This window comes from Parasteatoda tepidariorum, chromosome 4 (assembly GCF_982258835.1).
Source record: "Parasteatoda tepidariorum strain Cologne lab strain chromosome 4, Ptep-v5.0, whole genome shotgun sequence".
In the NCBI taxonomy this organism is placed as follows: Eukaryota; Metazoa; Arthropoda; class Arachnida; order Araneae; family Theridiidae; genus Parasteatoda; species Parasteatoda tepidariorum.
Window position 1 is genome coordinate 22340826 of NC_141758.1, and position 288358 is coordinate 22629183.

The following is a 288358-nucleotide window of genomic DNA, read 5'->3' on the forward strand; positions in this document are numbered from 1 at the left end:
GTGTTAAACACACAAAGACTCTCACAACAATATGACCTGCAATACCTTTTTATAGCTTTTTTTCGTCTTTTCCAACACTATCAAAACTGTTATCCAATACGAATTTGGTGTTGAAAAACTCGAAAAATTGTGTGTTGTTTTAAGTTAATAGTGAATCAAGTGGTCATACAAACTTGAATGAGTGTAGTAAATATAAACAACAATAACTGATAAAGCCTACACCGAAAGTCAGATGTTTAGTTATTTTTTTGTATAATTTATAACTGTAAAAATAATTCAAATGCCTATAAATACAAACTAATTATTTTATATTTTGTGGTTTTATCAAAATAAAAACGATTAATTAACCTACAAAATAACATACTAATCATTTGTATTAATTTATTTTTTGAGATACCATTAAAAAAAATAGGACTACTATAATTTTAAAAGTACCATACTAATGCGATATTTTTCTTTCAATTTTCCGATTCAAGTCTTATAAAATTTATGAAAACACTTGTCTAAGGCAGAAAAATACTAGCAGTCATATGTATCATGTCAATATTTGAACATAAATGAAGAGAAAGCAAAATTCATGTATATTTTTTCAACTGTCAGAACATTAAAAGAAATTGAAAATCTTGAAGTGTCTGGATGTAAATAAAAGTCAGCGAGGAATTAAAGATTTAAGTTTTAAAATCCATTCCTGGTATCCATTTTTCTATTACTAGAACTTTAAGAACTTTCTCTTGGGAAAGAGATCAATCAAATATATTCAAAACTTTCGTGATAGGATTTACACCAGTGGATACCATAGCAACTGTTACTTCCAAGCCCTTACTGTTACTTTTGCTAATATTAGCAGATACTTATAAACCTACATTTAATTAATAATTTGTAAACCTAAAAATATAACGTACCTATTACTTGTATAAATTTATTTTTTAAATACCATTAAAGTAAGAAAGGAACTACTATAATTTTAAAAATAACATATTGTACTTTTTTTTAGTTTTCGGACTCAAATCTTATAAAATTTTTAAAAACATTTATCTGTGCCAGAAAGATATTAACAGCTGCATTTAAATATCAATCATTTGATCTCAAACGAAGAAAAAAGTAAAATGATGTGTATACTTTTATTTATTATTTTTTATTTATTATTTTTATTATTTTTATTTATTATTTTTATTATTTTTTATACATATATTTATATTTTTCTTCGTCTCTCAAACTATTCAGAGAAATTGAAAAATCTTTGAAGAGAGTAGATGTAAATAAAAGTCAGCGAGGAATTAAAGATTAAAGTTTTAAAATCCATTCCTGGTATCCATTTTTCCATTACTAGAACTTTAAGAGTTTTCTTTTTGGAAAGAGATCAATCAAATGTATTCAGAATTTTCGTGATAGCATTTGAACCTGTGAACACCATGATAACTGTTACTTCTAAGCCCTTACTGTTACTTTCACTAACTGTCACTAATATTAACAGTTACTTATAAGCCTACATTTAATTAACTATTTATAATCCTACAAAAATAACGTACCTATTATTTGTATAAATTTATTTTTTTAATTAGCATTATAATAAAAAAAGGAACTACTATTATTTTTAAATAACCTATTGAACTTTTGTTTAGTTTTCTGACTCGAATCTTATAAAATTTGTAAAAATATTTATCCATGCCAGAAAGATATTAAAAGCTGCTTGTAAATATCAATCATTTGATCTCAAACGAAGAAAGAAGTAAAATGATGTGTATTTTTTGATCTCTCAAAATATTCAAAGAAATTGAAAATCTTGAAGTAGATGTGAATAAAAGTTAGCCAAAAATTAAAGATTAGAGCTTTAAAATCAAATTCCTGGTATACATTTTTCTAATAACAGAACTTTAAGAGCTTTCTTTTGGGAAAGAGATCAATCAAATATATGCAGAATTTTCGCGATAGCATTTGCGCCTGTGAACATCATGGGCACTATTACTTCTAAGCACTTACTGTTACTTTCATTAATTGTTACTAATATTAACAGTTACTTATAAACCTACATTTGATTAACAATTTATAAACCTACAAAGATAACATACCTATTATTTGTATAAATTTATTTCTTTAAATAGCATTATAATAAAAAATGGAATTACTATAATTTTAAAAGTAACATATTTACCTTTTTTTTTCTAACTCAAATCTTATAAAATTTTTAAAAGCATTTATCTATGCCAGAAAGATATTAATATCTACATTTAAATATCTATCATTTAAACTCAAATGAAGAGAAAGCAAAACTCATGTACATATATTTATATATTTTTTCGTTTCTCAAACTATTCGGAGAAATTGAAAAATCTTTGAAGTGAGTAGATGTAAATAAAAGTCAGCGAGGAATTAAAGATTAAAGTTTTAAAATCCATTCCTGGTATCCATTTTTCTATTACTAGAACTTTAAGAGCTTTCTTTTGGGAAAGAGATCAATCAAATATATTCAGAACTTTCGTGATAGCATTTGCGCGTGTGGACACCATAGCAACTGTTACTTCGCTGCTCTTTGGAAGGGGATTTTCGGGGAAATTGTTTTTCATTTGAAAGATATGAGGGGGAGGGGAGCAGTTTCATATAACACACCGGGGATGCTCCCTCGAGGGCTTAGACGCGAGTTCTCTGAGGAAAAATGCTAAAAGATGGGCATTTTGAAATTTTAGAGCTTTTGCTCTACTTTAAAAATCGTTTTTTTACGATCATAATCAATTTTTAATCTAGTCTGAAAATACATTTCTTTTAGAACTAAGTCAGATATGTATAAAAACTGCTTGGCCTGATTTAAAATAATTTTGCGTTAAAAACAATAAGGCTAAATATTTTCAAAAAAAAAAAAAAATGGAAGAAAGAATAGGTATGTTTTTGAACATCACGCTTAGCAATCCTATTTTATCAAACATATCGTCTAAAATGAGAGAAATTAATTATTAATTAATTATAATTTAATTTGGTAGCCAATCATGTGATATAATTTAAATTTTGTTTGCCATCTTCTAAACCAACAAATAAATAAATAAATAAATTAATTAAATTTCAGAAATACTTTTTAATTATGATATTTAATAATAATAAAACTAACTATATAAATCGCATTACAAAAAGTAATAAATTGTTTTCATTAAGCCTTATTGTTTCATTTCCCCATACTAGGATCTTCATACCTAAATGGCAAATGAGTAAAAAAACAACTCATTTCCACCACAGCCTATTGTTGGCTGATGCCGTCATATCTTCATAATTTTGAGATCAACGGCATGGCGGTCAGCATCGCGCATCAGCCGCATTTACTTTCCGAGCAAGTTGCTACCAAGTTGTTAAAGTGGGTGAGCTTCAATCAGTAGCTGTGGCTGAACCAATAATTTTGTATAATGACAACTCAAAGCACTAATCATTATGACATCGCGACTAAGATAAAAATAATTTTTATCAGCTAACTTAAAAAATAAATAAATAAATAAATAAAAGAAGAAAAAATAAATAAAATGAAAAATTATAATTAAGCCATTGCAACTCGAGAAGAAGTGACATGATTATGTCTAACCATGTGATTAAGGCTCCTATACTATCAGGGCTCTACTAGTGATTCTACTAGTGAGTCTAATTCAGGGGCTCTACACGTGATTTAAACAAGAAATAATTGGATACTTGCTAGCGACGTCATGAGCGTGTGGCTAACCTGATTGGTTTCTGAAGAGACAAATGCCAGGATTTACCAACAATGACCTCACTTGCAGGTATCCAATTACATAATTTGAAAGAAATTTTTTTTTTTTAACATAGTAAAATAATAACAAAAACTTAAAAAACCCTTTTTTTAATCTTTACTCGTTTTATGTGTTTAAAATATTGGACAACAACTAGAGCATAAATTTTAATAATTTTGATTGATAAATTCTAGATTTAAGTATTTTATTATTGAAATAAATAAAAAATCGTTTTCATTTTTGAAAATACGATATTCATTATTTAAAGCTTGAAGCGAAATGAACAAAGTAAATAACAAACGAATAATAAAAAACAATTATTCTTTGAAATTGTTCTTATCTTAACAAAGAGGCGTTTTAAAAAAACAAATAGAAGATGCCTAAAGATAATTTAGCGTGTCTTTCATTCCTATAATAAATAAAAAATCTTCGAAATAAATTCTAGTAAAATACAAAAAGAAAATGATGGATCGGTTTTCTTTTTATATATCGATGAATTTTTTATCAACTATGTGTAAAACAAATCGACTACTCGCGGAATTGATGAAAGATGTTGATACAAAAGGTTTAAATTACGTTTAACACCACAAATGAAGTCTATTAAATATTTGAATGGCGATCAAAAGATAAATCTGCATAAGAGCGATTACTCTGCGTTTGTGGGATTTGTACACACCCTTTACTACACTATGGCAACCCTACGGTCGGCCATAGTGGATATCAGTGAATGAAAACAAGACTATTCTTTGATGTTGTGAATTTGAATGTATTTTTTATCGTTTATTTACCGAAATAGAGCGATAATCCGCTTTGGATGAGCTCATTTGTGCATTCAAGTCCCTTAATAAATGCTTAAAATAGTGCAAATGTGCTTGGATTGAAAGAAATTCAAATTATTTCGAACAAACGGTGTTGTGTCTGTGAACTCCTGTATAACATCAACAGTAATCGAAGCTGATCTTTCTGCACTAATTTCAGGAACAAGGGATTTGCGAATCAAGTAAGTTATTTCGTAATTGTGTTTATGTAATTTGTATTGTTTATTTTTTAATGAAGATAATACCCGATTTTAAGCTGCACGTCTCGTAATAGCGATTCTTTTTTTGTTGATGCGCGCCGAATCGCCGCTCATTTCCTAACTTGGCGACATAACATCAGTTTTATAAATATCTTCAATAATTAATTTGAAAAGTTTTTAGTTATATTTAATTTACTTTTATCACCCTGTATGATCAATTTTATCCATCTCAAATAAATGTATTTGTTTTAATCAGTATAAAGTGTCAAAAGTTTATTTGTAAACAAATTTGACAGGTTTGACAATTATTCTGTCATAGAATATCTAATCGTTAGTTAAACATTATTTTATTTGTTTTATATACGATTTTATTTAAATGCTTTTACTGTGCTTACTTTATCTATTTTTTTATCTGATTTTATTATTTGCTTCTTTTATCTATAAAATTTTGATAAATTTGAAATTTTTTTATTTTATTTTTTAATCTATTTCGTGAACTGTGTATGCCAAATTATTATTATTTTTAATTCTTCTCTAAACATCATTAATGTGTATTTTATATCATTACATTGTATGAAAATATTTTTAATAGATATGTTTAAAATTTAAAGAACTTATTTATCAATAAAACTTCTCGTTTGGATACATAGTGTTAATTTTTCCAGCTATTTAAAAAAAATTATTCTAGTAAAATAGTCACAATCTGTTTCATTTATTCATCAACTTTTATAAATAAACACGTAAAGTTAGTTAATTTAATTATAATTAAACACATATAATCACCTAAAGTTTTTGTAATTTTAATTTCACCTAATTGCTTTTAGATCTGGGAATTGTATGATTATATTAGTACTTGTAAATAAGGTTTCATTAAATATTATTTGCCAGTTTAAATCATTTCAATTATGTAATTATTTGCAATGGATAATATTGCATGATGATGTGCTTTAATGGATTTTGAGTACTTTTAAAAATCATTGACTCTAAATATATTTACGTAACAGTTGCTAAAAATTCCATTTATTATCTATGTTGTTGAAGGAAAATCATTTAAATTCTATTTTTAAAATAAAAATCAAATTATAATATTTAACTAAATAGCCAAAATATACAAATGTAATTTTTCCATAAATCCTCAAATGAACTTTTTTTATTTTAATTTTTCGAATTATTAGATTATTCCAGATGGACATAGTCCTTGACAGAAATCATGATTTAAACAAAAAAAAAAATTTTTTTTTTTTAAATCAGATTTGTGCGATTTAATTTTGATTTCGTGGATTAAAATCAGAATTTTTTATTTTTATGCTTTTTTTTATATTTATCAGCCAAATAATTATAATTTAATATTATTTAAAACAATAATATAGCTGATACAGTTAATATTTCGAACAAAAATTTTTGAAAGATTTTGTTTAATTGTTACAAACTATTCACTGAGAAATAGTTTTCATATCATAGTTTTTTCAATAGTTTTCATATCATAGTTTTAGTTTAAAATCATAGTTTTTTCTGTTCACGCTAAATATATTAAAATTTTTATGACAGGACGACAATTTTTTCAGTTAAATATCTGACAAAGAGAACATTAGTTTCCATCAGAATAGATTAGCAAAAAGTTATTTTAAGTTTCTCTGTACAAAACAAGACCTTTTCATTCTTGATAATTATGCATTATGCATTTAATAAGTTCTAGTAGCACTCGTAATGAAATAAACAAAAGAACTAAATTGATATGATTAAAATATTTTATTACCAGCGAATTATTTTACACACAGTTAACGGGAAAATATAATTTAACAATTTTAAGCCATTTTTATCCCTTTTTAGTTTCTAATTTCATTTATTTATTAGTCTATTTTGAAATATAGTATTCTTTTCATTATTTTTTTGCATAAACTCTTCATTATCAATAAAATCAGAATTAAAAACGATCCACTTTCAAAAGAATGTATTTATAAATAATATTGTATAAAACTATTTTTGACTTAAGTTTTATTTTTAAAAATATGATTGATGTAAAGCACTGATTTTCTCAACAAAAATCATGATTGTTTTACATAAATGATTTTTTAAAAAAAATATCAAGTGATTTAAATCGTGCCAAATCTGCAAACATCTTTATTTACTTCAGTGATTGCCAAACATTACTTCAGATTTACTGCTTTTTCTATTTGAACTTTTTCTGATGGAAAATAAAAGTCCTTTGTCTACAATTCTACTATTTATTCTAATAGAAAAGAAAATTTGTGTTTTTCTCTGTATAGTCTTATGGTTGTAAAATTATCTTTTATCTATAAATATATTTATTACTGGGTGTCTCTCCCCCCCCCCCCAGCTGCTTGCTTGCCTACCAATCTCCACGATTGATTCTCAAACGTTTTTAAGTACGAGTGGAACCTTGCTGAATATCTTTCCTGACTTTGATTTTGCAGGCGATTTATTTTTAGTGAAGTACACTTTTCAAGACATGCAAAAAACACAAACATTTTAAACATATGGGCAAAGAAAACAGGGCTTGTTATCAAGCAATAGGACACTAAAATTTTGAAAATTATTCCTAAACAATTAAATGACATATTCTTAGAATATAATAAACCAGAGGGGGTAAATAGTTTTACATATCTTAGAAGTATAATGAACAACAAAGGAGGAACTGGTGATGATGTACTAAATGGATTAAACAAATCAATTATGCTGTTCTTAATAAATTATTGAAGAACAGAAACATAAGAAATTAAAATTGTCAACACTAATGTTAAATCTGTCCTACTATATGGATTTGAGACATGGCACTGCCAATAAGAATAACACGAATAAACTTCAATTGTTTATGAACAATAGTTAAAGAAGAATCATGCGTATCAAGCGGTTCCATAAAATTTGTAATGCAGAATTCCTTGGAAAAGCAAAACAGATACCAATTGAACTGTAAGTTAAAAAATGGAAATGAATTGGTCATGTTCTACGTAAATCGGAAAAATTTAGAAAAACTAGTTTTTGATTGGAGCCCTCAGGGCAATAGAAAAGGAGGAAGACCTAGAAATACTTGTCGCGGGACAATTGTAAGCGAATTGAAAGCATGGAGAGAGACAAAATATCTGGCCATAAATAGAGTGAGATGGTAAGGTATGAAAAGTCCTAAGCTCAAAGTCCAAGTGATGGGGAACGTGGATTTATGTATTAAATTAGAATTAATATAAATCAACTAAAAGAATGCAAAATGTTTTATTGCATAAAATGCAGAATAAATACTACAAACTTAGTTTCTGATTCTGCTCATATAAAATTTAAATCTAATTTTTAAATCTTGAAAATAATTACTCGATTACCATATAAACTTCTTCCAAAAACTTTTTTTTTTAGTTTTTGGTTCTATAAAAACATGTTACATTATATATTGCATTAGTATGGAAAGTTATTGATAAAAATGCTGTTTGTCCCACCTTTCACTTGTTTTTCTGGAGATCATTTTATTTTATATCCCTTGTTGAACAGCCGACCCAGTTTTTGGGTTTACGACTACTAATCTTCAATTCCGTAGCCTTGTAATTTTGAACCAATCCAGAGGACAAGGAAACTGCTGGATCAGTACCCCTAAAATGTATTGATTTGTTATGGGAACATGGAGGACTTTGCAACTTGACAGATTTAACATGCATCAGTCACCATTTACTACATGGGGAGACTTCGGCCAGCGGGGATCGAACCCACGAACTCTTAGACATGGGCCCTACCGACCAGGTTATCCCGGCCTTTCTGGAGATCATTGAGAGTAACCTGATATAGACACTACAAAAGAACAAATAGATACAAAAGTAATTTGACAGGGTGCATATCGTTTTTAAAAAGTGCTTAAAGGTGCTTATATTTGATTTATGCTTAAAAGTGCTTAAAGGTGCTTTTTTGAATTTGGGGTCTGTAGAAGGTGCTTAATTTTATATCTTTTAAAAAGAGATTTTTTCTCTGTTGTTTGTCGTTCTAAAAACTTTTACTACTGCTAAGATAATAATTATGATTTTTTTTGTAAAGTGATTAAAAATATTTTATGTGTGCTTAAAAAGTACTTAGAAGGTGCTTATTTTTTGTTGAAAGATCTGGCTATGCACTCTGTTTGATTTACCTTATTTTCCAGTTGATTTTTATTCTGTTGTTTACATATTTTGGTCACTTTTTTTAGAAGAGTTGCTTAAATACATTGTCATGATTATTTTTCTCATAATTTTTACTAAATCAAACGACACAGCTCTGTAAAAAATAAGTAACATAGAACTTAATGCCAGATAATTTTTTAGCGTCTAGGTTGGAGCTTAAGTGCATTCATACTTATTTTTTAACTGTTTATCTTTTTAATTATGTATGTTAACACTATTTGACATTTATTAATTTAATGTTATTAAACTTTATCTTTCTTATCAAAGGAATATACCTAACTATTTGTGTAAAATAGTTACTAAATATCTTTAGTAACTATTTATGTAAAATAGTTACTAAATATCTTTATCTTAAAATGTTGCATTGCAGGGTAATATATAATTCTTAAATATAAAAAATGGACAGCATTTTTACTTTTAAGTTTTTAATTTGTTAAATATATCATCATTAGTATGAAATCCTATAAACTATTTTGAGGCGAAGGCTTGTTTGTGGTGGTTTGAAATGCCTTCTGGGCATTTCAAACCACCACAAACCAACAGTATAATGTTATTCTTTCAGGGGTTTTCCTTTAAATAACATTTTTACTTTTTTTTAAAGTATAATGAATTTAAAAAACTTAAATCTAAATTTAAATAATGATTTAAACTTTACCAAGGACATTATGATTTTAAATTTTATTAGAACTAGTGTAAATATGTGGCAGTCGCCTAGCTTACCAGTGAGAGAAATATAAATAGAACTTGGTTAATTGGCCCTGTGATTTAATTAATTTTTCATAAATTAAATAAGATAAGTTTGGAGCTGGCTTAAACTGGGTCCATGCTATGAAATGTATCAAAGCGACGCAACCAATTGGTAATGTTAACTTATACATGAAAACATGTTTGTTATGAAGCAATATCTATTATTGATCATTAGTTAAATAATAGTTCCAGCTGAGTTCTCTGTAGAAATAAGAGGTGCAGGGTGCTTCCTGTCTGAAAAAGGCACTTTAAGTTTTGAAGGGGCACTCACTTAACACTAAAATTTTGTGTAAGAATTGAATTTTATCCTCAATATTTTTTTATCTACCCTCTTATACTATTTTATGTGGATATATTTAAAAACGTAATTCTCTGTCATTATCAAGATAAAAGAAAAATTTGTTGTTTGTAAAAATAATTAAAATTATCATAAAAGGCAATCTGTGCATGTTTTTTTTCCCTTCAAAAGAAGTAGGTAAACAAGTAAAAAATGATTAATTGATAAACAACTTAGCAGCTTTTTCAATAAAAACTGAAAATCAAAGAGAATATAATGAGAAAATAAGCAGTTTTAAAGGTGCATTTTTTTAAAAAGTATTTATTTAAAAAATAGTTTTAAAATCACTTAAAAAAATTATTAATGTAGCCCCCCCCCCCAAAAAAAAGGATACTTTAAAAAATTTAACCCGTTGAGTATAATCCTAACAAAGTAAATATCTGAAATAGTAATCAGCATTTAACATATAAACGCAGATAATTTTACCAAAGTGCAATTATTATTTAAACAGTGAATTAGTTTTGTTCAAAATGGAATTTGATTAAAAAGGCAATATTTTTAAGGGATGTCAGCTTCTTTTTACTAAATTGGCAAAAAGGGTGCATTTATTGACATCAAAAGGCAAGCAGGGCAGCTCGTTCTTCTGAAAACACTTATGGAGGACACTGGTTATATTGTTGTTTTCGTATGCCTATTAAGACGGTAAAGGCTATAAAGTTTTCCAGTGGCACCATCTATGGCTAAAAAATTCGACATCTGTCACAGTCATACGTTCGTCGTAGAACGTTCTACTTTTGACAATGACATTTCTCGTGCTTGTAACGATCTATATGCCAGATTTCATCGCTTTCTGTCGGATGGCTTAGAAGTCTATAAAGGACACACTCATCCACAAACATTGTTGTCGTCAGCCATTAAGGCAGAAGGGGTACGATAGTTCTTGTTTTCCAGTGGAGCCATCTATGGTCAAGAATTTGACTTCTGCCACACCCATTCATTCATCCATTTATCCATACACAGTTCGTAATTTTGACCTGAACCAGAGAATTATCAATCTCTAATTCAGCGGTATTCATTTGTTATGGGAACATGGAGGACTTAGCGACTCAACAGATTTAACATTCATCATTAGTCATTTTACTACTAGGGAGTCTTCAGCCGGCGGTTTTCGAACCCACGAACTCCCGGACATGGCTCAGCGCCCTACCGACCAGGCTATCTCGGCCCGTTTTGTTGTCATTGAATAATTATATTGTTATAGTTCTTCCTGATCTATGAGTGTCCTCAGAATATTGGAGAGGATGTCATTTTCCTTTAAATATTTCATTAACAAATATTCGCTGATTTTTCGATTTATTTTCGCTTAATAAAATTTCTTTGTTTCGTTTGATTTTTTAATTGAATATTTTAATTTCTTTTAATTTTTACCACTGTACCCTGTGATGTGGACCACTAAAACTGGGGGTGGGGCACAGTGATCTATTTCGTGACTTCACACATTTTTTTTTTAAATGATGCATTGCAATTATTGTTGTAAAATAAAATTTATGCATGATAAGAAAGGTTTAAAGCAGGGTTGAAGTTTTTGCCGGCAAAAAGGGTTTTTTGCCAAGACAGTGGCAAAAACCTGGTAAAAACCGGCAAAAACTGGTAAAAACCGGCAAAATCCAAATTATCTAAATTGCTGATTAAATATTATTACAAAATACTTGAAACAAATTTAAATCAATCATAAGGAATAATAATTTTGATACCTTACATGAAAAAATTATTTTTAACATATTAATAATTAATATAAGGGTAATAATTTTTAAAAGATTGAAAGTTTTTGACCTCTTCTCATTTTAGAATCCTTAAGTAAATGTTTTTTTACAAATAAATAAATATTATTTGTATAATATTATTCTTATTATTTATTATAAAAAATTATTATTTGTTCAATAATTAACTACACATGTTAATAGATATTTTATGCTTTAAATTATAGTTACATTAATTTAAAATAAGCTCATTTCACTGGAAAAAAGAGAATAATCCTAAATTTTCCAATCAATAATGTTTTAAACTACTAAAATGATATATTATTACATTATGATTTAATTATGGAATAATAATTTTGTTAATTTTTTTGTAATTATTTATATTTATAGTATATATTTCAATTTTAGGAATAATTTTGTATCAAAAATGTGTCTTTGTCCTCTCATCTTGGAAAATATAGGTTTTTGCCAATTTGCTTGGCAAAAACCTGTTTTTGCCAGGACGGTTTTTACCGGTATTTACCATGGTTTTTTCCACCTGCGGCAAAATCTTGCCAACCCTGGTTTAAAGCATGCTTGATAATTTTTTCAAGCATATTGCACTGTTACTTTTTTCTAAAAAAAATGTTTTGATGCGAAAGTGGACTGCTGTGCTCCGTCTTCCCCTACACTTACTTGACTGAACATTTTTTTAAAACTTTACATAAAAAGGGAGAAGATATATTTATTTTGTATCGTTCTCCCTAGGAATAGGATTTTTATTTTACTGGTCAGCCAATGTCTCAAGGTAAATTATCAAGACTGGCCGAATGTGCATTCAAATTTGATCTGCAATTCAGGAAATTGCTGGTAATTTACTGATTAGCTTATCTCTAAGGAATTTCTTTCTGTTTAACTACGATTTCATTTGTTATCCCTTTGATTAGGTTAAAAGGAGGTAAGTGCTTATGATATTGAATGAAATACTTGCAGATTTTATAAAATAATAATTGTATAAGCATAATTATTAATTAGTTTTATAAAATATCAATTAATTTATTCAATTGAGTAATATGTTTAAATATACTTTTATAACAAAAAAAGTTCATAAGACCCCGTTTCTTATCAGATGTGCTAATGCTCTTGCCATTTTACTTACCTCATTGTTTTTTTTTTTTTTCTCAATATATCTCCAATTTTATTAAAACTTGAGTAACCTTTGATAGACACCAATTCAATATAAGATTGGATTCTTTAACAAAATTTATGTGCCCAGTTAAAAAAAAAAAAAGATAAATATTATTGCAATATTTTTGTTGTTTGAAGATTTTTTTATGCGTGGGCTTTTTTTTTCAAGTAGACACAATTGTGTCCTATTAATAAGACCCATGACAATGAGGAACTCCCACCATTTTGCTAAAAGATTAAATTTATAGCACACCAGTTCACCAGCATTAGTTATTTGCTGAGTTCATAGCACTTATTCAGTTTTTGTAGAGTCAAAATATAATTTTTATTTGGCGCAGTACAGCCAATTCTGGGAATTCAGCCATTAATCTCTGCATTCCTTTCATTCATCTTTCTGCCGTTTTTAATTAAATTTTGTTACAACGTTTATAAAGTTTAAGCTTGACGCAATGCATTCTTCGCTATTTTTGTGTAATTAAACTAACTCAATCCTTCAGTCTAATCCAGTGAGAATTTTATTTTTATACTTATAGCAATAATATAATTTTGTAATGGCGCATCTTTTAAATTTCATAATATAGTTTTTTAATTATAAAGCATATCTTTTAATTTAATTTCTATTGTTATTAATTTGTATTTTAAATCAATTTTGTTTTCATTTCATTTAATTAATATTATAAATTTACATTTTCAATAAATAGAGATTGAAGTTAAATAAAATCGTTTTAACGTAACTTCGAATAAGAATATTATTACATATAAATTTAATGCGTTAGTTTTGACAGATAAGTTGTAAGACTCTGTTATCCTTACCATTTCTCAACTTATTAAATCTGAGCAACGGCAAATATTTGTTTTTAAAAACAGTGTGTTTGTCAAAATATGGATAAAGATTTGTGAAAATCCAAGATATTAAATGTATTTATTTACTTATAAATATATTTTTATGTAAATGTAGCAATTGCTAAAAGTGACGTTAACTATAACTAGTTTTTCTTATCTTTATTTAAATTTCATTTTTTATAGAGAACAATTTAGATGACGATATGGTTACTGATATTTTGTGCTGATCTGAAATCTCATAAGATGAAAGCTTTTGCTTTAATAATATATGCTAATTGCTTGATGGTAAAGATTTTTAAAAAAAATTAATTTGTGTTTGTATAAAATTGCTTTAATTTTATTTTTAAATTTGAAGCATTTATATTAAGTACATAAAATAATCATCTAATTTAAAAATTGTAAATAAATAGGTTTCAGTGACTGTTAAGATTTTCTATGGTTCTTTACATATGAAAATCATGAGGGAAGAATGGTTTTGGTCTATTTTTTGCAAAAATAACGATTGAATCGCCGTCTGCATTTCGAATATTACTAGGTTTTTGGCAAATCAATGACCTAAAAATGGTTCTCTCCGAGAGTTGTTACTATAACACAGTTAAAAGAACCGTGTTTTGAAAAAAAACGTAGATAAGAAGAGTATAGTAAAGAAGACGAAGGGAATACTAATGAGAAAGTGTTGATAAAGGAGAAATTTTGGAGGAAAAAAAATATTCTTGTCCCATCAAATTTTCAAATTTGATTTTTTTCAGCCTTAAAAATTTTAATCGTGGCATTATGTATATCGTATAATAATCGTAATTAGTACTATGTATAATAATCGTGGCATTCATGTATATTTTTATTTTCATGATTTTAATCTAATATTTGCTCCTGGAAAATCTCAAACCTTAAATTCGTTTTATCTCAAAATCACCTTTTATGGACCAAAACCGTTTTACCCGCTTGATCTTCATATGGTTTAAAATAACGCTAATTTTAGTAGCTCTGCCGCCAAGGGGAAAAAAAAGCCATAGTTTAAGTGGCCTACACTTGAAGCAATGTGAAGAATTTAAACTATACATATATAATCTTGTCGTGAAGAATTATCTAGGTATAGAACAGACAAATAACTTAAATATTATCGAAGTAATTAAATTTTAATTAATAACTTTCGACCCATTAATTAAAATACAAATTCTGCTTATACAAAATTTTCCTATAAGAAAATCAAATTAAACATGAGACATTATATACAAATATGGTTTGCATTTCTTAAAAAAAATAGTAAGCCTGATATTTTGTTTCTTCTTTTTCTTTAAAAAAAAATGTACCAAAATAAGTTTTAACACTAGGTCTGGTTTGGTTAATAGATAGGCATTTTTCTTTCTGAATTAAATTCCTTAGCATTTCCTCACGAAATCTTTAGGTATGAGGCATCTACGTCCTGACCACAGAAATTTATGATAAAAAATCGATTATTCTGAACGTCAAGGCCTTTTCCAATCGTTGACATATCTGGCAAACTTCTTTTCTCACCATATATATATTTTACTATCTTATTTTATATATTTTTTTTCTTTCTATTTTTACACTAAAATAGTTGGTTAGACAGAAAGAAAAAAATTCTTACAACATAAACTAATTTATTGATTGATTTCTTGCATTTGTAGATAGCAATACATGCTATTTTCCGTTTATCTATATCTATTCTAACCGAATTTAACTGTTATTTGTGTGATAAATTTGATATTGCTCAAAAAATGAAATGAGTGAAACTTCAAATGGAATTTCGTTATCTTTAGTAAATTGTATTATTTCTTTAAAAGTTAGACTTAGACTGTTTATACAACATTATAAGTAAAAGATAATAATTGCCGAAGAAAGTATTACTTGTTGATACTGTGTGAGTGGCTAATATTTTTTTCTTAACTTTTTTAAATAATTTTATTTGCTGATAAATACACGAGGAAAGTTAATAAGATTAGTGAAAGAAATAGCTTATCTTCACTTAAAATATAATTTTTGTATCAGAATTGTTTTTTATCTGTTACAAACACATTATGAATTCATTATGTTTCCTATTACTTTCTTTAAAGTTCCTTTTTTTTTTGCTTCAATTAAAATTAAAGTATTTTATTTTATAACCGGCATTGAACAGGCAACCCAATTTTTGGGTTTACGACTACTAATGTTCAACTCCGTAGCCTTGTAATCTTGAACCCATTCCAGAAGAGAAGGATACTCCTGGATCAAGTGTTGGGAGAAATTAGCTTTCGTAGAGGACTTATTGATTAATGGAACTAACCCGCATTTGCGTTACATGGAGAGGAAGACCACTAGAACCTCCCACGATTAGCCTTAAAGCAAGGGGACTCGAACCCATTATCCGTCTACCAATGAGGATATTTCACGTCAGCACTGTGGTCGGTGTAAGCCATGCGGAATTCGTATCGACCAGCCATCGCCGGAATTCGAACCCGGTTCACCTCATTGGAAGGCGAACGCCCTATCCTCTGAGCCATCGCTGCTTAAATTAAAGTATTAGAAAAACATTTAATTATAAGTTAGGTACTTATCAAAAGCGTTGACTTAATAATTAAGTGTCCGTATAAAAGATATATTTAGCTCAATTAACTCAAAAATAATAATAACAAACTGGTTTTGAAACCAAACCCTCTGATTATTATTATTATTTTCAACTTCCAGAAAGAATTACATTTTGCTGTAAGTTAAGGCTTAGAAATAAATTATTAGATCAAATATTGACGTGCCAATAATAGCAGTATTATTTCGAATGAAAACTATTCTTAACACATATCTAAAAAGAGTTTGAACTCTTTCCGTATTCCCGTAATATTTCTACACCATTTCTCTTCGAAAATTGGCTTTTATCTGCAGAAATTTTGATTGATGTGATTTTCTATTGACATTTCTATTTTGAATCCACCTGTTTTTCTTTCTTTCTTCTTTAAAAAATTTTTTTTTTCTCTCTAGTTTATCTCTTTTGAAATTCCTTCTAAATAAGCACCCAACAAAAAAATTTTAAATTAAATTAAGTATTGTAATTTACTCTATGGATGAATATCTTGGTAGTAATTTTGAACCAGCAAATAAACACGGTAGGTGACAATTTATTCATCTCATATTTTCCTTTTCACTTTTCCATTCTGGTAAATAGTCATTATCTATCCAAAGAGAAATCAAATAGTGTAAAAAAGAAGAAAACACAACAAGCATATAAATGGAAATTTAGGGTTTGAACCCTTTACAGTTGAATTTTTTTCTTCCTTTTTGCTGGCATCGATTTTTAATATTTTCAGACAAATATATTGTTAAATGATTTTAAGAAAAGATAATCACTGATGATGTTTTTCTCAGCCGAGTGCATTTTCATCTCTGGCATTTATATCACGGGACTATTGTGTCCGTTCTATTGTTCCGACTTGCTTGTTAGCCTTCTTTCATTGATTATTATTTATTTTCAAAAATTTGTGCTATCTTTACAAAATGATAACTAACAATGACTTCACATAGTTTTTTTGGTGTACCAAGAGCTAAAATGAATTGTCAAGCATAGTAGACAAATTACACAGATTTAAACAAAAGAGCCAGATCAAGAATGCCAAAACAGCGTCTATGCAAATGAAATTTTATTATTATTATTTTTAAAGGTTTTAGTTAATAAATTAGAGGATTATTCTCTTGGCACCATGGTGGCTCAGGAGATAGAGCGTTCGCCTTGCTGAGGTGGACCGCTCGCGATTAATAACGATTATATCGTTCATCGTTTTCCAATCATTTTTTTATTGTTATTATCGTCTTTTCTGTGATCTCAACTTTTTCAAACTTCGGTATTTATAATACGATAACATATTACGATACCCGAGGTTCGAATTTGAGTTATCACTTTTTGATGCGCATGATTCATGGCTATTCCGTCGTTAATCCACGTCGTTTTCTATTTATTATTTTAGCTATTTTTCGTTTTTACGGCATTTTTACATGGTCACTAAACATCCAAATTCCGATATTTTTGATACAATGTTTAAACGAATTTCAAATTTGAGTAATAGTTTTTTGATGTACTCAATTCGCAACGATTTCGTCGTAAATACACCTCGTTTTTTGGGAGGTATTTATCAATGTTTTCGGTCGGTTTGTTTCAAGATTTTTTTTTTTTTTCAAATTTTATTAATGTGATATTTTGAATTCGAATTTGAGTAATCACTTTTTAATATTCTTTTATTTGTGATTATTCATTTTTCCTTTATGCCGTCGCTTTCACGTTTTTTTTTTAAATAAACGATGTTTTTAATATATTAATACGACGCGTGAATTTCAAATTTAAGTAATCACTTTTAGACGCACTCAAATCGCGATTATGCCTTTGTAAATCAACGTCATTTTCTAATCATTTTCTCGGCAGTTATTACAGTTAGTTGTCTTACTTTTCCCAGCAATTTTCACTCCGTTTTTAAAATCTCGATAGTTCAAATACTGTATTATTTCTATCGACGCATTCAGAATCGCGCATTTGAGTATCTAAACTTTCATGCTAGTATAAATATTTTATATTTACTTCTCAGTATCGTTTTTTTTTAACAAGTCCTACACCAATAATTCTGTTAAATTCAACGCCTTAGCTTTTAGTAGATCATGTCTGCCGGCTTAAAAAATATAGTTTTGAGGAAAATATTTTTTTCCTACTCTCCCCTTAGAAGGAATATTCCAATTGACTTAACTTTGGCAAACTATTCTTAACATATTGTACTATAGATGGTGTTTTCAGTATAAATGTAAACAACAATCTGCAGCTCTTCACCTGCTCTACTTCCGGTTAGAAAGTAGACAGCTGCTTTCTACGGCTTATTCTACGAGGCAATATTTTCATACAGATATTTTTTTTTAATGAAAGAAAGAAATTATATAATTTCTGTGCTAAAATCTGCTGTATTTCATAAGATATTAATGATATTAATTAATTATGGTGAGTTTAAAGTGGGAATTTGTTTTATTTATTTATTTATGAATGTATTGTTAAAAAAGGTGACATAGTTGCTAGATTTAGAAAGTACTCGCGTTTTTGGCAGTCCCGATTTGGCATATTTCTCCTTATTTATCACTGTTTGTTCTTGTTGCAATGCGTGTACCATTATACGTTAGTGTTGGCATATTGTGCGAACAGTGAGATTAAGTTCATTTTACAAATTAATTTATTAGGTTTGAATTTCGAAGTTTGTATATTGTTGACTAGGTAAGAAAGTATTTTATAAAGATTCTTTTTTTTTTCACAAGGACGATTCTTACGTCTTGAAATGGCAGGTCTTCAAATGACGAATCTTATAACGATTCTTTATTAAACTCAGATAATAAATTAGGTAACAAATCGACGTATAGAAGAAATACTGCTCAAGAGTATCTAAACACAATGATCACGTTGTGAGCCAAATGACTTCAAAATACATCAGAAATGGTAACCCGGAAGTATAGGCAGTAAAGAGCTTGCAGTGCACCCTGATGTTCAGAACACCATTCATTAAGCAAAATATTTTTTCAAGGATTACATTTAAATTTTAAAACCTTTGTAGCTCCTAAATAACAATAATTAAATAGAGTTTTGTGCAAAATATGTTTTTTTTTTTTTTTTTTTTTTTTTTTTTTTTTTTTTTTTGGTTCTTTCTGAGAGGATATTCAGGGGTCTGTTTAGAAGAAATTTAGGTCCGTTAACGGACCCTTCACAAAATATCTTTTCATAAAAACGGACCCTTCACAAAATATTTTAATTTGAAAATGGATCCTTCACAAAATGATTTTTTCTTTTAATCGGACCCTTCACAAATTTGTTTATCTTCATTACTGTTTTGTTAATTGAATAAACCCTTCCCCAGGTAGAAAACAAGAAAGATGGATGTAAACGAATTAAGTTTTGTCTTCGGCAGACGATTCTTTCATTATTCTTCCGAAACAAATATTCTGCTTTCAGCAGTATAGGCTGAATACCAAATATTTGTATGTTGCATCTCTAATTTAGAAGCAGCAATTGCTGTTTATTTTTGAAAATTTAATTTTTTTTATTATGATTTTACAGTGCTGAGCAAATCTTGTATTTATTTACAATTTAAAAACTCTTTGAAAAAGTTATTTGCAATAACCGAACCCTATTTGCACCAGTTCATAAAAGCAGGACCCTGGTTGAAAGAATGTGAGTAATTTTTCAAAATTTCGCAAAAACCGGACCTTTCACAAAATGTCTGGACAGACCCCTGATATTCTAATTAACTTAAAACCTAGGGGATCTAATCTCGACATGTTGTACTATTGGGTTAAACATAATTTTTTGAGCGATAATTTTTGAATTTTATTAACCCATGTGAGTCTTTAACAATAATAAAGTAGAATACTTACTGACTCATTAAGATATCACTATTGACCAGTGGTTGGAAAAACTACATTATTTTTGTAGTTAACTACAACTACAACTATTTTGTTACAAATGTAGTTAACTATACAACTACTTCTTTTAATTCATTTTAGTGACTGCAAACTACTTTTGAATTGTAGTAACTAAAAAGAGACAAACTTTGCTGGAGAACTTAATTCACACTTATTTTCAAAATGGTTTTGAATAAGAAAATTGGCTTATATTAAACATGAGGAAATATCTAAGAAATGTTTATTCATGTTTACATGAGCCAGTTTGTTATTCCAAAACAATTTTTTCGAATTTGTTCATTTAACCTTCAACTTTTTATGCCTTCTTGGACGGCTATTATTTAATTTAAGAGATACGAAATTATCAAATATTAGCAATTCTTTAATTACTTAACGCTCTTTTATTTCCCCTAAGAAATTAATCACATCAAAAATACGTTTTATTCCTTTAAAATAACATTAATCTTTCACGAGTGTGCATTCGCATATGAAAGTGTAACTAAAGTGATTAATTATCTATTTTCTGTAATGGTTAGTTTAAATATTAGTTATACGTGATTTTAAATACGTTATTTCTGTTAAAGCTTAGTTGCAGCCATAGGGTCGTTTACATTGCATCCATTGACGGACCCGCGAAGATTTGTACCCTTCAAAAAATTAGTTGCATTAAAACATTGCTTTCTTTCTAAACTAACGTAAAAAGTAGTTGCCAGGATATGCTACAAACTACGAAAAAAAGTAGCGACTACATAAGTTTCATTACTATTAGTGCGCTACTTTTACCACTGCTATTGACAATAGACTTATTCTATGTCAGAAAAACCTTTCCACAAGGTTGGCAAGTTTCTGCCGAGGTGGTTAAAACCACTGGTAGAAACCGGTTAAAACTGGCATGGCAGAAACCCTTTTCTGCTACATTTGTAGCAGAAACTGGCAGAAATTCAGAAAATGACATAAAAGTAAGTACTGAGATTGGCATACAATGGATAATTCATAGAAAAAACAATTAAATGTTAAACATAGTACAATTTATTTACAAAATTATCACCATTCAAAATCAAATATTACGTTGTCTGCACTCTGCATTAATCTATAACAAAAGACAAGTTTTGATGCAGTTTCTAAACCTAAACAATTTCTCAATTTGCTATGCACGAGCGAGAAATTTGAGAAGATTCTCTGGAGCCCAGCAGAACTAGCAGGCATTGCCATCAAGGAAGAAGCAAGATTTGTGAAACTATTGCATATCTATTGCATATTTTTTAAAACTGGACCGCCATGTAGCAGCTGGGGTAGTTGCCAAAACTTGACTGGGAAAATAAGTTTCAGGAAATGGGACCGATATATTTAATTTATTTTGTGGGACCGATTTGTTATAGATATTTAATATACTGCACTCTTTATATTTAATATAAGCAAAATAATATATATTTACAAACAATGAATTCACAGTTATATGGAGTTACATTTTTCAGTTTACTTAAACAAAATGTCATTAAGCAATTATTAGAAATAATATAGACGTTTTTTTAGTTTCTGCCAGTTTTTACCGGTTATAAGCAGTTTTTGCCGGCAAAAAACCAGCCCTGCCTTTCCACAAACCTTATCCAGAGCTCTTACTTTGTTCGAGACATTGAATTCTTTAGTGCAAGAGATATGAATAAATAATTTCTGTTCTCAGCTATCTCAAATACAGCATGTAACTTCAATTTATTTATATTTTAATGATAAAACGCTATTATGCAAACAAAAAGAATCCATAATTATCATCATCTACTTATTTTGTTTACTTCTAGTTTAATGGATTTCTTTTTTATCCCCTTCGGGCCCATCATTAGCTACATCATTCAAATTCATATCCATTTTATGTCTGCCGAGGTGTTTACCGTAGCGGCGAAGGAAAATCTTTATATCGATTAATCGAAGTTGGTCTGTCCAGGTGGTAATTTACACGGTACACACACAAGCATAAAATCGCCTTGTTAGAAATTCATTACCCAGGAAAAACGATTAACCCCATTGGATATGAATATTGTTTACCTTAATCCTGATTTACTCGAGTTTTTAACTAACAAGATTATTCATTTGCCTTTTTACGTGGGTTAGAGATTCTCAACTGCAAGTGCCTTTTGGCGACATTTATCCAATAATTTGCTTAATTTATTTGTTAAAAGAGTGTCATATCTATAAATTACTTCTTGAAATTGTTCATTGATTATGGTGATAAATTGACGAACCCTTTTATTGCAATTTTTCATTTGTTTGTAATTTAGTAAAATGTAAACATTCATAGTTTATAACTTCAAAATTGGAGCGTTGAAGGTTTAAATTAATTGTAGTTTTAAACATACAATTCTCTGTAATTAAATACAAACCATGGTTAGATAGTTTTTGGTAGTTTTAACTATTGTTGTAACCGTCTTATTCATATTTTCGTCTACAATTTTCTGAACGTTGAAAAAAATGTCTTGAAAAAATTATTTAATTACATAAATATATACTTTCAAGAAACAATGACCACTGTACTGTAGGCTGGCAAAATATCTATTGAAAGCTCTTATAGTTGCTAGTATTTTAAAGACATTCTAATAATAGAAAAAGAACTTAAATTTTTATTAGTTATTTATGCCATCATTCCCTGATATCAAAAAACAAGATAATATAAAACTTAGAGTTTGAAGTTTTATTGTTAGAAGTCAAGTGCAAATTTCTCGATATCCTTTGCTATTTTATTAAATTAAAATAAATCTTTTTTCGAATGTTTTTTCTTCTTTTTTTGATTTGAAAATTCTAATAATAAATTAATCCAATGTTCAATAAAAGAAAATATGAATTTACAGTGATTTTTTTTCTTTCTTTTGCTTAAAACTATAAGTTTCTCTGTAATTATTTATATGAAGTATTTATAAATAAATATTTACATTTTAACATTTAGCTATATATTAGTATATATTTATAAATGAATTAATAATTTGAATGAATTTAAATTTTTAAAAATATGCAATAAAAAATAAACTCCATGTGTATCAGGGGTCTGTTTAGAAGAAATTTGGGTCCGTTAACGGACCCTCACAAAATATCTTTTCATAAAAACGGACCCTTCACAAAATATTTTAACTTAAAAACGGACCCTTCACAAAATGATTTTTTCTTTTAATCGGACCCTTCACAAATTTGTTTATCTTCATTATTGTTTTGTTAATTGAATAAACCCTTCCCCAGGTAGAAAACAAGAAAGATGGATGTAAACGAATTAAGTTTTGTCTTCGGCAGACGATTCTTTCATTATTCGTCCGAAATGAATATTCTGCGTTCAGCAGTATAGGCTAAATACCAAATATTTGTATGTTGCATCTCTAATTTAGAAGCAGTAATTGTTGTTTATTTTTTAAAATTCAATTTTTTTTAATTACAATTTTACAGTGTTGAGCATAATCTTGTATGTCTTTACAATTTAAAAACTCCTTGAAAAAGTTTTTTTTTTTTTTTTGCAATAACGGACACTATTTGCACAAATTCATAAAAGCGGACCCTGGTTGAAAGAATGTGAGTAATTTTTTCACAATTTCACGAAAAACGGACCTTTCACAAAATGTCTGGAAAGACCCCTGTGTATTATATCTAACTATCCAAGTTTTAAACTGTTTTTGACGTAGTCTAGAGGCTTTTAAGTTAAATTCCAATAGCGACCTGGCGATTGGAATTTGTAGATTCCACGCTATTATTTCACGCTATAAAAAAATTTAAATAAAATATTTACTGAACAATTACATTGTATTTCACTAATGTATGTTTCTCCTGAATTCAAATAACTATTGAACAATAAATAATATTAATTACTTTGTATAAATTCCTCCTTTTCCTTAACCCCTTCTCAGACAACTTCGCATGTCATATGTTCGGCGTATTTGTGCGCGTATGGTCTGCGCCGCATGCAATGTGACGAAGAGAAAAATTGCATGATTGACATAGAATTCGTCGGTACTTGCACGTCTCTTTGAATCCCGTAATTATTTTTGTATTTCTGAATATTGCTAAGAGATGGCGCAACTAGTCTCGCTTTCTTCATAATTTTCGCAGTGAAAATTTCTCGCCTTGAATTAAAATCAAAATCATTTCATACTTTCTTTAATTTCGCATTCAGTAGTGTTACCGTTGCATGTCAAAATAGTTATGATGCATTCAGAGAGGGATTCCGAGGATTTATTATCTCTCAGTTGGAAGATGATAGTTCTGATTTATCAAGGGAAAATTATTTTCCAAAATATTTTTTACCTAATTTCAGTAATTAATTTATGCAGATTTTTATCTTAAACGTCTTAAAACAGTAGAGTTAATAAATAGGTTAGCACAGTTTTTTTTTTTTTTTTTTTTTAAAGATAAAACTTGGGTGCATTGTAGGGAAAACTGGAGATCAGTGGACAGCAAGACGCATATTTCACAAATTAGGTTCAGCAGAAAACTGCTTGTTGACAAAAATATTTCACATTTTCGAGTTTAGGATAGAACATATCTTAATTTTCAGCCATAAATGCTTTTATTGCGAAAATAACAATAAAAAGAAAAAAATCCGACAAAGTAGGGGTTAGATGAAATTATTATTGAGCAATGAATTGTTTTAAATTACTTCGCATTTTCTACTTGGTTTTTAACCAATCGAATTTCTCAAAAATGATAAAACGTTTCTTGTCTCATAACACAATGGAATTTTTCCCAATACACAATAACTTACTTTTCTTTGATAAGAATCCGAATAATAATCGCTATAAATCAGCCTACAAAATAAGTTTAAAAGGTTGGAAATTTCTCAGCCAAGAAAATAGGATTGTAATTCAAATGGAGAAGAGGGGGAAAAAAAGTGGGATTTCCATTTCACTTTGGTGCTTGCGGGGAACTCTTTTCACTTATAATTGCTTTCTTTCGCACTGCAAATTTTTCCCTTTTTTTTCTTCTTCTTTTCCCCTTTTAGCTTTCTTAACCGAGGAAGTCGCGTTAACCCGCATTGTGTGCCTTGGCCCTGCTGCTCTCAAGAATCCCTTTCGATAAATTGAGAAGGGAAGAAGATGAGGTCTCAGGGAATAATTGAGTTTGGTGCTGGAAGCGGGGAGCAAACCCTTGGGCGTGGAAATGGATGCGGCCGATGAAAATCTAGATGTTGGGATGATAAAGGAGGATGGAATAGGAGGATGCGGAAGATGAAAAAATTTATTTTCCGCCTCCCTCCTCCTTTTAGTTATTTCCTCCTGTAAGACCCTGACGCCCTTCCTATTAATTTCTTTGTTTGCTCTTAGATTGTGATGATCATTTCCAAATTTATGTGGTTTTCTTATATGTTTGAAGAAGAGTCTATATTCATGGAAAGCTAGTGAACGACATTAAAATTATGTTGATATTTTATAACCGTCGTTGAACAGCCGACCCATTTTTTTGGATTTACGACTACTAATGTTCAACTGCGTAGCCTTGTAATTTTGAACCCAACCCGGATGACAAGGGAACTCCTGGATTACGTATTGGGGAATACGTCTTCGTGGATGACTTTTTAATGGAACTAACCCGCATTTGCGTTACATGGAGAGAAAGATCACGAGAACCTCCCACGGTTAGCCTGGCTGAAAGGGGACTCCAACCCATGATCCGTCTACCACTGAGGATATTTCATGTCAACACTGTGGTCGGATGTGAAATTCGTATCGACCAGTCATCGCGAGGATTCGAACCCGATTCACCTCACTGGAAAGCGAACGCTCTATTACCTGAGCCATCACGGCTAAAATTGATTACCTATAATTTATTACCTATAATTAATTACCTAAGTTTTATTACCTATAATTTAATTAAAATATTGTAATTTTCTGGTGCTTCAAGCAGCATTTACAAATCTTATATTTTATTTTTCGCCCATTGTTAGAATTTTATCTATAATTTTTGTAGTAAATAAGGTCACAAAAAACGAATTTATCTTTAAAATGCGAGCATTCCCGTAATAAATTTTTGTTTGCCCAGGGGGTCATGGATGCTAAGGCACCATAATTTTGGATCCAACCTTTATTTCTATTTATAGAAAAAATTAGCTGAAAGTGAGAAGGAATTTCCGATTTTAATCTAATCCAGCTTATTTTATTGTCAAATGAATAGAGCAAAATTAAATGAAATTTTTTTTTTCCAATATTTTACGAAAATAAATAAACCTAATTTTATGATTAGATGAAGAACTATCATTATTAATTTTTATTAATACTTAATATGATCTACTATTTATTACACATTGGATTCACTATTCAGGATTTTTGAGGTTTCAAACTTTCAGGATTTTTGAGTTTGGCTCACAATCACCCCTGTAAGTGTCTATTTTGAAAAATGTGCTTACATTTTTATACCCCGATTTTACGTTATCCCGTTTCCTGCGTTTTTTAATTCTAGTCCGGCGGAAAACGTAAAATCGGGTTTCCACTGTACATGTATGTTTATAATTGAACACTGTTTATTTTAATATACACGCATATATAGTTTAAAATTAAACACTGCTTTTATTGTACCCGCACTTTGGCTTTTTAATACCAAAGAATACCTATTTTCGATTCCATATTGAAATTCATCTGATTGATACATTCAATCTATCGAAAACACGTGTGTGCAGTATTACATATCTTTGCTTTCGCACATTTTCATACTTGTTGAAAATTACTAGACAATTTCTGCATTTTTTTTCATAGTTTTGAGATTTCCTTGTTTATATAAGTAAACAATTCCAAGTATTTATATATAACCCCTATATTCAAAGCATATAAATTTCATTCACCTCTGAACTTTGTCTTCAGTCCCCTTTTATCCTTTTATATATTATGAGTGAAAACTTCCCCTTCACGGTATGCTTGCTCCGACCGTCTCCAATATTAAATTCTTGGAGATCCTTGAGCAGAAAGGAGCTCTCTCTTTCCTTATGTATATCCGATATCTGCATGTGCACTTCACTCCCCCATCCCTCTCATGTGTGCGTGTGTTTGGAATCTGCATGTGAGTAGTGTGTGTATCAGCTTTTCTTCATATTTTCCTTGCCCATGCACGGATAGAAAAGTATTTCATATCTCCGTTTGAATTGAAGCTTAAAACCACACCGTCCCGCAATTGTTTTTGAATGATTGAAGAAATTGGTTCTTATTTTAACCAACGCGTTCTTTCTCGAAGATGAAATCGTCTAAGACCAATTTTTTGCTGTTGTCGTTTGGAATTTGTTTTTCATCATATTTTTTTTTTTCGTTTTTATGTTATTTTTCAATAATCCAGGCTGTAAGATCAGAATTTTTTTTTATTTAAATAACTAACTTTATTATTATTACAATGCTTCGCTAGAACAAAGCTTAAAACCGAACCATTCCGCATTTGTTTTTGAATGATTGAAGAAATTGGTTCTTATTTTAACCAACGCGTTCTTTCTCAAAAATGAAATCGTCTGAGACCAATTTTTTGTTGTTGTCGTTTGGAATTTTGTTTTTCATCATAATTTTTTTTTCTCGTTTTTATGTTATTTTTCAATAATTCAGGCTGTAAGATCAGAATTTTTTAAAATTTAAATAAAAAACTTTATTATTATTACAATGCTTCGCTTGAATCAAAGCTTAAAACCGAACCATTCCACATTTGTTTTTGAATGATTGAAGAAATTGGTTCTTATTTTAACCAACGCTTTCTTTCTGAAATATGAAATCGTCTGAGACCAATTTTTTGCTGTTTAGATTTTCGTTTTTCTTCATTTTTTTTTCTTTTCGTTTTTATATTATTTTTCAATAATTCAGACTGTGTAAGATCAGTTTTTTTTTTTTTTTAAATTCACGGAATTTATTATTATTACAATGCTTTGCTTGAATTAAAGCTTAAAACCGAATGCGTTCCGCAATTGTTTTTGAATGATTGAAGAAATACGTTTTTATTTTAACCAGCGCGTGCTTTCTGAAAGATTTAATCTTTCGAGACCAAATTTTGTTTTTATTTTGATTTTCGTTTTTCATAAATTTTCTTTTTTCGTTTTTATCAATAAAACAATTCAGTCTCTAAAATAAGATGATTTTTACTTTAAATAACTTATACATTGTTGTTATTTTAACGCTTTGCTAGAATTGAAGCTTAGAACCTCACCGTTCTTTAATTGTTTTTGAATAGCTGAAGAAATTGTGTTGTATTTTAACCAACGCGCATGTCCTGAAAGATGAGATCTTGTTTATTTATTTTTTTTAATATTTCATGTTAACCGTGATCAGAAATTTTTTTTATTAGTAATATTTAATATAATGTCACAAATGAATAAACTCTGTTATTTTTATATGATGTGTATATTTATGAAGATAACGTGAATTTTTGTGTTTATTTTTTTATTTATTTATTTATTTATTTTTTTCATATTTGTTTTGGTAAGAATTTTTTTTAAAAAAACTACTAAACTACCTCAAATTTCTATATTTTCTTCTTCTTTTTTTTTAAATACAATACAGAAAAATTGTTTTTCCTCCCTCTTTCTAATAATCTTCCGAAAATTCTCTGCCTGTTTCAACAACGAAAAAGACAGCTACGACTTTCTTCTAATTGTCATTATCATTCTTGATTTTAATTTTAATTATTTTCTCAGTCCTTCCCTTTGTTTCGAAGTCTAGATTATGTTGCAAGGGAAAAATTGCCAGTACAAAGTGAAATTTCTCTCTTTGGAATTTTTCAAAAATATGTGAGGGGAAATATCAATGAGAATTTTTCAAATATCAGAACCCGTTGAGCGATAACCCCGCGAAAAGAAACAAATAATGGATAGATGAAAATATATATCAAAGCTTGCTTCAGGGTCTTGTTCTCATCCAATATAGCTTTTTCCGCCTTTATTGCTGAAAGAACGAAAGTTAGAGCGGACGCAGCACCAGAAAAAGCAAAATGGCACGAATGCATCTCTTTTTCCTCTCTTAGTGTTATTACTGGAGGACGAATTTATTGGATGTATGGAGTTTTTGCAGTTATACATGATCTCCTGTCTCCCAAATTCCCAGTTATTACTCGCGATCGAACACTTTTTAGTCTCTTGCTACCTATATTTAAGTCCTAGATAGTATCCTGTATGTAAAAGATATTTTTTTTTTTGTGTGTGCCATTTAGTCGATAAATGTTGATTATTTGAAATTTTCTTACATAATTTTTCTCCGTGTCATACATTTGTAAAGGTGAATCTCAGCTTTATTTTGGTTTGTAAACTTAGTCAGTCAGAACAGGGGAAAGTTGGGAAATTTTATTAATCTGAAAACTAAACTAAAATGTGGAAAAAGGAATTATTTTGAATTTGAGGTACCCAAAAGTCCAGTATTTTTCCAATAAAATTGGACGAATGTATTGCATGTATGGAGTTTTTGCAGTTATACATGATCTCTTGTCTCCCAAATTCCCAGTTATTACTCTCGATTGGACTCTTTTTAGTTTATTTTGCTACCTATATTTACGTTTTAGATGGTGTTCTGTATATAAAAGATTTCTTTCTTTTTTTTTGTGCCATTTAGTCGATAAATGTTGATCATTTGAAATTTTCTTACATACTTTTTCTGCGTGTCATACCTTCGAAGAATCTGAGCTCTCTTTTGAGCTGTAAGCATAGTCAGATCAGGGGAAAGTTGGGAAATTTTATTAATCTTAATCAGGAAATTGAACCAAAATGCACAAAAAATTAGGAAAAAGGAATTAATTTGAGTACCCAAAAGTCCAATATGTTTCCAATAATTGCAATAATTTTATTTTTTTTTAAAAAAGTTTAGTATCAACTTTAATGGCAAGTATAAATGTTTTCTGTAATTTGTTATATTTATAAGAATTAGACATAACTGAAAAATTAATAATGAAATTACTAATGAAATCAGGAAAAAACTGTTACAAAAGTCTGAAAAGTTCGATAAAATCAGTTTGGAAAGGCTTTACCTCTTTTAGCTTTATTCTAGAATGTATTCTGTGTGTACAGGATTTCTTTTTTTTTTTTTTTTTTGGCCATTTAGTCGATAAATGTTGATTATTTGAAATTTTCATATATACTTTTTCTGCATGTCATACCTTCGAAGAATCTGAGCTTTCTTTTGATCATAGTCAGATCAGGGGAAAGTTAAGAAATTTTATTAATCGGGAAATTGAACTGAAATGCACAAAGAATGAGAAAAAAGGAATTAACTTGAGTACCCGAATATCCAATATATTTCCAATAAAACTGCAATAATTTTTTTTTAAAAAAAATGTTTAATATCAACTTTAATGATAAGTATAAATGTTTGTTGTTATATTTAAGAATTCGGCATAAGTGAAAAATTAATAATGAAAGCAGGAAAAACGGTTACAAAAATCAGAAAAGTTCGATAAAATCATTTTGGAAAAGTCAGGCTTTTCCTCTCTTAGCTTTATTCTTTTTTTATTGTTGAAAATAGAGAAGATGCTGCATCAGAAAAAGTAAAATGAACAGGGGTCTGTCCAGACATTTTGTGAAGGGTCCGGTTTTCGTGAAATTGTGAAAAAATTACTCACATTCTTTCAACCAGGGTCCGCTTTTATGAATTTGTGCAAATAGGGTCCGGTTATTGCAAAAAACTTTTTCAAGGATTTTTTAATTTGTAAATAGATACAAGATTATGCTCGGCACTGAAAAATTATAACTAAAAAAAATTAAATTTTAAAAAATAAACAGCAATTGCTGGTTCTAAATTAGAGATGCAACATACAAATATTTGGTATTTAGTCTATACTGCTGCACGCAGAATATTCATTTCGGACGAATAATGGAAGAATCGTCTGCCGAAGACAAACTTAATTCGCTTACATCCATCTTTCTTGTTTTCTGCCCTGGGAAAGGTTATTCGACTAAAAAAACAATAATGAAGATAAACAAATTTGTGAAGGGCCTGATTAAAAGAAAAATCATTTTGTGAAGGGTCTGTTTTTAAGTTAAAACATTTTGTGAAGGGTCTGTTTTTAAGTTAAAATATTTTGTGAAGGGTCCGTTTTTATGAAAAAATATTTTGTGAAGGGTCCGTTAACGGACCCAAATTTCTTCTAAACAGACCCCTGATGACACTAAGTTTTATTATTGAAGGACGAATTCATTGGATGCATGATTTTTCTTCCAAATTCAGTTATTTATTGCTAGCGATCGAACACTTTTTAGTTTCCTGCTATCTTTAATTAATTGAAGATACCGTGCACAGACTGAATTCTAGAGAAAAATGGCATTTGAGAGTCCTACGATGTTTGTCTGGAGCTTAAAGTATTGTGAAAATTTGGTGCAATCATTATATTTTGACGTTTTGTGCCATTTTCAAAATAAACATAGACAGAGCTGGCTTTAAGTAGGCCAAACTTGACCCAGCAGTCTCGAGTAATATTTACAAACTAACAGCAATTATAAAAATACCATATTATTCGCAAAAAAGCATCTTTACATCTTACGACAGTCTTCGAAAAACGGCTTTAATTATATGGCATACTTAATTTTAGTGAAAAAAAGACTTGTTCGTTAAGTAGTAATTTTTCAACAGGATGGTCTAACAGAGATTATTTTAACCATTGCTACAACGTACATTTTTATTATTTATTTATTTTGTTGGCCACACACAATTCAGATAAATTCATTGCATTAAAACAGGATTTCGTTGTTTTTGACTAAGAATCGCAAAACAATTCCAACACTGTAATTTATTTCCCTCCTTCTTGCTTCTTTGGTTATTTTCTTTGTATTGATCCTGACAAACTCACTACTCTTATCCTCTGGAAGATCTGAATAATATTGTATTTGTTCGAATTGCTCGCAATTGTTATACCTTATGTCGAATTTAATGATGGTGGTTATATTACAGTTTTATTTAAATTGCTATGGTAACAAAGCCCCGATACTGTTTCTGGTGTATTTTAAAGTCCAACAAGACTCCGTATTTTTACGATTAACCTTATGTATCTTTTTTTTTATGATTTCATAAAAGGAAAGGGCTATAATTTTTCCGTTCAACTTTTATGACCTTAATGCAACGCAAAGAAGCATGTTTTAATAGCGGCGCAATTAAAAAAAAGGAGCTATTTCATGGAATGAACCTCAATTGTATATCGTTAAAACGGTATCATCAACTATTCAAAGAGGTCCTTGGCGAATACTAACATTGAGAAAATAGACGCTTTTAAAAGCAGTGTTTCGCAGGCTAACTAATCGCCGTTCTTTGACTTTTAAAGAAGAAAGGATGGCGACGTTTTATCACCATACTTTATGTGCATCAGCGTTGGAAAATTTCCTTATTTAATCTTGTCAAGAATGCAATTATCCAATTGCATGGCCACACTTTTGGCATGGTTTTGAATTTTTTATTAGGCAATTTCGCCAAAAATATTGTATGAGGAATGTCGTCTCGCAGTTTTTTGTTTTAACTTCCGTATTAAATTCTTCTTGCTCAATCGTCATTAATTAGTTTGTTGTTGGACTCTCTTTAAAAATCTATTACGTCATAAAAAAGGAAGGCATCTACAATTTTGTTGTTTGTTGTCTCATGTGTATTTAAAATCGCTCAAAGTTTTCTCAGACTTGCTATATCAATAGAGATAACGGATATTTTTATGAAACAGATTCCATCCGTTACCTTAGGAATAAAAAATGTTTTCTTAATAACAGACGTCGGAATTTTGTCAAATAAAATACTTTTTGACGCTTGTTATTCATCTAAAAATTACTCTTGAAATAGTTACTTTTCACACTGACTTGGCATATAGTGCAGGACAGTGATTATTTGGCGCTTTTTTATTGCAATTGTTCTTACAATTCCAAGCCCTAAATATTGTAAAAAAAAAATTTTCTTCTTCTTTAATTAATGTTTTGTTTCAATGAGAGGAAAATGGACGAGAAATCAAGATGTTAAAAATGTTTTCACAATTCACTTTTATTTACCCCTTTGCAGTCGGATTTTCTTAATACTCGACATTTTCTTAATTCTTAATAATCGACATTTTTTGAAAATTTTATTCCTTTTTCAATTTAAATTGTTTAAAAACTTAATTTCCTTTTATATTTGAAGGGGAGTCTGTAGGGCATATACCATTAATGCTAAATCTGACCTTTTTCGATGTGTCTTTTTTTTCAGCATCGAAACAAGATAGTGCTATTTTTTTCAACACAATATTTACATATACATGTTTACACTGTGATAACTGTGAATACATATATATCTAAAGGCAGAATTTTTTTTTTTTTAAATATGAACTGCGAACTTTTAATTTTTTAGAAAGTTTAAAAGAGGAAAACCTCCCATGGTTAACCTGACTGAAAGGGGACTCTAACCCATGATTCGTCTACGACTGAGGATATTCTACGTCAGTACTGTGTTCGGTACGATCCGGGTGCGGAATTCGAACCCGGGTCACCCAGTTGGAAGGCGAGCCCTCTATCCCCTGAGCCACCACTGCTGAAACTCCGATTATTCTTTATTTTGTATCCGTCGTTGAACAGCCGACCCAGTTTTTGGGTTTACGACTACTAATGTTCAACTCCATAGCCTTATAATTTCAAACCAATACAGAAGACAAGGAAACTCCTAGATCAGTACCTTCAGAGGTATGATTTGTTATACGAACATGGAGTACTTTGTGACTCGACAGATTTAACGTGCATCATTCACCATTTACCACACGGGGAGTCTTTTGACGGCGAGGATCGAACCCACGAACTCTTTGACATGGGTCCAGTGCCCTACCAACCAGGCTCTTAATTTAATATGTTGTAGCCCAGGGGTCTGTCCAGGCTGAATTTATTACCGTTTAGCGGTACTTTCACAAATTCAACTTTAAGAAAAACGGTAGTTTCACATATTCAACTTTAGAAAAAACGGTAGTTTCACAAAATACTTTTTCTTAAAATTTTATTTTTGTATCCCTTAAGAACGATTCCTTATTTTTACCATATTTTTGTGTTGATTTTTTAATATAATTTTTAATTTTTTACAAATTATGTCTGAATTTTCACAAAATAGGTACCTCCCAGAAATACCTAGACAGACCCCTGTAGCCAAACTATCTATATTTCAGCTATAAACTCCGATTATTGCTGAAATTTAGATAGTTTGGTTACAACATATTAAATTTAGAAAAATAAAGCGTTTAGTAGGCTTTCGTTGATTTTCACTTTCCCTCACATGTCAGTAAATTAAAATATTCAGCCCATTTCCATTTACTTCATCAGGCAGCTGGTTCAAATAACCCTTTTAGAACTAATTCATACGATACTAATTCTGTTGTGCGTTTATTCAGCTTTCAATTTCACGATTCGTCTTCCTGAGTACCGCACGCCTGTGAACTTCTCACTATTTATATCTATTACCATTCTCATTGAAGAACACTGGTCATTGTTGTTTATGCGTCTATCGTGCAATGAGTCATTCTTATTTCATCTCACTTTTAAATACTAGTCTTTGTTAATGTTTCTCAGAAACAAAACTAAATTTTAGGCACATAAGGTTCCTGTGAATGCCAATTTTGAGCTTTAAATAAAAGTTCATTGAATTATATATAAGTGTGAATGATTTATTGTCCGTGTAAATTTACGAACTCAGTGTTAGTAAATCAATTCATTAAATTGTTATTTTTTTTTACGATTTTTCGAAAATAAGTGTTGTAGTATTGTATACCACGTATGTAATATATTTATGTCTAAAAAAATATTACATATTCGGTATAAACATGTATTTGTATTTCACAAGTTTAAAAATGAAAATATCTATATTTGTTATAAAACAAATATTACATATGTGGTATTAACATGTATTTGAATTTGTCAAATGATTCGAAATAAAAAATATATTTATGTTACAAATCAAATAATTATGTAACAAGAGAAATATACATACAAGGTATACAATACCACTGGCGTTTTGGAATTTTTTTTCAAAAATCACAGAAACAGCTCACAGGGAGTTGGTTTTAAAATTTGTATTAAAGACATTATCATCGATTCCATTTTTTTTTCTCCAGTAAGAGAATTTTGTAAAGGTTCCAATTTTATAATGAACCAGTTTTGTGGTTAAACAATTTGTAAAAGTCTGATCGAAAACGACTTTTGAATACTATAAACGAGGGATGATTAATTACTTTACTATTTCGAAGGTGCTGCTTTGGATCAGCGGATACAGCTTTCGCCTTCCTTGTAAGGTCTCAGGTTCGAATCTCAGCGGTGGTTTAGACGAATCTCAGGTCTGCTCCTAGCTCACACTGATCGCAGTGCGGTTGCGAAATATCCTCGACGGATCATGGATTAGAATCCCCTTGCCGTCGGGCTAACCGTGATAGGTTTTCTTGGTTTTTCTCTTCATGTAAGGCTAATGCGGGTTAATTCCACCCAAAAGTTCGAAACGTAGGCTTGTTTGTCGCAATGCTTGATCCAGGAGATCCACTATCTTTGTGGGTTGGGTTCAAAATTACAAGGCTATCAGTTGAACATTGAAAGTTGTAAACTCATAATTGGGCGGGCTGTTTAACGCCAGTTATACAATAAAATAAGCTAAAATGCTATTTGGAAGTAAAAGCTTCCATGATCAAGCTATGTGTTGTTAATGTATGGAGAAGAGATGAGATGAGAAAAGAGACGATTTAGTAAAACTGTTAATTTTTTAAAAATAGTTAACATTGCTTACAGTGTGTCAAATTTTCCTCCAAATTTGCTCTTTTCCTCCTTTGTAGAAATTTAAAAAATTCTTTTCTTGCCTTTAAAAAAACAATTCATGATACGGAGACTCTTGTATAATTTTTTTAAAATAATATCAAGTATTTTTTTTTTTTAAAAATTATTATTTATTTATTAAAAAAACCTCATCTCAACCGTCACTATTATTTTGCTTTCTTTAGATGACTATAAATCCATATTATTTAATACACCTATGAGTAAGCCAAGATCATTTAAACTGCTAAAGACGACTGTTTTCCGATAAACTGGCTAAACAAATCTAACAACTCTTTATATTATTATCTTTAAAGTTTTATTAAATGCTTTAGTGACTTTTTTGGTAACCTACCGTTATGTGACTGTTCACGGGACTTTTTTTTTATGTGAGTTTCATAACTTTTATGATTAAGTTTTTTTTTTAATCCTTCTTAAACCCATTTTTAAGTTGTTTCTTTTTAATAATCTAGAAAAAATTAGATGGGAGAAGATTTTTAAACTTAATTTAAAAGTTCATAGTTTTAAGTTTAAATAGTTTTCTGCCATATCATCGACAAGAAAGGTTTTCTTTTTTTAAACTGTCTATTTTCTTATAAAAAGTAAATATAAATTAGTAACAATGCAGCTTCCGAACATTGTGTCTTCATGCATTATTCTAAATGGTAAATTAGAACAAGAGAATGCTGCCCAATCAGGTCTATCGTCTGATTTGACTTAGAATGAATTGAGGTCACTCTTTTCTGTCTATCTAAGGATGCTTTCATGCTATCTATTTTCTTTTTATGGATATAAATGGTCGATAATAGTTTTATTGGCAATGTAATTGTTATTTTAGAAGATGCAAACATATTGTTTTTTTGCGATTATCGTCTGTTTTATATTTAAACATAATGCTATTATTTTTTACTGTCAATTTTTATGTAGTTCATTTCCTAATGGTTTGTTTTTTCTTTTCTTTTTAGCCTTTTTTTCTTCCTTCAATTAGCTTTGTTATAGATTTATTTCAATGCTAGTGTCCCTTAAAAAAAGATGGGAATAATAAAAAAAGATGGGAATATTAAATTTGTTAATAAATTGTCGTATTAATTTTAAAGATTTTTAACTAATGATGCTTATTTTCGAGAAAAAAAAAATAGCATATTTTACAAAATGGCTCAGGAAACGTTACGTAGTGTTGAAATATTTAAATTATTGTACGACGTTTAAGCTTCACAATAAAGTTGTTTGACGTGAAAATATTATTCTTTACATTAACCGAAATATCTTTAACTCCTTTAGTTTTGCTAAGTCTAAAAGTAAAATTATAATATATTCAGTCTAGCAGGCACAAATAAAATAGTGCTAAATATAGGCAACCGTTTCTGAACTCTAAGGTAGTGCCACCATCTTTGCCGAAACATTAAATAAAAATAGAACAAATGTGTACATTTGCTTATGGTACCGAAATGACTTTTATTTTTGAATAAATCTATTTGGACATTTTAGGTTATTTTTTTTTGTTATTTTACTACAGCGCAGCTAAACAACCTTATTTTAATACTAAAAATTTATCCTTTTTTACTTTGCTAATACTTTTTATTCTTAGATTTATCTTTATTATGTTTCTAAGAACAATAAAGATTTTTTTTTAATTATTTGTAAAATATGTGCTTTCTATAGGTTAAGACCACAACCCCTTTGGTAAGTCACTTTACCTCCTTTTTTTTCCATATCCCTCATGTTAAGACTTAAATTACAACACCGTTTGATCTGTTTACCTAGATTAGATTACGTAATAATATTCTAGTTTGACACAGTATAGCCGATTCCAGCTCGTGTGCCATATTCAATCCTATTTAACTAACGGTTTTATTTATTCTACTTTTGAGTCGTCTAATGCAGTGGTGCGCAAACTAGGGGTCGCGACCCCTGTGGGGGTCGCCAGAAGTTCTTTGGGGGTCGCCAAATTTTTATGAGAGGCATTATCCCTGCATGCTGCATACTATACAGTGTACATATAAAGAGTGAAGAGCCGTCACTCACTGTTTAATTGCAATTTCATGCTGTCCACTCTTTCTTTGACCGTAATGCGTAATGTATTCTCTATCTGGCTATCCGTGGAAAAACAATATCCCGTTTTATGCAAGAATGCCATCAGAGTGTTAATACAATTTGCATCAACGTATTTATGTGAAACTGGATTTAGCAAACTGGTTTCAATAAAAACTAAATACCGCTCGCGTTTAAACCCTGAAGATGATATGCGAATTGCAATTAGCAACATACATCCAAACATTGATGAGATAATTAGAAACTTGCAGCCACATACATTTCATTAAAGGGCAATTAATGATTTTTGTGTTATACAAAAAGTATTTTCTTAAAATTATAAATAAAAATAATATGAGTCAAATATGATGATGTTTCTATTCGATGAAACGAAAGAAATGCTCAAAATATACATCGTATTTGTGAACATTTATCTCCAGGGGTCGCCAAAAATTTTCTCTCTGCAAAAGGGGTCGCAGTCGAAAAAAGTTTGCGCACCACTGGTCTAATGTACTAACTACACTTTTTAGGGCGATTTTAATTACCTATATCCTAATTTTTTTTTTTTTTTTTTTTTTTTTTTTTTTTTCAATCTGAACACTTTCTTGCCTTGTAGTAAAATTTTGTCGAGCTTTCTGCGGCAAAACTCTCTAGCACTGGCATCTTTCTGCAAGTTACTTTTAATAATAACAACAAATATATATAACTAATTTATAATAACAAAAGTGCTGTGTTTACAAAAAAATATATATATAATTTTTTTTTTAATATAACATAAAAATTTTTTTTATTCTAATATGGAGTGATAATCTCGCATTTTGTTGGTGGGGGGAACTCTCAAATTATTTATTCTTCGCATTTTGTAAATAATCATCACAATGAAACAAATAATTAAAAATCATGAAATTCGTAGTATAATTGCCGAAAAAAAAAAGATCGACGACGAAATCACGCGAATCGGACTCCTTAAATACGTGTTTCGTTTCGAGATTAGGTTATTGTAATAAATAATATAGTATAAAAAATATCGGATTTAAAAGCTATGGAGAAATCAATAGCAATAACTGCCGAAAATTCGATTGAATTATTTCCTTAAAATGTAAATACTGAAATGTACGATTCGAATTTTTCATTCTGTTTGAAATAAATATATCGGGATGTTCAAAATCCACATGAAAATCAATATCAATAACTGCCGAAAATGCAATCAAAACATATTCCATCGATTTACGATACTATCGATGTAAATTGAGTGCGTCAAAAAGTGATTATTTAAACACACGGTTCAAATATTACGTGTGAATTTCTGTAGGAAAAAAAAGTTAACTTTTCTTTCAATATCAATAATTACCGAAAATACAACCGAAACATTACACCGATTTACGATACCATCGACGTAAATTGAGTGCGTCAAAAAATGATTATTTAAACCTTGGCAAACAAAAATATAGTATATATATTTTGGTGGCCAAATATATATTTGGTGGTAAAATATATATTTTGGTGGCCAAGATTTAAACACATGGTTCAAATATTACATGTAAATTTCTGTAGAAAAAAAGTAAACTTTTTTTTTTAATTTTTCAAAAGAAATATCTTTCTGCGACAATGTTGCCGTGTCTCTGCGATTTTGCCATGGGGCTCTGTAGTTTCTATTGTTATTCAAACTTTATATTTTGATCTGGTGGGCTCGTAATTTTATAACTTATACAATGTGTGTGTTTTAAAATATTTTTATGGATATCTCTATTAGACAATTAATTTAACTGTTCAACACCAACTATCGCTTGGTAAATGAAAACGATATTACTTTTCAAAAGAAAAATCTTTCCGCGACGATATTGCCGTGTCGCTGCGATTCTGCCACCAGGCTCTCTAGTTTCTATTGTTATTCGAACTTTATATTCTCATCTGGTGGGCTCATAATTTTAAAACTTATACAATGTGTGTGTTTTAAAATATTTTTATGGATATCTCTATTAGACAATTAGTTTAATTGTTCAACACCAACTATCGCTTGGAAAATGAAAACGATATTACTTTTCAAAAGAAAAATATCTCCGCGACGATATTGCCGTGTCGCTGCGATTCTGCCACCAGGCTCTCTAGTTTCTATTGTTATTCGAACTTTATATTCTCATCTGGTGGGCTCATAATTTTATAACTTATACAATGTGTGTGTTTTAAAATATTTTTATGAATATCTCTATTAGACAATTAGTTTAATTGTTCAACGCCAACTATCGCTTGCAGAATGGAAGCGATATATAAATGGAACTTTAATTTTGATTGATCTATGACATTCCTGTAGCCATGGGATTTATGTAGTTACAAAAGCACCGAACCCAGCATCTCACGGGAATCCATTGTTATCTCCCCTAATAACTCCCACCAGAATTAGCAGGGCGTAATTCCGACCACAGTTTAAATAAATCCAACAAAACTACTTAAAATAAACTTCTTTCATAGAGAAATCCCTTTATGAAGTGCATTTTTCCCTCTGGGGGGAATTTTCAGATCCGATATACGCATCCGAGGTGCACACACACTCTTTCTGCTCTGTTTGGTTTTGAACCTCTCTTTCTCCCTGCGGCATTGAACTGTACTTTCATTGTGAATTATTTATTTTAAATAAAAACCTTTTCTTCCGACCTAGACAAGGCCGAGGATCTTCAACAGGTTAAACGCGAGAGAGGTTGGGATGATGCCTCTTGCATGCTAATGAGATGATCTTGGTTGTGGCGTAGATCCCGAATATCAAATTGTTTTTCTTCCCTGGTTTTGTTAATGTTCTTGGGTTTTTCATCTCCCCCTTATTTGGGGGGTGCTGTTCTGATTTATTTTTTCTTTCTTTCTTTCTTTTTGCTCTAGATTTGTAGTTGCTTTTATATCGCATATAGAAAATGTTTTTTTTTTCTTTGTTCCTTCCTGCTTGTTGGATTTGTGGATGTGATTTTTTTCCCCTCTCTGTCGTATTTTTAAAAAGAAAGTCTTTAATCCTTCCATCGATGTTTGCTTTTTTTTATCATTTAATTCAATTTTATATTATTTATTTGTGTTCTAAGCTAAATAAGACCGACTACTGTTTTCTTTTTTTTTTTTTTTTTACTTTATTTTTTATGTTACAATGTCTTTGGTATTGTTAAAGATGTTATTAACATTTGTTACAATATTTTGATAATGAGAGATAATTACTTTAATTCTCTATCTAATTCTATGATGTTTAAGAATAAATTGTCCTTAGATTAGAGATATCATCCAGAATCGATGAAATAAGATTAAGAAGTATAAGTAGAGTCAAGTTGATGTTTAATGTTCATTAATTATTGAACATCCATCATTATGTACATCCTACTATTCGACAACATTAGGTAAGGCTTGAAATTGGGAAATAGCGAAGAACTAAATGGATTGTTTTTCCTTTTCTTTAAAATAATTTCTGAATGTCCTTGGAAAGTGGGAATTTTGAAATTTGCAATTTTATGTATTTTCAAATACATAAAATTGCAAATTTCAAAGCATGTTTTTTATTATTATTTTATTTTATTTTTATTTATCGAGTAAATAATAAAAGTACGCTTAGATACTTCGTATATTTTGGAGCAAAAAACAATGAAAACAAGTTATAATATTAATATTCCTTTTACTTTTCAGAATGAAACATAAATAATTTTATTTTCACAAAGGAGATATTTGTGTCAACATTCTGTGTAATCTGCGAATTATCTTCCTAATATGTCAAGAATAATAGATAAGCTTCTACTTTCGACTAATATTTGTAAGTCAGTGCTCGCAGATAATAGTGTGTTTTTGTTGTGTATACTTATAGATTAAGTTACATTTAAGTTTAATAATTTGAGTATTTCTCTCTATATTAAATAATCATAATGGTCGTCGCTACTGTTTTGTGTGCCCAATTTGATGCTACACTTAATTTTGCTGCGTAAAAACTATAATACTTAGAAACTTGATATTAGAAAAATGAAACTAGAAATATGTGCAAAGAGTACAATGGAAAAAATAACATTCGATTATAAATTCGAGAATTATTAATTGTTAAAGTTGTAGAAAAAAATACATTCGGGCAGCTCTAAAGGCAGCAGGAACGTAACGACGGATTTGAAGCTTTGGTACGTTGAAAGAGCCATCTTCGTTTATGAAATTTACCTAAACATTTTTTTTCGAAATTTAAATTTGTTCGGAAGCTATATGCTATTACAATTTTAATTGCTTTTTTTTTTGCGATTTTTTTCCCCAACTATTTTTGCTTTATGTTAAATTTTGCCCTTCAGCACCAACCTATAAGACTTAAAAGCTTAAAATCACGAAGGTATGTAGAAAAAAGGGCATGAGTACGACGATATAACAGAAAATTAAAGTTCTGCAATTAGTTTGCAAATTACTAACCCTTGAACTTGTTAAGAAGAGATAACACGTTGGTCGATCTGTTGCCCGCTGAAATGCAACTACGGTATTAAAATATGATTAGCTGAAAATAAATCATATTTATTTGTGAAAGCTACACTGATTTTCTTTAGAAATATCAATTTGTTTTTAAGTTATTCCAAATTTGATTGTTTTTTCGAAATTTTTTTCCAGCTTTTTTCGCTTTAAATTTTGACTCTTTAACCAGGGTTACCACTTCACAGGGAGAACAGGGTAAATCTGGAAAATACAGGGTATTTAAAAATCACCTAAAATAGCAGGGGAAATGCTGGGAATTTTGAGTTTTTCTTTACAAGCTGGGAAAATACAGGAAATTTTGTTTATTTTCGTCTTTTAAGAAATGGTGAATACTCAAAGCGCAATCCATGAGATATTTAAAGATAATACTTCAGCTGTACTAAACTATTTCATTTACTGTGGCATTATTTGTTTTAAGTATGTTCAGTTATTTGATTTTTCTGGAATTTTTTTTAATAATAAAAACTCGTATAATTCGCCCAATATAGCTCACACAAGAGTACAGTGATTATGTGTTTCCTCTTAATATACTGTGTATGATATGTACAGGAAAAACACAGGGAATTTTTTTTACAGATTAAAGTGGCAATCCTGTTTTAGAGAATTTCTTATTCCCTCTCGAGATCATTATTTCTTTATTTGATAAGCTCGCTCTCGAGTAGATGTCAATCAAAATTCGAGAAGAGAGAAAGAAAGAGAGATAACTTGTTGCCAGAAATAAATATTAATATTTAAAGGGAATTTTTTTCAAATAATGTAATAAAGAACGATGGAAATCGTTCCTTATCTAAATTGTTATAAGCCTCGTCAACGTTTAAAATTCCTTTTCATTTATTTCTTCTTATTATGTACCACATTCTGTATTCCTTTGGTTAATCTATTTTCAAGTACAGATGATTATTTTTCAAATCCACGTAAACATCTATTTTCCCAGCTTTATGCAAGAACATTATGTATTAACAAAATGTTCTTGCATAAAGCTGCAGCAACTCTTTATGTTTGCAACAAAATATTCTGTGTTATTGTGGATTTGATTAGGTTTATTGGGGGGGGGGGACAATGATGAATGCAGAGCAATTACGGGAGTTGTTGAGCGGAATGAGCTTCCTGGCTAATTAAAATTTCGATACATTTTCAATATTTTTCTTAGGCATTAAAAAATATATATCTTACTCTTTTCTTCTAAGTTCGTTCTCAAGTTTCTTCCCACCATAGAATCATATTGCAAGCCTACTCTTTCGGAAAAAGAAAATTCTTTTTATCGTTCCCATATTGAGAAAAACCCATAAAACCATGAATAGCAGGAATAATAATAAAAAAAGAAAAGGGGAAACTCTGAAAAGACCATTTTAGCCGCTCTGAATCTTCGATAGTTACATCTATAAATCCATCGAAAATATGATTTATACGACAGCTTAGCGTTTGTTTATGGCCGCTTGTCGTAAGAAATGCTCCTTGCTGGACAAATAGGACGTTATTACCGGGTCATGTTGTCTTTCTCGCTGATGACAACGGTTCTAACGACTCCAGCCTTTTACGTACTACTGTGGCCCCTGATGTTCCCTTCTGTCTTTAGATGACAGCTAAAATTAAATGACTCTGCTGTATATTAAGTATATTTGTTATAGAGAAGTTTTGCTTCGCTTGTTTTTCTTCACTTAATTTTTAGAAGTTTATTCAGGTTCTGTGTATTACTGTCTTATTTGTGTTTGCAAGCTTTTTACTATCAGGAATATATTAAAAATTTTACCCAAATTAAAATTATTGGTGTAAGTTTGAGATAGGGTTTTGGTCAGTTAATTTTTGGAAGTTTATTCAGGTTCTGTGTATTACTGTCTTATTTGTGTTTGCAAGCTTTTTACTATCAGGAATATATTAAAAATTTTACGCAAATTAAAATTATTGGTGTAAGTTTGAGATAGGGTTTTGGTCAGTTAATTTTTGGAAGTTTATTCAGGTTCTGTGTATTACTGTCTTATTTGTGTTTGCAAGCTTTTTACTATCAGGAATATATTAAAAATTGTACGCAAATTAAAATTATTGGTGTAAGTTTGAGATAGGTTTTTGGTCAGTTAATTTTTGGAAGTTTATCCAGGTTCTGTGTCTGTGTATTACTGTCTTATTTGTCTTTGCAAACTTTTTACTATCAGTAATATATTAAAAATTGTACACAAATTAAAATTATTAGTGTAGAAATTATCGTTCCCTTAAAATAAGTTTGAGATAGGCTTTTGGTTAGTTAATTTTTGGAAGTTTATTCAGGTTCTGTGTATTACAGTCTTATTTGTCTTTGCAAACTTTTTACTATCAGGAATATATTAAAAATTGTACACAAATTAAAATTATTGGTGTAAGTTTGAGATAGGGTTTTGGTCAGTTAATTTTTGGAAGTTTATTCAGGTTCTGTGTATTACAGTCTTATTTGTCTTTGCAAACTTTTTACTATCAGGAATATATTAAAAATTGTACGCAAATTAAAATTATTGGTGTAAGTTTGAGATAGGGTTTTGGTCAGTTAATTTTTGGAAGTTTATTCAGGTTCTGTGTATTACTGTCTTATTTGTGTTTGCAAGCTTTTTACTATCAGGAATATATTAAAAATTGTACACAAATTAAAATTATTGGTGTAAGTTTGAGATAGGGTTTTGGTCAGTTAATTTTTGGAAGTTTATTCAGGTTCTGTGTATTACTGTCTTATTTGTGTTTGCAAGCTTTTTACTATCAGGAATATATTAAAAATTGTACGCAAATTAAAATTATTGGTGTAAGTTTGAGATAGGTTTTTGGTCAGTTAATTTTTGGAAGTTTATCCAGGTTCTGTGTCTGTGTATTACTGTCTTATTTGTCTTTGCAAACTTTTTACTATCAGTAATATATTAAAAATTGTACACAAATTAAAATTATTAGTGTAGAAATTATCGTTCCCTTAAAATAAGTTTGAGATAGGCTTTTGGTTAGTTAATTTTTGGAAGTTTATTCAGGTTCTGTGTATTACAGTCTTATTTGTCTTTGCAAACTTTTTACTATCAGGAATATATTAAAAATTGTACACAAATTAAAATTATTGGTGTAAGTTTGAGATAGGGTTTTGGTCAGTTAATTTTTGGAAGTTTATTCAGGTTCTGTGTATTACAGTCTTATTTGTCTTTGCAAACTTTTTACTATCAGGAATATATTAAAAATTGTACACAAATTAAAATTATTGTTGTAAGTTTGAGATAGGGTTTTGGTCAGTTAATTTTTGGAAGTTTATTCAGGTTCTGTGTATTACAGTCTTATTTGTCTTTGCAAACTTTTTACTATCAGGAATATATTAAAAATTGTACGCAAATTAAAATTATTGGTGTAAGTTTGAGATAGGGTTTTGGTCAGTTAATTTTTGGAAGTTTATTCAGGTTCTGTGTATTACTGTCTTATTTGTGTTTGCAAGCTTTTTACTATCAGGAATATATTAAAAATTGTACACAAATTAAAATTATTGGTGTAAGTTTGAGATAGGGTTTTGGTCAGTTAATTTTTGGAAGTTTATCCAGGTTCTGTGTCTGTGTATTACTGTCTTATTTGTCTTTGCAAACTTTTTACTATCAGTAATATATTAAAAATTGTACACAAATTAAAATTATTAGTGTAGAAATTATCGTTCCCTTAAAATAAGTTTGAGATAGGCTTTTGGTTAGTTAATTTTTGGAAGTTTATTCAGGTTCTGTGTATTACAGTCTTATTTGTCTTTGCAAACTTTTTACTATCAGGAATATATTAAAAATTGTACACAAATTAAAATTATTGGTGTAAGTTTGAGATAGGGTTTTGGTCAGTTAATTTTTGGAAGTTTATTCAGGTTCTGTGTATTACAGTCTTATTTGTCTTTGCAAACTTTTTACTATCAGGAATATATTAAAAATTGTACACAAATTAAAATTATTGGTGTAAGTTTGAGATAGGGTTTTGGTCAGTTAATTTTTGGAAGTTTATTCAGGTTCTGTGTATTACAGTCTTATTTGTCTTTGCAAACTTTTTACTATCAGGAATATATTAAAAATTGTACGCAAATTAAAATTATTGGTGTAAGTTTGAGATAGGGTTTTGGTCAGTTAATTTTTGGAAGTTTATTCAGGTTCTGTGTATTACTGTCTTATTTGTGTTTGCAAGCTTTTTACTATCAGGAATATATTAAAAATTGTACACAAATTAAAATTATTGGTGTAAGTTTGAGATAGGGTTTTGGTCAGTTAATTTTTGGAAGTTTATTCAGGTTCTGTGTATTACTGTCTTATTTGTGTTTGCAAGCTTTTTACTATCAGGAATATATTAAAAATTGTACGCAAATTAAAATTATTGGTGTAAGTTTGAGATAGGTTTTTGGTCAGTTAATTTTTGGAAGTTTATTCAGGTTCTGTGTCTGTGTATTACTGTCTTATTTGTCTTTGCAAACTTTTTACTATCAGTAATATATTAAAAATTGTACACAAATTAAAATTATTAGTGTAGAAATTATCGTTCCCTTAAAATAAGTTTGAGATAGGCTTTTGGTTAGTTAATTTTTGGAAGTTTATTCAGGTTCTGTGTATTACAGTCTTATTTGTCTTTGCAAACTTTTTACTATCAGGAATATATTAAAAATTGTACACAAATTAAAATTATTGGTGTAAGTTTGAGATAGGGTTTTGGTCAGTTAATTTTTGGAAGTTTATTCAGGTTCTGTGTATTACAGTCTTATTTGTCTTTGCAAACTTTTTACTATCAGGAATATATTAAAAATTGTACGCAAATTAAAATTATTGGTGTAAGTTTGAGATAGGTTTTTGGTCAGTTAATTTTTGGAAGTTTATCCAGGTTCTGTGTCTGTGTATTACTGTCTTATTTGTCTTTGCAAACTTTTTACTATCAGTAATATATTAAAAATTGTACACAAATTAAAATTATTAGTGTAGAAATTATCGTTCCCTTAAAATAAGTTTGAGATAGGCTTTTGGTTAGTTAATTTTTGGAAGTTTATTCAGGTTCTGTGTATTACAGTCTTATTTGTCTTTGCAAACTTTTTACTATCAGGAATATATTAAAAATTGTACGCAAATTAAAATTATTGGTGTAAGTTTGAGATAGGGTTTTGGTCAGTTAATTTTTGGAAGTTTATTCAGGTTCTGTGTATTACAGTCTTATTTGTCTTTGCAAACTTTTTACTATCAGGAATATATTAAAAATTGTACGCAAATTAAAATTATTGGTGTAAGTTTGAGATAGGGTTTTGGTCAGTTAATTTTTGGAAGTTTATTCAGGTTCTGTGTATTACTGTCTTATTTGTGTTTGCAAGCTTTTTACTATCAGGAATATATTAAAAATTGTACACAAATTAAAATTATTGGTGTAAGTTTGAGATAGGGTTTTGGTCAGTTAATTTTTGGAAGTTTATTCAGGTTCTGTGTATTACTGTCTTATTTGTGTTTGCAAGCTTTTTACTATCAGGAATATATTAAAAATTGTACGCAAATTAAAATTATTGGTGTAAGTTTGAGATAGGTTTTTGGTCAGTTAATTTTTGGAAGTTTATCCAGGTTCTGTGTCTGTGTATTACTGTCTTATTTGTCTTTGCAAACTTTTTACTATCAGTAATATATTAAAAATTGTACACAAATTAAAATTATTAGTGTAGAAATTATCGTTCCCTTAAAATAAGTTTGAGATAGGCTTTTGGTTAGTTAATTTTTGGAAGTTTATTCAGGTTCTGTGTATTACAGTCTTATTTGTCTTTGCAAACTTTTTACTATCAGGAATATATTAAAAATTGTACACAAATTAAAATTATTGGTGTAAGTTTGAGATAGGGTTTTGGTCAGTTAATTTTTGGAAGTTTATTCAGGTTCTGTGTATTACAGTCTTATTTGTCTTTGCAAACTTTTTACTATCAGGAATATATTAAAAATTGTACGCAAATTAAAATTATTGGTGTAAGTTTGAGATAGGGTTTTGGTCAGTTAATTTTTGGAAGTTTATTCAGGTTCTGTGTATTACTGTCTTATTTGTGTTTGCAAGCTTTTTACTATCAGGAATATATTAAAAATTTTACGCAAATTAAAATTATTGGTGTAAGTTTGAGATAGGGTTTTGGTCAGTTAATTTTTGGAAGTTTATTCAGGTTCTGTGTATTACTGTCTTATTTGTGTTTGCAAGCTTTTTACTATCAGGAATATATTAAAAATTGTACGCAAATTAAAATTATTGGTGTAAGTTTGAGATAGGTTTTTGGTCAGTTAATTTTTGGAAGTTTATCCAGGTTCTGTGTCTGTGTATTACTGTCTTATTTGTCTTTGCAAACTTTTTACTATCAGTAATATATTAAAAATTGTACACAAATTAAAATTATTAGTGTAGAAATTATCGTTCCCTTAAAATAAGTTTGAGATAGGCTTTTGGTTAGTTAATTTTTGGAAGTTTATTCAGGTTCTGTGTATTACAGTCTTATTTGTCTTTGCAAACTTTTTACTATCAGGAATATATTAAAAATTGTACACAAATTAAAATTATTGGTGTAAGTTTGAGATAGGGTTTTGGTCAGTTAATTTTTGGAAGTTTATTCAGGTTCTGTGTATTACAGTCTTATTTGTCTTTGCAAACTTTTTACTATCAGGAATATATTAAAAATTGTACGCAAATTAAAATTATTGGTGTAAGTTTGAGATAGGGTTTTGGTCAGTTAATTTTTGGAAGTTTATTCAGGTTCTGTGTATTACTGTCTTATTTGTGTTTGCAAGCTTTTTACTATCAGGAATATATTAAAAATTTTACGCAAATTAAAATTATTGGTGTAAGTTTGAGATAGGGTTTTGGTCAGTTAATTTTTGGAAGTTTATTCAGGTTCTGTGTATTACTGTCTTATTTGTGTTTGCAAGCTTTTTACTATCAGGAATATATTAAAAATTGTACGCAAATTAAAATTATTGGTGTAAGTTTGAGATAGGTTTTTGGTCAGTTAATTTTTGGAAGTTTATCCAGGTTCTGTGTCTGTGTATTACTGTCTTATTTGTCTTTGCAAACTTTTTACTATCAGTAATATATTAAAAATTGTACACAAATTAAAATTATTAGTGTAGAAATTATCGTTCCCTTAAAATAAGTTTGAGATAGGCTTTTGGTTAGTTAATTTTTGGAAGTTTATTCAGGTTCTGTGTATTACAGTCTTATTTGTCTTTGCAAACTTTTTACTATCAGGAATATATTAAAAATTGTACACAAATTAAAATTATTGGTGTAAGTTTGAGATAGGGTTTTGGTCAGTTAATTTTTGGAAGTTTATTCAGGTTCTGTGTATTACAGTCTTATTTGTCTTTGCAAACTTTTTACTATCAGGAATATATTAAAAATTGTACGCAAATTAAAATTATTGGTGTAAGTTTGAGATAGGGTTTTGGTCAGTTAATTTTTGGAAGTTTATTCAGGTTCTGTGTATTACTGTCTTATTTGTGTTTGCAAGCTTTTTACTATCAGGAATATATTAAAAATTGTACACAAATTAAAATTATTAATGTAAGTTTGAGATAGGGTTTTGGTCAGTTAATTTTTAGAAGTTTATTCAGGTTCTGTGTATTACTGTCTTATTTGTGTTTGCAAGCTTTTTACTATCAGGAATATATTAAAAATTGTACGCAAATTAAAATTATTGGTGTAAGTTTGAGATAGGGTTTTGGTCAGTTAATTTTTGGAAGTTTATTCAGGTTCTGTGTATTACAGTCTTATTTGTCTTTGCAAACTTTTTACTATCAGGAATATATTAAAAATTGTACGCAAATTAAAATTATTGGTGTAAGTTTGAGATAGGTTTTTGGTCAGTTAATTTTTGGAAGTTTATCCAGGTTCTGTGTCTGTGTATTACTGTCTTATTTGTCTTTGCAAACTTTTTAGTATCAGTAATATATTAAAAATTGTACACAAATTAAAATTATTAGTGTAGAAATCATCGTTCCCTTAAAATAAGTTTGAGATAGGCTTTTGGTTAGTTAATTTTTGGAAGTTTATTCAAGTTCTGTGTATTACTGTCTTATTTGTCTTTGCAAACTTTTTACTATCAGGAATATATTAAAAATTGTACACAAATTAAAATTATTGGTGTAAAAATTATCGTTTCCTTAAAATAAGTTTGAGATAGGTTTTTGTTCAGTTGATTTTTGGAAGTTTATTCGGGCTCTGTATATGACTATCTTATTTGTGTTTGCAAACTTTTTACTATCAGGAATATACTAAAAATTGAACAGAAGTTAAAATTATTGGTGTAAAAATTATCGTTTCCTTAAAATAGGTTTTAATTTAATAAGGTTTTGTTCAAAAACTTGTTATAAAAAATGAAGACCAATTGTTAATCTATTTTGAAAGTAGTTAGTTACTTGGTGTGTAAAAATTGTGTTTCTTTTTATCGCTTCTAATTGCTGTTTTTTATGGAAAATGGGAGTCCAAATAATTTAAACCAAAATAACTACATTTTTTTAACCGCAGTAATTTTCAGATTTTTTGGTGTACTAATAATTCATTTTAATTTTTTTATTTTTCCTAAGCATTATTTTTTTTTTTATTCTGTAGCATCTTTATTAATAAGAAATGAAAGACTTCAAATTAAAAAGATAGTTTCTACAAAATGTTTCTCTGATGTCTTTAAAACCGTGTCTTTGTTTGCTTGATCATATCTGGAGAAATGAGTCATTATCGGCAAATCTTCATATTCTTATATTTGAGGAGTGAGATAAAGTGTGAGAAAGAGATGTTTCCCTCCAGTTTGTTTACTCGTTTCATAGAAATTTCTTGACCTCTCTAATATTTCGATGCTCCTTATCATTTGTCCTTCTCCTAAAATTTACATCCCCCTATTCTGAAGCAACCCTGTGATCTTTATCCCTATTTCTTTGTTTTCTCCCCTTTTCATTTTTAACCTTAGGATGAGCTTAAAACATCGTCTAATTTAATCCATGTTCCAATAATACTATGTCTCTCTTGTGCCATTACCATCATAGGTAATATTCTTGGTGGGGCTTTGGGTTTTGGTAGGACTGATGCACGTTAAATTTGTCGAGTCTCAAAGTTCTCTATGTTCCCATAACAAATCATACCTCAGGGGGTACTGATCCAAGAGCTACCTTGTGTTCTAGATTGGTTCAAAATTACAAGGCTACGGAGTTGAACATTAGTAGTCGTAAACCCAAAATTGGGTCGGCTGTTCAACGACGGTTATAAAATCATCTTAATGCTGGCTATTTCTTAATATCGTTGATAATTTCTCATCTTAATATTGCCTATTTCTTACTCTCGTTGATAATCTATCATCTTCATACTGGTTATTTCTTACTATTGTTGATATAATACATCATCTTAATACTGGCTATTTCCTACTATCGTTGAAAATCTGTCATGTTCATACTGGTTATTTCTTACTATTGTTGATATAATATATCATCTTAGTACTGCCTATTTCTTACTCTCGTCGATAATCTATCATCTTCATACTGGTTATTTCTTACTATTGTTGATATAATATATCATCTTAATACTGGCTATTTCCTACTATCGTTGATAATCTGTCATCTTAATACTAGCTACTTCTTACTATTGTTGATAGTTTATCATCGTAATACTGGCTATTTTTTTACTGTTGTTGATAATCTATCATCTTAACTCTGGCTATTTCATGCCATCGTTCATAATCTATCATCTTAATGCTATCTATTTCTTACTATCGTTCATAATCTATCAAATTAATACTGGCTATTTTTTACTGCCGTTGATAATCTATCATCTTAGTGTTGGCTATTTCTTACTATCGTTGATAATCTGTCATCTTCATACAGATTATTTCTTACTATTGTTGATATAATCTATCATCTTAATACTGGCTATTTCTTACTGCCGTTGATAATCTATCATCTTAGTGTTGGCTATTTCTTACTATCGTTGATAATCTGTCATCTTCATACAGATTATTTCTTACTATTGTTGATATAATCTATCAACTTAATACTGACTACTTCTTACTATCGTTAATTATAAGTTCTTTACTGGATTGTGTAGTATAACACGAAGTTTAGAAGGGTGGAAAAAATTAATTAAATGTTTTCTTACTAACTCATAAATAGCATGAAGCTTTGGGTAGATATTAACCCTAGTTAAGTGCATTGTTTTAAACTTAGAATCTTGCTTGAATAAGTGTCGACTTTATATTTGCATTCCAATATTCATTGATAGGGTCAGTGTCCATAAAGCTGATAAATCACTGTTGCCTAATCAGGTTACTGAAACATTCAGTGCCACTGATTCCATATTTGTAACAGTGTTTGACATTGGTCACATTATTCCAGAATACACCCGATTGTCTTAGAGTGTTTCATTAGAGGGGGCGGAGTCATGCCGTGACACTCGATGCCACCGCCCCAGACGAAACTAATAGTTAAATTGCTTCTCTCCTGGGACCACGAATGAATCTTTCGAGTCCACAGGTGCTTTGGACATGTTCATACCTAAGAAAGAGAGACAAACACATTGGGAGGGCTGCAAGGGGTGATGGTGGGGTGGGGGGTCGGAATCGGGGGACGGTACCCAAATTGGATATCACCATTTGTCACCTGGGTGACTGCGTCGAATGGCGAAACAAATTACTTTATTTGAAAGTCCATGTCGGCCACAGCTTAAAATCGGCGCATAGGGATTTGATCGATGCTGTAGGGATGTGTGGCTTCGGCTATAATTGTGGAATGCTTCATATCATTCGTATAGTTCGTTGCCTCGAAGGGGTTGCGTCGGTGTATGTGAATCCTTTTATGCTTTGATGGTATCTTCTGATTCTAGAAAATTGTGGAAAGAATTTTCATATTTTCTGCTTGATTCGTTTTTTGAAGCTTCCGTAGTCATGTTTACAATATTTTATCTTTTTATTTATATATTTTTCGGAACGTTTATTTGCTTTGATGAATAGAATTGTGGAACTGATTTTGCGTTTAAAAAAATTTGTTTACTGAGTAAGCATCAATTAATACCGATTTTTTAAAAATTATTACAGTTAGGGGCCGAAATATTACTTATGAATACCCCCTTTTAGTAGCGAAAAAAAAGCAAATCACAACCTCTTTAGGCTTATATAAGTGTAATACTTCAATGTGTAGTATTTTTCCCTACATTTAATTTATTTTTTAACTTATATTGTTATAATTCGTCTTGTGTAAAACATTGCTTATACCCCTACTTTTTGCCTTGGAAATAAGCAAATCACAAAGCTCCTTCCCCCTAAGTATTAGCATATTTTGGAACGGTTTCTATTAGGTATATTGCATAGTCAGTAATAGTACACAAGAAAAAAAGAGGAAATGAAATTTTTTTTTTTTTTTTCATTTTCATTGTTTAGTGTGTGAATGCTCTCTATTGTTATGTGACATTTTTGCCTTAGAGTTTGTTTCGTGGATCTTGCAATTGTACCTTTAAATCTATTAAGTGTTTTCTGCAAATATTTATACGGGGTTATTCATAATTCCCTCCGGGGTTTCGAAGCGTTATGGTTAAAAAAAAAGAAGACGAATATGAAAAAAAGACACATATGAAATTATTCCGAAACTATTCAATTTTTACTTAATACATTACAGGTGTTCTATGTGTGAACCCTTGGTCACATGGCATACATCAATGCGATAGTCCAGTTCCTGCTCGGAGGGAGTTATGAATAACCCTGTATAATAACAAAATATTTGGTTAATTTATTGTCCAGGCGATAATAAAAAAAAACTTGATAAATTCTATGAAAATAGCAGAAAATCTATTAAGAATTTCGTGTGTTATCATTTTAATGTCACAGAAAATTCTAATTGTCACTAAAACTTTTTATTAGAATTGTTAAAGAGCACGTGAATATCAGTGTTAATAAAGAAACACAAAATGCAAAATGTATTGAATATATTTGACGGCAGTGAAATGCTTTCATTAGTTCTTTATATGCGGGAGATTTTAAGCAAGCTTTTCAAGGGAAAAGTCACAGTTACTACTTAAAAGCAAAATTTTTGCTATCATCTTTAAACTTCAATGACCTTCTAGCCTTTTAGCTGTCCTGATTTTCATGATAAAAATTTTTTTTCTTTTTCTTTGTCCTTAATTTTTAGCATTTATATTTATATTCATTCATTCATTCGTTTCATTATTTCATATTATGTTATTTATATAAATCCAAAATTAAAAATAATATATTTTATTATCATCTTTTTTTATTTACCACCTTTTTTTCATACTGTTCCATAATATGTCCTGATTTTTTTTTCTTTTTAAATATTAGTCTGACTATTTTTTTCTGCTGCGAGGACTGGACTCAAAGATCTAACATTTTTATAATACAATAACATTATTCTATATAGTTGCTATTCCTGTGGGTATAATTTTTAGCTCCTCGGTTGGAAACATAATTTAGTTGGACAAGTCAAATGACCTGTATACTAAATCTTATTATTAATATAAATTATAAGAATTGTTGTTCTTGATTCTTTTCTTCTCAAGGCACAGTGCGCAAAAAAAGAAAACGGATTACCCTGACTAACTTTTGTTCTAATGATCGGATTTTCACGTACTAAGACTCAATCTTAATGGTTCGAGGGGGTGACCTCAAATATGCTAACTAATTAATGGAGACGATATTTTAAATTACGTAATAAAATACAAAAACGAACATTGTGATTAAACATACCTTTCCTTTCGACGGATTTTAATTTCTGACTTGCAAAATGTAGGAGGTATCTGCAATCTGGAAAATGTGGCTCACTGTACAATCATTTGACAGCCTTGAATATGTTCGTGTAGTTACTTTTTTTTTTTTCTCTTTCGAAATTACTGTCCCATTTTTAGGACCTTTTTCAATTGTTTTTAAAAATCGAAATTTGAAATCAGCTATCCTTTTTTTCTGTTAACAGTTTTAGTGTGAAAAATTATTTTTATATTAATTCCATTATGTTTTGTTACATTTTCTATTTCCCACTTTTATAACTTTTAGTGCTGCTTTAATCAAGTTATTAACAATTTAAATCCATTGATTTTCAGTAATTCATTGTTTAAAAAAGATCTTTTATTTAAATCGTTAAAATCGTAGTATATGCACTTGCTTTTAAGATAATAATTTATAACATAGTAACAGCCTTCCTTCTACATAAAATCCTCGGAGAATTTTTTGTTTTAGGTGATAGAAATTTTTGTTACAGTGCTTGGCATATTTGCGAAAAATGTCTCTTTTTTTTGTTGCTAGTTTTATAAGTTTTTACACATAATAAAACAAACAAACTAGTTTATTAAAATTTTATATGAATTTTTTTTTTTAAAAAATGTTGTCGAATCAGGTCGGATAGCTTAAAATGCATTTGCATGAATGAGTAGTAGTCCCGCTGTGGACTGCTTGTTAAGCCATAGTTCCGTGCAGAGCATCACTGGCTGAGTTCAGTATGCGGGTGGGTGACCACTTGGATTAGTCTGCGTAGTGACCGAGAGTGTGTGATATTGGTCCTCGTTAAACTGTTCTACCGTAAAATGCTTGACTTCGCGTGCAGGTCCTCTGGCTACCGAAGCCGGCGTGCCATCCCTTCTGCAGAGGATCAAAATTGTGATGACATGTCTTCGGATCATCCTCAGGGATGTTTCCCAGACCGTCGCCAATAGCCCATTGTGCAGTTCTGGTGTGACGTAAATGAACAACAACAGCAGCATGAATGAGTAAAAAAAATAAAAAATAATTATTTGTACTTGTCATTATGTAAAAGTATCATTTTAACTTATTTTAAGTCACTGAAAATTATTTTGGTCACTGAAAATTACTGTGGCAGTGGGTTATATTATTTTTAACATTATTTATTTTGTTGATCTTAGTAATAATTATATGCATTTAATGTATTTTTGACTGTGTCCCCTGATCCGGAAGCCTCATAGAAACAGTAAACTAATTTTATCCTGTTTTTAAAGAGTCAACTATTAGATAAATTATATAGATTAACACTGTATGTCTAAATAAAGTTTAATTAATCTAAAGTTTTAATAACTTTAAAATAAACCTCTCATTCTAGATATCCATTCAATTTAAAGGATGGGAGAGCAAACAATTCTGATTTAAATATTTATAATTTAAAAAATAGATATCCTATTAATTTATTTATTGATTACCGATAATTATATGCCCTTTGATGCATAACTAATTAAGATATCCTTGAAATTGGATTCATAACAAAATTTCAATTGCAAGTTTTATAATAATAAGTTTCTGAAGTTAAATAATACAATAGAATAGCAAAAAATAAATACTACCTGTTTCTTAATTATTTTCTCTTTTCTTTTTAGGACTTCTGAGAAGAAGTGGTGTGTAAAATCCAAACTGAAATCCGTTGGAGTAAGTAACAATTTACTAATTTAGAAAGGGCCTGTGGTTTTGTGAATAACTAAAAATGTGTACCAATGTAATTCAACAATTCTGTTGCTAGGAAAGTGATTAATTAAACGGATTTGTGTGTGTGTAAATATCGGGCAAGATTTGTCACCCATGTTCTTTTTTTTTTATTATTTTTTTATTTCTGTTATTAATATCCATTCTAAATCTAGTAAGAAAAGGCTTTCCTTTTTAAAAAAAAATTGTTACTGATTAGCAGTGGCTTTATTCAATATTTTTTTCGATTCCTTAAACAAAAAAAACTCTAATTATTTGCTGCTTGCTTCATTTCTATATATTATAATTTTTTTTAAGTTTGTGATCCTGAAATAAGTATGAAATTCTTCGAACTCGCGATTTTCCTCTTTATATTACTATCATTGAAAAAAAGAATAGCGAATGATAGTAGAGAAGTAAACAAACACATGGCGGGGGAACCCCAGAGTGCAAATGACAAATGTGAGGAGGTTTGGCGGGAACCTCAGAGTGCAAATGATTAAATTAGAATAGATTTCCAAATATTGGGAAACAATGAAATAGTAGAAATGTCATTAACTAACTTATAAGAATTTTTCAAATTATAGAATGATTCCCAGAAATCAAACTCGGTCGATGAAGAGCTATGTTGAATGATTTTAGCTGAAGAAAATTTAAATCTGTGATTAGAATTCCCACTATGTAATGTAGGACACTAAAAGATCGGCTAATATCCTAAATTCGGACGTATATTTCGTGTTCCTTAAGTCGAAGCTTAAGGGTAAGTTTTGTTTGTTCAATATAAACGGAGCCAGAAGGACACGAAATTTGATAAAACATCTCAGCTATTTATATGAGCAATAGGGTCTTAAATGTTGGTGAAATTTAGTTTACTTACAGGGGAAAAAACGACTTTAAATTTAAGTTTATTCTAAACCTTAGCGATTTGGGGACTGATATTTGAATAATAAGGTGAAACAAGTTCGAATTCGAGAGTAAGGTGAATTACGAGATTATTTTTTTTGCTTTATTATCACTGTTATTATTATTTATCTCCTTTTTCCATTGTTTTTTTTTTTTTTTTTTTTTTTTTTTTTTTAATAAATTTAAATTTTTTTGTACTCTGAGTGAAACTAACCAAAATCGATTTAAAATCTATGTATGAATAAGATTGATGTCAGGAGCTGACATAAGTTTTTCCAATTAAGCAAAGGTTTTAATGGTCGTTTTTTGACATTATATTCTTTTCATATGTTATTTAAGTCTTGTCCATTTTTTTTTTCAGTACATGAATCAGCATTTAACCAAAAATATCTTAAGTTAATAATTTGTTTTCCTGAAATGTTCTTCTTAATTAATTTCTAAATGCATTTTATTATTTTTCCCCTCTTCTGTTTTGCAATGCTTGTCTTGCATCTGAGTTCAAAGCGTCACAATTTTCCTTTCCAATTTCTGGTTTTTTCTTAAATTTTATTTTAGAAAATGTTTATATTTTTTCCCTTCTTGATTATAATGAAAGTATATAGGAGGATGTATTATACGCTTGACCTAAATTTTCTATTTCGAAAATATAACAAAAATTGGTTTAATTCATACTCTTGTGAATGAAAAGAAAAAAACTCGCTATGTATCATCATTTAATATCTACCGGTAAACACATAGTTTATTGTTGGTCATTACACCATTATTTGCATCAATTCATCGTTTGGAAAATGCATATATTTTAATCAGTGATTAAATGAACATGGCTTTATCTTGTACCCTCTTGAGTATGATGATAACATATCACAACTAAAAAAAAAGTACTCCTTTTGTTAGTGAAGTTCAAAAAGATAAATGGCTTTCTTTATTATTGTTATCGGTTATCATGTCATATATAAACGAAATTAATACTCTTATTAAAAACAGTTATTTTTTATCTCATGGTATTTTTTCCCTCATTCTTTTTACAGGATAAATTTCAAGGTTCGTATCTTGATTTAAATCAACTCTTGTTTTTTCTTCTTTTAATCATTGATTTAAGAATGGGGGATTAAATGATTATTGATCATAGAAAAATCATTGATTGAATTAATTTTGTATTTGTTTTAAAGACTTTGAATTTTATTCTTAATATATTGCTGCGTTAATAAATTTCAGTTAACAAAATTGCATTTGTATTTCGTGTAAAAATTATGTAATAAATTGTAGAACTTCTGATTTTTCGGAATGTAAATAAAGAGCGAAGTGAAATTCTGTATTTATTGAGTGTAGATTTTTTCGCTGTAAACATGGAGGTATAAAAAAGAATTTATTAGTTCAAAGCTTGAAAGAACAAATTTCAAAACCACGTTTTTTTTAATATTACGAAAATATTTCTGAATCTTAGGGTAAACATAATATTAAAAGGAAATTATATATTGAAATCTGTATTGAAATTTTTGTGGACCTACTGTAAGTGTTAAGTAAAGGTCTGCTTACATGCGAAGTCAACTAATTCTATTCTATAATTTTTCACATTTTAATTGACTCTTTTTTTATATAATATTTTTCTTAAATCTTACATATTTACCCATGTTTATTTAATGTAGACCATAGATTCTCAACCTTTTTAACGTTGCCGCCCCCCTAAGGAACAAAAAAAATTTCAACGCCCCCTTTGTAAAAATTTAGTTATTTTAAGCAAAGGGGTGGAGGGGAGGTGTTGAATTATAAGAGGCAACATTTTTAAGCAATTTTTTAGGAGTAAAATTTGCTTCGTTCTTCTAAAAAAAATAATGTGCACGTTAACTCGATATTTTTCTTCCAGCAGATAATCGCATTCTATTTGTTGTAATCAAAATAAATACAGTATTGAAAAAAATACAACAAAGAAGTCTATAGTTAAAAAGAGTAAATATTCTTAATTAGATAATAAAAAAACACACAAAAATAATTTTTTTACTCTAAAAATTATTATCAACGAAGCAATCAAATAACCATGTTAGTGGAATGATTGTGCTTGATGGTTCAGACCTAGTTTCTTAACATTCGGTTCAATATTTTTAGTTAGATAAAGACGCAAATCTTTTTGTGACTAGATCCGTCACAGCACTGAATCTTTGTTTGACAAGGTAGGAGGAAGGGAAGGCAACTTAAACTTTTTGAGAACAGTTTATAGTCCAGGTGAGTGGTGTTACCTTGGAGCCAAAATTCAGAGAGATGATCACCATTTCAAAGTTTCATTGCTTGAAAGTTCGATCCTTTTCATATCCCATTGCTTGAAATGGGATATGAAAAGGATTCATATCCCATTTAGGGACTTCCAGGGACAAAACATCTTTATAGCGGTCGGAAAAGTCCATGTGTAAAGACTCAAGGTGTTAGCAATATTCTTGTGTATCACCAGAGGGAATTTCACTATTCTTTTTAAGATCCGATTAGATTGGAAATTGGTTAAACTCATTCCGACCAAAATTTTGTTTCCTTAAAATAATTTTTTTAGAAAGGCAAAAATTAACTAATTTTGTAGTGATCAAATTGAACTTGTGGCCTTGAAGTTGTAAATTAACGCAGTTAAATTTTGCAAATAAATCTATCATGTATGCAACTTCTATCTTAAATTCTAGCAATCCGTCCGTCTTTCAGAACTACATTTGTGTTTTCGAGGAACTCAAGTACAAATTCGAAAAGAAGCTGAAACCTATTGAGACAGGTGCCTTAGGAAAGCCAGCGAATCTCAATGTGTAGTAGCAAGCGATTGAATTCATTTTTTTTAATTTTTACACAGCTTATGAATATTTGATCGTTGAGAGCATTACAGTTAATTTTGTTCACAGCAGAGCTCGATATATTGCAATGACTGACGCAAACAATCACTGGGATTTTTTCCAACTAAATGCTGTCTGTAAATCACGCAGCAAACAGTTAAAATATCTGGTACCTCCCTCTTCAAAAGGGTGATAAACCCATGATGTCGACCCACCATTGCAGGAGTTTCATCAGGGGCGACAGAGGTAATATTCGCAAGACGAATGTTTTATGTTTAAAATAATCTTGGGTAGTATTAAAAATAGATTCACATTTGGTTTCTACAATCAAGCTTCTTGCAAAAAGCTTCTCTTGAATAATTTTTCTTTCTTTAACTAACCGGACGTATGCCAAAAGTAAAGCCTCATTACTTGGCAAGGTTAACTCATAAACTTGAGGGGGAAATATGTTGGATATCAAAAGTTTGCATAAAGAAACTTCAATATCTTCAACCATCTTATCATTTCACCGCTGTAATTTATCGTTGCTTAATGGGATAGTTTTGATTGCATTGGATACAGCTGGATGGTGTAAAACTGCTTCTAAAGCTTCCTTGTCAGCCAGCAGTATCAACTCTTTGCCTTTGGTATGAAAGAATCCCAGATTTAGCAATTAATTTTGATATATTTTAAGAGGCTATCGAACTATCCTAATTTTGTGAGGAGTTTGCTAGCAAGCCCGAGACCGATGGTGCCAGTCAGAAACTTGTGCTTGATGTTCGTGAAAAATGACAGATCTTTATTTTGTTTGCAAGGATGAATTTTTTGAAAATGCTCCTGCAAACGGGAAGGTTTTATTGCCTCATTAAATAAAACTTTCTAACAAAGTAAACATTTGTGAAGTTGAGAGTTCAATGACGATTGAACAAATCCGAATTTCAAGTACATGACACTGACGAGTATTCAAGTATTAACGACAATTCTTTCTGTTAACCGACATTGTTGGAGGCAGCAAAATACAAACGGTGAAAGATAATAAACAATTTTTCAAAATTAATAAATAATTTACGATGAAGAACTAATTCGCGCACGTTCCTAGCCAAATAAACAGTGAAAATGAATGGGGGAAAATACTAAAAGGAGCTCACGAAAACCTTCATAAGAAACATGGGTCAAACCAAACATTCATACTGAAAGTATATGCATTTCAATTTTCGCCAAATGACTTGTATGAGTCAGAGGCAAAAACAACTGTCTCATGCTTTGCGCTGGTTCGAATTCGAGAATATAGATCACATAAGTTCGTTTTATTGCTGAAACAAATGGTGAATCGGATAATCTTAATTTAATATACTGATTTAATCTTTCTTTTAACATTAATTTTAGATTAATTTTATTTATTAAATCAATAGTAATTTAATAATTTTATTTAGGAGTTTCAGCATTAAATTTGAATGGCAAAACATGGTCAGCGCCCCCTAACGCCCAAAACAAGCTCACCGCCCCCCTACTGCCCAAAACAAGCTCACCGCCCCTCAGCATACTCCAACGGCCCCCCGGGGAGCGGTATCGCCCCCGTTGAGAAACAATGATGTAGACTATTCGAATGATGGCGAATGTGAAAAATAAATAAATTCCAATTAAAATAATGTTTATGAACAGTAAATAAGTCATTTATGTTAATGAAAAAATAGCTCAATTTTTAGCAATTGACAGTTAGTTTGAATATCAGAGTTATTCTATTGATTACGCAATCAGATAATATTCTTGATTATACTCTGACTCTATTGGGGCTTGAGCCTCCTCTACTCATAAAACTCAAGATGAGAGCGATAAATAACGTTAATGAAAATTCGGAGAAATCGTAAATAAAAGAGAGCTTTTGGATCCGTTATGAGAAAGGGTTAGAAGCAAGAAGGATCATAAATTTGTCTTCTCTTAAATCTGGCAAACATTTTCTGGATTAATGATTTTTAGTACTTTTCAAAATCTTCCAGATTGGATTCTATGGAATACAAAATTCGGTTACTGTTATACGTTCATTTCAATGATCTTGCCGTCAAACAAGCTTCTAGCAATTAAATATAAATAATAGGTACATTTGTTAGTTTTGGATCGGTAAGCTCATTTTCTGTATTAATTGTTTGGTGCTTTTACAAATCTAATCAATTCGAATATTTTAAATTGGAGAATCATTACAAAATTTTGTGTTGCTCAATGTTTATTTGATAATTTTGCTGAAGTTCTTATAGTGATGAATGCAAGAATAGTAGGCAAATTGAGAAATTACGGATTGGTGAGCTCATTTTCCGGATTAATGATTTTGGTGCTTTTTCAAATCTACTAAATTAGAATGTTTGAAATAGGAAAATTATTGCAAAATTTGTTGTTGTTCTATGTTCATTGGATTGCAGTTTTTAGTAAAAGTTTTGAATAATAGAAAAAATTTAAAAAAAAAATTAGGGATTGGTGATCATTTCTGGATTAATCTGGATTGAGGATTTTGGTGCTTCAACAAATCTCCTAAATTAGATTATTTGACGCAGGATTGTCATTATAAAGTATTGTTGTTCTATATTCGTTTGATAATTTTAGTAAATGAAAGAAGAATTGAAAAATTGCGGATTGGTGAGCTCATTTTCCGGATTAATGATTTTGGTGCTTTTACAAATCTACTAAATTAGAATGTTTGAAATAGGAAAATTATTGCAAAATTTTGTTGTTGTTCTATGTTCATTTGATCATTTGATTGCAGTTTTTAGTAAATGTAAGAACAGTCGAAAAAATTTAAAAAAATTACGGATTGGTGATCACTTCTTTGTTAATCTGGATTGAGGATTTTGGTGCTTCAACAAATCTCCTGAATTAGATTATTTGAAGCATTAAAGTCATTACAAAGTATTGTTGTTGTTCTATATTCGTTTGATAATTTTAGTAAATGAAAGAAGAATTGGAAAATTGTGGATTGGTGAGCTCATTTTCCGGATTAATGATTTTGGTGCTTTTGCAAATCTTCTAAATTAGAATGTTTGAAATAGGAAAATTATTGCAAAATTTTGTTGTTGTCCTATGTTCATTTGATCATTTGATTGCAGTTTTTAGTAAATGTAAGAACAGACGAAAAAATTTTAAAAAATTACGGATTGGTGATCACTTCTTTGTTAATCAGGATTGAGGATTTTGGTGCTTCAACAAATCTCCTAAATTAGATTATTTGAAGCATTAAAGTCATTACAAAGTATTGTTGTTGTTCTATATTCGTTTGATAATTTTAGTAAATGAAAGAAGAATTGGAAAATTGCTGATTGGTGAGCTCATTTTCCGGATTAATGATTTTGGTGCTGTTGCAATCCTACTAAATTAGAATATTTGAAATAGGAACATTATTGCAAAATTTTGTTGTTGTTCTATGTTCATTTGATCGTTTGATTGCAGTCTTTAGTAAATGTAAGAACAGTCGAAAAAATTTAAAAAAATTATGGATTGGTGATCACTTCTTTGTTAATCTGGATTGAGGATTTTGGTGCTTCAACAAATCTCCTGAATTAGATTATTTGAAGCAGGAAAGTCATTACAAAGTATTGTTGTTGTTCTATATTCGTTTGATAATTTTAGTAAATGAAAGAAAAAATGAAAAATTACGGATTGGTGAGCTCATTTTCCGGATTAATGATTTTGGTGCTTTTGCAAATCTACTAAATTAGAATGTTTGAAATAGGAAAATTATTGCAAAATTTGTTGTTGTTCTATGTTCATTTGATTGCAGTTTTTAGTAATAGTTTTGAATAATAGAAAAAATTTTAAAAAAAATTAGGGATTGGTGATCATTTCTGGATTAATCTGGATTGAGGATTTTGGTGCTTCAACAAATCTCCTGAATTAGATTATTTGAAGCAGGAAAGTCATTACAAAGTATTGTTGTTGTTCTATATTCGTTTGATAATTTTAGTAAATGAAAGAAGAATTGAAAAATTACGGATTGGTGAGCTCATTTTCCGGATTAATGATTTTGGTGCTTTTGCAAATCTACTAAATTAGAATGTTTGAAATAGGAAAATTATTGCAAAATTTGTTGTTGTTCTATGTTCATTTGATTGCAGTTTTTAGTAATAGTTTTGAATAATAGAAAAAATTTTAAAAAAAATTAGGGATTGGTGATCATTTCTGGATTAATCTGGATTGAGGATTTTGGTGCTTCAACAAATCTCCTGAATTAGATTATTTGAAGCAGGAAAGTCATTACAAAGTATTGTTGTTGTTCTATATTCGTTTGATAATTTTAGTAAATGAAAGAAGAATTGAAAAATTACGGATTGGTGAGCTCATTTTCCGGATTAATGATTTTGGTGCTTTTGCAAATCTACTAAATTAGAATGTTTGAATTAGGAAAATTATTGCAAAATTTTATTGTTGTCCTATGTTCATTTGATCATTTGATTGCAGTTTTTAGTAAATGTAAGAACAGTCGAAAAAATTTAAAAAAATTACGGATTGGTGATCACTTCTTTGTTAATCTGGATTGAGGATTTTGGTGCTTTAACAAATCTCCTGAATTAGATTATTTGAAGCATTAAAGTCATTACAAAGTATTGTTGTTGTTCTATATTCGTTTGATAATTTTAGTAAATGAAAGAAGAATTGAAAAATTGTGGATTGGTGAGCTCATTTTCCGGATTAATGATTTTGGTGCTTTTGCAATCCTACTAAATTAGAATATTTGAAATAGGAAAATTATTACAAAATTTTGTTGTTCTATGTTCATTTGATCATTCGGCGATCACAGGTTACCCATTGGCAAAATGTTTTTTTTTTTTTTTTTTTTTTTTTTTGTAATATTCACCCGAACTAGTAATGAAAACGATCCAGTTTGAACTGTAGGTTAGAATTTCTGATTCTAAATTAAAACTATTAGGACAATAAATTCAAAAATATCGTTCAAATGATGAAATTCTCTTTTATTCACAACTCAAGAAGTATTTATGGGATCTCTCTGATCCCATATATCTCGAAAATAAACTCACCAATTTAATGCATGGCAAAATTAAAAGTTAAAAAAGGAATTCTAAAAAACAGCGCGGTCTTACAGCAGCGGTCGTCATAGCAACGCGTGCAGTGACGACGCATGCGCAAAGTGTGATGACGTCCAAATATGGTGCGCACGCCATCAAACCCAAAACAACACCCATTTTGCCAATGGGTAGTGAAAATACTTCATTTCTCACTTCTAACTTCGTTATTTTTCATTCATTCATTTATTTATTCTGCTTCGTATAACCCCAATTTTTACAGAAATCCTGTGAAACTTAAAGCAAATAAGTTTAAGTTAACTTCTTCTCATTTTATAATCCTATCTTCCGAACATTTCTTAATTAAAAAGTCTAGAAAGTTTTTCCAAAGCTTGTCTCATCCTATCAGGTATTGAAGCAGTAATGTAAAAAAAATGTCTGATATCAGCAGTAGAAACTTATAGTGTAGTTTTAAAACAGACACTTCATTATCTGTGCGCTGATTTTTTTTACTTCTTGCATTTTACACATTAACAACTTTTTCGCAATATTACTGCATTGTGAAAGTTAAAAGAATTGACTCAATTTCGGTTAAAGCACGCTCGTAATAATTTAGATTGAATGAATTTTTAAAATTCATCTCCCCCATTTCCGTTGATCATTGTAAATAAAATGTTGTTTAAAAACAAACTACGTACTTATCTCTTTCAAAATGCTTGTTTAAACACATTGGTTTATTCGCCAGGAATACAAGTAATCATAGATAAAACGTGATTCCATCAACATTGTTCCAGTTTCAGAAGTTTAACCATTCGTCTCGGACTCCACAAACTGGTTATAAGCAAGCATTTCTCTCTGCTATATTTTCTAAAACAGTAGTCGGCAAAATTTATCTTAATTACGTCAGACCACACTCCCTTATCGCCTGGGGACAGACGTGTCACTCCTTCGAAATAAGGTTTGTAGGATTCATACTCTCTTTCTCGCTTTCCCTTTTTTATTATTTTGGACAAAACGTGACACGGCTATTAGAGTGTGCGATGTCTTCGGACAATTAAGTTTTGAGTGCTTTTTTTAGAACGTTTGGCGTGTTTTTTTTTTCTCTCTCTCTGAGTTGTTGGCTGTTTTATTTAATGTAAGCGAAGCTTTGGATAATTGTTCTGTTTTAAAACACCGTTTTTTTTATATATATACAAATATGGTTAGATTTGTTTATTTTGAGAGTTGGTAAGTTTTTGACCGTTTTTTACATTTTTTTACATCCGTCGTTGAACTGCCGACCCAATTTTGGGTTTACGACTACTAATGTTCAACTCCGTAGTCTTGTAATTTTGAACCCAATCCAGAAGACAAGGGAACTCCTGGATCGAGTATTAAGAGAAATTTGCCTTCGTGGAGGACTTTATGATGGAGTTAACCCGCATTTGCGTTATATGCAGAGGAAGACCACGAGAACCTCCCACGGTTAGTTTGACGCCAAGGGGACTCTAACCCATGATCCGTCTACCACTGAGGATATTTCACGTCAGCACTGTGGTCGGTGCAATCCGGATGCGGAATTCGTATTGACTGGGATTCGAACCCAGTTTTCCTCATTGGAAAGCGAACGATCTGTCCCCTGAGCCATCACGGCTCGTGGTTTTTTACTTTGAATAAAACCGTTACGTCAAAAACTCTGCGCCATAAATCTAAAGCAATTGCATTTATGTATTGATATATGCATATATTTATGTACGCACAGGCCGGAAAAAACAAACCAATTTTTATCTAGGCATTATGCTGAAGAGAACTAACATCCAAAACGCGCAAAATCAAAGTGCTTCGCTAAAAATGTTAGGGAAAATCTTGTAAACTTATCCCGATGATCTCTTCAGTGACATGCAAAAAGGGAATTATTATTTCCTATAACTCCTTCTTAATATAGGCCGAGGGATTTCTCCGGCTCTCCGGTTGGTTAAAGGGAAAAACTTAAAATGTTAATTCTAGCATTTTTTTTTATTTTTTTAATCTGAATTTAGAACTAAAATGCCGAATGTGAGTTACAAATTTGAGAACGCGTTTCGCTTTAAATAATAAATTAAGAAATAGAATTTAAATAATACATGGATATATATAGAGAATTGAAATTTTTGAAATATTGAGAAATATTTTAAGAAGCTATTATACTCCAAAAAGCTATATAAAAAGATAACTATATAAAAGATGCTGAGGAGTTACAACAATTTTAATTATATTTTTGCTATATCTGGAAATTAAGCAGCATAGTAGCTGGAACTGTTAGTAGGTGGGGGAGGGGTAGTAAATTCAGTGATTTGCTTTTGAAATATTATTTTAAAAATTTAATCATTCTTAGATGTATATATTAAAAAAATAATCATAAACGAACGAATAAAGAAAATATATAAAATATTCCTCTTTTCTTAATGTAAGTAACTCCTTTTACTATTACTGTATAACTATTTACTGTAACTATAAGTAAGTCATAATTAGAGAGGAATGAAAGGTTTTTATACGCCTATCAGCCAATTCTTGCATAGCTAATAACCTCCTCATTAGAGCTAAACGCCTTCCCTCGGGAAATAATTTTTTTCTTTTACACTTGCCAAAAAATTGTCTAATTGAACGGTTTGGGAAAAAATAGTTTTCCTCTTCGAAGGAATTTTTAGTATAGACTATATTCAACTTTAATACGAGATTATTTGAACTATGCTAGAATCGGTTTGAGAAGTATTCTTAATTAGATAACTGAGAATAACTTAATAAGAATTGGAAAAACTTCCTGATCATAGGAGTAAGAGAACGGTGATTACATAGTGTGTACGTTTTACTTACATTCTTTAAATGTATATTTGAAGGCATCTCAAAGACACTTTCTAAATTATTTTCCAGTTGACATTAAATTCCGCCCACCAGAAAAATATATGTGTAATATCTTCTCGATTAGTAAGAGTTTGTTTTTAAAAACTTAAGTTCTTCTTTAACTTGAATATCACATATTATAATGTTTAATTTTTGTTTCAAAAGATTATAATGTGTGGTTGTAAACAGAGTTTGAGTGTGGAAAGATTTATTTTTAAGTTTCAGAGTTAATTTTTAAAAGAATAATTAACAGTGTTTTCCCTAAGCGTTTTTTGAAAGACGTCTTGCCCTTTGGTCCCAATAAATGTAGACTTTTAGTTAAAGTAAGCCACCGTCCCTTAAAAACACTGCCTTTTTATTCAGATTCCATTTTGAAAAATATTTATCCATTGTTTTTAAACAATAATTTCACACTGGTAAAATTATCTTTCTTTATAGTTTTAATTCCGATTACTATGACAAATATTTGTTTTGTTAGGATTATTCTCAACTGTTTAACTTTTTATAAGTATCTTTATTAGTGGGAGGGATATTAATAAATATTTTAAGTGATTTAAATTTTATTTTTAAAATAAATATCTTTTTAGAAAAAATGCATCTTTAAATGTTTATTTTCTCGTAATTTTGAGTTTAAATTGCAGAAAAAGGCTTTCAAAATGTTTATCAATTAATCACTTTTTGCTAGTTTACTTTTTTTGGAAAAAAATTGTGCACAGAGATTGCCTTTTAGCAAGCATTTAATTTTTTTATAAACTACTAATTTTTCTCTTATTTTGATAATGGGACAGAATTACTATTTGAAATATACTCATAAAATAGTATGAGAGGATAATTTAAAAATTGTTGAGTATAAAATTTAGTTATTACATAATATTGCAGTGTAATATTATGCAATAACTGAATTTTATGCTCAACAATTACACATTTTGATAACTATTTACGAGTACCATTTCCAAACTCAAAGTACCCTTTTCAGAGAGGAAGCACCTTGCCTTTTTTTTTCATTCCTCTGTAATTATTTTAACTGTTTTAACTTTTTCTAATCAGCACAAACTCTCATGTTGATGGAAATGTTTAGTTGTTATTATACATAAATTAAAAATGTGTCGTTTCAACTGAATCATTTTTTCATATTATATTACTCTAATGTCCTTAAAAATTCTATCTCTTCCGTTTGCTAAATTGTATCTTAAGTAGCTGAGAAAAACATTCTAATCATGAAATGATTTAAGATTTTAATGACAATAGTTTCATAGATAGATTGACATAATGACAACTTCCCCCAAAGATGAATTAAGTCACTAAAGAGAAGGATTTCTGGCATACATTTGGCTAAATATAGCTTTCTTCCTTTAATGCCAAGCCTGCATATCTATAATTGACATGAAAGGATATCACGTCAGTCTATGTTATCACGCCATAAACTGCCTTCAGATACTCAGCCCAGATGTTAAAAATCAAAAAAAAAAAGTCTGAGCTGTACCTTGTAATGTCCACCCTTTGGCTCGGGTCCAGACTTTGACTTATTTATGAGCCATTGGTGAAAAAATGGTATACTTAACCTTAAGTAGCTTTTATTTATGACGCTTTCAATGTAAAACATATGTGAGTTTAATTCATCTTATAAACGCGATTGATGAAGGATATTAATTTTACTAAGTGCTCCGCCGACTTTTTATTTGTATAATTTTTTCTGTACATTGTGGCATTTTTTAATACGTTTTCAGAAATTTAATTTGTTGAATGAAGTCTAACATTATTATTTGAAAAGTTAATGTTTTAATAAGTAGTTGTGCCGGCTGACATAGAAGAAGAAAGCTTATTGCGTTTAATATTTTCATTGATATTATTGAAGTGTATAGCGTTTTTGTTTCTTATACAACAGTTTTAGAAGGTACTGAAACTAACAAGTTATTTATCTGAGCTTAAGTGATAGAAGAGCAATGAGATTCACATATTTGATTAGAATCTTGTCAGAACTCGCATCCCCGATAGCATTCATTTATTTGCTTGTGTACATTTTATCAATTATCAATTCAAACTATCTTTAGACACAGTAATGGAGTGCATAATGCCATTTGCGTTTCGTGCAATATAGGTAAACTTAAACTAATGATCTTTGTACTTTATTACTGTTTGATTTAAAGCAACTAATAACTTAGGATACCTGGATACCGACTGATCAGCTCACTTAGGATACGTTATCTTGTTTACGTTTAATGCAATATAGATATAGGTACAATATAGGTATAGGTATTAATATGATTATATTTCCTCTTTTTTCCAGTCTGATTTAGTAGCTGATAACTCCACTGATCAGCTTACCTAAAATACGTATTGTCATTTACGTTTAATGCACTAAAGATACCCCAATCATATTTCCTTTTTTTTTCCAGTCCGATTTAGTAGCTGATAACTCGTCTGATCAGCTTACCTTAATTGCGTATTGTCATTTACGTTTAATGCATTATAAATACCCCAATCATATTTCCTTTTTTTTTCAGTCCGATTTAGTAGCTGATTACTCGTCTGATCAGCTTACCTAAATTACCCATTACCCTTTACGTTTAATGCAGTATAGGTACCCCAGTCATATTTCCTCTTTTTTTCCCGTCTGATTTAATAGCTGATAACTCGGCTGACAGCTTACCTAAATTACCCATTGTCCTTTACGTTTAATGCAGTATAGGTACCCCAGTCATATTTCCTGTTTTTTTCCGTCCGATTTAGTAGCTGATAACTCGACTGATCAGCTTACCTAAAATACGTATTGTCATTTACGTTTAATGCATTATAAATACCCCAATCATATTTCCTTTTTTTTTTTCAGTCCGATTTAGTAGCTGATAACTCGTCTGATCAGCTTACCTAAATTGCGTATTGTCATTTACGTTTAATGCAGTATAAGTACCCCAGTCATATTTCCTCTTTTTTTCCCGTCTGATTTAGTAGCTGATAACTCGACTGATCAGCTTACCTAAAATACGTATTGTCATTTACGTTTAATGCACTATAGATACCCCAATCATATTTCCTTTTTTTTTCAGTCCGATTTAGTAGCTGATAACTCGTCTGATCAGCTTACCTTAATTGCGTATTGTCATTTACGTTTAATGCAGTATAAGTACCCCAGTCATATTTCCTCTTTTTTTCCCGTCTGATTTAGTAGCTGATAACTCGACTGATCAGCTTACCTAAAATACGTATTGTCATTTACGTTTAATGCACTATAGATACCCCAATCATATTTCCTTTTTTTTTCAGTCCGATTTAGTAGCTGATAACTCGTCTGATCAGCTTACCTAAATTGCGTATTGTCATTTACGTTTAATGCAGTATAAGTACCCCAGTCATATTTCCTCTTTTTTTCCCGTCTGATTTAGTAGCTGATAACTCGACTGATCAGCTTACCTAAAATACGTATTGTCATTTACGTTTAATGCACTATAGATACCCCAATCATATTTCCTTTTTTTTTCAGTCCGATTTAGTAGCTGATAACTCGTCTGATCAGCTTACCTAAATTGCGTATTGTCATTTACGTTTAATGCAGTATAAGTACCCCAGTCATATTTCCTCTTTTTTTCCCGTCTGATTTAGTAGCTGATAACTCGACTGATCAGCTTACCTAAAATACGTATTGTCATTTACGTTTAATGCACTATAGATACCCCAATCATATTTCCTTTTTTTTTCAGTCCGATTTAGTAGCTGATAACTCGTCTGATCAGCTTACCTAAATTGCGTATTGTCATTTACGTTTAATGCAGTATAAGTACCCCAGTCATATTTCCTCTTTTTTTCCCGTCTGATTTAGTAGCTGATAACTCGACTGATCAGCTTACCTAAAATACGTATTGTCATTTACGTTTAATGCACTATAGATACCCCAATCATATTTCCTTTTTTTTTCAGTCCGATTTAGTAGCTGATAACTCGTCTGATCAGCTTACCTAGATTACTTATTATCATTTACGTTTAATGCTTGATAGGCACTCCCGTGAAATTCTATATTTAGGATACTTAACGTTGTTTACGTTTGGTACAATATAAGTACCCCACTGATCTGTCCTTATATCTATCTCTCGTCATATTTTTATTTACTTAATTACTTCATAACCTTACGGTATTTCTGATTGCAGCGTTTTGGGGAAATTATTCGAAAAATAGTCTTTATCGGCAATTTTTTCTTTAAGTTAATATTGCATCTGACAAAGGTAATAAATTAAAGTATGAATCGTGAATTTCGGAAGTCAAAAGTACCAATTTCATGATTCTAATGGTAAAATGAAATTTAAAAAGTATTTCCGTAAGCCGCGACTGTTTTTAAAACATCTGTCAGTTGTTAGCAAACATGTTATCACTGTATAAACTGCATCGACGAAAAAAACTATCGATAATCGATACAGTTTGTCTCCTTGGGTGACTGATCGATTCTTTCTTCTGATATATAATGATACATTAATACTTTGAAACTTAAGTTCTTTAGAAACTTTTTCATGGATGTAGACTATTATTTTTAAAAATACTTAAATATGTCTGATATTTGTAATATTTCTAATATTAGATATCGTTATTAATGTAACTTAAAATTATATCTGCTGATTCAAATTTTCAAAAAAATAAAAATATTTTGTAGTTTTATTCCTGTTGCATGCCTTGATTTTTTCCTAATGCATTGCATCTCTAAAAATTTTAGTGTTTGAAGTAATGTAAAAGTTTGTTTTTTTTATAATGCAATGACTAATAGTCTTAGATTTTTTTTTTTTTGGTCCATAGTAAATTCACTTAAAATCATTAATAAAATTACTAATGAAATCGTCATTTCATTCTGCTATTTGTTTTTTTTTTTTTTTTTTTTTTTTTTTTTTTTTTTTTCCTGACGCGGTGCTCCAAGTGAGTTTGAGCACTCTAGTTTGTTGGAATTTCGATTGGCGATAATATAGTGATAAATTCTGATAGCCGCTGGCTGAAACCAATGTAAACTTGCCTGGCGATGTAGTAGAAATATGGGTGCTCTAACTACAGTTAATGATGGCGTAGTTAAAAAATATTATTTTGTTACGAACATACCCTTCAACTCCTACGGAATTTCTGTATTTTTAAAAAATATTTTTCTTAGGAGTTGCAAAAGTTATACATAATTATTTTAATAAATTAGGATTGACAAAATTTTGTTCACCTTTACATATAAATAACAACGATGAATTTTTTTCCCCTGTTGCATGAGATTTTTTAGCAGATTTTAGATACTTTCGCGTCGCTGATTTCAAATATGCCATCCGTTTTTTTCACGCACCTATACTCAGAAGTATACATTGTTCTATTTCGGCGCATTTTCTCATTTTTCATTATGATTTTATCTATATGTTTGGTTGATGCTTTGTTACTCAACATCCTCTTTCCCAGGAAGGATTATTATTATAATTCTTTTTTTATCTCTAGCAACCAAAGCAAAAAACAAACTTTTTTTTATCTATTACATAAATCTGTATTTAATTGGAAATCTAAATGCATGTTTCCTTTGTAATGTTTTAAATCCATCCTGAGAAATCGGTTGAAATAAAAGTACATTTTTGCTTCTAAACCTTGCTTAGTAAGTTTATTTATTTTTGATATGTGCAGTTAGCAAGACAGAAAACAGGACATCTTAGTAAGTAACTTAAATTATAATTATGAAATTTTCACTTACTAAGATTCACTCTTAACGTTGTTTTTCGAAGCTCTGTCGCCAAGGAAAATAAAATAGCCATAGTTTACTTGAAGCAACGCGATGATTTTAAACTAGATTTATAATCTTGTGAAGAATTATCTGGGCTTTAGTACATACAAATAACTTACAAATTTTTATAAACTTTTTTTTTAAATTGCCAATTTGGCGTCATTTTTGCACCTAGAGGAAAATTATCAAAATCTTATTCTCAGTTTTTTTTTAAGTTTTTATAAGCCCAGTAAATGCAGCGTTGGAGAAAGTTTTTAAATATTAAAAAAAAATTAAGACTACAAAGACTTTTTATTTCTACAAAACTGTGGTTTTTCACCATATTGGTGTTATTTTGTTTGACAGTGCTGTCTTTAGATAGGCTAAACTTATCCTTACAGTTATAAGTAACAGTTGCAAACTCACAGCAGTTATAAAAATAGCATATTATTCGCAAAAAAAAAAAAAAAAATCATTTCATATTACTACGGAACCTTCGAAAAACAGCCTTTAAGGTTCGAGAGTCCAACATTAAATATGCTATTTAATTTGCTATTTCTTAAAAGACCATGCTCAAAAACGTTATTTTTTTTTTTTTTTTTTTTTTTTTTCCTGAATAAAACATACCTTTTTTTCGACGGTTTTGAAGATTCTTGACCTTCAAAACAAATCTGGACAGGGTCGGAAATCAGGAAACTAGGGTTTAAATAGTTCACATTTAGGGAGCGGTGAGAAATAATGTGTGCGTTACATAGATTAGAAAATATAAATTTTCCGTTTGTAGGCAGTGACCGGTAGACTCTAATTCCAGGCCATAGGAAAAGTGGTTAGTAAGTTATACTAACCACTTTTCCTCAAACCTTATGAGTCGGTGACTAATGAGTACTTTTCATTAATCCAATGAATACTTTTCTTTCAATAGCCCCCCTTTTTTTTCTCGCTTGGATTAAATTATATTTTTGAGAAAAATTTATGTAAGAAATTATTTACTGCTATAAAAAGTTAATTCAACAATAAAAATAAAATAAATATGTGACAAATTTTAATTAAACATACCTACTTGGTTTCTCCGTGAAAGAAAATTCGTTGCGCAATTTTAAAAAAATTCTTTTTTTAAAAAAAAAATGAGAAAGAAAATAACATCGGGAAAATGTGACCTGTTGTTTATTTAAATCCGCTTTCTTTTTTCTTTCTTTTTTTTCTTTGTTTCACCATGCGGCTAGTGGCTATTTTCAGGTGTAGTGTTACGTATGACTTTATTTGGAAACCATTATTTAATGGTAATTTAACTTTTTGCGTATTTCGCGCTCCTGATTTTCCTTTTTTATTTTTACACTTTCTGTTCTGTTTTTTTTAATATTTTAATTATTGATTTATTTTTAAATTGCATAGTAATTTATGATAACTATGTAAGCGTATGTCTCTTGCGCTCCAATTCAAAACACTAGCGCAATCTATTATCACATGACAATATCATGAAACAGCTTTAACCTTTTGACGCAAAATTATATATTATGTAGCATATTTTTCATACTTTATTTTTCCTTATTTTGCATTAATTTATTGTTATAAAATATAGCACCAGTGTCTCTTTTTCTGTGTAAAATCTTCAAAACACGGCTTATATCCCAATATTATTATCACAATCTTATATGAAAGTACTATTTTCCATAAATGAGAGTGTAATGAACGAAAGTGATAATGTAGTATGATAATGACTTAGTCTAATAAGGCATTTTTTTGTATGTTGTATATTCTATTAATCAATAAAATAAATTCATAAAATTTAATTAAGTATTTATTATTATTTTTTTTTATCAAATTTATTTCTTACCTGAATTTTTGGGCAACATGTATGTTTAGATAATGATAAACTATTAAACTATAATTTTTATCCAAACAAACGAAACTTCATGTTTTATATTTATTTATTTCTCTTTTTCAAATGCGATGTTTTTGTTTTCTTTATTTAAAAAAAGTAAGGGAAAATGTGACAAGATGCGACTGAAGGTACTAACAAAACACGTTGAAATAAAATAGAAAAATTCCATCGCAAAAAGCAGAAAATCCAATATTTTCAACACTCGGGGGGTTGGAGAGGGAGCAGCGGAAAATTCCTATCTCCCGAAACTGGAGTTTAATGTGCAACGGGAACGGGATCAATACCTTAGGTTACTGGAACGCAGATGTTCAATAACTCTAGACATGATCTTGAACGATACCTTCAATGGGGGTGAACGGACAATTGACCATGGCAATCGATGAACGAAAAGGAGAATTTTTTTTTTCCCTTTACCTTTCCGGGATTTGACGGACAGAGTATTTTTTTCCTCCTTCCTTCAACCATTGCTGGGGTTTCTTCATCCAATTATTTACAGGAACTCCCGGAAAGGAGGAAGCAAGCATTTGCTCCCAAGTTGCCTTTCTTTTCCCTTTCGGCTTTGAATACAAAAGGGACTTCTAGACTATTGTTATCGAACGCGGAAAGTTGGTCTTGTTACATGCCATTACAAAAGCTAACATCGGAAAAGTGATGTCTTACAAGTGTGCTTGAATTAACTGGGCTTGACTTTTAATGTGCTAATATTTATGGATGCTTGGATTGTTTCTTTTCACAGATTTGAGTAAATAAAACGGGCAAGACGTTCTGTTTCTGCTGTTTGCTTCAGAAAATTGTCTATTAATATTTTTTTATTTAATTAATTTATTTATTTGGTAATTATTTAATTTTCGTTTATGTTTGTTTTGTAATCAACTGTTCTTTGTATCGAGTAGCAAAAAAAAATCGTGTTGATTTACATTTCAAATCTTGAGAAATTATGAGTTATAACACTCCAAAGTATTCCATTTCTGTTCAATTGAGAACTACATTGATTTTTTCATTTATGAAACTTGAGTTCTAATGTTAGTAAGTTACACCTTGTGTTCACTCTATGTCAACATTTCCTTTCCAGTTGAAATTTGTTCTATTGTTAGTAAATAACACTGTGCATTTACTCTGTGGTAACATTTCCTTTCCTGCCAAACTTGTGTTCTGTTGTTAGTAAGCTACACCGACGTTTACTCTATGGAAGCGTTTTTTTCCTTCCAAACTTGAGTTCTATTCTTAGTAGGTTACACCATGTGTTTACTCTATGGAAACATTTCCTTTCCTGTCAAAAATTTGTTCTATTGTTAGTAAATTACACCTTGTATTCACTCTATGGCTACATTTCCTTTCCTGTTAAACTTGAGGTCTATTACTAGTAAGTTACGACGCGTTTTTTTTTTTCTTTTTGGTTGTTTAAAAAAAAACATTTCTTCTCCTACAAAAATTTAGTTTTATTGTTAGCAAGTTACACTGTGTGTCTAATTTTCAGAAACCTTTCCTAAAGTAAAGATCAAATAATTGCGAATTTCCTCAAGTTTACTGTATGAGAACGATATTTTTTTGGCAAAACTTGAATTTAATATGTTTAAATATTAGTAAATTATACTTTGTTTACTCTATGAGAGTATTATTTCTTTTTATGTGAAATGAGGGCTATATATATTTATATATATCTTTTATATTTTTCGCAATTTTAAATAAAATTTGAATGTGAAAAATATAATTTCATGTTTCTTTTACATCATTAAACTATAAAATTGCTTAAAAGCTTTTTATTCTTCTCATACTTGGTATTTTTAAAAGGTCAAGATATTTTACCTAAATCTATTATTTTTCAATCACCTAGCAATCTGATACGCATTTAAATTATCCTGAGATAAAAAATTAAATTAATTTTCATAGTCAAGAAATGTAAATTATAATAAGCTAACCTAAAAAGCAATTTCATCAAAATGTGTCAATCTATTCATATTTAAATACTCTCTTTGAAATCTGTGAAACTCATCACAAAAACAATGTCAAAAGTAATAAAATTCTAATTTCCTTCCTATTTTTAAAAGCATCTGCTTCTAATTTTTATTTTCAGTCAATAAAATCTACTCACATTTTTATTTTTCCTCAAAAATAAACTGCTATTCTTTTTTTTTATTCCTGGCTTTAACTATCATATGAGTCATCGGTATCTTTATACCCATATGCATGGCCTAAGAAACTCAGGAACTAACTTTAGATTTAATTTTGAAACTTCGCGAATATTGAAGCAAATTTCAATTTTTTGGCCAGCCATTTTAACATAGTCATTAAAATTGTTCAATTTATTAAAATCAGTAAATTATAGTTATGTAATAATATAACCTAAAAGACTATTATATAAGAAAGTTTAAATCCATAATATATAAATATCTCTTCTCACAAATCTATAAAACTCATTACTAAAACAACGTCAAAATTAATAAAACTCCATGTCTTCCCTGCTTTTAAAACCACCCGCCTTCTGTCCCAATCAATAAAATGTTCGAAAACTTTTTTTTTCTCTTTCCAAAAAATAAAAGTCAATTCCGGCTTTTCATTCGTAGCTTTAATTATCGTTGGGTCATCGTTACCCATATTCCCGTATGCACGCACCGGGAGATTCAGAAAGAGGTACGATTCCCCTAATTAGCAAAGACGAGTCCCGTTTCTCCGAAGATTAGTGCAGGGGTGATGGTGATTTTCTGCAAGTTGCCTTTCTCGCCCGAATGCCCCGATGCTGTAGTGGCCCTAATTATGTACGATTTCTTTCATCGCCGCGTGGCAATTAATTAAGGTTATATTTTTCATCTCCCAATTAATCCTCTTTTCTTCCAATGTGGTTAGATGGTTGGAATTTCTGGGTAGTGGTAGAAGGAAGGAATTTTATTTCGTCTATGATTTTTGTGTTAAGTTACCCATAGTATTTTGTGTTAGTTAATCATTTAATTTTCTCTTTTTTTTTAGGTATTATGAAATAATACAATCGACTGTTATGTATTGGATAGTATTTTTATGTTGATGTAATTTCTTTTAAATTTTCACCTTGTTAAGGATTATGCGTACTTGAAATGACATTTTTCTGTATTTTTTTAACATCCTAGTGCAGTGTTTCCCAACGTGGGGCCCACGCCCCACTGGGGGGCAATTTGATTGTTAATGGGGGCAATTCGAAAATGGACTCGACACGAGTTTAACCCTTTTGCTCCGGACTATTTAAATGCAATGCTAGATTTCGGTGCCAAAATTGAAAGAAAAAATCAAATTCTTAAATAATTGCAGCCAATAAATATTATAAATTCTTTTGACGAGACCAGAATATCAACTGGGTTTTGGGCATCGTCAAGGTAACCTACCTGCAGCAGACTTCGCGCGGACTTTCAAACTTTAAGGAAAAATTTTGAAAAGAGGACAACAGTAAAGTCTCTATTTACTGCTCACACTTCAACTCATAATCGTATTCTTGAGGCTAGTTATCAAATTTTTTTATTCATCGCTAAATCTGGAAAAATCATACTACAGAAGAGAATTTAATTAAAACGGCCAATATCAGCATCTCTTAAAACGATTCTTGAAAAAGATGCAAAAGCTATTGCACTCAGTAACAATACTGTTAGCAGAAGAATAGACGAAATGAGTGAAGATATTGAAAACAACAGGCTGAAAACAAGAAAATTCTCAGTGCAAATGGATGAATCAATTTTGATAGACAGTGTGGCAGTATTGATAACTTACGTAAGATATATTGATAAAGGGCATTTTGCTGAACAAATGTTGTTCTGTAAAAGATTAGAAGGCACCATGTCCTCCAACGATATATATATAATAAGCTAAAAAAGTATATAGATGTCAATAATATACCAATAAATACATAACATCTTGTGCTGCAGATGGTGCTCCTGAGAAAAATGGCCGCTTAAAATTGATGAAAGATGAGAATCCAGAAATGATTCTCGTGCATTGAGTTATTCATAGGAAAAACTTGGTAGCTAGAAGCATCTATCCTGCTCTAAATGAAGTACTACATTCAGTAATAAAGTGCATCAATGATATTAAAGCTAATGCTAAAAGTGAGCTTCTCTTCAAGCTATTTTGTGAAGAACAAAATGCAGACCATGTAAGACTTTTACTTCACACTGAAGTAAGATGGCTCTCTAAAGGGAACTGCTTTAAAAGATTTATGGAACTTCTTGATATTCTTAGTGATTTTTTAAGCAACAAACCTAAAATGAAGTATCTGTTAACAGTCGATGATAAAGCATTTGTGAGTTATTCACTCGATATCATTGAAAAACAAAATATATTAAATAAGCAACTTCAAGGAACAAATAAAACTCTTGTTGATGCAAAAGCGAAGATATTTGGTTTCATTACCCTTATTGAGTTATGTCAGATATATATTAACAACATTGGCACCAAAAATGTGAAGTAAATAATACCACTTTACTTGTTATTGTCGATCATCTGAAAATTCTATCGGCTGATTTAAAAGAAAGACTCTCTGATTTAAAACAAATTGATTTTCCAACATGGATGATGCAGCCAAACTTAGTGGATTTGTCTGATGTCTCAAATATGCAGTATCAAGAGGAACTCGCAAAAATGCAAAATAATGAGTCAGTTAAAACTTTATTTAATATAAAGGGAGTGATGGCATGGCTTTGTGAGGAAATCAAATATCCAAATTCAACCAAATGTGCAAGAAAACTATTGCTACCGTTTCCATCTTCATATTTAGCTGAATTTGGATTTAGTGCTGTAAATGATTTACTGCTAAAAAAAGAAATCGTCTGGATATAACACAACGGGGATACTTGAGGCGGAAGCTAACCAAATTGGAACCTAACATAAAATATCTGTGCAGCAAGGATCTCACTAAATTAAAATATTAAATTATTATAGAAAAATCTTTATTAAAACTATTTGAATTTTAGTTTTTCATTATGTGTTTTGAAAATTTATTTGCTGTGTTTCGTTAACAATTTCCTAGTGATTTCTTTCTAAAACCTATAATTTAAGTTTCTTAAGTGAACAATTAAATTTTTTAATGTTAAAAATTATGTATATGTTTCATAGGGGGACATAAGAATTTTAGAATGGCTTAGGTGGGGCATGGCACAAAAAAGGTTGGGAAACACTGTCCTAGTGTGTAGAAGGAGTGAATTTTATTACGTCAATGATTTTTGTGTTAAATTAACCGTAGTGTTTTGTGTTAGTTAAAATCATGTTAATTTTCCTTTTTTGAGGAATTATTAAATAATACAATAGATTTTTTTGTATTGGATAGTTTATGTTGATATAATTCTTTCTTTCTATAATTACCTTATTAAGGATTATACATTCTTGAAATGTTAAAAACGAGAGACATTTTTATGCATTTTTCGACCTCAAAGTACGTATACATATTTGAATTTGATATATTTTATCTATTATCCTTGATATATTATATCTATTATCCTTGATATATCTTTGATATATTTTATCTATTATGGTGACTTGAAACCCACCCAGCTTCTGACCGAGGGGATCTTTGCTGGATAGGAAAGAATGCCAGTGCGCAATGATGACCATCGGGCCGTTTGCCTTAAAATTGTTTTGGTTTTTTATCCCTCCCAAGTTGGAATCCCACTAATCGTTATCAACGTCGTGCGCCATGGTGGCTAGATTAGTTGAAGCATCTCTCGCACGTCTGGTTTAATTCTAAAGGTTGTAGGTTCGAATCTCTACAAGAAAACTTAAAACTAAAGAAACTTGAAACCGAAGATATGGTAAGATGCTTGGTAGGTCTGCAGTGGTTGGAATTCTTTTCTTGCCTTAACTTGCATCACTTGTAGGTATGTACAGAGTTATTAAAAAAATGGACCTAATTTAATTAATTTTTGTTTAGTAAAGTATAAATTGGATCTGAGCAATCAGCATGCTAATGGAAAAAAAGAAAGGTAAAAACTGCTTTTTAAAGAGATCATAAATGTTCAATGTAACCCCCTTTCTTTTCGGCGAACATCTAATAGGCTGGTTGGTAAGGCACTGTGCCCATGTCCAAGAGTTTGTGAGTTCGATCCTTACCGGCCGAACACTCCCCGTGAAGTAAATGGTAACTGATGCACATGTCGAGTCACAAAGTTCTCCATGTTCCCATAACAAATCATACCTCTGGGGGTACTGATTCGGGAGTTTCCTTCTCTTCTGGATTGGTTCAAAATTACTAGGCTACGGAGTTGAACATTAGTAGTTGTAAACCCAAAGTTGGGTCGGCTGTTCAAAGACGAATATAAAATAAAATAAAAACATCTGATACGGTAGCCAAACTCGTCTCACAAGCGAAAATACATATCTCGTGTTACTAAGCGCACCACAACATAGAGTGAAACTTTATCTTTGAACCTTCCTTTTTTCATTAGTAAGTGAACTCTCTTCGTGTCCAATCTATTTTTCGTAAAATGCAAATTAATTAAATTCATCATTTTTAATTACCCTGTATCTTATAGGACTTGACTATCAATTAGGAATCAATTGGTTACCAACTGCAACGAGGGGATAAGGAAAAGGAATTTTTGCCAGGGAGACGCAATTGATGAGGGACAACTCATCAAATTTAGCCGCACAATCTGTGGATCTTTATTAGTGTGCGGTGGAAATTAAATGAGAGAGCACCAATCTCGTCATTTGACTGAGATCAGAATTAAGTAGCGTTCCTACCATAACCATTAAAAAGATAGAGTTCGGAAGACTAAGTGCTTGGCCGTAGTTATTATTGCTTAACAATATTGTGATTCGACTATAAATGTAACAAACGATTGCAGCGATCATCTTATGACTTTCATACTTTCGTATACAGAAGTTTAGAAAAAAAAAAATGCAATTATTTTTAAATTTTGTTTGTGTTTGTAAATTAATTCGAGTAAAACCAGTTTTTGCCTATTTTATAACCATTGAACAGTCGAAAAAATTTTAAGTTAATGACTATCAATCTTCAACTTTATAGCCTTGTAATCTTAAACCCAACTTAGAAGACCAAGGAATTTCCGGATCAAGCATTGGGACAAACTAGCCTTCGTGAAGAACTTTCTGATGGAACTAACCCTCATTTACGTTGCTTAAAGAGGATAACCACGGAAACCTCCTTCCCCTGGGGGTATTTTAAGTCAACATTATGGTCGATGCGAGCCGGGAGCAGAATTTATACCGACAGACCGATTCTTTGGGAGGCAAATGCCTTTCGAGTAATATCAGTTTTTTAAATTTTGTTTTATATAGCCGGCGTTAAACGGCCAACTCTATTCTAAGTTTACAACTATTACGTCAAGCGCTCAGGTATCATAATTTTGATCTAGTTGCGCTTGTATAATTTTGATCTAGTTGCGCTTTCTACGTCATTTTGTTAACATCGTTTGGTTTGTCATTTCTAAGTTAACTTTCAAAAAATTGGCTGGCAACAGCATTTTTATTTTTTAAGTTGTTTATTCTTATGTCTTTTAGAATTCGTTCTTTTTTAGCGAAATGTTCTTTAACCTAACAGAATTCTTTGCCGACTGTTCTCTGTATATATGAAGAAAATAAAGTAAATATTTAAGTGTTGTGAAACGAATCTTATTTAGTTGTACAAAGTACTTCAACAACTATCAATGTTCATCCCCGTAGCTTTTTAATTTTGAACCCAACCCAGAAGACAAGAAGCTCATGGATCAATCATTGAGACAAATTATCCTTCCTGAAGGACTTTCTGATGGAAGTAACGAGCATTTACGTTGCATGGGAAGGGAAGCCACGAAAACCTCCCACGGTTAGCCCGACGGCAAGGAAATGAATTAGTACCAGTTGTATAATTTCTTATGATAAATTCAATGCGCTTATAAAAATTGATATTAAAGTGCAAATGATGTTCTGAAATTTACTTACATTACGTCTATGTTATTTTTATATAAAGCAACTAAGCTATTTTTTTAACAGTTATCTTTCGATCGCATCACACATACAAAAATCACATTACCTACTTAATATTACTCCATTCGCCGTAAGGATTAATAAAATCCACGTCAATCCCAAAGCGAAAAAAAAAAATCATATTATAAGATTTTAATGTCGCTCTTGAAGTTAGGAAAACCTAGAAGATACTTTATTTTTAACATAGCAGGATCGAATGTCGTGCATAATTGGAAGTGGAGTCCTGTTTCTTAGAAGCATAAATCATTAAAAATTACCTAGAAGAAAATAAACTGCAGGAATAACTCTCATCAGCTTACACTTTAACTCTACTTCTAAACTTTTCCTCGATGAAACCTAGTTACGTTGCGAAACGTCTGTGAATCAAGTTTCTCCAAGATTATAAATTTGCACTGCAAAACTTAAATTTCAGATATTACAATTTCTCATTTTTGGAATTAAGTATCTTGTTTTATTCCGAATCTTTTCGGTAGTAAACTTGGTATGATTTTCATTTTTGTTTCCTGCATGAAATATTGGGGATTCTGATGGATAGGATTTCATAGGACGTTTAGTAGTAGTTTTAAAGTCGATTCAGTGACTGTGATTCCAGTCGGATGGTTTTTCGTTTCTGGATTTATATTTATCTGGACCAAATAAGAACGTTGTAAAATGTTTAGATTACGAGGATTAATTTTAAGTAAATAATTCTAAAAAATTGAAGCGGTTAAAACTTTAGGAACACGATAGATATGTCCGTTATCAAGAATAAGAAAAATCATCGATTGCTGCACATTATTGGAATCTTGGCCTTAAATTCAATTTCGATGAAGCCAAAATTATTTTCACCCCAGTGACATGAACTCATCTTGATGCCCTGGAATCTTCTTCTATTTGTATGGATGCTGATTCCCTTATTAACAACATCCAATCTGAGCGCGTCAATTGTTTCAACAACCAATCAGGGTCGAGAAACCCACACTACGTCACTTGCAGGTGTCCCATTGAAGCATTTATGAAATAATATTTTATCATATATTTTTCGTTGTTCGTTATGCCTTTGCATAGCAATAAGTTAAAATCACAGTTGCGGCCATTATTTAAAGTTTGGCTCTCAGAAAATTATATTTTATTTATGTCATTATCTTTATATACACTGAATCATGTGAGCTGTAATACTTGGAGTACAAAAGGCTGTTTACCTATATTGTGGGTATTCCGAGTCATGTGACAGTAAAATTTTAATTCAACTCAATTCATTTTTGCCCAAACTCTATGCAAATTTTAAATCGCCATTTCTTACAGAAAAATAGATCATAGAAAAACGTGTTTAAAGCTAGTTATTTTGAATTCATGTTATTCAAAACTCGCATAATTTAATTTTGCTTTAGGCGTACAAAGAAGCAAATTGCTCGAGGGCGATTCAACCTTATCCTTTCTTCTATCAATAAAAAGGGCGTTCAAATATTAACCCGAGTTTAATATTGAAAATTGTTTTTAGTTTCGTTTAACTACTTAATGACTGATTCGATAAATTGTTTCTTTTAAAACTCATTTATCGGAATGAAAATCTTGAAGATTAAATTTCTGAACTTTTTTTTTAAATTAGAATTATTCTTGAAGACACGATTTTTTTCAATACTCTTGTACTATGGGATTTTTTTTTTTAACATTCATTTATTTTGTTGTTGGACAAATCCCATCTTTTCTAATGAAGGTTATTAGCAGTAATCGTCATTATCGCCTAAATGAAAACTAGACTACTAATCTTTTAAGCGCCTCTAATCCCGACAATCAATTGCTTAGCATAGCTTGTACTAACTGTCTAATTAAATCTTTGAATTAAGTCGCGAGAACCAATATTTTAAAAAGAAATCTGAAATCTTGGGTCATCTGTGGACAAAACTTTCTTAATATCTACCGTACATCTCCACCTGATTTTCTTAGCACTCCAAATTCTCCCAACAGCTCTTACTCTAATTATTAATAATCGATCAAGCGTTGCCCTAATTAATCGTCATTAAAGCAGAAACTGAACTTCCACCCACAATGCACAGCCCCCCCACCTCTGATGGAACTTTTGTTTTCAAAATTGTTGTAATAAGGCGAGAGTCCATCTTCTGGAGCTTAATTACGAGTAAGTTGGACTAAATCTCGTTAGTGGAAAACTGGTAACGCCTTATGGCGCGTGCATTTTGTGTTGTGGCAGTATTATTATAACTAACTGCTCCTGCCCTAATCTCGATCATTAAAAATGCAACTTTAGCGGCGTAGATATGTGAGTATATAATCTCGCTTGGCGCACTCTGTGCCAAAGAGCAGCTTTTTTAAAAATAATAATCTATATTCTGGTTAAATAGATTCACCTTAGGTTGAAGTTTTGTGTTCTTTTTGACCTCGGTGTAATGAATTGCTTTGAGATTTTCGTTGGTGAGTTTTCAACGCTTGATAATGCTTTGTTTTAAACACGCTTCTTTAGTTTCGGTGCAATTTTAAGGTCATATAGATTAAACGAAGCCCGAAGCAGTTACACTATTCTGAACAAAAACATAACAAATTAAACCAAAATTACAATTTACAACATTAATGTTAAACCTGTCCTACTAATATGGCATGGCAATGAGGCATGGCACTGCCCATAAAAAAATAGTGCGTGGAGTCCCTCCGCGCGGAAGAAGTTAAACTTCGCAAGCTGCGACGTTAATTGTAGAAGAATCAGCAGTCGTAGAAGGATCAGTAGTTCTATTCAACGACTCTTTTTCCTGCTCCGCTCGCTTCAGTGCTCTGTAATCACGGTAATATTGTGCATTTTTTCCCTCTTGAACCAGTGGAAGTGCTTGTGGTTGCCTCATCGTCTCGCCGTGGAAAGTGTATTTGTATTAATAATGCATGTGAATGCGTCATAATGTAATTTCAGAAGAGAAAACGTAACAATCAATTCATATTCACAAGAGACGTACCTCGACATAACCTTAAATCCGTCGCATTGTCCGTGGGATTGTTTTCACTCATTTTTTACAATTGTTATCCACTAAATGTGAAAATAAAAAAATACTACCCTATTAAATTAGATGTGTATCAAAGCAAACTAAAAAAATATTTACAGAAAAACAATACTTTTATGACTTTTATTATTTTTATGCTAGTGAGAACCAAAACAATAAGGAAATGAATGAGGGAAAACTGGATCCTACCTCGTGATTTCCCGGCCAATAAAAATGTATCGTTAAACGTTTAACGTAAGGCTACTATACTAGGTCTAATTCAGGGGCTCTAGTTTAACGCAACCTTGTTGGAAGTCGCATAAGAAGTATCACTTCAAAATTGCGTATCAAGTGGTTCCATAAAATTTGTAATGCAGAAATCCTTAGAAAAGCAAAACAGAAAAACTGATTGATTTGAAAATTAATGCATTGATCATGTTCTACGTAAACATGATAAATTTGAAGTAAAACAAAATTTTGATTATAATAATATTATAATACCCATGCAAAAAAAAAATTCCGTTCACTCAAACTGTAGGCGCTCCAAGATAGAGTCATGTTGACAAAGTTATTTCATAATATGTATCTTTTTATGATTTGTTGTTAGTTTTAACTTTTTGTTTCTTACAAGTAATGTGCAGAAGATGTGTTTATACATTGTTATACGCGTAGTAGAAACCTAATCTGTAAAAGCTTTTGCGCGAGCAGGAAAACAAAATAAAATTTTAGTCCTCTAAAATATACGTGATGAAACAAAGAGTTAAATTTATTTAAAATTCCCTATGAAGCGTTAATAATATGGAAGAACGTTGTTTCTCTATAAGTGTCTCGTTGAAACACTTTAAATATCAGCTATCCCTAAGTTTTTCTTTTTCTTTGAATCCTTGAAAGGATTTAAAACACTTATATTTTTCTTTGCCTCTAGGATGGAAAATTTTCTTTTTGAGCTATTAAGGAAGAAAGAATGAAATGAAAAGAAATGGTCGAATGTAATCGATATTAAGCTAAATCCGACAGAATTTGTTAACACAAAAAGAAATGGTGAAAATAATTGAAAGCTTTGTTCGTGTCCTTATTTTCACGTTGCTTTTGATGAGTTGTGAACGAACTGAATACCGCCTTCAGCACTGCATCTCGATTTCGCAAAGCTTGATGCAATAGTTTTATTTATTTTTTTAATTACCTACTATTTTCTCCATTTAAGGAGTTTTCATAAAACTGAATTAATAAAAATACCTAAAGTGCCTTTAACTATTTTTTTTCCAGACTTTGTTTATAGCACTTTGATTTCGTTACCTTCAGTACGCTATACGTTTTGGCGCAGTTTAAGTTTCTTTCGGCTTTTCTGTTTCCAGACTCTAAGCTAAACCCAATCAATGTCTAACAGAAGAATAGGGCATATAGATAGCAAAAAACAACGTAAATAAAGCACAAATGAAAGTACATAAATTGACATACTACAGTTCCAGTTTGCAGGGTGTGAATGATTTTAATCAAATGATTAAAATCATTGATTAAAATCATGATTTAAATCAAATGATTTTTTTAAAAAAAATCACTAATTTTAATCAAAAAACGATTTTTTACTAAACGATATGAACAAGCGTTAACTCCAGCTCATTTCCTAGCTTACCTCTTGGATCCTAATTCTGAAGTACAATGTTTAACACTAAATGAAAAAGATCAAGCTGTAAACTATGTTAAAGAAAAGTATGGAGAAACCTCCTTATTAAGTATTTTGCTAAAATTCATTGTACGCTCTCCTCCGTTTAATGGAACTTTGTTTGATAAAGAATCTCTAGAATCTTTAAACATCTTGGAATGGTGGAAATCAATTGCGCTTCTAAAGAACTGTGTAGGTCAAAAAGAGTTTGATGCAATACAGTTGTTATGTACTGCAAAAGGAACAACTGCAGGGATAGAGAGGATGTTTTCCACTTTTGGACTTGTACATACTAAACTACGGAATCAATTGGGTGTAGAAAAGGCAGCTGAATTAGTCCTTATGTTTAAATCTTTAAATAAAACTAATTAAATGATTGTTTAAATAATTTGATATTGTAGATGTAGAATTAATAATTATCACATATTGTTTGATAAACAATTTCTTTCTTGATTTGTAGTTTGAAATCACTTTGTTATTGTTTATTTCTTATTTCACCTTTTGCTTTTAAATTATTAAGAAATATTTTGTTGATAATGGTTAGTAATGTTTATTTCCAATGTATACCATAAGTAACAATAGTAATACAATACAACTTTAAATCTATGGTACACAAAATTGATTATATTCCATAGAATTGAAATTATAAAAAAATCATGATTAAAATCAAAAAAATCCGATTTTTTTGATTTTTTAAAAAAAATCATGATTTTTATACACCCTGGTTCTGTGAAAAGTATTCAAGTGTTTAAACGTCAATTGAAACGTTTAGACTCTGATGAAGAAGGTTCTTGTTTATAGAATCGAAACCATGGAATGCTATGTACTTTCAATTGTACTTTATTCCTTTTTTATTTTTTTTTCCTTTAGCCAACAATATGTTTTAATACCATTCACTAGTTTCTTCTTAATAAGGAACTCCATAGAAGTATTGAACAGGATTCACTGTAATACTAACTCCTACAGAAAGATCAAATACAGCATTATTACTCTCGAAGGCTTAATAATCCATAATATGTAAGGATAGTTTTGCATGGTTTTTCTTATGGGTCTTAAATATGTCCTACAAAACGCCTTGTGTGAATAGAGAATGTTAAACGATATATTTAAACTGATGCATTTTTTTAACCCTTCAAATATACAATTCTGGAATATATTGAATACAAAATTAGTTGTATCTCAAAAAGCGATTAAAAACCAAAAAATTATCGTATTAATTTGCATTTTTTTAAAAAAATATAACAATTCCCTCAAAATAAGGAGATAAAATATTTGAGAAATTATCTGAATTTTTAACCTTAATATTTATATTTTAAATCTACTACGTAAGCATGTCTGTACCATTAATTTTCAAGATATATAGATATCAAAGAATAAAATAAGTAAATAAACATGATTCCATATTAATATTGGCTGTTGAACTCAAGTGCGCTTGACTAAATTTTATCAATAATTTTAAATGTCTTCGAAAAGCCTTATAATCCTTAATATGTATGGATAATTTTGCATGGCTTTTCTTATGAGTCTTTAAAAAATAGTACATAGTACATAAAATAGAAATAGTAATAATAGTAACAGTTACATAAATCCATTAAAACGCCTTGTGTTAATAGAAAGTGTTAGACAGTACCTCTTAAACTACTCAATTTTTTAAACCCTGTTAATTTGCAATTCTGAAATATATTTGAAAGAAAAATTAATTATTTTCATAACGTGCTTAAAAAAAATTTCTTTATTACTTTGCTTTTTGTATAAAATACAGCAATTTTTTTCAAAACAAGGAGCGAAAAAAATATTTGAGAAATTATGTGTATTTTTAAACCTGCTTCGTAAGCATGTCTGTACCATTAATTTTCAAAATAAATAGATAGAAACTGCAAAATCGTAGATTCTAATGAGCACCTATTCGTTTCTTTTCTATTTTTGTACAGTGATAAAGATTAATTATACAGATGGTGTATATATATCTATCTCCCTCCCAGAATTCCTTGCAGAAGAAAAACTTCCCCCGATTCAATTAGTTTAAAATGGTGCGTCTCTACTTTCTTACCCTTTTTAAGCAGTTCACAACTATGGAAGAGACGGAAAGTAAACGGCTGATTGCTTTTCTTGGCGAGTGCGTTAAACTCTGCGATTACGATAATGCGGCTGATGAGTCGCCAATTACATGATTGGTTATTTGTTTCTCTTTGTAATAGTGGCCAGAACCTAAATTGTTCTCAGGCGAACAATCGGAACCACTTCGACCTTTGAAGGGATTTATGATTCCGTATTAATATTGGCTGTTGAACCCAAATGCGCGTGACTAAATTGTATCAATCATTTTAAATGTCCTCAAAAAGCTCATTGTCATGCAAATCTGGAGTGTGTTTACTGCAACAACACAAATGATTTTTGCCCTCTATTTCCTAAACATTTTTTTTTAAACTTTAAAAACGAAGTGAAGTAAAAGTAATTGTGAAACGATGCATACATAACTTATAATTCAATGAGATTCACAGAAAATCTGAAAAGCTGAACATCTCGTGGAGTTCGTGGAAATGAGCTTAAAAAATCTTGTTCGCAATCTGCACTTGAAATTTGAAATTATGAATCTTCGATAAAGTAGAAAATTCAGTACAGGACACATTTCAAACAAGTATTTTTTTCTAAATCAGGACTGGCATGATGTTTTATATCGTGACTTAAATCATTTGATTTTTTGTTTAAAAAAAATCATTGTTATAAGTCAAAAAAAAATTTTTTTTTTTTGTATTTAGATTAATTTATAAATATATTCTTAAGATTTTGATTTTTTTTAAGTAGGATTTCATTGATATTGGAGGTTTTATCCAAAGAAGCAATGAAAGGGTAATTTATGTGAATTACGCTCAAAATTTATGCTTGAACTAGGTTAAATAGTAAATAAAAAGAGAATTAAATGTAGACTAAAGTGTTGTGAAACTTTTAAATTATAACCTTCCGTTACCTGTGTATAAAATAATCTGCTATTTAATAAACATGTTTCTATCGTACCAATTTAGTTTTATGTTTACTTAAATACAAGTTTTTTTTTTTTTTTTAAACTTATTGAACACTTAGTTTGTGTATATATTCTGAAGAAAGACTTGTCCTCCCAAGAGTAACTTAGAATAATTGATTTTTCTTAATGCTTCCTTATATAAATCAATTTTCTCTTCATGTGATATCTAACTGACAAATTTGGTCTTTGTCTTTACAAATTCATTAAAGTATTGAGCAGGTATTGAGTAAGACAATTATAATTTCAGTAAGTGTATTTAGTAACAATTAATTAATCATTTTAGATAAAAAATAAAGTACTTTAGTTTTAATATTGCTTTTAAATAGTTTTAAGCATCATTAATTAATTATATTTCATTAGAGATCTGATTAGTTTATGTTAGAAAATCAACGAAATTCGTTATAAACAAAATAAAAATCAATATTTTTCCCATCCATGTTTTGAGGCATTCCGCTTTAGTTTTTTTAATGTATTTCAAATCTGAAAATTCTTGTAAATTTTTTATTTTACCACAATTCATCTAGCGTTGGAAAAAATCGGGCATACTTTTTCGTTGAACCTAAAAGATTTTGTTTTGTAAATTCAAAATTCTATTTTACGTTTAAAAAAAAAAGTTTGAAAAATCGAAAAAGTCATTGAAAATTCACGAAATCAACCATTTCGGTTGCTACTTAGTAACTTTTTTCGTTCTGGAACGTTTTAAAACGGTGCGTTTGAAGAACAGTGATCCTTAAAACTAAATCTAAAAACAACCGAAAATGAAGATTAATAAAAATGTTCTCTCTTTCGAATATGAACTTAATCCTTCTCTAAAGTGAAAAAAAAATTAAAAAGGAATTCAGCAACTGAATATTGTCCATTACACGATTTCTAAGCAATGCATTAAAAATTACAAAATAAAAGGAAAGAGCCATAGCCAGAAAAAGAAAAAAAAGTGGCCTGCCACACATAAACATTCATTCCCGCGGTCGCAGTTATGTTATCTCAGACCACCCCAGATGAAAGGCGTAGGAGTGTGTAGGGTGGAATCCGAATGAGATTGAAGGCAGCAGCACTTCAGATTCGTTCTTATTTCCGTTCAATCTAGAAGTGCTCAACGAGAATTATTTGCTCAAAGTTTCCCCCGCATTTTCCCATGTCTTCCACAGCAGATACTGTTGTTAGAATGGGAATTTCTCTAATCTCCTGGGGCTGCGGTGGATTAAAATTACAGGGTTAGATTTGGCTAAATAATACTTAATGTTATGTTCGAGAATGGGTGTCACCTCGTAAAAAAAAAAAAAAGAACTGGATTTGGGTTTGTTGTCGCTTTATGTTGTCATAATTGTCGTGTTTTCCATCGTAATGGCTTTTCTTTTGTTGCTAAATATGGAGCGTCGGTGTTACTCGTACGAGGGGGAAAAAATTAATAAGTATGATAAATTAAGTGAAATTCCGGTTATTCAAACTTCGAAAAGATGTTATCCGAAGTTTGTTGAATGTCGACATGGCAATGTCAATGCCAATTTTCACGTAGTTGAGCTTTTTTATTAAAAAAAAAGTATATTAAATAGCATTTTTCTGATTTACATCCCCAAATGTCGACAATGAGTACTGATTGTGGTCATTTACATCAGCAAATGTCGACATTTAAAATGTACTGATGAAGAAATTATAAACATCAATGTGTCTCATGTATAGCAGCACATACATGTCGACATTCAGCATGCACTCAGTGGTTGGGAGGGTGAATTAAAAATTTTAGTTTAACATCAATATTTTTCATTTATATCAGAAAATGTCGACATTCAGCATGCACTCAGTGATTGGGAAAGTAAATTAAAAAATTTTGTTTAATATCAATATTTCTCCTTTACATTATTAAATATCGACAAACATGACCTAGCACTTAAAGTAAATTAAAAAAATTTTAGTTTAATATCAATATTTCATTTACATTAGCAAATGTCGACATTCAGCATGCACTAAATGATTATGAAACTAAATTAAAAATTTTAGTTTAACATCGATAATTTCCATTTACGTCACCACATGTCGACATGTAGAATACACTAATGGCAGGGTTTTAAGTAAAAAAATAAAATGATGATAAGAATTCTTTTAATACGAAATTCACTATCAATGCGTATCAAATTGTTAACATTTGTAACAATGTTAATTGTTACAAATGTTATGTAACAATTTTCTTGTTACAAATGTTATCGCATAAATAAAGAACAAAGATTTATTTCTTAGTGTGCAGTGTGATGTTTTCTTAGTGTGATATTTTTGAAGCGAGTGAAGTTTTTAAATCAAGTAACCTGACTGGTTCTTAACATCGCATAAATAAAGAACAAAAATTTATTTCTTAGTGTGCAGTTCCAGATAGAGTAAAAATTTAATCTAAATGGCTGATTTCATAATGTGGAGTTCCAGATAGAGAAAAATTTTGATGTAAATGGCTGATTTAAGTGCACTGTATTTGATGTAAATGGCTGATTTCTTACTGTGCAGTTTCAGAAAGCGCAAAATTTTGATATAAATGGCTGGTTTCTTATTGTGCAGTTCCAGATAGTGCCAAATTTTAATCTAAATGGCTGATTTCTCATTCTCCAGTTTCAGATAGCGCAAAATTTTGATATAAATGGCTGGTTTCTTATTGTGCAGTTCCATATAGTGCAAAATTTTAATCTAAAGGGCTGATTTCTCATTGTGCAGTTTCAGATAGTGTAAAATTTTAATCTAATTTAAAAAAAAGAAGGAAAAAAAAACTTTCAAAACTACTCTAAATATTTACAAATTACCCCTGCATAGCACCTAAAACACCCAATAAAATAACCGAAAACTCCCCAACAAATAGGTGAAAAGTATTTTGAGGATACCAATTACCAACTTTCTTGGCTACTGAATAACATATTGTCTGTATAACATATTGACTTGTTTTCACATTAGTTTGTAAACAAACATCAATCACCAGTTGTGTTGAAATGGACCTGACAAAAATAATCTTGACGTCTCATGCCACTGGTCCAATCTCTCTCTCGCCAGTAGCTCCCTGAACTTGGAAAACATACATCTCTTTCTGTTGATAGAGAAAAGTGCATTATCTTCAAACACGCTTGGTGGTCCCTCACGGAAGTAAGGCACTCTTCCCTGAGGGTTGTTGAGGAAAGGCTCTTCTACCATCTCGAACATTTTCGAAAGATTACCCATGATGGGAGAACTTGAAATCGTTCCGATGTAGCTTTTGGTGGTTATGTGCGCCTGTTGAGTTGTTTGGACGTTTTCTATCTTTTCCAGTGTTGAACCACTTTTTTTTTTTTTTTTTTTTTACCATCCCAAACTTATTTTCCCTTATAGCGCAGAGGAGCTCTCACCACACTTTCAGACATTTTTACTTCAAAATATTCAGATTGCTTGCAAATAAATTCGGACTTGTAGCATTTGAAACTGTGAAGCTTTTCAAGAAAGATACTTTGTCTAGCAATAAAAACTTTCGTTGTTTAATATTGTGTTGGTTGGTGTTGTATGAATCTTTGAATTTTGAAAACTGCGTAGTATGTCAATAGAAAAAAATTAAAAATAGAATATATTGAATAGTCCAGTTTAAATGCTTGTTGTTCAATAATAGTTTAATATCAAACTTTAAAGTTAAAAAAAGTTTTCCGAAATTTCTCGTGTTACCATGATGTACTCTTGTAAAAGTAACTAATTTTTTTCTATGGATTTTTAGCGAATTTTTCGCTGTTTCTTTTTGTTTCCCAGAATGTTTCTAGATTTTACGAAACCATTCGAAAAGAATCTTCGAAGAAATTCCGGTAAAAGATCCGCTGGTGCAATTTATTTATAGACTAAATAAACACATTTTTATAATATTAAATATAGTTTATTTTATGTTATAACCGTCGTTAAACAGCCGGCCCAATTTTGGGTTTATGACCACTTATGTTCAACTCCGTATCTTTGTAATTTTGAACCCAATCTAGAAGACAAAGGAACTCCTGTATCAAATATTGGGAGAAATTTGTCTTCGAGGAGAACTTTTTGATGGAATTAACCCACATTTGCGTTACATTTTGAGGAGAAACACGGAAACCTCTCACGGTAAGCCTGACGACGTGGGGACTCTTAACTCATTATCCGTCTACCACTGAAGATATTTCACGTCAGCATTGTGGTCGGTGCAAGCCGGATGCGGAATTCGTATCAACCAGCCATCGCTGGAATTCGAACTCAATTCGCCTCATTGTAAGGTTGTCTATTGCGCCACCACGAATTAGATGAAATATATTATAATAAATATAAATTTCAGAAAAGTTATAATTTTACGCAAATAATATTTTATCATAAATGAAATTGGTTAGATAAATTAAGTCGAGCAATTTGGAATGAACTAGAATTAACGAGCCATTAAGAGGCCTTTCCTCTCCTGACCGAACATAACTGTCGAAGGGATTGAGACGGGGAGGGAATATTCTAAAAATGCTTTTAATCCTCTGTGTTAAATTTCACAAATAAACTGATGATGGATATTTACTGTATTTGGCATTATCTTTCGATAAAGGTAAGGTAGAAGGCCGTCACCTGATCAGGAACTTGACTTATAAAGCGTTGACTTATATTCTCTTTTAATTTTTTCTGTCCTTCTTCTTCTGACCAAATTCTTTTTCTGTCTTAAGTGTTTGAAAAGTAGATAAATAGTACACAGTTGCCTGTTTTTTTTTTTTTTTTTTTTTTTTTTTTTAGTATCTTTATTTTTACTAAAATATCGTTAAAAGATTTTTCTAGCATTATCCAAATCGCTTTTCTTCATTTTAAAACTGTAATAGAATTTGATTTAAAAAAAATCTGAAAGCTGAGGAACGTGCAGTTATAAATCACTTATTCAAAACCACAAATAGCATCATTTTATTGATTTAAATCAATAAAATGTTAAATAATTATCCAAATCGCTTTTCTTCAATTTAAAGCTGTAATAGAATTTGATTTTAAAAAATCTAAAAGCTGAGGAACGTGCAGTTAGTTATAAATCACTTATTCAAGACCACAAATCGCATCATTTTATTGATTTAAAATTTTGAGTAAAAATTAATAGCAAGTCTTGAAAATTATTAATTCTATTTCTCACAAATCTAGTAACGCCATCCCTTTATTTCCTGTTTTTTCTCCTTTTTTTGTGCTGTTTAATAATACTGTATCATCAAAAATTTGTTAAGTACAAAAGAATACCAAGGAAACACACATTAAAAACTTGGTCTAAAATTCAATTTTGCGAGGGTAAAAGACCTCTTTTAAAAAATAAAACTATTTCACAAATTTGATATTAATCGTAAATTGACTCAAGAGTGATTTTCTAAATCAACTATGAAGTTTGTTATAGCAACTGCCTAAATTTATCTTATTATACTTATAAAATTATTATAATTCTTATTATACTATCGCCCTATGAATAAGTAAGCGGATTACATATTTTCCTTTTGGCAGACAGACTCTTGGGTGTTAAACTGAAGAAAAATTTTGGGTGGATTGTGATGAAACACAGTGAAACAATAAAAACCAGAGTGTGTCAGGGGCATTTGTCCGGAAGCTGTCTGTTGTCCTCACCATTGTTACCCATCCTCTGACTCATCTTCTTTCTCCCCAGCATCCGCCCACGCAGCTGTTATATTTCCCTCATAACATTTTCACTCCCTGACGACGACATAAGATAGAAGCTTATTCTAATGTCTTTGTAAAAAGTTAGAACTATCCTTTGTATTTATCACTGCAATTTTTTTCCCTTTCTTTATTTATATATTTAAGTGGGAGGTTTGTCATTTTTTTTTCTTTTATGTCTTTGCTGTTTTGAAATAACGCAAATCATTTTTTTCGCTTCTACTGCTTGTGTTTTCCAAGCTAAGGGTACATAACCTTTTTTTTTTTTTTTTTTGGAGAAGTGACATGGGAAAAATAATTCAACTTTCGAGCACAGTACATGTCATTTGTAATTTATCATTTAACAAAAGTTTTAAATTTCATTTAAAAAAAACGTTTAAAATCAAATAGTAAAATTTCATTAAAAACCTATACGTGACGCTATGGCGCACACTTTCATCAGTAGGATTACCATTCCTGTCTTTTATCCTACTGATAAAGGTGTACCATAGTGAGATCAGAGATATTAATCTGACCAAGATTTTTTATCATTCTTGTCTTTTATCCTACTGATAAAGGTGTACCATAATGAGATCAGAGATATTTATCTGCCCAAGATTTTACACCATTCCTGTCTTTTATCCTACTGATAAAGGTGTACCTTAGTGAGATCAGAGATATTAATCTGGCCAAGATTTTTTACCATTCCTGTCTTTTCCCCTACTAATAAAGGTGCACCATAGTGAGAACAGAGATATTTATCTGACCAAGATTTTTTATTATTCCTGTCTTTTATCCTACTGATAAAGGTGTAGCATAGAGAGAACAGAGATATTAATGTGACCAAAATTTTTTATCATTCCTGTATTTTATCCTACTGATGAAGATCTATCATAGTGTCACCAAAACCAATACCTCCTAGTAGAGAGAAGGCTTCAGCACGGGTTTCCATAAACAGGAAATTTTACCCTTTAGTAGGTCCAAACGTACGGGAATCTTTCGTATAAACCCCCACTGCGCAGCTTAATAGCCCGAACGTGGTGGCATTTTACTTATTTCCTCCACGGCGCAGTTTATGTACTACTAACTTGATTCGTGCTGAGGCATTCTCTCTTATAGAAGGTGTTACGAAAAGGCTTATGAATTTCTAATAAAATTTTACTATTTGCAATTTTAAACGTTGTTTTCTATGAAATTTATTTTCATCACAGGTCTTTATTTTCGTATTTTTTAACTTGAATATTCCTGACTTTAATAAGAATAATATTATTTTGCTTAACTTTAAGGGATAAATAGCATCAAAAGTAAATATGTTTTCAAAATACAAAATAAATAAAAAATTATTAGTTTGCACGCTTATCTTTTCTACACATAATAAAATATGTTTTTCTTGATTTTTACTTTATATAAAAATAAATTACTTCGATAAATAAATCCTTTAAAATTATTATTTTTTTCGAGATTATAGTAAAATAATCTTGTGCCGTCCTAAAATAATCTAGTATTATGTAAATTATCTGCTATTTAGAGTTGTTCGAAAATCGCATCTTTCTTGCGTTATTTTTGTCCTCTTCCCTTTGTCAATCGCAATCTTTTTGATAAATTTTCCTCTATCTTTTCTTTTTTTTTCTGCAAAATTCAATTTTTTAGTATTATTTTTTGAAATGTATAATCCCTAAATTCCTTTAAAGAAATATTAAAATATATATATCTTTCATATTGACTATGTTGCATTCATAACTACCGAGTATATTCAAAATTATCTTTCGGCTAGAACATTAATCAATTATTGTAATTATCCGCAAAATTAAACGTGCAAACGTTAGACATTTTTTTTTCAATATATTTTTTAACAGGATGTGCGAGATGTCTCAATTAATTGCCGGTGTTTTAATTTGATCGCTTATTAATTTTTACCCCAGAACGTGTAAAATTAAATAATCGATCTTTCTAATGTTTAATCACTCTGCCCCGCTTTCCGAGTGAATTTTTATATTTACTTATTATCCCGGGTAAAGGATATTTTAATTAATTAGCGAACAAAACCTGACGTTTAAAAGTCGGGGTAATTCTTTCTCGCCGCTAATTTTCTATACTTCAATGGTAAATATCTCCCGAGAGGATTTATTTGATCGCAAAAAAAAAAAAAAAATTAAATCGAATTATTTAATGTTGGAAATTATTAATTAATATTTTTTGTAAGCTTTGAGATGTAGAAATATAAAATATTATTGTCCTACTTTTCTTTCTTGAGAAGTTTGGAATGGGATTTTAATTTTGCAACGTTTTATTGAATAAAAGTCGTTTGAAGTAAATATTTAAATATCAAAATTTATAATTTAATGACTGAAAGTAATAAATTTTTTTTTCACGTCTTATTATTATTTTTATTTATTCTTTCAGGAAAATGAATTTATTATATTTCAGTGCTTTAAGTAGAAACACACGAAGGGTGATAGTTTTACTTTTTTCTGTTGTTATTTCTTTAATTAGTTTTTGTTAGCTCGCGTTAAATTTATGTTCTGGATTCTTGATTGAAATCTATTGATTCTGATTAGAATCGCGTTGATGATTCGTTTTGTACGAATCAAAGTTCGATTAGAAATCGAATTTTTTATCTGTTGGTTCGGTGTAATTAATTTGAAGACTGGGCGAAACATCATTCGAAAATGTTTTTGCTTTTTTTAAAAGTTGATTTAAATCATGTGCTGTTGTTTTTTTTCATATCATATATTAAAGCATTAATTTGAATCGAAAATATTTTTTATGCAGGGGTCTGTTTAAAACAAATTTGTGTCCGTTAACGGACTCTTCACAAAATATCTTTTCATAAAAACGGGCTCTTCACAAAATATTTTAACTCAAAAACGGACCCTTCACAAAATAATTTTTCTTTTAATCGGACCCTTCACAAATTTGTTTATCTTTATTATTGTTTTGTTAATCGAATAAACCCTTCCCGAAAGACAGATGTAAATGAATTAAGCTTGGTGTTCGGCAGACGCTTCCTTTATTCGTCCAAAATGAATATTCTGCGTTCAGCAGTATAGGCTAAATACCAAATATTTGTATGTTGCATCTCTAATTTTGAAGCAGTAATTGCTGTTTATTTTTAAAAATTAATTTTTTTTTATTATAATTTTGCAGTGCTGAGCATAATCTTGTATCTATTTACAATTTAAAAACTCCTTGAAAAAGTTTTTTGCATTAACCGGACCCTATTTGCACAAATTCATAAAAGCAGGACCCTGGTTGAAAGAATGTGACTTAACGCTTATTTTATATTCACAAATGAAGAGTAATTTTTTCACTATGTTACAAAAACGGACCTTTCACAAAATTTCTGGACAGACCCCTGGCAATATAATTTATAAGCATATTCTTAAGGGTTTATTTTTTATTTTATTTTTTTATTGTAGGGTTTTTATTCATTGATGAAGGTTTTATCAATAAAAAAAATGAAACGTGTGTTTGCAAATTATTATTTGACGTTTTAAATAAACTAATAAATAAAAGAAAAACTAAATTTGGATGAAAGTAATGCGATACTTCTAAATTAAAATTTTCCATAAGCTTTGTATCAATTAATTTGCTGTTTAATGAACATGTTTCAATTTTACTTATTTAATTTTAAATATATTTAAATGCACGTACTTTTAAAACTTAAATGTGTAGTTAGTGTATATGTTACCGTCAATGACCGAATTCAAGAGAATGTCGACTTTCACCGGTGAATGTCAACAATCACAAAGTCGATTTGGTGAATTTCCGAAATATTTGTTATACCCGATTTGATATTAATTTGTTCGTTGATATTTTTTATATTTATTCGATATTTTGATATCTGCAGATGATAGATTAAGGGGAACATCAGTGTTCGGAGTACCGGTTAAATGCATACTTAGCAGTAGTTCATGGCCTTAAGAAAACATTGATGTAAGGCATACCGGGCAGTAACGCTGAACCTTTAAAAAAACATTGATGTTGGGTATACCAGGCAAATATATACCGGGCAGTGGCACTTAACTAGAACTAGTATATATTTCGAACATTTACCAAAGCGATTGTCAACATACACCGGTGGAAGTCAACAACCACAAATTTCGATCATTCTTAGTAGCATATATAAATAATGAAATTTAGTTACAATTTATGAAAGTGTACAGCTTGAATAAGAGTTATTATGATTTTATTCAATGGCTAGTTTGCAGAAATTTAATAGTAATTTTTTAATACATAGTATTATTTTTGCTATATACTGATATTGCTGATTATTTACAGCGCAAAACAATATTGTTTATATATAATATTGTTTTAAGCAATAATAGAAGAACTGGGTGGTTGAAAAATCTTACAAGTATACTCAAACTAGAACTAATGCGGATTGGTTATGTCAAAACTACCGTGAAATCAAAAGCAATTCAGCTACATTAAATATACCCAGATTGATGCGACTACTTTATGGTATTTTCCCTGATTAATAAATATACTCCCAAAAATATCACTTACCTGTTTCAGCCTCTAAGCTCTTCAATAGTGTTATAAGTTTTATTAATAAATTTTATCGGAATTTTAGTTAGTAAATGTAAAAAGTACATCAGATTTAAATAAAGCAAAAATCCGATTTATATTTTTAAAAAAAATGATTTTTGGTTACTCTATTTACCAGAAAAATTATAAAATGTGAGACGTTCTAGGACTTCTTTTTTTTTTTTTTACTTGTGAAACGGGAAAAATCCACTCAAAATTGAGTGGCTAATGTTAACTTTTTAGCTATTATTTTGAATAATGTATTTATATGAGAACTAAGTAATAATAATCAGAAAGTAAATAATATATTACAATATTTGTTGTACATGAAAAAAGTTGCCCAATTTCGTGTGAAATAAACACTCTGAAAATACTTTTGCTTTAATGATTGGATTTTCACTGAGATTTAATTTATGATCCTAGTGATCTACTTTAGTTTTTCTAAAAATGTAGAACGACATTTTTAATTCGATAGTCAGACTCGTAAAACTTGACTTTCTTTAAATAAAAATAAATTTTTTTCGAGACAGTATTTTTAACCTTCAAAGTAAAAGTAATTCTAGTAAATATGATCCAAATAGTTTAGTTTAAGGATGCCTGCACAACAATTTTTGGAAGTGGGCCGCAGAAAAATCATTGGGCTGAGGTGACTAAAGGAAAAGAACGTTAGAATGAGGTGAGCCAGGTTCGAATCTCAATGGTGGCTTGTTGAGACGATTTCTTCATCTGGCTCGCACCTGCTACGGTGCTAATGTAAAATATCCTCAGTGGTAGACGGATCTTGGGTTAGAATCCTTTTGACATTGGGTTAATCATGGGAGGTTTCAGTGGATTTCTTCTCCATATAACGAAGATATGGGCTACAAAAAGTCCTTCGCGAAGGCTAGTTTCTCCTAATGTTTGATCCAGGAGTTCGTTTGTCTTCTGGGTTTTCAGTGGTTGAGTTCAAAATTACAAGTTTGCGGAATTGAACTTTGATAGTCGTAAACACAGAATTGAGTCGTCTGTTCAAAATAAAATTATAATCCTCTTTCAATGATAATTTTATTTTTTACTCAGTATAAATTACTCACCACTTTAATTTTATTGAATTCTTAAACTACATTAACTTCAAATCATATTTTGGTTTTAAAAAAAAGTCTTAACTCATCACCCGTCTACCATGTGAGGATATTTTACTTTAACACTGTGCGAGCCGAGCGTGGAATTCGTATCAACCAGCCATCACTGTGATTCGAGCCTGGGTCACTTCGTTGAGAGGCGAGTGCTCTATCCCTTGATCCACCATTGCTCAACTCATTGGGTTTGAGGAAAAAGTGGCTACTAAATTATTTGTATACCGGCCACTGGCTACTTACTGAAAGTTCAAACTTTCAGTTCTACTTTAAAATGTACTTAAGAAAACTTTTTAGTTTTAAGCATAAATTGTTTGACCTGTCTGTATAATGTATGTAGCATTTAGATAAAAATAAACATGATTTCAAATATTGTAAATATTCTGTACAAGTTTCATTTTTTTTTTTTTTTTCTTTTAAAATTTTTCTTTATGTTTGAAAAAATAAATAAACTTTGAAAATATGTTGTTAAAGTATCAAATTTTGTTAAATCGTATTAAAAAAATTTAATTAAACTCTCATTCAAGTTTAATTGCATTGTTTTAAAAATTTGATATTTAATTTTAGTAACAAATAAGGTTTCTTAGAAAATTTTGATAAAGCTAAGATTTATCATAAATTTAATTTTAAGTGGTTTTCTAAAATAATAGTTTTAATTTAAACAAATTTCTGTTATTTAATTATTATGTATCAATAATCTTTTTTCTGTTGTTTTGATATATTCTAATTTACTTTTTTAACATTTACTTATTACCGAAATAAAAATAATAATTTTTTCAGAGAATGCAAAAATCAATCTCAAAATATTAATTGATTTATGTAAGAGTAAAAAAATTTTATCATTACTATGTTTTTTTTTTTTTTGTTTGTTTGTTTTTTTTTTAATTTATTAGTTAATTTTTGTTTTAATATTCTTGCATTCCATTCATTCAGGAATGGTGAAGAGGCTGAACTCTCGTGGCTGAACGAAAAATTTCTAATTAGTGCTGCCATCTCTTGGAGTCAGACGAATTTAAATTTTTGATTAACAATTTCTATTTTTCGAATTTGCTTTAAAACTTCATGAATAAATATGTAAATATTTAGTTATTAGTAAATCCTTATGATTTCTTTTTACTTTTACAGCACCACTTTAAAATGGCTGAACATTCCCGAAACAGGCTCGCCTTAAATATATAAGAAATTTGCTTTGTTCCAACTACTGACGAAAACCTTTGGTAAGTGCAATAAATATATTTCATTCTAATTTATTAATTGTTAAAAATTGTTTTATTTGCTGACTGTTTCAATAAGGAGTTGGGATGTTATTTTCAAGTTAGAATGATTTTTTTCTTACAGATACATCTACATATGAATGTGAGGTTAATGTGTATTATTTATTGCGTGCGTTTTTACTCACACATAAATGCATGATTAAAGTAACATCCGCATTAAACAAGAAGCGAATATTATAATTATTTGAGTCTTAAAACAATAATCACGTAAGAAACATTTTTTTCCGTAAAAACAAAGCATTTCATTTAAAACGATTTTTTTTGTTACTGTTTTTATTCCTTTACTATTTCTTGTTATAATTTATTTTAACTTTTAATGTTTAAAATTCTCTCTGTATATTTGCCCTGTTAAATAATGTTTACAGACGAAAATCATTTTTCTGTTTATTTTCTTTTTTATTTATAATTTAAAACTCACAAATTACTGTCTAAAGTTTAAATCTACTATTTAAAGTTTGTTTTATTTAGATTAACTGTGATTCCCTTTATTTATCGTGTAAATTTATTTAAAATTGAGAGCTGTTATAATTTAATCTAATTTCATTAAAAAAAATTGTGGCTAGTTTACTTTTGAAACTTTAATTGAATAAGAAAAATTCTGCCAAGATTCTTTTTTATTTAAACTTAGAAGCTGTAAAGTAATTATTGAAAATTATAGAAAATATTGAGTTATTAAAAATTATTGAAATAGATTTGGAAAAAAATCAGTAAAATTATTTTTTTTTTTTTATAAAATTTAAAATGAAATGAAAATTTTGAGATGATAAGAGTCTTTACTGATGTATTAGTATAGATGAGTAGTGAAAGTAATAATGTTTTGAAATGTATTGTTATGATTTAATTTTACTAATATTTTTATTATAATAACATTTATAAAATTTGCTAATTATAAACTGAAGTTTTAAAGGTATCTTTAAGAAAATCAAAGAATTCAACTTAAATAAGAAAAGTATAATTTATTTCAAAAATATAACAAATGCTTTTTTTTTTGTGACATTACAAAACTGTACCTTATTGTACACATTCACGAAAACAATTCTCTGGTTAAATAAAGCACCATTCTTTGTGAATTTTAAATTCACAAAATTATGATAAGATTGTTCACACAAAAAAAAGAAACTCATCCCCGGATACAGAAAGGTACATTAACTGGACTCTAGAGTTATGATTTTACCTTACCGGAAAGAACGCGGGGTTGGGTTTTATCGAATAAACCCTTTAAAAATACCCTAATAGGTTTTATCATTATTCAGTTTTATAATTTATAAAATAAAATATAAACTGCATGCATTACAATCCACTATTTTTATATTCTGCGCTTTAAAATTTCTAATTAACCTTTTTAAAACCAATATTATTAATGATTGCAAATAATATACTAGTGCATTTTCTCAAAAGGCCTGACACACGAATTCACAATGCAATTGAAATTACAGATATACCCAACCTTATTACATACAGTTACAGGTGATATTTTTGAAACATAGTACCTTTCAATTTTTAACTAGTGAAATACCTGTTCCAAAATTCTTCTTCTGATGTATTCCTTGTTATTGAAATACTAGAGCAAATTCTAGAATCTTTCTTTCGCTGTATACAGCATAGGGCATAATAACATAGTTGGATAAGTAGTGCAATGCACCATTGTAGAAATACATTTTTCATATTAAAAATTTTCTTTGAAAATTGATTTCTTCCATTTGAATTTACATCAATAATTTATTTCTTCACTTAAACATTTATTAGTTTTTTATTATTCTAAAATAGATAGGTTAATCCTACAATGGTAATTAGGTCCTATTACTGTAATTAAAAATATTATTGTAAATGACGTTCATAATAAAATGTATTAATAATTATGGTTGTTAGGGACTTGATTGTTAATTAAATTAATGGTATTTATTAATACAGCAAAATCTAATTTAAGACTATAAAAAAAATTTTAAAAATGATTAAAAACTTAAATGTGAAAAATAAACCGAATTAAACTCTGAAAAAACCTACTGAAACTCGGAAAAAAATCCAGTGAGTGGGGTTTTTTTTTCTGGAAAAACCTGGGTTTTCTTACAACCCTGCTGGACTTAGATAAAAATCGAAATATTCTACCAAACTATGGATTCTTTTCTAACTGAGATTCTCTATCAAAGCTTCTAAAGTTCAAACCAAACTATCTCCAAGTCCGTTATGTACTATTATGATGAATTTCAAATCTAATGCAACTCGCAATCAATTGAACCACGTATATTCTCTAGCCAGCTGTGTTGCACAAACTGCATCACTAACCATTCATCAATTTCCTCTCCTCACTTCCTCCTCCCCCTCCTTAACATGTCGGCCCGTTCTGGATCCGTCATCGGTGGTTTTAAGGCATCCATCTATTCATTAGCTTTCCTGGACATTCGATTCATGAATCATGTTGCCCTGTCCACCCCAGGGCGGAGAACTGATTGGCAGTCAAATAAACCGACCTGCCACAACGTCAGCTGACCTAATTGACCGCCTCTGTCAAAGGGCCGTTTAAACCGGGAGGAGAGAACTTGTTATGTAATTTTAAGAGCAATTCCTTCCCCCCTCTCTCTTATGCTAATTATTGAAATTCTGAACTGATATCTTACTTTAACCCATAGAATAAATGGTTTAAATCTCTGTGTTTAAATGGAGTGGAATGGCTTCCGCAGATTTACTAATGAATCGATAGGTATTGTTTTGAGAGATCAAATTTACTTAGTTGAGTTTTCGATAACATAATTTAATTGGAATATTTCTGAATATGGTTCTTATATACTAAGGGAGCACGTTCTTTTCGGAAGAAAGCCGCTGAAAAAAATTATCTTTTGGGGGCTACAATATATCAATTGGGGATATTTTAATTATTACTTAGCGAACTGAAAACTATATCTATTTATCTTAAAAATAAAATTATCAATCACGGCAAATCATGTGTAATATTTAAAGTGTGCTTATAATATTTATAAAAAAAATGTTTGAAATTTTGCACACTTTGTTAAATTGTAGTACTTCTTTTACTTCATTAAAAATTCAACAGTGGTTAAATTAATTCTGTGTATAAATAACTTATAGAGCAATACTTACATACTTTTAATTCCTAAATAAATGTTTGAATTTCATTTGTTTGAAACTTATTATATTTATTTATTATAAAACTTTTTATATTTATTTATTATATAACTTATTATAGTAAAATTATATTCGCTATTACCTAACTTTATTTTTGTTTCAGGGTGTTATTATTTTAAATACTACTAAATACCCTTCAAAGTTGTTTTATTAACATACAAAAATATCATATCTACTGATAAATTACTAGAAATTAAAAAGAGATCATAAATAATTCAATATAAGGCAACATAATGTAAAACTTTGTGCAGAATGATGTTTTTTTTGTATCGAATTACTAATATTGTTTTCATTAAGTTGCATTTTTTCACCTATTACCTCTTTTAGGTTTTCACAATAAACTCCAATTAATCCCAGGCCAATATTTATGTTGATTAAACCGGTTTGTGTTTACATAATGATGTGGGAAGTATAATCTACTGATTTTAACTCAAATTATTTGAACTTACAATAAATTCGCACTTTAACAATCATTCATTTATGGATTATTCCTTAAAAACTACAAAAAAGAATTAAAATTAATGGAATATCTGGAATAAAAAACATCGGTAAAATTCCTGTTAAGCGTTTACTTTATTGCATTGGTGAAGTTGTTTTCTCCTTTAGGTAACTGTAGTTGCAGAGTAATGGATTTACAGGGATCTAATCATTTCTAGAATACTACAAGAAGCATTTATTAAATAAGGTCTACAATCTGGAACTGCGTTAAAATTCCCCTGAAAGTTTACTTTATTGAATGGATGAAGTTGTTTTCTCCTCTCGATAAGAGTAATAGATTTAGAGGGATCAAATTACTTCTCTACTACTACAAAACACATTCCTGATTTAAATGAATAAAATCAGTTGTCTAAACCGCATTGAAATTCCTCTGAACGTTTACTTTATTGAATAGAGGAAGTTGTTTTCTCCTCTCGATAACTGTTGTTGCAGAGTAATAGATTTACAGGGATCAAATTATTTCTCTACTACTGCAAAACACATTCAATGATTTAAATGAATATCATCAGTTGTCTAAACCGCGTTGAAATTCTTCTGAACGTTTACTTTATTGAATGGATGAAGTTGTTTTTTTTCCCTCGATAACTGTTGTTGCAGAGTAATAGATTTACAGGGATCAAATTATTTCTCTACTGCTACAAAACACATTCAATGATTTAAATGAATAAGATCAGTTGTCTAAACCGCGTTGAAATTCTTCTGAACGTTTACTTTATTAAATAGATGTTGTTTTTTCCTCTCGATAACTGTTGTTGCAGAGTAATAGATTTACAGGGATCAAATTATTTCTCTACTGCTACAAAACACATTCAATGATTTAAATGAATAAGATTAGTTGTCTAAACCGCGTTAAAATTCTTCTGAACGTTTACTTTATTGAATAGAGGAAGTTGTTTTCTCCTCTCGATAACTGTTGTTGCAGAGTAATAGATTTACAGGGATCAAATTATTTCTCTACTGCTACAAAACACATTCAATGATTTAAATGAATAAGATCAGTTGTCTAAACCGCGTTGAAATTCTTCTGAACGTTTACTTTATTGAATAGATGTTGTTTTTTTCTCTCGATAACTGTTGTTGCAGAGTAATAGATTTACAGGGATTAAATTATTTCTCTACTGCTACAAAACACATTCAATGATTTAAATGAATAAGATTAGTTGTCTAAACCGCGTTAAAATTCTTCTGAACGTTTACTTTATTGAATGGATGAAGTTGTTTTTTCCCCTCGATAACTGTTGTTGCAGAGTAATAGATTTACAGGGATCAAATTATTTCTCTACTACTGCAAAACACATTCAATGATTTAAATGAATATCATCAGTTGTCTAAACCGCGTTGAAATTCTTCTGAACGTTTACTTTATTGAATGGATGAAGTTGTTTTTTCCCCTCGATAACTGTTGTTGCAGAGTAATAGATTTACAGGGATCAAATTATTTCTCTACTGCTACAAAACGCATTCAATGATTTAAATGAATAAGATCAGTTGTCTAAACCGCGTTGAAATTCTTCTGAACGTTTACTTTATTAAATAGATGTTGTTTTTTCCTCTCGATAACTGTTGTTGCAGAGTAATAGATTTACAGGGATCAAATTATTTCTCTACTGCTACAAAACACATTCAATGATTTAAATGAATAAGATTAGTTGTCTAAACCGCGTTGAAATTCTTCTGAACGTTTACTTTATTGAATAGAGGAAGTTTTTTTCTCCTCTCGATAACTGTTGTTGCAGAGTAATAGATTTACAGGGATCAAATTATTTCTCTACTGCTACAAAACACATTCAATGATTTAAATGAATAAGATCAGTTGTCTAAACCGCGTTGAAATTCTTCTGAACGTTTACTTTATTGAATAGATGTTGTTTTTTCCCCTCGATAACTGTTGTTGCAGAGTAATAGATTTACAGGGATCAAATTATTTCTCTACTACTGCAAAACACATTCAATAATTTAAATGAATATCATCAGTTGTCTAAACCGCGTTGAAATTCTTCTGAACGTTTACTTTATTGAATGGATGAAGTTGTTTTTTTCCCCTCGATAACTGTTGTTGCAGAGTAATAGATTTACAGGGATCAAATTATTTATCTACTGCTACAAAACACATTCAATGATTTAAATGAATAAGATCAGTTGTCTAAACCGCGTTGAAATTCTTCTGAACGTTTACTTTATTAAATAGATGTTGTTTTTTCCTCTCGATAACTGTTGTTGCAGAGTAATAGATTTACAGGGATCAAATTATTTCTCTACTGCTACAAAACACATTCAATGATTTAAATGAATAAGATTAGTTGTCTAAACCGCGTTGAAATTCTTCTGAACGTTTACTTTATTGAATAGAGGAAGTTGTTTTCTCCTCTCGATAACTGTTGTTGCAGAGTAATAGATTTACAGGGATCAAATTATTTCTCTACTACTGCAAAACACATTCAATGATTTAAATGAATATCATCAGTTGTCTAAACCGCGTTGAAATTCTTCTGAACGTTTACTTTATTGAATGGATGAAGTTGTTTTTTTCCCCTCGATAACTGTTGTTGCAGAGTAATAGATTTACAGGGATCAAATTATTTCTCTACTGCTACAAAACACATTCAATGATTTAAATGAATAAGATCAGTTGTCTAAACCGCGTTGAAATTCTTCTGAACGTTTACTTTATTAAATAGATGTTGTTTTTTCCTCTCGATAACTGTTGTTGCAGAGTAATAGATTTACAGGGATCAAATTATTTCTCTACTGCTACAAAACACATTCAATGATTTAAATGAATAAGATTAGTTGTCTAAACCGCGTTGAAATTCTTCTGAACGTTTACTTTATTGAATAGAGGAAGTTGTTTTCTCCTCTCGATAACTGTTGTTGCAGAGTAATAGATTTACAGGGATCAAATTATTTCTCTACTGATACAAAACACATTCAATGATTTAAATGAATAAGATCAGTTGTCTAAACCGCGTTGAAATTCTTCTGAACGTTTACTTTATTGAATAGATGTTGTTTTTTTCTCTCGATAACTGTTGTTGCAGAGTAATAGATTTACAGGGATTAAATTATTTCTCTACTGCTACAAAACACATTCAATGATTTAAATGAATAAGATTAGTTGTCTAAACCGCGTTAAAATTCTTCTGAACGTTTACTTTATTGAATGGATGAAGTTGTTTTTTCCCCTCGATAACTGTTGTTGCAGAGTAATAGATTTACAGGGATCAAATTATTTCTCTACTACTGCAAAACACATTCAATGATTTAAATGAATATCATCAGTTGTCTAAACCGCGTTGAAATTCTTCTGAACGTTTACTTTATTGAATGGATGAAGTTGTTTTTTTCCCCTCGATAACTGTTGTTGCAGAGTAATAGATTTACAGGGATCAAATTATTTCTCTACTGCTACAAAACACATTCAATGATTTAAATGAATAAGATCAGTTGTCTAAACCGCGTTGAAATTCTTCTGAACGTTTACTTTATTGAATAGATGTTGTTTTTTCCTCTCGATAACTGTTGTTGCAGAGTAATAGATTTACAGGGATCAAATTATTTCTCTACTGCTACAAAACACATTCAATGATTTAAATGAATAAGATCAGTTGTCTAAACCGCGTTGAAATTCTTCTGAACGTTTACTTTATTGAATAGATGTTGTTTTTTCCTCTCGATAACTGTTGTTGCAGAGTAATAGATTTACAGGGATCAAATTATTTCTCTACTGCTACAAAACACATTCAATGATTTAAATGAATAAGATTAGTTGTCTAAACCGCGTTAAAATTCTTCTGAACGTCTACTTTATTGAATAGAGGAAGTTGTTTTCTCCTCTCGATAACTGTTGTTGCAGAGTAATAGATTTACAGGGATCAAATTATTTCTCTACTACTAAAACACATTCAATGATTTAAATGAATAAAATCAGTTGCATAACCGCATTGAAATTCCTCTGAAAGTTTACTTTATCGAATGGATGAAGTTGTTTTTTCCTCTCGATAACTGTTGTTGCAGAGTAATAGGTTTACAGAGATCAAATTATTTCTCTACTGCTACAAAACACTTTCAATGATTTAAATGAATAAGAGCAGTTATCTAAACCGCGTTGAAATTCTTCTGAACGTTTACTTTATTGAATAGAGGAAGTTGTTTTCTCCTCTCGATAACTGTTGTTGCAGAGTAATAGATTTACAGGGATCAAATTATTTCTCTACTACTAAAACACATTCAATGATTTAAATGAATAAAATCAGTTGTCTAAACCGCATTGAAATTCCTCTGAAAGTTTACTTTATCGAATGGATGAAGTTGTTTTTTCCTCTCGATAACTGTTGTTGCAGAGTAATAGGTTTACAGAGATCAAATTATTTCTCTACTGCTACAAAACACTTTCAATGATTTAAATGAATAAGAGCAGTTATCTAAACCGCGTTGAAATTCTTCTGAACGTTTACTTTATTGAATGAATGAAGTTGTTTTTTCCCCTCGATAACTGTTATTGCAGAGTAATAGATTTACAGGGATCAAATTATTTCTCTACTTCTGCAAAACACATTCAATGATTTAAATGAATATGATCAGTTGTCTAAACCGCGTTGAAATTCTTCTGAACGTTTACTTTATTGAATAGATGAAGTTGTTTTTTTCTCTCGATAACTCTTGTTGCAAAGTATTAGATTTACAGGGATTTCATGTCTACTAAATCTTTCCACTTCGTAATTCTCTATGCCAAGTTCTTTATACTTAAATTGTACTTTCGTATACTTTTCTTTTACATTAAAGTGAAAATAATAACATAATTTAAAAATTTACTTTTGAGTTGTCTGAATCTGAAAGTATTAAAAATCATAATAAATTGTGTTTGGTAATCATAATAAATGTTATATTATTTATTATTATTACTCCTGTTGAAGATGATATAACGGCAATACGACCTAACCAATAAATTTCGTAATTTAAATAAGTAGGTTAAGTAAAAATAAATAAATATAGTTGCTTTTACGATAAAAAAAAGGGTGATTGAACCCAAGCCAGGTTTGCTGATAAATCTTTGTTCTTTAATATTTAAACGATGTTACTGTTTCAAACTGGAGCAGAAATATAACGTTTCCATTAAAGGGGTTATTCAACACTAAATTTCAATAATCTTATGAAAAACAATTCTCTCCGAGAAAAATATCGGATTGCTGAATTGAGTATTTTCTTATATATATATTTATACTAAGTTCATGAACATTTAAGGAAAGTTTTCCCGATAAATATTTATGAGATGGTACTTTTAAAAGTGTGATGGGAAATAATTTTTCTTACCCTCCCTTTTTATTTTTTATCCGAAACCTTTTTTTGTTTCTCTTTTAGTTTCTGAATTATTCATAATTTCTTACGAGTTTTTTTAACGTTTTATTATTTAACAGAATTTAAACTGCAATTTAACGTACCAAATAAAATGATTGTTTGAAAGCTTTTATTGCTCAAAATTCATCAATCTTATGACAGAAAGTCCGTGATTTCTAAAAAAATCTTAATGTAATCTTTATATACTCATTTTAATTTATTTGGTGGACAGGATAGCCTAGTTTGGCCCATGTCCAAGAGGTCTTGAGTTCAATCCCCGTCCGGCCGAACAGTCTAATGAATGGTGACTGGTGCGTGTTGAATCTGTCGGTTCACAGAGTCCTCCATGCCTTCAACAAATTATGCCTCTGGGTGTACTGAATTGAAAATTGACCGTTCTCTGGTTCAGATCAAAATTATGATCTGTTGATAAATAAATGGATGCATGAATGGGGCCGCCCTGTAAATGGGCTGTGACGAGTGTGCGGTTTAAGTCGTATTCTTGGCCATAGATGACGTCACTGAAAGTAAGAAACGCACCCTCTGCCTTAGATTCGCTTGGTTTCACCAAGCAGACTTGCTGATATTAGTAAGTAGCATTAGAAGCAACAACAACAATTTATTTGGCTAAGACGATTTTACAATTCTCAGTAGATGAAGATACCGACAATCTTGGCTTTTTACGGAGGTGAAAGATGGTTTTGAGTGCCTTTAGCAATACACAATCAACGAGTCACTAAAACCTCAAGAGGGCGAATGCTGTGACTTGAACAATTTTAATGAATGTGTTTGCAGATTTCGCCAATCAGAAGCAGAGGAGAGGGGGGGGGTGAGACAGTCTCCATTTCTTAAAAGCTAATTTATTAAAATGAAAATCGCTAAAGAACCATTCCATTTAGAACCAATCAGTTCTTCCTTTTCTAGTCGTTGTTCTATGAAGAAGATAAAAAATAATTGATGGTTCTAAGTGACATTTAAGTAAATTAACTTTATACGTTTGCTTGTTCTTGTTGTGTTAGGAAAAAAAGATTGAGACTTACATTCGTTTATTGTTTGTAAGCTTCAAGTTGGCGTAATCTATAAATCTAGCAATTATTTAAAGGGTGTTTTTTAATGCTCTTACGTCAAAAAAATAAAACAAAAGCCACAGTTTAAGCACCATAACAGTACAAAACTACAATTTGAGCTAAAATCATTTGCAGTAAAGAATTATTACTGCTTTAAATCTTCAGATTAACGTAAGCTATAAATCTATGCTAACAATTTAGAAGCTCTTTCTTCTAAAAGAACTTTTTTTTCAAAGCCGCAATTTAAGTACCATAGCACCGCAAAACTACAATTTTTAACTAAAATCATTTGCAGTAAAGAATTATCAGGGCTTTAAGCTACAGATTGACATAAACCATACGAATAATTTAAAGACTGATTTTCGAAGGGCTTTCATCAAAAAATGAACATCTTCGCTTAAGAAATTTCAATTTCAAAAACATAATAAATAAAAATTCTGTTGAAACATTATTCTACCTTCTTTAATTATTCATGCCTTTTCTGTAACATTCTTTTTTTATTAGGAATAAAAATATTTTTTTAAAATGATGAAGTCTGTCTCTATTACAGAACATATGTTTGGAATTCCAAAATTGCGTATTCCCATCTCTTGAAATTCCAGTCAATTTCAATAAGTTTCCCATTTTCAATTGTTATCCCCATTCCGCCGTTGCCATTAATTATTTTTCGCCCGCATTGTGCCTTAACTGTTTTAGGTTTTAAGCACTCGAGGACCTTGACATTTTTCTCCTATCCTATAAATTAATTGCCCCTGGGCCCCCACGGTTATGATTTCATTTTCTTCCTCTCTTAGTCGAGCACCACTCATTATTCGGTAAACGTAATTTTCAGCCAAATATGCAAATTGTTTCATCGTCGGGTTTGCTTAATAGCTTTTCGAATGAAGTGTTCTCGCCATCTGACAGTTATCGCACAGAGAACGCCGGTTGTTGGCGAATTCCGCAATTTCAGATTTATTAGTTCTTTTTGGGTACAGAGATTTCAATTAATGCCTTCCGTAGGAATAGTTTCTGCATGCTGTTGCCTTTTGTGTTTTGTGCCCATGTTGAGTTTTTGGCGACAGTTATTTCTAAATTGATTAAGTGCTTTATCCCTGCCATGGTTAAAAGCGACAAAAATTGTATTTCTCTAGCCGCCTCCTTTTATGTTCGCGTTCATTCATATTTCCGTTCTAGCTCATTCCCGTTTGCTTAAAATATGTTCTGGGAATCTTCTATTTTAAAATATTGCATGTTTCAGAAATCCAATTTTAAAAATATTTCTAGCAATTTTTTTCTCTCCATTTTTTCTTGATTATTCATTCTTAATGTGTATATAATCTGGTGTAAAGAAAAAAACAATTTAGAGAATTGTCTTTTCATGCAACATTTCATATTAAGCATTGTTTATACTACGATACGTAATGTATAGCCGCAATAAAATAGTTCGCATTACTGATTCTTACAATCTATACTCCGTTGCAAGTTAAGAAAAGATTATTGAGGTATAGGATTTAAATAATATTCCGCGATAGTTCCCTTTTATTTCGTTATCAAATTATACAAATAAAAACAATTTAAAAGCTTTTTAAAACTTAAACACGCCAGATTTAATTCGTTCTATCTTTTACGAAATATATCATAAAATTATTAAAAAAAGGCTATAATTTCACAGCCTTACTGGAATCCTATACACCATGTTTTGATAAATAAGGTGAACATTGGTTCTTTAAATATAAACAATTATATGACGTTGCAAGATAATTGGATTTGATTGAACCACTGAAAATGGCGCGTCTTATGCTGATACTCGTATGCTCTTAACAAATCAAATGCGAGACAAAGAATTTTTACTTTTGTTTCGCTATAGAAGAAAAATCGTCTGTAAGTAACAAATATTTATTTTTCTTTCATCAGTTTCTTTAAATGCGGACAGAAAGATTAATATTTGTTACCTTTAAATATAATTTTTATTAATTCTTATTACTTGTTAATTGATTATTGTTAATAACTGTTATTATTATTAATAAGAAAAGAAGCAAAAACTAGGCTGTGCAACGTCGTTACAAGAATTGGTGATATTGATATTCTTTCGCGCTGGAGAGCATAGCATTCGTTAGGCATGAACTTGGATGCAAACAGGCTCTTTCCATAGAGATAATGGTTTTTTGTTAACTTGAAACAGAGTATAATTAAAAGAGGAGGCAACAAATATAGATTCTATTGAAAAGAATAGTATTAATTATGAGGAATTTAATCCGATCTTAAAGGCTCCTAATTTTATATTGTGAAAAAAATTTAAAAATGCACAAAAAGAGCCAGAGTCCCATATTGGAATGTATTGATTCGGGAAATTTTTGTTAACATTCATTTATTTCTGCTTCGTTTATTTGCAATTCCCACATTTCTTTTTTTTTTTATTTATTAAACTAACGATAAAAATATTTCTGTATTTGAAAACTGCAGAAAATTTCATCACAGTTTGATACCTCAGTCATAAATGGTCAATAATTATTTTTATGAATTTAAGTATCTAAACTTTTATTTTCTTCCATAAATTAATACCTAGTAGTTGACGATATGATTTATTTGTATGTTTTATTTATATGTTTTATGTATTGTGTGTGTTGGCGCAGTATTTTAATTGGTTCAGTATAAAAAAAATCATCTAATTTACAGATAAAAAGCCTAGCAAAACCATAAAAAATAATGTAACCAGACTGCCCTAGCCTTGACAATGCTAAACAATAGCTTTGGAACGAGTATAGTAAGTCTGATCCTAGGGTCTTAAAGTCTAACAAATTTATTATGTTTTTATCTCATCTAGTTTGTGATACACCAGTTATAAAATAAGATTGAAATGACTTGTTTAAACATGAAAGTGTGGCTAAGTCCGTTTTATTTTAAATGAAACTAGACCACTCTTCAATTAAGGTGAAAAAGCTAATTTTGCAAGATCAGCAATAACAAAATGTGGTATGCTTCTTGCTCTTTGTGAGTGATAAAAAATGTATAAATAAAAATCTTATTTTATGTCATCCGTGCTAGTTTTCTTTTAAAGTCCTTTTTAAAACTTAATTTAGTTCTTATTACTTGAAATCACTTTTAGAAATCAATTAAATATTACTACTAATAGCTTACCTGCAAGTGACGTAGTGTGGGTTTCTCGATCCTTATTGGTTGTTGAAACATGGCATTTGTTTACTTTAGCAACTGTTCTTTCCATTCTATTTTGAGTAAGCTAAGCCCGTCAAGTATCGATTCTCTTAAGTGGCATATTCTAAATTCTTCCACAAAGATTCTTTCTCAAATATTTCACTATATATTTACACAGAGACTTAACACATTGAACAAAATAAGCTGATTACACCACAGTTACAATAAAATACATAAACAAATAAGAAATCTAAGTTAAGTAAAAGAAGTGGACTAGAGAGAATTATATTTCAACTTATTCGATGTGATATACGTCTCTGTATTTAATTAAGTTATCGTTAAACATTCTAACTTATAAAGAGAAACTTAGCTCAACTTTAATGCGCAATTTTGCTGATAAAGATTAGTGGGTGCTGACGTCATAGGTCACGTGTGTGGGTATGGGACGTCTTCTTCTTGAAATGCAAGTCCCCAATTGTTAAAATATGTATGACTTCTATGCAAATTCTTCTTAAAATTAAATGCTTAAGTTATGGCTCATGCTAACCATAAACTAAATTCATCTACTTCAACTACAGAAGGGAAAGTAATTTTTTTGTATTATAAGTTTTGTCATTTGATTAGATTATTTCTAAAACTTGCACTATATGCAATACTTTTGTTTAGAGTAGATAATAAATATCAAACATTAGCCATCTTAAACAATGTTTAAACATTGCTGTTATAAGGACGAAAAAGCGTGTGTATTTAATAATAGTTTAATTATTTTTCCATAAGATAATATATAAAAAATTTTATTTGAAAATTTTTTAAATCTAATTAAACAAGTTAAACTAAAAAATGTCCCACTTAATTATCTACTCTCCAAATCAGATACAATTTAATTATGTCGTGAATTCTTTTCTATCTTCAGTCTTAGTTAAAATCTTTTATTATAACTTTTAAGCTAAGTTTCTTATCAAAAGTGTTAATGATAATCACCTTTTGGCGAGTTTTTTGTTGCTCATTAGGAGCCAATAAATATTCTGTCCCCTGGGTCGCTAAATAACGTCAAAAATCCCTCCCCAAAGACAAAGCTGTTATTTTCCCTTTCTTCCTCAGCCACTTACCTTCCCTATTTTTTTCCCTGTGTGATCGCCGTGGCTGAAAGGGCTCATTGTAAATTTCTAAATTATTTTGTTTTGTGCGTCCCTTGGCGACGCTCGAGGAAAATTACGTCATCTCAAGTTTTTCTATAATCGCTTTTGAGAGTGGATATTTATCATAATAAAGTCGTTCACATTTGGCGAATTTATGAGCATACTTTGATAGTTTCAGCTTGCTAGTGTCTTGCATTTTTCTTTTTTCGAATTTTTAGGCATTAATCTGTTTGAAAATCTTAAGCATTATTAATGTTTCAGTCCTGAATTTTTTAAACAATATTTATATTCCTTTTTAGACAAAACTATTTTTTTTTCATAAAAAAATGGTGTATATAACTTATTTCAAAGTTGGTACTTTTTCTATCAAAATTGTAAGCATCATTTTTGAGTTCACTTTATGTCTCTACTTAGTTATATCTTATTGATAGTAAAATCCTTCCGTAATATTAAAACCTCTAAAGTTAGCTCGCTCGAAATATGTTTCTTAAATGTTTTCATAGAATATTTTCTTGTTCCACTTAATATTACGTTTTTATCGACCAGTTTTCGACTAACGAGAGCTCTCAAATATCTTCTCCCTGCCTGATAATTAGGAAAGTTTCAATCACTTTTGTTGTTACATGCTTTATTTTATTTTAAAACCGGCGTTGAACATCCGTTCCAATTTTGAGTTAACGACTAACAATAACTAGCTTAACCCCGCCCCCGTAAAGGGGCATCCGGGGAAACTCCGAAAGTTCGAAGTGCGCGCAACAGTTCAATCACATAAACAAACATATTCAAATTTTTCAAATTAGAGTTTAACAAATAAGTAGGATATTAAATATGAAATCCAGAAAACAGCGTTACTTAGAAATACAAGCAAATATAACAAAGAAAACAAACAATATCAATCAGAATAGATATTGATGTCGCATCTTCAGTAGGGGTGCAAAGTTAATAAAAGGAAATAATTTCACATGGTTAAATATAAGATGTTTGTAACTCAGAATAAAGTTACAACTGGCACAACAATACTTAAGGTATCAAATTCAAGGATTTTTTTTTAAACAAAAAAAGACATGTATATATTTATATATACTCTAGGTATACAAGTGATTAACGACTATCAATGTTAAACTTTATTGCCTTGTAATTTTGAACCCTATTCAAAAGACAAGGGAACTCCTGGATCAAGCTCTGGAAGAAACTAGCCTTCGTGGAGGACTTAGTGGTGAAATTAAGTCGCATTTGCGTTACATGGAGAGAAAAACCTCACTGTGGGTCTGGGTTATTTTTGGTATAACTGATTACACTAGCATATTTTCTAAACTTTTACGACAATCCATCCAGGGTACTTGGTTGTATATATCCTTAATCCGAATTCTCTGAAAAATCTCATTGTAAAACCATATTTTCAAAATTAAGTGGCGTAAAATATGCTGCATATCATAGAATAGTTCTCCATGCTGTCATTTGCATGTTAGATTTAATTTTTATCGCTTCCGCTGTCTTTTACTCTTTGGACATTTGTTGGGATAATATTAGTCACTTTTCAGAAAATAAAACGACTTTTTGAAGGGGAAAAAAATAGATGAAAGGGAAAAACTTTCATCTAAACCTTTTTACAGAAATTCTGGGTATAAAATCTTCTTAGCATGAGACTGTTTTGCTAACACTAGAAAAGTGGCTCCTCTTTGTAAAGAAAATGTTATATTTTTTGAGTAACCACATGCTTTTCGGTTTCTTTCAATGGCCTTCTCTTTGTTACCATTGAAGTGTAAAAATGGAATTTTTCTTGTGATGTTTCAAAAGATCAATTTTTTTTTTCTTCTCTTCTTTACCTAGAACTGAATTTTTCTTGGCTTGAAAGATTCTTCAGTTCTTTTTATATATCTTCTTTTTTTTCTCCTAAAATGGAACGCTTTTCAATTTTTCCGTCAATAATATCGTTTAAATCGTTGGCGTTGATAGCTTTATTACTTTTTCACTAAAATCGACGTTTAATCATTAAATTAATAGATGTCTTTCGGTGGTATCTCCTGTAATAGAACTACTATCTTACTCTTATTCTTTCATTAGGATAAAATGTATCTAAGATAAGTTGCATCAGGATGACGTCACTTTCCTATAATTCTCAATTATTTCGGTGTTTAGTTATTTTGGTGAAATTTATCCTTAGATTTTTATTAGAATTTATCCTTAGATTTTCATAATTGTTTGCCGGATAGTAAATCTAATGATCTACTCGTTTCAGCTGGTCTATCTCTTAAAGTTGATTTTTTTTTTTTTTTTTTTTTTTTTTTTTTTTTTTTGCTGTATAACTAAAATAATTTGTAAATCAGTAATTATGTTCCATAATTTACAAAACTATTATCTTACTGTTATTCTTTCATAATTATGAATTATGATAAAAATTATCAAAGATAAGTTGCATCAGGATGACGTCACATATAGATAATTCTCAACGCTTTTTTCTCTCGATGTTTTATTATTTTGATGCAATTCATCCTTAAATTTTTATAATTATTTTCCTTTTGTTGAATAATAGACCTGATGGTCTCCTACTAGTTGCAGCTGGTCTGCCTTTTAAAGTTGAAATTTTTTTAAGCGTTATCCCTTCATAATTTATAAATCAACAATAAGGCTGCATAATTTTTACTGCGCAAAATTAATCAAAGATTGACAGAATAATTTAATGACCACGTGATAATAAATTTCAGTAATAGATAGTGTCACAACGGCGTCTAACGTATGAAGTTCTTAAGGAATATTAACCGCAAATCGATTATAATAAAATTTATTTTCGCCTGGTCAGAGATATCAGCTGTTTAAATTCACTTACTAATTGTAAATAATTTAAATTAATAGTATTCATTTACTAATAGTAAACTACCTGGAACTGTCAGGGAATTTTTGTGGTGATGATAATATGATTGAATAATAATTATGTGCCTTAAGTGTAAAGTTAGTTTCGAAAAACTACAATTAAATCCTATGTTGGAAAGAAAGGAAAAAAAACGATTTTTTTTTTCGAACAATACAATACAAAGCAGTTTCCAATTTCACGTAACTTAGTTACAAGGTCTTTAATTCTGCTTAGCATGAAAATTCAAAATTTCATCATAGGAGTTTTCTCTTGTTTAAACTGGTATACTTATTTTTTTTCTGTCATAAATTAGAAAAATGATCTTACCCTAAAAAACGCATTTTTTTGGTACTAAACTCATTTATAAATTGAGGAAGGGAAAAAAACAGCTCCGAAAAAAATTGTCACTAAAGCAATATTTTCCTCTAAAAAAACAAGCATGAACAATTACTTCTTGGACAGTAATTGCACTTTTAAAAACAAAGAAAATGTTTTCGCCTTTCATCAAAAGGTAGAAGAAAAAGGTCCGGAAGAAAAATCACCCTAGTGACTGCTGTCCACAAAAGGGGGATTATACATGGTTTGAGAATGTGCCAAGTCGACAACACCAACTTCAAGGCAGTTAATTTTCCCTCTTAAAACCTTCTCTCGCACATATACGGGTAGGTCTTGCCACGCAATAAGTGCGAAGATACGCTAAGAATTTTCAAATTAAATACGGCGAATATGTTTAACTCGTGAATTTTCCGACTTTCTCCCGCATTCGTGTTAACATCCAGGGTTGGCGAGCTTAAATTGTTCGAGAGAATAATTAAATTATGTTTTAAAGTGTAAGAAATTAGGAGGGATATTTCTTCATGTATCTTTCATGGATCATTTAAATGAGATATGAGACGTTTTGTATCAAATCTAAGCTATATCCGCTTTTTCTGCAAAACTTAACTTCCAAACCTGCTATTTATTTTTTTAAACCAAAGTTTAACAGCCGATCCAATTTTGAATTTACAACTACCAATGTTCGACTCCATAACCTTTTAATTTTGAACTCAATCCAGAAGACAAGGAAACTCTTAGATCAAGTATTTTATTTTGTGTTATATCCGTTGTTGAACAGCCGACCCAATTTTGGGTTCACGACTACTAATGTTCAATTCCGTAGCCTTGTAATTTTAAACCAATCCTGAACACAAGGAAACTCCTGATTCAGTACCCCCAGAGGTATTGATTTGTTATGGGAACAGGGAGGACTTTGCAACTCGACAGATTTAACGTGCATCGGTCGCCATTTACTACACGGGGAGTCTTCGGTCTCTCTCCCACGAACTCTTGAACGTGGGCCCAATGCCCTACCAACCAGGCTATCCCGGCCTTCGATCAATTGTTGGAAGAAATTTGCCTTCGTGTAGGACTTCACTTGATGCAACTGACCCTCATTTGTGTTGCATGGGGAGGAAAACCTCCCATGGTTAGGCTGACGGCAAAGGGATTCTAACCTATGATCCATCTAGCGTTAAGAATATTTTTCCCGTCTATTTTCTTACACTTTTTCTATATAATGATCATAGCAATAACATTTTATATTCGAGGTCATTTGATGTTAGTCATATGTAGAAAATATAGTATTCAGTTTTAACTAATATAGTTATTAGTGTAATATAATTTTATTTTGTTGACCATAAATATTTCTGGAATTCCATGAAATATTTTAGATATTTCTCAACGGATATTACGCATGACATTTTTTTATGCATATTTATCCATTAATCATTAATTTTCTGTTTTATACTAATTTACAATAAATCGAGGAAATTATTGCTAATTAATGTATATGTATCTGATATTTATAACATTTTTCGTGGTATATTTACTTGACTGCTTTGATGTGCTATTATTTTTATCTAAAAACTCAGAAGCGATGAAAAATAAAACCGTTACTGCCCAATGGTTTAAAAAAATACTGTAACTTCTTTTTTCTTACTAAAGCTAGTCGATATTTATTTTTCTTGAATAAATGGAAAAGATACATCCATGAAGACTTTATAAGTGAGATTTTTTCACAATAAAAAAATATTCTTGCCTACGATAACGACTTGATTTATGGTACGTTTTTTGGAGGCAAAAACAATATTTTTATTCTCTATGAATCTTCTTTTTTTTACTCTATTAACATAATTCTGATTCTTCTTATTTTTTTCCCTAATTTTAATAATATTTCCTTTATAATCCAGTTCATTGATTGCTTATAATATTTTCCGTAACTTTGATGAGATTAAATATTAAGAATTCTTCGATGATAGATAAACTATTTCTTTATTTGAAAAAAATCATTCTGAATGTGTTGTTGTTGTCTACTGTAACTGAAAAAATATTCTTAAATTGTTTTACCACTGTTTCTTATATCAACTTATAGATAGGGTGACTTGTAATCTCTGATCTTAAAATGTTTTTTTAAACTCTTCTAAAAAACAAAGTAAAACAACTGTACAAAGTAGCGTCTCCAAATTAATATTTAAGCTGTAAAAGAAAACATTTTCAAAATGCTTAATATAAAGGGTAAATATTAGAACCAGTTTGATTTTTGGATGAAAGTGTTTCCCATAGTAGTTATTCATTTTCCTCGCTCTATCGAGCAGGTTTTCATGTTTTTAATCTCGCTTTCCTTGTTGATAAATTGTCATGATTATCTATCTATAACGCTTACGTAATCATGACAGGTGTTGTTTCTCGTTTATCCTAGTTTAAACTTTTTCAATGTTTGCATTTTAAAATGAGATATTAATTAAAATTTTAAAATTAATTTTTAATAATAATTATAATAATAATTTTAATAATTTTACTGAAAAAACTGAACTGAAACAGAAAAACAGAACATTTTACTGAACAAAATACAACAAAAAATCTTACTTATTTACTTAATGATGAATTAGCATTCTTATTAATTATCCCTGAGTTCACAATGGGAAAATAACCAACACAATTTTATTTAGCAGGGAATTTTATATTTCGATCCTAATGACGAAAACATAATAACATTCACTCATTAATGAACTTAACATTCATTCATTAATTGACATTTATGAGCATCAATGAATCATATCACACATATTTTAACTTATTTTTTAAAAAAAATTCTTTTACAGAATTAAATAGCAAAATAATTCGTGGATATCACTTACTTCGTGAAATAATTCTCCTCCTGACCCATATTCTTATCATTTGCATACCGTTAATTTAATTAAACTGTAACTTTAAGAAGCAATCATCTCTCAAACGTGTTCCTTAACTTTGGCGGAAATGATCATTAATTGCCAATATATTGAATTCTCGCGTTTTGTCGCGTATTTTCAAAGGACCATTTTGTGTTATGGCTGGCTTGATAAGCGGGCGCCGAAAAGTTGCTGATTGATCAAAAAGGTTATTATTTTCATCTCCTCTGTCGATAGCCAATCTTTCGCTGCAAAAGATTCTTTCCATTAAGCCCCCCTACTACGATTTGCTGATTTCATCTTAGGGTTTCTGCATTATGCCTCAACGGGCAAGAACCGTACATGAAAAGGGTCCGCAAAATGTTGAACATTTTAGAAGCTTTCCCATTACCGCTTTTAATTCCTTGCAGTCTTGTAAATTGGATTTGGGAAACCCTATGCTTTGACTTTATCTGACTGATGATCACAGATTAAGTTAAATTTGATGGAAATACGGTTTGATTTTTATTTTATTTGATCTCTAGCTTTGTAAATCGGGTCTATTTAACGGGTATGCCTTTTTCTGAACCCCGCCAATTAAGCAAGATAAGTAGTGCGGTCAAGTAACCAGGCGAATTCCACCATCTTGGATGAGAAATTCGAAATTAAATCTCATAACTATTACCATCTTGTTAAGGAAATATAATGAAATTCAACTCTTTCCATTAAATTCTCGTTTCACGGAAATTCTTTTTAACGAAATGCACGGAAACTTGTTCAACGGCATTGAGACTGCCGATCACGTTCTGTGGGCGAACCTAGATCATTCGCTATGCAACATGTTTTTCTTTCATCTGATTTTGAAAATTATTTAGATTAATAATTTTCGCTCTTTCGGAAACATTTGTAAGTTACGAAATTATTAATCCGTAAAGATTTTATTATTTTTTATTTATTTATTTTATGTCCGTTTCAGAGAATTTCTTCGAAGTTAAGGAAACAATCTTAGCAAATAAGCATTCAAGAAAATCAGTACAGTATTTAACCATAGTATTGTGCAATCAAATTTTAGAAGTCAATAATGTGGTTCAATTTAACACCATATTAAAAGTGCAGCAAATTTGAACGATATTATGGTTCAACGCGCTCTAAAATTTCTAACAGTTTAAAATTGAAAATCATAACAATAAACTTCCTTTTTTTGTAAAAAAAGAAATTTATAATATTAAAAAATAAATAAATCTGTAAAAATTATCAATTTAACAAATGCTTAACATTTTTTAATAAGATGTAAAACTGAACTATTGTATTGTGTAATCAAATTTAAGAAGTACAATAATGTAGTTCAGTTTAGCACCATATTAAAAGTGCAGCAAATTTAAACGATATTATGGTTCAACGCTCTCTCAAATTTCTAACAATCTAAAAGTGAGAATCATAACCCAAACGTCTCCTCGTTTTAAAATAATACTAAAAAAATAAATAATTTTGTAAAAATTATCAATAACAGTTTGGAAATTTACTTAACCAACTTTAAGCGCAATAACACTAAAAAAGAAAACTTAACTTTTTTTTACCTGTGCTTGTAACTTACACAGTCTCTTTTATACCACCGTTACTATTGCACAAACGATTTTCAAAAAAACCAAGGAAACCATAGTTTTCTTTCATTTATTTGTTCAAACTATTTTCCTTTCCTTTGTCTTAATCTACTTTCTACCTCTTGTCAAGCACCATATAAAGACTTATTGACAGTCTACTCTAGTATTTACCTTTCCTAATGTTTTTTTTTTTCTCCTTTGTCTTCTGTTGACGGTTTTGATGAAAAGAACGCCTTGTGATGATCGAAAACGACAACCTTAAACGCATTTTTTGACGGCTGGGTGCAATTTCTTTTCGTTTCTGAAGAATGGTTTTCACTTGGGATCCGATTGCCATATGGTTTTTAGTTTGTTTGCATTGTATCACCCGTGAAATTGAAAATTTATAATTTTTCACCGTCATGTTTTTGTTGACTTTTAGTGCATTCTGTATCATCATAGATTCGTTTTTTTTTTTTTTTTTTTTTTTTTTTTTTAAGTTCGTATTTTAGCGGCTCCCAATTGTTTGTTTCGGATGTAAAACTTTAAATTATTGATCCTTTTTTAGCGGAACCCCGAGATTTAATTCATTAGCAATTTTGAACACAATTAATTAACGAAAGACTGTTAATTAATTTCAAAACATTTAAAGGCCTGGTTTCTTAGGACAGGACGCCGTCAGCTGGAAATCAGCGCTAACCTCTGATTGGTCCATTTGTGAGTTTGATAGTATACGTCATCGAACGCTCATCTTGAACTACAATTGCCGTCCAACTCAACTGCAGTTGGATTACAACGTGACGTTAACCACAGAAGCAATGGCGGACAACATCCAACAGTACATTGAAATCAGCCAAGACTTTGATTTTGACATTAAACATAGCTTCGTCATTAAACATAGCACTCTTCATTTAGCTCAGCTATAATATGTTTTTTCTTGGACAAAGTCATTATTTGTTCTCTAAAACACTGGTCGACAATAACAAAATCAATACAAATTCAAAATAAATATTTGTTTACGTTATTAACGCATGCGCAATGAGAGATAATGTCTGCGTTGAACCGACTGCTCACGCTGAACTAACAAAAAAGTATTTTTTTGGCGTCAGCTCTACGTCAACTTTCCGCTGACGCCCAGATAAGGCGCTAGTTCTAAGAAACCAGGCCTTGAGCTAACAAACCAGTATTTTGTTGGCGTCAGCGAGACGTTGACGTCCCGCTGACGCCCAGATAAGGCGCTTGTCCTAAGAAACCAGACCTTAAGGATTGTAATTTTATTAGTTGTTTTAGAAATGTTTAGTGAACGAATGGAGAATGAAATTTTTTTTCAACATAACTTTTTTTTTTTCAATATTAGTCATAAAGCTGAGTTTTATGTCAGACATGTGAATTCCCTGGTCTTAAGCGGCTTCTATAGTCGAGTTCTTAATTTTATTTTATTGTGTGCAAAAATAAAAATAAAAAAATGGATGATATGCTTTCCATTAAAATAAAAACGAAAAAGAAAGAACGTAAACAATGAGAATGGTTATCAGAAAATATACTTCATAGTTGAATTTGGTTATTTTATTCGATGCGAATTACTGATGGAATTCTTTACAAATGCTGCTTCACCTTGTAGAGATTACAATGCAGGAGAAACACACTTCGCAAAAAGAAATCTTGGCGATAAGTTTTTTGGTGAAACGAAGTGGAACGTATTCAACATAAATATTAAATCTATATTAAAATCAAACAAGTCCTGATTTTGAACAAAATTTATTCCTTCATACTTCATCAAACTACATATAGATTATGTTGGTATTATTATTTCATATTTTTCTAAAAGCAGGGAAGAACTAGTTATAAAAAGAAGTTCCAGTGCAGGTTATAGCCTCAAGTATAGTAAACATTTCCCACTAAAACCAAAGAATTTTAAACAGTTAACAATAATTAACCATATATAAAGTTCTTTAAAAGTTCACTTGGTAGCTCCGTCGCAGAGTTATGCAAATGTAAGGAATTAAGAGTTTTTTAATGTCCTATCACACAATATTAATCATGATTTTAAGCAATCATTATTTATGATTGTCATCATTATCGCAGTTGCTACAAATGAGCCTACAAATTACATATGATGATATTTTATAACAAAGGTGATTGCGTGTCAACTAAATTAAAATTGTAATTGCAATATCACGTATTCATGATGACATTGCGGTGCAATCTGAATTTCATAGTTATTGATTTCTGTAATCAATTACATTTTGCGGAACTGTATTGATTTTAACTTATTATTCAAGGGCGGGGGGATTTTAATCTAAATGTTACGACATATAATCTTCTGATGTTATACTTTTGAAATTTTGAATTAAAAATTGAATTTTTGCCACAATAAATTGCCTTATTAATCATCATTATTATTCAATGTATAATTTTGTGAATAATGATAATTATATAAGATTGTGATTTCATGTGTGTAATTAGTTGCCTATTATTCATTGACTAAAAATATATAGTCAGTGGTTTTAATAATTTTTAAATAAATTTATTTTCATTATATACATAGAGTCAAAACAATTCTTTGAAATTAAAATTTTTTTTAAAAAAAAAAGACATCAGAAAGTAAATAGTTTTGGCAAGAATGTAAATAATCACTTTAAATATGATATTTAAAAAATTTTAAATAATAATATAAAGAACGCTTTTATTTATTTATTTAATTTTTAGTGTTTATATGTTAAGAAGCCGTATTGATTCTTCGTAAGAAAATTTATATTGATTTTTCTTTTTTAAGCAAAGTTCAAGAATAAAGAAAATTCTAAAATATAAACACCGCATCTAACGCAAGAGACACGAAAAGTCTCATAAAATTACTGCAAGGATTTCCCAAACATCGAAAAAGCATCCTACCACGTTCCTCAAATGCAGGGATCAAACTCATCACCATCTCGACCCCCCCATGAGAATACTTAAAGAGTCCAAAAAGCTTCTATTGAAGGAGAAGAAGAAAAAAAGAGAGATGAAAGAAAAACGACGCCAAACATAAACAAAAATAAAAATGTAAAATTTCCCCCTTCTTTCCTTCCAGCTCTTTTCGGAATTTTTGATCGATTTTATAAGCGGTAAGAAATTCATAGCAAGTCCACGATATATCGAATCGGTTGGACAGACACACGTAGAAGTTCTTCAATATTATTCCGCTTTTATCTTTCAAATACCTTTCATTTTTCGGGGTCCGATTTTACCAAACGTGACCAGGAATTTCCACCCCTGAGGAAACGGGGACGCATTCTTCCTAAAATTCCACCAAGAAAGAAAAAAGAAGAAATCCTTCTGTTGTGGAGTTGAGATGATTTTTATTTCTTAACCCTTTTTTTTTTCTTATACGGTGGAAGTAAATAAATTGAAAAATCGACTATCAATACACATCAGACATCTTTGCGGCTGCTTTTTGAAATTGGTTTCTTCAGAATATTGTATTAGTGAGAAAGCGGCTGTTTTATATTTATGCCCTTTTCTCTTCTAGGCCAGTTTGAGGCTTGCCGCAAGAATTCTTTGCCGTTTTATTTGTCTCATCCGAATGCTTTCCTGAATGAATAGTAAGGCCCTGTCACCATTTTGAAATTGATTCCTTTTCCTGCTTTTTTTTTCCTTCCCCCCTCTCTCTCTCCTCCGGAAACAGACTAAAAAAACATTTTATCTATACTGCTGTCAAGATAGTCACAAGCCAAAAATGTATTGGAAAATATGTAACCGGAAATTTCGCGCCAAGGCTGTATCAAGAAGTTAAGGGTTTAAAAATATATTAATCTGCTGGTTGGCAATAAAAAAAAAATTTAAATGGTTATGGAGAAATTATGTTATGACTTCTGTTATTTCCCTATCAATTTAAATATTAATCCGGAATGATATTTTTCATTTTTTGAATATCAATCACTTGTCGTATTTTTACCCTCAAAGTTTTTTTACTTAATTATAATAATGGTTTTCTAAGTTACTAATTATAATAATTACTAAGTTATACAAATACTAAGTTAGTTATGATACTAAATTAATGGTTATTTAGTATGTAAAGCAGCATTCGGTCACCTCGCTGAATGCGATAAAATCATAAATTTGGCAAATAAAATTGTGTATTAACGAATGATTTTTTTCCACTCGAAAGAAAAATATATATTTAACTCGATCCTCAAAATTATGTCAAAAGAAATTTTTCTAAACAAATCAGCATTTTTCATTCGATTTCAGTAATTTTTGGTAAATACGCCGCATAACCAATTAGAATATGGTCCAAGCCTGAAACCAACTACCTTAAAATAGTTTTCTGTGGGAAATAATTAATCATTAAAAAATTTTAAGATTTGCATTTGGCGAAGACTTTTGAAAATCGGCGAATACTTTTGATTTTTGGCTAATTTATTGGCTAATAATTTGAAATCCTTACCGCGAACCCTATATAAAGTGTTAGTTATAATACTTAATTAATGGTTAATCTATTTCTTTGCCTACAATTTTACGAAAAATACACGGAGTGTCCCGTAATGACCACTCTTAAGAGGACGTTATCTACGGGAGAAACACTTCCCGGCAAATTCTCTTTCACCTATATGAGAAATTTAAAATACTAAAAAACTGAGTTCCAGTAAACCTAGAGTGAGTCATGAAATTTCGAATGCTGAAATAAATGTTTCTAAATAACAATGCAAAGAAACGATATTATTATGAAGAAGATGTTCAATAATTTGTTTGCATTTTAATGTATTGAAAACATTTTTTCAACATTTGAATATCCGTTGTTTTTTTTAGTCTTATCTGAGCTTACTTTTCTCTAAACTTTAACGCTTAAAATACCTATGGAGATGTAAGTGAATTTACCATCAAAATTTTCTCCCGCTTTATTATGTCCTCTAAATGTTCATTTTTAGAATACGTGTCAATAAAACAGAACACGGTTGAAATCGTGAAATAATATTTCAGCGATTATTGAGAAAGACGGAACTTAAAACATCAAAATATTGCCGGATGTAACGGAACGAGGTCTCGAAACTTCTTATTAGATTGCATCTACAAGTGGTCCCCTAGTGGACTGAAGACACGTTTCCCAGCCGATCACCGAAGTCAAGCATCACTGGCTGCTGTCAGTGTGCAAGTAGGTGACCACTTTTTTCAGCCTGCTATGGGACAGAGAATGTGCGGTATTGGTCCTCATTAAACTGTTCTGCCTTAAAGTGTTCGACTTCGCTCACAGGTCCTCGGGCTACCGAAGCGGGAGTGCCATCCCTTCTGCAGAGGATCAAAATTCTAATTTTTTTAAAGGCCTAAAATGTAACTTATAAAAGAAACAGAAAATCATTTTTAATTCAATTATTATTCGTTCTTGGTTTAACTAAATGTTTTTGTTAATTTGCAGATATATATAAATAAATAAAAAGTGGTGCCTTCTACAAATTCCAAATATCGTTCCGTAATTAACTGCGGTTTTGAAAAATAAAGAATTTAAGAGACAAGAAAATTTTAAAAGTAAATTCTTCGTTTCCGAAAACTCTGTTTACTTATAAAGTGCATAAAAAAATCTAGTTGAAGCAAAAAATTTCTAACTGTATTTTTTGTGGATTTTTTTCTATATTTTTATGTGTTGATTTTGCTGTACACAAGTTAAATTAAGCCCAAATTTTACAATTTACAATAATAACCTCCATTATCCAGTTTTGACAATGCCAAAATTATTTCCACTTTTGTCACATCAGCTCTTCTTGATGCCCTGGAATCTTGTTTTACTCATATGAATACTGATTGCTTTGTTAACGTCATTAGTTCCTCGTCACCTCTCCATAGCGCCTGGAGATGTATTATACTCTGATTTGCCCCTCTCGACCACTGAGGTTTTTCTTTTTCTGTTTTTCGTCTTTTTTTTCTCTCTCTAGTTTTGTTTTCTCACCTTTATTTTTCCATTTTTCGTTGACAACTTTACGTTTTCTGTTTCAAATTACTTTTCTTTCCTCTCATTCATGTCTGGAAAATGGGTGCCTATTTTTGAAGCGCTTGAAACATGTCGAATTTTTGAAGCGAATTTCGGGCGCCTGTTTTTGAAGCGAATGAATTTTTTAATCAGGTAATATCTTACCGCTTCAGTTTTTTGGGATTATTTATTTAATGATAATCTCTGTCTGTGTTAGGGTTGCAGACAAATTTCTGTTTTTCAAAATTCTGCTATCGGGATTATTCATTTTAATTAAAAATGCTTGCTTTGTTATTATTATTATTATTTATTATAAATTTAGAATCCGGGTAATTCAAGCTTTCTGAAAATAATTTACTTTTGGTTTTAATCTATTTATTTACTAAGTTATAGCAGTTTTTGTGCAAGGTCATAACACTGGATAGATAGATTTTACATTTGTAAATGCGTTTCTCTCAAAATCAGATTTTTTCACATTTTACGCCTCATTAAACATGATATCTCAAGTAGTTTAGTTTATTGAGGGTTTAAAATATTGTTTAAAATATTTGTCTACAATTTTTCATGAATATTTATGATTATAGCACACATGTTTTGAACAACAGACTAAGAGAAAAAGTAGAATTTCATTTTTTATGAATTTTTTTTCGCAAAGACAAGTGCAAAAATTGTTAAAAATTTGCTTTTTTTACTACATTGATCCTTAACTTAGTAGTATAGTATGCACTTGCATTTGAGATAATAGGTCAAAACATATTTGATAGACTTCTAAATAAAATCCTCAAAGGATTTTTTTGTTTTAAGTGATAGGAATGTCTTATTTAAATCTAAAAATGGCCATTATTTTTTTTTTTTTTTTTGAAAAACAAAAATAATATAATTATAATTTTTTTGCTAGTTTTTTAAGTAGTATAAAATCCTCAAAAGATTTTTTGTTTTAAGTGATAGAAATGTCTTGTTTATACCTTAAAATGGCAAATTTTTTTGTTTTTTTGTTTGTTTTTTTTGAAAAACAAAAATAAAATAATTATAATTTTTTTTTGCTAGTTTTTTAAGTAGTATAAAATCCTCAAAGGATTTTTTGTTTTAAGTGATAGAAATGTCTTATTAATGGCAATTTTTTTTTCTTTTTTTTTGAAAAGCAAAAATAAAATTATTATAATTTTTTGCTAGTTTTTTTAGTTTTTACACATTATAAAACAAACTAGTTTTTTAAAATTTTATATTCATATTTAAGAAAAAGCTGTCGAAACTAGTCAGATACCTTAAAAAACATCTTACAAACTTTAAAATTCATTGTAATATTTTATTATTTTAATGCCCAGACAGAGCTTGTTTTGTCTCATACTATTAAAATACATTCTTCCCAGAAATTGTAAATTGTTGATAGCAGTAAAAAAATTTTAACAAAATTTTTCAATGCGCCTTATTATATATTCGCCTTATTAATATTTATTCTTTATCTATTTTTATCGTAAGGCAGTTAGGAAACACTTTTAGCTGATTAAATAATATTAATTGAATATATATCTCTATACATAAATACTTTTTATTTCTTCACAAAAAAAAAAAATTTATATGCTAATCGATCATTTATTGATCAAATATACATTCTTTGCTAACAAAATGTCAATGTGTCTGGACTAAATATTTTCCTAAATCTCTTTTATTCAAAAAGAGAGGGAAGAAAAAAAAGAGAACTGGAAGGAGAAAAAAAATTAACTCTTATTATACCTTATTTATTTCCAAAAAAGAGAGAGAAAAAATTCCACGCTGAATTGTAGCGTCAACCTGTCTTTCGTTGCCGGAGCAACGAAACGTACCGGAACGCTCATTGGCCGTGTGACGTCAGGCCACGTGGTTTCTTGCTCTTTTACCCATAATCCTATACGACCGTAAAATGTTGATATGGTTTTCGAAAATAGTTGTAAAAGGCGATTGTTGTTCTTAAAAAGGTGTCTTAAAATGTGAAACACTGGATTTTATATAGAAGGGGAAAAAATCTATCGCCAACATTTTCCTGTTTTTTTTAGAAATATGTTTCGCCTTGATTGGAATATTTACTCATACTTGCTGGGGAAATTCGCCTACACATTGGATATATTATCTTCAAAATATTTTAATTAGTGAATGTTTTCCGACATTAGTAAATTATGTGGAACCTACCAGGATTTTACCTTTCACAGAAGTTCGATATTTATTGCTACAATTTTTTTCATCCTTCTTTGTCCTATTTTAGTTTTGGAAAACAGTAATAGTTTTAACATTTTAATAATATAGAATAGTATACTGTATAGTTAAAAAAGTATTAAATGATTATATTTTTCCTTTCTCCCCTATTAGTTTAAACTGCAGCTCTAAAGAAATACTGAACAAATATAAGAACAGCAGAATATATATATATATATATATATATATATATATATATATATATATATATATATATATATATATATATATATATAAGGTTATATTATTGTAGCCCAAATTATTTTAATAAGTCAAAAGACTTTAATGACTGGATTTTTTTCAACATTTTAAAATAATGTGGAATCTAATTGGATTTTACGGTTTACATTAGTTCGATATTCATTGTCCTCTCTGTTCTATTTTAGTTTTTGAAATAACTAACAGTTTCATCATTTTATTTATGTGCTAATAGTAAAGTTGCTAGTGTACTGTGTAATTAAAAAATATTAAACGATTATGCATTCTCTTTCTTCCTTACATAGTCTACACCGCATCTTTGAAGGAATGCTAAACAAAATGTAAGAAGGTTGAGTTTGAAAAAATGTTGAGCAAAATTTGTCTTTACCCAAAGATATTTTTTTTTCAATGAAGATGTATCATTGAAGACCAAATTTGTGCTCCAGTACCGTTTTATAAACTGAAATCAGCAAACTAATTACAATAATTTTATTTTTACAAATCACAGAATTGACAAATTCAATATTATCATGGTGGTATTAACGATATTTGTATTATATTCATATGATGACTTTTAAGAGTTTATTATTTCTAATAAGATATCAAATTAAAACTATTACGAGTTTAATAGTTTTAATTTGAAATCTTATTTTTCTTACCTCCAAAACTAAAGTAAAAAAATACATCATTATTAAATAACCAAAACTATTGTGTGATTAGGCAATGATCGTATTGATTGTGTTTTAAATTGGACAAAAATTACTTTTTTGAATAACTTAATACGAATTATAATAGTTTTGAAAAGAGTTTTTTTTTTGTAAGTATTAGTTTAGAAACTATCACTTTTAATGATTTATCACAAATTATAAATGTGAAAAGAGTATGATATTTGTAAACATTAGATTAGAAAATAGAATTTAATTACTTTTCAAAAATGAGAAATGCGAGAGGAGTGCTTATGAATACAGTTTAGAAATCAAAATTTATTGACTTTTAACAAGCTATAAATCTAAAAGGAAGATAATATTTATGAAGAATAATTTAGAAAATAGAATTAGAGTTATGAGTTATATTTTGTTGCTTGTGTGTTGTTGTCTCGCTAGTTTTTCTAACAAATATGATTTTTTTTTTATCCGGAAATTGTTAGAGAAAGATTTATTAAAGCTAGTTTCGTAAAAATGAAATAAATTATTGTTTGAGGATGTAAATATTTTAAAATTACTATTATGACAATTATTGCTACGATGAACTTTATTTTATTACATTATTTCATGTAGTTAGACTTTGATTCTTGCGCAATTAGTAATGAGTCAAAAATTTTTGAAACATGTGTGATGTGTGTATGTCAATATTTAATTTGCTGGGTTATAGAAATAAATTTTATTATCACTATATATTATGTAACTATATATCATTTTAATTATTTTATGTATATATAAAGACTAATATACTCCCTCTATTCGTTGACCACTGAGGCAATGCACCTCAAGTATTCAACTTACACTGATTTCACTTTATTTATAAGCTTGTATATTTAAGCTTCTGATTTGTGATTGTTAACATAATATTTTTTTATAGAATTTGATGTAATATTTTTATTTAGGTGTATGTTAGCTAAAGTACGATTAAAAAATGTTATCTGAAGATAAAAAAAAATTGAGTAAAAGGGTTACTAAAAATAAGATAAAAAATTCTAGGTAAAATAAGATGATGCCAAAGTAAGATATAAAAATACTGTCAGCTAAAGTAAGTTAAAAAAATTTTTTTAGCTAAAGTAAGATTAGAAAAATGTTCGCTGAAGTAAGATAAAATGTTAGCTAAAGTAAGTTTTAAAAAATGTTAGTTAAGGATAAAAAAAAAATTAATGAGAAATTATATTTTAAACTTGAAAATCCATTTGAAAACCAAATTCGTCAATGTTAAACGATAGAGCTTTTCTTGCTTTGTTAACAAAAATGCTGTTTTCAGCAAGTTTTATTAAAGTTTTCAAGTTGTTAAAAAAAAAAATTTCCTGATTTGAATTATATTTTTTTGATTAAGTTGAGATCGCTTAACGACGAAGAAAGATAACATCAATATTGCTCTTTATATTCTTATAATAAAATTTTGGAGAGTGATAAAAAATATATTAGCAAGCTAACAAAGTAAAGCTGATTTATAATGGCTTTTGTCTGTGATGAATTACTGCTTATTGATTTAAATATTTCCTATTAAACTTTTTATCTAATCAATTTAAAATGATAATCATTTTAATCTTAGCGGGATTACTTAAATGTGAAATAAAGATATCTATGACTAACTTTTTTACAAACATTTTGTGCGATTTGCTTACTATTATTTCACTTTAAAATTATTGAAACACTTCTTTAATTAGAAATATAAAATTTTCAGATTTAAAGTTTACTAATTGCGTTTTATTAAAAAAAAATAAACATGTCAATATTTTCTCATGCTTAAACATATGCACTAGATGCCTACTGAATGTTGCAACTACTGTTGCTAGGTTTAATCAAACAAAGTTATAAAAAAAAATTTCTTTTAGTGGTTTTTGAAGAATGGCACCCATACTGAATTCGAGAAATATTTCCAGCTAATAATTGTTATTCTTGTTAAGATAGAAATTTAAAAAATATTATTAACTTCAAAAAACGGTCTTCCTATAGCCCAGCCCTTTTTGCTTCAACATAAAATAAAAAAATAAGTTTGGTTGGTACTGGTGCATGCATTCCAAAGTTTGCGATTCGGTGTTTAAAAAATGTTTTAAAAAATTTCGTCCGGCAAGTTTTTATGTCTACAGTACCAGACACTTATAAAACAACCTAGAACTTTTGAACGGCTTATATGCTATATGTGAATGAAAAACATCCTGAAAATCAGTTATTGTCATTTCAATATTTAAAAACTACTTAAAAAATCATGCATGCAGCGAAAACTAATGTAATAACATAGTGTCAAACTTTTAATTAAATCAAATGAAAACTGAATAAGTTATTAGCCTACAATCATGAAAAATACTGTCTGAATTAGAAGTTTGTAAAAGCTTGTGCTCTAGCAATATGCACATCAAAGCGAAATTTACTCTCAAAACGTGGTGCAAATTTCTTGTTCTGATATTAAAATCCAATGTCATTTTTACTAAGAATTTAGTGAAATAAAAAAACATAGCACATTTTGCATTCTTATTTACATAATTTTTTGCATCATTGTCTCACCCATTTATATCAGTTGGATCTTATTTTTGTAAAACAATGTTTTTAATGTGCACACCTTTATAAATGCCACAAAAAAATGTCTCAAATTTCATTCTGTTCTATTAAAAATGTATTTTTCCCCTACTAAAATCGTAATAAAATATGATGAGCGTGCTGGACATGTTCAAGTAAGTCGTTAATTTCATAAGTTTTGACCTACTGCATTTTTTCGCGTGACAATTCGAAATAAGACGTTAAAAGAAAAGATATAAATAGCGAATGTTATAAATGCTAAGGTGCTGCATGATATTTTCGCATCATAAACCCCTTATTAAAATGACTAAAAACCTCTTTTCAAAGTCTTGTAATTGAACTTGACATGACATAAATAATAGATGAAATGGTCAAAGAAATGTTAGAAATATCGCGGGATTAATGTGTTTCTCGAAAGTTTTCTTTTATGAAATATGTTTAAAAAGTTTATTTATAATAGTCGGAACATAATGTACATTAGATGGATAAAACAACATTAGAATTATGAGATTTAAAAACTTAAGTAATTAATAGGGAAATATTTTTTTAAGTTTTTTTTTTCCATTGAAGTAAGTTCTGTAAAATTTTTATGACGTCATTCTGAACAAGTTTCAAGCTTTAGTCGATATTAATATAGGTTTTATTGGTGCATAATTTTATGTCCAACTAATATATATATATATTGATATCATGCACAGTTTTGTAGCATACTTGTCCTTAAAATTTTAAGTACAGTTTTTTTTTTTTTTCCTAAGGAGAAAGTTTCAATACCCCTATAATTTCTATTTCATTTGGTCTGTAATTTGTTAATAAATAAAATTTTATGTTTTTGCCATGAAATTTTCACTAATATAATTTTGCATCGTTTGACATTTTTGTTAGATTCAAATTTAGTTGGCCAAATCCATTAAAAACTTCGCCCATGTATTCTTGGATCGTACGATCCTGCTTTTGGTTGATACAAATTTATTAGACAAAAGAAGATCACACTTCTCTAAATCTGACTACTTGGAAAAGAATTTATCTCTTAGTTGGCAAAAATTAAAAACTTCATAAAAATATTCTTGGGTGGCACAAAATTGCATTCTTTAACTTCAAATTTATTTGACTAATACCAGAGCTAATTACTTCAAAGCATACTCATAAATCTGAATTCACGGCAAAGAATTTACTGCTTAATTGGTAAGAATTCAAGGATGCATTTAAGTAGTTTTGTTAAAATCTTCATAACGAGAGCGAAATCGACAGAATTTCTTTTCCTTAAGAACAATTGATGCATAAAAATATTTATATCCTTGGCTTATTGAATAATCCGGCTCTTTGCTAGCAGCCACCGTTATTTTGCAATAATTCAGTCTAATCGAAAAAGTCGCTAGTATTTTTTAATCAGCCTGATACTTTTTTAAGCTTAAAAAATACTTGACAGATTAGAAAATGCTGAAGACTTTTCCAAATGACCTGAACTATTCCAACAAGACAGCGACATTTGCAAAAAGCCGAATTTTTCAACTGGCTCACGTTATTTACAGAGAGTCAGATTTTTCAATTAGTCAATGACATTTTCAATGCGTCATATTTTTCAATTAGCTTACGTTATTTGCAGAGAGTCGAATTTTTTCATAAGCCTACAACATTTGCAAAGAATTGGGTTTTTCAATAGGTTTACGTTATCTGCAAAGAGTATGATTCTTCAATCAGCTTACGACATTTGCAAAGAGTCTAATTTTTCAATTAGCCTGCGTTATTTGCAAAGTGTCGGATATTTAATTTAGCTTACAACATTAAAAAAGGTTTGGATTTCCTAATTAGCCTACGACATATACAAAGGTTCGGATTTGTTTAATTAGCCTACGACATTTGCGAAAGGTTTCATTTTACAATTAACCTATGTTGCTTGCTAAGAGTCTAATTTTTCAATTATCTTACGTTCTTTGCAAAATGTCAGATTTTTCAGTTAGCATATGACATTTATAGCCCGAAACATATCGTGATTGGTATAGTAAAAATAGCGAAACACAATCAACCTTTCCAATTTGCAACAGATTCTTTTAATTATTTAAAAAGGAGAAAATTACGTGAAACATTCCATAAGGTGCATTTGATTGATAAACGAATAAATCAACCATTAGTTTCGTTTTACCTCTTTTAAATTAAGGGTGTAGCGGTTACAGGCAAGATTTATCGTTATTTTCCATAGGGCGTGTGATATGAATTAGTCCTTCCATTGTGCCGTAGATTTCTTTCTCATATAACAGGGAGGGGTGAGAAAATTCTTAACCCCCTGAAAACTTTTACACTAGTTCTTTGATCTTTAAATGTGCATTCGACCATTCGAATAGTACCTTGTCAACCCTTTCTGGAACAATTCCAAAATCAATTGGCCACCAGTTAATATCAGAACGTTTTTCCCTCCTTTCCAATCTTTTCCCTAACGCTTATTTTTAACGTAGGGGGAAATTTTTGTGTTCTTTGCTTGAGTAAGCTTCTGAAAAGAATTTTTTTTTTTCTTCTTTAATGTAAAGTATAAAAAAGGTGTTTTTATTTTTGAGAAATAGCTCCGCGTTTTTACGTTTTCGTTTTTAATTTTTCTTGGTTTGACTTTCATTTTTATTTATTTAATTTATTTTTTTTAAACTTTCAGATTTTTTTTTTTTGATCGATAACATTTGTTGCTGAGTGACTGGAAATATGTGGGGATTTTTTAGCTGTTTATTTTCGCGAGTTGAAAGTTTACTGATAAATTAATTAATCCTCAAAAATGGGCGATAAATAACTAATTTATCATATGAACAAATTATTTCATTAACAAGAGAAGAAAAAAAATTCTAACATTTTTTTCATTTGCTATTTTATTTACACCTGTATATTGAAAAATAACGTATTGTAAATAAGTGGTTCTCAACCTTTAACTTAATGACCACTAACTACATTATCAAATCAACAACGGATCACTTGCACTCAAATAAATGATCTGCAAGGTTTACTAGACACTAATTAAATAGAACTTATATTATAGTTACATTATCCTATTTATAGATTTTTCATGAAAGTAAAATAATAAGTAAAGTAAAACGTAGAATATAAAATATTATCTGAGAATCGTAGTTTCTGAAAGTGAACCCACGTGAATATCGATTCTTCCTTAGAATGATATTTAAGAAAAAATATTAACATTATTTATACATATTTACAAACTACATTACATATTTACCTTACATATTTACAAAGCATATTTTTACCTTACATATTTACCTTACATATTTACAAAGCATATATATATATATATATAACTGCGATCCGGAAGTTTCTGGAAATCCAAGGTCCAGTTTCAAGAAATCATTGATCACATTTATGCATAGGAGTTCTTGTATATTTTATTTAAAAATATTAGAACTAGAATTTATGCTAGACATCTCTTTCATTTGTAAATATTTTTTCTTGTAGAGTAATAAATATAATTAAAGATAAAAGTAAAATTATACATAATTATTCATTTAATTGCACATAATTTACTTAGAATTTCATGTTTTGAATATTAATGATTTAAATTTATATAGACATTAATTTTTTGAAATGCTTCATTAATGATTTTAGGATTAATTTTCAGGATTTTTTAGTTGGGCTCACAATCACCCCTGTGTATATATATATATATATATATATATATATAGCAAGAGAGATAAGAAATACAATAAAAACTTTATGGAATAAATGTAAAGGTTTTCTTTAGGACGCATTCCTTTACGAGAGACATTTCAAAATATAGAATGATTATCCTAAGATAAAATTAAGAGACCTTATTTTAATTACCCTTGTTCTCAATCTTAAATTTACATTTTTTAAAGGGTCCATTTTTAAAAGAATTGTTTTTTGCTATTTATTCATTTTTCATTATGAATACTTGTTAAGTGTTACCAGTTTGATAATATTTATAATATTACTCATACTTGTCCAACTAATTCGTTATTCACTACGACTCTTATCATTATTAGCCTTCAGTGTAACAAACTTATACCGAAATCCCTCGACATTAATCAGTGAAGTTGGTTGGCGTCTTTTAATTATTCACCTCTAAATTTCTCCGTAACAAACATTCCAACTCCTTTTGCACGGTCAGCAGCATCAAATGCAATGAATTAATTTATCAAGTGTTCTAACTTTCGGAAGGAGCAATAACATTCTATTCTTTCTCTTGTTCTGACCCCTAGGTTCGATTGCCTAAGCACATCTAATCCGAGATGGATCCCTTGTGGTTTCATTTAATAACTACTGCTGCGCTCATCTCTTGTGCCTATGTCGCATGCGATTCTACCGATGGTAAGTACACATGTTTCATTATTCATGTCTTTTGCCTTTGCCACAATATTATATATCCCATCTATCGCCAAATGGAACTGCGCTTGGAATGTTTGGCCATTTTTAATGCATCCAACTGCTGCGAACAGCCAATCTGGGACCACAGACAAAAATTATGGATATTGTTGATGCTGGGAATTCTCGTAATCTTAAAAATTGTAGAATATGCTGCAGATTCACTTTATTTTATTTACTTGATCTGTGATTCACTTTATTTCATTTGCTTGTTTGTGATCGCGTGAAATTTATGTAATTTGTCCAAGCAAGATAATGTAAATTTTCAGCTTAATATGACATTTTAGCAATGTATTTTTTATCGTAAAACCTGCTTTACTATTTAGAATTATTGAAAAGGTTGAATTTTGTTTTTAATTGATATTGAAAGAGCAAATATGAATTTAAGCAACTTCTGATAAATTTATCATCCAGGAGTAATAATTGCAAAGAGCCAATAAGGACGCTAATAATAATGAATACTGTACCATTCTTATGCTCCCATCTCGTAAAATGTTGTGATTTCTGTTAAATTATTGATAAAGTTATTTATTATTCAGTATTGTTAGCGCGTTTTAATTATATATTTTATATGTATTTATATTCCCATCTCGTAAAATGTTATGATTTCTGTTAAATTATTGACAAAGTTATTTATTATTCAATATTGTTAGCGCGTTTTAATTATATATTTTATATGTCTATGTCTACCTGGTTTCACTACAACTGCGTCAATGATGCTGAAAGCTGAATTTTGTTATAATTCATGTACAGCCATAGTGGCTCAGGGGATAGAGCGTTCACCTTTCAATGAGTTGAACTGGTTTCGAATCCCAGCAATGGCTAGTCGATACGAATTCCACACACGGCTCGCATCAACCCCAGTGCTGGCGTGAAATATCCTCAGTGGTAGACGGATCATGGGTTAGAATCCCCTTTCCGCCAGGATAGCCATTGAATGTTTTCTTGGTTTTCCATGCGGGTTAGTTCCATCAAAATGTCCTTCACGAAGGCAAATTTCTCCCGATACTTGATCCAGGAGTTCCCTTGTCTTCTAGATTGGGTTCAAAATTACAAAGCTGCAGAGTTAATTTGTAGTCGAAAACCCAAACTTGAGTCGACGACGGTTATAAAATAAAATAATTGTTGAAATTAAATCATATTACGCCTAATTTTTCATGAAATCAAACTAGAGTAAAATTATTTGAGTCTTAAGCACCATATTTTGAATCTTGAGAAACATAAAATAATCTTTATCACTGTATATTACACCAAAAATGCAAAACCAAAACTTTTTTGACCAAAGAAAAATTCACATAAATGCCAAATAAATCTTATCAATATTTTTAAATTGTTCTTGTTTTGTTAAAAAAAATGTATGTTTTGAATAAGTCTTTCTAGAAAAATATTTTATAAGCCTATTAATTTTTTTTTTTTTTTTAAATTTCTGAGTTTATTAGCTTTTTGATACTTAAATACACCTAAAATTGATTTTTACTTAAAACCTGCTCATATGTCTTTTTTTTTTAAATCAGATTCGGTTTAGATATTATTGGAATTTTTTTTTCTCTTGACTGGCTTAACAATCGCTAAAATTACCTTTTTTTTTCTTCAGCTTATTGCTTTTACAATCTGAAGTCGTTTCAAAATAATATTTTCGTAGGTTACAATATTTTAATACGAAATACATATGCGCAAAGTGTCACTTTTTTGCTTGGTTGAGAGAAAATTCAATTTCACAACTAGAAAAGTTTTTTTAATATATTTCGCCCTGTTATTTCCAGCACAAATAGAGGAAACCCAAACTTTCCGAACCTCGTCGGGGGAACATTTAACGTATCATTGTTATTTCTTGCATTACGGTGCTATAAAATTTGAAAATATTTGACTGAGATAGAGTGCTCCTACAGCGAGTTCCGCCGTCAGTGGAACGTCATAACTTACATTTTCGCAATTTAAGTTCGTGGAACGCGCTGTAGAAAAGCATTCTGTGCGCTGTCATATATTATGGCGGTGAACCAGGAATTGTCGTCTCGCATTTCTCTGACAGTTCTGAATTCGCAGAGAACCTCGGTTATTTGTTTTGAGCGGACATTGATATTTTCAATTTCTACTCATTTGGTAGTAGTCGTGCACCAGCTCAAAGAATCGTTGTTCTAATTACTTAGAAGTATTATCAATAATTGTTATACTGCATTATTTAATGTAATAAGTTTAAGTGCCTTGCACTTGAAACAAAGCTATAATTTTAAACTATATATGCCATCCTGTCGTGAAGAATTTTCTGAGCTTTTGAACGGAAAAATTACTTAAATATTTTAAAAGTTATTAATCTTTTTTAAGAATCGACAATTGTGAAGTAGTATTGTAAAAATTTGCTGCAACTGTAATGTAGTTAACCATATCATCGTGTATATTAAGGCATGCTATATGGCATTATGTCTCTAAATTTCTTAGATCTTTTAAATTTTTTAAATTAAACGAAATTTTCTGGCAGACTCTATACAGTAATGTTTTATTGATTTCACGACTTCGCTGTTTTTCGAAACTCTGTCGCCAAGGAAAATTAAAAATAGCCATAGTTTAAGTTCCTTACACTTGAAGCAATGCCATGATTTTAAACTATATTTATATAGTCGTACCGTGAAGACGTATTTGGGTTTTAGAACAGATTAAAACTTATATGTTTTAAAAGTTATTTAACTTTTTAAAGATCGCCAATTTGGTTACATTTTTCCACTTAGATCAAAATTATCAAAATCACTGCCTTATTCTCAGTTTTTGCGCATTATTTTGAGATCAGATAATGCAGCATTGGAGTAAGTTTTTAAATATTAAAAAATTATGCTACAAACGCTTTACATTTTCCCAACACTGTGGCTTTACTCCATATTGACGTTTTGAGACATTTTTCGAATAAGCATAGGGGCTCTGGCTTCAAATAGGATAAACTTGACGTAGCAATCATGAGTAACTGTTACAATTGCAAATTAATGGCAGTTATGAAATAGCATATTAATCGCAACGAAGCATCATTTCATAAGACAACGGAACCTTCGAAAAACAGCCTTAAGAGACCTCTTTCCGGGGTAAATTTTTAAAACACTTTTAGTTCTCTTTATTTAATTTTCACAAATAAACTAATAGTGGATATTTACTCTAGTATCTTTCGATGCGTGTAAAATACAAGGCCTTCACCCAATCGGAATCTGAGATTCAAAACGTGTAGTATTTTATATACACTTCTATTTATATTATTTTTTTTTGGGGGGGGGGGATTAATCCAATACAATTCTGCAACCAACAGTTTTTAATAGGTAATTAAATTGTAAGCAGTTGTTTGCTTTTAGATTTTTGATAAATATCTTTGTTTTGAGACGTGGTGGCTAAGAGATGGCTGGTCGATACGAATTTCGCTCCCGACTCGCACCTACCACAGTGCTGTCGTAAAATATCTAGAGTTGTAAACGGAACATAGGTTAAAGTCCCCTTGCCTTCAGGCTAACCGTGAAGTGTTTTCGTGGATTTCCTCTCCATTTAACACAAATGTGGTTTAGTTCCTTCAAAAAACTCTCGACGAAAGCAAATTTCTCCCAATACTTGATCCAGGTGTTCTCTTGTCTTCTGGATTGGGCTGCCTCTTGGAAGTTACATGGCTGCGAAGTTGAACATTAGTTGTCGTAAACCCAAAATTGCGTCGGCTGTTCAACGACTGTTATAAAATAAGAGAAATATCTTTGATTTTGTGCAATTAACGTAAAAGAATATTTATCATCATCCAAATCGGTTTAAATTAGTTAAAACTGTAATAAAATTAGTTTTTTTTAATTAAATCTAGAAACTAACAAATTTTTAGTTTTAAAAGACTTACTCAAAACCATAAATCGCATAATTTTTTTTTCCCTTCGAAGCTTTTTTGGAAAATTCCATAAAAGTTCTAAAAATGATCGAGCGCTATTTCTCCTTATCAGATAACGCGACACTTTTATTTTCCACCTTTTTTTTAAAAGGTGTTATGCTTTCGAATGCTACTATATTATCAAAAGCTTGGATACAAAAAGGAAAAAAATCAAGAAAACGCAAATCAAAAATGTAATCTAAAATCTAACATGGCGACGATTTATATTTTGATGTATGTGAAGTAAATATTTTTTGGCCTGTAAGCTATATCTAAGACTCTATCAGCTATCAATTAAAAGAATGGAATAGATCGGCTTAGATCTATTTTATTTTCTTGGACTATTGTTTCGATGCAGCGAAGTAGAGGATCGAGTCAAATTCTCTAACCACTGGACTACCACGGCCCATTCAACTATTTTATTTATGTAATGACTGAGCATAGTTTATATTAATTTCAATTTTATACCTTTCAAAATACACACCAAATAAATGCGCAGTTCCACTTTTCTAATTTAAAGAAATACATCTTTTTTTTTTTTGAAAATAGGTTAGATATCCTGAATTACCATGGCTCATCGTTTTGCTGTTTCGTATCTTAAAATTTAACTTTTTCAGAAGCAGCTCCACAATGATATTGCCCAAATGTTACATTAATTTTAATTGCGTTTCTCTACATTAATTTCAATCGAAAAACATACTTTAATGAACATTTCCCAATAAATTTCTAATTCCACATGCCAATTTAAAAGAAATGCATTTTTTTATATTGAAAATAGTAGATTAGATCTTACGAATTAACTTCGCTCTTCATTTTGCAACTTTGTATCTTCAAATTTTAACTTTCCTTTTAGAAGGAGCCCGCAGGAATAATTCTTGACAACTAACTTTTCCGATCGAATATCGGATATCGATCACCCCCTTTCAGCACAAGTGGGCGCTCATCTCGTACGCGATATCGATATATCGCTGTTGACATTTCTGACAGTTTTGCGATATCGAATTTGTCTGTTTAAAAACAATGTGTTTGGAGACTTTTTTTTTATTTGTTTGTTTTCTTCAGCAGCTTATGCATTCTTTCGTTTGTATCATCTATACTTTTCTCTTTTTTTTAATGTTCCGAGTAAACGTTTTTTCATGATTTTATTTTTAAAAAATTAGTCGCTTTTTAAGCTAGTTTATTTTATTTGTCACATTACTCAAAATGGTACTTAAAATTATAACTTTTTAGCAATAGTGATGATAGAAAATAAATGTTAATCTTATTCTCGTAATTATTTCTTCATTTATTGCAAAATAATTAGCGGAACTTTTGCTTAAATAGATTTCTATGATCTTTTATTACTTTTTGATAAAAAGGACTACATTATAATTTTTCTGTATAACATTATGTGTAATTTTTTAAGTGCTATTGCTTTAAAAAAAATTATTTGACTGAATATTTTTCTTGCTACATTCGGCTTCTAAGATAGTTTTTTCCTTCTATCGTTAATATTTTTAAACATATTTACAACAAATCTTGCATTAAGACTGTTCTGTTGTATGCTTTTTTCTATAAATGAGACTTTTATCCTTGATCTATGCCACATTTTTGTTATAAAGGAGTCAAAGATATTCTTCTCAAATTCGGAGCAATTATCAATTAAAAAGTTATTCTTTGTTTTCTTTAATTTTGTTCAAATGTTTTTCTTTTACTATTCAGAAATCTGACTATGAAACTGTTGTACTGTTGAAACAATGTACAATGAACTGTCGTGTAAGAAATTAATTTTTGATTTTTTGTTAAGCAAAAATTTTGAATAAAAACAAAAATTCAAAACTTCTGAAGTCAAGAAAAGCTATGGGCATTCACCATAAAGAGATTTACTTTAACTGTAAATTTTGCACATAAAAACGTGGTTGCTAAAGAACTGTAGATTTTTTAAAAATTCAATGAAACTGAATTGAAACAAAATACAAATTTCTATATTTCCGACAAATCAATGTCATTGAGATGTTTTCGGAAGATCTTCAGATTCAATTAAGTAAAACATTTCAATTAAACTAGTGATAAATTCAATTAATTTTCAATTGTATGATAAAATTCAATTTAGAAATAATGCGAGTGATGAATTATCACTAAATAATTTTAAAAAATTCGAATTGTCTACGTATCATCTGCATTGTTTTATAGAGTCCTGAAAACCTGCGAATGCGAAACATTAATTCATTATTTTCATCATAAAACTTATACTATAAGTTGAAGGGAATTTTTATTAACTTGAAGGTTAGATAGAAATAGTTTAGAACTAGAAAATCTAGTTTTTGTGGGATGGATGTGGATTATTTTTAGTGAAAAAAAAAGTTTGTCGGGTGGTTCTGGTATTAAATTTCTTTGTTTGCAAATTTTTTTGTGATGTTTTACTTGGAATCATAGTTTGTACTTGCTTATATTATGAAAATTCTATGGTAATTTTTTTTTTCATTGCTAAGTTGGAATTAAATTCAGAATCTTGCTAAAGCGAAAGAAAAATTTTGTTTCATTAAAAATAATTTAAAATTTATACAGTAATTTCATGTTTTCTTTCAGAAGAGTTCAGTTTTAAAAGAGTTTTTATGGGGGGGGAGTGTATTTTTCATTTAAAATGAAAAAGATACAAAAGAACCCATGTAAACCATAAACCCATACCAATCCTGATAATGTTACGAAATCAAATTGGACTAAATTGATCCTTCTGAAAAAATTAAATTATTTATGTCATGCCGAGAGAAATTTTTTCCTGTTACATGAACCAATCAATGCAAATTTTTCTTTCTCAGAATTAAATTCACAGAGAATTAAGTACAAATTTATTGTTATTTTTAAACATTAACAGTATATTTAGCTAAATTTGGGACAACAAAAAGGCATCTAATTTGCAGGGGGGAAAAAATTGTATTACTGAAGTGTTATGCATTGTAATAGGGCAGTATTGTTTTCTATATGTGCCGAATCCTTTTCTGCCTATGTTCTTATGGCACCCAAAGAATAACTCTATTTTTCCATAAACTCTACAGATAATGATGAATGATGTAGTTAAAACAAACTAAGGTTTGCAAAGAATTTAAAACATTGTTTGTGAATATTTTATCCCTAACAGCAATACTAACCTTAGAAACGTTGAAATAAAATGAATTATCTCTGTAGTGTTTTAATATCTTTATAAGAGTGTTAGCAAACTTAACTAAACTCAGTGGCGCATCAGCCCATGAAGGCTCTAGGCCTACTATGCCCATTTCAGTTTTCTGACCTTATGTTCTGGGGTGCAGGAGCAGACGTTTATGACGGGTGGTCAATCGAGTTTTCGGTTTTAGCTTAGTTTAGCTAAGCGAGCCAGTTTCTAGTCTCCAACCATGCTTGGCGCTTATTTTATCGACTCACTGAAGGGATAAGAGACTGAGTCAACCTTACCCGGTCCAAGGATAGAACTCCGAACCTGTTGCAAGAAGGCGCAAGTGCTACCATTCAGCCAAATGGCGTCATAGAGTATTAATACCAATATAGTTATGTAGGGTACCAGTTTTGGTAATTGTGTAAGAAACTACATTTTTAATAATTCAAACAAAGTATGTTTTATTCCAAAAGAAGTTGAATTTAATTTATTATAGTTCGCCTAAGCCATAATTCCAACAGCTAGCTATAAAAATTTACATTGCAACAATATTTATGTAGAGAAAATATCTGATTTATAAATGTCGTTTTATGTTGGAAAAGAATGTGTTAGAATTCAAGTTAAACTTTTATTAAAAGTTATATGTTAATTATTATTTAATTGATTGATGTATTTTATCGGATTAACTAAGACAATTGTAACCCACCGAAGAACAATTAGTATGTCTCACTTCGATGTTACAATTGAAATTTCAAACTGTAGCAATGAAACAAAATTTGGTCAAATGATTTTTTTAACATACCTTTTGTAAAAGTATCACCTCACCTTACTATGTTGATTGTGTATAGTGTTCCTGTTTCATTAATTATCAGTGTTGTTTTCAGATTTCTCTCACAGAGAGTACGTCAAATATTTAACAAGTAAGTGGGTTCAGTGATTAGGGCACATAATTTTAAATCATTTGCTTAACATTCAGACTCTGCACTGAACTCAATCACTTAATGCATTTAACGAAAATTATTTCACTTAACATGCATTTCGAAAAGTAGAATGTTGCATTCGTGCCTTCTTCTTATTCTACCTTTTTTATGATTTATCCCATTCACTTTTTGAAAAATATTTATTATCAAATCTACGTACACATATTTTAATTCAAGCTTCTGAAATTTTGCTACAAATAAAGCTTGCTTATAATGTTTTGTTTTATGTGCATCCATGGCATTTTTCGCTACTATTTTTCAAAATCCCTTATGTGCATCTAACTATGTATGTTATCGTCAATGTGTGAAATACTCATATTCTGCACAAATGCTTAATCCTTTTTTTAAAATGCGGAGCTTTTATATTATGTATGAAATATGAGAATTGCTATATAAGGGAAAGTTGGGCAAAACCATGTCCTGAAGATTCATTTTTTCAGAATGTCTAAAAAGATTCGAAAAAATTGTTTCTTTTATCCCTCGGTGACCTTGAAGAGAAAGTTCTTTCCTCCCAGTTTCAGTGTGGGTGGCAAGTAGTTTCAAATAAAAGAGCAGGCTTCTAATAAAATTTTTAAAAAATTTAATTTTTGAACACGCTATTTGTTATATGCTATAAACGAAACTAATACAATTGCTGATCCTAAGCCTGGAACTAGTGTAAAGGGAAGTTACTTGAAAACACTCTCATAGCCGTTTTTAAAAGTTGTTCCATTATCGGATTTTTCGTTATCTGGATCAGCTTTTGTCCTGAGCGGACCTTTGACACTGTCTTTCATTCATCTCTAAATAAGACACTGACTGTTTGCAAATAGTATCATTTGATTTTTGATAGATGGCAACAATAGTTTAGTCAAAAGTACCCGGTCTCTGTACTTTACCTAGTCATTGTATAGAATGCCTGTAGGTTTTTCATTTGCCATTCTATTCTATGACTAGGCAATGTGCAAAGCGTGTATCGTTCCATACTTGGTCTGTAAGTCATCAGTCATTTATTATCGAATGCCTAAACAATGTGTGAAATATTTATCATTTCATGAAATGACTGAGAAATACAATGACTTTGTAGAATACTGGATTTCACACAATGACAGCAATATACACAATTCAAAACCTCCTTAACACTGTTCTTGTTATAAATGGCACACTATCCTGATATTTTTCACTCATTACTAACTAAGAAATACAATGATGGTAACACATACAGTAGAAAACCTCTTGAGCACCATCCTTGTTATAAATTTCACACTATCCTGATATTTTACACTTATTACAAATGTTTTTATTATATTTAAATATTTTTTAAGAGAACTTTTTTTTATTTCTCCTATGCTTAATCATAATAAGTTAAAAAGGAATTTTGTAATAAAGTATTTTACAACAATGTCCCCAGGACGCTATTTCGTCGACTAGCAAGTAGCAAATTGTTAGTTTTTTTTTTCTTTTAAGTACTAGTTATAGAAAGAAGCCATAACAAAGATTACTAGTAACTTCTAATAGTCTGGATTTTTGATCGTTTTTCTTTTTTCACTTGATTTTTCGAACTCCGGTATTTTTAATACCATGTTAATACGACACGTGAATATCAAATTCGAGTAATAATTTTTTCACGTACTCAATTCGCGATGATCTCGTCGTAAATCAACTTAGTCTTGCGACGGTAACAGCATAGTTTTTTAGATTTCGACTTTGGAATTTCAAATTTGAGTAATCACTTTTTGATGTGCTTCATTCGCGACTACTCCATCATTTTTCGGCAATCATCTTTCGTTTTTAAGGTCTTTTTGACATGGATTTTTAAATAATGATATTTTTAATATGATGATATCACAACACGAATTTCAAATTTGACTAATCACTTTTTGGTGCAAGCTTGCCATTGTAAATCAACGTTGTTTTCTGCTCTTTCTCCGGGCAGTTGTTACAGTTGATTGTCTTTCTTCCGACCTAGCAATTTTTACATCGTTTTTAAAATCTCGATATTTTAAATACGATATTATAACTACGTATTCGGATCGCACATTTGAATACTTTAAAATTCATACGAGTATAAATATTTAGCATTCAGTAATCATTTTATTGAAATAACTCATACAGCAATGATTATTGTTGAATTATTTGTGCGACACAGCTTGTATGAACCCTGATTTTACTAATAGTATTTTAGCACTAGAAAGCTTAAGCACTAATTTTGATAAATGAAATCATGCCGAGAATATACCTGATTGTGCTCTTAATGTTTTAAATAAAAGACCATCTTATTGTATCAATCAAAATAAAAAATATTTTTTCATACAATTTTCAGTACATTGTTTTGTTAAAATCCATATTAATCAATTTCAAAAACATATATAATGTGTATCAAAAGTTTTTAAATATTAAATCATTTAAAGCCTTACTGTTGGTCTGACTTAATTACTGTTGATATAGCTTATAAATTATTGTTGGTTTAATTTGCAAATAATTGCTGGTCTATTAAAAAAAAAGTAAAGAACGAAAGAAAGAGCAGCAATTCCAGCTCGAAACATTCGAATACGAACCTCAAAAATCCGGTCTCCTCAATAGTTTTGCTAAGTCCGGATTTTAGATATTTTACTGAGGTTAATAGAGATGTCGAAATTACAAGCTTAAAATTATGAAAAATACGAGATTCCATCATAAAATCAGATGGTCTATTTCTCTTATTTCGGCAATTATTCTATGAATTTCTGCATGATTTGTCAAATCTCAATAATTTAATGTTGTACTAGAACCACCTAATATTTTTCTTTTCTCGATGTAATCAAATTTCGACAATTAAATCGTAAATTCACTTAGTTTTGTCGTTCGTCTTTTCAGCAGTTATCACGACTCATTTTTACGTGGTTTTAAAAATCCCGTGTATTTTTAATAAACATCCGCGAATTTCGAATAGCGCATTTCAGTAATCAGTTTTTGATGCGTCCGATTTCTTCATTAATTCGTTTTCTTTATCAATCGTTTTCCAGCAGCTCTTGTAATGGATTTCCATTGAGTTTTTAAAATGCTTATATTTTTATTATGAAATTGTTACTAAGCATGATTTTCGAAATGCGCATTTAAGTACTTAGTTATTTACGTGATTACGTATTGCGGTCTTTTTCTCCAAGAAGCGTGTTTTATCATTGTTTGATAAAAATATTTTTTAATGTTTAAAATTTTCTAAAGTTATTTGCTTTATATTGCATAGAATTTGGAATCAAAGTAGTATTCTACTTTACGATACGATAGTATTATGATGCGGGCATTTTAGTAGCTCCCCGAGCTTTACGGAACTTTCTGGATTTTTAGAAGTTCGGATTTTCGAGGTCTTTCTAGTAGCAAAAAACATGTCTTTCTATGTGTGAAAATTCCTATTTTACTATATTATTAAATCTGTGATTTGAAATCGACTTAGTGAAACTCTGACTACTTAAAGAGTCCTAAAAAGTTCAAAATACCCAAAGTTTGACTGCTAAAAATTAAATATGGTAATTATTAAGGTGTTGATTAATTGCTATAAGATTATTTTTTCAAACTAAATGGACCTAGAATATTTGGATTGGATATTACAGTAGGAATGTTTCTGAATTGCCTCTTCTTCTTTTTTTCTTCATTTTTTTAAAAATTAATTAATGATACTTTACTCGGATTTTTGCAATTTCCTTTGGCTGATTATCTGCATTAGAAAAAGGTTTCCTCTAACAATGAAAATAATGTGCAAGGAAATTATGTATAAACTTACCTTGAGACCATAGCACCAAAAGCGTTCAGAATGTTTTACTTTATTTTTTCAGAAAGTTTTAATAAACCCTTTGTTGGATTTTGTCTAAATATTTTCACATGGCTGCTTTAGTAAGAGGAAATGTTGTTTCCTAGAGATTTGAAATTCCCAAAATTTTGTTTTTCACTCAATGAAAATACATTTTTATTGTGTATTATGAATATGTATGACTCTTCTTTGAATGCATGAAATTATAGATAAACTTAAAAATGTCTATTTTCTGTTTGTTTGTAGAATATAATTCTTAAAATATGTTTTTTTTTATCAAAAATTTAAAATGATACATTATATTATTTTTTTCTATAACATAACTAGCTCCTTTTAAAACTAAACACAAATATAAAAAAATTAAAATAGAATATAGTGGGATTTTCTTCAGAAAAGTATTTTTTTTCCCTTGCAGATAACATTTCCCTTTTAAAAAAAATTTAAGTGGATCATTTTTGTTGAATATTATTATTTTTTTTTTTTTTTTTTTTGAAGTGGATTCATTTTATTTGACTTGTTGGTACTTTTAAACCCTAGAAGCGTGTTTTTTTTTATCACTGTTTAATATTTTTATTATTGTTTGATAAAAAAAAAAATTTTAATGTGTAAAATTTGATAGTAAAGTTTTTTACTTTGTGTTGCACAGAATTTGGAATGAATGTAGCATTCTACTTTCAAATTTTATAACAAAATTACATTTTTGCCAAAATAATTATCCTTTTTGTCTTTTTCTTTTTAGCTATGTGCAAACGAGTGATTAAAAAATATATTGCTTTTCTATCTTAAATCGCTTTATAAGATAACTATATTTAACTCTAAATCTTATTGCGTTTTTACAGTTTTAACTTGCAATAAGTTGCACATACAAATGAATAAATGTATTTTATTTCAAAATATTAGCATATAAAAATTTCATGTTTGAGTGCCACTATTTTTAACATTATGTGAAAGCATATATATTGTAAAATTTTTTGTAAATATTATTATTTTTGAAAAATGTTTTATTGTTAAATTATTATCAGAAAAATCTTTTTTCTGCAAATATTATTTTTCAATTTTCTCATAATATAAAACAAATGTTCTAACTTCTTTGGTAATTCAAATTTTCTAATTGTTAGTAATTGTTTGTATTAGCACGTTTTTCACTTTAATTTTTTTTTTAATGACACTTCTGAGATGCTCAGCAAAATACGACAAATTTTGAGATAAATGTATGAAAATGAACTCCTGTCTTCTTGTAATGTAGTGGTTCCCAATTTTTCTAAGCTATGGAACTGTAAATGATCGATCTGTTTTAGCCGGTACCCCAGAATTTATTATAAATCCTGAACACATAACCAATGAAACAGAATTAATTATTTTGAAAAGATTTATGTTACTTAAGTAGTCGTAAAATTTTTTCCCTTCTTAAACATTTATCTAGCATTTTATTCCATTAAATATTTATTAGTATTTCATACTTATTTCATTTCACATTTATTTAATTTACCAGATATTTTATATTTATTTCATTAAAATAACCGAAGCATTAAATAAATTGTTGATTGTTAACTTATTATTGGTTTTAAAATAGTCCTTGTGATGTGTGTGTGTTGAAAAGGTGTTACACAGAACCCAAGGGTTCCGTGGAATACCTTTTGGGAACCACTACTGTAATGTATGAAAACTAATTTTCCATACGCTGGAATACAAATGAATTAAGATGTGTCAAAAGTCCTATATTCCTTTTAAATTTCTCTTATTTGAAACTGAATTTATTCCTAAGAGCCCATACCACGGGAAGAAACCTTTTGTTGAAAATTCTTTTTCTATAGCTATTTTAAAATTTATAGTATAGAAAAAAATGAGTTCAAACAAACCTGAAATAAGCCATGAAGTTTTAAATGGTGAAAAGGAATTTTTAAAATATCCCAAAAATTCTGAGATATATATTCTATAATAATTTGTAACTTATAATTATTCCAATAGATGAAGATAACTTATAATTATTCCAATATTTTTTTTGCTGTTACTTTTGTTGTAATTTATTTACGTCGCACTAGAGCTGCTTAAAGGTGACGATTTGGGAAGCATTCCTGAGGATGATCCGAAGACATGCCATCACAATTTTGATCCTCTGCAGAGGGGATGGCACCCCCGCTTCGGTAGACCGACGAGCTGCACTCGAAGTGGAGCACTTTGCAGTAAAAGAGTTTAACGAGGGCCAATACCGCACACCCTCGGTCCCATTGCAGGTTGATCAAAGTGAACACCCACTGTGTACTAACAGCAGCCAGTGATGCTTAACTTCGGTGATCTGCTGGGAACCATGTCTTAACGATCAGTCCACTGCTGGACCAATTGGAGATGTATCTAATAAGAAGTTACAAGCTGCAAGCTGCATTTCGATGTTTTGAAATTTTTTCAGCAATTGAAACTTCATGTCTTACTCTAGGTTGGTTTGCTGGAATTCACTTTTTTTTTCTTTTAAATTTGTAATAAAGGAAAAAGAGAATTTGGGACGAAAAGTTTATCCTGTGGTATGGTGTCCTCATAATCATATGACATACATGCAACTCAAAATTGGTAGATTAAGATCTGAGTGCCACATTTATTGTATAATTATTTGTAGATGTTTAACACCAAAGTTACCTGTCGTCATGATTTGAAATATAATTTTCATGTTAAATTATCTTAGTTGCATCATTGCTTTTAATTTTCATCATGACGCAGAATTAATGATGTCTAAATTTGCAGATCCGCCTCGCATAGAAACATTTCCTCAAGACCAGACTGTTGCCAGTGGTGGCATTGCAGTGTTTGTTTGCACTGCCATTGGAAACCCAAATCCTCAAATTGAATGGCGAAAGAATGGCAAGAGAGTAACAACCCAAAGATATGCAGCTATAGATATGCCCAATGGCTCAGTGCTTAGAATTGAACCTGTCAGAGCTGGCAGAGATGACGCCACCTATGAATGTGTTGCTGAAAATGGTGTTGGGGAACCTGTAAGAGCATTGGCTGACCTCATTGTGCTACCGGGTAAGTGAAAGAATGTTAGACATTTAAAAAAGTTTTCTTTAAAAATAAAAAAACAGAGTACTTACTAAATAATAAAGCCTTCAATTTTAAGGACTTTATTTCAAAAAATGGTTATTTTTATTATGAAAGGCTGTTTAATCTTAGAAAAACATTTAGAATTTCACAAATTTTAAATTTAGCAAATTAGTATGTGTTCATCAAAAGTTAAAGAATTTACTTTCTTATTTCAGGGTGTTTTTTGAAGTTCTTTTGGCGAAAAAAATATAAAAAGCCTCACTTTTTGTGTGTTAATCTTGAAGCAAGGCCTTAATTTTAAACTTTTTTCTTCAGCTTAATATACTGAACTTTAACTGTTGTGGCCGTACGCCATTAAGGCAAACGGAATTGCGCCTCTTTTTGTTTTCCAGTGGAGCCGTCTTATGTCCAAGAATTTGGTTTCTACCACACACATTCGTCATAGCCCGTTTATAGGGCGGACCCATTCATGCATCCAAAGATCGTAATTTAGATCTTAACCAGAATGATCAATCTCTAATTCAGTACCCTTACATGCATAATTTGTTATGGAAACAGGGAGGACTAGCAGATTTAAGATGCACCAGTCACCATTTACCATGCGGGGAGTTTTCGGCCTGCGGGGATCAAACTCACGACCTCTTGAACATGCGTCCAGTGCCCTACCAATCAGGTTATCCCAGCCCTGAACTTGAAATGAGCAGCAGTTATAAACATTAAAAATTTATTTAAAACTTTTTTTTAAAAAAATATTTGATTTTAATATTTTTTTTATTTGTTATTTCAATAAAACAAGAATGGTTCATTTAATATGCACAGTTTTTTTTTTAAACTCTAGTTTGGAGTTTGTCTCCAAATGTTTGTAAAAGTGTTCCCCTAACTTTCATTCGAACAACTGAGACTATCATGTCTGAGCATGAACTGGTTTTAACTGATACAGAGTCGTGAATGATTATATCTTTTAATAACAAAAGGTAATCTGCTTTTCCATGACATGCCAATTAATTATAAGCCAATGAAAATTTTAGCACCATAGATTTTCCAAATCAAGTTTTCTGAATGCAACAATAAAGAAAAACTGATTCCCTTCTTCTGCTAAAGTGTTAAGTATTTGATTTCTTAAAATCATATATACTAATAAGTACTTTTTTTTATCTTGTGATATATTTAAAAAAAAATTAAATCCATGTTGAAATTTATACTAAGACTCCTAAATTATTAATATATTATACTGCAAAATTAATAGATTGCTTAATGTACTTAAATGTAATCAGAATATAAGCATGCACCTAATTATTTAAACTCATATTGATAAATGAATTTTAAAAAATGACTTGTTTTAATTCTTATACTACAAAAACCTAATTTCATTTTTACTCTTACTGAATTTTGGTGAAAATTGAAAAGTTTAATTTCTTGAGTTATGAATAATCTTAAAAATGTTTAAACACTTGCAAGCAAATTGCACTAGTGTTTATGAACACTTAAAAAAAATATTAACAAGTTATGGAGTTCTTAAAATATTAATAAATCATAAGAAAAACTATTTTATAATTATTACGGATATTGTTCATGAAACATGAATAATATTCATAAAATAATTTTAGTTATTTAAGAACTAGAAACACTTCCTATTTATTTTTTATAAAGATATACATGTATACAAGCTAAATTATGATACATAGCGATGCAAATCATACTTTATTGTAGTTTTTTACGTTTTTGAATTGTAAATGTACAACAATTGTAAATTGTCCTTTTATTCTTTTGCGAGTAGGTGAATAATCTGTGGTAAATAAATAAAATTTTATATGAATTTTATCCTGTAGAAAATCATTATAATGCAAACCTTGAAATCTGAGACTTGATGTTTAATGAAATTTTGTGTTCTCTAGATCATTTCATCCATCGTTACATTTACCTACTAAATATGGCAGTATTAGTCTGAAACAAAGCAATTTTGAAATGCTTTCATATAATTTTTAAACACATATATATTTAAAAACACAAAATATACATTTAAGTATTCATAACTAACAGAGATAAAAATTAACTTTCTTCTGCATTAGAACTAATAATAAACAAATTAATAAATTTTTGTTTGCTAAGCTTTTGAAATTTTGGCCTCTTAGATGTAATAATTAATTTAGTAATTAAAAAATAATGTTATAAGTTGATAGTTCATGCACAGTTATAGAAATTGTTTAGACCCACAAAGCTAGTGTGATTTATGGAGAATTACAGTTTTTAGAATTGCATTATATAGATCTTCTACGTATAACCAAACGCATCAAATTGTACAACCCAAAGAAAGAAAAAATTTATGTGATTCTCACTGCAAAATTTCTTTCAGCTGATAATTTTTCTGAACAAAATACTAATTAAATATCTATAAAGCATAATTAGAATGTACGTGATCAATATAAAATGTTAGCAATAGTATATAGATCAGGGGTGGCGAACCTTTATACACCAACGTGCCATTTTTTCTAAAAAATTGTTTAATGAGATCATAGACGTGCCGTCAAATAATTTTGACTTCGTGATTATTGGGAAAATAATAATACTAAATGCTATCAACTCAAAACTCTTTATTTACATTGAAAAAAAAACATTTTGCAATGTCTCAGTTATACGCGTTATTCAACTTAAAGTAACATCAGTGTGACTTCTGTTGTTGTAGATTAGATGACAAATAACTTAGATTAGGTTGTAAGATGTTAGTTTAAGCAGAATTGTTAATTTTTTTGTTAGTTATTTATTGTTATCTTGTTTTTTATGGTTATTAGTTCTTTTTTTAGCATTAATTGTTAATTTTTTTATTAATAATTGTTTATTATTTTGTGTGTTTTTTGTGAATTTTAATTTAATTGTTAAATATGCTTCATAGTGTAATAACATTTGCGTAATAACAATTCATAGTGTAATAACAAATGTGATCGGTGGTGTGCCCAAAATATTGTGTCGGGTGCCATAAATGGCATGCGTGCCATTGGTTCACCATCCCTGGTATAGATAGATATTTATTTATAGTGCTCAATGTTTTTTGTATTCAAATTATTATTTTTTCCTTTCAAAAATGATTTTTAAAAATAATTATTTTTATATAATTCTTAATGCAACCTTCTTATTGCAGAGAATGCTTTACCGCCTGGATTTCCCACTTTTGTTCGGCAGCCCAACATGCAAGGCATTGAAAAGGGCCGAAGTGCTCTTCTCCCATGCCAGGCAGAGGGTGATCCAGAACCCAATATCAGGTGGTTAAAAAACATGATACCCTTGGATATGACAATACCTCGATACTCTTTGGTACAAGGATGTAAGTCCCCTACAACTTTCTATTATTTTAAACAGTCTAAGATACCCATTTAAAATTGAATTGAAATGATGTATAAGTGGTTTCAAAGAAAATGATACCCTAGATATACCTCGATATTCTTTGGTACAAGGATGTAAGTTTCTACAACCTTTTATTGATTTAAGCATAATGCAGTCTAAGATACCCATTTAAAATTGAATTGAAATGATGTATGGTTTTAAAAAAAATTATACCCTAGATATACCTCGATATTCTTTGGTACAATTATGTAAGTTCCTACAACCTTTTATTTATTTAAGCATAATGTAGTCTAAGATACCCATTTAAAATTGAATTGAAATGATGTATAAGTGGTTTAAAAAAAATGATACCCTAGATATACCTCAATATTCTTTGGTACAATTATGTAAGTTCCTACAATCTTTTATTGATATAAGCATAATGTAGTCTAAGATACACATTTAAAATTGAATTGAAATGATGTATAAGTGGTTTTAAAAAAAAAATGATACCCTAGATGTACCTCGATATTCTTTGGTACAAGGATGTGAGTTCCCACAATCTTTTATTGATTTAAGCATAATGTAATCTAAGATACACATTTAAAATTGAATTGAAATATTGTAGCATGTGATTAAAAAAACACGATACCCTTAGATATGTTTAGATATGTTTAACGAATATGCTTTGATTATCCTGCTTTATTGATTTTTCATTAATTGAATGTACCTTACCATTATTTTTGTTTACCTTTTTCTTTTATGTTTGACTTCAATATTCATCTAAATTCATTTCTATTAACTTTAGAATAATTCCACCATTTACAAATGTCATATTTGCAGCCTTTAAAAGCATACAACTCCGTTTAAAAAAAATTGTACAATTCTAATAATTTTTGTAAAAAAAGTCTCAGTCTCATTTACTCTCGCTCCAACTTTTAGTAATTTTTTACATAAAAAAATTTAAAAATTTTAAACTAAGTGTTACATATGTGACACAATATATTACACCCATAACACTTAATTTTTAATTTCAAAAAAATTTAACTTTTAAAGGTTTTTAAAAATTGGAGTAAGTAAAAATTACTCTAAGACTTATTTCATAAACATTTTTGAAATGCTCAAATTTTTTTAACTGATATTATATGTTTTTATAATTGGGAAATGCAGCATTCATAAATGATGGTGGAATTGCCCTTTAGCATTATTTCTTTCTTCAATCGTTAACATTTTCTTTCAACATTATTCATTTATTACATAATATATTTCTTTTAGATTCTTTACAAATATCTGATGCCGAAGAGGAAGACCAGGGTAATTATGAATGCATGGCTGAAAATTCTCTTGGCTCAGCATTGTCTGTCATGGCAACACTGTTTGTCAGAGGTATGTCATTGTTTATTTTATTGTCCTCAAAGAATTTTTAAACTTTTCGAGAAATATCAGACAACTTTTAATTTTAATCCAAGGAAATTTCTTTATTTTTGTTTTAAAGAACTAGTACTGAATTTAAAAATAAAAAAATAAGTAAATGAAATAAAATAAAAAAAAATTTAAAAAAAAAAAAACAGATTTTGTTGTGCTTATATTGAAAATGAAAACTGGATAGAACAAGTTTTTCGAACTAATGTTTTCATTTTTATCAACTTGCCAATTTTTATAACCTGTGCTACTAAATACAAACTATTTTTTACTTTATTATATTATAACTTTTCCTTTACTTGTATGCTAAAGCTAAAACACTATGTAGAATTGCCATTGATGAAAAAATGTGTTTTTGTTTTTGTGTGCTTAATTAAGTATGGGAAAATATGTACAAAAAATATTAATGTTTTTTCATATAGGGTTATCCAATAGAATCTAGTTAATTAGAGTTAGTATCTAGTTAGTATCTAGTATCAAACTAACTAGATACCAATAGTATCTAGTTAGTTTGAGTTTGTCATAAATCCAAGTTTGTGAGAAAAAAAATTTTTAGCTCCCAAAAAATGCCTTCCATGTACGTGAAAGAATAACTACACCTATAATATTATTTTTTAACTAAGTATGTTGAAGCACAAACATCTTTTTTGATGGTGATAAACGAACTTAACTTCAAAGAAATTATTCACAAACTGGGAGTTTATTTACTTGGTGTTGTGAAAATGCAATAGAATAAAGAATAATGATGTTCTGGATGTCTCAACAGCTTTCAAAGCTATGTTAAGAAAAAATGATGTGGATTCTCAAAATGAGGATAAACTAAGTTGGGATGGGATACAGGAAGCATTTTTACCAGCAAATATCTTAAATTTAATTTATCCAATGCCAAAATACTTAAGTAAATTATTGTTGCAAATTGCTTTAATCTCTTTTACGAGCCACAAAAGGTAAGAAAATAAGTGTAGAAGCTTTAAAAAAATTACTGTGAAGGATGTTGTTTATTGGATAGCTAAATATTACACTGCAATTTAATAATTGCTTTATTTCTTGTTTATATATTAAATTATTTCAAGAATGCGAATTTGCAATAGTTTGAGCTAGATCCGGTCCTGCTCACCTTGAATTATCAAAACTATATTTTGAATTCTGATAAAATAAATAAAAAACAGCCAGGTGGCGGAGTGGTTAGCTTGTATGACTGCAAAGCCAATGGGTTTGAATCCCCCTCAGGGCATGGATGTTTCTCAGTATGTTGTCCTTTGTTATGGGTAAATGTGGCCTACTCTATGAATAGGTATCTATGGCAGTATGGTGTAGTGACTTAGGTCACAAGGCGCTATCCAGCCAACGCAAAATGAGCAACACTTCCGGTGCCTTCCATGGCAAAGAACCCCCCATTAAAAAAAAAATTATTTAAAGGAACAAACTGTTTATATTATCATATGCATTCAAATTTTAGTTTTAAAATTGTCAACATATGCTTTTTTTATGTAACATGTTTTAAATATTTTCAGTGAGGAGAGTTCCACCTTACTTCTCTATTCGTCCTGAAAATCTTTATGAAGTGATGCCTGGAAGTTCATTGAATATCACTTGTGTAGCTGTTGGTTCCCCAATGCCATTTGTGAAGTGGAGAAAGGGTCTCGTTGATATCACTCCTGATCACACTATTCCCATTGGAAGAAATGTTCTGGTGCTTACTGATATAACCGATTCTGCTAACTACACTTGCATTGCTGCCTCTAAACTTGGCACCCTCGAAACCACTGCTCAGGTTGTCGTACAAGGTGAGACACAATTATTCACACTAAGGGAGGGCGCTAGCTCGGAACTAGCAGCTTTTTTGTCCCTCAGTGAAATAGATATCCCACAAAAACAAATTGAAAGGAATGTTATATTCCAGAAGAACAAATTGCTTAAATAAGGCATTCTGCATTCTAATTCCTCATAAATCTATCAATCCTTATCTCCCCCTCTGCTGACCAGACGAGTGGTCTCTCGCTGTTCAAGCCCCTGTCCTCTAGCATCCACCATGTAAAAGGGGGCAACCACAAACAATTAGTAACTTACAAATCATCAATTTGTTTTTGTGGGATATCTATTTCATTGAAGGAGGAAAAAGCTGCTAGCTCCGAGCTTGTGCTTTCCCTTACTTAAGAGGATGCCAAATTCTCTTTTTTCTTCATTACTGATTTAAAAGAAAGAAAAAGTAAATTCAGGTAAACCTAGAGTTTGTCATGAAACTTTAATTGCTGAAAAAAATACTTCAAAATATTAAAATGCAAGCAAATTATTAGAAAGAATTTATTTTCATTTGTATATTTTAAAATTTTCTTTTTAGTATTCAAAACTTTGTGGCTTACTCTAGGTATGTCTGATTTCACTTTTTCTACGCTTTCAATTTTAAATTAATAATGAACGAAAGAAAGAGAGTTTGCGAGGAAAATTTTCTTCTTCAGTATGGCATCCTCTTTACCAGCCATGAGATTCTTCCTCTTATTTGCTATTCCTCTCTTTTTTTATCACTTTCTACTCTTTTTAATATTTTTATTATTCACTTATCTGATTTTTATTATACAGTCTACTTGAATTTTATTAATGTAATAATACTTGTATTATTGTAATAATTCTTGCATTTTAAAACAAAGAACTTCTATATGTTACACAACATACCTTTTATCCAGTTGCATAACGCTTTTTTAAATGCATGGCTTTGTTAAACTAAGTACAATATTTATCAATTACGAGTAAGTTATTGCAACTTTTTTCATGCTCACAATATAACGACCTCACGTTAAAACGTTCATTTTAGTTTAGATCTTCGGAGTCAGTGCATTGTGTGCAGTCTCAGTCTGTGTTTATAAGGATGTTGAAAATACCATCCTGCTGTAATTTTTTCTCATAAGCTTTTGAAAATGACCATTCTACCATTAACTAAATAACTGACCATTCTACCATTTCTGTTTCTCCCTTCTTCATTATGCAGTTTTAACAGGAAATAGGGAAACAGTATGAAAGTATTTAATTTAATATATAATCATTAATTAATAACATAGTCTCTTCTTTTTTATTTTATTTCGAAAGCGTATTTTATTTATATTTTGTATTTACTTTCAGCACTTCCAAGACCTCCAACAAATGTTCGAATATCAGATGTAACTGCAACGTCTGTTCGTTTATCATGGTCATACGATATAGGTTCAGAAAATATTATTTATTATGTCATACAATATAAACCAAAACAAGCTAACCAAGAATATAGCGAAATAAGTGGTATTACTACAATGTTTTATACTGTACGTGACCTGAGCCCATATACAGAGTATGAATTCTATGTTATTGCTGTAAATGGTATTGGAAGAGGCTCCCCAAGTACTCCTGTTGTTGCTACTACAGGCGAAACAGGTAAATATATATCCTCTTCAATACATCATTTTCTTAAATAAAGATTATTCTTTTGCTGCAGAAAATTATAAATGATGTTTTGAACCAAGTTAGTCTGTGAGCACAATCCTTTAACTTAAAATTGAGGCAGATGTCATATTATTATATCTAGTTCTCGCCTTTATGAATGATTAATTATTTATTACTAAAAAAAACATTTTAACTTTGGAAAAAATAAGTTATTAATCTTTATTCTATCAAAATATCAAAAAATTTCTAAATTATTATTCAACTTCGAATTTATTTTAAATATTATGATACAAGATATGCAGTTGTTAAAGTTTATTTTTTATCTATGTTAAATGTTTTTAAAATCAATAAGTTTACTAGATTCATTATGAGGATTTTCTGCTTTGCTGTTACTTTAGATTTTTAAATTTAGATGTGTAATTCAGATTTTTTAAAGATATAAAGCAAAATTACACTATCAATGAAAATTAAAGTCAATCTGTAGTATACATTTAATGCTTTTTAATCATATTTTGAAAATTCACTTATTTGTAAATCTGTCTTTAATTTTCTATATTAATATTTAAATATGTCCTTAATTTCCTATTCTAACTTTCAAATAAGTCTTCAGATTTTTTTAAACTGCTTAATTTTTGAAAATAATAATAGTTTTTAATCAATATATAATTGTACTTGTTTGTTCTTAAGTTCTGTGTTAGATGGCATTATACTTTAAATCAATGTAAAATTTCATAATCATTTAACTTGATCTTTCTAATATAAAGCCAAAAACTCTTTATTTCCTTAATCTACATTTTTTATTTCTTTAGTCTATATTTTTTAATTCTTTAGTCTACATTCTTTAAATCTTTAGTCTACATTCTTTAATTTTTTTTTCATTTTGTTGTAACTTGATTATAAAATTCTTCTTAACTTTAAGAAAAAAATTTTGGAATATTCATTTTATTTTTGTAAGCAAAATGTTTAAATTATAAACTTGTATAAAAATATTCTTGATATTTCCAAATTCCTATTAATATGAAACTTTTTTTTATAAATTAATGATTCAAACTTTTTATGGTATTTTAATAAATACCTTATTTTAGTTAATAATTTAATGAGTCGTAGGTTTGATATAATTAGTTATAGTACCTGAAAATAATTTGTTAACCATAATATTTTACATCCTTCAGATTACAGGACTGAGCCAGGTATTTTTTGTACTCCTATACTTTTCTTTATTTTTAGGCTGTGTATTCTCTGTATAATCCAGTTGCAGAGTTTTATTTATTTGTAATTTATTATAGTTTAGTATTTGGAATAAAATTAAAGTTACCAAGTTTTGTATATAAAAATACAGTAGAGTAAGTGATGTTTAGTAATTAAAAGGCTAAAATAAATGATAATTTATTTTTTGAAGAAAAATACTTTAATTTCAGTACATGTGTCATTATAATGAAATATTGCTCGATGAACTTTTAAGGATTGGCAATTGGCATGTTAAATCAGATACTTAACCTACTGAGCTTTTGATATTTAAGTAAATTTCCAAAGAAATTTCTCTGCAATACACAACTTTCTTTTTGAATATCAAATGAAAGCTTCTTTTTTTTTTTTTTTTTTTTTTTGGCAGGTGAAAAGTAGGTAGGTACTTTATTTACGTTGCAGTAGAGCTGCACAATGAGCTATTGGCAACGGTCTGGGAAATATCCCAGAGGATGAACCAAAGACACACCGTTGCAATTTTGATCCTCTGTAGAGGGGATGGCTCCCCTGCTTTGATAGCCCGACAACCTGCGCGCGACGTTGATCATTTTATGGTTGAGCAGTTAAACCAGGACCGATACCACGCAACCTCGGACCCTACGCCGGCTGATCAAAGTGGCCTCCCACCCGGCAGGTGAAGGGCCATTTTAAAGTATTACAAATGCTCATTGTCTTGACATCTGCCACACATATGAAGTATCTTTAAGCAACTGTTTTTTTATTTTATTTTTTTGGATTTAAGTTGCGTTGTTGTAAAACTAACTGTTGAGGTTTTGTGTTTTTTCGCTAATATAACATAAGTGCATGTTTATATTACCTTTGATGGCACAGGGTTTAAGACACTGAGCTGTTATTATAGAACTGGGTATCTATCGTATGTGACAGTTTAAAGTTTGCCCAACTGCAGATCGATGCATATCAGGTATCTTGGGAAATTTCCACGCTAACAACATTATGATGGCGCAGGGTTATGATGGCACAGGGCACTCAGGAAGAGCTGCGTTTTTATCATTGGTGACAGCTTAAAATTTGCCCAGATCGATGTCTATCAGTGCAGATTGATATATACCAGTTAGCTTGGGAAATTTCCAAGTCACAACATTTCCATTATCTTCGACCATGAACTTTCGCGGCTTTAACCTCCTTGGTAATGCTTTTCAAATATATATTTTGCTCACACCACCTTTAAGTGACTATGCCTGATGTTTGCTGGCGTTTTCTTGTGTTTTAAGTGGAGTTTATAATTAATTATCAAGATGCAGATACTTATTTTTGTGAACCAAGATGGGAGAGATTAACAACTCATGTGTATTTGAGAAACATCAAATTTTTCATTTAACACATTTATCCCGACTTTATATATAACTTCAACCCCCCCCCCTCTTTATAATTCTAAATTGCGTCACAAATAACTAAATCATTCATAAATTATAGAAGTTAAAATATTTTAATTTACACAGACAAATGATAATTCTGAAAAAATGTCCTACCGCAATGAATGTTCTTGGGAAAAAAAACTGTCCTAAAAATATGACACTGCACATTAACTTTTTAATATAGTAAATGATGAAAATGATAAATCAAGAAAACTTTAAGAACCAAATTCTCATTGTGTAAAGTTGTTTTATTTAACCTGCCACTGGGTTGTATATGAACATTTCGTTATAGCTAAGTGTGTCGATTTGTGTTTTTTGTCAATTTAATGTAAAATAGTGTGTAAATCATTATTTCCATGAGAATTTTCTATTACATGTTATGAAAAATTAAGTTATTGGTTAAAAGTTTTGTTTTTAAAGTTTTTTTATTATATATATTCATGTTGTGAACAAGAAATTTGTCTATTTTTTTAATGCCACATCTAAAAGAAAAAATATTTCTTGTGTTTTATAAACACTCAAAATTTAGTTCAATAAATATAAAAAATTGCCTTCAAATTTTTCTGATGTAAATAAGTTGGAGAAGCCTTATCTATTCTAATGTTGAATTCTAATAATGTTTCCTCTTATTATTTACAATCATAGTTTTGTCCAATAAGCATTATTAATTTATAAAGTAAATTAAACATTTTTCTTAAAAACATCTAAAACTCTTAAAACTCATTGCAAATTACTATTAATGTATATAAGTTAAAGTTATTAAATTATATTAATATTGTAATAATAGCTATTACTATTTATTCATAAAAAAATTTGTAATCAAAATATTGGAAAAAGTAGCTGACACATTTTTTTAGGCTTTTTTTTATTGTTATTACTAATAATAGTTCTTTTAAACCGACCACTTGTCAAAGTTTTGTTCCTAAGCTCTAGAAAATTTCACCATTTATAAAAAATTAAACCTTCAGTAAATCTAACGTTTATGTAAATAAAATAACAGATCTATCTTTTTTTTTTTTGTGAGCATCTTTAATATTATAGCATTTTTTTTTTTACTTACACATATGCATTAAAAACAGTTTGTATGTACTATTTGAAACAATTAGATATGATATTGAATCATGAAAATTTTTGCCACTCTGCAGATTTAATTTCATATTTTGTTCTAATGTCTTAATTTTGCATTTCCAACAAAATTTATCTTTATAATTTTATTTCTTACAAATAGTTCTCAAAAAGGATCTAGAAATGTTATTTGGAAACCATTTATGCAAAATATATCCCATATATATATCCCCTTGTTTTGTCTTATTGTTTTAGAAATTCAGTATGTTTTAAATGCCTTATAAACCAGACCAAAATGTACTAACCTTAAAAAAGTGCAGCTATTGCACTTAGCATTTATTCTTTTGCACATAGTTTTTTAAAAAAATGCACTGGAATTTCTAGACCATTTTTTTTCAACGAGAATGATCACAAGCTTTGTGAAAAATGAATTTTGTAGATTCTATTTTACTTTTAGTGTTGGAAAAATGATTTATTCTTATTAGTGTATGAATAGAATATGAACTTTTTCATCTATGCATTGCATGCTCTATCACCATTTACTATCATTATTAACTGATCATCAAATGTATTTTTAAAAAAAGTAACTAGTCAAATAAGTGGCATAGCTTGCCTGAAATTCCTGCACTTTAGCATTTGAACCTTTTTATCTCTTTGTTTTATTTCCTCCTTCCCCAGTGGAGTCCTACGGAGGCAGCAGTAAGTGTCACACAATCTCCTACGTGTCACCCTTTTTCATATATTATTGCATGTTACTCTTTTTTCCTCTTCCTCTTCTCATCACCAGATAGATACTCATGTGTTGAAACACCAGCAACTACTTATGGGTTTATTTTCCCCATGAATATACATTTGAACTTGATGTACAATTTAGCAACATTAATAAATGCATATTTAAAAAACGAAAAAAGTTAGAGTAAGTGTATTTGTGGAAGGCTATACCAGTTTTAATTTAATTTATCTATTTATTTATTTTATGGCTGATAGAGCCTGCTGTTTTATTTTATAACTGTCATTGAACAATTGACCCAATGTTTGGTTGTACAGGGTTGCCACAGGCGACTAAAATGTATAACTATTTTTAGCATGAGGCGACTATGGCTACTTTTTTTGCCTGAAAAGGTTAAAAAAGCAACTATTTTCAGAAAAAGGAGACAATTGGGAGACTTTTCTGTACTCCTAGAAAAAAAAAATTTCTTCTTTAAAACATATTTTTAATTCGTTCAATCTGCACAGATTCCATTGTGAGTCTATTTCATTTCTCAATCCCTTTTTTAATGATTATTACTACAAAATAATCACTGAGTAATCACTTGAGTAATCGCTTTTCATATTTATATAAACATTAACGTTTATATAAAAATTATCATATTTGCGAACAACTTGACTGAATGGATCATGGTATGTGACAATTAAGTCATTAACAAAATTTTAGTCATATTTTTGATGAATTTTTGTTCTTCTTAAGGCAACTATTTTCCTAGTTTTTGGTTCATGCTTTAGGCATTTAAAAGCAACTATTATTTTTTTCTGTGGCAGCCCTGGGTATACGACACTACTAATGTTCAACTCTGTACCCTTGAAATTTTGAACCCAATCCAGAAAAAAAGGGAACTCCTGGATCAAGAATTGGGAGAAATTTATCTTTGTGGATGACTTTTTGATGGAAATAACCCACATTTGAGTTACATAGAGAGGAAAACCACGGAAAAATAATATAAAATATAGATAAAAGAAAAGTAATATATACAGTAGAGTCCCGATTATCCGAATTAATGTGGACCACGACTAACTCGGATAACTGACAAACTCGGTTAAAACAAAGAGTATAAAAAAAGAAAGGAAAAGAGTTGGTGTAAATGTAATATATTTAAGAAATATAAAATTTATACGAGTATACCACATGTAATTCCTATTATTATTAAAAAGCTTACTTGAAAAAACTTAAAAAGTATACTTTGCGAGAATTAAGGAGTTTTTACTTAAAAAAAGTCCTTAATCGTTTTTTGTTTTACATAACTTTGGTGCTTTTCTGCAGCAATGTTTCGCCATTTCTTTGGGATAACAGGAAGGCTGGTGTTGCCTCTTTATGTGAGCGGAAAATTCATATTAAAAAGTTTTAAACTGTGTAGCTTATTTAAATGACTAAGTCAAGTTTTAATTCTTATAATTTCTGATGGATGACAACTATGTATTACATATTTCAAAGTTATTGCCGTGACAAATAATTCATATTTCTATTAAATTAAAATTGCTCCTTCTACAACAAATTCTTATTTTGAGTACTAAATCTTTTTTTCTTGATGACTTCATGACAGTTTTTAACCCCATATTAACAGAAGAACCTGGTTAGAGTTACTTTAAACATCTAGAAACTTGTTACAAATATTAAATGTAGAAACTTTGCTATCTTCAATTTTAAGTACTCATTTTGCATTCCATTTTTATATCTGATTAAATTTTCAGCAAAATAATAAAAACTCGGTACCATTTGGTGCTGTGCTAACCACATTTAAATCATTTTATTTCTGTTGAAAAATATTCTTTACTGGTAATTTTATACTAATTCTGATCTTTAAAACTGGTTGACTATTTTTTACTGATATAATCTTATTTTTTTTCTGTAAATTTTCCTCTGTTATTTGTTGTCTGTTTCTTGCTCTCTTTGTGTGGTTGACTGTCCCATTAAACGTTCCTTTTGTGTATGTGATATTAATGTTGTGGTGTGTGTTTTAATTTAATGAATAATTGTACAAATATTAATTATATTTTCCAAAAATTAAAAATAATATTTAAGCTTTTTCATTATCCAAATTCAGTTTTAGTATGTGTAGGCTTATATTTAATAAATTCTTATTCATACACCATTTAATATTTAAAAATTAATTCAATTTAGATACACTGTTCTGGTCTAGTTTTAATAAAATGCTATTGTTTACACCTAAAAATAAACAGATTAACTATTTATATTTTTTTAGCTACAATATTACAAACTTTGATCCTTAATTGTACAGGTTTAGGGAATAGTTTTAATGTATCATGTGGATACTAGGAGTAACATCAATCTAGGATTCGAAGTATTATTTGTAATTTCACATTAAGGAATTCTTACAGCTGATGTTATTTGTTTCCTCCTTAATTCTTTCTTTTCATTGACAGAATAATATTTTGTTTTTGACCAAGTGGAATAGATAAATTATAATCTATTCTTCTTGCTCCAAAGTCTGCTGGTGTTTCTACTAACAGATTTTCTTTCAATTTGAAAATAGTAAAATGCATTGTTCTTAATTGTAAATGAAATGCTATGTGCAAGAATTATATGTGTTGAATTGCTTTTGATTTTTCTAAAAATACTTAGTTTTAATTTATGCTTTCATGCAACTGGGTCTTATTTTAGACTTCTAATTGCAATCAAGTTGACATTTACAGAATATTTTTTTTTTAATATTGAATTATTTTTTCTATTTTCAAATTATATAGAAGTATGGGTATCTATTGATCACTTCTATCCAAATCTTTTTTTTTTTTCCTAACTTGCCTGAATATTGCATGTCCTTTCATTATTTTCATTATATTCTTAAGTCATCAATTGTTTATAAATCATCTTATTTAATACTATTTAAGAATCACATTGTTAGTTTAAAGGAATGTCCCATATGTAGTGCTATAATAAAATACTGTATATTAAATGGTATACAAAGTTTATCCATAAAGTAAGTACCATTTGAATATTAAAATACATTGCCCATTAATTTTCGTTTGTATTTTGATACAGAAAAAAATCTAAACACTAAAAACTACTTTTTGACGTATGTGCCATGTGAATTAAGATGTGTCGTATTTTGGCACTTACCGATTTTACTGAATTTGACCACTTGCTACCTAAAAAATTTAGAACGTTTACCCATGGGTGCAAGTCTTCCGTCCCCAGGACGGATTTCCGTCTTTCGAAATTGTCCGCGGACGGAAGTAAGACGGAAACAAGACTGACTCGAAGACTGAAATCGGAATTTTTTTTTTTTCTGTCCTTAAAAATATTTTTTAGGTCTACGTTATTGCTCTACTTTCTTATGTCCTGTTGTTATTTTATCAAAAGACAGATGAATAAATATTTTTTGTACAGTATTTAAACTTGATGTATTATGGTAAAGCTTTCTTAGATAGTTTGCATATGTCGAGGGGGTATTGTGCATGTTAGGTATTTCAGTCAAAAAATTTTCAGTCTTGGCCTTCTTTCCAACTTGCACCCATGCGTTTACCTCAATCTCATCATGACTTGTAAACTGCTGATTGCTGGAAATTTCTCGAAATATATAAACAAATGAAAGTCAGATCTGATGGAGCTAGATCCAGACTTTAACGAGGGTGATATAATTGTTCCCAACAAAGTGAATTTCTCCAAGTTTATTATTTCCCATTAATTTTCATTTGTATTCTGATAAAGAAAAAAATCTAAACGCTTAAAACTATTTTTTGACATATGTGCCATGTTAATTAAGAAGTGTCATACTTTTGGCACTAATTAGCACATACCGATTTTACTGAATTTGACCACTTGCAACCTATAAAATTTAGAACGTTTACCTCAATCTCATCATGACTTGCAAACTGCTGATTGCTGGAAATTTCTTGAGATATATAAACAAATAAAAGTCAGATCAGATGGAGCTAGATCCAGACTTTAAGGAGGGTGATATAATTGTTCCCAGCAAAGTGAATTTCACCAAGTTTATTATTTCTTAGATTAGGAAATTTGAAAACAGCTCTCTTTCCTTGGCTGGTGAGAATGAAACAAAATGGCTAAACTAATTTGTTGAATGATGTAACTGTATATTTGACCTTTGTCAGAGGCATAAGAGATATTGACATACTGTGCTTACTTTCTGGCTCAGCTTAGTGTATCATTTTCTACACATACTTGAGAATGATTCAAACTTAATTGATGTAATGTAGCAGCTTACTGATGTGATTGTAATATAATGTTTGTTTATGTATTGTAGTTTACAAATATAGTTTAAAAACTAATGTCATGATTATTTTTGAAACATTTCATGTGCTGTAATATTCTCTTTACATTTTTAGTAAAATTCTGTAAGTATTTATCATATTTTATTTGTTCTCAATAACTTAATTGACACATTTTGTACGCTGTTCATGCATCCAGCAGTATTTATTTATTTTTCAGTTTTAGAATAATTAAGCTTTGTAGTTCAGAATGGGATATTTCTTACTGTAGATAAAGCAATTTTTTTTTCATTCATTATTTATCAATGTTAGTTTGTTTTTAATAATTTAAAATATGAGAATCTCTGCTTGAAATTTTCCTATGAGTGTTTCATGTCCTTTCCCAGATTAGCATATAATTAATAATGATTGTAGAAAATTAATAAAAAATAGTTAACTCGTATAAAATTATTTTTAGGCTTAAGCATATTGACAAAAAATATCTGATCTACAAGCAAAAATTTTTAAAACAAAAATCTATCTTTAGTTTACTTTTAATCACAAGTTAACAAAATATTAATTAGTGACAATAACTAATTTTTAAATTTACAAACAAATATTTGAAATTTGAAGCTTAGAGACAAGAACAGTTTTGAGTCATGCATTAAAAAAAATATATATAATTTTAATGCTTAGTGATAAAAACTTCAAACTTGCATGCAAAAATAAAAATTTAATGCTTAGGGTTGAAAATGTCAATCTTGCATACAAAACTATAAATTTAGTACTTAACAACAAAATCCTTTTTGCGACCTTATATTTGAAATTAAAAGAATGTTATATATAATTAAAGTGTTCAAATATTCAAATCATTTGTTCTGGTATTCTCACTCAATGAAATGGAAGCCAATGTTAATTTGTTCCATACTCTCCAACTTTATATATAGTAGCAAAATGTATTCTTTTGTACAAATTGTGTACCATATAAAATACTTTTGTTTGTAAAAAATTGTACTTAATTGATGCATTTATTTGAAAGTATTAGCATCAAATAGTATAAGACTGAACAACTTTGTTAGTACTTTGCTACAATATAACATGATTTATCTTAAGAAAATTTTATATAAGTTTTATCTTTTAGATTATCAATACTTTAACTTTTCAAAAGCTGTAATAAAAATCAAAAGTTTGATAGTGTACAATTTTAAGCAGAGTTCTCTAATTACTTTGTGATCAATATTGAAGAGAATGTGTTATTGATTTGCGTCTTTATTTTCTTCAGAACCTGGTAGTGCACCCAGAAATGTTCAAGCTAGACCCTTAAGTTCCAGTACTGTTGTTATTCAGTGGGATCCACCTAAAGAACCCAATGGGCAAGTGACGGTAAGTTGTATTATTTTACGAGTTCTGTTTTAATTGAACTTATTATAATAATCATATATCTTGAGAAGAAAATAGATCTTCTTTGAAAACATGTAAATGTTACCTAATTATCTCAAACACAGTGCACGAAAAAAAGAATTTTAAGAAAGTTATATTTTTGAAAATTTATTTCTCAGGAACTATTCAACCGATTTTGCTTAAATATTATATTTTAACATTAAAATTTTCTTTAAAATGATATAAAAATTTGTCTATCTTAAAATTCAAATTTTTCTCGCCTAATAATAATGGTTATAAATTAGTATTTATTGCATGGATTTATCTTTGGAAAAGAAAGTTTTATAAATAGTGTGCAACAATTTTTGGATACTATTCATTAATTTTGTAGATGGGGTGGAATACACAAAAAGTAAAATTAGCATAATGGGGTGCGTACTTAAGACTGCTCTCTTGATCAAACTATTGAAACCATATTTCCTTGATTGTGGCTACCTCCTGAATGTTGGGGATCACAAATCCAAATCCGTCATAAAAAGGTATGACTATTGAGAGAAAGTATGTCTGATTTCATAGCTTAAAATATCGTCTGCTCAAGTTAATTAACATAGTTGAGATCACCCCCACAAACCATTACGATTGATTCTTAGAATATGAACATCCTATCTTTAGAATATGTCAAAACTTGGATTCTATGAATTTCTCGAAACTTGGTAAACACTACCGGGTTTATTTCGAAAATGAAAAATTTTCCGGACCTCTCCAAGTGGGTTTATATAATATTTTAATTTTGTATATAATGTTTTCAAGTTATAAAATTTTGAGTTTGAATTTTTGAGCCAATAATGGAGCATAAAATGTATGTTTATTAACAAACACAAAATTTATTCATTACAAAATAAATCTGGTGAAATAATTGTAATTATAATAATTAAATTAATTATATTACTTTTAAATATTACTTGTCATAGTTAAAAAAAAAAGTAATATGAAGTTTACTGAGCTTGCATGTAACCTATTACAACCAAATTCACTTTCCCTGAAATTTTGAAGCAGAGTGAAGGATGATTACAGTCCCAGGGATAATTACTGCTTTATTGTGTAACAAATAACATGAAACAAAGCATGGGCGATGGGTGGGGGGGGGCAATTAATATTTTTTGTGATTTATATTCAGAAAAAATCAAGAATTAATTTAAATTAAGTGAAAAACCTTAAATCACATTTCATATAGTTACTTTTTTCCCTTTTAATTCTTCCTTAATACCTGTTCATATAACAAACTTCGCTATAACAAAATGCAAGTATGAAGTTAGTTATTATAATTGTGTATTTCCTAAACTATATTTATCAAACTTAAGAGATTTTTTAAAGTTATTTTCTATGAGTTGAAGCATTAAAAAAAATTTTAAAAATTCAAACTCTGAATGATTCTTTTAAAAAACTGTATCATTTTATTTACAAATTCATGAACTTTTTTTTTTCATTGTGCACTTCTCTTCTATTAAAAGACTTGTGTATGAAACTATTTTGTCTGAATGAGAGTTAATTCCAAACTTTCTTTTCTAGGGTTATAAAGTGTATTACACTACACGGCCGAATCTTCCCACATCAGCCTGGAATACTCAGCCTGTAGATAATAATCAATTAACTACCATTAGTGACCTTACTCCCCAAACCATATACACCATACGCATCCAAGCCTTTACTAGCCGGGGACCTGGACCCCATTCAGCCCCTGTCCAAGTCAAAACTCAACAAGGAGGTATCCCTTTTATTTGTTCTAGACTAAGCTGTACTTCTGTGCCTATCCATAAGATTCTTCCTCAGTTCTAAACTAAATAGAGGGAGAGAATTTAAATAAAAATCAAACAAGCGTTAAAAATTCGCTTGTTGGCATAAACAATATGCTGAATTTATATATGCTGAATAAACTTTTAACTTCAAAAAAAAAATTCTAAATTCTTTAAAAATATCAGCTGAATCTGGAAATAGGGTTTTACATCACAATAAAAAATGATTAGCTACAGATTTGATTTTTTTTTTACACTCAGTTGTAAAAAATAATAAACTACCTCTAAAAATAATCATTTAATAAATGTCTTTAAAGTATTAAGCCAATTACAATCTAAGAAACATAACCAAATGCAATATATTTGAAACCTCAAAACTTTGGAGTAACATTAGTAGTATATCTTTTCATATAGCTCTAAGAAAGTGGAGAGTGCTACTGTAAACGGCACATAATTTGTACTCACACATATAAATAATTTTTTGTCAATTGGGTTTGCTTTGAACAATGAAACATTTTCCCTGAAAAATAAGGTTTTTTGGTTTTTTCTGCTCAGCAGATTCGCGAGTCTCAATGAAATAAAAATTAGCTTTTCTGTATTGGCATAAGAAAAACTTAATTAAAAATTATTAAAAATGTTTCAAATATTAAAATTATGTTGATTACTTAAATTTTGACCAATATTTTTAGTACCCAGCCAACCAAGTAACCTGCGAGTAGTCGCTACATCCTCAACTACTGTACAGGTGACTTGGTCTAAACCCTCCCACTCCGGTGAAAAAGTCATTGGATATGTCCTCTATTGGAACGACACTTTTACACAACAGCAGTATCATCAAATTATTGGAGATCCAACTACTGACTCTTACACATTAAGCGATCTTTACCCTGATACACTTTACTATGTATGGGTAGCTGCACGTTCACGTGAAGGTGAAGGAGCTGCCACGCCACCATCCCAAGTGCGTACGGATCAGTATGGTAAGTCATCCACATCAGGTGCAGTTTATTTCATTTTCTTACTGAAGTTTGCTCAAGTATTAAAAACTTCACTCCCTTATAGCTCTTCTAATTGGAAGTGCCATCTAAATTAATTAGTTTTAGAGCTAGCTTAAATTTTTAGTATTTCCGAAAATGACTTTTTTTTTTCATTCATAATTAGTATTAGTGGTATATATCATCTTGTATTAAATAATCAGCATTTGAGTAATGCTTTGAAAAAAATACATGAATTTATTGTAAAGGTTTTATAACTAGTTTATTTTTTATCATATCAGTTTTATTCAATATTTGAGTACATGTAAGTTTTGTTTTGTTTTTTTGCTATCTGTAAGGTAATGTTTTAAATCTGAAACATTTTTTTAAATTTTATTTTAGTGTCAAACTTTGGATTTTATCATAAATTTTTAACTTCAGTTTTTTTTTAAATTAATATTTTCAATTATATTCAGTATTTGACTATACATAAGTTTTTTTTTCTATGTTTGGTTTCTATCTGTAAGACAATGTTTTAAATCTAAAACATTTTTTTAAATTAATTTCAGTGTCAAATTTTGGGTTTTTTCATAAATTTTTAACTTCAGTATTTTTTTAAATTAATATTTTCAATTGTCTATTCACTACATGTATGTTTTTTTTTATTATTATTATTTTTTTGTCCTATCTGTAAAATAATGTTTTAAATCTGAAACATTTTTTGAAAATATTACTTTAGTGTCAAACTTTAGGTTTTATCATGCATTTTTAACTTTAGTATTTTTTGAAATTAAATTCCATTGTATAATAGATTTTTATCTACAACTTTACTTTCATTATCGAATATTTTCTTTATACTTTATTTATTAACTTGTCAAACTAAAAATAAAAAATGCTTGAAACAATTACCTAAAAGCTATTTAATAATTATTGTAATTTTATACTCAATATGTTTCATATATTGGTTTATTGAGAAAAATATATGATAATCTATTGATATGTAATAATTAATATTCCTTTAAATATCCAAGTATAATATTTTCATAACACATAGTTCATTATATTAATATTTACTTGTGTAAACTTCTAAAATGTATAGTCTATTTCAACTTTTCATAATCAAAGCAAATATAAACTTGATAAAAAAAAATGATAAACTAATCAAATGCTGATTATTTATTAAAATAAAACATCATTCATTCATAATCACTATGCATCATTACACATGGCCATTTTAATTTGTAGTAATCAGTCAGAAAGTTGCCAGTTTCCCTTATCCCTTAAGATTAGTACATCTTCTATACTACCCTGCAAACAGCATGAGGGTCGAGTATTAATGCCCAATCCCTCGTACAAAAATACTTTCATTTTGTTATTTTTTTACAGCACGCATGCTTCGCCTAAAAAAAAGTGCTGTTTCTTTTGCCTAGTTTTGTGCCGCGCACTGTGCTGCACATACTATGTTTCTGTTTCTTTCAGTAAACGAAAAAATTTGAGGAGTCACATATCAAGAATGTAAAGAAATGTCTTGTTTGTGAATGTAAAATTTGTGAAATGCACCTTCTACTAGATATGGTTTCTCATCGTCCTTGGGCTTTTAAATTTTCATTTACTGCAAAAGTAGTTAATCTTTAACAATATTGAATGCAAATAATTGAAATCCATCAGTTCAAACCCTATTGCATTTCTATAATTAACTCTTTAAAACATACTTGAGATGGAGTCTTTATTAATAATAATACAATCTGTTATTTATCAGTTAATTATAGCTTAACACTTTTTAATGAAGAACCAGGCACTTAAAGTATTCATGTTGTTAATTAGAAAAGCAAATAATTGTGAAGAAAGGAGGGTGAAGGCAGGTTTGAGTCCTCAAAGGACTGTTAGTCCAAAGAGTAGTTGCGTAGTGTGTATATTATTTAATCTGGTACATTTCATTACAAAATATATGAAAAAATGCTATTTTTTATTATGAGTTGAGTTTAATTCTTTTTAGAATATTTTTTAAAAAAATTTATTCAAATTGATAAATTTATGCTTTTTTAAAAGTTTGATGAAGAAAAACAGTTTTTTTTTAAATTTAGTTTTTATGAATGCAATTTAAGGAATAAACCTTTTTTTTTTTCCCCCGATCTGATTTCTGACACCCCAGAACGTAGGGTAATATGTCTTGCAATTTTAAGATCATTGAGGACTTTTCTAAATTATTTTGAGGCTTATAACTATTATGAGGATGGCACCTCTAAAACTGTTCTTCCCTAAAGCTGTGAAAGTCATGCTTAATATTTTTATGTATGCATTTTTTGTAATTAATTCCAGATTAGTTTGTAAATAGATTATACTCTGTGACTGGAAAGTATTTATTATACTTCTTGGTTAATAAAACTAAATTTTTTTCATAATAAATAAGCTGTATTTATTTTTTATTTTTCTTAATGAATGGGTACATTAACAATCAATTATTTAAATAATTTTATTATAAATTATATTAATTTATTATAGATTGTATTATAATAAATTATACTAATTACTTTATATAATTATTTTAAATAATTACTTAGAATAATTAAATTACACAGCTGATTTTTATTTTTTCACGCATTTCATTTATTTAACAGTTTAACTGTCGGAAAATATTGCTACATGCAAACATTTAAATTAAGGTTTTAATTGCAAAAGAAAAGGGAAGTAGCAATTATGCATTATTTAAGTATCCTGTTTTAGATTTGTTTTTTTAAAAATAGTATTCATTAAAGCATTTTTAAAATGTGGTGAAATTCATCAATATTTTTATGGAATATGCAGCATACAATGCAGTTGTTCTATATGCATTAATAAAATATGCAGTCCATTAAAAATAAATGTATGTTTTGTATCATGTATCTTACGATTTTCAATTACTTCACTGTGTGACCAAGTTTCACTGTGTTACGTTCATATAAACATTTCTTACTCAAAACAAGATTATGAGTCAACATTCTCATATAGCAAAAATCACATTAAAATATTTCATCTTTAAAAATTTTAAAACATAATAGTACTGTGCATTAAAATATAATTTTCAAATTTAAATAAAGGTTGTTCTACACGATAAAATTCCTTTTAAATAAGCTTTATAAAAATACTTTATTAACTGTTTTAATATGAATTATTGAAATCTGTGACCAAAAAATTTTACAAACTGAAATTTATATTTCTTACAAAATGCTTAATAACGCCTTTAACTGGTTAATGTACTCATGCAATTCTTGGTTAATTCTTTTAGTTTCTCATCATTATAATTTAATTTGTAAGATTTTAATTTTCATGAAAAATAAAGAAAATCATTGTTAAAATAATCATCAATATGGCCTCTATTTACCAAATGAAAATTTCTGGAATTAAGGAATTAAGTCATAACACTTCTGTATTTTTTTTTCAATCCTCAGTTTATACTTCAAGTCTGTCTTGAAATAGGAAAATAATTTTTTTTTCTTAAATGACATACATAAAAATATTGAGTTGCACTTTTTTTATTTAAATTAGGAACATTATAATTTGTATTTATCATTATTATTGTTTTGCTTTCAAATTTTAGTATATTTTATTATTTATTTTATTTTAATAACTTTTTTGTCATTTACATTATTATTTGTCTCAGAAATCCAATCTAAAATTTTCTTAAATGTTTAATAAAAATGCAATATTATTTTTTTGTAAAAATTAAATATATAAACATTTATAATAAAGTATATTATTTATTTAAAAATTAGTATTAAATCAAGCAATGTCATAATTACAATAGATTGCAATTTTGAGACTAATTACGAATATCAACAATATTTACATAGTCTTTACTGAATAGTCTTATGATTTGTGAATTTATTTATAAAAGATTTTTAAAGAATGGAAAATAAATAGAACTTAGAAGAATTTCGAAGTATGTATATTGTTTTTTATTATTGCATTTTAAAGAACAGCTTATCAAAGTCGCATGAAAATTAATATCAATTTCTTTTTAATGTTCGATATAAATTTTATTTTTTAAACGATTAAATTACTGTTTTTTATTTGAATACACTGAATTGAATTGAATGCAGCCTAAATTTTATCAAAAAGCCTGTTCCTCATTATTTGTGTTTTGAAATCTGTTTTAAAAACCAAAACATCTATTTTTAAGTATAAAACTTTATATAGTGATTAACATATTGACTTTGCCAATTGGATTTGTTACTTACTACTAATGTTTCTATTTTTTTTTACAAATATCAGAATAAAATCGTGTATCTCCTAAATATGTATGGAAAAAAATCTTGTAACTTTTTTGTGTTTCTTTTAAAAGTAAGCCGTGAACTCAAAAGGTTATGTAAATATTTTTGAAATTTTATGTTTATTTTTTTAGTAGTCTTAGCTCTAAGTTTGCATTTTATGTTATTATCTTTTTGTTTTCTAAATTGCTCTATTTTTATTCTTATTTTGTTTTGCTTTTCTGTTGGAAAAAGAATCATTAATTAACATCTTTTGAAAGAAATTCTGAGAAAATTATCATGCATAAATTTAAAAAGTAAATTTTTCAAACATTGATTAGTTTATAATCTTACTTATTATTTCTTTTTCCAACAGAATTGCTTTTTTTTTATTTTGAATTTATTTTGGTTCTGCTTGCTTTACTAAGTCATTAAATTTATTATTTAAATGTATAATTTTAAATTGCCATATCATTTTCCTGCACTTGATATTATTTTAATATTTTCACGGTTTCATGGAGCTCCCCTCTCATGCATTAGAACCTGTATAGTTTTGCATATGAATTTTTTAATGCTTTTTTTATTTTTCATTTCGTAGAACAGCAGTCAAGTAGCATTATAAAACTTGTATTATTATTTTTTGTATTTATTTTTCCAAATCTACTCAATAATATCCATCTACATGAAAGTTTTTAAAAAAATTTAGTAAAACCTGTACGTTTCCATAGTAGAAATTTAAACAAAAAGAATTCAAATGGTATCTTTTTAGGCAGATGTAAATTTTTACTAAATGGTTATGTGCTTTGTATTGTAAGCTACAAATAAATGGTTTAATTCTAATATTTAAGTTTGCACCAAATATGCTCTGAGTTTGAAGTTGATAGGTGTTAACCTTCTGTGAAAGTATTCAAAGATATGTCAAGTTCGGGAACATGATTGACAAAGAGAGAGAACCAAAAAAAAGTATATCCCACCACTGCACATGTCGCACACTTCCCTCCTTCCCTCCCTTCCCTACAGTGCCTGGCGCCCCTCCCCAAGACGTTCGCGGCTCTGCCGTTAACTCCCGCTCCCTACACATCACTTGGAAACCCCCGCCGCGAGAGCAACAGAATGGTGCCATCACATACTATAAAGTCAAGTATGCCAAAGTGGACAATGGAGATGACCTGGCAAAGGCCCAGGAGATCCGCGTTGAAGCTGACCAGCTGTCTTATCAAATTGGAGCATTGGATAAGTGGACAGAGTATAGAATATGGGTCATTGCTGGAACAGAAGTGGGTGATGGGCCTCCGTCCATGCCCATAATTGTACGCACTGATGAAGATGGTATGTATGACACTACCTTTCCCTGATTCCTGTATGATTCACATTAATATATCCTTATTGCATGCTTAATAAGAGTTTCTTAGGTACCTTGGTATCTAAATTATTGTATGAAATGAATTGTTGCTTTAAATGCTTAACGCTTTCTATGCTGAAGAGCTTAGCCGATTAAAAGTCCCTGGCCAAGACTTTTAATTGGTGAGGCTGGCTTATTTCTTCTCTTGCTTTTGGGACTTAACCAGGGTGTCTTTGGAAATTCTCTTGATGTATCTAACCCCTGCATTTATAAACTGTCTCTTCCCATTTGCTGTTGAGCCAGTACTAACTGCATGATTCTGCATGTTTTCCTACAGGACATGATCAGCTGGCAACTCTCTCCTATCCTTATTTACTTGTTTTTTTCTTCATCACTGTTTACAAAATAAAATTGCTCTTCTATGTTTATTTCCTTCAATTCTGCTGTTCTGAATGTTTATGATATTTCACTGATTACTAACACTGTTTTGCTGTTTATTAATGTATTATATGAATTCATGTATATATTGAAATTTCATCTTGTTTTGTTTTTCATATTTTATGCATATATTGTTGTAAATATCTGAACTGAGTTTTAAAAACATCTGTTTTGATGATATTGTTTTCTTTATCAAAATTCTCATTGATTAATGTATTATCAAGTTAAAGAAAAAATTTTATTTGCAAACCTTTGGATTGAGTGGTAAGTTAGAAGACAGCTTTTTTTTTTTTTTTTTTTTTTTGCTGCTATGCAGTTTTACAATTTTAACAATGTCATTTATCTGATTTTATAAAACAAATGATTATATATTCGAAAATGCATAATATTTTCTACCAACTTCTTTCCAAATTCTAGTAGCTCCTATTGGATAGGTACATTTTTTTATCTAAACTTTATTTTTCATTTTTATTTCTATAAGAATTATAAGAACTAGTGGGGATCCCTATAGATCTTATATTCAATTAAAAATTATATGTATCCAAAGGAATATATGCTTTATTCTCATTATTTTATGCATATTGTTTCCTATTTTGATTCAAAATTCTTGTTCCTTATTATTTGCCTGATATTTTTCCGTTCATAATTTTAAACAAGGTTGTTCTATCTTCTTTAGTGCCTGGTGAACCCAGGGCAGTAAAAGTAGTCGCTATTAATAGCACCACCATAACTGTACGCTGGAAGCCACCCGCTAATAAAGACCGTAACGGCTTGATACGAGGCTACCAAATTCACGTACAGGAAGTGACCAACGAAGGAGACTTTGTGAATGAGCCGAAGAGATATGATGTAGCCGATGAAAATGCAGAGGAATATAATGTCACCAAACTACAACCTGAAACATTGTATGCTGTGCAAGTTGCTGCTGTCACGAGGAAAGGAGATGGAACTCGCAGCAAGGTCAAAACACAAAAAACTTCGGGTGGAGGTAAATAAAGTAAAACCTTTATCTGTTTGGTTTTTTTTTATAATGGATGGTTTACTGAATGTAAACAATAACAAGCTTAGTAAAACTGGAAGAAATTTAGAGCACTTCCAGCGTATCTCTCCATTTATGTTATGCTTTTCATAAAAGCTTTCTGTAATTTATGAATTCTAAAAGGTTGTAAATCTTAATTAAAAATTAGGAAAATTAATTTTACAATGTAAATAAAGTGTAAGGTTTGCCATGTTTTGAGTGTTATCCCTTATTTGGCTACATCTGTGTAAAATATCACTGTTAGTTATTTTTTTGGGTTGCATCTTGCAAAGTCTTCCAAATGAATTCTAAAAGGTTGTAACCTTTTAGAATTTATTTGTATTATGTTGTATTTATGAATTCTAAACGGTTGTAAACCTTAATTAAAAATTAGGAAAATTAATATTGCAATGTAAATAAAGTGTAAGGTTTGCCATGTTTTGAGTGTTATCCCTTATTTGGCTACATCTGTGTAAAATATCACTGTTAGTTATTTTTTTGGGTTGCATCTTGCAAAGTCTTCCAAATGAATTCTAAAAGGTTGTAACCTTTTAGAATTTATTTGTATTATGTTGTATTTATGAATTCTAAACGGTTGTAAACCTTAATTAAAAATTAGGAAAATTAATATTGCAATGTAAATAAAGTGTAAGGTTTGCCATGTTTTGAGTGTTCTCCCTTATTTGGCTACATCTGTGTAAAATATCACTGTTAGTTATTTTTTTGGGTTGCATCTTGCAAAGTCTTCCAAATGAATTCTTAAAGGTTGTAACCTTTTAGAATTCATTTGTATTATGCTGTATTTATGAGGTTGTATTTATGAATTCTAAAAGGTTGTAAACCTTAATTAAAAATTAGGAAAATTAATATTACAATGTAAATAAAGTGTAAGGTTTGCCATGTTTTGAGTGTTCTCCCTTATTCGGCTACATCTGTGTAAAATATCACTGTTAGTTATTTTTTTGGGTTGCATCTTGCGAAGTCTTCCAAATTTTTATTTGTTTGCTTCATTGAAACTTAAACGCTTTATATTCTAAACACTACAAGTATAATAATATTTGATGTCTCTCTTTTTCAAGCTTAAGCATAAAAATCAATTGAAAGTAGTAACCCAGATGTCTTTCGATGAATTTTATCCCCTAGCGCCATCTGTGCTTAGCTTTACGCAGTCAACCATCCAAAAAGACAATTAATTATTTTGTATCTATATTAAAAAGTGGAAACATGCCTTTTTACTGATGTTCATGTGTAAAAGTATAAATTTTATTATCTAAAATCTTATTTGACCAACCATACTTTTAACACTTTTGTGTAGATATTTTTTCTTAAAACATACCTTTTACTTTGAAAAACATAGAGAAAACTGGTTTTCTAGCTGAAAAAGCAATATTTCAATCAGTTAAATTAGTAGCTGAGCCAGTTAGGTTCTCTGTGATAAAAATTCTCTCCTGGAATTCCTCTTCTTTTCTTCTTTTTTTTTTTTTTTTTCAAAATTAAAGAATTTAGTTTTGTGAATATTTTTAATGTAAAATATTATTTTGTTTGATTAAATTATTTTTTTTTTAAAATTCAGCATTGATTTGTAAGACATAGAATAGTAGTTTTAAATAAATAATATTATATTATAGTCTTGTAAAATTTGCAGTGAAATATAGTTACAATTAAATTTATGTTAAATGCTGTCAAAATATGAGTTTAACAGAAGAAAAAAAATAACAACAATTACATTTCATTTCTTGCTTAAAATTGTTTTTTACATCAACATATTGAATAAAGACAATATTTTTATGTAAAAATATATATGCTATATTTAACAAAGAGTATTGTGGGATTTTGTTTTAAAGAACTTCAATACCCCAAGTTTTTTTTTCCTTTTTCTGTTGTAAGAACACTTAGTAAATTAATAGCTTGTATCAAAAACCCTTTTTTCTTGTTAAAGTTCAAAACCTAATAGAACCTACTGCCTAGCATCAAATCTGTAGATATCTTTCAAAACTTCTGAACCCCTTATTAAATACATAATGTCTGGACATGATAGAATGTATATTTTAATTCAATAACTTGTTCAATAATTATCCACAATTATTGTAAAATTAAGTTGGCTTATGCCCTGAAGTCCAAATGAGACAACTCAATTCGGTTACCGTTTTCTGTTTATTAAAGCAAAGATATCCATCCCGAAAAAGAAGACTAGAAAAATTATTTTGAACAGTTTGTATTTAAAATATATGGAAACTTTTTTTTCCTCATAAATAACTGTATTTATGATGATACTCATTATGTGTGTTAAGCATAATCATACCCTCCATTTACTAAGGGAATTTTGTAGTTTTAGAAAATAGTATTCCTAGTGATGGCAAAGGGAGAATATTAATATTTTAATAGAGTAGAAACATAGGAATTTCGTTAGTACATATAAATAATTTAGATCTATGTATAAGAGGTCAAATAAATGAATGATGAAATGGTGATGGTCATAGCTTTGGTCAAACCTTTATAAAATTTATATACTGGGTTGTTACGATTTTACCTAACCTGAAAAAACCCAAGTGGGGTTTTTCATTATTGCATTTTATTATTAATACATCAGCTTTAGATATTAAGTTTTCAACAGAATAAAATACAAACTACATACATTGAAGTATTTATATTTAAAAATTTGAAATACTAATTCACAATACAATTAAAACTACTGTTATAACAAAATACAATATGTAACATTTTTAGAATCACAACTCGATGAAAGGGAATAGTACTTTATTTATAAAAATGTATTTAAATCCCTTTTCTGCGTGTCTTACTACATAAAGTTTCAGGTGATACTTTTAAAACGTTGCACCTTGCACTTTTTTAACTGGTGTAATACTTGTTCAATTTCTTGTTATCATTTATTAATTTATGCAAAAACCTACATGAAAATAATCATTTTTTGGATATTTTAGTATTGGATAATTGCAGTTAACTGAATTAAATTTGGTAGCTTTATTGCAGTGAAATATTAATAAAAAAATAAATAAAGTGCAGAATTAAAAAGACTTTTAGGAAAAATATCTTTAGAAAATTTTTTAACTCATCTTGCATAACATTCTCAGTGAATTTTTTTTATTTAAAATCCCTGTAATACTTTACTATATTAGTTATAAAACTTTTTTGTGCACACACACAAAAAATATACAGCAATTGTTAAGTGTTGTTGCATTACAAACAGTAATAGGTTAACTAAAATCAGTTATAATTTATTAACATTTTGTTATGTTTTTTTGTTAAAAAATAGTTAAAATTTGTGTAAATAATTTTTTTTTTTTATGAAATTTTAAAAATAAATTCACTGAACTTGAAAACACACACAAAAAAATATATACACCTACATTTAGGAGTCGTTACAATACACTGTACAGTATCATATATATAGTATAATATATTGGTCACATAATTAAAATCTGTTTTAGTTTATTATCTAAAACAGATTATGTTTGCTATTATAAAATTTGTTTCAATCAACTATTAAAAAATAATTAAATTTTCTTTCAGTCTCAACAATTAAAAAATAAATCATGAAATAACTCGTTATTTACTTTATTACAGTGCCTACTCGTCCAGAACTTACTGCTCAACTCATTCAAGAAGAACCTAATCTTGTTGCTCAAATTCAATGGTCCCGCCCAACCAACATTTATGGCCAGTTGATGAGCTACAAATTACGCTTTGGCCGCTCAGATACACAGCAGATGGATGAGAGAACAATTAATCCTGGCGATCAAATACATCAGATTCCCAATTTAGGTATATACTCAACTATTATTTTAAGATATATAGTATATTTGTAACTTTTCTTGTTTAATTGTGAGAGTTTTATTTTTTATACTACATTTCTGTTGTTATTTTGAAGTCAACTGTTATGCAATGTGTTTGATTTCAAAACAATGATTTTACAAAAGGGATTTTTAAAAAACTTTTTCTCAGAAATTTGGATTATACTTCTTGAAGAGAGAAAAAAATGTGTTTGATTATTTTATTGCCATTGTTTAACCTATTTTGTATAAGCAATACTGTTGTAAAAATGCCACTTTTTGTAGTGATTAAAGTAAAAGGTACATTTAAGAAAAATATGAATAGATATTTATATTTAGCCTATTTTATATTTTCTAATATTGCCTAGCTCTTTGGTTTTAAAAAATATTGCATTTAATCAATTTGTGATCAAAATTTTGTATTATTAATATTTTGTGCTTCACACGGTTGTCTCGTTTGAATGAGATAAATTTCCTGAATAAACGAATCGAGTTGCCAGATTTTATCCCTGTTTGAAAAAAAAATCTTGAGGGTGTTGGTTCTTAATAAGTTAAAGCATTTTAATCTTTGTGAAATTCAGTTGATAGTTAGTTGGTATCCTTCCAAAATAATGGGTCATCAGTTTCTGATTATAAAAAAAAGTATTAAACCTCATTTTTTGTTGCGCATTTTTTAGAAGAAAAAAAAATTTTAATATTCCTTCATTAATTTTCATTAAGTTTTAGAAACAATAAAAAAATTATGCTTGAAGTGGAAAGTCTTTTTAAGCATGACAATTTTTATTTTCAATCAGAATTTCACAAAATAATTAAGAAATAAGCTTTGAACTTATGTAGCGAAAAATTTTAAAAGAAAAGACATTGAACTGGTTTGAAAGCCAAGTACCTCATAAGTATTTTAAAATTGCATTAAATAGTCATAATAAATAATGAGTGTCTTTGTTTTACAAAACAAAAATGTGAACTATATGATGGGTAAAATGTCTAGCTTGCTTAGAAATATATCAAAAATCATGAAAAATCTAAGAAACTATTCTTTAACTTTACTTATTTCTTCAATTTATGATGAGTTTCCTTTGTTAATATAATTTAAAGTATCAAAACAAATTCTTTAATGTTTTACCTGAGAAGTTATAAATTACATAAAATACTAGCTATCTTTTTTTTAAAATTTTAATATTTATGTTTTACTTTCAGATCGAGGAGCCCGATATGAGTTTTACTTGTCAGGGAAAAATAATGTTGGCTGGGGCCAAGAAGCTTATACATATCTTGATACTCCTGAAGGAGGTAAACTATCAAAATATTATTTATAATTTTAAATAGTGTGCATACTTTATTATTACTTTTTCCTTTGTTTCATAATTAAAAAGTTTTGTTGAAGAATATATTGTGAAAATGCTAACATTTTGTGTAGCTTCAAAAATGTTCATTGTCATCACTTCATTCCCCTGAATCTTTAAATTAGGTTCCTTTTTGGTAAGGAATGATGTTTAAAAAGTAATTTCTTGATGTTATTTAAAATTTTCTAAATTGTCTTCATTAAAATGTGCAGTTTAAAATATTGAGAAAACATGGAAAGTAATAGAATAAAGATTTAGTTTATTTTCTATTTTTTGCTTGATATGTTTTATTTCATAGTATATTTCTTACTTTATATATTCTATTTTCGTTTCAATTTTTTGGGTGCTCCTTACCCGCACACTATTGTATTGATATATTTTGCTTCAACTGTATTAGTATAATATTAGAAAACACTCCTTTTTGATTATATAATCACGTGAACTGATGACGAGATTATATCTTTTTATTATTTTGTTTTCTAACTTTTTAATTTTTTATTTTATTTTAATAATTTTTCTTCTTCTCTTTTCATTAATCTTTATTATATTATTTTTCATGTTTTCTTGCTATTTTGAACTTATTTTATGAGTTCTATATACTTGCAGTTTATGCGCAATAAACAAACCTTATTATTTTCCTTTGTTTTTCTCTCTTTTGTCTTTTTTGTGCTATATATATACATTTGCATCAGAGGTCTGTTTAGAAGAAATTTGGATCCGTTAACGAACACTTCACAAAATAATTTATCTTTTAATCGAACCATTCACAAATTTGGTTCTATCATTATTGTTTTGTTAATAGAATAAACCCTTCCCAAGGGGGGGGGGAGAAAGACGGTATGAGACAAACTAAGTTTCTCTAAGTTTAAATTCCAAATGTACTATTCTAAGAAAATATTTCGACTTTTGCAAACATCGTGTGCACATTCTTATTAATATTAAGTCGTAATTTTTTTGTAATAAATAATTGATCGATGTATATTTAATCATAAAATTAATTAATGGAATATTATGTAAATAAAAATCTATTTCTGGGTATTTTTTATATAAAATATTATAAATTTAAGAATTGTTTAAGTTTACTTAATGCGTAACTCATTAAAAGTGGTACACTACTAAGTTGTGCTATTTAAAATATGTCAATTGAAATTATTAAAAATGCGAGTGATTTTGTTTCCATTATTTGTCCGAAATGAATATTCTGTGTTGAGCAGTATAGGCTAAATACCAAATAACAGGACCCTATTTTCAAAAATTCACAAAAGCAGGACCCTGGTTGAAGGAATGTGACTTAACACTTATTTTATATTCACAAATTATGAATAGTTTTTTCACAATTTTACAGAAACAGGACCTTCCATAAAATATCTGGACAGACCCCTGATTTGCATTAAACTTAGTTTATGTCATTATTTGTTTTCATGATCTTAAAATCATAATTCCATTCAAGTCTGATTCAAAGTCTTAATATTAAACTGTACATGCATTGAGTCATACTTTTAATACTTATAAATTTGTTTTGTTTTATCTTAGTACCAACTGCACCACCTCAAAACTTGTCCCGAAGATTACAGAGTCCAACTGGTGTTGTAATTACATGGTCACCACCTGTTCAGCAATTCAGAAATGGACGTATTACTCATTACAGTATAAAGTTCCACAAAGTATCTGATGGTTCAGTTACAGAACGCAATACAACTGAAACACGCATGGTCTTTAGGTTAGTTAAATGATATTTATGTACTGCGCTATTTTAATAAAATTTCTTATGTCTTGATGTGGTTATTTAACATTATGTTGTTTAATATTTTACTTGCTTATTTATGCTTATTCTAAAAAAATGTACATTTATTTTGAAAGAGATTAGTTTTTGTTTTAGTATAAATTAATTCATATAGAAGGAATTTATTCATTGTTTGATAACTATAGATTTAATTTCAAAGTTGAAATTAGTTTAAATATTATTTTTGTTTCAAATTACAATTAAGACTGATAGAATTTGATCATATTTTAATCAAACCCAGTAAAAAAAAAAACTTTATTAAAAAAAGAACTATGCCTTTTGGTATATGTCAAAAAATGTCTATTAATTCCGAGTATTTCTTTTTCATTTGAAAATAAAAAAATTTCTCCTGATGAATATTCTAATTTAAGAACTTAAAAATTTATTTATATACAGTAAGATACCCTTACTTTACACTTTGGATAGATTATTTTCAAATTATATTTTATAATTAAAATATTAAATAAATTTTTTACAGTAATTTGGATGAAAATACTGAATATGCTTTCCAAGTATGTGCGTACACTAGTAAAGGGGGTGGTCCCTGGAGCCCCCGAATGACTGTTCAGACTCCGGGGGATGTACCGCCAGCCCCCACAAGTGTTCAAGCAGTTGCAACATCTGATCAGTCTGTTGAAGTATGGTGGGATCAAGTTCCATATTTTCTGGACATTTTAGGATATGAAGTAAGTTAAATTAATTAAATAGAATATTATAATTCACATTAATTTAATTATTCACGCTATGAACTTTTTTTTTCTGATCATAAAATTGAATGCCTTTTTTTTAATTCAGAAACAAATAAAAAGGAATTATCGTAGAAATATAAAGTTATTTCAAGTTTTAATTCTCAACTTTTTCTGTCAGGTTTTGTACATTCAGGATCCTGTAGAAGATTTAGACAAGTGGAGTAACAAAAGTGTCCCGTTAACATGGTCTGCAGAATTAACAGGGTTAGACAGTCACGCAATGTATGCCATTCGAGTTGCAGCCAGATCCCGTCAGAACCTGGGTAGACTGTCAGAATTGATCACAGTTCGAGTGGCTCCAACAGGTAAACTATTGTTCTCTTTATTATTCTTTTTACCATAAATTTATAAATGTTGCAATTAAGAAAGTCTGTAATTTTATTATTTTTTAGCTGTCTTAATTAATTAATTTTGTTTCTAAATTCGAATGTTTTGTTGATTCTAAATTTATTTCAGTATGAAGATCCTATTTTTAATTGATAGTTTACTAAACTTTTAATTTACTGTTGACTTTTACCCAATGTTTTCTAGATGTCCCTACCTGATTATTTTAGTATTATTCATTTTACAATTTTTTTAATCTGTATTTATTCCATTATGAAGATTTTAGTTATTGAAACTTAACTGTCCTTAAGTTAATAATTACTGAACTTTAACTTACTATTGATTATGTCCTTTACTTTCTGAATGTCCCTATTCAAATAATTTAGTCTGTGTTTTGCATATTTATGAATTTTAATATTTCATTTAGTTTATATTTATTTCATCTCAATGATTTTAGTTATTGAAACCTAATGTTTTTAAATTAATAATCACTTTACTTTAAGTCACTATATATTATGTCCTTTTGTTTCTAGATGTCCCTACTCAATTAAGAGCACAAGATGTAACTACTCATAGTATGGCTCTGTCTTGGAGAAGACCATCAAAGTTAGATCCTATAAAATACAAAGTAAATAATCATTCCATTTATTATATAAGCAACTGTACTTTTAGATATCAAAATTCAATCTCATCAAGTACAAATAATTAATTGTTATAGTTCTGAATAGTGTAACTATATTTTAATAATACAGATTTTTAAACTAAACAATTATTATAGAAATTCTGTTATAAGGGAAAAAGTCATTCATAATCATTTTACTCATTAAAAAGAAAACAAAATGTTAGTGGTGTAGGATGACTATGTGCTGATTTCTCTACTTTTTTTCCACTCTTCAGTTATACTTTGCTCATTTCAGTTATTTATTGTTTATCATTTTACTTATCTGACTAAGTACGGTAATTGTAACCGTTACAAAATTAGTAATTTTACCTATAATTCTTTTTTATCTAGAAATAAAATATGCTCATTAGAAAAGTAAACTAAATGTTAGTGGTATAAGATGATTGAGTGCTGACTTCTCTATTTTTCTTGCCATTCTTTAGTTATATTTTGCTCTTTTTTTTTCAGTACTTATTATTTTACTCATCTAGCAAAGTAAGACAATTGTTACAGTCGCACAAAAATTAGCTAATTTGATTACTAATTACTAATTTTACCTATAATTTTTTTCATTAAGAAATAAATTCAAATGCTTCTTTTCATAGTTCGGAAAAACAAAAAATTTTTTGTACTGACCTTGCAAAAATATTAGCTTATAACATCTTTATTAGTCATATTGTTTGTTACATGCTAGTACAGTAGGGAACCGATTATCCGGAACGATCGGGACCATCGCTATTCCGGATAACTGATTTTTCCAGTTTTCTGAATCGCTACAAAAAGCCGGTTTTTTTATTGTTAAACCCAACTAAAAAAAAAAAAGAAATTATTTGGAAAAAATAAGAAAAAACGATGAAGTAATACTCTAATTATTATTTCCAAAATGATGGTAAGGTAAACATCTTTTAAAAAAGAAAGAAAAATCCTGAAATCTTATGAGGAAAAAAACATTTTTTTAAAAAAATGGCGGGAAAATTTATCCGATTTTTATTTTCTGATTTCCGGATAACGGGTTCTGTACTGTATATCAAATTGTATTTTTTTTCTTTTAGTGTAATTAATAATTGTTTTACTGTAAACTGTCTATTTAATTATACCTTCCAGAAATATTATTTTCAACTAATGCATTTTCACTTGACTATTATTTTTTTAATGTTTTAATTTATTTAATTTGTAATGAAAATAAGTTCTTAACATTATATAAGTTAGAAGAAAATTACTGTTATAGCTTCTTAACTATTTCAACAAGTGTAGCTCTTTAAATACTACTTCTTATTTGCTAAAATAAGTGACATATAACTTCTTTATTTTTCTTATTGTTTGTTACATGTTAGTATACCAACTTGCTATTTTTTTTTTTCGTGTAGTCAGTAATTAATTTATTGTAAAACTGTCAATTTATTATACCTTCAGAAATAATTATCAACTTTGAACATGACTATTATTTTTTAATGTTTTTTTTTCTTATTTATTTTGTAATAAAAGCAAGTTCCGAATGTTTTATAAGTAGGAAGAAAATATCTGTTCTTAACTTAGTAAACTTATCGCTTACTTCTTATTCCATAGATCTCTTATGGTGCTCATAAAGAGTTTTATGACAGTCAAGGTCATTTGCAAAAGTTACCCATTCCTACTCAGACTGTATTTGTGGAGGCTGATGTTACAGAATATTCAGTGGATAACTTGATGCCATTTACCAGTTACCAAGTGAACATCACTGCGATACCACCTGACGAGAGCTTCCGCCCTCCTGCGAAAATCACTGTTACTACTGCCATGGCTGGTAAGATGCTTCAAATTTGTTTAGTGTTTCGAATAGTATAATATAAATCATTTTAATGTTTTATAAATTTTTCAATGATGACACTATGAAACGACTTTTTTTCTGTTGCATGAGCTTTTTCAACTGATCTTAGATAATTTTGTATTGCTGATTTCAAATCTGCAATCGGTTTCTCTCTCCAAGCTACAGTTATTTTCTTAAAATGACATTTTTAGTCTATATTTTATCAAAATTTACAAGTTTGAAAACATTATATATACATTATATATAACAGGAGGACAAACTTCTAGCAGAGTTAGGACACATCATCAGGATTAGAATTGTATAAGGACCCATAACTGGAAGTGTCGTCATATGACACTAGGAGACGCTTCCCTATTATTAACTGTTTCTTTGTATGCTTCTGAACAGGTCATAATAGGAAAGCACCCCTATCTTCGTGTGACGAATGTAACAGTTATAAGTTCCTATGCAATTTTAATCCTGATTATATGCCCTTACTCCTCTAGAAGTTTTTGCAACATTTATGCACCCCCACGTTATATATAATGCTTTTAACTTGTACATTTTTAAAAAAATTCTGAGCAAAACTAATTTCAGATTTAAAATCTCCACACCCCAATTAGGCAAGATCAAGTATTTGCAAAAATACAACAAAAAATTTATTCCTTAGTGTTATGCTCAAATTTTTATAATAGTTGATAAAATTTGTTAAAGATGCAAATGAATTTGCTCAAATATTACATAAGTATATCTTTGTACATTTTTGGTGATTTTGCCTTGTCAGCAAACAAACAAAAAAATCACTATGTCCTTTTTAATTTAATTTAAAAAATTACCATTGATTTTTTGACGTTGAAGATTTATTTTGAGAATTGCATAAGCCTATGGTCATAAGTAAATTAATAATAAGTTGTTTTTTTCAATAAATAATTTTCTGGTATGAAAGATCTGGATTTGGTAGGAACCTTTAAAAGTCATAACATAAAAAAAGAGCTGTGCTTTCTGAGTGTCCCTTAACTTCAGAAGTTATAAAATTAATTGATGAAAGAAATGTACTATAAACCTGTTGAAATTACTTCCATCTTGAATACTTTTCATTTTCTAAAATTTTAAAGTTAAACTTAATTAATTCTCCCATACACTAAAAATTGGATGAGTTTGTTCACATAGTTTCTTATTATAATTAACATTTAGTAGTTAATTAAAGCAAAAGTTGCATGTTGAATTAAATATTTAACTTTGTGGAAAAAATTCTATTGTATAACAGAAAATATCTTTCAATTCTTTTATTTATAACTGTTGGTAGTCAGTCTTTTCTTTAAATTACTGCCGACCCTGTTCAATGAAAGATCTCTGGTCACAGATCAGTTTATTGGATAATGAAAGGTAGTTTTATCCTCTGTACCATATTTGTAAGGTATCTCCAAATCTTAATCAGTACAGAAAGACAAAATAAGTAATTAATGTCATTGGTAATTTTTTCAATAAACTAAGCAATTATAATTTAATATGCATAATAATTAAATAATATGCAGTATAATTAAATGTAAACATAACGTTGAAAATAATAAATACTTTATAATTTGTACATACTGTTTTGTGAACCTTTTGGTAGCTCCTTTTCCAAATATCTTGCGCTGTATTATTCGAGGAAAATATTTTATTAGTGAGGTTTATCCATTGCTTGATTAAGCAAGGTTAACAGTATCAGCAGTTTCTTTACATTTAAATTCATTTGCATATTTCCTTTCATGCTTCATTCATGTGAGAAATATTTTAATTTCCACAAAAAGTGCTATCATACGCGTCTATCATTATGTAATATTTTTGTTCATCATGGAGAGTTGAAATTTCTTATCACCGTGCAATGCATTCATAATTTGTAAAGGGTAAAAATTGATATTCGAATTATATTTTACTGAGCAACAATTAACCTGATCTTTCATTCGTATGCCATATATCTGAAAATCACTGATTTAAAAAAAAAACTTAAATAATTCTTATTATTAATTAATAATTTTCACGTTTCTTATTTTCTGGGGTTTTATTTGAAAAAGCAGCAAATTTCTTTGGTACGATCATTCTACAAAAATTTTGTAGATCCTCATTTATTTTATAGGTGCAAATAAATCTATTTGTGAATGTTATTATGTTATGAATTTTAATGTTTATAAGTATACATAAATACGTATTGGTGCTATAAATGTATTTTACATTTGCTTGTTCTTAAATATGTTGCATCTATTACCATGTACCGTTATATAATGCTATACTAAGAAACTGTAAAATACTTATTTTACAGCACCGAAACCCATGGTGAAACCTGATTCGTTTGGCGTGAAGAATGGTTGGGAAATCACTGTCATTTTACCTAAGGCGTCGGAAGAATATGGTCCGATTAGCCATTACTTCCTTGTTGTTGTACCTACTGAAGAAGCTTACAGAGATCCTGGGCAGTTTACTCTTGAAGAGGTACATTTATAATTTTCAGCATTTTCTTCTTAGATTTAAGGCTGTTTTTCGTAGCCTCTGTAGTCATATGAAATAATGCTTTTTTGCTTTAATATACCATTTTTATGACTGCTATGAATTTGTATTCGTTATTACTGAGTATCAGGTTAAGTTTTGTCCATCTGTAACCAGTTCCCCACTTTGCTAATTATGAAAATGGTTCAAAATATTATTGTGAAGAAAGGCTACAGTTTGAAAAAAAAGAAAAAGTGTTTCAACTTTTTAACAATTTAAAAGTTAGTCCAATGCTGCATTGTTAGGACTAATAAAAATATTCAAATATTGAAAATTAGTTATTGATTTTAAGATTCTTGATCCAGCTATAAATATTTTATCAAATAAATTGGCTTATTAAGATCAATATTTTTTTTAAATATTTAGGATATTAGTCTGCTTTTTAGTCCATACTAATTATTTTCACCAGGTAGTATATGTATTTTCAAGTTAAAGCTTTGCTTGGAGTTTAGGACATTCTAACTGTGAGTTTTTATATCTTACGTGAGAGAGCATTGAAGAATATTCTGATCTTATTCCCTCTGAGCATTAGTCCCGACTTTTTCTTAACTTTAAGATGCGCGTTTTCCTGCATCAAAAAACCAGTTTTATATTTATTGAATTGTAAAATTTAACCTAGCAAAAAAATTTCTGTACAATTTTACCTAAGGTTGAACACTTAGATGATTATTAATATAACGCTTATTTTTCAACCATATCATTATATGTATTGCTCTTAGATATGTGCATTATTGTATCTTAATTAGATTTATTATAATGCTCATATTTCAGCCAGCTTTGATGTAAAACATAAATTTGCTTTAACAAACTGTTATTTTCAAAATTTTAATTGCAAGTTTGATTCACTTTGTTTTTCAGCTTACTGCTACACCTGTTGATCAAATCGGCCCTTATATTGCTGCCAAATTCTTACACCGTTCGATGCCTGAGCTGTTCAGTTTAGGAAATGGCAAAATGTTTAATGGCTATCAAAATCGCAGACTTGTTCATGATCAAAAATATAGCATATTTGTTCGAGCTGTTGTCGATACTCCTCAAAAGGTAAAAATAAAATTTACACAATCTTTACTTTTTTTTTACTATATTTTATAACTTTATATTTTATATTTTTTATAAATTTATATAGTCTTATATTTTTATTGTTTCAGATTAATATTATTGAATTTAGCACTAATTTTTATGCATTTTATTTATATACCTCTCTCTGAAATCAGAGAAAACGTAAATTTCTCTAGAAATTTGATAATAATTGTAGAAAACTTGAAATTCTTAGGGATTTGAAACTCTGGAAATTCTTAAGTTTAAGCAATGGGCAGTATTGTGCCATGTAATCACACACTGCTAGTATGTTACAATCTATTTTTACACTGAAAATTGTTAGCTATTAAGTTATAAAAATTTATCCAGTGGTATTATTATTTTTTCCTTCTCATCATTGCTATCTTAATTAATAATTCTTTTTAGTCATTTTTTTATTTTAATTTTCTTTTCAACAAGAATTTCTCCTATTAAAATTAAACTTCTTAAACCATTAGTACTTTTAGCATTCTATTCTCGAAAATCTACTCATATTTATCATGATCTTGTAATAGTGAATGATAGTTTTTATTTCTTTGTTTTAGTTGAGTAACACAAAACTTTTATAGTATGAAAGAGTGATAGATTTTTATTTAGATAAACTTTTTTTGCTGTATGAGAGACATATAAGTTGTTTACATACATGAAAATTTGTAAAATTGTACTAATTTCAGGTGACAACTATCTTGATTTATCTGTAATTATTTGAATTTTGTAGGCAAGGTTACGGTCTTATGATAGAGTAATAAAAATTATAGTTTTTGAGGATTACTATACTCTAAAATAAGTTGTATTTTCCTGAACTACGGAGAGTTATGAAATTCAGCTGTTTGTGGCGAATATTTGAAAGAAAAAGCAGCTTAAGTGTTACTTTTTTTTATTTAATATTAATATTATGTATATACCTATGTAGAATAAAGTGGTAAAAATACCTTGAAATTATGCTAATTTGAATTTTGTATTGTTATATGTATTATTATACTTCTGATTATGTGTAGTCAGTTTGGAAAGTTGGCACTTCTGTAATTTAAATCATGAAAATCTTGGAAATTTCTGCAATTTTACTCTGAAAATTTGATTTTATCTGGAGAGTGGTTATCCTAATTTATATAGCCTTATATATTTTGTTTAGTTTAGTGTTAATAATATTTATCATAACATTTCTTATTTTTTGACAGAGTCTGTATACCAGCAGTCCATTCTCTGATCCCATCAGTTTGGACATGCAGCCTGTTCGAGGTCCAACACCGCCAATTGTCCCTGGAATGATTGATAGAAATGATCTCCCTGACATGTCTCAGATCAATAGTGATGCTGATAAAGCTCAAATTGTGTGGATAATTGTACCTGTAATAGCTTTGATTGTGCTTACGTTCATAATTATTGCTGTTTTTGTAATGAAGAGGTAAGAGTTTCGTTGTGGTAAATGCACTAACATTTCCCCCCTTCTTTTATTTTCACTAATATTTATAGTTTAAAAGGAACGTTAAAGTGAAAGTTGAAGCGAATCTCTATTTTTCTTTTTGATAAAGAAAATGCTCTGAACTTTTGGAATGTGCTATTCTAAATTTCTCTGACAATGAAGTCTGCATATTTTTTTTCCTTAAGATTCCTGTGTAGCAAAAGATTTTTTTTTTTTTAATTTTTGCAATTGTAGGGAATATAATCTGTGTTTTCTGTTTGAACTTACTCTTTTTAATAAATATTTCCTGTTATTTTAATTTAATGAAAGTCTATGTTGAGTAATATCATAACAGGTATGAAAATTGGTGTATTTAATTTAACTATTTAAATTAAAAAGATTTAAAATATTATTCAAAATTTAAAAAAAATCTTCATTATTACTGTTAATATCACTTTGAATTATAAATCTTAAGAAGAATAACTGTGTAAACTTTAATTTTACGTCATCTTCGGCGAATGTAATCCCTTAATTGACGGAACATTTGCGATGCTTAAAAAACGTTTTTCTCTTGTTGATTTTACTACCAAGTTTCCCCCCTTATTAATTTAATGAGAAAGTTGTAAATTGAAGAGAAATATTTTTTCAAACTTCGCTATAAAATGATCAGTCAGTTAATAAATACTGCAAATTATTTTATTATTCAAAACTTATATTTTTGTTTAATTTTTTGAATTTTTTTTTCTATGTTTGCATGCATTTATTCAAGTTTTTAATTACTTATTTGATTTCTTTTTTAGTTTTATTTCTTTCATTTTCTTTCTTTTTGTAGCATATTTTTGTTATTTTGAATTATTATTATTATTAATATTATTATTTTTTATTAATTATTATTATTTTTTATTATTTTATTTTGTTTTGTTTTGTTTGGTTCTTTTGAGTTCTTTAATGTTAGCACCTAGATGGCATTGTTACAGGCATTTCCCTCACCTCCTTTATAACAGAAGGCGACAACTTGCAAAGACACCCGGAGGAGAGACCACCATGAAACTGCTGATGACCACAGCTGAAAGAGAACTGCCCACACACCCAACGGATCCAGTAGAGATCAGGCGCATGAACTACCAGACTCCGGCTATGATAAACCATCCCCCTATACCAGTCACAGAGCTTGCCAATCATTTAGAGATGTTGAAAGCCAATGACAACATGAAGTTCTCTCAGGAATATGAGGTTTGTAAGACATATGCACCAATTTTGTTAAATATTTTTAACTAAACAGATATAGTCTATAATTAAGCTCTTAAATCCTAAATAATAATTATATGGTACACAGTTTTCATATATTTTTGTATTTATTGTTGAATTTATGATTTTTGCCTGCTAAATATTTTCTTTGTCAGACATGAGACTCTTTCAAAACTGTGATCTTTAAGTTAATTTTATTTATTATTATTTATTTCAATTAAAGATTTAAGGTCAGGTGGTGGCAGTTAATTTTTTGATATAGCTTAGTAAGAAGTCAGTCATTGATATTTTATGTAAAGTTGTGTTTTTTTTTTTCTCATTGGCAAAATGGGTGTTGTTTTGAGTTTGATGGCGTGTGGCTTATTTGGACGTCATCACGCTTTTCAACTATGTTCAAGAGTAATAATAAACAGTGTGCATGCATTGCTATAGCGACCGCTGCTGTTTGATAATTGTTTTAGAATTCTTTTTTTCATTTTTAATTTTATTATGCATTAAGTTGGTGAGTTTATTTTTGAGATATGGGACCAGAGAGATGCCATAAATACTTTTTGAGTTGTGCATAAGAGAAAATTTCATCATTTGAACGATATTTTTTTGTTGTAATGAAGAATCAGAAATTCTAACCTACAGTTCAAACTGGATCATTTTCAATACTAATTCACATGAATATCACAAATATAGAGGGTCCCAAACTGATTGGCACGGTCCCAAAGGTTAGAGTTGAAGTATTTATATTTAAAAAAAATAAAAATTAGACAACAACCATTTTGCCAATGGATAACCTGTGATCCCTTTTCAGCGATCACAATTTTTTTTTTCAATTCAATTTCAGTTTTATAGTAGTTTTGCTGAATCTTTTAGATTGCCCTATAACAGTGGAATTTTATTTAATTAAAACCTTAAGCAAGCATTTTTCTCGATAAGTTTGAACATTTTGCAAATGTTTTATATATTTCCTAACTTTGTTGATAAGATATCTTGTTATAAATAATTAAAAAGCATTATTTATATGGTATTTAAAATTCCTATTTTTTAACCCATGAATCACCATTTAAACAAAAAAATAAAGTAATAAGTTTGTTTCACAGAAAATATTGTTTTTCAAACTAATTATTTTTCAAACACAATCTTTTTTCACTCTCATGCGTGCTTGGTAAAAAGATTCCCTATTTTAGTTAATTTCAATAAAAAAAAAACTCTGTTAAAAGTATTTTTTTTTATTTTACTGTGTGTTATCACTTCCATTAGCCCATTAATTGGAAATATGCATTCTAATCCTTTGTGGCTCTGATCAGTATTGTATAGAATTGTATAGCTATGCTACCTTTTATCCACTACTTCCTGACTGATTAAATAACAGGAGTATTCTGGTTTGTTTTTTTACTCATACTTCCAGCTTCCGTAATCTAAAAATTTGATGAAACTCACTAAATCCACGTAAACGAAATGTTTAGATACTTGTGATTCTTCTGCTGTTCGGTAGAAATCCGCTAATTTAATTCCTTTAGTTTAAAGGATTTTTGCCATTTTTAATATTTTGGAACTATGTTGGAATCCGCTAATAGCACAATTCATATTCACGCAATTTTATTATCAGCCATCAACTTTTACATTTACCTGATTTTAAATTTACACGTTAAGATTCGTATTCGCGTGATTTAATAATCCAACATTTTTGTTTGTATTTACGCGTTTTTAAAGCCAATAATGCTATTAGTATTTACTCATTTTTAAAATCCAATATTGCGATTTATACTCAGAGTTTATAATTATATATCGTGATTCGAATGCATGCGTTTTTCAAATCCATTATTATGATTCGTATTCATGCGTTTTTAAATTCTATTATTATGAGTCATATTCACGCATTTTTATAGAATCCGATATTATGATTCACATTCACACGTTTGTAATATCAAACTTCGATTTTCGTATTTTCTATTTAAATAGTGCAATTTAAACAGCCAAGTTTCGGAAATAAGTATTTTAATATTGTAGTACTTTTTTAGAAATTTTAGCATAAATTATGTAAAATAACAGTATTTTTAAAAAATTTGATGTAATAAAAATCTAATATTAAATTACCTATTGAAAAGTAATTATTGCATACTTTTTTATTTTTTGCCTTAATTTTTTTGAAAAGAATGTTTGGGAATACTTTGTCCCAATATTTACATTCATATTGAGTTATAACGATACATGTTATAATTTTACAAAGTTATCTATTATTATATAAATAATATTCACTAGTTTATGTATGAGCAATATTTGAATGTTAAAATCTGAAATGATACAATTCCATTGTGTTTCTTTTTTAAAAAAAGCCAATTCAAACCATCCAACCAAAGTTTATTTAACATTAAAATTTAGAACATTTCTATAAAACATAGTTTAAATAATATTCCACAAAAGAATTTACCCAATATTCTTTTTTTTAGTCGATTGAACCTGGCCAGCAGTTTACGTGGGAAAATTCCAACTTAGAAGTGAACAAACCAAAGAATCGTTATGCAAATGTCATAGCCTATGACCACAGCCGTGTCGTTTTACAATCCCTGGACAGCCTACCAGGATCAGATTATGTGAATGCCAATTATTGTGATGGGTATCGAAAGCAGAATGCATACATTGCCACTCAAGGACCTCTTCCTGAGACATTTGGTGATTTCTGGAGAACGGTTTGGGAACAGAGGAGTGCCACAATCGTTATGATGACCAAGCTGGAAGAGAGGACAAGAATCAAGGTATAAATTCAAAGAATATTATTGCTAAAGCCCAGATTTTGATTTATTATCTATTTTTAATTTTATAGGGCATTTTTTGAGGTCTATATTATTTTATGGCTCTTTTTTACATCTTAGAAAATTTTTAGCTTAGAAACTCTGAGCTATTTTTTACTCAAATTTCTAATATTTTTACTTTGATACAAATCAAGACAATGATGATAAAACTCTTGATACAATTAATAATACTTTTAATACAATTACATGTAAATTTAAAAAAGCAATAATGTCTCAGGCAGACTTAGATAAAAGGAAAAACTTTCTGTGAATGGGATCTCAATAGAAAACTTTCTGGAGGCAATTTATTGACTTTTGTAACTAATTTTTATCCTATCTTCGCCGCCTAATTTTCTCGATTTTTTTTAAGTGTTATAAAGCTCTATATTGACAATTATGTATATCAGCATTTATGTCTTTAAATGTAGCAGTTTTTCAAAGATATAAAACTACTTATTGACTTCTCTATTTTTATGTCATCTATATATTATGTAAATTTAAAAATTTTGTGTCAACATTGCTCGTGTATATTATGCATATTTGGTCACATGAATGAAATTCTTATTTTAGTATAAGGGATTTTTTTAATGATATTTTTAAGTCCTCTAAATCTAGTCACTAATCAATACATGTTTTTGCTTGTATGATCTTCTTTTGTCATAATTCTATAAAACTGTTATGGTTATATTGTAGTGTGACCAGTATTGGCCAACACGAGGAACTGAGACTTATGGAGTAATGCAGGTCACCTTGTCTGATGTTCAAGAAGTTGCTACTTATTGTATAAGAACCTTGCACATATCAAGGGTGAATATTTTTTTTTCAACAATTCTGTTTTTATGAGTATTCATCAATTACAAAATATCCCAGAAAGCATGTAACCTTACGTCAACCTTGTGTCGGAGTTTTCTTTTCATTGTCACGAAAATGTTAGCACTGAAAACCTTATTTTCAATAAAGCAAAAATATTGCAGTTTCAAACCTTTCATCCAAAAAAGGATTAAAAATTATTTTTTAAAAAGTATTGTCACTTAGTTCCGTAATGACATTTAAGCTAACGTCACACTACCAATAGGATCAAATTGCATTGTCCATTAAAATTTTATGACAAGGTGGATTTTAGCTGAGCATACAAGACGTTGTGAAAATAAACCTTATAATTACCTAGATTTAAGATTATTTTCACCTTAAGACTAGCTTTATTCAAAGATTTTTTCACGCTTGAAAACCCTAAGTCTACCTCAATTTAAGGTTTTTACACCGAAGGTTGTTTTCCAAGGTTTTGGATTAGGGTAATGTGCATAGAATAGAGCAGATTGTCACAGATCTCGTTTTAAGATTAGAAGGTTTGCACATAAACCGCATAACAAATCTTTTTATGTTTACATTAAAAGGTTTTTGCTGGGTGAAACTAAACCCTATTTTGCTATCTGGGATTATTTGTTTTTGACAATTTTCAAGTAATTTATCTTTTGTTACTGTCGCTAATTTTCTTTATTAAAATAGTCCGTTTGTATTTTTCCATTTGTATTTTTAAAGTTAAAAATGTTTTTATGTGTATTTTGTCACTCATTGAATACCTTAGATTTTAAGATTTATTTTTATTTTTTAGTACATTTTTGATAGATTGTTTGTAAGCACTAAATTTTTGAAGCATTAAACTGTTATTATATAAGACTGAGGTTCGAATCTTTGTGGTAGAGTGAGGCAAAATCAGCTTCAGATTGATGAGTACTAGCTTGTAATGGAAGTGAAGATAGCTGGTGCATAATGCTGACTTCGTTGCTATCGTTGTTGATCATAAAATTGTGGAGTCTTTTCCTCCTTGACCTCCCTTAGTTCACAAAGGGCTGTTTTGCATGAATGTTTTGCTTTTACTATAAATTTTAATGTTTTTTTTTCTTTTAGCCTCAGTTGTCTGATTACATCTGGGGCAATTTTTATTTTATTAAACAGTAACAAATCTCAAAAAAAAAAAAGAATCAAAAACCACATTGCAATTTTCTTAAATATTTGTGCTAGGTTTTCCCATTTTTCCATTAAGTCAAACTAAAATTAGCATTAAATGTTACATTCCTTTTCTTAGTGCTTATGAGGACTCTGTAACCAAATTTAAAACTAACTTCAGCATTTCAAATACTAATTTGAAAAAAAAATGCACCTACAATTATTTTAAATTATGCTTTACTTGTATTTATAGCATCTTTAAACAACTATATCTAAAAAATAAAATATTGTATATTATAAAAAAAATTAGTGATGTATTAATTTTTATTTCTTACTGTTTTGTAAGGTAAATTTTTCAGTTATTTTTACCAAAATGTTACAATTATAAAAACCAAAATTTACAGATTAAAAATATAAGTGTTTTAAACTTTTAATTTTTCCCCATAGATGAATCAAAGTGGTGGAGAGAAACGTGAAGTGCGTCAATTCCAATTTACAGCCTGGCCAGATCATGGTGTTCCCGACCATCCGACACCATTTTTAATGTTTTTAAGAAGAGTTAGGTCTATGAATCCACCTGAATCAGGGCCCATGATTGTACATTGCAGGTAAAAACTATGTCTTATTTTGGGATGTACCAGGTACCCAGCTAAATAATTTTAATTTCCGTGAACCCAGACCAAACTGATTTTATTGGGTATCCAGTGCTAGGAAAAATTTATGTTTAACACAGTCATGTTTACATTTATAGTAACCTTAAAACTATTAAAAAAAATTAGTGTTGAAAATCCATGTATCCAATCAATTGCTTAATAATCAAGCAGACATGTTTTGCCTTTGAATTGAATTTTAATTAAGCGAAACCTTGGTTAGATTGAGCACCTCAGAACAGAGAAGTATGTTCTCTAAAGAGAGATGTTTGTTTGGGAGTAGGACATGCATATTCAGAAATATAATGCTGAAAATTATTTTAACTAAATTAACATGATAGTTGAATGAGTACAAAAATTTGAAATAGGGAATTGCATTGATATTTATATGAAGTTAGCAAAAACGTAATGAATAAAATTATATAACTGTTATAGATAATAAAATGTTATAACCTATAAAAATGTTATAACTGTTAAAAAATGATATTTATTTTACTCTCATACTAAATTTGCTTTTAGAAAATGAATAAATGCAATCATCTATTTTTATTTTTTGGTTTTATAGACTCAACATTTTAAATTTAAAAAAAAAGATGGTTAACAACAATGTATAAATATTTTCTTATGCAAAGCACATTAATTTGTCTAATGTTATTACTAATTTGAAAATCATCGGAGATCTATATCCCAGTAAATAAAAGCACATAAGTTGACAAAAAAGAAATAATTTGGAAACATTTGTTTCATTTGTGATGTATATTGATTCATGTTTACATAAAAACAAGCATGTATAAAATTAGCCATTGGTAACTTTCAACTAAATTTTTACTAAAAAGCCTGTTTCTTACTCATTTGCTCGATGAATTCGATTTCCAATCAATCCGGTGAACAGTTCTCATGACAATCTTTAAGCATCAGGCTAACCCTGTGAGGTTTTTTTTCTCTGTGTAATGCAAATATCACGCAGAATTAGCCTTGCTCTTTGTTTGTTACTTAATCGAGGAATTAATTTTAAATTGTGTGCTTTAAATTACTGACAAACGGCGATAGAATCGTTACATTTAGGACAACAAAATTTTTCTCTGGGTATTGAAAAGTCTACTAAGAGATAGTACTAAGATAGTTGTTATTACACGTAAATTATGCTTATGTTTATTGGTTCTGTAAAAATTAAACTCCAATAGCTAAAACATTTTTCAATTAATGTACCATCATTTTATTAAAATATTTTTTTTTATATCTTTTGTTTAACAGAAGTTATATTAGTGAATACCATTGAAAGTTTTAGTCAAAGAAATGAATAATAAACTAAACTGCTGTTTGTAGAAAATGCAACACCATGAAGGAATCATCAGAATCAAATGAAATTCGCAGCAAATGTCAATTATAGGATATTATGCAAATTAATAAAGTTTCAGAGCCATCGCGCGTGCGTGGCGCGCGCAGCGCCCTCTGAATTGATGCTGAAAGCGTATAAATAAAGTGCTGTAGCGGGACGTTGAAAATAGTCTATGATTATTTGTTAGTGGCAAACGTTTAGTGAGACCTGAGTATGCCTCCACGACGGAAGAATAAGAAATTCAAGCAACTTACGAAGTTTGAACGAGGGAGGATAATCGGCCTTCGAGAAGGAGGATTTTCCTATCGCGCAATAGCAGCTCGTATGCAGCGGAACAGTTCCACAGTGATGCGAGTTTGGAAGCAGTGGACCGACGAGCACCGAACAACTCGAAAAACAGGCACTGGACGACAGAAGGTGACGTCAGAGCGCGATGATCGACACCTGCTCCGCATGGCGGTGAATGATCGCACAGCTTCCTCCAGGCAGCTGGCAGCACATTGGTCTACTGCTACAGGTGTACAATTGTCGGCTTCGTCAATTCGTCGTCGTCTGCTGCGCCGTGGATTGCGTGCAAGGGTGCCATTATACAGGATTCCCCTCACGGCGGATCATCGACGGCTGCGTCGGCAGTGGGCTCTTGAGCACAGAGACTGGCGAGCTGATTGGCACCAAGTTGTCTTTTCAGATGAATCACGCTTCAATTTGTGGACCCATGATGGCCGTGTTCGTGTTAGACGTTATGCCGGTCAACGCTGCCTTCCTGAGTGTATTATTGAACGACATAGTGGTCGAACACCCGGAGTTATGGTCTGGGGTGCGATTTCGTATCATGGACGATCCAATTTGATACGAATTGAGGGTAATCTCAATAGCAACAGATACGTCCGTGAAGTGCTACAGCCCGAAGTCGTTCCTTTCCTTCAAGGCATCCCTGGAGCTATCTTTCAGCAGGATAATGCACGCCCACATGTTGCGCGGACTGTTAGAGACTTCTGTTCAGCACAACGCATGCAACTTCTTCCTTGGCCTGCTTATTCGCCGGATATGTCGCCTATTGAGCACGTGTGGGATATGGTTGGTCGGCGTCTCACTCGTGATCCGCGTCCTGCAGTTTCCAAAGACGAACTTTGGTTGCGCATACAAGCGATATGGAATTCTCTTCCTCAAGCAGATATTCAACATCTGTTTGACTCCATGCCACGTCGTATAGCAGCACTTATTGCAGCGCGTGGTGGCTGCACCAAATACTGATTTCGGACGCTTAATTTGTTTCTTTTGTTTTGAAAATTTCATCATTTATTTGTATCAGTACAAGTCGTTTCTGCATTAAATTTCATTTGATTCTGATGATTCTTTCATGGTGTTGCATTTTCTACAAACAGCAGTTTATTATAAATTCCACTCTTAGCAGGTGTCTCGAATTTAATTTAGAAAGTTTTTTTTGAAATTTCATTTAAAGAAATCTAAAAATAAAAACATGTTTTTATTTATTTAGATACCCGACTGCGTAATAAACCCATATTTTACCAGACCTGGTCAGACTAGGTAATAAATCCATATAACATCTAATTCTTAAATTACTCCCTGATACCAATTTGGAGCAGAAATGAATAGGAAGCCCCTACTGAAGTGACAATTATTTATTGTATTCTCTTCTTATCTGAAAAGTGGAAATTTCATTCCAACTAGTAAAATATTTCTTTGAAGAAAAAAAATTTCCTCTTCTTTATGCAATGAATGCAAATGACAACCATAGATAACCATTCAAGGGAGAAAATTTAACATAGGTTTCAGATAAAATGGTTTGGTTCCATTAAATTTTATTCATAGAACACATTATTCATTGTTTAATTGTTCAAAATATTGTGATTTTAACCTCTGTAGTTTTTACTTTGGTAAATAAATTTAAAGCTTGTAATAGTTCATTTTGACAAAAATATTTTTGATTACAATAGAATGATCTTTTTATAAAATATTTCTTAATTATAATGTAAATAATAAAAACAGTTCAAAATTCATATGCTGCCCATTTGTGGTTTCATTAAAATATCATGCTTTTTTCTTTTAAATTCAGTTAATTTAAACTATTAGTGAAAATTCTTGAAAATAATATGTTTAATAATCTAGTAATATTATTTTTTTTAATGTTTGCAGTCTATTTAATTTATTTCTACTTGTTGCGCATGAAGTGCTCTTGAAATTAATTTAACTAATGATTCAAACAATCGGAATTCATTTATTTTGAACATGCTACTTCCTGTCAATCTCCACATCAAATCTATGTCATTTGAAATAAAAAATAAAACTCACAATTAAAAAATTAGTCAAGTTATACATTGCCAAACATTAAAGATAATAAGAAGAAGAAATCAGAAATTTAAATTTAATTTTATACATTTTAAGAAAACAAATTGATACAAGGAACAAGAAAAATTATTTGACTGGGATTTAATTTTTAAAGGCAGTTTTTTTTTTTCAAACTGCACAATTTGTAATTTTTAATTTGTACAGCTTAAAATTATTTTCTGTTAATGTAACTTTGAGAGGTTGAGTTTTAAATAAATGAGCCATGTTCAGATTATGGATATTCCAGTTTTGTTTTTATCTTATTTATCTCCATTGTGCATTATTGCTATTATCCCTAATTGAAGATTAGTCATAAACTGGAAGCTCAATCCTCCTAGGCTAACAGAGGAAAAGTTTTAGTATTTCCCTCTTAAAAATCTTTCTTAACAGTTAGTTAACTCAAATATAATTTAACTTTACTCAGCTAACTAGCATAGCCCAAAAGAAATGATGTTTAGCAAGCAATGCAACCATTTAGAAGGCTTGGAGCAATAGCGACAAGACACGTTTTCAAACAGTTAAGGATAGTTTTTCTTAAAAGCATTAAGATATTTAATAACCAGAATATTGCTTAATAGATCAATGCTTACATTTGAAAAGTTAGTGGTAATAATGATAAGCCACGTTCTCAAATAATTCAGCATAGTTTTTGTGAAGCATTTTTTGTGAAACATAAAAACCCCTGTGTATTGTGCTGTCAAATAGTGGAAATTTTAGAACCTTGTCAGAGTACCTATCTGAAAACAGTTCAAAGAGACTATATACTGTCCATATTATCAATTAAAAGAGAAGTTACATTGTCTAGATTTTCAATGAAACATTAATTTTCTTTTGCAGTGCCGGTGTGGGTAGAACAGGTTGCTTCATAGTGATTGATTCCATGCTTGAGAGACTGAAAAATGAAAGCACTGTCGATATCTATGGACATGTCACGTGCCTTAGGGCTCAGCGCAATTACATGGTCCAAACTGAAGACCAGTATGTCTTCATTCACGATGCCGTGCTGGAAGCTGTTATTGCTGGCAGTACAGAAGTTCCTGCACGCAATCTCTTTGTACACATTCAGCAGCTGATGAATGTCTTGCCTGTTGAAGGTTGCAGTGGAATGGAGTTAGAATTTAAGGTACATTCGACTACTATTTTTTAGTAATGCGTAGAATTTAAGGTGCATTAATACTATTTTTTAGTAATGCATAGAATTTGAGGTACATTCGACTACTATTTTTTAGTAATGCATAGAATTTAAGGTTCATTGACTACTATTTTTTAGTAATGCATAGAATTTAAGGTGCATTGACTACTATTTTTTAGTAATGCATAGAATTTAAGGTGCATTGACTACTATTTTTTAGTAATGCATAGAATTTAAGGTGCATTGACTACTATTTTTTAGTAATGCATAGAATTTAAGGTGCATTGACTACTATTTTTTAGTAATGCATAGAATTCAATTTACATTTTCTACTATTTTTAAGTAATGCGTAGAATTTAAGTACATTGACTACTATTTTTTAGTAATGCATAATGTTTAATTTACATTTTCTACTATTTTTTAGTAATGCATAGAATTTAAGGTACATTGACTACTATTTTTTAGTAATACGTTTTTGATAAATATATCTGTGTATTATTGTAACATATTTGTTATGTGTATTTTTATGAGCTATGTTAGGGGCTTGAAATTTATAATATGCAACATTTTTCATTTTTGATCATTCGAATTATATCAACCCTTGCTAGTTTATCAGGTGAAATTCAATGTATAATTTGTTCTTAATGATCACAAGCATTTTCTCAACTTATGCTAGGCTGAAAAATAACATCTTGTTTTCCTAATTTTGATTCTTTTTTTTTTAATTGATGATGTAAAATAGATTGAAATTCAAAGTTATGGTTATTCTAGTTATGATATCTATATGGTTATAAGTTATAATAAAATTTATGTTTCTAATAATTCCTATTATCTAAAGGTCTTATTATTAGTATTTTAAGGACATTTAAGGTCTGACAATTTATTGAAAACATATTTCATTATGCTAGCTTCTTTAATATTTTTATTTTTGATGGATTAAATTCCCTGAATTTTTTAAATTGAAATTTCAATACAAAATTTGATTTTCATGAAAACTATTTTCTCTAATAATACAACGTTTTCAGAATTACAATTTATTTTCTCTATAGTAATATAAATTTGTCAGTGCTCTACAGGGAAATAATTTTAAATATTTTTATCGCCAATATTAATACAGTGTCTCCAAATTCAAAATTATTATATGATCTAATTATAGTATTGATCATTAATGTTTCAATAAATTCCTGTTTAATTTTAAAATGCATTATAGTTTTATTTAAAAGACGTAGAACAAAAAAAAAAGTATTTTTTGTGTAGTTTTCATGCATTTAAATAGCGGGTAGCAATTTATAATTTTGAAATCATTCATTTACAGAAACTTGCCAATATGAAGACACAATCCAGCAAGTTTGTTAGTGCTAATTTACCTGTAAACAAGTTTAAAAATAGGCTAATGAATATTCTTCCATGTAAGTTAACTACTTTTTCTCTTGTATAAAATTTGTTTATCTTTGACTTATTGAAAAATATGTTCTTTCAATAGTTTTTTTTCTTTTGTTCCATTTTGTGTTTTTTCTTGCTAATTATGTCTACTTTTTAAAAATGAAGCATTGTTTGTTTGTTTATTTTAATAGATGAAGCAACAAGAGTTTGCTTACAACCCATTAGAGGAGTAGATGGTTCAGATTATATAAATGCCAGCTTCATAGATGTATGTATTACATTGTTTAAATATATATTTATTGTAATAAATTTCGTTATCTTTTGATGTCATAATGCAATCGTGCATATTACATTGTTTAAAATTAAATTTATTGTAATAAATTCATTTTTTTGGTGTCATAATGCAATCATACATATTATATTGTTTAAATATAAATTTATTATAAAAAATTGCATTATCTTTTGGTGGCATATTGCAATTATACAAATACCATTGGAAACTTGCTGTTCTGAAAAGCTATCTATTATTTTAACAGGTGATAAAATAAAAGATTTTAGAAAAATATAAATATAATAGCTTTGATTTTTAATTACAAATCAAAATATTTAATAATATTTTTTATCAATATTTTAAATAATTCTATCAGAAAAACAAACTACAATAAAGAAAAAGTTTAAATTTTGAATTTTATTCACAATTTTCAGTAACTTCGGGAGCGTTTTAATGAATCAGGTTTAATCGATCTGCTTAAAGTACACCAATCAAATTCTCAATTTCTAAATGTCTATATCTCATATGAATTTTTATTTTGATGAAAAAGTTACAATAGAAAAGATTGTCACTGCAGAGTGAAAATACACCAATCAAATTCTCAATTTCTAAATGTCTATATCTCATATGAATTTTTATTTTGATGAAAAAGTTACAATAGAAAAGATTGTCAGTGCAGAGTGAAAATATTTTGTATTAAAATGTAAAGTTTGCTTTCAAGTCATTTTAATTCATTACAAACTAGTTTATTAATAACAAAAAGGGAAGTACAGTTTTAATCTTAAGAGATGAGTGGGAATATTCTCCACTCATCTCTTAAGATTAAGATTAAAACCGATTAAACTTTTTTGTCTGTTTTTGAATGGTATCATCAAAACTCTGGGAGAGGAACAAGAGAGAAGTCAAAAAACTGATCCACAATTAAAATTTTGCTATTAAGAAAATACTAGCTATTATTTTAATTATATAAAATAGAAGACTGCTAATAAACTTCTAGTAAAAAATATTTCATTTCCTAAGAAATATGAATGCTTTTTAGAAGCAAAGTGTTAGTTTATGTTTATTTTTTCCCAGTTATTTGAGAATTATATGTATCTAATATTTAATAATTACTTTTAACTAAATTTGATTAAATTATTACTTTTTAATTTTACAAAACAATTAAACTAAATGTTAGCTTTCTTTTGCCAAAATGTATACATTTTATATCACTTTAAGAATTGAAATTAAAAATTGGATTAATTATTTACACTTTTTAATAATTTTTAACAAGTCTGCAACAAAATTAAGTCTTCTCAGTATTGTAATGTCTGTCTTAATCTAATTGTATTTTTGAAACAAATAAACAAATACTATTAGAAACTGATCATGAATTATTTTGTTGTTTCTAGGGTTACAAATATCGTAATGCTTATATATCCACTCAAGGACCTCTACCAGAAACAACTGAAGATTTCTGGCGTATGTTGTGGGAACACAATTCCAACATTGTAGTCATGCTTACCAAGTTAAAAGAAATGGGAAGAGTATGAAGTTTTTCTTTAATTAATTCTTTTTTGCAAACTTTAAGGTTCTTATAATATTCCGTTATTGGCTCATTATATTTTCTTACTATCTTTCATAATCTTAAAATATTCTATTTTTGGATCTTAATTTCTTTTCATGAAAGCCTTTAGATTTTTAAGTGCTATTTTTCGTTCAATTTTTTTTCTCACAAACTTGCTGTTTCTTAATTTTTGCTTTTATTAGAATAATTAATCTTATTAGCTTATTAATTATTATATTAGGAACTAATATTTTTTACATATATTAACAAATTCTTAACCTTTTGACTCATATAGAACATTGGTGTCTCTTTTATATTATTTTTTCTAATTACAAGCAAAAATATGTTTTGGTATTTTTTTAATTATAAAACAGTTTAATAGTTACTAAAAAATTTGTTAGATTGTCGGAATTATATTTTTACTAAAATATCAAATCCAAATTATTTATATTCAAAAATGTGTTAATGATTGGGTACGTAAATTAAAGAAATTTCAATGATGAAAAATTGTTGTTTGGAAGTGAACTGTGTTTGAAGAATTTACCTTTAATGCAAAAAAAAAAAAAAAAAATCAGTGTTTTATGCTGTAGTTCATTACCATAATTTATTAAAATACTTAATATAATATTTTTTTCACTTATTTCGACTAAAATTAACACAAAATAAAAAATAAAAAAAATTTACAAATATATTTAATAAAAATTCTCAATTCTGTCAAAGTGTTAAATTGTTCCATTTTCAATCCTTAATTTTTATTTCTTCTTACTCACTTGCAAATTCGTTCACTCATCCTATTTTCTTTTCTTCTCTTTTACAAACTTTTAAACTCTTAGAATGTTCCATTTTTAGTGCTGACTTGCAGATTAATTCACTCTTCCTATTTTTTTTTACAAACATTTGTTCCATTTTCAGTTCTTTTTTTTTTTTTTTTTTTTTTTTTGTATCATAATACACTCCTACTTTTGTGTCTCGCTAAAAAATTATTAGTATCTTCTACTGTAAAAATGTTGACTACGTTAAGATTAAAAGTTCTGTTTTTCTCTCATCATTTAAGTATGTAACTTCCTTATTGCGTATAATCTGTTTCTACTGCTATCACAGGGATTTAACTACAAATAACCCCTTTCTTTAGGAAAAGTGTCATCAGTATTGGCCAAACGAACGATCTCAAAGATATTTGTATTATGTGGTTGATCCTATCACTGAATATAATATGCCTCAGTACATCTTACGAGAATTCAAAGTAACAGATGCCAGAGTAAGCCAATTTTATTATGTTTAGTTAACTCTCTTATTAGTTTTTGTAAATACAGAATTTTGCCACGACTTTTCATTGCTAGATCAATATTTTAATTTATTCAGGATTCATTCAAGCAAAATTTAAATAACTGTCAAAAGTCAGAAAGAAGTGAAGATGTTTTTTACTTTGATTAAATCTTTTAAATTCAACTAACAGAGGATTAATAATGGTTAAAAGTGATCGTACGTAGATGAATTCATATCTTGTCTTAAGACACTTCTACTCTCGCGATCTTGGATTCTAGATTAAATTTTTAATTTATGTTTTTTTTTTTTTTTTGTACTTGCCAAGCAGTGTAATACCTTTCAAAAAAATAGAAAATAAAAGGCTTGCTGAATTAGATTAAAAGAAATAATGCTTGATAATTTTTAGAACTTCTATAAATTTTTTCTCAATACTTCAAAGCAATAAAATGTTGTAATTTGTGGTTTGAAGTAACCAAATTAAAACTATATTTTAAAAAATATATATAAATGGAGAAAGGTGTAATCTTATTGCAGTTTAAATTGATGAAAAGCACAATTTGGATGACGCTAAAAATTTCCTTCAACTTTTTCTGCATAAAAAATAAAGACACTTATCAAAAACCTAAAACATGTTCAATATTTAAATATTTTTCAAACTCTAAAGATTGTAGAATTGTATTGGCATAATTTTGTAAAAAAAAATGAATGGGGGATCTAAAATACTGCATGCTTCATATATAAAATTCTGATTCGGTAAGAGTTTTATATTTTACTTGTATCAGAAGATTGTACCAAATAAAGTATAAATATCCATCATCAGTTTATTTGTAAAAATCAAATAAAAAGGATTAAAAGCCCGTCTCCACTCCTTCTACAGTCGAGTTCGGTCGAGAGAGAAAAGGTCATCTTAAGAGTATCAGCACTTAATGTAATATGTTTAAAATTTATTAAAAACTTTTTATATTGTTAGGATGGCCAGTCTAGAACTATTAGGCAATTCCACTTCACCGATTGGCCAGAGCAAGGAGTCCCGAAGTCTGGGGATGGCTTTATCGAGTTTATTGGTCAAGTACATAAAACGAAAGAACAATTTGGACAAGAGGGTCCAATCACTGTGCACTGCAGGTTAGTCAAGTTATTTTATTTTTATAACTAATAATATAGTAATTATTTACTAATATGACACTTAACAGCTCAACTTTTTTTCGTAAAGTAAACCAAATTTTTTTCTTCTTAAGAATCAGTGATTTTTATAGATAAATCATTATGGCAATTACAAATGCTCTGAGAAGTAATTATGTTTTGAAATATATTGTAAATAAATATTTCTCTTCTAGTGCTGGTGTCGGTCGTAGTGGAGTATTCATAACTCTCAGCATAGTACTTGAAAGAATGCAATATGAAGGTGTAGTAGATGTATTCCAAACTGTTCGAACATTAAGAACACAGCGCCCAGGCATGGTTCAAACTGAGGTTAGTGTGCTCAATTTTTTTAATACACAAAATGCAGAATTTTTTTTTTCATTTTAAGTCACAAGAAATTATACAAGGGAAAAAAATTTAAAAGCTTTTTTTTTAGCTCTCATCTCTTGAAAGTGCATATATTTTAGTGTAACCTAATTATGTCACTTTAAGTTTTCTTTTAAATTGAATTCCTTTATGAGTTTCAATAAAAGACTATGCATTTGTACTTACATAAATAACTATGCATTTAGACATATTTGGTAGACAACTATATAATCAGCAAAGTGTATCTCTTACTATAAAAGCCCAAAATTTCTTAAATCCTAGTGTTTGCTAGTAAATCTCAGTAAATTTCAACTTTAATCCCAAATGACATTGACTATCTGCTGAACCTCCAACACACGTTCAGAGACAGAAAATTTTGGTCACCTCCCTTTATTATTTTATAAGATATTGTTTGATCTATAATGAGTAGTATCTTGTTATATTGTTACAAATTTATAACTACTATATATCTGTAAACTATATTTGATACTAATTTAGATACTTAGAAAGAAGACATTTTTATTTTTCTGAGCAATATGTTCAATTTCTTCCATTTTCTTTTAATTGGTTTTTAAGATTATCAGTCATTCTTGGGACTCTAATGCATGTATGTTTAATTGAATTACACATCAATCGTACTTAATTTTAAAAATATTTCAGGGTATATGGTACAATCTTGTATATTATAGCATCCGTTTTTTATTTATTGTAATGCATGCTAAAATAGCATATTATTTTGTTTCATGACAAGATTTTCTCTATTTTAGGATCAATACCAATTCTGCTATCGAGCATCATTAGAATACTTAGGATCATTTGACCATTATACTAATTGAGAACTTTTAAGTAACAGCATTAATATATATTATCTCTAACCAAAGCCTTGTCTCCTGCATGCTGTCATCATGCTGATCAAAAAAGAAGGTATTAGCTTAAGATGTCAATGTGCACTAGACATTTTTTCATCATCGATAGAACAAATTGGTGCTGATTGTGCAAAAAAAAAATTATGGGGAAAACCAAACGACGTTATGTTTATTTCCGTGATGTGCACGTGTACCCGAGAAACTTATGTTTTGTGGAACCAACAGTCCCTGCATGGTGGATTTGTTTGTGGTACATTGTTCCTTTAGCAAATATGGTATACATACAGCTTGTGTGGAGTTTTGATTGAGTATACACTACATATCCAAGCATTACAGAAAAACTTATGTTATTGAGAGAACATATCATAATGTCTTTTACTTTCATTTTCTGCCATCCTATTTATTTCATTACTGTATCCTGTTTGTGGCTAAAGTAGCATTCTTCAACATAACCTTTGCTCAGATAAACAGTACCATAGTATATATATATATAAGTACTTTTATAGTCATTACAATAGAGTTGAAAGCTCTTATCACACTTGGTAATAGGAGAATTATACAGAATTCATTTAAAGTGCAGCTATTCCTGAACTAGTCACAAGATGTGTGGATCTGGTTTAATAAATCATGTGGAACAAGTTTTGCTTTTTATACATGTGACATATTGCTACGGCCGACCTCCACCAACTTTCCCTTTGAACCGATTAGTTATCCTTATTGTAATTTAAAAAATTACAATAACAGAGTTAAGACCAATCTCTGTGCATAGAATTACCCCATGTGAGTTATCTCCATGACCTTATCTGCTGTCTTATCAATCACTTTACCTCCTTTTCTACTTTAAATCCCTACTAAAATTGTCAGTTAATATTTCTCCCCATAACCGATCCCGCACACCTCAACTATTTTCGTTAAACTAATGTTTTGGAAAGTTGGTGATGGTTGTCCTCTTAATGTTCAACTCCAGGGTATTTCTTTGCTGTTGTCATCAAATCATTGTTTTGAAAATCTCTCAGAATTCCTAATGTGCTGTTACTAAGTCTATTTTGTTAACTATGTAATCAAATGGTTATTTTGATTCAATCACCCTAAATGTGCAGCTTATGACTGGTGTATAAAATTCAATTTGTTTTTTAATTTTAAATTGTTAAATTGAAATGAGTATTTTAAAATAGAAAAGAAAAACCTAAAATTTAAAAATGTATCTACCTTTGGGTCCTATTAATAAATAGTATTCCTGTTACCAAGTATGTTGAGAACTGTTATTATGAACAGTTATATAATTTATATTTAAAAACAACATCATGAAGCATTGCTGCACTCCTCTTTGCACTGCCCAAGATGTAAGCTTTTAAATATGTTTTCCTAACAAATTTTTTACCATGTGCATCTCTAATTTAGTTTTTTGCATTTTTTTACTCTATAACCTTTGTAAAAGAAATCTAAAAAAGAAATTTGATAATGAGTAATAAATTGAATATTTAGTGACAGAATTCATATTAATAAGAGAGTCATTAACATTAGATGTTTGATATTGGATTTAAGGTGCTTGTGATGATGATTATGATATTTAACCTGTACACTCCTGTCATTGATATGAACTAAATTTAGAATTATTGATTTAATATTAATCGTGTCTTGGTGGCGAAACAATTATGAGCTTTTTTGTAGCTATTTTATGAAAAATAGAATCAAATTTTTTTTGTCTTTTATTGATTTATCTATTTCTTTTTTTAAAAAAAAATTGGTGAAAATTATGTCTTATTTTGTTCTACATTTAGTCAAGCACTAGATTTATTCTTTTATTTTGTTGCAGTTTTAAAATGCTATAATATTGACTGATCTCATTGTTTATTAAAAGTGAATGTTATAAAGATATAATTTTCTTAGTAAAATTCTAAACTTCATCCATCTGTATTATTATTAGTTTGAAAATATTTTGTCAAAACATAAAATTGTAGGCCAACACTTATTCGAATTGAATATTGTGTAGACAAAACTTTCAAACTAATATTCAAAACTGCATTCATTTTTATTTTATATTGAAAATATTTTCTCTATTATGTATTATTTTGTTACATATTTAATTGAGTACTAGATTTTATGTTTTACATTTCCTGCATTTTTAGAACAATATAAAATTGATTGATCTCAATGTGTTGGATCTCAGTGAAATTTTATACTGAAATTGTCGTCAATGCTTATTTAGATTTGATGTTGTGAAGATAAACATTTTTATGAATTCTAAACTAGATCCTTTTTGTTGTTTATTCAGAAATTATTACTGAACCTCCTACTTAAAATTTGATCAAAGGCAGGTTTCAAAGTACTTATTAGATTGGTATTAGACTTAATTATATCTTATGCAACCATTTTTAAACCTTTAAATCTAATGAAAATTTCTTATTTTATGTTCATCATTGTTATCATGTTGTGAATTGGACTTAATTTCCATTTGTTTTTAAACACATATATTCAGGCGATGAATTTTATAACTCTTTTGCATAGTTAAGGATAAAATTAAATTTATCCCAGTTAAAAAGAGTCAATTTATTAAATGAACTAAATTTTATTTGTAATTATTTTACATAAATTTTAATTACATTATGTATTCTGCTTTTTTATCATTGAGGTTAAATTAATCCTGAATATGAAAAGTTTAGTTTATCAGTTCAATGATTAATATTTTATTGTCAATTACTTAACATAAAACTTAATTGTATTATGTATTCTGCTCATCATTGAGTGCTGTTTCAGTGTTTTTCATACTTTCATTGAAAACGGGTATTATTTCTACTTAATTCCTCATTATCATTGTGGTAATCACTTGTGTAAATATTTTTCTTTCTTTTTTTTAATTGCACTTGTTTGAAACCCTTGTCTATGAAATACTTTTGTCTCTATAGAGTTCTATACTTTTAATAGCACTGAAATGAATTGATCTGTATATATTGTACAGTATTGAATATAGTATATTCCTATTGTGAGTATTTTGGAAGTCTGTGTTTTTGTTTACTGTCTAGTATGAGAGTTTAGTTTTTATTAATTAAGTGTAAAATGAAAAGTGCATTTTTCTCAATAAATGTAGTGGTTCTAAAAGTGCTTGAAATATAGATATTGTGAATAATTATACCTACCACCACACTGTCCTCATATAAATTATTAAAATGCAAATATATAGACATGGGTTATCAGACTTTGCAACAAGCAAATAAACAGAAAAAGATTTGAATATTCAAACCCTGTTATAATGAATTTTTTAAAAAAGAATAAATTAATTGAGTTAACGAAAAAAAAAATTCCCAACATAATATGGAAAGGTAAAAAATAGCATAACCCTATATTTCTTCTATGGAATAATTTTTTTTAATCTAGTATTAAGTGAAAATAAATAATTAAAGTGCCCAAAAGTTTGTTTGCATTCTAACTTCACGATCATACCAGAAATACTGATAACTTTTGATGCAGAATCTGCTATAATCTGAAAAAATAATGAGTTTTTTATTTAAACTTTGTAATTTAACTGTGGCATTAGTTCAGTCCATAAAATCTGAAACTAACTTACATCAAGTGATTTGCTCTTTGTACCATCAATGTGAAATAGTTTCTGTCAGTGTTTTTTTCTAACATTATTTTCACCTACATCTTATATTTCCTTTGCTTATTAAGTACATCATTTACCCTCTAAATTATTGCCAGTTGCACATCTTTTCTCAGATTCATAGAAATAATTTTTTTTTTTTTTTACTAAAAATTCTTGAAGCATTTTGAACTAAAAGTTAATTCCACCCAAATTTAAAAATATATGCACTATAATTTTTAAGATACTGCTAATATATTCATGAAAATAAATTAATATTCACTGTGTTATTGTTAGCTTTAAGAAAAAAAATTATTGAAACGAGTGTAAATCTTGAAAAATATCAATCCATTAGTACAATCCACTGTTAGCCATTAATTTTATGCTGTTGTTTTGAACCAAAAATTATTTCCTTAAAGTTTTTGAACTATCACTGACAGACATCTTAAAACAAATTATTTGTCTTTGTTGCATCTTTTTTAACATTTCTAGTTTATTGAACATTTATAAAGCTTTAATAGAAAATTAAATAATAACTCATAAACAGTGTTTTCAACACAAACATGAGCATAAACAAATGCTATCCATTTAATTCACTGCTTTAGAAAACGTTATCCATACAAAAATAAAGAAGCGTTTCCTACATAAAAATTTCTATTAGCTCAAAATTATTTCTCAAAGTAATCGTTTATATGAAATTGTCTGGAAATAATGTCAAAACAAAAGTTTAGCTTGAAGTTCATTATAATGAGGTTTGACTATAAATAAAAAAAATAATTATTTTTCCCCCACTGCCAATCATGTTTTATAACATTTTAAGTTGTATTCTTGACCAAGTATAGGTAGCTTATTTTTTATGTTTGTTGTTGTGATAAAAAGGAGGTAAACCCTTCAAATTTTTGTTTTTACCATATATGTTGTCTCTTTTCAATTATAGAGTATTTTGATATAATTGTTTTATTTGTGAATGACGCTGATCTATTGATCTGTGAAATTTTATTCTGATTATACATTTTTTTCTAGATATGCTATGCAAAGTTATGTAATTTGTGTCAAGGCATTCCATACATTTGTATGCAGATGCCAGGCTGTGTTAACTTCGTTGATTTGTATAATAATAATTAATCTGTAAATTCTTGTAATAAAGGCAGTAATGTGTTTGTGACAATTGCATCTCTGTCTTTTTTTATTGTACTTTTTTCTAAGCAGAAGTTTATATTCAATTTTTTTTTTAAAAAGTTGAATTTGAAGTTTTATATAATAACTGGCGTTGAACATAATTCTGGGCTTACGACGATCATTGTAATTTTTAGCCCAACCCAGAAGACCAGGGAACTCCCAGATCAAGCATTTTATTTTATAACCGTCGTTGAACAGCCGACCCAATTTTTGGGTTTATGACTACTAATGTTCAACTGTGTAGCCTTGTAACGTTGAACCCAATCTGGAAGACAAGAAAACTCCTGGATCTAGTATTGGGAGAAATTTTGCCTTCGTGGAGGACTTTTTGATGGAACTGAGCCGCATTTGCATTACAAGGAGGGGAAGACCACGAGTTAGCCTAACAGCAAGGAGACTCTTACCGATGATCTGTCGACCACTGAGGATATTTTTACGTCAGCACTGTGGGCGGTGCAACCCGGATGCGGAATTCTTATTGATGAGCCATCGCTGGGATTCGAACCTGGTTCACCTCATTTGAAGGCGAATGCTCTATCTCCTGAGCCATCGCGACACCCAGATCAAGCATTGTGGACAAACTAGGCTTCGTGAAAAACTTTTTGATGGAAGTAACCAGCATTTGTGTTACTTGATGAGGAAAACTTCCCACGGTTAGCTGGACGGCATAGGAATTCTAACCCACACGATTTATCTAAAACTGAGATATTTTACATCAGCTCTGTGGACGAAGTGAGCTGGGAGCAGAATTCGTTTCAACCAGTCACCGCTGAGATTCTAACCTGGGTCACTTCATAAACGCAGCTCTCTATATTAAGTTTACAAAAATATTTTATTCTTAATAAACTTCTAATGCAGAGAAAAGAGATGCATAATCAGTTTTAAATGGGTAAGCAACAAAAACCAGATAATGCTTTGTTGAGGACTAATATTAATATGATTAATTGCAAAAATGAAGAGTGTATTTGAATTCAATTGGAACAAATTATGAAATAAAATACATGTATGGCCAATTATTTTTCCTGGAACGCAAGTAAAAAAAATTAAAATTAATAAATAAACTATTTAAAGTAAATAAATCTGGACTGATAATAAGTACAAAAGGAAATATGAAATTTTCTTTTCCTCCAAAAGTTACATTTTATCACTAACATGGGTGCAAGTCTTCCGTCCCCAGGAGGGATTTCCGTCTTTCGAAAATGTTCACGGACGGAAATAAGACTGACTCGAAGACGGGAATCGGAATTATTTTTTTTCTGTCCTTAAAAATATTTTTTAGGTCCACGTTATTGGTCTACTTTCTTATGTCCTGTTGTTATTTTATCAAAAGACAGATGAATAGATATTTTTTGTACAGTATTTAAACTTGATGCATTATGGTAAAGCTTTCTTAGATAGTTTGCATATGTCGAAGGGGTATTGTGTATGTTAGGTATTTCAGTCTTGGCCTTTTTTCCAACTTGCAGTCATGCGAAGAACAAAATTTTTTGTTACTAACATAGTATCAGATTACTGCGATTATAATTGAGTACAGTCTACCATTCAGAGGAAGGTAGAATTAGTTCAACAACTTACTTCTACAAAGCACAGCTGGAAAATATGTTTTTTTCTGTTGCTTTTTTTATATTTTTATTTTAAACCAATTCATGTGTCAAAACGCTTCGAGGGATATGAGCCATAGGTTATGCATCCCGGTTCCATTACAATAAATAATACTACATAAAAAATTTTAAAAAACTAAACAGTAAAAATGTCTTCATTATAACTGGTAAAATTTTAAACTATATAAATCGAATAGGCTTTTATCTGTTTGGTCGAGAGTTAAAATAATTTTCCTTTAAAAATATGATTTGCAATTATTTATTTAAAGCTTTATACAACGAGAGTCAGTCAAGGAAATTGAAACTAAATTTCAAGAATTCTTAAGTACTTTTCAAAAGGATTATAAAAATTTTTAAAAAAAATTTTATTACTGGGAAAATAAACTTTTCGTTTTCCATTAAAATATGTACACTATACAGAGATAAAATATAAACAGTACAAGAGAGTTCATTAAAAAAATTAATAACGAATAAATATCGTCTTTACTCTCAAAAAACACAAGTTTTTAAATATTTTTTGATTGTTTGCTATCCTTCATTTCTAAAAAGTTATGTAAAAGGAGAAAGAGGTATAACAAGTGAACAGAAGACAGTATAATAATAGAATAATCGTTCTCTCTCAGTAACAAGAAGATTACAAAAAACCTAAGATTTCTTAGAAACCACGCAAACATTTGGGTATGATAAATTTTTCGTAACTTATGTTCGTTTAAAGAGCCGGATGATTTATTTTAGGTTATTTATTTCCTTTATAAATTTTCCATTTAATTATTCTTTTATTTTATTTCTGTATGGTGGAGAACCTATTTTAATTTGAAATTTTCTTTTTGCATTACAATGAACATGTTTGAAAAGTTTTTACTATTTCACAAAGTACTTAAAATTCTTGTTCATTTTTTGTTTATGTATAATTTTCGAAATAAATACGAGCAAAAATATCGTTCGATTTTTCTTGTTACAGTAGAAGTTTTGATTCTAGATTTACTTTTCTCAGTGATGGATACTATGCTAATGTTTTTAAATTATATCTGATTATGTAAATTACAAAAAAATTACATTATTTCACCAGCATTTGATACTAATTCAACCAAATACAAATATATATTGTTCCCAAATAAAAAATAATATGAATAGGTGATTTTTTTTACAGCCTTTTTAATGTTAAATGTTTTCTTTTTAAATCTAAACTTTGGTCAAAGTTTATAAAAATATTTTTTAATTACACATCAACATACAAGTCGTTCTACCAAATACTAATAACTAACATTAACAAAATTCTACTTATAAGAGTTCTAGAATATAGCACCTACTTTTATATCGAGAAGTAGTTCATTTATCTACATGCAGCAGTAATTCAATAAGCACTATATTTCCTACTTAAAAGTTCTAAATAACATTTCATGGATGAATCATCCGAACATCTTGAAAACTGTTTCCCCAGCACCCACGGCATGCTTCGAAATTTCTGAAGCTGCTGTTTCTAATCCCTTCATGGTATTCTGAGCTGCTTCGCCCACACTTTCCTTCATTTTCTCACCATGCTCTTGTAGCTTTTCTTTTGCCTTGCTCATGCGATCACCCATATCCTCAGCAAAACTTTTCATCGAGCTAGCTGCACCTTCACCGAATCCTTTCATTGAACCTGCTGCATTTTCAGCGAAACCTTTCATGCTCTCGGCGGCATCTTCAGATTTTTCTTTGGCTCCCTCAGAGAGAGCTTTCAAGAAATCCATGCCATCTTCAGCTTTATCTTTAGCATTATCACCAAAACCTTTGAAGAAATCGCCAAAACCTTTCATGGATTCCCCAACTGCATCGTCAAAACCTTTCTTGGCTTCATCCGCTGACTTTTTAGAATCATCTTCTGATAAGCAGACATTTGCAATTGAAATGAGCAAGAGCCCAAGATAGAAAAATCTTAAGTCACGCATGATGTGTTAAAATAGACTGGTGCGGAGAAGAGTAAGTTTTCGACTGGACTTTCAAGAATCGAATCGAGGAAACTAAGTCAGACCGGCTTTATGTTTTTAGAATATTCTAGCGTAACGATTACATTATTCCAGTTGCTTATTATATGCTTTCCTGTTCGGGGGACCGAAAAAACCTCATTAATTTCTGTTTCTTTTTACTGAAGGTGAACAAGTAAACGGATGTGTGAACTTGATTATAAAAAAGAAACAATATCTCGAATTCTGGGAAATAAATTCGAGGGATAATTTACAAATTGCGGAACAACTTATCGCTCTACACTTAGAAGGGTTTTTTTTTAAATAATTATCTTCCTTATTTATTAAAAGAGCTTTCTGTTTCAAAATTATAATAATGGCATATTAAGCATTATTAAAAATTACCGACTTAAAAATGTAAACATGCATTAACAGTTAAGGAACATTTCATGACTAAAAATTTATCATATATCTGCACATTTTATTTTTTTAATTCGAATTTCATTTGAATAATGAAGGCTTGGTCAAAGATCAATTCGGTGATAGGATTGACGTTTTCCTCTTTAAAATAATAATAACAATTACAAAATTTAAATCTTTTTCCATCCGTTTCATTTATTTAACTGGTTTTGAATTTTCTTCTATCAGTTTTATATTAATACTTCCGTGGGAAAAGTTTTATATGTCAAGCATGTTTTTTAATTTTATGTGGGTGTAATTATTTCTGTGTGCGATTATCTAATAATCGAAAAATCAATCTCAAAAAAAAAAAATTTTGCACCATATGCACCTGGAAAAAAATTTAAAAGTAGTAGTAATATCAATATAATTTTATATATATATATATATATATATATATATATATATATATATATATATATATATATATATATATATATATATATATATATATATATATATATATATATATATATATATATATATATATATATAATTTTAATTCTATAGTTGAAGCTAATATTAAGAAATTTTCAGCTTCTTGATAAAAATATTTATACCAGTTATTAATTTTTAGTACAGACCTAATTTCTACTACTAATACTTGTAATTAATAATATATATTTACCAATTAGTAGTATTTCATTAAAAACAAAATACAGCTGTCTGCCACAATATGTTAATAATATAAACATTTATATTTGTTTCTGAAGTTTTTTATTTACTTATTTTTTCAAGGAAAAAGCTAAGAGTATGTAACAGATGGAATTATCCATTTTGTTGAAAAAAATATTTACTACCAATTTTTTTTCTTTCAGATCGGTGTTTTTTTTTTATTATAAACCACATTCTGAAGCCTTGACCGGGCATTGATAGCGTAATTGCCAATTTTAGACTTTAAAAATAGAATTATTTGTTATGGTAGCGATTTGACAATTAATATGACAGTGTTAGCAATTATTCTCAATCCCAGCAATTGAGCTCAATTGTAAGCAGGAACAATTTTAACAATTCAAACAATTAATATCCTTAAAGAACATTTATTCTACTTGTATACATTTATTTAAATTATATTTAAGTAATTGTTTTCAAAAGCATTAAAAATGAAAACTTTATTAAAAAAAGTAAAGAAAATTGCCTCATACATTTAAAGAATATCTCCTGCTAAAATCAGGAGTTTCGGCAATGTTGTTACATCTTGTTTTTCTCCATCATAATAAAACAAAAATGTATGTAGGATTACTCCTATTACTCAAACTTAAATAAAAAATATTATTTGCCGAAAATTATTTTTCATTCTGTGTCAGCTAAAACAATAGATTATTGTTAATTGCGGAACTTTGAACGATTAGTAAAACAATTCAACACAATAATTACAGATAAAACTTCATAAGCTTTACATTAAAAATATATCACGGTGAATTGACATGTTTTTGGTGAAAGCTGATAATGACTTTTTTTTTTTTACTGAGGCTAAAGCTTGCGGAATTTTGTTCAATTCAGCAATGTTTTAATAGTTTCAGCACGAAATAAGTGAAAAAAAGAGGCATTAAAATCAGGTTAAACCAAATTTATTAAACGGAAAATAATGTATTAAAATGCAAATTTTATTACACCTAGAAAAACTTACAAAGCGGAGCAAGTTGGAATTAAGTTCAAATGCAAAACAAAAAAGCTTAAAATGCGGTAAATAAATTTTTCATTTCTTAAAATATCATTCATCGTTATCATACATCATGCGCAAAGTGTTCAATAGATATAAATAAAAAAATACCACAATACAAATGATTAAACCAATGGTATCTCAGTTAAACCTACTGCCCGATAACAAAATTTGAAATGCCTCCTAGAATATTAAAAGTGGCAGATAAATAACAATTTAAGGTAAACTTTATTTAATTTTGTTTGCATTTAAAAAAAACTTCTGTGTAAAATCAATAGGTTATATATACTATTTGTTTAGTTGTTAAATAGCATATTTGAAGTCCCTCAAACAAATAAAATCGATCCCTAGAACGTGGAGAGATCCGATCATTAGCCATAGTCTTCAAGAACATCCAGGTTGGCACACAACTGGCTTTTATAATGTCTGCATGGGACACCGAGTCTTAAAAAAATATATGTATTTAAATTCGAAATTCAGGTTATTTATAACTAAATAAAAACAAACAGGTTCCATCATTAAAAATACAAAACCGAGTTTTGAATTTGATAATCACAAACAAATTTTATAAATTTAATTAAGTCTTTGACTCAGAATTTTTATTAAACAGATTTTTCATACTTTTTTCATTTTTTTGTATAAATTTAAGTCAAAATAAGTGAAAAATAATATACAGTGAAACCTCCAGAAAAGACCACCTCCATGTAACGACCTCCTCTATTTACGACCACTTTTGGGAGGCGCGAAATTTTTTCCATAGACTTTCTGTTTAAGAAAACCTTTACGAGAGATCATTAAAACCTCCACCATTGACCTGGCAAACATCTACACCAAATGCGGAGAAGGTCAAATAAGGAAACACTTAAAAATATCAAAACAAAAAATTTTAACAAAGCAAATAAGTAGATTAAAATGTGTTCAAAATATTTGTGCCAGGCTCTTATTTAGAGAGCTCTCTTTGTCGATTTCTGAAAAAGATCTACAACCTCGTGTAGTAGTCAGAGTGCGATCAGTGATTTATTTTTAGAGTTGAAAGTTATATTAGAAAAAAAAGTTATTTTAGAAAAAACTAAGTATCTCAAACAAATAAGCTTTAAATTTATTTTAAATATTTCTTTCATAATTTTTTTTGTCTTATTTATATATAACCGTCGTTGAATAGCCAGCCCAGTTTTTGGGTTTACGACTACTAATGATCAACTCCATAGCCTTGTAGTTTTGAACCCAATTCGGAAGACAAGAGAACTCCTGGATCAGGTATTGGGGGAAATTAGCCTTCGTGGAGGACTTTTTGATGGAACTAACCCGCATTTGCGTTACATTGAGAGGAAGACCACGAGAAACTTCCACGGTTAGCCTGATGGCCAAAGGACTCTAAACCCATGATCCGTTGACCACTGAATATACTTCAAGTCAACACCGTAGTCGGTGCAAGCCGGATGCAGATTCGTATTGGCCATCCATCACTGGGATTCAAACCCGGTTCACGTCATCGGCAGACGAACGATCGATCTACCCCCTGAATCATCGCTGCTCTTTCTTTAATAATTGGTAAATTTGTTTTTACGCAATTATATCCGTAGAGATTATCGTTATTGACGCTTAAGTTTATCCATCGATCTGGTATTCATGACGCCAACACAAGAGGCATTTCACCGACAAGAAAATGACACTGACTAAAATTAAAATCATTTCCAAAAAATTATGCACCTTCGATAATGTTTTGAAGGTAACCGAAACCCCTAAGAACGACCAACCTCCCTTAACGACAATTTTACTGCGGAGAAGTCTCCACAGAAATTTCACTGTATTTAGCTTTTTAAAAGTTTGTGGCTTTGAAATACAGCATGAAACGGCTCACTTCCAAACAATATTTTTTCAAATTGGCACTTATTTCCGGTTATTTAAATCTAAGAGAAAGTTTTTCATTATTGAAATTTCTTTAATTTACGAAGCCGATTTACTGATAATTTTTTAAACATGAATAAAGAAAAATTTTAACTATTTTTATTCCTATTTTGTACTTTATATTTTATTACAAGTATAATTCCGATAATCTAACGGATTTTTTCAGCAACTATTAGACTGTTTATTATAATTAAAAAATACCAAAATATGTTTTTGTTTGTAATTAGAGTGTCAGAAAGAAAAATATGTATAGGGTCACCGGTGTCCTATCTGCACCAAAGGGATAAATATGCATTAAAAAATAATTAAAGCGGTAAGTAATAATAGTATTATAATTAATTTATAGTAATATAAAAGTATTATAAAAGTAATTAAAACAAAATTTAAGAGTAACTGCAAAGCTCTGTTAAAATAATCAAATGGCATAATTTTTTTTCCAATAACATTCGGTAAAAGGGTCATAATTTCTAGTAATTTCCTCGTAAAATTGATTTTTAATTAAATTTATTTCATGAAAATTTTGCTGTATGTCTCTACTCTGATATTACTTTTCTGATTTTAATAAAAAAAATTAGCATACGATTATGAAATGAAAAGAAATTAAAATTTTTACAGTTAATTTTAAGACCTTTGTTTCATTTTTTCTTTTATTTATTCATTTATTATCATGTTTGTTATTAATTAATTTATTCCTTTATTTATTTCTTCCTTATTTTATTTATTTTTTTATTTATTCTTTTGATTTTATCCTTTTATTTATTCATTTATTATTACTTTATTTAACTATTTACTTATCAATTTTATTTATTTATTCATTTTTTTTATTTATTACTTCCCATAATATATTTCGAACTAAAATAATAAATATTGATTAAAATTCCTATAAATAGTTATTATTCCTTCCCATAACTCTATAACATAAAATTTAGAACTTTTTACAATCGACATATTTTTAATGCATGCGCGCATTTTGAATGAAAAATTCGACATCTTCAACATCAAACTGCTAATTAGTTCAACATCCGTGATTTTTCTTTTTTTAAATATTATCAGCACCTGAAAGCTATATCCGATAGCAAAAAAATCAAGCATCGAAGAACACATTTTGTACCACTTAAATATAAATAAATCTCCCGGCAAAAATCCAAAATAGTTGACAGCTATGTAACAACAAAACACATTAAAAAGGTAGCAAAACTTTAAAGCAACAGTTTCTGAATAAAAATTTCCTTGTCTCTAGAATGTACTTTTAATTTTTGAAACACTAAAAATAAAGATATATACACTAAAACATAAATGTTGCTCTGCTAAAAGAATGTTTCTCTACAACCGCAAAAGTTTTCAGCTACGCATATCAAAACAATTTTTACGGTTTTTCTATTCGCCACTTAAATTCAAAGAACTTACACTATAACCGTACAAGTTGACAGCCATGCCTATTAAAGCATATTTTACGTCCTTTCTATTTGCCTAATATATGGAAGAATTTGCAATACGACCAAACAAGTTGATAGCTATGCATATCAAAACATATTTTACTGCCTTTCTATTTGCTGCGCATATTTAAGAATTTACAGCATGATGTATTTAAGAATTTACAGTTGGCACGAGGCCAGGATAGCCTGGTTGGTAGGGCACTGGACCCATGTCTAACAGTTCGAGGGTTCGATCCCCGCCGTCCGAAGACTCCCCGTGAAGTAAATGGTGACTGATGAGTCTTCCATGCTCCAATGGTGACAAAGTCTTCCATGGTCCCATAAAAAATCAATACCTCTTGGGGTACTGATCAAGGAGTTTTCCTGTCTTCTGAATTGGTTCAAAATTACAAGGCTGCGGAGTTGAACATTAGCAGTCGTAAACCCAGAAATTGGGTCGGCTGTTCCACGACGGATATAAAATAAAATAAAAAAATACAAATTGGCAGCTATGCATATCAAAACATATTTTACGGCCTTTTTATTTGCCTAATATATCAATGAATTTACACTACGACCGAACAAGTTGATAGCTATGCATATCAAAACATATTTTACGGCCTTTCTATTCACTACGTATATCAAAGAATTTACATTACGCCGTACAAGTTGCATACCGAAAAATTTATCAGTACAAATTGGCAGCAATGCTGCATACATCAAAGTATTTTTTTACTGCTGCTCATATCAGAAATATTTTACATACAAAGAAGTACAGTCTGGTCCTGGAATGAAGTTATGCCTATCAAAAACAAATACTTTTTTTTTCTTTAAATAATAAAATAAATTTGAACTTGTTATGAATCAAAATTTTAAAGTTGAAAGTATTTCCAACAAATGTCGTGAATAGACAATTTTCTTTCGCTTTAATTAGTAAGAAAAAATTAACCAAAAATGCATATTTTTTTAAACAAAATGCTCATTAGTCTACCGTCCCCATAATGAGTGATCACCTATTCATGATCTCATTTCCTTTTTACAACGTGAGAATATTGTTTATAAATCGTCTTTCCTGGGACCAGACATTAAAATCTTCAATGGCTATACACACATTTTCGCTTTCGATTGAAAGCGTTTCGCATGCCTGATCATTTTAAATGGAAACAAAAACATGGATTAATAATCCAGAACTACATTCGATGTCTTGTCAGATAGCAAGATACGACGTCATATCCGTCGCACATCATTACACATAATTCTGAAAAACAAGTCGCACTGCTATCGATTTATTAGTTTCTGATGGCCAGATTTTCTTCTCACATGATTGGTTTTTTAAATTGCGTCACAGGGTCATTTCCCAATATGACATCATGTAATTTAATGACAAGGAAGAATTATTATTATGAAATTAAATTAGTGTGCGTTACATACAGAGGGGAAATCTTTTCTTAATTCTACCCTTTTAGTTTAATCACGTTTTACTTTAATGTCAAGCTTAAGGTTAGACCCACGTGACCCCATCCAATAGTTTTCCAGAACGATAGATTTTCTTTCAATGTCATTTTTTTACTAAACTTCAAGAAGAATATTTTGTTATTAAAAAAAAGATCAAATTTATTTATATTTTTAGCAAAATAATTTTATGATATTATAATTTTTTATTTGTTCCTTGAAATGTTATTGAAATAGTATTACCGGCGTTGAAGAGCCGACCCGATTCTGATTTACGACTATCAATGTTTAACCCTTTTGAAGGCCGTGATAAGTATACTTACAACCACGTTTTACCACTTTTAATTTAGGTTTCCATTTTTCAATAACTTCAGCTTTCTTGAAGTGAGTTTGAATAAAATTGGTAAACATTTGTCACTTTTAAAAAACGTATATAGGTTATAAAATACAAAATTCCTTTTGAAGTTTGTAGCATTTAAGGAATTTATTTTATAAATAAAGAAAAATAAAAGTCTGTAAGCTCCTAATAGGTCATGTTAAATATATTTACGACCAAAAAAATGGCATTTTTGTAAACTAAGTGAATTTTTTTTTCTTACAACAATTACTGTTCTTAAAACAATTTCAATTCCGAAAGTACTTTAATTTACCTTTACTAGAAATAAAGGGCCCATTAAAGGGTTAACTCCGTGGCCGTGTAATTTTGAACCAAACCCAGAAGACAAGGAAATTCCTGGATCAAGCATTAGAAACAAACTAACCATCGTGGAGGACTTTTTGATGGAACTAAACCGCCTTTGCGTAACATGGAGAGGAAAACTACGAAAACCTCACACGATTAGCATGACGAAAAGGGGATTCTAATCCAAGATCCGTCTACCACTGAGGATTTTTACGTCAGCGATGCGAACCGGGATAGGAATTCGCAACAACCAGCCGCCGCTGAACATGAGTCACCTCATTGGGCGACGAGCACTCTATTCCCTGGGCCACAGAGGCTGTAACTTAATGATAACATAATTTTTATTTATTCCTTGAAATTTAAATATGCGTTTTTATCTTTAAAGGAAACTTTCTTTTAAAAAAACGAGGTATTTTGCCACCGCATTTTAATTTTTAATCCATCAATGCCCGGTCTCAAAAATGGTTTATACGAGAAAAACAACTACATAAAAAGTACTTATTTGTTTATACCAAGTGGATATTTCTCTCTTCTATTCATCATTTGAGCTCTAAAAAAGAACTATGTCTTGACTTCACATGGAAAGTATAAATATTTATATTATTTATTCAATATGTCTTGTTTCCGATAAAGAAATCCTACAAATGAAACACTTATGCTACTGTTTTCCATTTTTTTAAAGCGAATAAATTTAATAACGAACAAATAAAACTAATAACTCTTTAAAAATAAATTTTAAAGGAAATTCTGGGCACAAATAGGTTAAGATTATAGAAACATCAGAATTAGAACTTTATATAATTTCCCACAATGCCCTTCGTAACAATACATCACAGATTCTGTTGTGCCCCAAGAGATATTTTCTTTTTTAATTTTAGGCAATATAATAATTAATAATATTTTCTTGAATTCATAAAATTACCCTTTAAAATTGAGCCGCTATTGCTCTGTAGTTAAAATATTGAGCTGCCAATTTGAAGGACCGTGTTCAACCCTCAGTGGTGACTTGAAACCCAGACAGTTTCAGAACGATTGTCTATAAAGTAATAGAGGCTAATGCACAGTGTTGACCACATATTTTTATAACCGTCGTTGAACAGCTAGCGCAATTTTGGGTATACTCCGCAGCCTTGTAATTTTGAGCCCAACCCACAGGACAAGGGAACTCGTGGATCAAGTATTTGGAGAAATTTGCCTTCGTGGATAACTTTTTAATGGAACTAAGATGCATTTGCTTTACATTGGGAGGAAAAACATGAAAACCCTCTACAGTTATCCTGATGGCAAGGGGACTCAAACCCATAATCCATTTATCACTGAGGATATTTTACGTCAGCACTGTGGTCGGTGCGAGCCGGATGTGGAATTTGTATCGATCAGCCATTGCTGGGATTCGAACCCGGTTCACCTAATTAGAAGACGAAAGCCTGCCGTTGGTCATGAAAGGATTGAGCCTTTGCCTCCCCTAATTCTCCTTGTCCACAAGAGGTTGTTACGGGAATGCTTTACTTTGATTCTCAAATTTAAATGCGTTTTCTGGCTACCTCATAGATGTTTCATCATTTGATTAAAAAAATGAAAAAAATATAGCTCGTATAATATGCTCGTATAATATAGCTCACATAATATGCTTTGGAATATTGCAAAGTTTAAAATAATTTTCTAAACAAAAACATATAGATAAATAAAAAAATGAAAATAAAAACTGTGAACAAATTCAAAATAAAATGTAATTTAAAGATGAACACCCAGAAGAGTGGAAGAATCGGAGCTTACGATGTTATAATTTTATTAATTGTTACATATACATATTCAAACGAGTGCGCGCATTATAAAGTACGACTTATAAGCTCTTGTTGGGTTGAAATATAGATAGCAGCACAAAGATACAATCAGGATTTCAGCAGGATTCGAACCCGCTACATTCACGCTACAGAGGGTTTAGCGGGGAAAACCACTCACCTCTATTTAAGAAAACATGTATAAGATATATGGTAATTTTAATTTGTCTAAACTTAAAACATTGATGTGGTATCTTAAAAAAGAAAAGTCTCATTAGTATTAATGTAAATTTGTTACGAATGTTATAAACTTATAAGACCTTCGGAAAACCTGTCCCATTCTTTACTGTTAGAAGCTCATACATATGTATAAATAAAAAAACATAATGAGATCATGGATATATATATATATATATATATATATATATATATATATATATATATATATATATATATATATATATATATATATATATATATATATATATATATATATATATATATATATATATATATATATATATATATATATATATTGCAGTTTATGCGCATCAAATAAAACTTATTAATTTCTCAGTCCCGCAGTGGACTGATCGTTAAGACACGGTTCCCAGCAGATCACCAAAGTCAAGCATCACTGGCTACGGTCAGTGTGCGGGTGGGTGACCACTTGGATCAGTCTGCGTAGGGACCGAGGGTGTGCGGTATTGGTCCTCGTTAAAACTGTGCTACCGTAAAGTGCTCGACTTCGCGCGCAGGTCGTCGGGCTACCGAAGCGGGAGTGCCATCCCCTCCGCAGAGGATCAAAATTGTGATGGCATGTCTTCGGATCATCTTCCGGGATGTTTCCCAGACCGTCGCCAATAGCCCATTGTGCAGCTCTAGTGCGACGTAAATTAACAACAACAACAATTTCTTAATTTTCTTCGTTCTTCTCTTATTTTTTCTTCTTGTATCCTTTTCGTTTTAACTGTGACATATATAGATATAGATATATAGATATAGATATATAGATATAGATATATAGATATAGATATATAGATATAGATATATAGATATAGATATAGATATATAGATATGTATATATATATATATATATATATATATATATATATATATATATATATATATATATATATATATATATATATATATATATATATATATATATATATATATATATATATATATATATATATATATATATATATATATCTATATCTGTATATCTATATCTGTATATCTATATCTGTATATCTATATCTATATATCTATATTTATATATATATATATATATATATATATATATATATATATATATATATATATATATATATAGATAGATATATAGATATATATAGATATATATAAATATAGATATATAGATATAGATACATAGATATAGATATACAGATATAGATATACAGATATAGATATATAGATATAGATACATAGATATAGATATACAGATATAGATATATAGATATAGATATACAGATATAGATATATAGATATAGATATAAAGATATCCAGAATATTCAGAAAATTATTATATTCAAGCGAATTTACATTAAACGAAAAATGTAATACGAAATCTACTTACTAATTAAAGTTCTCACACAGTAGTCTTTTAATTTCTAACTGGAGTTGTTTGATTTCTTATCACAACCTTATTTCGTCTGCGTTTGTTGGTAACACTTGATCTGTTCCCGGATCTTCTTGGTTTCTTTTTTCTTCCTGGTTTCGTAGCATTTGAGATGATAATTGGAAACACGTCTTTTCTTAAAGTTTCATAAATTTTCAAGATGGACTCATCTTCATTGGTGCCATTCAGCAAATGCTTCAAACAATTCACTTTGTTTCCACTGACCCACGGCTTAAGCTGTTCCCATAATTCAGTTGTATTTTTTATGCCATCCCTGTTGTCGATAAGCCACTGTTTAGCTGAATGACACGTGCTGTTGCAGTTACAGTTTAAACCACTGAAGAAAATCACTATAACCAAAATTAAAGAAACTACTTTCAAAAAACTCTGCATGCACCACATTTTTCTCACAATCCATCGATTAACTTGCAAGTAGTATTTTATTCAGAGACTAGCACTCGTCAAAACTAGGAATGATATCTAAAGCCAAATTTCCAATTTATTCAGCACTGGTTAAGACTTTTTGACTAAGAAAATGCTCTTTTTTTACCCATAATCCATTGATTTACTCCAAAGTAATATTTCATTCACCAACTATTCACTCATCAAAACTATGAACGATCGCAAGACTAATATTCAATTTCCTAATTTATTCATAACTAGTTAAGTATTTTGAAATAATAAATTGCATATTTTCCTAAAATTCTTTGATTTACTCCAAAGTTTAAATACAAGAAGTAAAGTGCTTACCAAATTTGTGCATGATAGTCAGATTTATGCAAGACAGGTTGAAACTTTTTAAATAATAAAATGTAGCAGTCTTGATCTAAGTATCAAGCCAGAACGAAATTTAAACTTGGTGAACATGTCCAGTGAATTCATAAGCCATATGTCACCAATCAGGTTATATAAAGTAAAAGCTAAGATTTTGTAACATTAGTTTAAACCAAACTTAAATTATTAAACTGCTTTAACTGAACGTGAAAACATAGGTCTCGGCAAAAATATATGATCTCTATAACTGAAGTATTGAGGCATTCGAAATGAACATTTGAACATAAATGCGTAAATGGCTTTCAAACAGGAATCGGAAAAGGAAAGATAGGTGACAAATTTAAAATTGGCAGACCATTTAATAAACTTGCATTATACAGCTGGGAAAGCAACTTTTAACCAGGAAATGGCTTTTTCCCTCTTTAATATCTAGCTTTGTTTATTTCAAGTTTATTGCATACATATCTGAACAATGCTTTGTATGATGTTTAAAGAAATTGTCACCTGTAATTGTTGCAATTCTGTGAAAGGCGGAAAATTGTAGCATAGTGTCATTGACATTATTTTTAAAGCTATTTCTGAACATAAGAGGAGTTTAAAGTATTCCTATACAACAAGTGACTCAATATTCCAGCGAAATTATCCACCTTTATAAGAGGAACAACTGCGACATTTATGCCATTAACGTTAACGATAAATGGCTTAACTATTCAACACATCGTAGCTTAAAAGAGTGAATTTTATTTTATAACCATCGTTGAACAGCCGACCCAATTTTATGAGTTTACCACTACTAATGTTCAACTCCGTAGCCTTGTAATTTCGAACCCAATCCAGGAGACAAGGGAACTCTTTGATCGAGTATTGGAAGAAATTTGCGTTCGCGGAGGAATTTTTGATGAAGCTAACCCGTATTTGCGTTACATGGAGAGGAAGACCACGAAAACCTCCCTCGGTTAGCCTGACGGCAAGGGGTACTCTTACCCATGATCCGTCTACCACTGAGGATATTTCACGTCAGCTCTGTGGTCGGTGCAAGCCGGATGCGGAATTCGTATCGACTGGGATTCGAACCCAGTTCGCCGCATTGGTAGGCGAACGCTCTATCCCCTTAGCCATCGCGACTTAAAAAGTGTTAATTATAACAAACTGTTAACAAAATGCGTTCCGATAATGACTCTTAACACTCTGTTGTCTCCTCTGATGGGACATCAAGAATCGCGAACACAGTGAAATTTAAATTTTTAAATATTGATATTTAATAACCAAATTACTTTTGCGTTATTAGTAATATCGAAATAGTGCCGGACTGTGTATTCTAAATTATTTAGAGCTTAGGAACCGCTCAAATAATGAGTAAACACCTAACGGAGGAAGGGAGTTTGCTGATTTTTGATGACAAGGGGAGAGGGGGGAATAAAGCAATTCTTGCATAAAACATTACAGTCCCTTTATTTTCAAAATTTTCTTAAAAAGCAAAACAAAGAGTTAAGTGTGGCATCTCTGCTATATTGCATCATATCTTGTGAAGCGAACTGAAGTGGTCCCGGTCTTCACAGTATAAATGCTGTGACGTGGATTTGATTTTTGCTCCATTTTTTCGATTACGTAAATAGCTTATTTTTTCCTATGTGATTCAGACTTCTTGTAATCGCACTTGTTTTTTTATCAATTATTATTCAATTCGATTTTGCTAGTATTCACTCCGTTGTTAATTTGTAAATATTTTTTATTCGATTATATAAATAGGTTATGTTTTCCTTTGTTATTCAGACTTCTTGTAATCGCACTTGTATCTTATCAATTAAAATTCTGATCTTTTTTTTCTTTTTTTTTCTCTTATATTATTCATTTTACTGTTCTGTATATTAATCACTCGACCGCAATCGACCTTTGGCAATTTAATCTCAGATGTAGAGGCTAGTGCCACAAGGCAGGTACTTTGACCACTACGCTTGCTTTAAAGCATCATTGATTTTTGCTCCTTACGTAATCTTTTTCAAACAGTTTATTTTTACCGAGAGCACCCTGCGAGTGTGGAATCTGTTGTGTTTTGCGTAAATAAATGCTTTCTTTGGACATATACACTAGTCCTATATCCTTAATCCGGGATAATTCCAGAATTTGTCTCCAGATTTGTCTACATTTAGCAAAAATTAAACATGAAAAAATTTAAAAATGTAGAATAAAATTTGAATTCGAAGGAAGAAAAAATCGGAAAATAACATCTTCGAAAGGTTTTAGTTTTTAACATAAACAATTAAGGAGTGAAAGTTTCAACGAAGTAGGTAGCACTGAAGTTTTTTCAGGTAGTACTAAAAATTCTATAAAATGAATTAAAATGTAAACTTCGTTTGCGGTAGTTAAGATTTACGTATTACTTCTTTTTATTAGAACTTCATCCTAAAACTAGATAACTGCAGTCAAAGTTAAAATAAAAATGAGAAAAGCAGCTATGAGACATACAGTTGTTGCTGTGACGTCAACATGAGGCAAGAATGTGACATATTCCCGTTTCAACTTAGTCGCAATTTCATCACAATTTCATTACATCTTGATTCTGTTGAGGCGTGAATATGTCACATCTTCGTCACATGGTGATGTCACTGCGACAACTAAATGTCTCAATGTAGTCTCATGTTGACGTCTACAAAATGTGACGTCACCAAAGGTGGACGTAGTAACCTTTTTAGAAACACACATTGACGTCGCAGAAGTGACTTCGCAGTTGGATTTCCGCGACTGTCGTATTTTTGTCGCAATCTGGTAACCGTGTCATCGGGGGTACAGTATTTCGATCAATTACCGAATATTTGGGTAACTATTAGTGATTCAATTTCAACCTTGATTTTGTTTATGTATTACTAATACTATAATTTTACCTAATCTAAAAAATCTGCCTAAATTGTAAAATAAAAGAATTAAAGAAATATTTAGATTGATAATAATTAAAAATTCATAGTTGTTATCTGGAATATAAACTGAATAGTTATAATACCGATCTTAAACATTAAGATTACCATTAATAATTTCAATAATTTTGGCAACATTTTTATTTGTGATATATTTTATAAGTCATAATTATAGTAGTTTCTAATGTAATTTTGCAAGTATCTAATAATGATATTATGATATCACAACACAGAGTAGCATCAAAGTCACATTATGACCTTCTTGAGACAATTCAAGAAGCTCACACCCGTGACTGTGATTGCTATGACCTTTTTTGACTTTATTATATGACGTCACTGTGACAATCTGTGCTATCTGGGTTACCTGTTAAAATAACTGACTTGACATGATTTTAAACAATAATAAATCTTTGAGAAATAGTTCTAAAATGCCGCATATATTATCAACTAAACACTGATAGTAATGATGAAAGAAAGAACTAAATTGTTTCGGCTTAGTTAAACACCCGACTTTGTATACAATACCGAAAATCAGTGATGTCTAAATTGATGAAACATTTTACTTATAGCTCAGAAATTGTGTACAATGCCAATTAGCAAACCGACAAAGTATAAATTATGAATTTAATAACGATTTATTAACGTTATTTCAAAGTAATAGCTTGGAGCAACAATAAAAAATCGTGCTTTATTTTGTTTGCTTTAAAAAGAAATGCATATATTTCTGATAATCACCATGTATTATTAATAATAAAGTAGATGAGCTGTGTGGGTCATTGTCTGGCATACACTTGCCCGGTATTTTCTACATTAGTTTTCTTTTAAGGAATTGGACCATTCCCGCAATAGTCCGTTGAGGACCAGGGGGTCATGGAGGTGAGGATTCACCATTTCGGGACCAACAGAATAATTTGAGGCAAGGGTAGTCAGCATAGTCTTTCAATTGGGCACCTCCCCAATGATTGTGTACTTTTAACATTGATGTAAATCATTGTGGTAGATAGAATTCAAATTGAGTAGAAAGAGTGAAGTTTCTCTTTGTGGTAGATAAAAGAGTTAACTTGGTACATATTTCTGATGCATATCGAATTGTAAAATATCATTAAACTTGGCGTCTCTGCATGGTTAAGCTTTTTAACCCTTTCACACCGACTGTCACAAATACGTGCCAGCATAAAACCGTATCAATCAGGGTAAAAAGATAAAACTGGTAATCAAAGTATTTCTTTAGCAGTTTATTTGTGGGCGGAGTTATAATTGTTTGATTTATTTAATTCACCATTACTTTAGTTCAAAATAAAATAATTTAGTTATACATTGAACTAACATTGATTATATATGTGATTAAACTAACAATAATTAAAGTAAAAGCAAAGTAAGTCTGTCAAATCAGCAAGGACTACATTTGAGTTATCGTTTTTTATTTAATTACAACTTGATTCTGATTTTGTACGAATGCTTTTCTGAATTACCCGTCCCCAAGGAGTTAAGAGATGTTGAAAAGTAAGAAACAAAGAAATCTAATGTCATTGAAATTTTAAAATTTACTTTTTGTTCAACTTACTTGCTGTTTTATTACAAACAAATTGTCAACAGCATGCCAGCTAGGGTTGGACTGGCCATAGACCTAAAACTACAATCGTCCCCTGGGCCCAAGTTACCATAGTGAGGCATCCTTGAAAATTACGCCCCTTGGGTACCATATTCATTAAAATAAAATCAATTTTTAAATCAAAGATAAGAAGTAGCACTCTAGTTTTTTGAAGTAAAAAGCGATTTCTGAAATAAGTCAACCGGATACATCTCGATTTCCACGGTGACCGCGGAAATCGAGATATGGAAGTCACAAACTAAATGTTACATTCTAGCTTGGCGTTATTCTCGTCGTCGTTTTAAATAGCGGTTACGTGGAAATCAACACATACCGCTAAACGTTCGTATTTTTCCTAGTCGCCCTATCTAGTGATGATTGTAAGAAATAAAAGCTTAATTATTCCTTATTTGTAGATAAAAATATAACTTGCTTTTTGTGCAACCAGCCCACTGTTAAAATAGATTTTGCGCTTTTTTTTTCTTCTTTTTTTTCATGTAGAGTAGGTAATAAAATACGGGATTCTTTTTTATTTAAGTTCGATTTTCAATTTTTTTTTTCCTCATTTAAGTTCGAAAGTGAGAAGATAATTATTTCTCCATTTTAAAATTATTTTATTCATAGTAACATATCTTTTTATTTTATGTCCCTTTAATAGTATTTTATCCTTTTAATATTATTTAAACTACCAAATTACTACTGTAGATGGAGCTTAAAAATATGTAATATTTTGTAGCATTTTTTCAGATAAAGTTGTAGTATTTTTTAATTTCAAAGTCTGGCAACCTTGTTTGTAGTTATTTACCGTTTGGCCAGACGGGCAAGCCATGTAAAATTAGCGAGGCATTCAACGCGTTAATTTCAGCTTGTTTCATCAATATGAATTAAATATATTTCGTAGAACTTTTTATAAGGAATTAGATTTTGAAGACATGGAAGCACGTCACTATTTAAATTATTATGAGGACTAGAGCATCTCAAATCTAAAACATCTAAGCCTAGAGCTTATGAGCCTCAACAGTTTGAGCCCCCTTTCGAAAAATTATCGAGAAAAAATGTCAGGAGGGTTAAAACAAAACTATTTCAACGCAAAATTATTCTTGAACTTTGTGTTTATGAATTATAGAACAAAATTACACACTTTTTTCCAGTAATATATTTTATAGATAACGCTGGTATGAACTAAGAAAAATAAATTCTATAATTTTTTTTCCTCGCATTAAACTTTCTGCAAAAAGACTTTTATAAGGTCAATAAAAAGATAAGGATTTTTAAAAAATGAAAATTAAATATTTGGCTTGTTAAATTTTTATTAAATATTTAGCTTAAATATTGGCTCTCATAACATTACTTGACTCATGTCACTAAGATTTTTTTCGCTAGTGACTTTTGGCTGTTTCGCTTTAATTAAAATTTTATGAGTTGTAAGTAATACATTTAATTAGGCTTATATTCTAGCAATGAAATTTTAGTAACATATGTTAGAGAAAAACATGGAATAACATTTTGTTGTTTAATGACATGCAGTACAATTACCAAGTTTAATAATAAAAGTATCTCATATTCGTTCCTTAAGTAGGTGGAGAATTAAGAATATCATAAAAAGTAACGCCTACTTTTATTTCAGAGCTTTATTCCGAAATACGAAGTCACCAAACTGGACACCAAATTAATAAAATATCGAAAATTTTGTTGATTTTTTAAATTAAAAATAGCAGTTGGAAGTTTTGGGATATAAAATTAATGTCGTTAAAAAAATTCTAAAATTTAGGAAAATTACTGGAGGGGCAAGTGCCCCCAACGACTCTACACCAATGAAAGTAGGAGATGCTTTTCATTGTTCGAAACGAAGATGCTATTTTTAGTTCTTTCTCAATGTTTAAGACCCATGTACGTTATCAAATATATTTTTAAAATTAGGCGTTACTTTTCTTATTTCACCTTACAATTTCGAGTAAAGATCTGAACCAAACGCATGAGATGCTGTTTATTTTACAAAAGGAACTCGCAATACTTGAATCTGCCTTCGATGATACCTACAGCTCTGAAAGGTATTAGGCATATTTCACAAAAAGTAGGCGTTACTTTCCACACAATTCCGAGTACTGTACAGAATGTGATGCTTTTCGTTGTTCTCAATGAAATCAGGCCTGAAAGCGAGACGGAAAGGAGAAAATACTGGTAGGGAAACTATTTCAATATTAGATAACATTTGGGAGGAGTTTGTCTATTCTCAACAATAGCACTGTAAATAATTTATTCTCAGCGAAGAAGCAATTCAATACAAAAGTTGTATCCCTTAATAAAAATTGGTAGTTATAGATTTTTATTATTCCCGAAAAAAAGGTAAGAAATAAAATTTATTTGTTACCAGTCATTACTCTTTTCCGTCTTTATATATATATAGGCTTTCAGCCCTGGAATTATTCAGCATAGAAAAACTATACGAAGCAGAAAAGTTGAAAAATATGCTTTATTTTAATTACCGGTAAAAGTTTTTTCACATAGATGTAGTTTTTATACAGACTACTCTTCTCTGCGACAAATTTATAGCACAAATTTCGATTCGACCTAATTCGATTGGATCTTGTTACAAACGGTGTGTAAAAACTAATTTTTTCTCTCTAATTTTAATGAAATATAAATATATAAGTTTCTAAACCTTTTTCAAACAGGTACAATTAAATCACTTGACCCAAGCAATAGTAATTGTTACAGATGGATGGCAATTCTATTTTAAAAAGACACTGCGTAATTTTCACGCATACCGTTTACGTCGTAAAAATAAATATTAATGCACAGCGGGGTTCATTTTCAGAATAAAATATGTATGAAAATAATATAAAATAAATTCTTCTCCTTTTAAGATTGCTGAAATATCTTTAGATATTTTGCCTTTTGATGAAACAAAATCCTTTTTTTAGTTACAACAACAAAGGATTTGTGCTAGGTAATTAATATAGAAAATTATCAGATGCTTTTTTTTTTTTTTTTCATCTTCTGGTTACTTATGTTTCTTTCTATATAAATACACTCGGAAACAAATGTTTTGTTGCAATTTTGCTTTTAATTAAAGTACCTGATCTTACATATTTCGTTTGGAAAAATACAGATGTATATCAAAATGATATTTAGTTTAGCTTTTTGGATGAATATTTAAAAACATATGACGTTAAAATATCGCGTCTTAAATTGAGATATAGTATCGCCTACTTCCTTACCCACCCTACGTATTCCGAAAATGGGGACACTTAGTATTCATTTGAATAAGTTAAAAAAGTTCTCGTTTGGAATTGAATATGATATGGTGCTCCACTCAACAAGTGGTTCATATTTGGAAGGAAAAAAACTGCATTTTTTGTACTTAAATGGTTTAAAAATATTAAGACACCACATAAGAAACTATCTATTCATTTCTTCACTAAGCAGAATATTGTGAACAATAAAAAGATAATTGGGATTGTTTAAATATTTTTATCAAGCATCTGATGTTGTAATCGGATCATGATTAAAATAAAATATTAAAATTGTTTTCAATTAACTGTTTTGAAGGATTTAAATTGACAACATTTTGATTTCTTAGAGTTAAAACATTTATATAGAAGCATATTCTTTTACAATGATCTTCTACACTCAGAGATTGCTCGACTTTGTAAACATGTGTTTTCTTGTAGTAACGAAATTTATGCTATTCTCAGTTCAGAATTTTTCATTTTAAAAGTACTTCTTCCCAAAAAATCATATCAAAAATGCAAAGCATCATATGAAATGCAACTTTACTGTATTTATTTCGTGCTTACTCAACGGTGGGCGTAATTATTCTTAAATTTTTTCTATTTAATGTGCTACCAATTTCTTAAAACCTTCGCAGAGAAAGAAACAGTTTGCAAGGTAATCATACATTCTTTTCTTTTACATTAAAACCTCCGAAGAGGTTCCCAAAAATTGCCTCTGCCGACGGTTTTTCACGTCGACATGGCGGGGTATTGGGAAAAGTTTTCAACTAGCAATAGTCACGCCTCGGTAGAACCTCATTGGCTATGACACTGCCTCTGCGCAAAGCTGACGATTGATGAAATTGGTAATACTTATAAACTTAATTTATCTAATATATTGGTAGTATTTATAAATTAATAAATTTAATTTATTGTATTGATATTAATTTTTTGTTTTCCAAATAAATCTGATAAGTTAAAATCTGGAATCGTTTAGTTTAATGCCATTATTTTTATATAATATTTATGATGCACATTAGTCGGAAACTGGTCTTGTCATGTTCTTCATTGTTCTTTCTATGCACGTTTCCCTACCTTTTATATGGCTTTGCGAATGAGCTATCACGGTCTTGCAAATTTAAAATTAATTAAATCCAACACGCTTGGCAGCATATTTACGTTTATGTAAAAATTTGATAATTTTTTTTTCATTTGATTTTTTGACAATCTCAAATTTCATTTTTTAAAATATATAGATTTTGATATTAGTTATATGGAGGGTGGTTTTTGTTAACATAGGGAGAAAAAAAATTTCTTCGAATCTTTAAATGCACTCTTAAAAGGTATCATTCGGTATTAAATTACATCCCACAAGCTTTTCAGTATATTTACGTTTATGTGCATATTTGATAATTTTTTTAGATTGATAAGTTTTTTTTTTCATTTAATTTTTTGAGAATCTCAAATTTCCTTTTTTTTTTTTTTTTTTTTTTAACATTTTAAAGTTAGTTATATGGAAGGTGGTTTTTATTAACATAGGGCAAAAAATTGTCTTCGAATCTTTCAATGCACTCTTAAAAGGTATCTTAGTATTAAATTAAATCCCACAAGCTTTTCAGTATATTTACGTTTATGTACATATTTGATAATTTTTTTATTTTTTGAGTCATTTGATTTTCTGAGAATCTCAAATTTCTTTTTATATATATATATATATAGATTTTGATATTAGTTAAATGGAAGGTGGTTTCTATTAACATAGGGATAGACAAAAAATTTTCTTCGAATCTTTCAATGCACTCTTTAAAGGCAGAGATGCCAACTGCTCCAGGCACGCCAAAATAATTTTTAAAAAAAACGGTAAATAACTACAAAATAAATTTTGCAGATTATTTTTGCTTGCTTTTTAAGAGGTATAGCATGACATAAGTACTTAGACTGATTTCTTTTTCGGAGTACTTGTCCGCGAAGCGGACACTCCACTCCTTCATCATGATGTAGTGCCCGTAGGCGTCTGAAGTACTATCGTTAGCAAGAGATACTAGAAGAAGCTTTGGTCGACGCAGGTTTATACTCTGTGTCTGGCTTACTAAATGTGAGATTGTGGATCAATAATAGATTGAGAACTGATTAAGAGTGGGATAAGTTAGGTAAAATACTAGGGGTGGATACCCCCGAGTCAGCGATCACATGAAGGTCCTTTCACCTCTCTGGGAGTATCCATGGTAATTATAATAGGGGGGGGGGATTATTTTATTTATAATGCTTTGAGAGGATGCAATCTGATAATAAGAACGAGGTAATTGGATTGTGCTGTATCATACCTGGTAGTAGATCCTTATTTAAGAGTTCATTAAAGCCTACTGGATCTGGGTCTTTGCTAATATATTCGCTGATGGTATTTAATTTCAGATCATTTCTGATAGCATTATTTGCTAGATTGTATGGAGCACCGGTGATACGTCTCTGTAGCTTGTTTTGGGTTGTTTCAAGCTTTTTAGTTGAGTTTGGTTTATACATCCCCAGGCAGGGCATGCGTAAGTTAATATAGGCCTTATACACATTGTGTAAAGCGTTTTTTTTTTTTTTTTTGAGATTCAGGGGTAGTGGAGAACTGGAGTTAATGATTGGTCTCAGGCAGCTATATGCAGCATGAGCCTTATTGATAAGTTTTTTAACTTGCAGGTTCCAAGTTAGTTTGTTGTTGAGAGTGAGGCCTAGGTAGTCAGCCTGGTTAACTATAGGGATGATTTTATCAAAGAGAATAACATTATTATTGATGTTACCCTTATTCTTTTTTCGGCTGATCAGCGTTAGTTTGGATTTCTCTGCGTTAATCAGGATTTTATTGTCCTCACACCATGTCTCTATAGTTGGCATAAGATTGTTCAGATTTATTACAGCTTGGTTAGCATTTAAAGATCTAATGGCCATGGCCGTGTCATCGGCATAGTATGCAATCATTTGGTTGATTTGATTATTGCAAGAGGGAAAATCATTTGTATAGATTGAATATAGGATCGGACCTAAGATACTACCTTGCGGTACACCCGCATGAATATTCTTTTTAGTAGAAAGTTGATTGTTCAGTCTTATTTGAAAAGTCCTATTGCTGAGGTAGGAGTCAATAATTTTAATTATATTGTAAGGTAGATTTTGGTTGATAAGTTTAGTTATTAGAGCTTTATGCCAGACGCGGCCAAACACTTTTGCCACGTCTAGCATGAGCAGGGCAGTGGATTCTTTCCTAAAGATGCCGTCGCTGATAAAGTCAATTAAGCGGATCAGCTGCTTTGTGGTAGATAGTTTCTTCCTGAATCCATATTGTTCTTTCGGCAGAAAGGTTAGTAGTGGTTCAAGTCTGTTGAGAATAATTCTTTCTAGAATTTTTCCCAGTGTGGGAAGCAGGCTAATAGGGCGAAAATTCTCAGGATGTCTTGAATCTTTGCCTGGTTTCGGAAACAAAATGATGATAGTATTTTTCCAATTTGTGGGGAATTAATTCAGGTTAAGGCAAGCATTGAAGATGTTCATGATATCATTGAGCTTATTTAGTGGTAGTTGTTTAATCATTCGATTATTAATATTATCTTCACCAGGAGATTTTCTGTTACTTAGTTTTTTAATAATATTGTTTAGTTCATCTTGATTAACATTATCAATGGGATTGCGGCTGTTGTTGCTGATAAAGTAATTTTTATATATTAAGTTGATCTACTCATCGGCATTGTTATTACTGGGGAACGTATTTAATGAGAATTGTTTCTCTATAGTACCTGCAAATATTTTGATTTTATCATAGTCGCTATAAATGTTTCTATTATTGAAAATAATAGGTTTGCTTATAACTTTAGTGGTTTCAAGTGACTTGGACATTTTCCAGATAGTCTGATGGGTAATGCTTAGGTTCGCAACTTTATCATGCCAGTTATTTTTGCGATGGTTAACACAAAGTTCTTTAATTTATTTTATAAGTTTATTGAGTTCTCTTTTATCAGTAGGATTTCTATACTTTTGCCATTGTTTTCTTACATAGTTTTTATAGTGAATATTCTCTTTAATGTCTCTTGGTAGCTTTTGATAATTATCAGCATCTTTTATAGCTGTAGTGGCATCGTTTAAAGCATTTTGGATTTCATTAGTTAGTTGGTTGATATTATTTTCAATGTCTGACTCATTATTTGGCTGGGGGTATTCACTCTGTTCAGTAAGTATATTGTGGAAGAGGTTCCAGTTTATTCTCTTTGCATTAGTGGTGTTTTCCATTTGATGTGTGCCTATAACAGCAATGACCGGTGTATGGTCGCTGGATAATTCAGTAACTGTGTAGCAGATTTATATGATTGTTTACAATGAAAATATCAAGGAGATCAGGCTGATGGTGGATGTTGTGCGGGAAGTAGGTTGGCTCGGTGGGGGCAACAACAGTGAGGTCTTGCTTTTTAATAATGCTGTGAAGATTTTTGCCATTTTTATTATTGACTCCGGCACCCCATATAGTATTTTTGGCATTTAGGTCGCCGCCAAGCATGCAGTTTATGTTATTTGGGAGTAGGGAATTAATTTCATCTTCTGTAATGATGTTGCCTGGTTTATTATATAATGATGTAAACTTGATAAAGTCTTTATTATTTTTATAGAGCAAGATTGAGGTTTCTTCGAATCCATCTTCGATCAGATGTCGTTTTAGGTTCCATTGGCTCTGGGGGTTGTAACTTTGTCTCGGCAGCTGGCTCTTTCTCCTTCGTCTGGTCAATAGCTGTTGGAGTAGTTTGGGAGTCTTTCCCTGCTGATATCTCATTTGGTGTGGTGGGAGAAGGCTTTGCTTTTCTGGCTTTCAGGATCTTGATTGCTTCTCGTGCTCCAGCAGCGAGTACTTGATAGTATTCATCATTCGCTGCTAGAAAAATCTCTATGTAGATGTTCTTCACTCTGTCAATTTTATCGATATCGATCGTTATGGATAGTAGATGATCTGTAATATCAAAGTAGTCATAATATCTTTGCGGTAGATACCGTTTATCTAACGAAGGTGCTACATCAATAGAGGAGACTCGTGAGCGGCTGGAAGGTGAACCTTTCCGCCGCGGGCAGTTCGGTGATACGGCATGATTCGCACAGAGCTAGACTCAACACGTCCGCACTCTGCAAAGGCTTGAGCTGGAATTGGTGGTGTCTCAAGCAGGTAGTATCACAAGCAGGTGTCTCAAGCATTTTTTTTAGTAAAGAATATGTTCGGTTTAAATATAAAATTCATATATATGAATATATATGAAATCATATCTATGTCGTAACCAGTCATATATATGAAATTTAAGCTGTAGTGGTATATACGATTGCGTAATTAAAAAGATGATAAATCAATACAAATAACGTTTCAATTATTTTTAACCTTATTAGACACCTGTGGCATCTCTGTGTGTTGCAATCTGTAACGTCAATGATAGTTTCCAAGGCACCAAATGGATATTAATCTTTCAAATTGTTTTTAAAAGAAATATAGAGGTAACTACGAGTTATATCTTTCAAGTTGTTACTTTTCTGTAATGTTTCTTTTCTTCGTATTTTTTTTCTTTCTATTTTTCATTAATTTGAGGAATACTACATGGAAATTGCCAATTCTAGGCTATTATTCTTCCTCAGATCAACATACAAAGAATTTCAAAAGCAAAATTTAAAATAAATAAATTAATAAAATACGTTTTTTTCCCGCTTAATTTCAACACACCTTAGGAGCACGCCTATTCTATTTAATCTTTTCAATCAATAAAGTCTCTCACAAATGAGAAATATATGGCGCAATTATTATTGTTATTTACAGAAGAATAAGTTTCTACTAACTTCGCGCGTCGCCTTTTATTAACCGTTCATCCTCTGCTTCAAGTTTATTTTATGAGCTTTTCTTGTAATGTAGGCGTTACTCGTTCGGGTATAAAGCAAATAAGTCACACGTGTATGGTATCTTTTACGACTTCCTTTTATATGGGATTTCTTGCCGATGTAATGAACTTTCATCCAGTGTTTCAGAAATGTTATACTCCGAGGGTGTAGGTAACTGGTAGAAATGTTTAACATAAGCCTATACCATTTATAAATAGTAAATTGAAATCTAATTTTAAATGAAAAATATGTCTACCAGTTCTTGTGATTATTAATTATTATTACATTTTATTTATAATTATATAATTTTAGCGATCAAAAGCCCAACATCAAAGTTACCGAAGCTCTACGATAGTGACTGACTGTGTGTCGTCACTGGTCGTATGAGCGAGCTAAGTAGTAATAGATTCTGTTGATTGTCACCCCTATCTCCAGTGTAGTCCGAACGGATCAGATACGAAGGTAGGTATTAAAAATAAAGGTATATAAAACATTTTTTTTAAACAGATTGATGATAGATGGCAGCCCTACTCTTACATACAAGCGACTAGGTACAGAACGATTCCATAATACAAACGGATTTAGAAAGGGGAAAATGAGCTCGATATCGGGAAACGTTGCTGGTGAGAGCATCAGCTTAGCAAAATATAGCCTTATTTTAGCGTCAACATTGGAAGCCAAATTTTGGAAATCTGAAAAATAAAATTTGAATTATGATCTTTAGTGTAGTTTGTTTTTTTGAATTGTAATTACATATTTATGCAATATAATGTGTTAAGGCCGGGGAATCTTGGTTGAATCGTGACAAAAGATCGAAAATATTTTTAAGAAAGTGGGACATCATTAATGGACTGACCCAGAGCCTCATTGGGCTATCTCCATTTCTATCTAAGATCTTGAAGTAGTAAGGGTAGAGTGGGGTAAGAAGGATTGAAGAAGGCGTAGAACCTCTTCATTTTTCATCAGCTCTTGCAGTTCTTTAATTAGCGAGACGAGTCTGTGTGCAGATGAGGCTGGGGAGGACTTTTTCCTTCTGAAATTCTTTCTACAGGGGCGGGCCTCGTACTCTGAGTAGTTGGATGTGTGAGCTCTGCTGCAGTTACAACAAGTTGCAGGAGTATCTTTGGATTTCTTGCACTGGAAGGAGTAGTGCCCTTCGGCACACTTCATGCATTTTGGTTGGTCGGTACAAGAATTCTGGGTGCGTCCAAAGTCTTGGCATTGATAACACTGCAGCGGCCGTGAAATCTCTCTATGTTGACCTGGAAATCTCTGATCTCCTCGGTGTGGAAAATCTTCATATGGTTGGTCAGCTGCCGGATGACGACTAGGAAAAGTGGGAGGAGCCTATAGGCCCCGTTCACCCTCTTCTTGAACTGAATGATTTTATGTACTTCGATATTCAACTTACCTAATTCTAGGGAAATTAAATCAGGATTAAAGTCCTTAGGGAGTCCACGGAAAAGCACTTTCAGAAACTTGGTTGGTTTCTTTAAAGCATTATCAGTGGGAGAGGCTTTGATTTCGGCTTTTTCGGCGGTCTCCATCGGGGCTGGTGGGGGTGACTCCGGCGGCGGAAGAGCACTGGAAGGTGGCGGGAATGCTGCGGGCTAGGGTGGGGAAGAGGCCTTAGTTTCCCTGGCTGACTTTTTCTTCTTCTTCTGTCTCTACTTGGTCGGAGGCTCTTTGTGAGGGTTTTCTGTATGCGCTAGTTCGGACGCCGAAGCTTCCTCTTCAGGTTCAGTGGTCTCAGGTAGAATGCTGGGCTCAGGAACGGGCACAGGCTCTGTTTGGTTTTCCATTTCCAATTCGGGTGTTGGAGTAGGAGCAGGGTCATTCTTGGATAATAATTCCAGGAAGAAGTTAGTGTTGAATCTGCTGTTCCGTTTAGTATAGTTATTCCCCTAAATTTAAACATCGCGTTGTGTATTTCTTCCCTTACCTAAGTTAATTATTAATGATCCACCGATTCTCCAGCATGGGATACCTTACCTGTTTACCTGCAAAGTAAAAATTAACACCCTCATCACACAACTAGAAAATAAATGCTCTCTAAGGTATTAGTACTGCTTGGAGATTATGCACTTATCATATCACCTCATTAACTCTTAGCCATTAGGTTTGGTATATGAAAAACTACCACTATAATACCATACCACGTGTGGCCACTAGACGTGAGCTTCCTCCCACCAGCACTAACTCATGTGGCATACATTCGGGTTACCCTCCTCCACACATAACATGCCAATATGCCTTACCATAAGGCACGGATTACACTACTCTAAAAAAGATTTTATCACTTCATTGGGATAATCAACCATTTTTACAGGAGCTCTTCCACCACCTCCTCCGCTCGTGAACATCAACAGAATTCCTTTTGAAAACATCAATTTTTTCATCCAACCCAGTGTGTTGCCACCATACAGTATTACAAAAGTACAAATTAAACTTACGACCAAAAGTGAAATATATAAAATTAAAGGTTTATATTAATCTATTCTTAGTTAAAATTATAACACTTAACAATAAAACTTAATTATTACATTTATATAAAAACATTAAAAGTTCAGAAAAAAGGTTTATTTTTACTGTCATTATTATAAGTTTTAAGACTCATGCTGCCACCTATTGGCACAAAAATAAATTCAAAAAAAAGAAACTGTAAATTAACTTTTATCAGTACCCTGCTGAGTTTAGTTGAAAGATTTTCGAATATCTCAGTGGCATTCGTAATCGCAACATCTAGGTCTGCGGAGGCATCTCCAGTCGAGTCTTGTCTGCGGCCGGAAGGTAAAACCTTGCCGCCGCGTGCATTTCGTTTATACGGCATGATCTGTATCGGAGCTTGAGTGAGCACGACCTACTCTCGATTCAGTCGGCTATCGAGCCTTACCAAATTTTATATCCCTTCATTTGGTACCCAAAATAAATTTACTAAAAGACTTGGTGAATTTGAAAGAAAACAAAAGATTATAATGTGTATCAATATGCTGTCCACTTTAATTAATAAACTGCAGTTATTTTTTATTCTACTTCAAACTACTTAAATAATATATATTTTTTCATTGCATAATTTTTTAGATGTACTTTTAAACTAATTTATCCATTATCCCGTAGTGATTACAATCTAACATTTTGTCCCATTAAAATTAAGATAGATTAATTTCAATATGTAACACAGCAGGCATTTTAAATGCTAAAAATAAAATTATGGAAAGGAGAAGTACACAAAAACACCAGGTTCTAGGCACCACTTAGGCTCGAACGACTTGGCAAATATATATTTTATATCATACATTCATGTTCAAAAATATATTATCCTTAGTATTACAAGTATGATATCATTTACTTTTAGATATAATGCAATTCCACCTATTAATAACTGAAATTTACTTCTTAAGATAATAGGTACTGTACCACTGAGTGATCAATATTAAATTTGAAAAAGCTTAAGATTCAAACTGGATTATCCAAACTAGCATAGCAGGAGATATTCATAACAGGGGATTCATCATAGCAGGGTTAATTTTGTTGCTACCCATACATTTTATTCTTTCACCAACACCTCTAGAATTAAACACTCCACTTCAATGACAATAGTAGTAGGTGGTTTTAGAACTACCATTCTCTTTAGATCCGGAATTCTGGACGTGCATTACATGATTTTCATGTTCAATATTTTCTTTCTAAGAAGAAAATGAGTCTAACGAAGAAAATTCAAAAATTTCCTTCTAGATTTTAATATCATGTGTCTGTTCAACATGAAAATCCATTTTCGCTTTAGACGGAAATGTTTCATTACAAACAGCACATTTGATGCCGGATCGAGATCCGAACGGCATATTTTCCAAACTTTTATCCGGATGCTTCAGACGTATATGTTTATACAAATTGGAACTCGTTGAATATATCTTTTCACATTTGTGTTGAATATCATCCATTATAAACTGCAGCTCGCAAATAACCAAATTAAAAATAACAACAAAAGAAACTAACTTTAAAGTATAGAAAAATTAAAACAAAAGCAAAACAGATAACAATAATAAAAGCAAAAACTTAACAAAAAAATTCAACAAATTAGATATTTTTAATGATTTCGAAAATGACAGCAAATGTCGCAAAAAATAAACATAAACAAATGCGAACGGTGACGACAAACCTTTGAAATTTAGCCAATACGCCAAGGAAGAGGATGAAAAAATCTCCAATATTCTCAATGCAATTTCTCTCTTTCCCTATTTTTACTCTTCCGACGAAACTCTAAGTTTTCAACGTTATGGAATCGTCCGCCCCCTAGTTGCTTGTCTCTTACATGCACTTGTTCTGTCTACCTAAGTGGGATTACAAAACTTAGCGTACATCAATATTTAATTTGTTAATTGCATGTTGGACTAAAGTAGCATTCAGAGTTCCTGACCGCGACGCGGACAATTGACTCTTTCATGTACAGCGAAACCCTTGGGTGACAGAAATTTAACTGTAATGACAGAAAATTATGAGAGAGTGGCTGTATCAGTCATAGGCTTATACTTTAAGTCTGGGGCTTAACTGCGAGTGACATGGCAACCCTTACCGAAAGCATTAAGCAGATCCCGATCTGCGTCCAGAGACGGTTGCTACAGTGTTTCAGATATCAGGGCATCGGACACTCTCTACGAAACTGCTCTGTCCACCCAAGCTGCTTGAAGTGTGCCGAAAGGCACTTCTCATATCAGTGCAAGAAAACTCGAGACACCCCAGCCAAATGCTGCAACTGTCTGAAAGACCGTACTTCAAATTTCTCAGGGTGCGAAGCCCGCCCTAGTAGAAAGAGCCCACGTGCTAAAGAATCATCACCGGCTACAACAGCGCATCGACTCCTATCCCTCATGAAGGAACTTCAAGATCAACTTAAGGTGGTCCTAAAGCCGTATACCTGTAATGTTAAAAACCGCCGAACAGTTACACAGATTAAATAGCGTACTAAGGGTCTCGAAATTTTTCACGACATTTAAAAATCTTGTTAGCCAGAACCTAAAATGTTTATTTTTGGAAAATTAGGTTGTGAATTATTTTTAAAAGCATATAAAAGTTTTGTTACATTTGATTTTGTAGTTCTGGTTCTGGAAATTAGATGGCGCTACAAGGCTACGAGAAATGTGAATTTACCGCTAGTGAGGACAATTTGCGAAAAAAAGCATAAAATACTTATTTATATTCTCATTAATTGCAAATTCTTTTTGTTTTAGGTATTAATACAGATTGTTAGCTTTATTCCAATAGCAGTTTTAAAACATTTTATTCAGTATTTAATTTGTTTAACTGTTCGGGAGAAAAGTCACTAATTAATAATTTTTCCAGCATCGAAAAGCAGAATATTTTGTTTTTTCAGTTGTTTACGAACGCGCTTGAAAGAGAGTTATTCAGGATTTAGCGACTAGCATCAGCAATTTTAATGTTTACATTGATATCACGTAGCTTTCATTTATGTTGTTTCTTTACATTTAAATTCGAAATAAACTTGAAAGTTGAACCAAAGAAAAATCGTTGGAAATCTAGATGCAAAGGTGTTAAAACATCGTATTTCTTATGTTAAAACTTAGAGACATAAGAATAATTTAATCTACATACTCTGTTGAAATTTCTGGCAAATGTCTCAAAATAAAATTATCTGCTAGTTAGTTTTACTAATATTTATACGCTACTAAAATATTTCTATTAAAATCGTTATATTTTCTAAACGAATAAGAGCTCAATATTTTTTTGTTTTCTCAAGAATCGGAAGTTTAAAAAATTGTATTTAATGTTAGTACGTACACAAAAAATCAATTTCAATCTTGCATTATTTGGAAATTATTATTATCAAATAAAATAGATGATCCTGTTAATTAATGACCTATTATTAATAATTTTTTAAAAATATATATATAACGATTAAAGTGTTAAATTCACTTTTTGTGTATTAATTGTTGATGGCACTGGAATTGGACTAACTGGAATTTCTCAAAAGAATTTTAAAATTTGCAAGCATTTTTTCTTCAAAAGCATCTACTAGAGTTTTGAGTACGGATAATTTAATTAAAAAATATAGCTTTACTTTTGAGTATTTTATTTATTCAAAAAGCAGTATTGTGATGGCAAATTTTGCAATTTGAGAGAACTAAAATTTACAAATTTTATAAATATGATCTTTCTTTTTTTTTCTTCTGAAAATAGCATATTGAACTTTTGAAATTTATTTTAACTGCAACTAATTTTAACTAGAACCTGGTTACAGTGGTTTCACTCTTTTTATTTATTTGTTTATTTTATAACATAATTTAAAGTTTATTATAATAATAAAGAGTTGTTACCTTATGCATACACATACATTTATTAATTTTTTGCCCATTTAAATTTTATTATATTTAAATTATATTATATAGATGAATATTGGAAAAAATTTAAGCAATTTTGCATTAATAAAAAATGCTTAATTTATGATTATCATAACAAAAACAATCAAACGACAGTATGCCATGCTCCTGTATACATTCCTACTGCACCCTATTAAAAGAAATTTTCTACATAAGCAAGGTATACACACTTCCTTTGAAATAATGGCATTGAGTAGAGTACACACTGTGTGATTTTTGTGCCTTCAGCCCTTGGTTTTTCAAATTAACCATGTTTATGATTATAAAAAAATATTTGAAAGTATTTACATTTTTAAATGTAATATAGAAGATTTTTGTATTAGTATATCCTTCAAAATAAGTGACATTAAAGCAGTAGCATTTAATTGAATGTATTAAAAATTTCTGATTATTCTGTTTGCGCTTTTGAAATTCGAATAATACTTTTATTTTCGTCCAACTGAGATTATTAAAACCCTTTTATATAAGATAGGTTAAATTTAATTATGTCAAATTATAATTTGAATACCTTCAGTTTGAAAGCCTTTGTTTTTTATTAATATCAATTAATATTAAAACATGCAGTCTATAAATGTTGATTATTGCTTCAATTTTAAAATATCAGTTTTTAAAAGAAACACAATTGTCTAATAATGACTGATGTTTTATAGTTTTGCTAAATGGTAGAATAGAATTGTATTACCAGTGCTTTTGCAGATGACTTTTTTACCTTTTTTTTCATTCCATCTGATTAAGAAAATGTTTAAAAAAAGTTTATCTATTTTCGATAGTTTCGATTATATAACTTCAGTTTTATCCAGGATTGGCATGATTCTTTTTTTTCTTGAGACATTCATTTGAGAAAAAAGAAAAATTTTAATGCAGAATTTATCCCTATATTCACAGTGTTAAGTTTTTTTAAATTTTGATTTTATCAATATTAAAAGTCGTATCTAAAGTAACAAAAAGGAAAGAAATGTATGTAAATTATTTGATGTCAAAAATTAACTGATAAGTGTAAAAAGATACTAGTATTTGTTAATAAAAGCTCCATGAAACCTTCAAATTGTACCATATATAAATAATAATGTTAAATAATTTGTTGTTTAATAACCATTATACATATTTAGTGTTGTTTATCTGATAGCAAAAACTTTAAAAATTCTGCAGCAGTTCGATCAAAGCCTAAGAGGTTTAAATTAACACTCTTTGCATTAGAATTCTGCAAATATTCTTTACTACTTTTTTCAAAGTAATTTGATATAGTGATATGGTTGAATAAAATGACCAATCTAAATCCTGTAAATGTTATTATACAAATAGTGACGAAAGTTAGGTTTTGTGTTCAAACTACGAAATTCTTTTTCAGTCTTCCTGTTTTTATATAATTTAAAATTTTACTTCCTTTGGCAATTTTTTTACGTTTTTATTTTAAAAAAAACTTTATTCTTTTAAATGTAACAAAAGTTTTAAATGTAACCACTAATTAAGAAATGCAGTCCAGAAATATAGTTGACTTTTTTTTTTTTTTTTTTTTTTTTGTATTAGCTCAATTGACCATCAGAAACATTTTATTAAAATTATTTGCCATGGTAGATTGTTTTTACCTCTTATTCAAAATATTTACCTTATTTTTACCCAAAATGATGAGTTAAATTAAAATGTTTTCCTTAAATTAAAGGAATTGAGACCAAAAATATATGTTATATGGTTATGAAAATCATATTTCTAATCTCATTTCTTAGGATGTACTTTTTATGTCTTGATCAAAGTTGTAACAATTGAACTGAAATTGTTGAAATTTTTTTTTTTTTTTTGATATTTAAATTGAATTTTTTTTTTTTTTTTTTTTTTGTGAAATGATTATTTTTTAGCTTTGATGGATTCCCTCTCCATGAAATCTTCACTATATTAGGAAACTTGTCTCTATTTATATTTTTACCTTAGGTTATGTAATTTGGAACTAAAATTATAAATTTTATTTTGGTGTGTTTAATAACAGACTTAAATCACAAAATTTATTAAAAACATGTGGTGTAACTACCAATATGATTATTAAACATCGATTCACTACACATAGCCATGAACTTAATATAACTCTCGTGGCTAAAGCTCAAAACCTGGTGACCTTAATCCAGCTCTCCTGGTCTTTCACAAATACAGAGGGGATGAATTGTGGCGTAACTACCACTACTATTTTTTAACATCAATTCACTTATATATAAGACATGATAACTTGATTCAATTTTGAGATACCTTTTGATAGATGAAGGTTGGCATTGTCTAATGGCTCGTTCAGTGCAAAGTCTCTCTTTTCTTTTCTTTATTTATGGGGTACTCAAACCCAGTAAAATTTTAGGATATGGTACAACTCTAATTCAAACATTCGTTACATCAGTAATAATCTTTTATTCCAGCTCAACATCGAAAATAAAAGTGGACCTCAAATTTATATTAATATAGTAATTATTAAGATAAGTTTTGACTTTGATACTTTTTATACAATCCAAAAAGAGTTTTATTTTATTTTTCTTTAAGTAAAGAAGAATTGGTACTTTAAAAAAAATTAGGACACGAAACAAACATATTGTGTTATTGATTTTCCGAATAATTTATTCCGTATTCGACGACATTTGCTGATCACCTAATTATTTATTTGGTTCACATAATTGTGAGTAGTGACTTGTTGCGAAATGAATCGTTTAAAATAAATTGAAGTTTAAAAAAAAAAGAGAAGATTTGTTAGTTTCACAAACTGATAATTTTTTCATATTTTAATATCTTTAATTTAATAATTTTTTAAGTTACTTTAATAGTGATGCTTTCTGTATTTATCTTTTAAATAATAAGTATAAAAAACAAAAAACGAAATATTCATAATATTGAATAATGGAATATGCTGTTACAAGAAATAATAAGCAGCTCTCGTTAAAAATATGAAATAATATAGTAATGCATTAGCTTAATGTTTTAAAACATTTCTAATTTAATTGCTAATCTCCTAACAAAAAAAGAAAGAAACAGACCGGACATCATTTACCAAGGCCGGATATAAGTATAAGCTGTAGCTTGGGGCCCCGAGATGACAAGGGCCCTCAGAAGCCCAAAATGCTTCTTTTCTGCATTATCGGACATAATAAATATAAATAAATGACTGAATAAAACAAAAAACTTCATTGTCATTAGAATGAAACATATCATCTTTCAAGTAATTTAAGTATTAATAAATTATTTATAAATAAATTTTTTAGTTTAAAAGATAAAAAAGTTTTTTTTTAACCCCTTCATTCGATCATTAGACTATTTAATATCTGTTTCTAAGGATCAGAATTTTCCTTTTGTTTTACTTTAAAAGTGTACAAATTATATATTCAATGCTTTCATGTGATATGCAGCAGTTTTAAATAGCACTTAAAAATATCTAAAATGACTGAAATTGTCAATTCAAAAAACAATTACTTTTGAATATGAAATTAAATAACTACACACATTTGTTTTGCAATCTCATTTTATATAGCATTATTTAGAGGAGACAGTTGCGTGTAGATGTGATGATGACGTAATGAAAGAGGCATACAAAAACAGCAAATTTCAGTTAAAATCCTCAATATTTTATTTTTAAACTCCTCGAAAAATGTAGTAAAAGAGGTATGCAAATTAACTGTCGCAATCATATTAATATTAAGTAAGAACGAAACAGAAATGATAATGTTGAATCACAAATGAGACAGGTGGTATGAAAGACATCGAAACCTATTTGATTGGTTTAGGCGTTTCTAAAATTCTGAAATCTATCAGGCTTTAATTTTTTTTCTGTCACAAAATTTATCAGTAATTAAAAATAATACATTTATTCCCAATATTGGTTCTGTTTTTTCGTTGATTAAAATGTTTAACATTAACAGATAGTTGTCTTTTAAAACATTCCATTCCATAATAAAATTCATTCCATATTCTACAATTGTAATTATCTAAAACTAATTGATATAAAGCATTAGTGTGTTTCATTGATATGTTGAATGCTCGTTTTGACTGGATGCTGCTCTTGCACATCCTAGCCACTATACACAAAGAGACGAGCTGATACTTCAAACCCGTATTACATTTATTCTCTCTGATATTTAATAGACCCTTTAATAAATCCTTAAAAATATAAGACGAAAATTTACGTAAATAATGACAATTTTTATTCTTGCACTAAAATTTAACAAATGTACTTGAAACAATTAAAAAGAAAGCAAAAGTAATGAAGAAATATTTTTAATGTAAACATCAATTAAATAATATCAGCTTACGAAATGTTCTTTTTATTTTTACAAACAGTATTAATATAACGGCCCTCACCTGCTCCAGGGTGTAGGGACTGCTGGATTGGGAATTGACAAGGCTACTGATTTGAATATTAGTAGTCGTAAACTCGAAACTGGGTTGGCTGTGCAATGACTGTTATAAAATAAATTAAAAATGTGGGCGGGATAGCCTGGTTGATGGGGCTCTTGACTCGTGTTCGTGAGAATTGGAGTTTGAATCCAGCCGGCAGAAGAATACCCATGTATAAAATGGTGACTGACGCATTTTAAATCTGTTGGGGTCACAAAGTCCTCCAAGTTCTCATAAGAAATACCTCTGGGTACTGATCCAGCAGTTCCCTTGTCTTCTGGCTTCGGTTCAAAATTACAAGGCTACCGAGTCGTGAACAATTTAGAATCGTAAAGAAAAAACAATTGAGAAAAAATTAGCAAAAAATCATTAAAAATTGCAAATAAAATATATTCAAAATGAAATTTAAAAAAACTCTGTTAAATATATAGTGGCCCTTCCAGCATGCCAAATTTTTACTCTGTGCTTAAAATTTGTTTCTGTTGTAACTTTTTTCTATCGTTCAAAAAATATGTGCAATAAAAGAAAGGTTCTACATTATAGTCTCATCACAATTAATATATTTAACAATAAAGTAATATCAAATTTTAAAAAAAATTTAATGTTAATACTCAACAATAAAAAATAATGACAGTTTACTTTAGGTGTACAGAAATAGAATTGAACTTATAAGGGCTCCACCAAGCTTAAATCCGGCCCTGTCATTTACTGATGAGATTTGAGATTAAACCTTTCTAAACTGATGCCAAATGTTGATAATTACTTATTAAAGTATCAGGTTCATCCCTCCCTCTAAAAGCATTTATTTATTGCTTAGTTATTTTATATAACAGATAATAAATTTTAATTTAACTCGTTTTAATTTGAATTTAATTAATAAATGTATAAAATTAACATGTGTTTTTTCTTAAGTTTTTCACACTACACTTCTCTACAGTTAAAAATTTATATCTGTCACAGTAAGTAGCACTATACCAGCTGTCAAAAATACATTTGAAGTTGATGAATTTACAAAAAATTAATATCAGGTAAGCAGGGGTCTACGAGACAAAAAAGTTTGGGAACCAATGATCTACTAGTAGATAACGCAGCTTGTTTTGTCAATAGAATAATGGTTGCATTTAGAGCACTTTGGTTCTCAGAAGGAGTTCAAGATATTTAGTGGTGATTGTTCTATTTGCGGATAAAATGGTAATAAACTCTGCTGTGATCAGGGAACGATTTGTGTTGTCAATTAGCTCAGGAGCTCCGGAAGAGATACGAGTACTGTAGCTAGTCGGAAAGTAGTATAAATTTCGATCGCAATTTAATTCAGTTATTAATAATAATAAACCTTTCGGTGATAAAAGAAAAGAGTTGTTTTTTTTTTCATTGATAATTAATTCCGTTTTTATACTTAATCGAGATTTTGTACGTTATTGTATTTTTTATAAAAATTCGATACTTTTTTTTTAAACATGAATATTAACTTCAAATCCACAATAAAAATATCTTTTTTACTTAATTTTTAGCAAACATTAGTACATTAGAAAACATCAAAGAACACCCAGAAAGTTTGAATAAAAATATATTTTACAGAATTTAAATGAAAATAACTTGTGAGCTAGAGATTTTCTTAAAAAATTAAACACTAGAATTGGCAAAATTATTTTAGCTCGGAAGCTAAGGATACATAATATGTGATTAGCGTTGAAAACTCTAAAGCAGTGTTTCTTAACCTTTTTGGTATAATGGACCCTTTTTAAAAAATTTTAAGAAGTCACAGACCACCCACTGTAAAAAAATTATTGCAAAAATCATTAATTATTTTTACTTTACTTTATTTTCAATTGAAATAAAATTCGAAGGCTACTTTGTGTTTTTGAAAATGTTAAATTTTTTTATGGTTTGCGAATGTTCTTTTCCTCACATTATGGAGGATTGCTGGCATATCTAAGAGAAAAGAGCAAAGGGACGGCTCATAAAAAATGAGGGGTTGATAGAGGATTATAAAAATAACAAATCGGACGTAATCAGGGGGTTGCCCTGCTGCTGCAAACTGAAAGTCGGTTGGTGGAGAATGTTAAAAATATGACAGAGATATTAGAGGGTCCGCACTGAATTTGGGGTATCTCAATCACCTAGTTTCAAATATGTATGTATTTTCATCTTTTAGAAGAAAAAAAAAAGATCAATGTTATTTAAATATTATTGATCCAATCGTCTTAAAAATAGTCGGCGGACCCCCAAAGTATGACGCATGGACCCCTAAGGGGTCCATGAACCACAGGTTAAGAAACCCTGCTCTAAAGCGTTACATGAAAAATTAATTTCCATTACAGATTATTTGCAAAAACCGTTTAATTTGGCAGTTTATAAATTCATTTTTGTTAAATTTGCTTTAATTTAATTTTTAAAAATAGTGTGTACACACAGATATATATATAAATATTTGGATTGTAATTTTTACAGCAGCAAATAGCATTATTAAAATTTATAATAAAATAATGCCACGTCAAAAATTTAAATGCATTTTTAGCGTGAATGAAATAAAATTTTATTTATTATCTTTACTTCATGTAGAAATTACGGCTTGAGCAAAATTTGATTTTGTATCTTTTATTGCGAAAAATCTAAATACATAATAAAAGATTTTCTCGGCTGTACGCAAGCTAGTTTCAATGAGTCATATGATTTTGTGAAATTAATAAAATACCAGCGTATGGACTTTTACTAACTGGGCATCCAAGGCCAAATTAGGTTTTTGCTCAACTTATGGTTAAAACTTAAATAAAACGCAATTGTAATTATTTTTTAAATTTTTCTTTGAATAAAATGTTGCAGCTTTACACAGTGATTCTTAAGTAACTTTATCAATTTTAATTCGATTTAGTTTAAAATTTAACAGTGTATATTATACTGATGTAGTTCTTATATTATACTTTGATATTTTTTATTGAACGATATGCGGTTTTCCTAAAGACATTTTCCATTGAATATATTACCAATTTGTAAAAAATAATAATAGAAAATGCTCTTCATGCAAAATAAACATCAATAATAATAAACATCTTGTTAAATTTTTTGGTAAAGAAAATAGAAATTTGAAGAAGTTATGAGGCTTATAATTAGCAAATTAAATAAAACGTTTAAAAAAGAGCATTTTAGTCTATAATTTAATTTTAATCATTTTCAAGATATTGGTGCTCAGGGATAGGAGTCCTATCTTGTTCTCCACTAGTTAGTTACGCCACCGATTAGCATTGGAACTAAAAGACACAGAAACTTTAAGTTATATATCGATTTGAAAAATATTAGAAGTTCTAAATTATAAGGCTTTGCAAAAAATTTTGTACTTGACTTATTAAAACCCTAACACTCAATTATTAAGATAGTTTATTTAATTGTTTTTACAAAAATTATTATATTTTCTACTAAAGTTTTATTGGAAAAAAATTGTGTAAAGAAAGAATCGTTTATTTATTGAAAACTTTCACGCGAATAATCTAAGTTCTAGGTACTTTTAGGTAGCTTTATGTTCAACACAGGAACGAAAAGAATATGAGCTTTGCTTGAGGTAAATTTCTTGGTAAGTAGCATCCTCGAGGTCAGAGGAAGTGGGGTGGAATGTCTGTAAAAAAACCTGTTTTTGAACAATAACACTGAGGGAGAAGTGTATTTAAATTCCATTCATAGACGATGTGTAATTATGTCCCTATTCCCTGAAACTATAAATTATTCTTTCAACCCATTTGCACAATAAATTTAATTTGAAACGAATTATCCTATTTTTGTTTAATTTGAATGTAACGTATGATTTATTTGACAAGTTGTAATAGAGTGTGTTAATAGCGTCCATTGGCTCACAATTAGATGATTAAATAACAAATATATAAGTGGTTGACGCGATTCCTTTAAATTATTCAGAAAAAAATTATAATTTCTTTAAGTTCTTTTAAGTTTTAGGAGCTCTAGCCGAAGCGATTACATTTCTACTTCCAACCTTAGCCTAATTAATCTATGTTTTCTATATATTTAGTAATAATCAGAACTGTGTTAGATTTTGAACAACTTTTCAATCAAACTAATGAGTTATAAAATTTCTATAAGAGAATCCAAAAAAATAACTTAAAAATTTTAAATAAATAATTTACAACTTGGAAAATAAAGTAAATATCTTAAAAACAAGTAGGCTAAAAATGGGAAAATATATTTAATCAGATCTAAAATAAAAAATGTGGGGCGAATCGTATTTAAAAATTGTGGGATAAATGTTCGCCGTTAATAGAAATATATTACGAAAGTGGTTTGTTCGAAGTGAGTGACTAACGTCTAAAAGAATAAATTTTTTTTTTTTTGATTTGATCTACATAGTTTATAAAATTAATAAATGAGAAACATAACTTTTCATTTCTTTTATTTTTGTAGAAACTGATATGCACTTAATTCGGTGTCAGTTTTTAAATTGAAAATTTAAGGGTACAATTACGCATTAAAAATTAAAAAAAAAACATAATTTCTATTCAACTTATGCGCACACTAGGTTTAAAAGTACAACTATAAATCAATTTAATTTTTTGATTACAAATCAGTGTATCAATTTTAAGAAAAACCAAAAACCTGTAAAGAAGAACTTTTTTAAAGAACTGATAACGTGTACGCTTTTGCATATTTTATCTGTCAAAAGACTTATATATGGCTTCTCGCAATCGGAATTCCTATCACTTTCCCTGTAGCTAGAGTTCAGAAATTTTATTAGATGATAATACAAGTATTCTTCGTTTTCTGACCGTTACAATCAGAATCCTTCTCTCAGTTGATATTTATGGTAAATCGAAATTTAAGACCACACATTTAAGACAAGCTAAAATGCCCATATTGTATAATTATTTCAAAATGCCTCGAGCACAATTTATCTACATTCTGTTGTTAATTGAAATATAACCTATTTCCTTCATGAACGACCTATCAGATACAAAACTGAAAAAGAAATAAATAAAATATTCTTTAAAAAAGTTTTTTTTTTTAAACCGAAGGAAATAATTCAATTTTTGGTACACAAAAAAACAGGGCGTACCACTTTCGTAAATAACTTTGATCTCCACCGAAAATCCCTCAACCTTACTTCTTTCGATAAACTTCATCAAAGAACGTTCCTCGCATTTCTAATAATATATGTGGGAATTAAGTTTCTTATCTTACGAGGGTCAAAAATAGGCATTTATTCTACTTTTATGTCCACATGAAAATAAAATAGTATGAAATTAGAATGGTTTTTTATGATTAAACGAGAAAAATATTTTTTATTTAAGAAAAATCAGATTTTTTTTTCTTTTAAAACAGTTTGATTACTTGAAATCTCTAAAACAGCCTCGTTAATTTGTTAATGACACCGACTGGAAAATATTAGTTTTATTAACCTAACTGATTTTAAGGGTTGAAAAACTTAATGATTTTTTGAGACAGTGTCCTCTTACTTTCTATTATTTGAATAAATTTTAAAAATTTTCCTTTTTGAAACTCATATAGAGTTCGATTGTTAACTTATGTATTTTTCATTTTTTTTCTTCTTTTTTTGAAAGGGTGATTATTTTAGATTAAAATATGAAACTCTTTTATAAAAAACCACAGGAAAAAAAGATGTTGAAGTTCACCACTTGTAATACTTGTGTACTTTTGTGATCAACAGATAGCCAACTAACTGAAAAATATGATTCTTTTTTTTTTTCCATATCTTAAAAATTACTTTTTACAGATATGTGTAATGTAATCTTAATTTATTGTGTAATTAAATTATTTTTTAGAATTTTTTTTTTCTTCATCAAAATAAAGATGAATCTTATGAAATTTTGTCGATATGACTATGGCTTTAAAATTTTATTTAAATAACCCATATATCTTAGGAAAGGAGAGCGGTTACGGCATGAAACATAATTTTTTATGTAAATTTAATGTTATCTAGCTTAGTTTAAAAAATGCATCATTTGTTATTTATGCATGCAAGCGATTTTTCAAAAATAATCTATTAAGGTATTAGAGTATTTATACAATTACAAAATATTCAACATTATATTATTCATTTCAACATTACATTATATTATTCATTTCAACCATTAAATGAACAAACTTGTGTTTTACATATTTATTACAAAAGCACCTAATAGATTTTTTTTACATTTAATTACATTTTGTAAGGCTACTTTTTATTATATTCTTAAATTTAATTACATTCTATTAGGTTACTTAGGTGAAAAATTTATATTATTTATTAAATCTGTAACAAGGAAGTTTGATTAAAAAATATGTGTAATTGCCTGAAAAAATTAAAGGGTAATTATTTCTCAAATGCCATACATTTGGTCCTTAAGCCATAAATTTGTTGTCGAACAATGCTTAAAAGTAGTAGAACTAAAACCGCTTAAAAAGGAGGCACTCTGTACTTAATATATTCCTTTACTTAACATGAGTACAAATACTTTTAAAGTTTATAACAAATGTTCAAAAAATAAATAAAAATTTATTGCATTGCATCATTTGGTTCATAAGATAGTTTTTTTCATTAAAAAGAAAGAAAATATAAGCAATTATCTACACAATCTATTTTAAAGAAATTTATTTTATAATTACCAAAGACTAAAATAATCAGCATATTTTATTCATTATGTGGTGCCCTAACACAAACATTAAGAAAAATATATTAGCATAAAGCTCTTTTTTCGTCAACTTTTATTTGCAAGATGCAATTTTATTTATTGCACATTGATGTAGGGAGAGCAAGATTCTGTGCAGATGCATGGTTCAGAGCAGTATTGACCATATGAAGTTTTTACGGTTCTAGGAAAAACCATGTTTTCATATAGTTTTCTCACTCTATAAAAAAGTAAGATTTCCCATAGTTTTTGTTGTTTTGTAAAATAAATCATTTTCTTATGGTTTTTACCATCTTCAGAACAAAGTCTTATTGTTTATGCCACTTTTGTGAACATCTCCTTGTATGTATCATTAGACACTATAACTTTATTGCAGCTGCACAATATACACAAAAACACTCAAATAGCAGAAAAGCTTTAATAAGCAGAATTTTTTTTAAAAAAACTAAATATCAAAAAATTTTCTTTTCATGAAAGACTGATAAGGACATGCAAAAATATTAAATAATATTACCAATAAATTGAGTAGTTATTTATTCAATAAATGATACGTAGAAAGAAATCATATCTACAATATAGAAATCATATATTCCAATCAGTTATAAATAACAAACCACTACCTGTCAATAAACATGGGTTAACAATATTTACCAAATTTTTATAGGGAAAAAACAGAGATCTGAAGTAATGTACTACAAGTAGTGAAACTATGTACAATAATTGCTACTTTTTGTGTACTTTGTAGCATAATGTGTTTTTTCAAAAGAAAAAAAAAAAGAGTAGTGCAAAAAAAAAAAAAAAAAAACAGTAGTTTGTAGAAATTCCGCAATTATTTTTAACAATTACTTTATAGAATAGAAAGGTTTGTTCTAAAGTTAAAAGATCCTTGTGGCTGCAGCTGAGCATAAACAAGAGTTATGTATTTATACTAGTCATTATGAATAAGAGATATCAATTTGACCATATATTCATGCCCAGACAATGTCAGCAATCAATTTAAACATATATTCAAGTGTGAATGTTCACTTATGAAAAACATTGAAGTTATTTCAAAGGAAAGAAACATATTTCCGATGTATTTAATTTCTTAAGCACATAAAATTGCAAATATTAGATAACTTCCTCGCATTTTTCAAACTGAATATTTGTTGTCGAATAAAGCATAAAAAATTTTTGTTTTAGGATAATGTTTTAGAATAACAAACTGGTTCATGCAAACATGAATAAATAATTACTAATAATTTATGGTGTTTCAGCTCATATTTTATTAAAAATCATTTTAAACTTAAGTGTAAATTAAATTCTCCAGTTAAATTCATTTCATTTATTAATCTAAGATTATTTGTTTTACGATACTAGAAGTCGTTCTTTACATATTTACATCAATATACATCATTGCGATACATTGATTTATTTACATCTAGAAACTGTTAAAAGGTAGAATAGCTCTTTCTGAGGTAGCCAATCAACTATGAGTTAGAATCTTTTTGGGAAAGGCTAAACTAGATCTTAGCCTGAGGCGGGGTGTGATTTTCAGCGCCATCTAGTTTTCAAGTTTGAGGCTAGAATCCACTTTAGGACCGCCTTAAGAATGAAGAAGTGCTTTGCCTTCTACAAGGAATACCCAAGGGGACCTCCCCAGCTCTATGAAGATCAGGCTCCAACTCATGCTCTACTCCATCAAGGGCTTAAATTTTAGCTACATCACCACAATACTTTTGGAACATATGACTACTTAGCATATGACTAACAGAATCGGTCAGTGGTGCTTCCTCGCCAAATACCGAGATCAATTCAATATCCAGCAGGACGAAGTGTAGTGATAATAATATAATAATTTCGGTAAATACAGGAAGGTCACAGGAGACTAAAAATATTAGAAGTGGTTAAAACGCAATTCGTGTATAATTTAATTAAATATATACATTAACACGTTCACGCCGGGAAAAGTGAAAATACTGGTACAGGAGAAGAGAAAATACTGGTAGAAGAACTATTTCAATATTAAATAATATTTGTGAGGAGTTAATGGGTCGCATTCATTTAATCGACAATCACTTTATCGACACACCATTTCATCGACACCACTTCATCGACAGGCCGTTTCATCGACTAGGTCATTTCGTCGACAGGCCGTTTCCTCGACAGCGTTGTTTCGTCGACAAGTCATTTCGTCGACTGGGTCATTTCGTCGACAAGTCATTTCGTCGACAGGGTCATTTCGTCGACAGGGTCATTTCGTCGACAAGTCATTTCGTCGACAGGGTCATTTCTTCGACAGGGTCATTTCGTCGACAAGTCATAAGTCATTTCGTCGACAGGGTCATTTCGTCGACAGGGTCATTTCGTCGACAAGTCATTTCGTCGACAAGTCATAAGTCATTTCGTCGACAGGGTCATTTCGTCGACAGGGTCATTTCATCGATATGATCGTTTCATCGACAGGGTCATTTCGTCGACAAGTCATTTCGTCGACAGGCCGTTTCGTCGACAGGGTCATTTCGTCGACAAGTCGTTTCATTGACAGGATCATTTCGTAGACAGGATCATTTCGTCGACAAGTCATTTCATCGACAGGGTCATTTCGTCGACAGGGTCATTTCATTGATATGATCGTTTCATCGACAGGGTCATTTCGTCGACAGGCCGTTTCGTCGACAGGGTCATTTCGTCGACAACTCATTTCGTCGACAGGGTCATTTCGTCGACAAGTCATTTCGTCGACAGGGTCATTTCGTCGACAAGTCGTTTAGTCGACAGGGTCTTTTCATTGACAGGATCATCTCGTAGACAGGGTCATTTCGTCGACAGGGTCTTTTCATTGACAGGGTCATTTCGTCGACAGGGTCATTTCATCGACAGGGTCATTTCGTCAACAGGGTCATTTCGTCGACAAGTCATTTCGTCGACATTTTCATTTCGTCGACAGGGTCATTTCGTCGACAAGTAATACATCGACAGGGTCGTATCTTCACCTAGGTTATTACATCGACAGGGTAGTTTTGTCGGCAGGGTCATTTCGTCGACTGGGTCATTTTGTCGACAGGGTCATTTCATCGACATGATCATTTCATCGACAGGGTCATTTCATCGACAAATCATTTCGTCGACAGGGTCATTTCGTCGACAAGTCATTTCGTCGACAGGGTAGTTTTGTCGACAGGGTCATTTCATCGACGTGATCGTTTCATCGACAGGGTCATTTTATCGACAAATCATTTCGTCGTCAGGGTAGTTTTGTCGGCAGGGTCATTTCGTCGACAGATCATTTCGTCAACAGGTCATTTCGTCGACAAGTCATTTCGTCGACGTGATCGTTTCCTCGACAGGGTCATTTCATCGACAAATCATTTCGTCGACAGGATTATTTTGTCGACAGGGTCATTTCTCTGACAAGTCATTTCGTCGACAGGGTAGTTTTGTCGACAGGTTCATTTTGTCGACAGGGTCATTTTGTCGACAGGGGTCATTTCGTCGACAATATTAAGAGAAGATTATTTTGTAGGCAAAGTCATGCGTAATTTTGAAACTAGTCTTATGATTCTTTTACAATAGACGTTATGCCCCTTGCACTTTTTTGTAATTTAGTATATTTCTGAGGAAATTTTTTCAGCCTAGCCTGATGCAAAATCTTAATAGTATGTTGAAGTTGCCGGAAAAAAGCATTTCATTTGAAAATTGCCTACTCCTGTATTCATATCACGTTGCAAAAACGAAACATTAATTGTATTTTACACATTTAAGTTGTATATTACACAATTTTTTTCTAATCATATTTAACACATTTGTTTCTAAGATTAATTTTTAATGTACATTATTGTAGATTATCATCGCAAAAGCAATTGCAACAACTATTGTGAATGATTCTTGATGTAGGGAGTGAATGACGGGTGAAATTAGGAAGGAAAAAAAGACGATATAAAATGAATCTGTGAGATAATGAAACCATGTGGTCGATAGATAATTTCAATGACAAGGTTTTTTCGTCAACAGGCCATTTCAGCTGCAAAAATTTTCTGTCGATAAAAAAGAAAATTATACTTATATAACGTTCCCCCGCAATGAGTAAAACGCATTTATACAGTTTAAAATCTTGTCCAAAAATAAAAAGAGAAGGAAAAGGAACTAACTTTTGCAATGATAACAATGGTGATGTTTACAAAGAATTTAATCCGAAAAACACAAACCTTTTAGATAGTTAGCTAGTAAGATTACTTCTTGTTTTATCAAAAATTTATATATTCCCTGTGTTTAGATATTTATTTTTTTCAAGCTCAGTTGATTTTTTTTCATATGTAAGTAATCGTTAATTTTGTTACTATTGACATATTATTAAAATTTTCTTACATGAAATTTCAATATTTATATATTTTCTCTTTAAAAGAAAGATCGATATAGGAAAAAAACAAACTAAGTTGTATGAATGGCTATTACGAAGGTTGGCGAGCGAAGTGAGCTACGGGCTGAACTTCCTAGTATTATAAAAATCTTGGGAAAAAAATGCATGACGGGAAAAATAAAATGAAAATCCAACTTGGAAAACATATTGGGAAATAATGTTGATAAAAATTTTTGTTCTAATCCTCTTCCTCATGTCTTTGTCAGCTATTCTGCTGAAGAGGGAAGTTTCTGATAATTCTTGTGAAATTTAAATGAAATATTATTTGAAACAAAAATCTTGTTCTTGCATTTCCAGTTTATTTTATTTCTTATTTAATTAATTATTTATAACGTTTAGGCGTTTAATAGTTTAATATGTATTTTATCCTATATGTTCCCTAAACATTTATAAGTTTTTTTACCTTATAAAATAAACTTCGTTAATGTAAAAAAAAAAAAAAAAAACTCACAATGACTCCACATCCTCAGTATGCGATGCAATCGAAATGATGTAAAAAATGGTTCTAAATCAGAGGAGGGGAGGAAATCTGTCTAATTGGTTTTTATGATCTAAAACATTTGGGGAAAAAACGCAATTTACTACGATATAACAAATAAATTGACTTTTGAGTTTATAATTGAGGAGAGTTATCTATATGCATCTGATTTTATTCTCATTAATGTTTTATTAAAATAAGTTTAGCAAACTTGTTTTTTTACTCAAATATTAAAATGTTTTTCTTTTCGATTTGCAAGAGAATAAAAATTTATTTAAATTAATAAAATTTGCAGTGAGAGCATATATTTTAAAGGCGAGCAATAAGTCCTTTAAAAAGTGTAAATGGAAATGTTTTTAAATATCATGTTTGATATGTGTCCTGATAAAGAAATGTGAATTTTTGTTACCAAAACGAAAAAAGTGGAATTTTGAATGTTGATAGAATATTTTGTGAAATTTTGCCCTAGTGGTTTTTGCTATGCGTGAAAATATTTTTAAATTGTTTTTCTCATTTGTAGTCTATTGAACAAACTTGATATTTTAAATACATATGCATTTTTTATTTTCATTTTTTCTGCATTTTAGTTTTGAGTCTCCTGGCTTGTTCAGGCAGAAAATAATCAAAATTTTGATTGGCGATAAGTCGTGCTAATAGTGGTCAGTAAGCGTTTGAAAATTGTGTTTTCATCCTGTGTAGAAAATCAGTTAAAAATTTCAGCAATTATACTAGTAAAAAATTGGTCAAATTTTAATTGCAAGATTTTCTTTCTTTTTTGTAGAGTAGGAGTTATTTATTCTTACGTTTAAATTCCAAGCTTGACTTTTTGTTAATTTTCTTTTAAGCAAAATGTGTCTAATTTAAATCCTGCAAATAAAAAATGAATTAATTCATCATTTACTTACTACTATTATTATTCTTATTAAATTATACTATTATTATTTAATTATAATAATACGTAGTATAATTCAAAAATAGTATAATTTGATAGTATTAGATTAGAATTGAATAATTAATACTATTATTAAATTCACTATTCATAGAAAAAACATATTTTGTGAAGACCAAACACTAACAGGCTTGCAACGTTACGCCCGTGCTTCTAAACAATTTTGGTAAGGTGAGTAGCACTTATAATATGACTAAATATTGTGGGAATCTACAACCGCCTCGGTAAATACCTAAACATCAAGTTTGTGTTCCTATTGTTCTTCGAAATCTCTAATAGTAGCAACGAAACTAAGACTCAATTCGATTGTTCAAATACGCATATTCCTGTCCTAATGTTAAAGATGCTGAACAAAAAGTTTAAAATTGCAATTAAACTGAACATTAAGAAATTACTTTTCCATCATAAGAAACCTAGAATTTTTTTTCTACTTACGCAGATATAATAATTAGGTCTATGATTATTTTCATTTCTGTGAGAATTCGACTGATGTCTATGTTTTTGTTAAAATTTATGTAAAAATTTTGAAAATTTTTACAGCAATAAATTTAGCTTTCCTCTCCTTGAAATAGTGTCTAAATTTTCATTGTAATATAATTTTATTACTTTCAATTCTAAAAATATATTTTATTAATTTGATTTGATATTAAAAACAATTTGATTGTTAACGTCACACTATATTAACTGTAACCACGGTCCGGATATCATGCTTGGTAATGTTCTGAAGACAATCCTTACCTATCCTAAAAATAAGTGTCGAGCTATTACGATTTGTTGTTGTTGTTGTTGTTAATTTACGTCGCACTAGAGCTGCACAATGGGCTATTGGCGACGGTCTGGGAAACATCCCGGAGGATTATCCGAAGACATGCCATCACAATTTTGATCCTCTGCGGAGGGGATGGCACCCCCGCTTCGGTAGCCCGACGACCTGCGCGCGAAGTCGAGCACTTTACGGTAGCACAGTTTAACGAGGACCAATACCGCACACCCTCGGTCCCTACGCAGACTAATCCAAGTGGTCACCCACCCGCACACTGACCGCAGCCAGTGATGCTTGACTTCGGTGATCTGGTGGGAACCGATTATTAGAACCGGGCTATTACGATTTAGATATGGAAAAGTAGATTTCGATACATCAACCGTTTAAACGCTTCTCAACTACCTATTAATTAATTTAAAAAGCGAACTTCTTTTAGTGCAATTGGAACAATAAACCGCCATAAAGAATTTTACTTTAGTATAAAGTGCATTTTTCAAATTAATAATAGAAATATTTAGATTAAATCTCTAAAATAGTTTCAGAATTACGCATGACACTATCAACGAAATGACCCTGTCGACGAAATGACCCTGTCAATGAAAAGACCCCGTCGACAAAATGACTTGTCGACGAAATGACCCTGTCGACGAAATGACCCTGTCGACGAAATGACCCTGTCGACGAAATGACCCTGTCGACGAAATGACCCTGTCGACGAAATGACCCTGTAAATGAAAAGACCCTGTCAACTAAATGACTTGTCGACGAAATGACTTGTCGACGAAATGACCTTGTCGACGAAACGACCCTGTCAATGAAAAGACCCTGTCGACGAAATGACTTGTCGACGAAATGACCCTGTCGATGAAATGACCTTGTCGACGAAATGAACCTGTCGACGAAATGACCCTGTCGACGAAATGACCCTGTCGACGAAATGACCCTGTCGACGAAATGATCCTGTCAATGAAAAGACTCTGTCGACGAAACGACTTGTCGACGAAATGACCCTGTCGACGAAATGATTTGTCGACGAAATGACCCTGTCGACGAAATGACTTGTCGACGAAATGACCCTGTCGATGAAATGACCTTGTCGACGAAATGAACCTGTCAACGAAATGACCCTGTTGACGAAATGACCCTGTCGACGAAATGATCCTGTCAATGAAAAGACTCTGTCGACGAAACGACTTGTCGACGAAATGACCCTGTCGACGAAATGATTTGTCGACGAAATGACCCTGTCGACGAAATGACTTGTCGACGAAATGACCCTGTCGATGAAATGACCTTGTCGACGAAATGACCCTGTCGACGAAATCATTTTGTCGACGAAATGACCCTGTCGACGAAATGACCCTGTCGACGAAATGACCCTGTAAATGAAAAGACCCTGTCAACTAAATGACTTGTCGACGAAATGACTTGTCGACGAAATGACCTTGTCGACGAAACGACCCTGTCCATGAAAAGACCCTGTCGACGAAATGACTTGTCGACGAAATGATTTGTCGACGAAATGACCCTGTCAATGAAAATACCCTGTCGACGAAATGACCCTGTCGACGAAATGACCCTGTAAATGAAAAGACCCTGTCAACTAAATGACTTGTCGGCGAAATGACTTGTCGACGAAATGACCCTGTCGACGAAATGACCCTGTAAATGAAAAGACCCTGTCAACTAAATGACTTGTCGATGAAATGACCCTGTCAATGAAAAGACCCTGTCGTCAAAATGACTTGTCGACGAAATGACCCTGTCGACGAAATCACTTGTCGACGAAATGACCCTGTCGATGAAATGACCTTGTCGACGAAATGACCCTGTCGACGAAATGATCCTGTCAATGAAAAGACTCTGTCGACGAAACGACTTGTCGACGAAATGACCCTGTCGACGAAATGACCCTGTCGACGAAATGACTTGTCGACGAAATGACCCTGTCGACGAAATGACTTGTCGACAAAATGACCCTGTCGACGAAATGACTTGTCGACAAAATGACCCTGTCGACGAAATGACTTGTCGACGAAATGACCTTGTCGACGAAATGACCCTGTCGATGAAATGACCTTGTCGACGAAATGACCCTGTCGACGAAATGATCCTGTCAATGAAAAGACTCTGTCGACGAAACGACTTGTCGACGAAATGACCCTGTCGACGAAATGACTTGTCGACGAAATGACCCTGTCGACGAAATGACTTGTCGACAAAATGACCCTGTCGACGAAATGACTTGTCGACGAAATGACCCTGTCGACGAAACAACCCTGTCGAGGAAACGGCCTGTCGACGAAGTGACCTAGTCGATGAAATGGCCTGTCGATGAAGTGGTGTCGATGAAATGGCCTGTCGATGAAGTGATTGTCGATGAAATGAACCAGACCCTTATGGAAACGTACCAGAAAATCATTTGTTACAACAAGGATTACTAAAATGGCACTTGGAATTACAAAGAACATTATTTCTAAAACAAAAACATTTTTTGTTGAATAATTCATGAATGCAGTAGGGGTGGAAGGTAAATGTATTTGTCGTGCGAGATATATGATTATGATATAGATTATTTTACACTTTAACGGGCTGCAGATCGTTATTCTATGAAATAACTAGTTAAACCGTGAAATACAAGATAGTTTTACACTTTAACGGACACGATCAGTTATTTCATGGAATAACTAGGTATTCTATAAAATAACGGATTTCATACTTTAACGGTAACATATATAAATAAGAGAAAAAGGAAGAAAATTGGGAAAATCAAAAAATTTTACTTAGATATAGTGAACTCTCGCTACTACGATATCCGATACAACAATAACTCCCTCTATTACAATATTGTTTCATGGCCTCGATGAACTTGCATATTAATTACTGTTATCCACCTCTTAATATTGCGATAAGTGGCTGGGTGGCGCAGTTGGTTTGTCGCCGGCCTTCTGAGCCCAAGTCTGCGGGTTCGATCCCCGGCCCAGACACCGGATTTTCGGGATGCAGAAAATCCTCAGCAGCCATGTCGTATGATTATGCGGCATGTAAAATATCCCTGGAGTGCCTTATTGGCTCTTGGCATTTAAGGCAAAACTAAATTCCTAGTGCGCTTTAAGCATCCAAATAGAGTCTCGGTGCTGCCATCTAGTGTGGCGGAAACTATACGTCCAAATTAACATGACCAACGGTATCTTACCCATTGTGGTGGTCCTGAAAGAGTGGATACCACCTCTGGAGAACGCACTAGGTCTGCTCATCGGCAAAACCGATTGCGCAGCTCATTGGAAATAGAAAAAAAAAATATTGCGATATTCCTTGAAGAAACAAATCCCTGTAAAATGATTTTTTTTTTCCTCCTTCAAATTTCAACCTTATTTTCTCCATTGGTTTTCAAATAATGTAAAAACTTATTTTATCATATTTTGTGTCTTTTCTGACAAGAGAAGTCTCACTGCTGATTATGTATTTATCTTATTTCTTTTCACCACAGTGAATGGCTTTTGTAGTCAGATTTCAATACCCCATCCTCGATGTACATAGACCACCACCCCAACACCTTACAATTGCCTCTTTTATCTCTTAAGAAGTCACAGGTGCAGCATTCCAATCTGATTTCATATTTTACCATAATTAACACTCTGTGTATATATAAATAGATTTAACATTAAAATTTTTCAAAAAAATATTGTGTTCCCAAAGTATGTAAACTCTCGATATAATAATATATCCCTCTATAAAATATTGTTGTAGCGAGGTTTTACTGTATATAGATATAAAACTCAGTCAATTTGTAATAACAGCTCGCTTTCCACCTTCCATTTCAGCCCAGCTTATACCTAAGTTAGTTCTAGCTTTTGACTGCCAAAATGAGAAAAGAAATTTTATCTAGAAAATTGCAATCCCTTACATTTAAGCACCCATGCTCACTCGCTTGATATTTTAGTATTTCGTTGTTAATGCGGGGAAAAAATTTCATTGGTTCTTCACAATTTCCTTGGTGTCTAACATAAAAGAGATGGCACTACAAAAAAGCTGCATATAGATATGTTCAGGCCTCGCCGTAACTCTATTCCTTTTGAAATTGTATCTGTTTTCATGGGCTTTGGGCAAATTCTGGTACTTTTCATCATCACAGTATGTTTGTTTCCTTTTTTCAATGTTTTTTTTCTTTTTAAATTGATGCCTCGCCTATTATGTTTGAACACTCAAACTCCTAAATTCTATATTCTGAGTTATTACTGTTGTTAATTTTAAGATTTCACTAAATTCTCTGAGGATTTCTGGTGTTGCCATGGATCACCACCAAGCCTCCTTTTTGAATCCTCTTTTTCTTTTGCTGAGAGGTCACGTCACGTACGCGCACTTAAGAATCTACAATATTCTCTGGATGTCCCCTGACGGGGGAGGGACGGGGTTAAACTTTGATGTTCAGAAGGCCTTTTTTTATATGCAGATTTATTTTTTAATAATAGTGTAATTCATTCAGTATAAAAAAGTTGTGACAAAATGGTATTAAAGTAACTGTCTGCTTGTTTAACAAAATCTATTTTGTCATTTTAAACATTCGAAAAGAATACGATTTGTGAAACTAAATTTTGTATTAGTCCATTTTAGCCTGCTTTTAAATAGTTAATGATATGTATTACCATTCCATGTTCACTTACATATTTCTATAAAACAACTTTTTATTTATTCTAATGTTTCTAATTTATTGATTTTATTTTGTATCTTTCTATAATATTTAATTAATAATGATATTAATTTAATATTTCAATTTTAATTGTATTTAAAAAATTAGCTAACTGAAATAATTTTTTTAAAGAACTTATATATATAATCTCATTTAGATTTTAAGAAAATCATATTTTAGTCACCTTGTAACCTTTTATCTGCTACATATTTTTAAATAAAAAAAAATTTACAAAGAAAAATTAAAAATTTACATTTTATTAACTATGCTTAAGCTGCAAGTATATAAAAACTTAATTATAAAAACACAAACACAAGAAAAAAATAATTAAAATTTAAAGGAAAAAAAAAACTAGGAAACATGTTAAAGATGCTGTGTTGTCTTATAACACATTAATATTGTTTAAGCTATATTAATACAATACTAGAAACCACTACATTGTGGTTACAATCACGTGGGGCTGACGCAAAAATTATAACATTTCGTTGATTTGTTTTCAATATTAAAAATTTTAATTATTTTTTCATAATAATTTTTCTTCTCTTTTAAAAAACTGTTTTATTCCTTACCTAGTTTTCTCCGCATTTTTATCTTTTATATATACAGGGTTGCCACAGAAAAAAATAAACAAAATAGTTGCTGAAAACGATGAAAATAGTTGCCTAATCAAGAACAAAAGTTCATCAAATATATGACTAAAATTTTATTAAATGACTGAATTGTCATATACCATGATCCATTTAGTCAAGTTGGTGGCAAATGTGATAATTCTTATATAAACGTTAGTGTTCTAGCACTAAATTTTTATATAAAAAAAAATTTATATATTTGCAGAAAATAAATACTTTTGCTTACTAGAATTCATTAAAAAAAAACATACTTTTTCTAAAAAAAAAAATCCTAGATCTAATTTTGATTTTTATCTCCCTACTTCTGTTTTAAACATTTTGATGCAATAAAAAATATCTCAGATGAAATTTAAAATTAATTATGATCTCTCAAATCAGAAATTGGTAGATGAGGATGTCATCATTATAATTTCAATATCCTACTCATGCAGACAGAAAATAGATTCTAAGTATGCACAAAGGATTTGTTAAAAATTGATTCAATGTGTGTTTAAGGTTTTTCCGAAGTTTCGACGTTCCGGATTCTACCTCCAGCAACATAGGAGGTGGAATAATTCAGTCTTAATGTGTAATTCAAATGCCAGTATTAGCTTTAAAGTATTTTGTTTTAATTCTCTACACTCGAAAAATATTAAACTCAAATGTTGGAGGGTTTGCTTATATCCATTCTCATATATAATTGGACTTATTTTTCCCCACTCTAACTTAAATCTGATGTTGATGGCATGGTCAACAAACCAAAGATGAGTTTGGGCTTGAAGAATTTTAATCTGAGCCCACTCGAGAGTGAGATACATAGAATTATTTAAAGCCCGAAATATACTTCTGGTAAAGGTCAGATTTAGCAGCCTTGCCACTTGTGGTATGTTCTCTAAAAAGAAAATTAGCCATTAAAACCTTTTTATAAATAACTAACCGGTAAAACAAAAATAAAAGAAAAAATCTAGAATGTGCAAGAGCAATGAATGTCAAAGAGGAATTGCCAACAACAGCAAACGTTTAAGTTCTTTAATCGCCTTAAGATCACCTTAAGATTTAATCAGAAATCCTCTTTTTAAATTGTTAAGTTTAAGAATTTTATCTCTCTCTTCTTCATCTACTGTATTGTGTAAGAATATCTTTTTCAGTGTAACAAATACTTTTATATTAAACAAAAATAAACAGGGTCTTAATAAAAACAAAAAGTAACATTTAAGAACATTTTTTTCCCCTCATTATCTTGATAAAAAGTTGTGCAACCCTAATGAAAGCTGAAAAATAGTAAGATAGACACATGAAATTTATTTCATGCACACACACTTAATATGAACATCTAATAATAACTACGAAAGATAATAATAAACACACATAAATTTAACATTGTGAGCATAAAATTTTAATGCAACTTTAATCATAAATTTATCAAAGAAATCTTTACAAGTACTTAGTTGTCTCACAAGAATAAGGCAATAAAGTAGCAAAATATTAAAAAAATGGAAATAAATTTTGAAGTTTTATTACATAATAATAAAAAAAAAGAGACAACCATTGACATTGCATCTGACAGCAGGCGTTTACAACACAAATATGTAAGAGAGTAGTACTTTAAATAAAAGCTTACATCAATTTGTAGGCTTAAGTATTGGGTAATACTGCCTTGATAGAACTTTATTGGAATGATTTACAAAAAGAGTAAAAATTGTAAATAGTTTCCAAAATTGCCTTCAACCATAACAGTCACTGAAAAAAAATCACCCAGTAACATGGTTATACTAGAGCACGTTAACAGCTAGAGTTGTTTTAATTATAAAATAACACACTTCTTCTTCTTTTTCTTTTTTACTTGAAGGGCAGCTTTAGTAGCCATCTCGAACACATCCCTCACACCATCTTTGGTTTTGGCAGAGCATTCCAGATATCCAAATGCCTGGATTTTTTCAGCCATGGCTCGACCCTCATCTGGCTTAACTGGCTCTTGTTTCATTTTAGCCAACTCTTTGATGGTATTTGGGTCGTGACGCAAATCCTTTTTATTACCAACCAGAACTATCGGAACATTGGGACAGAAATGGCGTACCTCCGGATACCACTTTTCCATGATGTTCTCCAGACTGTCAGGGCTATCTATGGAGAAACACATTAGGATCACATCCGTGTCCGGATATGAAAGAGGTCGAAGTCTATCATAATCTTCCTGACCAGCAGTATCCCATAATGCAAGTTCCACCTAAAAAAATTATTGCACGTTAAACAATGTAAAATATCACAATATTTTATTTCATAGTTATTGCTGAACAGCAGACCAAATTTTCAGTTTAGGGCTACGAATGTTCAACTCCATAGCCTTGTAATTTTGAACCCAAACCAGAAAACAAGGGAATTCCTGGATCAAGTATTGGGAGAAATTTGTCTTCCTGTAGGACTTTTTGATGGAACTAACCCCTGTTTGCATTACACGGAGAAGAAAACCTCATACACTTAGCCTGACGAAAAGAGGACTCTAACCCACGATTCGTCTACCACTGAAGATATTTAATGTTAGCACTGTGGTCGGTGCGAGCTGGATGCGGAATTTAAATCAACCAGTCATCTTCGGGATTCAAATCAAGGGCACCCCATTGAGAGTCAAACGCTCTAAGCGAATTTGATTATCACTGCTTTCTTCACTACTCAAAACCTCATCGAGCAGATGATTGATGGGTTTGAGGTTTGGAAAATGGCTCAGTCACTTTTAAACATATGTTATGAATAACCAATCCATCACAAGCTAAGAGGTGTGTTTTGGTTCCTTGCTTATTGCAATGATAAATTTTGTGAATCATTTGGTCTGTATACACCGTAATAAAAAATATCTCAACAGTGACAATACATGATGTCATTAATTTATAATCATTAACTGAAAAGTCACTCCAAACAAAAATACTGTTTGAATCATGTTTGACAGAAGGAATTTGATTTCTTGTATCTGTCAGATGTTGAACGTACTCTAGCCACCATCATAGTCAATAGATTCTTTAGAAAGTCTAGCACAAATAGCTTTTAAGCAAACTGTAATCATGCTAGCTAATTTCTTTTCAGAAATAATTACTTTTCTGCAGTATCAAAAAAACCATTAAATAATTCTTGCTTGTCCAAAATGAAAACAAAAATTTAGCTGGATAATTTTGATTTGAATATGAAAATATTGAAGTTAAATTGAAGCTTTTTTTATGTTTACAAAATGCTCATAAACAAAATAATAAATGCATAACATTATATTTTTCATTGGGAAAGAGAGAAATACATTTGGATGGTCTAGCAAAAGCAGGAACTTGGCCAGAACTGCAACTTTTCACTGTAAGGGATGGAGAACAACACTCAAGTTATGTACACGGACAGCTTGAAAGGAACTCCATTAGTAATATATATTCATTTATTTATTATTTTGATTGGATTTAAAATATAAATAAAATAAAAAATATTTTTGCTTTTCACTCAAGTGAGGTCCTGGATGAACATAAACCACACTTTCTTTCATTTAAATATAAGGATATATAATTACAGACACTGAAATTTTCATAAAATAATTTTTCTATACTATATAATACTGAAAATGTGATAATGAATCATAATTGACTTAAAATTTAATTAACACTAATATTTTTCTCAGAAAAATTACAGTACATTATTAATAATACATAAACTAATAATAAATTAATCCTTGCACGCTAAAGTGTCGCTCATTTTGGATCTTACATTGAAACAAAGCTATAATTCATAAAACATTTTTTGAGTTGTCATGATATTTCTCATAATGATAATAAACATAATGACATCAAAATAGTTGCTAATAAGTTGAAAAAAATGAAAACCTTATCTAGAGAATAAATAATAATAAATATAATAAAATTAGGAGAACTAGAATAAACCATCTTTTTTCATTAAACAGGGTGCATAGGCAGATTTTTTGACTAAAAAAAGCACACTTTATGCACTCAAAAACAGTTTCAAGCACTTATTTAAAAAAATATATATATACAAATATATCACACTAATAGAAGTTTTTCTTTCCATTGTTGAAAGTTCATCATAAATATTATTTTTTTAACAAACTGTAATCATGATAAAATAACTAGTTTCTGGCTCCATTCTTGATTTTATACACCAACATAAATGCATTTTATACACCAACATAAATTTTAAAGATATTCCTAATAGCGTTCCTTATTCTATTTTTTAATAATTACTTTAATATTCACCATACTGAATTGAAAAACATGCAGAGACTTAAAAAACTAAGAAACCCTTAATGAATTCATTAAAAATGCATATAAGTAAAAGATTACAGTTAAATTTTTATCTAAATTCGTAATTTGGTTCAGTGTTTCTTTGATGAAATGATTAAAAAAAAAATTTCAATTGCTTACAAACAAAAATACAAGATGGCAATGCTTAGTTGGTCCCAATGGTCTAAAAATTTCTAGAATTTTTCTGTTTGATTTCAGAAGGGAGATGAGGTCTGAAATCGGGTAACTCTCACAATATGCAATAGAGTTAGATGCGTAACCCCTCTTGGCGAATCCAGATCAATGGACGCCTATGTGGAACCACCAGTAATTTATCAAATTGAAAAATTATTGACGCTTTTGCATGATAGAGACAACAGCAATTCGAAACAAATGATGATTGAATGAGTTGTGAAAATTCATGAGTTAAAATATAAATTCAATCTCAAGTGTTATGGCAATTTCATCAAACTAAATATAGCAGAAAGTCTTTATTTCTATTTATTGAAAGATAACAGAAACTATTTATATTTTTCAGTCATTAAGTTCAGTTCACAGTTTTAACTGAACTATTCAAAAAATCAGGAAATACTCCTTCGCAGAAGCATTGAATATCTAAGATTAGACACTTTAAATTTCAACTGATATTCTAAATAAAGCCAAATTTTTCCAATTTATGGGTTCAAAATTCTAAACCTTACTTTTAAACATGGTTTTTTTTTTTTTTTGCAAAAAGTAGTCTATAATAGAAATCTTTAAATAAAATGGGAATATTATGGTCAATTCCTTTAAAATGCTCGTAACAGACAATTTTTTTTATCTGAAAAATTTATTTTTGCATTCTTTGTCAGAAAATATATTCATTTCGAAACATTGAATAAATACAATATATTCATCTGTTGATGTATTTTAACAAACCCTGAAGGGTTTACCAAGGGTGCAGAAAATTCTAAGGATCTGGTACAAGATTGGCAAGTTTTGGACAATTGACAGTTTTATCCAGTTTTAACCGCCATGTCAAAAATCAAAAATTTCGGTGTAAGGATAATTATAAGCTATTATAAATATGAAGAATTTACAAATAAAATTATATATTAAATTACAAGAGATTAATCAATTTTGTTAGTAAATTACTTCGACATTGAACACAAATTTTAGTGTAGGATAAGGGTGCACAATCTGCAGCCTGCAATCTGAATAAAAAATATAATTCTATTTGTTTTTGAAAAATAAAAACACAATTCAATAATGCTGATTTCCAACTTAAGTTATAATTTTCGACGCTCTTCATGAGAGCCGATTTCATCAAAAATCCAATGACTTTTCGGTAGTTATTGCTTCTCATTTTCAAGTGAGACTACTTCATAAGGTATTTAAATAAACTCGTTTTCAAATGTTCTAAAAATTGCACATTACATTTCATATTAACAATAACGATATAAAACTGATTTATCGCCATTCGCATTCAAAAGATACCACATACCTCAATTCTTATTCGCATTTAAAAAATTATACATTTTTACTCTTCTTCTCTTAAAAAAAATGCAACTTGAAATGTTTATTTACTCATAATTTCCAGTTTAAATTATTAAAAAAGAAAAAAAGCTTTTAAGTTGTTTAGCAATTATTTTTTTTAGTTTACTTTTTTGAAAAACATTTATGCCCAGTGATTGTCTATTAATATGTCTCTAATTATTTTTATAAACTACAAATTTTTCTTTTATTCTGATAATGAGAGAGAACTATTTTTTGAAATATACACAAAAAATAGTATAAGAGGACAATTTAAAAATTGCTGAGGATTGAACTCAGTTATCACATAATATTACACATTTCGATACATTTTTACAGTGGCAAATGCACAAAGTGATCTTTTCTGAGAAGCAGCGCCCTGCTTTTTTTGATTCCTAGAGAGAACTCTAAATATTCATTTTTCTTAAAATTTAGTTCCATGAAACAATAAAACTTTTTAATGTTAAAATTTGTGTTTAAATAAGCTTTTGTATTGTGTAACGAAATAAAAAAAACTAATAATTTTCCTATTATTTTTATTTAATTAATTTTATCAGATTCTTTTTAAGTTTTAGCATTTTCTTATTTTTTTTTCTCATTTATTTAGTTTTTTTTTTATTATTTTCTTGAAACAACATTTAGAAAGGAAAGTTTATATATTGGAAAAACTTTTTGCTAACAAAAACAAAGAAAAAAACTCATTTGGTTTAACACAATTCTTTAATAAATGAGCATAGATGTTAAAAATAATAGAAATTAAAACATATTGAAATAATAATAATTTATTAAATTAAATTTATGATTCCACTTTAAAACTTAAGGAATTCAAACTAATAAATACACAAATTGACATAAAATATTTTTTTAAAGAGGAAAAATTTGGCAAAGTGACACATTTTTTACTAATAAAAAATTTTGTAAGAATTTATTTATATCAAAAATTTATACATGGCTGCCTGAATTTCAAATTCTGCTCCTAACAAACAAATATTCCATAATAACAAAACATATTGAGAATTTAAAAAAAAAGTTAAGAATCAGACAATTATTGGCAACCACTTTAGTTTTACTTAATCTAAAATAACTGCCTAAATTGTGGCACAAAAGAATTTAAATCAATATTTAGATTCTTAACAATTAACAACTTATAGATATTAACAGCATAAACTGAATAGTTATAATATAGCAAATAATATTCATCTTAAATACTAATATTACCATGCTATTAAAAAAAACAATTAAGAGTTTCAATAAATTTGGCTACATTTCTTATTCATGGTAACATAAATATAATTAAATGAATTATAATTATAATA

At 29.6% G+C, this 288358-nt stretch overlaps 3 protein-coding genes and 1 non-coding gene across 11 annotated transcripts in view; 1 reads left to right on the forward strand and 3 right to left on the reverse strand.

The window, feature by feature from the left end:
- Positions 1-4425: 4425 nt before the first annotated feature.
- LOC107452053 (tyrosine-protein phosphatase Lar) lies at positions 4426-223060 on the forward strand. 7 transcript variants are annotated; one of them, XM_087160767.1, is made up of 37 exons: positions 4436-4725; positions 56611-56659; positions 103799-103890; positions 141675-141783; positions 149729-149764; positions 156327-156611; positions 159763-159945; positions 161220-161330; positions 162881-163153; positions 164484-164771; positions 174693-174793; positions 176360-176555; positions 177273-177563; positions 182804-183112; positions 184240-184551; positions 188167-188364; positions 189570-189662; positions 191249-191435; positions 191977-192184; positions 192366-192552; positions 193105-193199; positions 194799-195015; positions 197321-197490; positions 198403-198585; positions 199800-200026; positions 200986-201256; positions 203713-204018; positions 204748-204861; positions 206449-206609; positions 211177-211462; positions 212787-212880; positions 213046-213122; positions 214517-214651; positions 215804-215929; positions 216908-217062; positions 217275-217410; positions 218214-223060. In XM_087160767.1, exons 4-37 carry the CDS (start codon positions 141705-141707, stop codon positions 218280-218282), a joined length of 6159 nt encoding a protein of 2052 aa, XP_087016893.1. In that variant the 5' UTR covers positions 4436-4725; positions 56611-56659; positions 103799-103890; positions 141675-141704; the 3' UTR covers positions 218283-223060. The 7 variants fall into 7 exon arrangements, with proteins under 7 accessions (XP_042899589.1, XP_071038130.1, XP_087016893.1 ...); XM_087160769.1 differs by having other exon boundaries at positions 201001-201256; XM_087160771.1 differs by having other exon boundaries at positions 201028-201256.
- On the reverse strand, positions 203857-226723 carry LOC147810799 (uncharacterized). Its single transcript, XM_087160773.1, has 2 exons — positions 225983-226723; positions 203857-203994 (listed from the first exon to the last, which is right to left on the reverse strand). The coding sequence occupies exon 1, from the start codon at positions 226601-226603 to the stop codon at positions 226082-226084; it is 522 nt and encodes a 173-aa protein (XP_087016899.1). The 5' UTR covers positions 226604-226723; the 3' UTR covers positions 203857-203994; positions 225983-226081.
- A 20100-nt stretch (positions 226724-246823) lies between these two features.
- Positions 246824-246964, reverse strand: LOC122269640 (U4 spliceosomal RNA). Its single transcript, XR_015433512.1, has one exon. It is a non-coding gene; the product is annotated as a U4 spliceosomal RNA (small nuclear RNA).
- A 35674-nt stretch (positions 246965-282638) lies between these two features.
- The window catches only part of LOC107452056 (ras-like GTP-binding protein Rho1), an 8411-nt gene continuing 2691 nt past the window's right edge, over positions 282639-288358 (reverse strand). For both annotated transcript variants that reach the window (XM_016068342.4, XM_016068341.4), the window contains exon 3: positions 282639-283492. In XM_016068342.4, coding sequence (XP_015923828.1) covers positions 283070-283492 — 423 coding nt within the window. In that variant the 3' untranslated portion in view covers positions 282639-283069. The remainder of the gene's footprint in view (positions 283493-288358) is intronic.

What these genes read in the sequence shown, in the direction of transcription:
- LOC107452053 (XM_087160767.1), top strand. Translation starts at nt 141,705, where the DNA reads ATGGATCCCTTGTGGTTTCATTTAATAACTACTGCTGCGCTCATCTCT. An exon ending in GTACGTCAAATATTTAACAA is followed by an intron (nt 149,765 to 156,326) that starts GTAAGTGGGTTC and finishes CTAAATTTGCAG; the next exon opens with ATCCGCCTCGCATAGAAACA. An exon ending in AGTGCGTACGGATCAGTATG is followed by an intron (nt 177,564 to 182,803) that starts GTAAGTCATCCA and finishes CCTTCCCTACAG; the next exon opens with TGCCTGGCGCCCCTCCCCAA.
- LOC147810799 (XM_087160773.1), bottom strand. Translation starts at nt 226,603, where the DNA reads ATGCGTGACTTAAGATTTTTCTATCTTGGGCTCTTGCTCATTTCAATT.